At 36.0% G+C, this 288,358-nt stretch overlaps 2 protein-coding genes across 3 annotated transcripts; one reads left to right on the top strand and one right to left on the bottom strand.

The window, feature by feature from the left end:
- Positions 1 to 48,958: 48,958 nt before the first annotated feature.
- Positions 48,959 to 50,071, bottom strand: C2cd4a (C2 calcium dependent domain containing 4A). The gene has a single exon (XM_076849406.2). It carries the CDS (start codon positions 50,069 to 50,071, stop codon positions 48,959 to 48,961), a length of 1,113 nt encoding a protein of 370 aa, XP_076705521.2.
- A 6,662-nt stretch (positions 50,072 to 56,733) lies between these two features.
- Positions 56,734 to 222,127, top strand: Vps13c (vacuolar protein sorting 13 homolog C). Of its 2 annotated transcripts, XM_076850881.2 has the most exons (83): positions 56,734 to 56,870; positions 68,330 to 68,373; positions 70,217 to 70,259; positions 74,092 to 74,187; positions 75,423 to 75,524; positions 85,499 to 85,608; positions 88,689 to 88,748; positions 91,376 to 91,435; positions 92,252 to 92,332; positions 93,139 to 93,196; positions 94,782 to 94,909; positions 96,493 to 96,599; positions 97,332 to 97,503; positions 98,696 to 98,758; positions 99,739 to 99,865; positions 100,393 to 100,487; positions 110,372 to 110,514; positions 111,309 to 111,501; positions 112,996 to 113,110; positions 113,747 to 113,883; positions 116,323 to 116,446; positions 118,043 to 118,160; positions 120,439 to 120,568; positions 121,371 to 121,449; positions 122,072 to 122,211; positions 126,493 to 126,646; positions 128,058 to 128,137; positions 129,649 to 129,708; positions 131,323 to 131,482; positions 132,225 to 132,341; positions 133,309 to 133,412; positions 133,582 to 133,749; positions 133,911 to 134,215; positions 135,970 to 136,117; positions 136,808 to 136,916; positions 141,102 to 141,235; positions 142,936 to 143,092; positions 144,073 to 144,152; positions 144,679 to 144,738; positions 145,551 to 145,713; positions 147,454 to 147,570; positions 148,613 to 148,716; positions 149,237 to 149,404; positions 151,024 to 151,328; positions 152,425 to 152,572; positions 156,858 to 157,008; positions 159,028 to 159,140; positions 161,874 to 162,043; positions 163,452 to 163,699; positions 164,853 to 165,082; positions 166,294 to 166,386; positions 167,150 to 167,515; positions 167,874 to 167,960; positions 169,255 to 169,404; positions 169,568 to 169,832; positions 170,237 to 170,397; positions 171,334 to 171,455; positions 172,181 to 172,475; positions 173,669 to 174,058; positions 175,567 to 175,671; positions 176,368 to 176,532; positions 178,132 to 178,260; positions 178,535 to 178,668; positions 182,513 to 182,639; positions 186,309 to 186,544; positions 191,185 to 191,326; positions 192,329 to 192,469; positions 193,345 to 193,426; positions 193,536 to 193,605; positions 194,217 to 194,328; positions 194,458 to 194,571; positions 196,404 to 196,543; positions 198,379 to 198,460; positions 199,622 to 199,735; positions 200,435 to 200,510; positions 200,785 to 200,948; positions 202,218 to 202,263; positions 205,090 to 205,213; positions 205,690 to 205,804; positions 211,246 to 211,334; positions 217,120 to 217,243; positions 219,826 to 219,909; positions 220,220 to 222,127. In XM_076850881.2, exons 1-83 carry the CDS (start codon positions 56,771 to 56,773, stop codon positions 220,319 to 220,321), a joined length of 11,124 nt encoding a protein of 3,707 aa, XP_076706996.2. In that variant the 5' UTR covers positions 56,734 to 56,770; the 3' UTR covers positions 220,322 to 222,127. The 2 variants fall into 2 exon arrangements, with proteins under 2 accessions (XP_076706996.2, XP_076706997.2); XM_076850882.2 differs by lacking the exons at positions 217,120 to 217,243; positions 219,826 to 219,909; positions 220,220 to 222,127 and having other exon boundaries at positions 206,672 to 211,329.
- Positions 222,128 to 288,358: the final 66,231 nt, after the last annotated feature.

The raw sequence follows: 288,358 nt of genomic DNA, 5'->3' as shown, positions 1-288,358 counted from the left end.
GTTCACATTGACGTGGGAGAGATTGATATTAGAACCTTCCCAGAGAGTCGGCTTAGGCTGCTATGGAAGGCTCTGGAACCATAAAATGGGGTAGGAACAAGGAATTTCAAAGACAATGGAAACTGGAGTTTCCTGATTTCCTCAATGGTTTTGACAAAATAACTTTTGTTTAACTCTATGGAAAATAACTTCCTGGTGACTAGGGGTGCTATGGAAGGTGCTTGGTATGTGTAGATATCTTTAGCTATTTGTGCTGGGGGATATTCTCACATGTATGATCTTTTAATCCCCACAACTTTATATGGTAGTGACTTTTTTTTTTTCAAATTAAAGGCAAGGAAATTGAGGATTTCAGAGATTAAACAGTTTGTCCAAAGTGATCTGCCTGGTAAAATGCAAATTGGAATTGACAGCCTGGTATTTCCCTCACATTCTACATTCCTTGCAGGGAAAACAGAAACTATAACCTTTCTTCCTTTTGGTACACCTGAAAAAGGGGATTTGCTTGCATGACTGGTGGATGAATCTTGTGGGCACAGCCAAGAGGGATAGCTACCTGCTGAAATTGGAGGTCAGCAGAGGATGGATTACAGTACTGAACTGTTTAGTATTTAGTTTTGGCCTTTGCAAGGAATCACTACAATCTAAGCCGAGGCATGTCTCTCAGTTTTGGTCTCAAAAAAAGTGTACATGAAGTTCCTGGCAAGGAAGCAGTGAGGGAAAAAGCAGGATGAGTTCCCATCTCTGAATCTATGCATGTGAAACTTTGCATAGATTGATAATAGTCGCCACTCCTTGCATTCAACTGATTCCAGTTAATGATTTAACCAGGGTGTGATAATGTTATGTAGCAGTTATTCCACACAGGCTTTTGAAGATGGCCTGGTGTTCCTGGTGGAAAGAGACTTTCCCTTTCAGTGAGCTAACCCAGCACCTGTCACACAAATTCCCTTGCTCAGCTGCCCTTAGCAGAGATGGGACCTAGAAAATTACACTAAAAAACAAAATTGCCACTTGTAATTTGTTGTGATACAATCAGAATTGACACTTATTTGCCTTGTACTTAATAGGTAGCCAATTCATTTTTTGAGCAAATTAGCAAACGGAGGATTGAATGTTGTAAATGTGGAAATGTGCCACTTAGGGTTATTCCTGATGGCAGAAGGAATTAACTGCCAGCACCAGCTATTGTCCCTTTGGATCCACCACTGGTCACATAAGTGGGCCTCTTCTAGCCAGTGACTAAGCACAGAAAGGACACTAGGGCATTCCTGTTGCTGTGAGATACAGGACTCCTCTAATGGCAACTTTGGCTTGAGGACACCCTACATGCCTATTATGGGCTGGAAATTTACATGTGGAGGTCCTTACCCTCAGTGCCTCAGAACATGACAATATCCAAAGACAGGGTCTTTAGGTAACTCTAATCTTATATGGCTAAAGTTCTTTGAGCAGAAGTTAGAACACAGATATGTACAAACTAGAAGACCACGTAAAGACGCAGGGAGAAAATGGCCATCTATGTGCCAACAACAGAGACCTCAGAAGAAACCAACCTTGGCCCCATCTTGGACTTCTAGCTGTCCGAACTGTGATAAAATAGATTTCCATGGTTAAGGTCACGCAGCCTGTGGTTTTGGTTATGGCAGCCCTAGAAGACTAAATACAGCTTCATTGACATGCTCTTGGAACTGTACTCTGCAGTCTGAGGCCCTCCTACACAGCCCTCTCTCCTTCCTCTACCCTGTCACAGATGACTGATCTGCAATGCAGCCTGAAGATTTTCTCCACCTCCTCCTGCTCCTCCTCTTCCTTCTTCCTCAAAAGCCCTTCCCCACAAAATATCTGGTATGTTTAATTTATCTGCTTCTCAAAGGACCCCAATTATAATCTATATGAATAAAAAACAATGCTTTTCAGAAATGCAATATATTTCTGAGATGATTAAAAATAAATTCTAACACTAGGTGACAGCTTTCTTGAAAAATAAGCCCAAATTTATTGGACTCATTGTTCCACTTTCCAGTATAGGCAAGTGAAGCCATGTTTCCTGCTGAGACTCTGGGCCCCACTACTGCCTTGGGGCTGCCTACCTCTGCTGGGGAAGTGGAGGAGGGAATGACACCCCAGCTGGTAGAATTATAGCATGCCAGACCTGGAAAGTCCCTCACACAAGGTCACTCAAGGCTAGCCCCTCACCTCACACTTGGGAAAACTGAACACCCATATAGTTAAGTGTCCAAGTGACTCACCCAGGGTCATAGAACCTAAACGTGGTTCTTTTGGCAATCCAGAGATGCATTTCTTAAGAGGAAATAAAAACTTATTTGAACTAATGTGTTTGGATGATCTAGGAGGTACTAATCACTGGTATTGATCATCTCTGGCTCCTGTCCTGGCTAACTGGTTACACACGTGAGTTGGGAAGACGTCCCCCTCCTTTTCATCAGTGCCTGGGTTGTCTGTACGCAGGAGCTCCTGACAACCTGAAGTAGTGACATTTTAGGAGCTGTCACAGGAGTAAAGCCTGGTTCAATAACTGAAGTCATAGCATATTCACATAGAATGACAAAGCCTGCCTTGGACAGGCAGTATACTGGTTCGGGGCTGACTCTTCACCATCTGTCTTAGGCAGATCCCACCTGTCCTCCCCAGCTGGCTGAGCCCACCCCCATCAGGTTGTGTTGGAGTAACATGAGTATGGCCTAGAAGTATTAGGCAGAAGCTTAGTGTATGTGCAAGGACCACCTATTTGTTTCTTCTAAATTCCTTGTTAGTCAACAGCTTGAGCTATGATGGAAGCCCTTAATTGTTAGTGAAATGGCCACCTCTGTCCCCTCCACATCTTTGAGGATCAGGAGGCCAATTTAAATTTGAATCATAAAATAGTAAAATTTCACAGTTCCTGACTTTAAAGTGGCCTCAGGAGCCAGAGAGTTTCTTCTGAAACATTAATAATTTTGTAAGAGGTGATGGGGCAGGGCCTGTCTCTCAAAGGAAATAGCCTAGCCATTGTTAACAGAAATTATAAAACTTACAAAAACAGGTAAACTGGCCATTAGGCTGTAGTTTGCCAATTCAACTTACTGAATATTATATTAAGATGTTATTTTTTTAAGATATAAAATATTACTTATCTTGTTGCTAAGTTTTTGCCATCCCTTAAATTTTGCACCTAAAGTGAGTTGCCTCACTTGATGTCCCTTAGTCCCAAACCTGAGATACCTTTGCTTTCTGTCCAGCATTTCTCTTTCCTCCCTGGTAGCAATCTACCAAGTTTCCTTTGAAAACAATTACTCCATCTTTATGCTTAGCTTTGTGGTTTCTGTGGGATCAACCCCACCTTACCCTCAGGAATGGTCAACATATTCTTTCCCTGCAGGATTTGTTGATTCAAGGGGTGGACAATTAGCCTAGCACAAGAAGAGTGAACTTGGGACTTGAGCTGGAAATTCAGGACCAAAGAGGTTTTCTGCTTCCTGGGTTTATGGCCAAGGTTATGGCCAAGGACTTCCAGAACTCTAAGAAGTCAGCTTAAAGCTTTAGGTCACCCCCTACCAAAAAGGTAGAACCCAAGGATGGATGCAGGTTTTGTGAGGCCTTTGGCTTATACAATTTTAGTGCTTGCTCTAAAAAATGAACTCATGATTTCAAAAAAAAAAAAAAATTAAGTACAAATGTGAATATTTGATTAGAATAAGAGAAGAAATCATAACAAATTGTATGTTGGAAGGAGCTGCAAATACCACAAATGTCACAGTCCAGGAAAACAGTAGGTATTATTGCTTAACACCTTAATTACTCTATTACTTATAGAGTAATTTCCCCGAGTTTCATTGTATTATTTTTTGATCATCTCTTTATGTGACAATGATTTCATAACATTGTTTTTATAGAGAGGATAAAAATATAGTTTTTCTTTCAGCATAGATGATTGAAAATCGTTTTTAAAATTTTTTATTTGTTCTTTTTAGTTATATGTGACAGTAAAATGTAATTTGACATATTATACATACATGGGCTATAACTTCCAATTTTTTTGTTGTACATGATATAGAGTTACACTGGTCATGTAATCATATATGAACATAAGCAATTCATTCTACTGTCGAAAATCTTTTACTGACAGTTTAGAAAGCTCTCAGTATATCATAACTCATAATTGGTAAGGCCTTGTAATATTATTAGGCTTGCTGTCAACTAAGGGAAGCTTGAATGTGGGAGGCCAACCTTACGGGTGACTGAGTTACACTCCCCAGCTGGGTGCTGAGGCACTCAGTCACAGAAATGGGTGTGTCTTGCTACAGCCCCATGGGTGAAGCTATGCTCACCTGTTCCTTTGTAATCTAACCCCTTGCCCTGTTTAGGATAGAATCTTCCATGGAAGTGCCTTGTGTGTGTCCCCTCCTCTTACTGTGCCCTTGGGTGTGGCCTACCCAGGTGTCAGTCAACCTGCTGACAGTGGACATCATGAAGATAGACTCAGCCCCCTGAAACCTGACCCCTTGCCTCATTTGAATAGCTTCTCCTCAATAAAAGGGGTCAGCACGTGCTCTCGCTCTCTTTCTGCGGACCTTTAAGGTCAGAGCAGCCGTCACAGCAACCCCAAAGATAAAGGTATTTGTGTCTCTTGTGTGGTTATTTCGTGCAGCCCAGTTAGCCCAGTTTAACTAGAGTGACCCCTGAGCCTTTTAGTGGTGAGAACAGAAACCCAGCACTTGAATATTATTACCTTCATGGTAAATTTCTTCTTATCTCCATCTTTTCCCCTATGTACACTGCATATTTGACAATGCCTTCTTGACTCTCAAGATTTATGTAATATTTTGCCTTAAATTCCTGATAGAGGCTTTGTAAAAACAAACAAACAAAAAAACAAATACCCTTCCCAAGATGCCTGCAATTCCTAGGGAGAGTTTTGTATTCTCATGATAGCTATTATTGGGCTGATAGTATCTATTCACCCTATTTCCACTGACAATATTTTTGGTCCTTCCTCCTCCCCCAACTATTATTCTGTGTAGTTGAGTAGGATCCACGTCTGCAATTCAGAGCTGTAGCACCTGTTCTACATCCAAGGCCAGTGATATATTGCATTCCTCCTGGCCACAGCAGTTGGCTCCAGGATGGGCATGAGTCTCAACCAGAGGCCATGACACTGAAATCAATTTTGTTATCGAAACTTTTGGGAAGAAATCTTGCTTGTCTGATAAAGTCTAAAAAGTATTCTAAAGATTTCTGAGCTGTGTGTACGAGTCAGGAAAGAGGGAGAAAATCAAAGTAAATTTAGCCTTCTTGGATACGATTGTGATATTTTGGGAAAGGGGATTCATGTTCTTTATCTAGGTTGACAGATGTCAAGGTTAGTGTCAAAGAAAAGAGGACATGAGGGCTGGGGTTGTGGCTCGGTGGTAGAATGCTCACCTAGCACATGTGGGGCCCTGGGTTCAATCCTCAGCACCACATAAAAAAATAAAATAAAATTAGGGTATTGTATCCAACTATAATTAATACACACACACACACACACACACACACACACACACACACATGAATAAAATAAGAGATGAATAAAATAAGGAAGATATACACATACACAAGAAACTTAATTTTCTTAAAAATGGGAAGGCATTCAGCTTCTTGACCTTTAAGAATAAATGAGAGGCCCAGCCAAGGACAAGACAACCCCCTTACTTGATGGCCAAAAAAGTTTATAAACATCAGTCAGTGGACCATCTATTTCATATCATATTTAAGGTGTAGAAAATTTGAGTTGAGAAGACCATTCCTAAAAGGCAAGGCCTGGAAATACCAGGGTTTCCATTATCAAAAATAAATTTCATATTTAATAGGTGTTTGTCTTGCAATTTTTATTGATCCTGCTTCCCAACCCCTGTGACACTGGAAATCACCATATAGATGTATGTACATGGGGATGAGCTCTCCTGGTACTTTGCAGATTCCAATCACAATAACACTTTTCTCAGTCCACATCAATATCTTTTTACAGATCCAGCTTCCCCACTAGAATTTAAGCCTTTTCAAAATTTTGTTTACACTGCATTTTCCCCAGCAATGCCTGGCATATAAAGGACATTCAACATAAACTAGACACACTGGGTTTAGAACCTCAGTTCTTTCAAAAGCTATTTGAATATACTTGAAAAAATATTTTAATATTTATTAATGCTTTTAGAACATCTTTGGTGCAGAGATGTGCCCTTTCCTCTAAATGAGTGAAGCTAAGGAGAGGATTGGTGATTCCCCAGCACAGTGTTAAGAACTGGTCTGGAGAGAACTTGTGATTTTTGAACTTTTGACCCAAGAGTCTAAAGTGTCAGTCTTCTGTCATGAGAAGGACATTTCTGGAACTCATCTCCCAGACCTAGCCTTTTCGTGATGGACAGGAGATCTGTAACCCATAGCAACTCCTAGCCACTGTGGATAGAACTCTATGTAGAAGGAGCCGTGCACCTGGAGTCGACACACAGCTGATTCAATATTTGAGCAACTCATTTTATAATGTAACTCCACTAAGTGCTTACCTATTGCACCAAAGCCATTGGCAATTAAATGGCTCAGGAATAGCCTCAGAATGCGAAGGCACATCCTTCATAGCTTAAAATAGAAAAATCAGTAACACTCTCCAGCAGGTCACAAATAGAAATGTGGGGACGTATGCCATTTGTAATGACTCAGTCAAAAATAAGTCCTTGTCAGTGGGACTCCCTAGAGGCTACCCAAATGTTTTCATGTGATTAGCAGTTGTAAAGCAAGGTTTAAAATGTATGTTCTGGTGATAAAACCCGATGAAGGTAGCTAAGGTTAGGGTTCACATTTATGTTAAGCTCCTGGAGAGCAATCATTTCCTTTTGAGTTGTGTGTGGCTGTCTGACTTCCTCTGACGTCAATGAATTAGGCAGACTTCCTTCTAAACACTTTAAAAAAAAGAGAGAAAGAATCTGATGAGTTGGAATTTTCCATTCATATGGAGCATGTTGAATTATAACCAGAATTTTTTTCTTTATTTTATTTATTTTTATGTGGTGCAGAGTATTGAACCCAGGGCCTTGCACATGCTAGGCACACCTTCTAGCACTGAGCCACAAGCCCAGCCCCACCCCACCCCACCCCAGCCCACCCCCTCCCTACCCCAACATTCTTTTCAAAGTAAAATGGAATGGAATGACATAGTGTTGATAATATCAGTGTCCAGCATATATTAAGGGCAAGGGGTATTCTTAGAAACTTTTGCTTTAGTTTCCTGTACAAAATGTATTGTGATGTAAATGTATTACTTATTGTGGATCATGGTAGGAAGGAGAAGGAGAAGGAGGGGGAGAGGGGAGGAGGAGAAAGCAAGCCACTGGGTTTGAGGACACTTGTGTTTTTAAGATAGTTTTGCTGTATGTTTGTCTTCATCTATTGCCACAAATGTTTTGGTGAAGCATGAATACTACCATGGCTCACAATGATAAACATACTTAATATTTGTTGGGTACCTACATCATCTCTGACAATGTAGAAGGTGCTTTGCATAACTTGCTTTGAAGGTGGCTTTAGTTTTTAACTTTTTTTCTTCAGTGCTGGGATTGAACCCAGTGGTGCTCTACCACTGTGCTACATTCCCAGCCTACTCCCGCTTTTTTATTTTTAATTTTAAGACAATGTCTTCATTGTCTAGGCTGGTCTGGAACTTTTGATCCTCCTGCCTTAGTCTCCAGAGTAGCTGGGGTTATAGATGTTTGCAGCCTGAGGTGGCTTTAATATCCTTATTTTATCATTGAGGTATCTGAAGTTTAAAACTGTTGGCTGGTATGTCCATTACCACATCACTAGCAAACAACTCATTCTGTATTTTCCTTATGTACAGATGTAGAAAGAGTAATTATGCTCAGCATTTTAATGAAATAATAATTTAGATGCTTTTAAAAATCTGTTGATTTGGGCTTGGATGGGATTTGAGCCCATCAAACTTCAATGTTTGAGAATTTGTCCTGCATACATGAAGACCTGGTTCTTTTAGAAGAATGCTGGAAAAGGTAGAGGCAAAAGAATAGATGTGTAACTGTCTTCCTAGAAGCTGACTCAAATAATTGAAGGAAGATAAAATCAGGAGACAGCCTGCATTGGCTCTGGAATCATGGACCAGTATTCTTTATATTGTAGGCATGGAGGAATTTCTGTCAGGTACAATCACCAAAGACCAAGTCACAGCTCTGCTCTCTGAGAAAGTAGCTCTATATCATGGAAAATCCTAGTAGAATCCTGCTCCATGGCTCATCCCTTCCTTGATTGAGAGCATTGATAAACACCTACCCCAAGCCCTAATCTCCTGTCCTCTACCTCCTTCCCAAACTCCTTTCCCCAGTGGTTACCAGCACACGCAGGGCAGGTACATCTATTTGGATTTGCTTGTCTTCCTTGTCCTCTTCCTCTTTTATTGGGAAGGAGAATTGTAGAGGTTGGGGCATAGAAGAGAAGCCAACCCTGCAGGTTGTTTCCCAGGTCCCCTCGTCAGCTGCCTCATGCCAATGGCAGGCACTGGTGGAAGAAGATTGGCAAGTCAAAGGAAGAGGCCAGAACATTTCCTCCCCTCCCTCTGCAACAGCTGGATTTCCTCTGTGGCTCCAGGTCCTCATAGGACAGGCCCATCATATTTCCAGTTTCTGTTTGTCTAGGGGGCAGCATGACTATCTGCTGCTGCTAATCTCTGAACTGCCTCATCATAGCCTATTGGTTCCTTGCTTTCTCAATGCATGAGTAAATTGTTCTCTTGGTTTTAAAAAGTCATTTTCTTTCCTAATTGGATCCAGAGCAATACTGTGGTATCAGTAGGGCACCAACCTAAGATGATCATCGGAATCCCAGTCAGGCTCAGCTACAGCACCTTCCTATATGTTTACCTGAAGGTAAATACCTATGACAGAATGAGCAGGCAGACAGTAAGTAAGTGCTGACATTCAGGTGTGATGGAGAGAGTGAAGGCTCTGGACCTCTAGCGATCTGTTTCTACAGGCTGCACCTTGCCTGTGCTCCAGGTCCAGCCCTGGGCAGTGAACTCCTATCTCTCCCTGGAGTGCAGTTAGAAGTACCTTATCAAAAATGGAAAGGAAAACATGCTCTGCTGCCACCAAACCCCACATTCAACAATTCCTGTCAAATGGAATCTTGCCTTGTGACTCAGAAGGACTAGGACCTGGAGTAGCTAGAAACTTCCAGCCAAAGCATATTCTTCACCTGTTTTTTGGCTGTTTCTTTTGATTTCATAACAAACTAAACATATCCTGAAATAAAATTCACAGATGATAACACCTATCTGCACATATAACTTTTAAAAAAATCAATATAATATTGTAATTTAACTATAATATAATAGATAAATAAAATGAGGGCAATAATGATAAAATTTCATGGGGCATGGTGGTGCATGCCTGTAACCCCAGCTACTCCAGAGGCTAAGGGAGGAGGATCACAAGTCAGCCTGGGCAACTTATTGAGACCCTGTCTCAAAATAAGAAATAGAAAAGGGCTCGGGATATAATTCAGTAGTGGAGTGCTCCTAGGTTCAATACCTAGTACCCCCCGCACACACACACACACAGAGTCAAACTTCTTCCAATATGTAAATAGTAAGGTACAGTTTCCCTGGAAGACATAATGAACTGGTTAGATGGTTGTAACTGTGCACAAAAAATGAGTTGGGTTTTAAGCAAAGACAGCAGTTTAGATGTCACAAAATATAAAGGAAAGTGAAAGAGTAGTGGTAGTTGGGATGCATAATGGCCGACCAGAGTTATTTGTCTATGATAAGAGAAAACAGGAAGTGACCTTAATTGAAGTAGGGATAAGACACCAAGATAAACTACATACTGACATAGTGGAGAAAATGAGGAAGCATGACATATCCTCACTAATGAGCTGGGACTTATTTACATGTCTATTATTGCCTTTGTTATGACATGGAGTGAGGATTGACAAAGTCTCATGGAAAATACAAATCCTATCTTGCAGTCCTGTCACATGTCAAGTTTTACTCTTCCATCAGTAGTGCTTAAAAAGTCTTTGAGGACCGTATATATTGTGTGTTCTCCCTCACCTACTGAAGTATATATATATTTACTTCCAGAGAATTAAAGATTTTTCTGGAAAACAGGAATCATTTGGGAAGCAATGGAGTAGACATTGAGTGTGATTATTAGGAAAAGAAGCAAAAATAGGCAACCCTAAAATAATACTAAGTTCCTCATCATTGTTTTAAAAATTAAAAAAAAATGATAACAGTTTAAATATAAAAAAAACTTTTATTAATGATATGCAATGAGATTCTTGCATTTTAATGTACATTCTTATTTTAATATTTGGACATAAATATGTACAATAATTTGGTAAATCTGCTATCTGGAGTTGAAAATCTCCGTTATATTTTTACATGAGACAACAAGTACAGATCAATGAAGGTGTGTGCAGCACATGGCATGATTCTCTACCATGGTGAACAATTCTTGGTACAATTCCAAACAAAACAAACACAAACTTCTCCTAATTCACATGGCTATTATATTCTTGTAAAATCAGCATATATGTTAAAATAACGCAAAAATGTTGTATGTAAAATTTAGTTATATGTATACAAAGTTTTTCTATCACGTGAATACCTGTCAGAGCATTCAAAAGTCATGCCTGACTTGAGAAAATTCTTTGTTGTGTGGAACTGTACTGCCCATTACAGGTTGTTTAGCATCTCTAGTCTACCCAGTAAATGTGCAAAGAGTTCTTATAATTATTATGCTCAACAAAAACTCTCCCTCAAATTAGCAATATGCCTCCTGAGATATTCTATCAGTTCTTTGAGAACCACAGCTTTAAACACAAATTTATCTAATCTGTTGCCCAGCTGCACCATACAGAGCCCCTCTCCCCTCCACTCTCTCATGCTGGATGCAACCCCAGTAACTGAACTGATGGCTGTTGCCCTGCACTTTGCAGATATTGTTTGTTGTGGCAACGTGACCCACTGCTGTGGTTCTGCATGTCATTAGCAGCCCACTCTTTCACCTACTCCCTCTCTCTGGCAGTAAGCAGCATGAAGTTCACACACATGACTATGAGCTAGGGGGAGTAAGGAGCAGAGATGATGCAACTCCCTGACTCCTAAGCCTTGTACCCCAAGTGTAGCAAGCATAACAACTTATTCAAGGGGATTCCTTTTGCTGACCTATCCCTGTCCCAGTAATTTCAACTCATCAAGTTGAGTGTGTCTCATCAATTCCATATCCAGGTATTAACCAGGCCGCTGCTAGCCCATATGGTAGTAAAGACTGGACATGTGTGTAGAAAAATGCTGTCATTCACTGATATTGTCATATTAAGTCTAGGGACCTGGACTGTCTTAAATGTGAATATTCCTCATCTCACCTCTTCTCTTCCAGCGCACAATCTGTTGAACCAGAGAGGCAGCCCTGACCTTGTCTATCTGTATAATTCAGGCCACTGCTGTATCCTTATCGTTGCTGACTCTAATTATTTTAACTGTGAATTAAATTAATAACCATCCACTGATGAACTGCTTCCTGTAAGGCTCAATGCTCAGCACTGAGGGAAATAGAAAAAGGATCAAGAAGTGGTTTCTTGAGAAACTTGTCATTTAAGTGTGTGAAAAGAAAGTGTGCTGTATATTATCCTGGCTGCTGCTTTCAGATTAGTGACTTGAGGTGAGATAATTTGCTCAATCTTGTTGCAGCTGGTTTTACAAAAGGGCTTCCACTAGTGTTCTACCGGTATCACAGTAACTAGGAGAAAGGGGTATTTGAAGAAAGATGCAGGCAACTTAAGTTAAAAAAAAAAAACAAAAAAACTTGTGGGGCAGGTGGTGTTAATCATCCTTCTACATAACAAACAGCTTTGCAGTCTGGCTCTTGCTGGGATATTGTATCCTCTGGCCTTTAGGGGACTCTATTTTACCTTGGGGACAGTTGGAAGATATATCATTTTTAAAGAATGCTACTGAGCATTTTCTTCAAAGTGATTTCCTGGTTGATGGCCTTTCATTTTTCAGCTGACAATGCACACAGCATGTGCCCTTCTCAGGGGAAGACTATGAACTTGTAATAAGAGAAAATTGATGGTTTTAATTAGTCCTTGGACATAAATGCAATCATCATATTTTCCTCGAGGAGTTTTTCAGTACTGCTCTCATGATTACACTAATAAAGTCATCCCCATCACAGAAAGATGAGCAAACAATACAAAAGTCATTAGGAAGATTGGTGTGGGATCCTTCACTGTACTAGTGAAGGCTCTCAGATGCAAGCAATTCAAACCAAATCTAAACATTTAAGCAGAAAAGGAATTTATTAATAACATCTTATTTTCTCATAGGATCTCTAGGAAGGCTAGAAGACCAGGCTTGGGAAATGAGGGAAACAAAAGAAGTCTATATAGCCAGAAGAACTGCCAAGAGCATCTACCATTTAACCAACTCCATGAAGATGCTGATGTCGCTGCCATCAGCGCTAATATTGATTGGCATTGCTGCCCCTGCTGCCATGGAGATCGGGCGTTGCTGTCAACCTAGCCCTGCTTTCATGAGGCCGTATCTGAGGACTTCTGGTTGGCCACACTATGGCATGGGTGTCTCCCCTAGTAACAAGGAGGGCTGGGGAAATGACTCTGCCTTTTCAGGTTCTGTGGTGAGAGCTAGGTTGTGAATCTTACCAAACCTCAGACTTAAGGGAATTCTGAGACACAGGAAGACAGTTTAAATGATAGGTGGTTAAAGATAGGCAAACATTCATTTCTTTCATGTAATGACTAAGGGGAACATTTAGGACATGGATATATTTTATCTTAGTAACTGACATCTCATTTTTTAAATCTTTATCACCTTTTAAAAAAAAATGGAAATGTATCCTATAATCCAAGCTACTCAGGAGGCTGAGGCAGGAGGATCACAAGTTCAAGGCCAGCCTGAGCAATTTTTGCCAGTGGTAGAGTGCTAGTATACATAAGACCCTGGATTTGATCTCCAATGCCTGTTTTAAAAAAAGAAAGAGAAAAATATCCCGGTAGCATTTTTGCTGTTTCTCCAAGAGCTTTTTGGAAGTTAATGTCTTTTTTTCTTTGCCTAAGAAGCCAAGGCACGACAATACTTGAGACACAATTCTTCTTACTGATAGTCTATATCTCTCACCACTTTATTCCCTGACTGAGAACTTCTAGTGATCCCCATTGCCCCTAACAGTGAGTGCCAGTTCCTCCCATCTCTTTTTGAGCTCCTATTCCTAACAGGCCACAGTCAATGGACATTTCAGTGTCTGGTTATGACTCTTACATTGTTAAATCAGTCTTCAGACGCTGAAGACCTGACTCCTTCATGGAACACTCCAGTAGCTTTCCTCTGCATATCCCCTAGGGAGACTGGCACATAAGTGACCCTAAGTTAGTGTGGCCAATGTGTGGGCTTCAGCTTGTGAGCTGAGGAAGGTTGATGTGATCTGAATGTTTTAATAGTGTAAATCACAACCATTGAATGGATTATTGTATTTTTAACTGAGTATGGTATTAACAATATTAGTCTTGAAATAAAATTGTTCTTGGATAAATACCAACTTTAGCTAGATTTTCTTTAACATCTGGCATAGCGTTATGGCAACATTGCACAGATTTTGCTATGACTTTGTTTTCACATGACAGTAGAGGGGGAAATACCATAAGGGTCAAAGCATATGCTTTTTTCAATGTGGATTTTTTTTTTTTTTTTTTTTGGTACCAGAGATTGAATACAGGGGCACTTAACTACTGAGCCACCTTCTCACCCTTTTTATTTTTTATTTTGTGACAGGACCTCACTAAGTTGCTAAGGGTGGCTTTGAACTTGTGATTCTCCTGCCTCAACCTCCTGAACTGCTGGGGTTACGGGCGGGAGCCACCAGGCCCAGAAAGTTCTTTTACCAATGTCCTACAGACAATAAATCATCTAGTCAGTTGCATGGTATTCTAAGTCCTCCTTTCTTAATTCCTAGAAGCTGGGTGGCTATAAGATCAAATTATAGACCACTAATGAAAAAGTTAATTTGTACATGGATCATTGCATTACACTGTATAATTCAGATTTTTTCTACTTTCTCCAAAGACTGTCCCTCTTTTCTTAGTTATTCTTGGGATTTTGGAATAGAGTACAGTCACCTGGGTTATTGTCATAATGCTCCAAGAGATCACATATCAGTTTCACTGATAAGTCCAGAGCTTTTATATGAAAGAGCTTTGATCTTTGCCAGTCTTTTGGGCAGAGGCCTCGGAAGTTTTTGTCACAATTAGTAAAGGTAAAAGCCTGTCATGGTGGCTGATGCAATTCTTTGATATCTGACCTCTTTTTCAGCAAGAGGATGTGGTGGTCTTCATTAGGATTATATGTCTGTGGGATTGTTGCAAGGCCAAGAGGAAATATAGTTTTCAAAAACATTTATCATCTATGATGTTTTCCAGACTCAAAGATGTGTTAAAGATATTTTAAATTTTCATTGTAAAATATAACATGCATAGAAAATAAGCAAGAGAACAAATAGGAACAACTCAATGATTAATCACAACACAGCTATGTACCCATCACTCAGTTAAGAAATAAAATGCATTTTCACAAAAACTTATATATGACTATTTATAACAGCTCTATTCAAAATAACCAAAAACTAGAAACAAAAATATCCTTCAATGAGTGAAAGAATAAGCAAGTTCTGGTATGTCCATGCCATGGAATATTACTCAACAATAAAACAGAACCAACTATTGATACATTGAACATTGAACAACTTAGATGGATCTCAAAGGTATTAGGGGAAGTGAAAGAAGACATGTATTTACGTGATGTTCTTGGAAAGACACAACTGTTGTGACAGAGAACAGATCAGTGAAGATCATGGGTCAAGGGACACTAGACGGAGTGATTATCAAAGGCTAGATGAAGGAGTTTTGGGGGTGCTAGAAGCCCCAAATACTAGTTGTGGTACTGATCATACAAATATCCATATGTGCTAACATTCATAGCACTGTATATTAAAAGAAAAAAAGTAGTCAATTTTACTGTAAGATATTTTAAAATTAATTTCAAAATGGGAAATGGGTAATGATTAGCACCCCAGAAGCCCTCCCAGTCCCTGGTTCAGTGACTATCCCACTTCCTCTCCCTGAAGAAGTGGTCATCTATTCATTGATATTTTAAATATTTTATATCCTGTTTTGGCTTCCCAATAAGCCTAACTCCAGTCTGATTGCTGTCAGGTATCTGGTAGTATTTTAAGTCAAGCTACCACAGAACAAGTCATAAGAGTCCGTAGGATATAGGAACAGTGCTGACTTGTGCTCACTACCCACTCCAACACATCTCATTTAAATTGGTCAGTAAATAAATAAATAACAGTGAAATCTCAAGAAATATTTATGAAATTAAAGAATAAAAATTTGAAAAAAGAACATAAGATATTTTTAAGTCATCTGCAAGTCATTATCAGTTCCATTACTGCTTTACCCCAAATCATCAAAAATAAGTCAATGGGGGTGAAGATGTGGCTCAAGTGGTAACATGCTCGCCTGGAATACGTGGGGCTCTGGGTTCAATCCTCAGCCCCACATAAAAAATAAAGACGTTGTGTCCACCGAAAACTAAAAAAGAAATATTAAAAAAATTCTCTCTCTCTCTCTCTCTCTTAACAAAAAAGTCAAATTACTTGTAAATTTGCTATAATAATATTACATACCATGAAACAAGGGCAAGATTTTTAAAATCATGATCTTTACAAATTTTATTTCTGACAACATGCATCACCAAATCTATAGCAGAAGGTTTCTGTCTTCCCAAATAAAAACAAAAGCTATTTAAAAAATTCTGTAGGACAAGAAAATTTAACAAGTCACTACAACTTAGAATAAACATCTAGGCAGTTGAAAAAAGTCAGTTATAAAATGAGCAATAACCTGATTAATGTTTTAAAATTTGTTTTATATTGGCAGATAATTGTTCATTTTATAACTTTCTTTTTTGTTGTTTTCAGTTTTAAACTCCCACGTTGGTTTACATAGTGATTTTTCATCACAAAGAATGTCGTTTGGTTATTAATAAAGCAATGTACCCATGAGTGGCAAAGCAAGCTTATTTTTATGTACCAGGGTGGGTGTTAGAGGACCAACATCTGTTGTTTTTGTCTTGCCAACATCCCTGTCCTCTCCTCTGGGACAGTACCCCTCTTGCTTTGAGGAGCTACCCCTCCATGAAGTCTCCTTGAACTGCCAACAGAAGTGGCCCCCTGTGATTGACCCAGGAAGGTCACATGACTAAACCTGTCCAGTCAGAGGCTTCTCTTGGGATTGTGCTGCTCTGTCTTCTGGGATCATTAGGCTAGCTTGATATAAGTTATAGATGTTGGCAGCCATGGCCTCCACTTGCTAAGAAACCCAATGATCCTAGTAGAGGAAATGAAGAGAAGGACAGGGAGAATCACAGATGGTTATTACTGAGGCCAAGCATCTTTTAAAGATCCAAGTTTCTGCCCTGCTTGACAAACACTCTTGTGTACCCCTATTGCCAGTGTGAAGGTGAGAACTATTCATACCCCGTCCCCCGTTGTCCACAATAATAGCAATATAACAGCGAATGCTCACTGAACCTGGATGGTACATTAAGCTACACCGAGCCCTTTAGCCCTGGTGTCATGTTTTGTTCTTCCAACTACTTCAGAATTTATATAGTTTCAATTACAAACCCCAGTTTATAGTTGAGGAAACTGAGTACGGAAAGGTTGAAAAATGTGTCCTAAGATCTCAAAGTCAGTAAGAGGTAGAGCTAGGGTTCAGACTGAAAAAGTGTGACCCCAGAGCTTCAGCCAGGTTTCTGAGCTTCCAGTGAGAGAGAGAAGCAGACACAGGGATCCACACCTGTTCCATGAAGCTCTCCTTCATCACACAGGCCATACTGACTTCCCCTTGGCTCAGATATTTTCTCTTTGTGGCCATTTTACCAAGCAGTTAATGCAAGAGGCAGTACATTTTGTGGTTAAGATCTAAGTTCATATTCTAACGTGATTTCCTACTAGCCGTGTGACCTCGGCCTTGGTTTTCTCATTTGGAAATGAGATTAAAAAATAGTACCTAACTTCTAATGTTGTTGTAATGTTAACTTCTAATGTTGTTGTAATGTCTTCTAATGTTAACACAGTTCACACATTTAGAGCAGGATCTGTTCCATGAGAAACTGCTGTGTAAGCATTAGCTGTTATTATCCTGATGTTCTCCAAAAGTTTTTGGGCACAGTACCTGCCTTTCCAGATAGAGTTTAAGCTCTGTCTGGCCTGGTTCTCTGGTTCCCCACGCATCTGATAAGAGGCTACTATAGTAGAGCACACAGTAGGTACTTGTGAGCTAAAGAGCCTTACTAAAAACACATAAAGCAAAACAAAACAAAACAAAAAATACATGCTCTTTTAAAATTTTGCTTCTTACAACCTATAATCAAAATACCTGTGCCAGTGCAAACCTGCAATTAAATGTTCCTGCCCACAAAGACCAGAAATGCAGACCTGAAAATCAGGCACAAGCTCTGGGGAACTTCCCATGCCTGGCTCAGCATTTGGAAACCAGACACCTGACATTCTTCCTGGCAACCACTCAGGCTGGAGGTGGCCCTGGGAGGAGTTAGAAGGGGAGGCCCTGTGGAAAAGAAATATGAGCTCTGGGAAAACAGTCATCTCTTTCAAAATATTACCAGCAGAATGAGGCGTGTCACGTCCAACTGACATTTTCATTTTATTGAAGGGATGCAAACAAATGATTGGGTAAGGGCTTAGATCTTTATTGAATCAGTGCTAATTGCCCTCCAGGCTTTACTTAGTGAAGCCACAAAGATCACCAGGCTGAAGCTACTAGTATTGTCTTTGAGATGAACGTCATTTGTCAATCACTTGGTGACTCCATTAGTAGGTCATTTCCCTGTCTGCAAGAGGCTATGCTTAAGCACAAAAGGCTGATTCCAAATTTTTGAAAGTAGGAAAGAATAAGGCATTAGAGGTCATAGGAGACCTCTGATGTCATAGAAGAGTGGGGAGCTGAAGGCCAAACTTCTGTTCTTGCATTCCGTGAAAGAAAATTTAAGTCAGGCACAAAAAGCCAACAAAAGAACTTTACTGTACGTGAAAAGAGGCAAAAAGAGAGTGGGTTATCTCCAAGCAGAGAACAATAAAGGAAGCCTTGTTGCACTCTTCACCAATCAGATGTTTATCTCCTCCTTCAAGTTGGGAGGGGGGACATTTTTTGACCTTAGTTGGTCATCTTGGGAACTGTCTTGGTGGCCATCCTATTCAGGGGGCTTCATTTACAAGTCAATTGGGTCAATGGCCAGACAAACTATCTTAGTGCACTCCTGTGCTACTAAAGAAATGTCTCTTCTGAAATATATTAAGAAACCTGTGGCCATAAAGCCTAACTTTACAATGACCTGTGTAGACCCTGCCAGGAGTTATCCCCATTGATCTTCCTTTCTTGACTTATTTCTTAATTGTCTCCCTTTGTTTCCATGTGTTTATTCTCGGAGTGAGTATGCCTGTTGTTCTACAAGTTCCATGATTGTTCACTAAGGCAATTTTGAAGAAAACCTGTGACCCTGCCATGGTACCGATTCACATTTCACTGCTTACTACTAACTACTACCTAACAGGCAGAAGGGATTTAGAACCTTTACCTGCCACCTGTAGCGCTGGGACACTCCAGAACCTCCTCTGGAAAATGGAGTTGAAGTATATTACTTTGCTGTGTGGTGAGAATGTGAGAGAATATATGGAAAGTGCCTAACTGTTCCTTGCAAACAGTAGTAAGTGCTCACAAAGCCACTTTCTCTAAAGAATGAATCCAAAAGACAACGGGCAAAACAGCTAGCTGGGTTGAATAGCATGAGATTTTCATTCAACATTATTTCCTAACCACACAGATTTGGGCCAGGTTACATCCAATTAAGGATTCAGATCCATACTTTAGGAAGTGGGGCTCAGCCCTCAAAATATATGTACAGCTCTTGTTAACTTGAATGAATATCCACCTTGCTTCCTTGTGGCAGTGCCAGCTATTCGTGTCTGGTGTCTTCTGAATAGAGGGCCATTTACTATGAAGAAAAGTGAAATGTGTGACAATATTTTCTTCCCCTGTGCCTGTGGTAGACATTACTAATTGATTACAGTTCTGTTATTGCTGCCGAAGTTGAACCTAGATGTGGCTTCTCTATTTGCAAACACTGCTGCTGACAGTCTTTACTAATTGATCACATTTGGTATTTGAGATAGATCCTATTTGGAATGCTGGCTTACATTTGGCTAATTCCAGCAATAGAAGAAGCCTGTGGAAGTAGATAATTTAGGTAGGTGCATATTCTAAGCCTTTCAGATTATGTCACATAAGCCTGGCTAGAGTGGACAGAAGTAAGCATCCATCCATTTTGCAACTCTTTGCTAATTTTGCAAAGAGTTATATGGAGTTGTTAGCACTGATTTGAATCAATGTCACCTGTTCCCTTTGATGATCTGCTAAGAGCCACAGCCAAGTAATATGATACATGGCATTTTTGGTTGAGAGGTGACGCCAGCTAACCATTGAGATGATATGATTATGTTAAGATTTGCATTCATATGGATATTGGACTCCTGCTGTCCACCTCCGCCTGCTAGGGACTCCTGGAGAGTTCCCATTGGTTGGGGAAGTGCGGTAGGAGGGAATTCCGGAGGAGGAACTTCCTTTTGGGATCCGGGAGAATGCCGCGTGTGTGGATCGGCAATCTTCCCGGGCGCGCATGGGGCATTGGCGGCAGTTTCAAAAAATAAAGTTTGTTCCTGCTTGAGTGGCTCGTGATTTTGTGCCCAGCCAGACTGCGGCAATGATCCACTTTATGTAATACACCTAGTTATCACAAAAAACACAGTACAGACAGCACAGAGGCCATATGTGGAGACATCTGGGTCTGAGGTCCCTGGATGCCCTCAAAGCCTAGATACTAGTGATGATTTATAAAACAAAATATTTCTTATTTTATCCAAAATTCAAGAGTTTTGTTTGAGGTGAGGAAATGAGGCCTAGCTGATCACTCTGTTGCTGAAAGCTCGGTCCTTTTCCCTGATGCCAGTACAATAACGAACAAAGACTTGGTTTTGAGGAAAAGGAAAAAGAAGGTGTATTGCTTTGCTAGCAAAGGAGAAACACAGGGGACTCCTGTCCCAAAGGCTGTAATTCTGCTCACTAGCAGGCTTTAAAAAAAAAAAAAAAACTTTAAAAAAAATACTTTTTAGTCATAGATAGACACATACCTTTATTTTATTTTTTTATTTATATGTGGTGCTGAGGTTGGAACCCAGGGCCCCACACGTGGGAGGCAAGCGCTGTAAGACTGAGCCACAACCTCAGTCCCAACAGGGGACTTTTTTTTTTTTTCATAGTAAAAATCTTTTTTTTTTTTTTATTGGTTGTTCAAAACATTACAAAGCTCATGACATATCATCTTTTATACATTTGATTCAAGTGAGTTATGAACTTCCATTTTTACCCCAAATACAAATTGCAGAATCACATCAGTTACACATCCACATTTTTACATAGTGCCATATTAGTGACTGTTGTATTCTGCTGCCTTTCCTATCCCCTACTATCCCCCCTCCTCTCCCCTCCCCTCCCATCTTCCCTCTCTACCTCATCTGTTGTTGTTCAGTTCTCTCCCTTGTTTCCCCCCACCTTTCCCCTCACAACCTCTTATATGTAATTTCGTATAACGTTGAGGGTTTCCTTCCATTTCCATGCAATTTCCCTTCTCTCTCCCTTTCCCTCCCACCACTCATCTCAGTTTAATGTTAATCTTTTCCTCATGCTCTTCCTCCCTGCTCAGTTCTTAGTTGCTCTCCTTAAATCAAAGAAGACATTTGGCATTTGTTTTTTAAGGATTGGCTAGCTTCACTTAGCATAATCTGCTCTAATGCCATCCATTTCCCTGCAAATTCCATGATTTTGTCATTTTTAGTGCTGCATAATACTCCATTGTGTATAAATGCCACATTTTTTTTTATCCATTCATCTATTGAAGGGACTTTTAAAGAGGTGACTCAAAGGCTACATTCCAGATGTTCTCTGTGGGAGTCGTAACTCACTTGTTAATTTGGGAAGAAAGTTAATCCTGTTTCCCCTGAGATTAGGGAGGGGGAGAGGTAAGTGAGGAGCAGGGAGAGAGGAAGAAAAAGAAACATGTCCATGTAAAAATTAAACTGCAGTGGCAGAGCAACAAGGGTTATATTCAAAGCATAAAGTGGCCCACTGTTACGACACCATTTCTTAGGAAGCTCCTTGAACCTTAGTGCTCTGGCTTCCCTGGAGCTGGAGTCCAGGGCCAGAAAAAGGGAAATTTACAGGTCCTCAGGCCCATGGGTAGCAAAGTCTATATTTAGAAGCCCGAGGAATTCCAGGAGGTTCCCAGAAACATACGTGGGAGTGAAGAGGAGGCTGAGTGGTGGGCCTTGAACACCTATCAGGACCCTTGACTTCTTTCTCGCCACCAGCTACTGCTGCTGCCCTGGTTCCTCATTTCAGGCTGAAGTAGGCACTGGCCTCCTCACTGGTCTCTGCTTCTGTGGCCATGGCTGTTCCCAATGCAGCAGCAAGAACCAGCCCGTTAAAACAGAATCCACCTTGGAGCCTCAGCAAAAGCGAGGTGCTAAGCAACTCAGGGAGACCCTGTCTCTAGACAAAATACAAAATAGGGCTGGGGATGTGGCTCAGTGGTCGAGTGCCCCTGAGTTCAATCTCCCCTACAAAAAAAAGAAGAAGAAGAAGAAGTTGCCTTGGGTCTCTTCTCTGCTCACGACCCTGCAGGGGTCTCCACTTCACTCAGCACAAGAGCCAGATTCCCAACCAGACTCTGGAAGACCTTGAGGGGTCCAGCTCCCATTTCCTCTCCAATCTTGTCTCCTGCTATTCTGCTCCTCATCCACTCATTCCTGCCTCCCTGCCTCCTCACTTTTCCTCCAACGTGTGGAGATGTTGCCACAGAGGCCCTTTGCTCCACTGCATCCCTGGTCAGGGGTGCTCTTCTCCCAGGTGTCTGCTTGGTACTTCCCCCACCCTCTTCTCAAGTCTCCCTTAGAACTCTGCTTTCTCCCTGAGGCCTTCCCGGACTGCCTTCTCTAGCACAGTTTTCTCCTACCACCTGGACTTATAATTTGTTGGCTTGCTGATGTTCATTTGTTGTCTACGTCCTCTTGCTAGAATATAAGTTCCATTAGAGCTGAAGTATTTGTCTGTTTTGTTCACGAATGATTTTCCTTGGCAGTAAGAATACAGCATCACAAAAACTGTTCCAAGAAGAGTTTGTTGAATCAGGAAACTAATAAATGACTGAAGAGGTTTCCAGGTCTACTGCCTCTTCAGCAACCAAAGCAACTGCATCTTTAAAATCACCTTTGATGTTGGGTTTCTGTGTAAGATACTGTTTATTTATTTATCTTTATGTGGTGCTAAAGATCAAACCCAGGGCCTCACCATGCGAGGCCAAGTGCTCTACCACTGAGCTACAACCCCAGCCCTAAGATAGTATTTCAAGAGAAGATTAAGCACAAAAAAAGGACATTTGGAAACCACCACTGTGGCCCCATCTCCCTTGGAGCTGAGGCTTAGAGGAATATCTGGTCATTGCAGAACCAGAGGACAACCTGTTTCTCCTGAGTTATGCTCTCAAGCTTCCCTCAGTTGGTTTCTCACTTACCATTCCTCCCAAAGGTTGTCCCTGCGCCTATCTTAAATCTTCACACTCACCTTTAAAGATGCAGCATTTTGCAATTAAGTCTATTCAAGAGTTTCCCTGCTGAGAAATGGTAACAGAGCTGCCCCTCTCTTTCTTTGAAGCTCTGATTACCACCAGTGACAGGTTTGTAAGGATGTGATAAGCTGGGTTTTCTATTTCTAGCTCAACCACCCCAGGTGTGATTAGGCTTATTGATGTTGTTATTACTAGTAATTAGCTTTTATATATATATATATATATTTTCTTCTGGCAACACCCAGTTCCTAGAAATTTCGCAAGCATTTCTCACATATGCAAAGGTGAATGAGGTGGTAAACATCTCCATCTGTTCTGTTTTTCCCTCCCCAGCAGGTGTTTTCTCCCCCTCTTCTTTTCCCTTTATGGGGGAAACAGTTGGTTAATCATCTAGCCAGTCAGAGACACATTTTATGGACTTTGTCCTGTTTCCAGCCTTAAATAAAACGGAAAAAGTAAGCTTCCACAGACCTGTATCAAGATGCTTATCTTGGCAAGATTTTGGTGTCTAGGTATGAAAGGAGTTTGACACCGAGACACTGGTGACAGGAAAGAGCACAAGCACTCCCTCTAGGATGAGCAGTCAGGGCACTTTCAATGGCTGTTGCCTCTGCCGGGGATGCTTTGTCCCAGGCCCCGCACAGCTGGCCTGAGCTGCCTCAGGTTATCTATCTGCTAAGACAGTCTCACCTCATTCACAGTCTCTGACTCCTCATTCTGTTGGATTATCTTCACATTACTTACCATATCTGAATTTACCCTGTTTATCTATTTTTAAAGATTTACCTACCATCTCTCTCCAGCCCCACCTAGAATGCCCACCCTATGAGAGCCAGGACGTCGGCTCTCTTGCTCCTTGCTGCATACCAGTGCCTGGAAGAAGGCTTGTCATGGACTAAGTACACCCTTTCATTTAACTAATAGATTATAAGTTTGACGCTCATCTAAAGATATTAAGCTCTGGATTACCTCTCTATCCCCCCTCTTGCTGTCACAGCTCTTAACCTTGTGTAAGCAATTCACTGTTTTTAGCTTATTTTGAAATATTCAGAGTGATTTCTGTTTTTATGACTGGGCCTTATCAAAGGGTGATGAGACCACCATTCAGATTTTGAAACTTCAAAACAGAAAGCAGAAAAAAGTTATGTTTATTGCTTACTACAGTAAGGGGCAACCATGTTGGCTGGGCATTTTCTCCCTTTGCAGAACAGTCTGTAATACTAAATAAGCCTGTTGGGAAATGTGGAGTTTGGGGATTAGTAGATTTTTTTTTTTTTTTTTTAAGGGATAGATGTGTTGACTTCACCTGCAGAAGCATTATTACTTTCTGAGGCTGCTAATGGTGCTGAGGCAGACCTATAAAGTGAGTTCATCCTGACTGGCTGACTTCTGAAAGTGAAGGTTGATGCTGTTTGGTTGGATTACAAGAGTATGGGCCCAGAAGCAAAGAACTGATCAATGGAACAGGTTTAAAACCAGTTTTAGTGCCTTGTGGTTTTAAGGTCACAGACCAATCCATTCTGTCTTATGTTTGTAGGAATATATATATATATATTTATTTATCTCAGTTCCCCTTTTCTGGTCCTCATTGAGTTAAAGCTGTAGGAAAGAACATTAAGGATTGTCTAGATCTTCAGCACTGTTACTGATTGTCCTTAATGATGAAGATTTGCTGGTGGACATCTGATTGCAAATTGATCAGTGTGATTTCATCCCAATTTCATGCATGGCAAAATGATTGGTCAAATAATTCTGAAAATGCCTTCTTAGAAGTGTTTAAGAATTTGAACGACTAAGACATCATCTAAGAATTTGGATTAGAGACAAATAAGCAGAACCAGTTGTATATTCTAAAAAGGAACTGGAAGACCCTACAGAACAATGCCCCAAGATTTTTTAAACAAGTCCTAGTGTCTGCCTGCATCTGTCTCAGTCTATGTCAGTTCTTTCAGCTTTAATAAAATTGTTTTACTTCATCTACAGAGTTAATCCAGGTACGATATGAAGTGCTTATAATGTTGTGGGCTACTTCCTGCATGGGGAAAACTTCAAGCACACAAAAGGTTTTTTGTTTTTGTTTTTGTTTTTTCCTGGCATGAACAATTCTGGAATTATAGAAGCACAATCCTAGAAATCTTCTTCATTGAATGAAGGATGGATGTCCATATCAGAGAATGGGAATATAAGGAGAAAGTCCCAGTAATCCATAATTAGCTGAGCACTTAGAAGCATAGAAACATGAGAGATTTCTGTTAGCAATAGGGATTTATTATATGTTGTGAGGTATAAATTCTGAAAATGTTTTAAATGATTTACTTGGGCCCTCTAATTGCTCTGAGGCAAACTGGCTAAGTAGTTGTTACTAATGAAAAGGTTAGGTTTTTATGGGCAATTGGTCTTTGATGAACCCCATGTGGTTGAGTTCTTATCCTTGTTATACTACATATTTAATAAGGAGAATACTTCTGGGAAAAATGTCCTGCAGCTCCTACACATGATCGGATTATAGCTGATCTAGACAAAAGACCATTTATCCCTAGAGCTTGACCTGCTTCTTCATGTTTTTATAAGAAGAAAAGTTTTTATTATTTAGGAAGAATTAATGTGAACTTCTATGGTCCATTGCTTGCTCTGAATAATCTATCTTGTCCATGGAGTGTTTGGCCATAGAGATTGTAAAATAAGTTTTAGTAGCTTCTTATATAGTAAAAGTGTTCTTATATGTCTATCAGCTAAAATTTGATCATGTTTAGGAATATAGGGTATTCTCTCTAGAAGTAGATTCCATTTATTACATATGCAGATGTTATATAGAATGCACATAAATTTTTTGATGGTATTTCCAAAGTATCAATTGCAGTTACTATATATAGCCTCAAATTTATCATTTTTTAAATCATTTTTGTTATGTTTTCCAAGATGGCACAAATAGTCATTTTTATTTTAAACTACATTGTTCCCCTTTATCTCTCTCCCTTTTTTAGTATGTCAATTTGGGTTCCTTTTTGCCTTTCAAACAACCCTCCTTTTCCCCCTTGGTGCTGGGGATCCAACCCAGGCCCTTGTGCATGCTAGCAGTTCAAACAGATTTAAAATGTTTCTCTCTGAACCATCTAATGTTATATAGTCATGGTATTTTGGAGTACATAATGTAGTTGTAGGTAATAGGCATCTACATAAACAAGGAAATTATATTGTTGTCTATCCATAATCACAGAAAGTTCCCTTTGGGAATTAAAGGAAGGAATGAGATTTCCTGAGTCTCTTAGAGTGGCAACAGTAGACAAATTCTTAAATGTTGTCCTTTTGATTGTTGCTAATGTGGAACACTGGTTTTCCAATGGCTCTTCTACTATAGGCACCCTTATATAGGCTCATCTTACAGAAGAGGGGGCCTTTTAATTGTCTTATCTAGAGATCATAAATTGTACTAGTTTCTGTTTGCTTACTATGGCTGTGGAAATGGTTATATATAAAAATTGGCAATTTAATATTTCAATTTGTTTATTTATTTCTTATTAATCCCCTCATTCACATTTAAGCCCATTTACAAAAGGAAAGGACAAAGTTCCATTTTACTTCAGTGTTGGGTCTATGCCAGAATACTTTTTGAAAATTTTATGAAGTCTGTTTTCATTTTTAGCTAGTTCACAATTCTGAATCTTAATTTAATGTGACCACAAAACATTTCTAAAACTGTCTTATTTGGTGTATTTTCTCTTTTTAAGACATTTCACTTTATTGGATTATTTATACCTCTTCTTTCTCTGCTGATTTTAAGTATGTTTTCCACCTGGCAGGCAGACAAGTCATTAAATTACTTGTTAGTGAACCATTATTCCAGATAATAAATATCTCACAAAGTTCTGAATTCTGTAGCCACATTTGCCTGTCTTCTGAAGTTTAGAAAACTCCTTAATTTTAACCCTTGACTAGGTTCTAGACTAAGGTTTTAATTTGAGTTTATAAATTTGCTTTCTGCATAGCAATTTTATAATCTGGTTGTTCTTTTCCAAAGAAAACCCTGAAGAAAATGTAGTTCATTAATGAAGTCAGATAAGTTGAGTAGAAAGAGTGAAATGAAAGAAGGGTAAGTGTCAAAAGTTTGCAAGGTCTTTAAGAAAGACTAGTTAGGCTTTGATTTGAGGCCTGGGCATTCCAATTAAAGAAGAAATAGGGACTGTTTGGTTTTCTGCCTCAAGTTCCCCATAATGGCCATTATTAAGTCAAAAAGTTTTGCCTTTGGCCAGGGTTAAGAAAATGGCTTTATAGAAGAAGCAAAAGTTCTTTAAAGGGGAAGATGAGACTTTGACATAAGGAAACTCTTGACAAAAAATGAGAGACCACTTTGGTGTGCATCAACAGTGTCTTGTAAATCCTGCCCAAACCGAATTTGAAATGGTTGTATGATCAATAACCCAACAATTCTTGATCTTAGGGAAGGACTAAAAAAACCTGCCTTCTTTCATAAAATGATAACATAAGAAAGACTCCTCCCCACTTCAGAGTTTTGAAGAGAATCTGAGGCAAATTTTGACCAGTTACTTTTTTGCCAGTTGGTCCACTGATTTAAGAATTTTCAATCATCTGTCCACAAGGCCAGTTTGGATTGGAGACTTATTAGGTCTATGCCTCTATCTATTCTTTATGGACCACTTCCTTATATATTCATCAGAAAGAGGCAATATAAACTAAAACAAAGACATACAAAACAAGATTTTCTACATGTAGCCACGAATGACAGAAGCAAACCAAACAACGTAGTAAGAAAATTCATGGTAAAAATATCAAATGATATACCTTCAAAACAATAGTCCTGGTTCTAATTATTTATCAAATGGCACACTTTTGAGTCACAAGATATAATTAATAAATAAAAAGACCTAAGCTCAGCAATGTTATATAAAGACTCACTTATTTATAATCAGCAATGAGAATTCATAGAAATCAATTCAGCAACAGATTTGAAGGACAAATGGAGTTTGGGCAGAGGGGACTCAATGAGTACAGGTGTTGGTATGTCAGCCCTATGGAATGCTACCAACCCAGCCTTCGAATGACATTGGTGGAAACTAATGGAAGCATTAAAGGATAAGAGCCCCACTCTTATCAAAACAGAAAGCGAGAAGAAGGGGGAAGATTGAGTTTATTTTTTTACTATAGCAAGGAGAGCTTTGTTGATCAGGCACATTCTCTCCTGAGCAGAAAAAATGTTCTGCTATTATATCAGACTTTGGGGAAGGAAGCATGGGGGGCAGGGACTGGAGGACTTTGAGAGGCAAAAATGGTTACTCTCTGAGCCTGTTGATCTCTTGCCTTGCAAAAGCATGTTTGTTCACTGAAGCAAGCTGTTGATTGACTGAACAAGTTTAAAACCAGTTTTGATGACTTCTTGTTACCATAATTATCTATCTGTCTTTCTTTAAATTAGTGGGCACTTCTTTTTTATGCTCAACCTTGACTGGTGTTCCTACTTTAGTCTAGGTTTGGCCTCTACATGTTTTTTGAACTATGCTCCTTAAAAACTTTGTGACATTTATTGAAGAAGTTACTTGGCTTTGCTAAGCTCCAGGCTCCTCATTTATAAGATGAGGCTAATGACACCCAACCTCTAGGATTATTCTGATGATTGAATGTTATGATTATGAACACTCTATAAATTATAAAACATAAGAAAATGTAAACACATTTGAAATCTTCCTAAAATTTAATAACATGCCAAAGTAATGTGTAAACTCTAAGGTGCTATATCATTATAAATATTTATGTTATCTTTTTAATATTTAATATATATATATATACATATATATGTATATATATATATATTTATTATGCCCTGCCCGTAAAGACTCAGCCCAAGAGTTTTTCCTTCAAGAAAATACCCTTGACTACTTACATCTTTATTGAGTGTCCTATTTTCTGGATTTTTATATTTATATCTTTTTAAAAATATATTTATTTATTGTGGTGCTAGGAATTGAACCCAGGGCCTTGTGACTGAGCTATGTTCCCAGCCCCTGATATTTATATTCTTTACTACAAAAATTAAGCTTTGTAATTACTTTATCCTGATTTGTTCACTGTAATTTTTGGTTGCTGGTCTTATCTCCTCAGTCAGAGTTAAAGTTGCTTAAGGTAAGAATCTTTCTTAATTAACATCAACATATATCAAGGCTGGGGAGCTCATGAGCCCAAGGTCTATTAGGAGCCCCACTTCAGTGTGAACCTATGAAAACACAGCTCACCAACTGGGAGATCTGCCTGTGCTCCTGATCTCAGGCTTTGTCTTAGAATTCTTTTTACCACAGAACTCCAGGCAGCAGCTATAAGGCCAGTGGTATTACACCTGAGATAAAAACCCTCTTGCTCTGGATCTACTTTAACCCTCTAATTTCTAGAAGAGGAAATTAAGGCCCAAAGAGAGCATGATTTGCTCATGGATTACAAGTCAGAATTTGAACCCCTGCTTCTTATTCTTGTTCATCACTCTTTCCTTGCATTGTTAATGGGCCTGACAGGTGCCAAGATCATATTTAGTGCTCAGCATACATCAATGACTTTCTTTTTTTCTTTTCTTTTTTTTTGCATCTTAAATAAAACAATTGACATGAAAAAATGGTATATATATTTATGAGACAACCTTGTGTGTGTGTGTGTGTGTGTGTGTGTGTGTGTGTGTGTGTGGTATTGGGGATTGAATATGATACCACTTTACCACTGAGCTACAACCCTAGCCTTTTTTTTTTTTTTAAGATGAAGTCTCACCAGGTTGCCCAGGCTGGACTCAAACTTGCCAAGTCTGGCCTCAAATTTGCAATCCCCCTCAACTTCCTAGGTTGCTAGAATTACAGACGTATGCCACCATACCCAGCTGATATGGGTAAGCGTGTCCATCTCCTCAAACATTTATTGTTTCTTTGTGGTAATTATATTTAAAATCCTTTCTTGTAGTTTTTGAAATACGCAGTATATTACTATAAGTGATAGTTACCTGATTTCAATAGAACATCAGAACTTCTTTCTTCTATCCAACTCTAACTTAATACCCTTTGACCAACCCTTCCCAATCTCCCTCTCCTGCTTACCTTCCAAGTCTGGTAATCACTATTCTACTCTCAAATTTTATGAGATCAACTTTTTAAGTTCCATATACCAGTGAGAGCATATGGCACTTATCTTTCTGTGCTAGGCTTATTTCATTTAAAAGAATATCTTCCTGTTCTGTTCATGTTGTTACACATGGCAGGATTTCATTCTTCTTATGGCTGTATAGTATTCCATTGTATATATGCACCACATTTTCTTTATCCATTCATTAGTTGATGCACACTTAGGTTAATTCCATATCTTGTCTATTGTGACTAGGGCTGCAGTAAACATGGGAGTACAGATGTCTCTTTGACAGACTGATTTCCTTTCCTCTGGTTGTATACTCAGTAGTGGGACTGCTGGATTATATTTTGAGAACCTCCATACTGTTTGCCTCAGTGGCTATACTAATTTACATTACCAACAGTGTGTAAGGATTTCCTTTTCTTTACATCCTCACCAGCAGTTGTCTTTTGTCTTTTTGATAAAAGCCATTCTAACTGGAATGTGGTGATAACTCATTGCAGTCTTGATTTGCATTTCCCTGATGACAAGGATATTGAGCATTTCTTCATATACCTGTTGTGTAGTACTGTGCCTGGAACATAGTATTAAATACATTTTGGAACCTTTCTCATTTCCTGGTTTCCTCTGTTAGGATCCTCATCTATGGTACTGCTTTTTGTATCACTTACTTTGTTATCTCATATTATTTCTCATTCCTACAGTTACTACCCAGGTAATCCACTGATTATGTCATACCTCGCATAAGCTAATAATCATTTACCTCTGAAAATTCTTGCACTTTCACATAAGGGCTTTTGGGGAACACCTCATATCTAAACCATAACGTATTTATTGAGTGAATCCACATACTAGTTACTGTGTGGACTTTGAATACTTATCTCCTTTCATCCTTCAAAAATCACATGTTGGGGGGTTGGGGTTATGGCTCAGAGGTAGAGCACTCACCTGGCACATGTGAGGCTCTGGGTTCAATCTTCAGCAACTAATAAGATAAAGGTATTATGTTCATCTATAACTAAAAAAAATTGTAAAGAATCACATGTGGTAATTAATATTAACCCTTTCTGCTAATGAAGAAATGGCATATACAAAGGCCAATTGATATTATCAAGAGGCACAGATACTAAATGAGAGCTAGGACCTGGAACCAAAATCCTACTGTAGAGTTGCTATAGCGTACCCAGCGAGCCAATCCCAAATTTGTCAATGGAGTGGTGCCTTTGACTAGACACTGTTAGAAACTGGATCTGCAGCAGTGTTCTATCTCTGATGTCACTAGATATCTCATATTTCTGCTCCACCAGCTGCAGGGTGATACCGAAAGGAAAGGAGGGATTGTCGGCTCCTTGACAGAGGGGATCTCTATTAACCTACCTACCAGAAAAGCAAGTGCATCTATGAGTCCCATCTCCATTCAGACTTTTCTCTAATGGTAGAATTGGTATCTCCTTCATTAACTCTCACAAAATTTGATCTTGGTCTATGATAGATCTCTTTTATCTATATTGGTTGAAAATGGCTGAGAAACATATTAAATGGAAAAAATATATTAACTCTTATTGAACTCTAAAGGTATTAAATCAGCACTGAATATTCCATGATTTTTAAATGAACCCAGATATTTGATGGATATCTTATACCAAAACAAAAATGATTATATTACTTTGATATTCTTTCCCAAATGTGGCTTTTGTCTAATTTTTATTACCACTTTTTAACTGTGAAAATATAGTATTCAAAATTTTAAGGGGGCCATTTTATACATGATTGTAACAATAAACAGTAACAAAAAATGAAAATTTAAGTATGTTTCCTTCAAAGGGAAAAAAGTGCAAGTACTGGTGAGGATGTAAGGCAACCAGAACTCTTATATGTTCTTGGAAAAGGAAAATGATGCATGCACTTTGGGAGTTTGCCATTTTCATTAAAAGTTAAATATACACCTGCCCTGAGATCATACAGCTATTCCACTCTAGGTATTTTCCTAAGAGAAATGAAGTTATGCACCCACACAACATCTTGTACATGAATATTCAAAATAGTTTTCTTATAATAAATTATAATTCATAATCATTCTGAACTGGAAACAATCAAAATATCTATCAATAGGTGAATGGATATTGATTTTGGAAGATAGATTCTAGAATGAAGTCAGCTTCCCTTATTTAAGCTAGAATGAGCTCTAATAGGTAAACAGCTCAGATGTCACTCCCATTCTTATAATAATAAAAAAAGAAAAACTAAAAATCAATGACTTTTCTTGGGTCCATCAGAGATTTGAGGCAGCAGGAAAAAGCACACCCTGCAATCTGGAGAGACAGACAAACTAATAAAAATAATGAAGTTAAGATCAGCTTTAGTTGCAGCAAAAGCTGCCTAGCCTTTGACTGACAGGAAGATTTTTAACTGTCCATTTTGACAAATTGCTGGAGGCTGAATAAGGATGAATGTGAGAATCTCCTGAAATCTGCAGTCTTGGGGCTAGGTAGGGGTTTGTAGGTGACATACATTTATGAGTTTTATCTCCAGAAACCTCAGCAGGTTCTCAAGAGGGAGAGGTAAGAAAAAAGAAAATCTCAATAGTAACTATTTTGAAATACTTCCAGAGAAGCATTCTCCATAACAAAACCTACTCTATAGAAGAAAAGGGCTTTACCAGAGCCTTATGACTTGGTGGAAGGGCAATGACCCAACTCCACCCCTTTTACCTTCCCATTTTACTCAAGGAGGGAACACCAAGAAACATTTGTGAAGATCGAAGCCCAGGGACAAAATTCCACTAAAAGGCTGAGATTTAATCATAAAATTATAGGTGGCTTCTCCTCCCCAAAACACACATCCCAGGGCTACAATATGAGAGAGCTATGAGTTAAATATTCTAAGTGTTCTCAAGGAAATACAAAGACACCAGAGGAGATAAAAACGATACTGAAGTAAACTGAAAGTTCAAACCCCTACAGTTACAGTAAACGGTAACTACAGCATAACTCCTTCAGATGAATGCAAATCCTCATGTTAAATATCTAGTGATTCAGTTCATTTTATCTAGTACATTCATCTATCTTCCAATAAAAAAATACGAGGCATACTAAAAGACAAGGGGGAAAACCTTGTAAAAGGACAAAGCAAACATCAGAACTAGACTTGGATATGACATGGATTTTGAAATGATCAGATAAGGCATTTAAACTGACTCTGTTTTATGTGTAAAGGGTGGTAATGGGAAAAGTAGACAACATGCGGGGGGGGGAAGGTAAACAAAAACAGATGTAAACTTTTAAAATGTCAAAAGGAAATGTTAGAAATTTATGACCCTGCAACAGAAACAAAGGAAGGCTTCGAAGGCTTCCTGAAGCAGTGGAGCATGATTAAGGAACAATCGATCAGTTTGAAAATATGTCCATAGACAATCTCCAAAAGGAAATGCAAAGGGAAAAAGTGATGAATAAAAAGCCAGAACAGCCAGGCACCATGGCTCACGTCTATAATCCCAGTGGCTACGGAGGCTGAGGCAGGAAGATTGAGAATTCAAAGCAGTCTCAGAAAAATCGAGGTGCTAAGCAACTCAGTGAGACCCTGTCTCTAAATAAAATACAAAATAGGGCTGAGGATATGGCTCAGTGGTCGAGTGCCCCTGAGTTCAATCCCTCAGCACAAAAAAAAAAGGGGGGGGGCCCACAGAATATCTAAGAACTGTGTGATAATTTCAAAGGTGTGGCATATGAGTAACAGGAATACTAAAAAAGAATGGAGAAAGTGAAGTATTTGATGTAAAAATGGAAAAGTTTTCCAAAATGAGTTACAGGCACCAACCATGAGATAAATGAAATGAATGACAATAGTTTAAGGGATCAGAGGGACGAATTGGGAATACTCTTTTATAATACCCCTGCAATATGCATGTGAAAGTTGTTAGAAGCAAAATGAAGTTATTTTTGTTAAGTCCTAATAAATGCAAGCAAGCAAAGAAACACACAAACAAATAAATGGAGCAGAGAGATTACAAAGGAGAGGATCCCATGCATGTATGACTGATAACAAGAACTATCACAAAACACTGCCAGAAAAATAACCTTGCACAACGACCACCATGACCTTACACAAGAAATAATATAGAGATGACATCTACCTGAGAACTCTTTGTTTAGTCTTGGACTGCTGCTACCCTTGTTATTGATTATTGTAGACAAAGATTATTGTTTCCAAATATCTCATGTGATCCTCATTTTGCCTTTTAAAACTTCCCTTTGCCTCAACCTCCTTAGATACGCCCATAGTTTACTATGGCATGTGTCTTCCCATTAGAATGCTCTGCTGTCCCCAAATAAATATTATTCTTTGGTGAATCTTTCTGTGATTGTTATTTTAGGTCGACACCATGAAGCAATATAGTGTTATCTGAAAGTGGATTTAGGCCTGGTGTGGTGGCCCGCACCTGTAATCCCAGCGGCTCAGGAGGTGGATGCAGGAAGATCTGAGTTCAAAGCCAGCTTCAGCAAAAGCAAGGCACTAAGCAACTCAGTGAGACTCTGTCTCTAAATAAAATACAAAATAGGGCTGGGGATATGGTTCAATGGTTGAGTGTTCCTGAGTTCAATCATACAAAAAAAAAAGTGGATTTAGATTAATTGTAAATTCATATGCAAATACTAAGGTAACTACTAGAGAGAATGTAAAAAGAAATATAATTGAAATATATGCTAAGAGAGCAGGTCAAAAAGAATTATACAAAATGCTCAATTAAAACCAGAAAATGCAAAAACAAAGAGAAAAAGGAAAAAAAGAAATAAATAAAAAATGCAAGGAAAAGAAAACAGTTACAAACAGGTGAATGAATTAAAAATGTGTTTTATTTATTCAGTAGTTATCCATTCAGTAATATGGGAGCAGACTATTGATATGGGCAAAAGCATAGATACATCTCAAAATAGTAATACTGAATGAAAGAAGCCAGACTTCTCAAAAGGAATAATACTTTATTTTTCCATTTATATAAAATTTTTTAAAATGCAAACTAATCTATAATTATAGAAAAAAAATCAGTAATTTACCAGGGACAGGAGAGAGGAGGAGATGTGGTGTAGGAGAGAGGGTTACTAGGGAGCATAAAGAAACTCTTAGGAGTGATGGGTATGTTCATTGTCTTTTTTTTAAAATTGATTTTATTATTTTTTTAAATATACGACAACAGTGGAATGCATTACAACCCTTATTATATAGAGCACAATTTTTCATATCTCTGTATATAAAGTATGTTCACGTCAATTTATGCATTTATACATGTACTTTTTTGGCAATACAATTCTTAATGCACATATATAACACAATTTTTCATATCTCTGTTTATATATAAGGTATGTTGACACCCAGTTCAAATCTTCATACATGTACTGTCTTGATTGAAATGATGGCTTTATGGAAGAATATGCTTACCAAAACTCATCAAATTGTGTGCTTTAAATAAGTGCAACTTAATTTCAATTCTACTTCAAAAAACAGTTTTTAAAGAAATGGGCATGGGGCTGGGGATGTGGCTCAAGCGGTACCGTGCTTGCCTGGCATGCGTGCGGCCTGGGTTCGATCCTCAGCACCACATACAAACAAAGATGTTGTGTCTGCCGAGAACTAAAAAATAAATAAATATTAAAAAAATAATAAAAAAATAAAGAAATGGGCTTACATGGGGAAGAGGCAGTGAGATGTGGAAAATGCAGTGAACATTGAAGTTGAATGGGTTTGCAATTAAATTCATGGTTCATATATGGTGTGATCTAAGGCAAGTTTTTCTGAATCTAAGTGTTCTCTGTAAAATGGACATTGCATCAATTAGGATTGTGTTCATGTATATCTGAACACAAGTAAAGGATGCGTTTATCTCACTGACATGAATTTGGGGAAGAGGCTGTCCAGAGCTGGCACAGAGGATATTACTGAGGAATCAAAATCCCTCTCCTTCCTTCCTAATGACTGACATTTCTCCAGCAACTTGTAACTTCCAGCAGGCAATAGATGGCTCCTAAACAACCAATATTTATTTCTTAACAGATTGGGAGACTGGAAAGTCCAAATTCAAGGTCCTGGTAGATCCAGTGTCTGGTGAGGGCCCCGTGCCTCCCAGTCAGTGCTCTTCTCACTGTAAAGTCACGTGTTGGAGGGTGTGGATGGCTGACATAGCATGTGACCAGCGTTTGCTTCCTCTCATGGTTGGCTGGGGCACTGTCCCGTCACCCTGTGATCTGGTTGCTTTTAAGTAACCGAAGACTTTAGCCCCCATCTTGAGAGTAGGGAAAATTCAAATGTGTCTTCGTGCATGGGCATGCCTTCCTACATCCCATGGGTTGAGCTATGCTTACCTGATCCTTTGTGATATAACCCCTTGCCCTGTTTGGGATAGAATGTTCCATAGAAACACCCTCTGTGTGTCCCCTTCTCTTACTGTGCCCTTGGGTATGGCCTTCCTAGATGTCAGTCAACCTGCAGACAACGGACATCATGAAGCTAGACTCAGCCCCTTGAAACCTAACCCCTTGCCTCATTTGAATGGCTTCTCCTCAATAAAAGGGGTCAGCATGGGCTCACTCTCTCTCTCTCTCTCTTCAGACCCTTAAGGTCAGAGGAGTGGTCACAGCACCTCCAAAGACAAGGTATTTCTGTCTCTTGTGTGGTTATTTCATACAGCCCAGTTCCCCTGGAGTGACCCCTGAGTGTTTTAGTCACGTGCAGCGGGATAAGTGGAGTCCCTGGGTGGGCAGGGTTGAGTGTATAAGTCACCAGGAACTTGAAAGGATGGGGTGAAGGATCCCTCAGGATATCTTTCACAGGGTGCTAATTCTTTTTGCGAGAGCTCTGCCTAATTACCTCCCAAAGGCCCACCTCCCAATATCATCATCTTAGGACTGAATTTTGACACTTAAGTTTGGGGGAGGACACATTTAGTCCATTTTATTCCATCCCCACACCCTCAAATTCCTGTCTTTCTCACATGCAAAGTACAACCATTCAACTCCAATAGAACCCAAATCTTCATTTGCTCCTACATCAACTCAGAAGGCCCCTGTTCAAAGTATAAGCAACTTGTATATTTCAATAGAAAGAGGGAGAGGTTGAAAAGACATCATCAGCAAACTTCTTGGGTGTTGACTGCTTGGACTGGGGGTTGAAGGAGCTAAGCTACAACATCTGTCCCAGGTACAATGATAATAACTAGCCTAGATGGTAGTTAAGAAGCTATAAAGGAGATTCTTGATCTTAATTCTACAGTGCAAGAATTAAAATCAAGAATCAATAAATGGGATGGATTCAAACTAAAAAGCTTCTTCTCAGCAAAAGAAACAATCAGTGAGAGATTAGAGATTCTACTAATTGGGAAAAAATTCTCATCACACACATGTCAGATAGAGCACTAATCTCTAGTATATATAAAGAACTCAAAAATCTTAACACCAATAAAACAAAAAAACCCATTCAATAAATGGGCCAAGGAACTGAACAGACACTTCTCAGAAGATATACAATCATTCGACAACATATGAAAAAATGTTCAACATCTCTAGCAATTAGAGAAATGCAAATCAAAACTACTCTAAGATTTCATCTCATTCCAGTCAGAATGGCAGCTATCAAGAATACAAACAACAATAAGTGTTGGCCAGAATATGGGGGAAAAGGCACACTCATAAATTGCTGGTGGGACTTTAGATTGGTGCAGCCAATATGGAAAGCAGTATGGATATCCTTGGAAAACTTGAAATAGAACCACCATTTGACCCAGCTATCCCTCTCCTCCATTTATAACCAAAGGACTTAAAAACAGCATACTACAGAGACCCAGCCATATCAATGTTTATAGCAGCACAATTCACAATAGCTAAACTGTGGAACCAACCAAGATGTCCTTTAGTAGATGAATGAATAAAGAAAATGTGATATATATATTATATATATATATACAATAGAATATTATTCAACATTAAAAGAGAATAAAATCATGGTATTTGCAGGTAAATTGATAGAGCTGGAGAATATAATGTTAAGTGGAGTAAGCCAATTCCCAAAAACCAAATGCTGAATAATTTCTCTGATTTAAGGATGCTGATCTATAATATGCTGCAGTGGGGGGCGGGGTAATGGGAGGATTAAATGAATTCTAGATAGGGCAAAGGGGAAAAGTGGAGGGAGGGGAAGGGAGGAGGCATAGGGGTAGGAGAGACGGCAGAATGCGATGGTCATCATTACCCTAAGTACCTGTATGAAGACATGAAGGATGTGACTCCACCTTATGTACAATTAGAGATATGAAAAATTTTACTCTATGTGTGTAATATGAATTTTAATGCAGTCTGTTGTCATATATATATATATATGTATATATACATATATATATATATATATAACAAATTAAAAATAAAAAAAAATAAAATAAAACCCGGGAACAAGTATTTTGTACATGTGCAATAAGCATAATGGACAAGACACAGGAATCTGTCAATCATTCCTTGCTTAGTGTGATCTACTCCTGGACAAAGGACTCAGAGTGCATATAAACTCAGACCCCTTCTGAGTCTGGGGTCAGATGTCTTTGTTGTGTCTACATTGTACCCTTATAGCATATTGTTTGCTAATAAAATCTCTTAACTGCTTAAAAAAAGAAGCTATAAAGAATAAAAGTTTGCTATCAAACCCATAAAATTCAAAAGAAAAAAGAAAAGAAAATATTATAAAGGTAGGCGCACTTGCCACCCACCGGCAGGTCAGGCCCAGCAACTCTCGGAGGGACACAGCTGCTCCACGCGTGTGCAAGGTAGGCGGAGCTGTGACCACCGACAAAACAGGCCCAGAGACCCGCCAGACACATGCCCCGGTTGGGGGAGGGGCAGAGCCGCCGGGCGCCTGCAAGGTAGGCGGACCCGCGACCCACCAGCAGATCAGGCACAGCAATCCACAGAGCGGCAGAGCCACCCCCCGAGCCTGCAAGGTAGGCAGACCTGCGACACACCGGCAGCTCAGGCCCAGCAACCTGCGGAGGGGCACAGCTGCCCCACGCGCCTGCTAGGTAGGCTGAACCGTGACCACCAACAGAACAGGTCCAGCGGCCGGCCAGACACATCGCCCCGCCCCGGTTGGGGGAGGGGCAGAGCCGCCGGGCGCCTGCAAGGTAGGCAGACCTGCGACTCACCAGCAGATCAGGCCCAGCGATCCGCGGAGCAGCAGAGCCACCCCCGCGCCTGCAAGGTAGGTGCACTTGACACCCACCGGCAGGTCAGGCCCAGAAACTCTCGGAGGGACACAGCTGCTCCACGTGCGTGCAAGGTAGGCGGAACCGTGACCACCGACAAAACAGGCCCAGTGGCCCGCCAGACACATCGCCCCGCCCCGGTTGGGGGAGGGGCAGAGCCGCCGGGCGCCTGCAAGGTAGGCGGACCCGCGACCCACCAGCAGAACAGGCACAGCAATCCACAGAGCGGCAGAGCCACCCCCCAAGCCTGCAAGGTAGGCAGACCTGCGACACACCGGCAGCTCAGGCCCAGCAACCTGCGGAGGGGCACAGCTGCCCCACGTGCCTGCAAGGTAGGCGGAACCGTGACCACTGACAAAACAGGCCCAGTGGCCCGCCAGACACATCGCCCCGGATGGGGGAGGGGCAGAACCGCCACCAGCGCCTGTTAGGTAGACAGACCTGCAACCGACAGGCAGAACAGGCCTAGCGGCCAGCGGAGGGACAGAGCCGCTGCTCACGCCTGCAAGGTAGGTGGACCTGTGACCACCGAAAGAATAGGCCCACCAAAAGTACAGGCACAGCGGCCTGCCGGCGTGGTAGGCACATTGCCCCAATTGGAGGAGGGGCAGAACCACCGCCAAAGCCTGCGAGGGAGACTTTGCAACTATACAAGAGCAATATAAATATATAGGGGGAAAATCAATAACACAACAGTTTCACCAAGCAGAAAGAAACGCGAGCAGTATGAAAAGACAAGGAAAGAAAGGACCACAAGCAATGCAGGTCAACTCAACTTTAGAAGAGGTAATAGCTGCAGTAGATGGAATGTCAGATAAAGAATTCAGGATATACATGCTTCAGATGATCTGGAGTCTCAAGGAAGACATTAGACAGCAAAATCAGACAATGAAAGACCACTTCGACCACTTCGACAATGAATTACATAAACAAATCCAAGAAGCAAAAGATCAATTATACAGGGAGATAGAGGTTATAAAAAACAAACAAACAGAAATCCTGGAAATGCAGGAAACAATAAACCAACTTAAAAACTCAATTGAGAATACTACCAGCAGAGTAGAACACTTAGAAGATAGAACATCAGACAATGAAGACAAAATATTTCAACTGGAGAAGAACATAGACAGCTCAGCAAAGCTGTGAAGAAACCATGAGCAGAACATTCAAGAAATATGGGATAATATAAAGAGACCAAACTTAAGAGTCATTGGGATCCAGGAAGGTATAGAGGTCCAAACCAAAGGAATGAGCAATCTATTCAACGAAATAATACTAGAAAACTTCCCAGACTTGAAGAATGAGACAGAATCCCAAATCCTAGAAGCCTACAGGACGCCGAATGTGCAAAATCATAAGAGATCCACACCTAGACACATTATAATGAAGATGCCCAACATACAGAATAAGGAGAGAATTTTAAAAGCTACAAGAGAAAGGAAGCAGATTACATTTAGGGGTAAACCAATCAGGATAACAGCTGATCTTTCAACACAGACTCTGAAAGCTAGAAGATCCTGGAATAACATATTTCAAACACTGAAAGAAAATGGGTTCCAACCAAGAATTGTGTATCAGCTTCAGGATGGAAGATGAAATTAAAACCTTCCATGATAAACAAAAGTTAAAAGAATTTGCAGCTAGAAAACCATCTCTTCAAAACATCCTCGGCAAAATATTACAGGAAGAGGAAATGGAAAATATCAATGAAAACCAACAGCAGGAGGTAGTACAGTAAAGGGGAGGGGAATAATCAAAGAGGAAAACAAACCATGTTTAGTAACATAAATAAACAAATATGGCTGGAAGAACAACCCATATCTCAATAATAACCCTAAATGTTAATGGCTTAAACTCACCAATTAAGAGACACAGGCTAGTAGAATGGATCACAAAACAAGACCCAACAATATGCTGCCTTCAGGAGACGCATTTGATAGGAAAAGACATACATAGACTGAAGGTGAAAGGTTGGGAAAAATCATATCACTCATATGGACTTCGGAAACAAGCAGGAGTGTCCATAATCATATCAAATAAGATAGATTTTAAGCCAAAGTTAATCAAAAGGGATGAAGAGGGACACTACATACTGCTCAAGGGAACCATACACCAACAAGACATAACAATCATAAATATATATGCCCCAAACAATGGTGCAGCTATGTTCATCAAACAAACTCTTCTCAAGTTCAAGAGTCTAATAGACGACCATACAATAATCATGGGAGACTTCAACACACCTCTCTCACCACTGGACAGATCTTCCAAACAAAAGTTGAATAAGGAAACTATAGAACTCAATAACATAATTAATAACCTAGACTTAATTGACATATATAGAATATACCACCCAAGATCAAGCAGTTACACTTTTTTCTCAGCAGCACATGGATCCTTCTCAAAAATAGATCATATATTATGTCACAGGGCAACTCTTAGACAATATAAAGGAGTAGAGATAATACCATGCATCTTATCTGATCATAATGGAATGAAACTGAAAATCAACGATAAAAGAAGTAAGGAAAAATCATGCATCACTTGGAGAATGAACAATAGGTTACTGAATGATCAATGGGTTATAGAAGACATCAAGGAGGAAATTAAAAAATTCTTAGAGATAAATGAAAACACAGACACAACATATCGGAATCTATGGGACACAATGAAAGCAGTTCTAAGAGGAAAATGTATTGCTTGGAGTTCATTCCTTAAAAAAAGAAAAAACCAACAAATAAATGATCTAATACTTCAACTCAAAATCCTAGAAAAAGAAGAGCAAAACAACAGTAAAAGAAGTAGAAGACAAGAAATAACTAAAATCAGAGCTGAAATTAATGAAATCAAAACAAAAGAAACAATTGAAAAAATTGACAAAACTAAAAGTTGGTTCTTTGAAAAAATAAATAAAATCGACAGACCCTTAGCCACGCTAACGAAGAGAAGAAGAGAGAGAACTCAAATTACTAGCATATGGGATGAAAAAGGCAATATCACAACAGACACTTCAGAAATACAGAAGATTATCAGAAATTATTTTGAATCCTTATACTCCAATAAAATAGAAGATAGTGAAGGCATCGATAAATTTCTTAAGTCATATGATCTGCCCAGATGGAGGCAGGAGGATATTGACAACCTAAACAGACCAATATCAATTGAGGAAATAGAAGAAACCATCAAAAGACTACCAACTAAAAAAAGGCCAGGACCGGGTGGGTATACAGCAGAGTTTTACAAAACCTTTAAAGAGGAACTAATACCAATACTTTTCAAGCTATTTCAGGAAATAGAAAAAGAGGGAGAACTTCCAAATTCATTCTATGAGGCCAACATCACCCTGATTCCTAAACCAGACAAAGACACTTCAAAGAAAGAAAACTACAGACCAATATCTCTAATGAACCTAGATGCAAAAATCCTCAATAAAATTCTGGCGAACCGGATACAAAAACATATCAAAAAAATTGTGCACCATGATCAGGTAGGATTTATCCCTGGGATGCAAGGTTGGTTCAATATACGGAAATCAATAAATGTTATTCACCACATCAATAGGCTTAAAAATAAGAACCATATGATCATCTCGATAGATGCAGAAAAAGCATTCGACAAAGTACAGCATCCCTTTATGTTCAAAACTCTAGAAAAACTAGGGATAACAGGAACATACCTCAATATTGTAAAAGCGATCTATGCTAAGCCTCAGGCTAGCATCATTCTGAATGGAGAAAAACTGAAGGCATTCCCTCTATAATCTGGAACAAGACAGGGATGCCCTCTCTCACCACTTCTGTTCAACATAGTTCTCGAATCACTGGCCAGAGCAATTAGACAGATGAAAGAAATTAAAGGCATAAAAATAGGAAAAGAAGAACTCAAATTATCACTATTTGCAGATGACATGATTCTATACCTAGCAGACCCAAAAGGGTCTACAAAGAAACTATTAGAGCTAATAAATGAATTCAGCAAAGTGGCAGGATATAAAATCAACACGCATAAATCAAAGGCATTCCTGTATATCAGCGACAAATCCTCTGAAATGGAAATGAGGACAACCACCCCATTCACAATATCCTCAAAAAAAAAAAATAAAATACTTGGGAATCAACCTAACAAAAGAGGTGAAAGACTTATACAATGAAAACTACAGAACCCTAAAGAGAGAAATAGAAGAAGATCTTAGAAGAAGATGGAAAAATATACCCTGTTCATGGATAGGTAGAACTAACATCATCAAAATGGCGATATTACCAAAAGTTCTCTATAGGTTTAATGCAATGCCAATCAAAATCCCAACGGCATTTCTTGTAGAAATAGAGAAAGCAATCATGAAATTCATATGGAAAAATAAAAGACCCAGAATAGCAAAAACAATGCTAAGCAGGAAGTGTGAATCAGGCGGTATAGCTATACCAGACTTCAAACTATACTACAGAGCAATAGTAACAAAAACAGCATGGTACTGGTACCAAAACAGGCGGGTGGACCAATGGTACAGAGTAGAGGACACAGAAACCAATCCACAAAACTACAACTATCTTATATTCAATAAAGGGGCTAAAAGCATGCAATGGAAGAAGGATAGCATCTTCAACAAATGGTGTTGGGAAAATTGGAAATCCATATGCAACAAAATGAAACTGAATCTCTTTCTCTTGCCATGCACAAAAGTTAACTCAAAGTGGATCAAGGAACTTGATATCAAATCAGAGACATGGCGTCTGATAGAAGAAAAAGTTGGCTATGATCTACATACTGTGGGGTCGGGCTCCAAATTCCTCAATAGGACACCCATAGCACAACAGTTAATAACTAGAATCAACAAATGGGACTTACTCAAACTAAAAAGTTTTTTCTCAGCAAAAGAAACAATAAGAGAGGTAAATAGGGAGCCTACATCCTGGGAACAAATCTTTACTCCTCACACTTCAGACAGAGCCCTAATATCCAGAATATACAAAGAACTAAAAAAATTAGACAATGAGATAACAAATAACCCAATCAACAAATGGGCCAAGGACCTGAACAGAAATTTCTCAGAGGAGGACATACAATCAATCAACAAGTATATGAAAAAATGCTCACCATCTCTAGCAGTCAGAGAAATGCAAATCAAAACCACCCTAAGATACCATCTCACTCCAGTAAGATTGGCAGCCATTAGGAAGTCAAACAACAACAAGTGCTGGCGAGGATGTGGGGAAAAGGGTACTCTTGTACATTGCTGGTGGGACTCCAAATTGGTGCGGCCAATTTGGAAAGCAGTATGGAGATTTCTTGGAAAGCTCGGAATGGAACCACCATTTGATCCAGCTATTCCCCTACTCGGTCTATTCCCTAAAGACCTAAAAATAGCACACTATAGGGACACTGCTACATCCATGTTCATAGCAGCACAATTCACAATAGCAAGACTGTGGAACCAACCTAGATGCCCTTCAATAGACTAATGGATAAAAAAAATGTGGCATTTATACACAATGGAGTATTACTCTGCATTAAGAAATGACAAAATCATAGAATTTGGAGGGAAATGGATGGCATTAGAGCAGATTATGCTAAGTGAAGCTAGCCAATCCCTTAAAAACAAATGCCAAATGTCTTCTTTGATATAAGGAGAGTAACTAAGAACAGAGTAGGGATGAAGAGCATGAGAAGAAGATTAACATTAAACAGGGATGAGAGGTGGGAGGGAAAGGGAGAGAGAAGGGAAATTGCATGTAAATGGAAGGAGACCCTCAGGGGTATACAAAATTACATACAAGAGGAAGTGAGGGGAAAGGAGGAAAAATATAAGGGGGAGAAATGAATTACAGTAGAGGGGGTAGAGAGAGAAGAGGGGAGGGGAGGGGGGAGGGGGGATAGTAGAGGATAGGAAAGGCAGCAGAATACAACAGACACCAGAATGGCAATATGTAAATCAATGGTTGTGCAACTGATGTGATTCTGCAATCTGTATATGGGGTAAAAATGGGAGCTCATATCCCACTTGAATCAAAGTGTGAAATATGATATATCAAGAACTATGTAATGTTTTGAACAACCTACAATAAAAATTAATTTAAAAAAAAGAATCTTAGGCAAAAAAAAGAAAATATTATAATGTTATTTGCCCACTGACACCTCAGAAGGATAATAAAGACATTGCTATGCTCATGTACAAAATGACAAAAACTGGGTTTATAAACACCAGAGGATGCCTTGGGTTTATATCATCTGTTGAACTCGCAAGTGTGGAGGCAGAAGAGCATCTAATATACCAAGGCCAAAACCCACAACAGGGAGTACTTTCCATTAGTGCTAAGTTACTAGAAGCCTTCCTAGGAAAACACTTATCAGGTGACCCTGGGAGGACCCTGGATCAGCACACTGGATTGAAATATAACAGCAAAATGTAAATGCACCTGGAGAAGAGGCTTAGTGTGCAATCTTCATGCAGGCCTGTCTTCCCTCCCAGTCTAAGGTGCCCCCTCACTCTAACTACATTTTTTTTTTCATTTTATTTCTGAAAAATTACTCAGTTGCTTATTGTCTGCTTCCTCCTTTGCCTTCAAAACTTAATACCAAAAGAGCAGGGATATTTATATCTAGAATCTTGAATCTCAAGCAGTGTTGGTCCACAATGCATGTTGTAAAGGAAGCTTTTGAGTGGCTTTTTATCCACTTATTTTTCTTGTGTTAAAGCAAGATCATAGGGATCACATAGTATCCACTTTTTGCTTTGTTTACCACATATCTTTAACCAAAAATAGTATCTTGTGGTGAATGTTTGTGAAATTGTTGAAGTGTCCATGTAAGAAAATTAGGTCCAAAGAAATAATCTTCTAGGAATGTTTCAGTCATATTGAAACTAATATTTTATGTGTAGAATGTGTTGTCTTTGTGAAACCAAGTGACAACGCAGTGATTTTATTTTATTTTTTACTCAACTAATGCTATTTCAATTGACATATTCCCTAGTTGTTATGTAGGGGTTTTCTTTAAATATATTCTGACATTTAAACTACAAAGAGGCAAGATTATGCCATATCATTTGTGGAGATGTGGATACTAAAGCCTAATGAGAAACAAGAGAACTCTTAAAACAGTCTTCAGGAACCAACATGCCATTGGCACACATTCCCAGCTTTATTATAATAGTTGGTCCTCCCTATCTGTGGGTTTCACATTCAGCCCACTGTGATTGAAAGTACTTTTTAAAAATTATGTCTGTGCTAAACAGGTACATACGTTTTTCTTGCCACTATTACCTAAACATTACAATATAGTAACTATTTATACATCATTTACAATTTGTTAAGTATTATAAGATCTACAGATGACAATGTATTTGGGGTGAACTTAAGCATCTATGGATTTTAGTGTCTGTGGGCTTCTGGAACAAATGCCCTGGGTATAGTGGGAAAGTTTTTCCTCTTATTTTTTAAAATCTGTTTTTCCACACCTTCTCTTCTCAGTTGAGATGCTCTAAGGCCATACATCCACTGACAAAATTCGTGAGGGTTCCACTAGAGGGCAGGCAAGTGTAAACCAAATTTGCCCCCAGAAAGGTTGGTGTTCTTATAAAAAATTGGTGTTATAAATAAGATTTCTTAAATAAAAACAATTCAAATTAATTCACTTATGGAAAAATTTACCCACGAATGCTTCTCTTTTCTTGGAAGTCGTGGTCCAGATCCAATGATTTAAAAAACAATGAGACTAGAATTGGTTCTGGTTCCAGCTCTTTTAGTTATTGTGTGACTTGGGGCAATAAAAAATATGCCATCTTGATATACTTTTATAATATATTTGCACAAAATTATTCTTAAAGCTATTTTCAACTCTGAAATTCCATGATTTTATGATCTATTATTCTACTTCAATCTTTTAAAAATATTTTGGACTGGACAATTTGACCTGACATAATTTGGCATTAATGGTGATTCAGTTTGGAAATCACCACTATTGTTTTATGGAAATTTTAGATTCATGAAATGTGTTGATTCACCTACTTGGAGAAATCTGCTTAATAAAATGACATATATATGTATCATCTAGTGACAATAGTGATTGTACCATTTTCTAGAATAATGGTTTGCTATTTAAATAATCAATTCAATCTTTTAAAAAATTTAACAAAAAGATAAAGAAAACCCCACAACTTACACATAGATAAATGGTTTTAGAGCATGATATATGTGATCTCAGTATTAGTTACCCTATCCAAATTCTAAAGTGATGAAGAAAATTATGCATTTAAAAAATAACTATTGGCCTAAAGGTCAAGTAAATAGTGGCTTTGAGTAGGTAAAAGAGCACAAATTAGATGTGAACTACTAGGATGTCATCACTCATTTGGCCAATGACTGCAAGCTTCTGGATGTGATTGAGTTTGATAGAGTCAATGAATTCACAGTTATCCATGATGGTTCAATAATCATCTTGTAAATAACTATCACCATAATTCACCTTTGGTTTATACTTGAGTTGTGATTGAAGCTGAGGATCTTTTTAGCATATTTCATGAGCACTGGTGGTTAAAACTGTCAATAAATTTGACAAAAACAGAAACCATTTCTGAATCCAGAATGATAATGTAGTGATAGTTAACACCATACTACATATTTTAATGTTTTCAACTCTCATTTAGAATACATTTTCCTCTTATATGCATCAGAGAGGAATAAATATGCTTGATGAATATGAAGTATGAAGAATAAAGCATCCTTTAAAACATAGTAAATCTATTATTATCAGAAGCCAGAGGTAGAACACTGTTATACATCCACTCCAGACTGTTTGTTCTGGCAGATTAGTTCAGCTGGTGCCAGCCAGTAAGAGAGGCACCAGTTTTTGTGTTATGAGTCCAATTCTCTTCAAAGCCTCAGGCATACCAGCCCATCTCAGTGCTTAATGTTTAATGCATGAGTTAATTAATGACCCATTTCAACTAATTTACTTTTCCAGAAGAGGATGAGGAATGTGAGGAGACACCATCCTCAGACTCAACAATCTTAGAGAGGTTGCTGAATCCCCTCTTTAAGGAGATCAGCACCTTAGATTATGGTGTTACTTATATGAGAGTAATGGGTGAGATACTGAAAGTCTAACTTCAAACCCTGACTCTGTTCTTCATTCTATGCCTTAATATCATCATCTGTAAAATGGGGATAGCAGTGCCTACTATTTAGAGTTTTTTTTTCTTCAGGAATTAAGTAAGTTAATGCTTGTAAAACTATTATGATTATTACTTAAACTTAGAATATTAAAATGGTTTCATTTTCTCCAGCAAGCTGGGTAGTTAAGTGTATCAGATTGGTGTTCCAGGTAATTCACTGTTAACCATGGAGACACCATTTTATCTTCCTTGGCCTCATTTTCATATCCAGGGTCTTAAACAGTGCTTTAGAACTGTTTAGTAAATTTGTTCATTTAACTACATCCATATGATGGTCTCAATGGATGTAGTGAAATGAACAAATTTTAAAATGAGAAAAACCTAACACTGCACTTCCCAACAGAAGTGTGTGGAATTTAGGAGATGCAATTGGGCTATATCATTGGGAAAGTGAAGAACATCGTTCCATTTGGTGAAAATAATTATCAAGACATCAAACTACACCAAAAAAATAACTTCCTTTACTGTGAAAGTCAATCCAATATCATCTCTGACAATAGTGGACTGAAACGAAGGCCTAATTAGAAAAACAGATACACATTTATTTTGTACAAAGCTGCTATTAGTGTCCAAGAGTCCCCAGCATGACAAACTCGCACGAGGGAGGGGCTCAGAAGAGCAGGAGAGAGCCCAGCAGCAGCTCGCCCTGGCCAAGCAAGCGGCTCCGCTGCAGGCCGCGGCCCTTGTTCTCCGCCTTGACGCGCACTGTCAGGCGGCGCACCTGGTCTTCCGTGAGCCCTTCAAAGCAGAAGTCCTGGTCTATGGAGAACTTGCGGCTCCGTCGCAGCACCGAGCTGCTCTGCTTGAGCGTGGCGCCCAGCGGCTGCAGGATTAGGCTGATGCGACAACCAACCGCACGTGGCTCAGGGGTACCTCCCGCCAGGCCCTCGGCACGCAGCAGCCGGATGCGGAGGCGCCCACTATCCAGGCAGTACTCGGCTGCCAGGCGCAGGACGCAGCCAGCGCAGTCCAGAGCCACATTGCCCTCGGCCTCTAGGAGCTTGGGCCGTGGGCCCGGAGCCGGCGACTGGCACACGGGGACCAGAGCTGTGGACTGAGAGGTGGCGCCGCCCTCCTCGTCTTGGTTCCGGCTGGAGACTGAGCGAGTGCGAGCCAAGCCGAGACTCCTCCGAGCCTGTAACGCACGGCTCAGCAGCACGTTGGGTGCTCGCAGGAGGCGGCGACCGCAGGGCCTCGGGCAGATAGCGTCCCGGGGCGGACAAGGACAGACAGGTGCCGCGGCGGGAGCTGCGTCCTGGGCTCGCAGGAGCAAGCCGGGGACGCCTCTTTTTTCGTCGCGGCCGTAGGTGTGCGCCCGGGGTCGGGGCACTGGCTGGGCGGCGGGCTGCCGCTGGAGCTCCGCGGCTCCGAGATCCCCGAGAAAGAGCGACTCCTTGCGCCGCGTGTGCGGGCTCTCCAGTAGCGTGCAGAAGCCGTAGGCGGTGAGCGCGCGGGGCAGGTGAGGCAGCGAGAGCGCGGCCTGTGAGCGCGGGTCCCAGTCCGTGAGGCCAACGCCCTCGTCAATCACTGTATCTTCACCCCAAGAATTCCGGAGCGTAGCCAAGGCCAGGTTGGGCGCAAGTCGCGGTGGGATGCAGAACTCCGGGATACGGTCGGGAGTGAGCACGTTGGCACACGCGGTGGGCGAGCGGGCCCTGGCACGCCGGGCCCTACTCAGGAGAAGCCCCTCCCTGCTGCGCAGTAGCCTCTCCAGACACCACATCTGGTGGCAGGTGCCTATCCCCTTGACCCTGTGCTAGAGATAACCTGCAACGCACAAATGCACATCAATTGACAGCGAGCCCCGCAGAGTGCCGCAATTTCTGTCGCGGTTTTTCTACTTCAGGGTGTTTTGCCCAGCCTCCCGCCACACAAGACAAATTGCATCTCTCTCCCTAATGCAAACTATTTTTTCAGTGATTGATTGAAAAACAATCATTTTCCCTGTCTCATCTCAAATCCGTTGTCAAATACACTTAAGGAGCTTGTTGCTTTATTCTTCCTCTGCTCTTGCCTAACGCAAGACAGAAATTCTCAAAAATGTTAACTTCTAACTTTGGTCGCTCCATCCTCGGTGCCAAGAGGTGCTTTGCTCTGTACATTCGTTTCCTGAATCCTTAAGGAACTACTGCACTCCAATCATCAGCTATAATTAATATAGTTTTTATCCCCTTCAGGAAACTGTAGTCCGTTCTCCTCTTTTAACAGCCCAAATCCTCAGGAAACCGCTTCCCCGTCCCCGAGTGGAATTAAGCACCGCTGGGTCCCCCTCATGTACCTGGAGTTCAGGGTCAGATGGTTCCTGCAAGGTTCTGGCTGGGGCACCCACTGGGAGAGTCAGGTAGCCTCAGAGAAATTCAAAGCTCCCGCGGCGGAGTTCAGCACCCGTGTTCAAGGACAGCTGGTCTGAGCCTTTATACCCGCGGTGGAGCGAAGCTGCCTGGTAACCTGATGCCAGGCCCTTCCGTCCCTCTGCCACGTGGCTTGGATTTGCTAAGCATATTCTGGAGTCAGTTCTTTCTTCTGCTTGGGGTGACGGTATTCTCGGCAACCTTGAACAAGTTCGTTTTCTCACGATGCTCAAAAGGATTAAGTCTTGACTATATCGCAGAATTATTGTGAGGCTCAATGGACAAAATGAACGTGAATGCATAGAAGCTCCCTACATCCACTTTTCAAAAGAAGACCAACGTGGGGTTTGTCTTATCTAATACCCTTTTCCAAATCCAACCATCCCTTTGCCCAGATTTCGAAGTTCTTTATTTGTTTTCCGGTTTTCAGTTCTGGTTTTAGATGATCTTTGTTGATTTTAAATCACTCTGATTTTAGGGGGAAGATATGGAAACATTCCATATCTTGACCTGGGTGGGGTTACAGGGGTGTATCCTTGTGTAATCTTCTAGTGTATACTTGAGATTAGACACTTTACTGTATAATATAATACTTCAATTTTGAAAAAACAAAACCTATTTCTTAAACCATGTGTGTTGATCTTGGATTAGAAAAATATACTGCCAAATATATGGACCGTTGGAATCATCCTTTAACTTGTGCCTATTCTGTAAGAGAGCAGATAGCTTGGGCTGAAAGAGATCTGAGGCACTTTGTTTAGGGTCTGGCTGGATAATATTTCTAAGATACTGCCTTGCAAATTTTTTCTCAAAATAGTATTGTATGAAGTAAACTGCATTCATGCAAAGGGGACTTAGGGTAGGGCATGTGTATTTTGTTTCCAGCACATACAAGCACTGTACTAGAAAATTTACATAGTTTCTAGAATTGTCATAGAAACCCTGTGACTTCTGATCCTCCTTGTTTTATAGATGAAAAACTGACTTTAAGAGATGAAATAATTTGTCTATGGTCACAAAGTGGTGGGAGATGGAAGAAATAAATAATACCTACTAATGGATAGTAAATGCATTATTTTGGAGGTTAAATTCATACAATAATAAAAAAATTCTATGCACTATGCCAGAAACATGACAAACTGCTAAATGCATAAAAGTAGTGATTATTAATGATGAAGACAGCGGGAACATTGTATAGTGGCCAAGAAAATTGGGTCTGAAACCATATCTGATTTTGATTCCAGAATGATAGGTCACTATGAGCGGGTTACTTAACCTAAGCTCAAGCGTCAAGCATTTACCTGTAGCCTTGTCACAAATAACAAATAATGCATATGAAGGGTTTGACCTTCACAATGTCAGATATACTTATTGCAGAAAAAATGTTCATTTGTTCATTCATTTATTGAATATACCCTGGGTTCTAGCCACCATACTGGGCAGGTGGATCCAGGCTGCATCAGATCATATTAGTTATGTACATTCATCAGAAGAGGAGTGAAATGATGAAGATAAAATACTTGAATTCCAAATAGCTAAGGCAGATATGAGAAGAGACTATTGAACACTATATATTTAATCTGGGAGGCAAAATTGGAAGGTCCCTGGGTTTTTCATGCCATTGGCTAACTACTTCTTTGTCTTGATATCACTTCTACTCCTTGTCAAAATTCTTGGGTCAGGGAAAAATCCGTGGGAGATTTATCAAATTATATGCTTCAAGGCCATGTGTATGTGTTCTGACTCAACTTTCCTCAAGAGACAAAATACTGTTAGTTCTGTAAGAGCACAGTGTCCTTGGTTAAAACGATGAGCACAAATCATAGTTCACAGTCTGAGTTGGATAAATTGTTAATCAAGTTCATAATCTGTTTGAGTCCAAGTTATAAAATGGAGTAGTAATATATACACATAAGACTGTTATGAGGGCTAAAAAGGTATGAAAATGCTTGATGGGTAGTAAGTACTGGCTAACAGCTGCTATTTATAATATTATTATTATACACATTTGCTTAGCCAGGGATTAGCTGATTCACACAAAGATTCCATTAAAAACATTTCTCTGCCCAGCCAAGCAAAGAAGATTTGCATTTTTTTTTTTTTTTTTAACAATTCACCTTCTTCCCTTATTCCTTAAGTAAGCATTTCCTGTACAACATTTCCTGAAAACAGCAGAGATGTGCCCTCATGTTCCTGGTCCTCTTTGACCACATTAAGCCTTATGTTTCACTTAACAGCATGAAGCTACCAGTACTCGGGAAGATGGTGTAATAAGGTCAGGCCAAGTGCCTGGAACACACAAATCTACTCAGAGGAAGACTGTGGTTGTTCTGAGCTTACAGGTGTAGCCATAGGAACATCCAGTAATGGAGATGAAAAACAATTCTGTGAAGTGAACATAAATAGATTACACATCATTGAGGCTAGTGGTTCTTCAGAGTAAAAGAAAACTAAACATTTAAAAGCAGACTTAATGGGAAGGGGGAGATTAGGAGAGATTGGTGAATTAGTAAAATGTAAGAAAGGAAGCACAAGTTGTAGTGTTCTATGGCACAGAAGAGTGATAGCTAACACTAATTAATGCATTGCATATCTCAAAAAGGCTAGGAGGAGGACTTTGAATATACTCACCATAAAAAAGAAAACTGATAAAAAAAAGTTTAAGGTGGTGGATGTGCTAATTACCCTGATTACATCATTTCTCAATGTATGTATCAAAACATCACTTTGTACCTCATTAAAATGTACACTTACTATGTGTCAATCAAAATTAGAATAAAAAGGCAGACTTACAAAAAGAGTACACAGATTGGGTGTTTAGGAAAACAAGAAAGGAGTTTACAATTAATAAAATAACTGATGTTTTAACTCATAAATCTCATCCATCCCAATGGAATATAGAACTTGGAGCCCTGGAACAAATACCTTAGGAGTCAAGACACGGGTCTTTTCCTGGCACTCAGTGCTTCTACTTGTCCAATAAAGGGGGTGGATTAACCAGATGATGCTTAAGTTTCCCTCTGGTGCACATACTGTGTTACCCACTCCTGTGCTTTCTCCTGGTTTCTAAGTTTTGTTTTTCTTTTTCTTCTCCTCCTTCCTCTCCTACCCACTCCTGGCCTGCTCCTTACTGTTGTTCTTTTCTTTCTTTTTTTTTTGGCAGTACTGGGGATTGAACCCAGGGGCGCTCTATCACTGAGCTACATACCCAGCCCTCTTTATTTCTTGAAAGGAGGTCTTGCTAAACTGCCCAGGCTAACTTATACTTGCAATCCTCCTCCTACCTCAGCCTGTAGTAGCTGCTATTACAGGTGGGTACCACCATGCCCAGTTCCTTCCTAAGTTTTCATATAGTCCATGCTTTCATGTCTTATACTCTAGCTTTCTCCAGTATTTCCTTTAGTTCCTAAATTCCCCTTTTTTCCTCTGAAACCCATAGAGTTGGTTGGGGAATGGGGTATGGGTGTGGATTAGTATGAAGTTAATATTTCTTTTAACAAAATTTTAAGAGTTATTAACTTTTAAACCACCCCTTACTTTTGACTTTTTAAAAACAGAAATAATATTTTACTAATCTGCTTTCACTGTTCATTCTTCACTGCAGTAATTACCTTTTTGTTGTCCTTCGAATTTTTTTTTTTTTTTTTTTTTGCAATGGTGGGGACTGAACCCAGGGCCTCATGCATGCCAGACAAGTGCTCTACATAGTGCCACACCTCCAGCCCCTTCTCATTGTTCTTAAGTTAGAATGAAGGTAAGAACTATAATTACTAGAATGTTCATTTTCTTCAGTTAGCCTCTGCATCAAATTTCTTTTGGGTATGTTAGGGTGCTAGTGGTGTTTTTTGACATTAGTTTTGTTTTAAAGTGGGACCATAAATTGATGATTTCTGCAGGCATATACAAATTTATCAAAATCAAGCCCAAAATGGAAAACGTTAAAATGTAAAAGCTATATGGTAAAGTTTGTTTGTACTATTTGATAATAACATTTATGTACTAAAATTTTTGAGCTGACTATTCCACCTTGAGAATTTTTACTCTGCCTTTTGCCTTCAAAATCTCTGAGAATTACTAATAGCCTGGTAATGATTAAACTGAATAATTATTGACAGAGGGAAGGGTGGCAGTGCTTTAGGGAAGGTAAGGAAATCAATACTTGCTGTGTATTTTGGGTAACTCATTTAACATTCCTGAGCTTAATTTTTGTTCATAATGGGAACAATGCCCACCTTGCCCTAATAATATAAAAGTTTTAACTAAAAACATAATGAAATGGAATGAAGCATATAAGAGCACACTTAAATGTTATTCTCTCAAAACTGTGAAGTAATATAGAAGTGTAAGGGATTAATATAAAAGGCATTAGCATTGCTCACTTCTCCCACGAGATTATGTTTTCTTTTTCACTTCCTTGACCATGCCATGCTGCTTGTGCTGGCTTTCATACTGTTTTTCACTGTTGTTCATACATCCTTGCATTGGTTTCTTTTTTATGGTATATGCCTTATCTGAACAAGAGTATATTTTTCTTTACATTTGCCTCAGTGTACAGTAAATGTGAATGTAAAGGGGAGAGGGATTATTAGGGAGTATGATTAGAAAGAATTTGGGGATAGATTGAATAGAGTGTCCTAAACACTGTATTGGAGATTTTTGAGTAGGTGACTAATTTGAGTTTACCTGTGATGGAGAAATTCAGTCAGAAAAGACTGGAGAAAGGCAAAACTGGAGGCCATTTAGTAGGTTAACTGTACACTTCATGGGGAATACAAGAATTTAGAAAATATGGCAAAAGCCCAATAGACAGGCTGTTAATAGATTGTACATGAAAGATGGAAGTCCAAAGTGCCTTCTAGTATTTTGTCTGTGTGTCAGCAAAGAAAAACAAATGGTGAAGGTTTTGCTTTCTGTCAGAGTGGAAGATAGAGGTAGATGCTCATAGTACTGGCTAGTACTATGGTTCTTTGTAGCCGTTTTTTCTTTCTTTCACTTCTAATGGACTTCAGAGAAATTATTTTTCTTCTAGGTCCTATACGAGCCTAGGATGTTCAAAAGCAATACATACACAGTCTTTAAGACATGACCTCTACCATGTAGCAAAGCATTTAATAAATGCTTGCGGCTACAAGTAATCTTTGTTTGTGTTAGCTTTCTGTTTGCTGTACTGCAACAGTTTTTTGAAATATACTTAAGTCAGAAATCCTCCAGTTCTTCAAGGAGAACTGGTTTTTTGGGGGGTTACATTTCACAGGGTGGAAAGTCCTCGCAGTATAAAAGCTGCGCTTTGAATATCTTGCCACAGTATAAGCAATTCAATGACATCATGGCCAAAATGATATATAACAACTTGCAACCCAGAGTTACAGGGAAAAAAAAAAAAAAAAAAAAAGAACTACGTTTGATCTTTATTTCCACACATATTTAGTTCCCCTTCTATCTGCCATTTGGTGCGGTTTTGCCCCTCCTCCTCTGGCTTTTAAATTATTAAAGTGTGTTTTCAAGAAGAAAAAAGCGGAGGCCTTGCAGCCGGCGGAGTCAGAAGCTAGCAGGACAAGACCTCGTGGATTCACTCCGCCTGAAGCTTGGAGGAAGGGGTGGTGGCCCGGAACACGCCCAGAGAGGACCACAGGCCCAGGAGCGCGGGGACCAGCGATGCGGAGCTGCTTTCGCCAGTACTGTGGGCTCCGCGGGGCCCAAGGTCGGCAGCAGGGGCGCTAAGGCAGAGCGGTTACGTACAAGTCCTTGAGCTCCTTTTTCTTCTCCAACGTCCTCCTCTTATACAGGCCGCTAGGGCACGGTGGACAGGTTCCGCGTGGAACATCCCTCCGCCCGCCGCTCGGGGGTGCCTGGCGGTGGTGGCAGAGGAGTCCGGCCAGGCCCACGTGCTTCGGCCGCGGCGGCGGCGGCGGCGGCGGCGGCGGCGGCGGCGCGCCTGCGCACGGGCGAAGTCACGCGCGCGAAGGAGGGCGGGCCGGCGCTGGAGGGGCTGTCATTCGCGGTGCGGGTCGCCGCCCTCAGCTGCTCCCGGCGGTTCCGGCTCCTCCTTCTCCCTCCGCTACGGCCCTACCATGGTGTTTGAGTCGGTGGTCGCGGACCTGCTGAACCGCTTCCTGGGGGACTATGTTGAGAACCTGAACAAGTCCCAGCTGAAGCTGGGCATCTGGGGCGGTAAGCGCGAGGGCGCGGGGGCCCACGCCACGGGCTCCTGTCTTCCGGCCCCTGCCCGGGCCCTAGTCCCAAGCTGCCCGAGACTCCGCTTTACAGGGCTCTGGAGGGGCCCCAGGTGGGACAGGTGCGGGGCGCAGGCGGCCTATGCCTGCCGCCACCTCGGGCTCCGGGGGATGCGCTGGAGCTGGTCCCGTTTCTGGAGTTCCCACCTTTCCGGTCCCTATTGTCGCTGCCCCGCCCACTTCGGGGGTCCCCTTTGGCTTCACAGTATAGAAAAAGCCACGTCTGCTGGTGGAGTGAGCGTGGTCATGAACGCTGTCACCAAAGAAAAAGGAATTTTTCTCAGTTATCTTCCTTACCATTCTAGGAAGCGGGAACTGGATTTTTTTCTCTACAGAATAGCAAGGTTTGAGGGAGGGTTTGGCAGGGGAAGGTCGTTAAGAAGCAAGGCATGTCTATAGGGACTCTTCCTCTTAATGCTTTCGGCTCCAGAGAGTGATTTTTTTTTTTCCCTCTGAGTATTTTTTTCTTCAACACGAAGAAGACTTTCAGTTTCGTGTGGAGAGCATGAGAGATTCAAGTCATAAGCAGCAACATCCTTAGTTAGGTGCCTGCTTGGTTTCATGCCCAGGGATGTATTGCCAACGTTTTATCCTGGAGATTAAGTCTATACAAGTAGATAATGAGTAGTATGCTTGTGCAATTTCCAAAAAAATCATTTACACAAATTATGTGTTAAGCTTTGGAGATGTTGGAAATATGTTCGTACTCTACACGAGAGGTGGGTATTTTGCCAGCTTTGGGGGGAAATCCGAAAAACTGCTCATATGGATGAAAGTGCTTTTGATTTATTCAACGAATATACCCTATCTTAATAGGGTAACTCCTAGCCCAGTTGCTGTTCAGCACTAGAAGTATGGCTAGTGCGAATTGGGATGTACTCCAAGGATAAAATACACACTGTGTTTTGAATATGAGCATTTCTCTAAGCCAGTGGGAGAAAAAGAAAAATGATGCAACAACTCATTACTAATTTTTTATGTCAATTATGTGTTGTAATGATATCTGAATATATTGTGTTAAATTAGATATATCATTTAAAATTTTGTTTGCCTTGTTTCTTTTTACTTTGTTTTTTAGCCTGGCTCCTAAAATTTATGGTTATGAATGTGGACCACGTATTAGGAAATGCTGTTACAGAACCAGGGGTGCTGCTCTGAATTGTATGGGAGCCCCATTTGTTTTCATAGGTTACTACTCATCATTTGATTGGTTCACTGGGGTTTGCTCAACAGTACATACTTTGCTTAACCCCCACCAATATAATGTAAAAGAAAGGAAAATGAAAGTTACATTTAAGTGTCTTTTGCAGAAATCAAGTGTTTTCTTCATAATATGGATGGTAATGCCAATCTTTTCATGTAGGTTGTAAACATTTGAAATCTGAAAAAGCACTTGGTTCTAGGCTGGTTTGTGTGCTGTGATATATAAGCCATTTACCTCATGAGCCTTAGTTTCATTATCTTAATTTAAGCTACAGGAAAAAAATGTTTTCAAATTTTGAAAAGTTTGAATCATACCAGACAATATGATAGTTCCATGTAACTTCTATACCAGTTTTAGCAAGCAATAATATTGTGCTATAATTACCCCTGAATTTTAAACAAAGAAATAAAATGGTTAGAGTCTAAGATTCTTTCATACAAAATCTTCTTTGAAATTAGAGGTTTTACAAGGTATCATCTGGGGGTCTTTCCACTGTCAGTATTCTGTGATTCTGACTGTAAATGTTTTTACTGTGACTTTGAGGAGAATACTGTCTGAAGAATTTAAACTTTTTTTAGAACTGAAATTAAGGTACCCTGATTTTATGTAATTGTTTCCTACCCACCCCAAGCTTGGTAGCATCTAGGAAAGGAGACTCTTTTTCATCCTGTTCACACCCCCCCCCCCCCATCAGTATTAACTTATAGACCTGATCACTTCTTTCACATATTGTATCCAGTGTCCAATCAGGGATTCCCTCAGCTGTCAGCCCACATCTCTGGATCTATGAAGTTTTGCTACCTTTAATTTTTGTAGTTGCTATAAAGAAAGTGAGAAATCATGAATTTTTACAGTTATTTCTCAATATATTGTCTTAATAGCTGTAGTTCCTCTTAAAATATAAAGGCAAATGTCTGTGTTGGGTTATTTCTGTTCTTTAAAAATAAGGTGAAGAAATTTGTATTAAATGTTTTAGGGCAAATAAATGGGAAAATTAAAAATTGATAAAATAGTTGGTATTTGGGGAACTGTGGTGTTAATAAGGCTCAAAAAGAATTTACCATTTTATATAGTTTTACTTAAAAACTATTTACATTAGCAAAATAAGGTTTACATGTTAGATTTTTTTAGTTTTTTTGTTGAATTTTTAAGTCTTGAAAAATAAAAATTCATCCTGTAGAACTTTCATATACTAATATTATTTTTCTTTGGAGATAAACTAAATTGATACTTCCTAATTGGAGTGCCCAGTGTAAAACATTGATACTTCCTAATTGGAGTGCCTAGTGTAAGACAGTTGTTTTCAATTAGGGTGACTTTGCTCCCCAGGGAGGGTATTTGGCAATATCTGTGACATTTTTAGTTGTCACACTGTGGGCAGAGGTGTGCCACTGGCATGTGGTTATACCCCAAGGACACTTCTGAACATCCTGCAGTACAGGGGACATTTCTCTGTAATGAAGAATTATTCAGCCTCAAATGTAAATTGGGAAACCCTGGTCTAATGGGAATATAGAATGTCTTTTGCAATTATAGGCAAGCTGGACATCTTAGTAAGAAGTGAAGAATGGATTTAGAGGAAGTATATATTATGAATTATCTAACCCGAAAGAAACAGATATCTTTAAAAGTTACTAAAGGGTATCATCTCAGTAAAAAATTCATAATCTTTTCTTGGATGATCTCAGGAAGTAAATATTGTGTTACCATAACTTGAAAGATTGTGCTGTGTATACATTCATACGTATATAGCATTCACAGTGAAATCCATATTCAGGAAACATTGCAGAGTGAGAAGGATGGAACAAATTTTTGAAATGTCTAGAATCAGATGTACACTCCAGATGCTGCTATTAAAATTGTAGAAGCAAAAAACCAAAAAAAAAAAAAAAAACAAAAAAAACCAAAAACCAAAAAACAAACAAGCAAAAGCACCCAAACCAAATAACCAAAACCCCTGCTATTTTCTTTTTACTTTATCCTTAAATAATAAAAAATTAATGCCAAATGATTCCGATGTATTGTTAAAAATGATTTAGGCAGAATGCTCTTTTAAAAACTCTTCCTGTTGTAGAAAAATGAGGCCTTGATTATTTATTGGGGTAATTCAGGCAACACATTTTAACTCTGTAAGCCTCAGTTTCCTAACCTATAAAATGGATATGTAACACTGTAATATAAATGAAGTGAAAATCCTTTGTAATTGTTAATATTACTGATAGTAGTGATGGGAACAGCTTTATTTGTTCTTTTTATTTTCACAAGTCTGTTTTTTTTTAACTACAGATTTCTGGGGTTTTATATTCAATAGTTGTAGAGCTAACAGTACAAATCTAAACATTTATTATCACTGAAATTTCTTAAATAACCTATTTGTATTTGAATTTAACTTAATACTTATATTATTTACCAACTGCTTTGTAAGTTAGATTTTCAGTGGTTTAGAAAAGTGCCTGATGGGCAAGTGCTGCTTATGCAGATAGGAAGGTTTATCTAGGTTTTTGTTGTCCACAAGCTGGTACCAGGAGATAAAATGCACAGCCTTTAGCTATTTGAGGTGTGTCCAGGATATAATTGTTTTAAGAATAACATATATTTGAAAAGGTATGTTGAAATCTTGGTCTTTTGCAATTTGTTTTAAATAGTATTGGTGCAATGTAGAATCTTTGTTAGTTTGATTTTTCAAAGTGATTTTACTGTGGAGGAGCAAGAAAATTCTCCTTTCAGAACTCTATGGCTCTTCCATCCCTTGGGCTCGTGGAATAAGCTAGAGACTGTGATGTGTTGGATGCAAGGATGGCTGTTGTGACCAGGAATAGGTCCAGGTGGTGTGCATTCACTTTGTAGCTCTGTGAGGCAGGCTCTGCCTATACTGTTTATTGTATTGTTCTTTACCCTATCCTTGTTACTTCCCCCTCCACTGCCAGTGGCTGGTGAAGTATCCCCCATTTGAAATGTGTGGGACTGGAATTGTTTTGTAATTAGGATTTTTTTTTTAGATTTTTGGAATATTTGTATATATATAAAGAGATTTCTTGGGGATGGGCCTCAAGTCTAAACACAAAATTCATTTGTATTTCATATATACCTTAGACATATAGTCTGAATGTAATTTTTAAATAGTATTTTTAATATACTTATGTTTTAACTTTGATGTCACATGAGGTCAGGAGTGGAATTTTCTGCCTGTGGCATCATCTCAGCCCTCAAGTGTTGGAATTTTGGAGGCTTTTGGATTTCAAATTTTGGTTTAAGGATATTCAGCCTGTATTTTTGGAGCACAGCAGCATAAGGAAGGAGAATAAGCACGAGACCAGTGCCAGAAATGAGGAAACCTACCTTCTAATTCTTCAACTCTGGTATTGCCCAGTTACGTGTTTTTTGACAAGTCACCGACCAGTGACTACTTGTTCTTTTCTTTTCTTTCTTTCTTTTTAATTTTAATTTTTTGTGGTGCTGGGTATTGAACCCAGGGCTTTGTGCATGTGAAGCAAGCAATCTACCAACTGAGCTATATCCCCAGCCCGTCTAATTGTTTCTTATCTATAAATGAAAGAGTTGGACCAGGTCTTCTTCTCTTTTGGATTTAAACTTCTGTGAGTTGAACTAGGCCTAAGCAGTCCAAGCTCTTTCTTAGTAAGTGGTACTGCCACTGCCTTTGCATTCATAATGAGAAATGGTAGTCAAGAAATATATTTATTTTTCATTTGTGTTCTTCACTTGGTAATGGTGAGTACTTCACTCGTACTTCATAGTCATAAACTATGATAGTTATAGGTTCATGCTGGTATTTGTGAATCCAAATCTAATATTACATCGTCTTAACGCTAGTGTAAGACAGCTTGAGAATGAAAGAAAAATATTTTTTTTCCTTTGCATTAACATATTAAAAAAACCTTAGTATTTACATATTTCTAAGCCTGTAGAGAGAGTTTTTAAACGTAATCCTTTTCTCCAGGCAAATGCTTTGTATAATGGAGGCCACCTTTCTCATTAGCTTGTCCTGTAGCAAATAAACAACAATAAAGAGTTCAATACCATAGAATAGTATACTGTTAGTTAAAGAAGTGCTTAAAAGTTTAAGCTGGAAAACACTTTTCACATATTTAAATACCATCATTAATTAAAAATTCACTCCATTTTTAGAAATAGAGCTGAGAGTTAATACTTTGGTAACCATTCTGCTAGAAAGCTCCTCTGCATTACTCAATATCATAAGATCCCTATGATGTGTTGAAAAGGAGAAAGTTCAGTGGTGACATTGTAGCTTTCCTTCTTCTTCCACCAAGACTTCCTGTTTCAGTAGGGAAATGGAAAAAGTAAGAGTCTATACTGTTCCCTTTTCCTCCAACCTCTTCTCCCAGCAGTCACTGCGACCTTCTGTTAACAGCAGTCTGGATTGGATAATTTGGTGTGAATAGCAAGATTCATTTGAAATGAATGTATTTTTCACTGTTTTCTTCAGTATTTACTAAAACATGAGTCATTAAAATAATTTGATTCATGGTTTAAAAGACTTCAGTAATTTACTTTAGCTCACTTCCTTGAAAAATGAATATATTTTAACATCTTGATATACTCTCAAATGAGTAATGAATGCAGTGTTATAAATGATAGAAATCCTAAATAAAAATAAGTACATAGCACTATATATTCCTTCCCCCCACACTGTTTTACAATATGCAAATTTAGTTTCATGAATTAGGGAATGGAATTTTTGTTCATTACTTTTTGTTTTTAATCACAGCTTTGAATTAATCTCTGTTTTATATTAAGATCATTGACCAGGGAGTTAGGAGTCATAGGTTCTATTCTTAGTACTGCCACAAAGAAGTTGTATAACCTTGGACAAATTACCTCATCTTTTGAGACTGAAGTCTTCATATTTGTGAGAGGGATTAAATTTAAAGATCTGCTTGGTTTTGAATAGTTCTAAAGCAGAACTTGTAAATTTCTGTCTTTTAAGAAAAGGGCAAATTTTTAAATCATAACAAAAAGACCTTTTTGTAGTGCCATCTCCTGCCAAGTTTCCCCCTGCAGCACTCTTTCTTCTGGTAGTGTTCCTGATAGTTCCTTGCCTCTATCCTACTTTTGGCTTATTATTCCTTTGTACAAATTTTGGTTACCCTTTTTATTTTGGATTTTTTTCACATCTCTTTTAAAATGCAGAGACAGTAGTGGAACCTACAAATATATAGGTCTCTCAGTGTTATGTCTGATTCCTGCTTGGCATCTAACCCCACCGCCCCCAACCCCAATCCCAAGAAAGTATATTTACCATCTGAATTGAAATCCTATACTCTTTCTGCTTTGCTGTTTTGAAGAGTGTGTGGTGTTATTAACACACCATTGAGCATCAGAAGATTTGAGCATTGGCTCTGCCACTTGCTAGGTTGTCATAGCTTCTTAGATCACTGTGTAACTTCATTAAGCCTCAATTTCTCTTTTTTATTATATATGTTCCACCTCCTGCCCAGGAGGCTACAAGGATTCAGTAATATAATAGATGTGAAAGTGTTTTCTAAAATATAAGTTTATGTTTTTGTTGTAATTATTTCCACCCCATATTGTATCTATCCTAAATCAGTTAAGTCAATATTTATTAAGTGCCTACTATGAGGAAAATTAGTAAGAATTTCCTAAGTAGTAACCCAGGAGATTTATATAAAATTAAGTGTTAAGTATCATAAGAATGATATAGCCTAAACTTCTGTGAAAGTTCAGAAGGATTATTTTCAGCTGGAGGCATTTAGTATCAGCACTATATTTCTTACATTTTTTATTGGCAATTATGTGTTTTCAAAATCATTCCTGGATTTAGGCAAAGTTGTTCCATATTATTGTCAGCTTCATTTGATTTTTATTCATAAAAATACTAACTTTATTGTTTTCTGTAATTTAGTAAGCACTTCTTTTTTTGTTTATTTTCTAAGTGACTAACTTTTGGTATCATTTGGTATTTTAATGGATTTAACTTCACTTCCATCTTCTGGTTCATTAAGAAAGATTTTCAGATAAGTTTTGATTCAGGATTCACTATTTTAGGATACTTCTTAAAATATTCTTCAGGATTTACTTTGATACTTTATGTGTAGCTTTCCAGTAGTGTGTGTTCATCCAAAAATGTTTGTAGTTTATTCCTGAGAATTGTGTAGAGTCTTCCCTGAAACTCTACCTATTCCCTGAAACTATACCTATTCCTTACTCTCATCCTTTAGACCTGACAGTCCAGCATAGGACACTACTTCACAGAGCTTTCCAGGTTGCCTATCTTCTTGGTCTCTTTGAATGGTTTAAGATTTAAGAGCCATTTGCCTGTAGGATTGGCTTCAGTGCTTTCCTTGTTGGCAGAGTCAGGTGTATTTATCTCCAATTGTTAGTCATCATGTCTGTTTTTTTTTTTTTTTCCTCTCTTAAGATTAAGCACTGATATTTATTCTTCCTTTAGGTTTTCAGGAGCTTCCTATGAGTGCTGCATATTCGTAGTCCTGGTGATCTGGCTTCAGCAGTAGTAACTAGGTTATCTTGAAGGAAAAGTAAATCATTTTTCAGTATTCAGCTAAATATAAAATGGTTGATGTTAATTATCTGTTTTAGTTATTTTTATTTAGATGGTGGTTTTAGTATTCATAAGATATGCATGAAACTGTTGCTGTCAGAGCAGTGTGCAATATGGTGAACATTTGCTAGACAGTGCCTTGCCTAGTTAGGGCACTCATCTGCTGGTTGAAGGAATGAATGCACTTTTACCTCTTTAGGCCAGAGCTGGTGTTAGTCTGAAATCTGCTGCTGTTCCTCCCTTCCTTTTGTTTAGGACTAGCAGCTCCTCCTTCAGTGCAAATAACTTAGATAACATTGATATGTTTTAGAGAGGAAGTATGCATTTATTTGTTAGACTCTAGGTAGCAAAATTGATAGGTCTTTTGTTATTTTTCAGAGTCTGTAGTTAATGTGGATATTAGGGGTAGGAAAGATTTATGTGAAAATATTGGTATCATATTGACATTAAAACTTGTTTTAGTTTCCCATATTGTAATTTGTACAATAATTTCATATAAAAGTAATAAAAACTAGAAAATAATGAAAACCACTATTAAAAAAGCCATCCTTAATCCCACCTCCCAGTAATAATAATTTATAATCTCTGTCAGTCTTTCTAAATAGAAATGTTTAAATCTGTTAACCAAATTGTCACATTCAGCATTGTACATCTTTGTTTTTTTTTTAAATACTTAGTTGGACACAATACCTTTGTTTTATTTATTTATTTTTATGTGGTGCTAAGGATTGACCCCAGGGCCTTGCATGAGCTAGGCGAGCATTCTACTGCTGAGCCACAACCCCAGCCCCAAGCATTCCACATCTTTAATACCATGTATTACTTTATCAAAGAACCAAAGTTCACTGCAATGCAAACAGCTGTTTTTCGTTTTTGTTACTTTGGCACCAGAGGTGAATCCAGGGGCACTCAACCACTGAGCCACATCCCTAGCTCTTTTTATTTTTTGTTTTGAGATAGGGTCTTGCTAAATTGCTGAGGCTGGATTTGAACTTGCAATCCTCCTGCCTCAGCCTCCTGAGCCGCTGGGATTACAGTTGTATACCACTGCTCCTGACAAACAGCCATTTTTTATAAGAACATTTATATTTTTACATATTATGTTAGTGCCTTAACAAGTGTTATAAAAATTTCATCTCCAATGCAGAGGACTTTTAACTATCTCTGGTGACACCTGAGTCACCATTTGGGAGTCTTTGAGTAGAACAGTCAAAAACTCGTAAGCAGGTTTGAAAGTCTCCACGTGGACCTTTGATCTTGTGTTTGAGTGGCTTCAAATGTGCTGTAACGTCTATGCAGATACCTTTTGTTAGTTGATGTGAGTTGCCAATTTCAGTTTAGTGTAATTCATCATGTTACAGAATTAAACTGGGAAATAGTTGTTCACTTTGTGTAATTTTAGAGCATTGTTAATACTCAAGGGTTTTTTTTTTTTTTTAATCCCCCAATTGCCTAACACATGCTTTCACAATCACTTCATTTTTCAGCAGTGATGGCATTCTGTCAGTTCTGCCTGTAAAATCAGTCTTCCCTGTGACTCCACCTCTATGACCTTGAAGTTATGGCCTTGTTTCAAGTTTTAATTTCTCTTTAGAATATTCTAGAAGATGCTTGACTGCCTGTATTTCCCCCTTCCTTCCTGTTATAATGCTATAATATTTTCTACCCATTCATGAAGTTTCTTACCTCCTTCTCTTCCTTTGTTTTTAGCAAAGTATTTTAGAAAATTTGAAAACTTCATGTACATAGAAAATGAACTTTATTGTGTAGAAATGAGTATTGTGGGTGTCTTTTTTTTAACACTTGTTTTTGTTTGTGAGTGCTGTGTACATGCATGTGTGTGTATATATATAAACTTCTAAAATTGGATCAATCTGTGTGTTCTTTAGCCTTTTAAAAATCTTAGTATTATCATGTGGGATTAGGCCCCAACTTCCTTAATAAGACTCCAATAGTGCAAGAATTAAGCCAAAAATCAATAAAGGGGATGGAATCAAACTAAAACGTTTCTTCTCAGCAAAAGAAACAATCTGTGAGGTGTTGACATCCAATTTGAGCCTACATCCTGGGAGCAAAGGTTTACTCCTCATACATCAGATAGAGCACTAATCTCTAGGGTATATAAAGAACTCAAAAAGCTAAGCACTGAAAAAAACAACCTAGTCAACAAGTGGGCCAAGGACCTGAACACACACTTCTCAGAAGATGATGTACAGTCAGTCAACAAACATATGAAAAAATGTTCATCATCTCTAGCAATCAGAGAAACTCAAATCAAAACTACTCTAAGATATCATCTCACTCCAGTCAGAATGGCAGCTATTATGAATACAGACAACAGTAAGTGTTGGCGAGGATGTGGGGAAAAAGGTACACTCATACATTGCTGGTGGGACTGCAAATTGGTACAGCCAATTTGGAAAGCAGTATGGAGATTCCTTGGAAATCTGGGAATGGAATCACCATTTGACCCAGCTATCCCTCTCCTCGGACTATACCCAAAGGACTTAAAAACAGCATACTATAGGGACACAGCCACATCAGTGTTTATAGCAGCACAATTCACAATAGCTAAACTGTGGAGTCAACCTAGATGCCCTTCAGTGGATGAGTGGATAAAAAAATGTGGCATATATACACAATGGAATTTTACTCAGCAATAAAAGAGAATAAAATCATGGCATTTGCAGGTAAATGGATGGTGTTGGAGAAGATAATGCTAAGTGAAGTTAGCCAATCCCAAAAAAACAAATGCCAAATGTTTTCTCTGATATAAGGAGGCTGATTCATCTTGGGGTAGGGAGGGGGAGTATGGGAGGAATAGATGAATTCTAGATAGGGCAGAGGGGTAGGAGGGAAAGGGAGGGGGCAGGCGATTAGCAAGGATGGTGGAATGTGATGGACATCATTATCCAAAGTACATGTATGAAGGCTCGAATTATATGTCAACATATAATTTATATACAACAGATATATGAAAAATTGTGATATATATGTGTAATAAGAATTGTAATGCAAAAAAGGAAAAAAGTACATGTATAAAGGCATGAGTTTGTGTGAACATACTTTATATACAAAGATATGAAAAATTGTGCTCTATATGTGTAATAAGAATTGTAATGCATTTCACTGTCGTATATTTAAGTAAAATAAAATAAAATAAATAAAAAAAAATCTTAGTATTGCCTTGTGTGGTGGGACATGCCTGTAAATCCTAGCGGCTCAGGAGGCTGATTCAGGAGGATCATGACTTGAAAACCAGCCTCAGCAAAAGCGAGGTACTAAGTAACTCAGTGAGACCTTGTCTCTAAATAAAATAAAAAATAGCTCTGGGGATGTGGCTCAGTGGTCGTGTGCTCCTGAGTTTAATCCCTGATACCCCACTCCTCCCCCCCCCCCCCACACAAAAAACCCTAATATTTTGTGAACATTTTCCCATGTCTTTCTACATTTTTTTTTGCTTTGTAATACAGATGTATTATGATTTATTCTTCCTTGCTGGACACTTGGGTCTTTAGGTCCCTTCTTTGCCATGTAATCTTAACTCTTAGCATTATGTTCTTAGAATTTGGTACTTTGTCATGTCAGGTTAGGCTAATTGTATTTTAATGTTGTATTTTTTCTTTTTTTAAAGGTAATGTGGCTTTAGATAATCTACAGATAAAAGAAAATGCTCTGGTAAGTTTGTTTTAAACTATGCTAAAAATTTGGTAAGCTCTTAGAAACCTTTGGTTACTAGGCATCTGGTACCAGGTACAAGATAAAGTGATTGAGTCACTCAAAGCAAGATTACTTATTTAACAGTTAATGGAAAATTTGAGATTAAAGATTTGGAATATTTTTCCCCTAGTGATCAATATACTATCTTTGAAAATGCAATGTTTTTTCTTGCCTTAATTTGACTATACAGCTTTTCAAGTCTGCATTTTTTTTACAGAAACATTTTTCTTCAGAATTATCTTTTAAATAAGGGCTTGATTTTAAACTGTCTCCCTAGTCTTATGGTATTATGGTAATACTAAGAGCTAAAATAGTAATTTTACTCTGTGTCTTATACTTTGCGTTATTTTCTGTTGAGCTAAAAACGAGACTCACTTTTTCCCCATTAGGTTTATATTTAGCCTATATCTGTTTCTTTATGGCTTAAGTAAGATGAGAAGTTTAACCTGGCACACAGTAGATACTCAAAATAATTTAAAATTTTCTTTTCTTCCTTTATATAGCATGTCACAACTTTTAAAATTTCCTTTAAAAATTTAGAACTCATGATTTTATTGCTAGAGTTTAGAATAAAGCTTATTTTTTGACAATATTTTATAAGAACATAAATATAAATAGAATGTGGGGACAGAATATATATCACCTACTTAGAAGATAAATCCAACATTAGTCTAATTTGTCTTAGCCTAGTTTGCATTTTGGGTATAATTAAATATTTTGTGATTTATTCTCCATTAATTGTCAAAATAGACTCCTTTCCCAATATAACCACATTGGTGAGGTTTTAACTTTGGATATGGGTTCTTTACATTTATTTGGTGCAAAAGTTATTTTAAGAGGCTAAAAATGAGCATGAAACCAGTTTCAGAAGTAGGTAGTTATGGTTTGTATCCTGTTTAGATTGAATTCCCTTGAAATTATCTTTTCTGTCTTCTGGGAGGGCAGAATTGCTCTTATTGCCAGTGAAGAGTTTTTGTTTGTTTTTTGGTCTAAAAAAGATTTTTCTGTTAAAAATGATTAGTATTTTGTTCAGTTTCCATTCATTTAGAATGCTCAATTAATCAGATTATCATGTAAATTGATTATTTTAGTTACTTGTAACCTAAAGTACTGTGTTTCTGTGGCCACGTTTTCATATTACTCCTGTGTATTAAGGTAATGCCTATTGGGAAGTCTGTACTGACTGGTTTAGTTATTAATAATTCTGAAGACTCTGGTGGTCATTATGAATATCAGTTATTGTTTAGTATTCTGTGAATAAAAAAAAGTAATTTGAATTTTCTAGTAGTTTGAATCTAAATAAGTGAAAATCTTTTATTATTGGTTCGTGTTTGTCTTCAGCTTACAGGAAATGCTAATTTAGTAAATGATATGTTGGGAATCTACTTTTACTTTAAAAAATTTTATTCTTTTAAGAAATATTTGATTTGAGACAATTATTCAGATATTATAGCCAACTAATTTATGTGAAAGTACTCTATTCCTTTTCTTGTTCTAGTGTTTTGGATAAACGATATTCCTGTGTTTAAGTTCATGGAATTTTCATTTGTTTTATTAGAACAAGTAACCAGTTTATCCAATTACTTTATAAAACTACAAACTCTTTTCCATTTTTGTAAGTCAAAGTTTAATAAAACTCTGGCTATAAAACATACAGTTTATGAGTTATTCAAATATAGAGAATTTGTGTTTTTTTTTTCTTGGTGAGTGTATTTAAATGATGATACAAAAATGTTTTTTTTGGGGGGGGGATTGCTTAATAATTTAAGATGTCATTTACACTTTTTTCTTCCTTCTGAAGAGTGAATTAGATGTTCCTTTTAAAGTCAAGGCTGGTCAAATTGGTAAGTATTTCACTCTTCATTTGAATTATTATTAGTCCTTTTAGTTCTTTATTTTGCATGTACTGTTTAATCTAAGAAATATTTTTTAACTTGATTAAAACATGAGAGATTTTTGGTTTATCTTAATTTTAGAGTTCTAAACTTATACATTATACCTATATACTTCAGTATTTTTTTTAAAAGGGTAGAAAATCACCTTCTAAAATGAAAGGTATGTGAATTGCAGTCATGTTCTTCAGGCTTTGATTCTGCTGCACAAAATATGTCTTCATTTTCAGAACTCATAACTTGTGTGCTTTTTCTGTATATGTGAGAGTAGAATAATTTGAAAACTCTGTTAAATAAACTTTAAAATATAGCTTGTTTTCCTCAAGTTTGTTCAACCATTTTCACTTAATATGTTATGCCGCAGTGTGGTATGGAGGATATATTTTGGTAAGTACAAAGTTTTCTTTTTTGCAGCTACACTCTGAGATTAAGACCATTGATACTAAACACATATCTTTGTAGAAGAAAGTTTTTAACAGAAAATTTAATTTACAAAGTTCTCCCAATTAGTTCATGCTACCTGGTTTTTTACTTAATGTATATTTCTCTATATGTAAACATAAATTACATAATTACAACCCTAAATAGCTTACTCTTTATAATTTTCACTTATACCATGTCCTTGATCCTACTTACAGCACCTTGCTGTTATACCACATTGCTTCTCTTCTTGATTTAGTATTTTGAATTCTAAGAAGGCTTTGTCTTTTATACTGTTTGGGTCCATTTTACATAAATTACATGTATCCTTTTAATATAAAGGAACATGAGTTTGCTTTTGTCATTTGTAATAGAAGTCATTACCTGAAATTGAAAGTATCTATGGGACATGTGCCATCTTTTTGTTTGTTAAGTACTGCCAAGTATGGTAGTATTGTTCTAGTAGTGCTCTAGAAGTATTATTGTGGTCCTGTGTGCTTTATTGAAATCCTAGAGTATAGATGTTATAGCCATTCATTCATCCTTTTACCTTTGAAATATTTATGCATACATGCTGAATATGTCTAATCAAGTACTGTGGAAGAATCAAGAATGAAGATGATGTCTTTGTTTTCAAGGATGTGATAGAGATCTAAAATTAGGACGTGTAGTAAAATTGTTTTTCCAGTGTATTGGATAAATTATAGTAGACTAAAGAAATTTTGCATTATTTACTATATTCTTATAATTAGATTTATATTTGAAGGAGCTTTTCTAGTGGTTTAAATATGTTCTTATAACTTTTAAAGTATAATAAGGATTTAATAGCTTCTCCAGAGTTGTTCAGTTACAAGAGACCCATTACATAATAAAGGATGCAAAGCATATTCATCCTTTATCTTGGTTAATAGAGTGTTTATTTTTTTATTTTTAATTTTTTTAGATATATATATATATATATATATAGAGAGAGAGAGAGAGAGAGAGAGAGAGGGAAAGAGAGAGAGAAGAGTGAGAGAGAGAGAGAGAGAATTTTTTAATATATATTTTTCAGTTTTCGGTGGACACAACATCTTTATTTTATTTTTTATGTGGTGCTGAGGATCAAACCCAGTGCCCCGCGCATGCCAGGTGAGCACATTACTGCTTGAGCCACATCCTCAGCCCCAGAGTGTTTATATTAGTTGTTGAATTTCTTCTCAGGTTAGAATATTATACCTCAGCTGTAGATTTTTTTTTTTTTAACACAATGCCTTTATTTTTATGTGGTGCTAAGGATCGGATCCGAGTCCCGCCCATGCTAGGTGAGCACTCTACCACTTAGCCACAATCCCAGCCCCTCAGCTATAGATTTTTAAAGGGGCATTTCCCACTATTTCAGTCTTATGCTCATGGAGAAGGCAGTTAAATAAATGGTTACAAGATTATGAGATAAGTACAAATTGTATCAGTTATAAATGTATGCAATGCCTAGTATAAAACAATAAGAATTAGAAGTGACCCAAAAGTATACTAGTATTACTTGTAAACTCCCCTGACCTGGGAGCCATTTAAGAAACTCACCAGGTTTATAGGCTGAAATGAAAATAAAATCTAAATGGAGAAATAATTTGATATTTTAACCCCGGAATAGATTCCCAGGTAAAACTGTCCAGGTGACCAAAATATCACACTTTACATAGCATTATTTTATTTCCTTTTCATCTTTTAATATTGTTTATCAAGTCTTTGTACTTTGAGCATCTTCATTTAAAAATGCTAGTGTTTCTGGTAGTGTAAGTGACTTAGTCATACACATACTAGCATGAGTTGAATCAGATTCTGTTCTCCTAAAAGCCTTGATCATCAGCACTGAGAGAACTGCAGCTTTTATCATGTTGTTTTTTTTTTTTTACAGTTATGATATGGAAGGTATTTTACATTGGAATCTAAATAAAAAATGCAAAAGGGCTGAGGATGTGGCTCAGTGGTTGAGTGCCACTGAGTTCAATCCTGTTACCAAAATAAAACAAGCAAACAAACAAAAAAACAAAAACAAAACCATATAAAACTTCAAGGGTAGGAAAGGTTTGCACAGAATTCTAGTAGTAGTGTTGAGGGCAGAATGGGGGCTGCCTGGAGCCCTGGAAAGAGGGATAACTGGAGATGGGAAAGGATAAAGAAAGTACAAAAGACAGGTTTTTTTCCCTTTCAAAATTTAGCTGTATTTTCTTTTCTGTCCTTTTTTCTTTTTCCTGTAGAACCCTAAATATGTAAATATTAGAGCCAGAGTTTATCTACATTGTGACAGTTTCTGTGGACTCTTTCCTGAAGGGCCTGGTACTAATACTATTGTTTCTAAGAGAGAAAATGTGTTCTGCCTTTCAAGTGACTTATAAGTAGATTTTTGGAATATAACCAGTCTGAGTTATGTAATAATAGAGTCATATTAATATAACACCATAAAACAGTTATGATTTTCTTTTAAAGCTCACCTCTTGCTGTCCTAGCAACTTTTTTTACTGTCAAAGATCTATTCCTTGGGACCCTTCTGTATGTTGCTACTTCAGCTCCTGGGATCTTGTACACATATTATTTTTAGAGATTTAGTTGTTGTTGTGAATATAACAGTATATGCAATATTCAGATGAGTTCTGGTTCCAGCAAACCATATTTAGTATGTAATATGTTGTATGTTATATGTAATATTTAGCAGCCCCCAGTCTGCCCTCCACACTACTACTAGAATTCTGTCCAAACCTCTCCTACCCCTGAAGTTTTATATGGTTTTGCTAATGACCTGTGTGGACTTAAGCATATCAGTCTAACCTTTCTGGGACTGAATTTCCTTTTTTGGGGGGAGAGGTACCAGGAATTGAACTCAGGAGCACTTTACCATTGAGCCACATCTCCAGCCCTAATTTATATTTTATTTAGAGACAGGGTGTCACTGAGTTGCTTAGTGCCTCGCTGTTGCTGAGGCTGGCTTTGAACTTGCCATCCTCCTGTCTCAGCCTCCTGAGCTGCTGGGATTACTGGCATTTGCCACCATGCCTGCTGAATTTCCTATTTTTCAAAATTGAAAAAATAGCCACGGCATTTATCCTTCAGTTTTGTAATATTAAATGAGATACTAGCTCTCAAAAAGTTTGGAGAGTATAAAGATAAAGCATAATGTGAATATTTACTTATAATGGTACTATTATATGGAAAATATTTTTGTTAACTTGAATCTTGGAGTCTTTTCATTTTTTTTTTTCTGAGCAATGTAAACACAATATGCATGGAGAGTTTTGTTATACTTTTTTCTTAATGGAAAGTAAGAAATTTATTATCTACTTGAGCAGTCAAATAAACATTTAAGATTGAAATTATATTTCTTTAGATAAATTAACTTTGAAGATTCCTTGGAAAAACCTTTATGGAGAAGCAGTTGTTGCTACCCTCGAGGGATTATACCTGCTTGTTGTCCCTGGAGCAAGTATGTCATTTTATGTATGTCAGTAACATCACAATGAAATTAATTGTTACCTAAGTAACAAAAATTGGGCTAAGTATTTTAATGTATTTAGTAAGCTAGAAGGTAATATAAATAAACTAATCACATATATTTATGCAAAATACACATCTTACATATGTATGTATGCTACATTGTCACATTTATTTATAAAATATTTTTTGTTATTGTTGAAAACAGTAAATTCAGCCTATTTTAAAATTATGCTGTTCTCTATGTGTAATTATTTTGCATCTAACACTTCCTGTTGAGATGCATTAGACAGATTTGAGAATGTAATAAATTTAAAAGATGTACTAGATAAAAGGGTATATGTATTTTATGATTGCTGGTACATATTCTTGAATTACCTTGAAAGTATTTTTTATCAACCTTTATTGATACCAGGTGGTATTGGATATGAAATTGTTTGGGGGTTTACTAATTTTTTTTTTTTTAAAGAGAGAGTGGGGGAGAGAGAGAGAGAGAGAGAGAATTTTTTTTTTAATATTTATTTTTTAGTTCTCGGTGGACACAACATCTTTGTTTGTACGTGGTGCTGAGGATTGAACCCGGGCCGCACGCATGCCAGGCGAGCGCGCTACCGCTTGAGCCACATCCCCAGCCCCTACTAAAAATTTTTATAACTCAGATAATAACTGACAATAGTCTGATATATTTTCTGTCTTCCTTTTGTTTCTGTTTTACTTACTTTCTCTTTTCCACGTTTTCCCCATCTTCTTTTTCCTTATAAGCTTTTCCTTCCTTCCTTCTTTTTGATGTTTTATAAGAAAATGGGATTCATTAATGTTTAAACATTTTGTAAAACTAAGAATGCAGAAGTTGGGGCTGGGGTTGGGACTCAGCAGTAGAAAGCTCATCTAGCACATGCGAGGCCCTGGGTTCAATCCTCAGCACAACATAAAAATAAATAAATAAATAAATATATTGTGTCCACCTAAAAAAAACTAGAAATATATATATATATATATATATATATATATATATATATATATATATATATATTTATTTATTTATTTATTTTTTAAAAAGATATTATGTCCAAGTATAACTAAAAAATAAATATTAAAAATAAGAATGCAGAAGTGTTTTTCAGGTTTAAAAACAATTTTTGTATGTGATTTGTGCAATTAGGCTGAAATTTTTCCACTTACTTACTTACTAAATCCACTTCTTATACAATTAACTGTGTATTTTAGGTATTAAGTATGATGCTGAGAAGGAAGACAAATCTTTGCAGGATATTAAGCAGAAAGAACTCTCCCGAATTGAAGAAGCCCTTCAAAAAGCAGCAGAGAAAGGTATAGTAAATTTATGTTTTAGGTAATATAAATATTCCTATATATTTTAGATATATTTAATGCCCTTTAAAGAGGATGCTTTCATAAGCCTTCTTAAGCTGTAGTTCTAAAGAATCTTCTTTTAAAATTATATCTTAAGATGTTGATTATAAACTTTTAAAGAACTACATTTAAGACTAACTTTTTCTGTGTGATTTTTCTCTCTCTGCCAGTTTGTTTTTCACACTTTTCTTAACCAGTCATTTTTACTATGCTATCAGAAGACTTTCAAATTCTATAAATTCCTGCAGTTTTGGTCAAGCCCTAAGAATTTCTTTGGGTGCATTTTTACCTGTGTTCTTGCAAGATAATGAGTTTAAGTACATTATTACAGTGAAATATGTTCAGTAGAAATTCTCTTGTCATTCTAGTTCTAGTTGTCTCTCTTGATATTGTTTGGGATATTTTAAAAAAGTGACTCTTTCTGTATCAATGTTTAAATATCTTGCTTTAAGTTTTAATTTTTGTTTTTATTGAAAGAGATCTGATGATTTGATGGTTTAAATTTTGGTTTTGGCTTATAATGTAAGAATGATGAGAAAAAAAGTCTGTAGAGTGATGAGTTGGACTTTGCTAAACATTCAGTTTATTTCTTACTATATTGAGATAAATTATTTTTCCTTAATTGTTAAGAAATGTAGTAACCTCAATTTGCATTTCAATATTCTTTTCTAATTTCTGTGGATATAGGTCACATATTCATATTATAGTAGTCATGTGACTGATAAAAGATAACCCTGACCTTTAGATGCTTTACGTTTTGACATTATTAATTAATATTTATTGCTTAGTTGCTTCCTTTCAGACTTATTTTTCTACTTCTTTCTTGATTTTAAAAGCATGAAAGCACTATTGCACACACGTAGGGACTCAGGAAGAAGAGAAGATGATTAAAGTGTAAACAGCAGTATATGAAAGTAAAAATAAAATCCTCATGCTGATTTGCTCTAAAAAAGTATTTTTATTTATTTCACTTGCTAAACTGGAGTGTTGCTTAATATTATGGGAAAAAATGAAAATATAACTGATTTCATTTTTGAAAATTTAGCTTTAACAAACTCTCTGATAGTTTTTTCCTTTCATTTCACTGGAGTGAGTTTATTTTCTTGTGAAGGCTATCATAAAGGGAAAGCTTAATTCATGGTAAAGTCAGAAGATTACTAAATGCTAGATTCTATATCTGCAATGTTAATTTTATCAAAGTAATATATTTGCACACTTAAAAATGAAATAGTTTTGCCAAAAAAACTTAAGATAAAAAATGGCAGTCCCCTTTTACTACTCTTCTGACCTGCTCCTTAAAGGGAACTGTATTTTTTGCAATATTAACATTCTATCATTATCTATTTTATTAATCTAAGGAATTATCTAGGACTTCCAAGATAATTAGTAGTTAAGGAGTTTATGTCTTTGTCTCCTTTCACCACAGATTTCTTCTTCTCATAATATGGATATATCATAGTTTTTGGCCAACTATTAGATGATATTTACATTACTAGGGCATTATGATATACTATGATTATATCTTCTTTCTTATGCAGTCTTTGTTTTTTTCTTGAATTGTAAGTGCTTCCTTTTTTATTTGCTTATACACACACACACTCACATACACATATTTATTTGAACTGGGGATTGAATCCAGGGCATTTGATATGCTGGACATGCGCTCTACCACTGAGCTATACCCCCAGCCCATGAGTTGCCCAAACCCATCTGTTGGCTCTCTCCACCTTTTTTTTTTTTTCTTGAGTTTTTCCTCTGCACTGGTTGCTTTTAGGCCAACTACACTGTTTTCATCTTGGGACCTATCCTCCTTGCTGCTCTGTGTTTAATTCACTCTGACTTGGGTCTTGGGTCTTTTTCTTTTTTCTTTTTTCTAAAATTACTCCTTTTTTTTTTTTTCTGGAGCACATCTAATAGTTTTTAAGTAAGTATGCACTGCATATAATTTTGACAATTCTTTCAGAGCTGGATGCCTATATGTTTTACTTTTCCACTTATGTTGTCTGGGGATACAATGCTAGGTTAAAAATTAGAATTTTAAAGGCAATATCCTCTAGTATCATTATTTTGGATAGTTTCATGCCAGTCTGCTCTACACATTCTTGGAAACACAAAAATTAGAAAATCCTTGGACTTGAGTATCAAGGACTTTACATTTTAACTGAGCAAATAAGACATAATGATAACTAGGATAAAGTGTTGAGTTCCATCAAAGAGGTGCAGATAGAATGTTAAGAGTGTTCAGAATGAACATTCTGGGTTTAGCCAAAGAGATCAGGGCAGATGCTATGAAGTTATATATCCAGCCGAATGTTAACAATATGGAAAGGAGAGTGGATAGTGAAGATGTAAAGTGTAGAGTATCTGTGGAGAACAACTGACACTTTGGGAGTTTGTTGTGGTGTGTTTGGATATAAGATTGGAAAGCTAAGTGTAGGTAAATTTGAAGAGATTTAAATGTCCTAATGATGATGATAAAATGATACTGACAATGATAGCTGACACTTATTGAACACTTAATATTTTCCAGTCACTCTTCCAAGTGTTTTCTATGAATTAACTCATTTAATAGGTGTTGTTATTGTTTCCATTTTATGGGGGAGTATGTTGAAAGTTACATAATGTGTTCTAAATCACATAGGGAAAGAATGGAAGAGCTAGGGTTGAATCCAGTCTGGCTGTAGATCATATATTCTTAAGTGCAATATTGAACTTTAGTCTGTAGCCAGTGGGGGAGTTAGTAACTTTTCTCCTTTCCCTTTTTTAGTAATATAGGGAATTGGCCACAGTGGGTATGTCTGTAGTTCCAGTAGCTCCGGAGACCGAGGCAGGAGGGTGTAAGTTCAAAGCCACCCTCAGCAACTTAGTGAGGCCCTGTCTCAAAAATAAAAAAATTAAAAAGGGCTGGGGCTGGAGTTGTGGCTCAGTGGTAGAGCACTTGCCTAGCATTTGCAAGGCACTGGGTTCGATTCTCAGCACCATATTAAAAAGTAAATAAAAAATAAAGGTATTGTGTCCATCTACAGCTAAAAATATGAAAAAAAAAAAAAAAAAGGGCTGGGGATGTGGCCCAGTGGTTAAATGCCCCTGGGTTCAATCCCTGCTATCAAAAAAAACAAAAAACAAAAAACAACAACAACAAAAAAAAAACAACAAAAGAGAGAGAGAGAAAGAGAAAGAAGAAATCTAGGAAGCCACTAATCAGAGCATCAGAGCTGTGATTTAGGAGGTTAAACTTGCAGTGATGTCTAGGTTAGGTTGGATTTAGGACAGAAATAGTGAATGCTATATAGCCATCATTAATAAGAATGAATATAGAGGGTTCTTGAGTGTATCTGAAGCAGAGGACTAAAGTAAAATGAAGTCATTTCACCTAACTCAATGTCAAATATTACATAATATTTTTTTTCCAAAAAATGAGCAAAATGGCAGGCAAAAAGAGAACCAAAAAGCAAATTTTTGTTCTATTTGAAATTTTGTTAAAGATTTCAAGGAGCATTAGCTATAATTGATATTTGCCTTCCTTGCTTAATTTGAAATAAGAAATTATAATTTTAATTATTAAGAATTTTTGTTTTAATATTATGAAAACAAAGTTTGTATGTTGAAAGAATAAGAATGGTGTTACTGTGAATATTAGAAATAAGTGGTTTTGTTGTCACTAAATTTTATTTATCTTGCTACATGATTTCTAATTCTATAAAATTAGGTTTAGGTATATCTTACATTTGAGATTAAAGGTGTCTTTTAAATGCTTTGCATTTTGGTTATTGCTGCCATGCGGATGCAGGCGCACATTCAGGGGAGTTCATATATGGCTTGGAAAACTTTGTTTACAAGGACGTCAAGCCTGGTGGGTATGCATGATTAATTATATTCAACTCTATACAAATATAATTTTATTCATGCTTGTGTATAGTGAAGTCCATTTGACGGTGTGCCATCCTTTAGAAAAATATGGAAATGTAATTTATGTCTTCACCGTTTACCATCTTCCCTTTTCCCTACCTTCTGCATCCATCCATTCATTCATTCACTAAGTATTTGAGTGTCTTCTTGTGGAAAGTACATTGATGTCTAGGTTAGGTTAGATTTGGGACAGAAATAATAAATACTATATAGCCATTATTAATAAGAATGAATATAAAAGATTCTTGAGTGTATCTGAAGCAGGGGACTAAAGCCAGATATGCATGGGTATACAAACATGATTTACTGCTCTTGGGAATCTCACAGTTTGATCTACATATGTCAATTTTGGACTGCCTTTTTTTCTGGAACAGTAATAATTTCTGAATTAAGCAGTTCCTCTCTTCTACAGCAGTGATTTTCAAACTTTTAAAAAGCAATAAAGTGAATTTTGTTTTCAGAGGCGGGAGAGAACAAGACTTTAATCAGAACCCTGATAAGTACTTGTGTTTCTGCTCATATCCTTCTGGATTGTTCACCTTTGTAGTAACTCCAGAGACACCTCTAGACTACTGTCCTATTCAGCATATTGAGATTTGAAACTTCACAAAGGCAAAGTGAAGGCCATTTGCTTTAGGATTCATAGTAGGATTCTTTTATATACTAGGAAGTTGTCCAAATATAGCAATCATTTAAAAATTAATACTTTGATTTATTGAACTTTATGTAAGTCTTCAGGAACTTTCTATATTAATTTAATGATGAATGAATGGCAAGTGCGTTTTATATTTTGTATTTTATTTATTTATATTTGGATTAGTCACATTTCTTTTTTAAAAATTTTTTAAAAAATAAACAACAGCAGAATGCATTACAAATTTTATTACACATATATAGCACATCTTTTCATATCTCTGGTTGTATATCAATATGTTGGCACCAATTCATGTCTTCATACATGTACTTTGGGTACATCATCCTTGCTAATCCCCTGCCCCCCCCTTTTCCCTCCCACTCCTCTGCCCTATTTAGAGTTCGTCTATTCCTCCCATGCTCCCCATCCCTACCCCAAGATGAATCAGCCTTCTTATATCAGAGAAAACATTTGGCATTTGTTTTTTTGGGATTGGCTAACTTCACTTAGCATTATCTTCTCCAGCACCATCAATTTACCTGCAAATGCCATGATTTTATTTTCTTTTATTGTTGAGTAAAATTCCATTATGTGCATATGCCACATTTTTTTTATCCATTCATTTACTGAAGGGCATCTAGGTTGGCTCCACAGTTTAGCTATTGTGAATTTTGCTGCTATAAACATTGATGGGGCTGTGTCCCTGTAGTATGCTGTTTTTGAGTCCTTTGGGTATATATAGACTGGTAGAGCACTTGCCTAGCATTTGCAAGGCACTGGGTCAAATGGTGGTTTCATTCCCAGATTTCCAAGGAAACTCCATACTGCTTTGTATTTTGTATTTTAAACATTAAACATTCTGTTAGAGTTACATCTGCAACTATTGACTTCTTTAATATGTAGATTCATTTTGATAAATGGAAGAAGAATTTGCATGGCAGATTCACAGCATTAAGTACCTTGAAAGCAGTTTCCCTTCTAACATATTTACCCCTTTAATTAGTGTGTTTGACTATGTTGTCTTATAGTTACTTTAATATAAAAGATATCATGGAGATACATACTGTGTAATTTTGTAGGCTATAATTGAACCAGTTTTCTGTAGTCTGCTACTGTGTTTTCTGAACCTTTTAGAAGTAACCTACCCCGAACATATAAATGAATTCCAGTGACCCATTCAAATATCTTAACAAAATCTCTGGGCATTGTTAAAAAATAGCAGAACAAGGACACTTATAAAGGAAAACCTAATTAAGTTGCTAATTAATTCAGTTTCCTTTTTTTAAAAAAAATCCTTCTTTTTAGTTATACATGACAGTAAAATGTATTTTGACATATCGTACATACATGAAGTATAACTTCCTGTTCTTGCGGTTCTACATGACGTGGAGTTACACTGGTCATGTATTCATATATGGACATAGGAAAGTTATGTCAGATTCATTTTAGTATCTTTCCCATTCCTATCCCCCTAATGAAACTCTCCCCATCCAGTGAACCTCCCCCCATCCAGTGAACCTTCATTCCTTCCTCCGCCCTTTTTAAAAGGTGCATTAGCATGGATTAAAATGAGGCTCAGAATGTTGGTGATTCTACAATGACAATAGTTAATTTTGTTTATGATATCTTCATTGGCTAGGATTTAATGTATACTTCATGATCATTTCCTCTTTTTAGTTTCTGAGTGTATATTCTTTCCTCATTTGAATTTAGTTTTTTATTGTCATTGTTTCTTTTTTTCTTACCTTAGAGCAGTGGTTCTTGAAACAGTTTCATAATAATCCTATGACATTATTGGATTTTTAACTGTGCTGACATTTGCATTGCTTGTACAGAGGCAGGGGTTAATAAAATTGCTGGCTGCCTTAGTGTGATTCAAGATAGTACACCAGACTGTACTGGTAGTCATTATATTCTTCACTACCATCTACTCAGAGTACACAAAAACCAAAATGAATGTCAATTTTACTGAAAAACTTTCTTTATATATTAGGAAAAATTTAATATTAATGAACTTTAACTCTTGAGTGTATGTCTCTTTAGTATTCCATGAAACAAAAGAGAATAAAAACACTTCTGCACACAGAAGGATGTTGACTATCTCAAGGAAAAGAAGTTGCATTTGATTGAGTTGTGATCTGAACTAGTTGTTTTTTTAAGAAGGTTATTTTTACTTGACAGAATGCTGTCATTCAGATTTGGATATGTGGTAGACACTTCAGCAAAACAACTTCAAGTAAAATCAACTAGTAATATTTGTTGCTAATGATAAAATTTGAGCTTTTTGAGGAGAAATTAGAATTTTAGAAAACTTGTATTTGTCACCTTGAGCTGGGCAGCTTCCCAGTCTTTAAAGACTTTCTGATGAGATTCATGCTGATCTTAACAAATGTGACTTCTGATGTTAAGTAATGAAATGATTCAATATTTGGAAGATTTGCCTAATTCAGTTAAGCAAAATTTCTGTATTAACAATGAATGATAAAAGGTCATGCATGTGTAAAAGGCTCATTTAAAATGTAAGATGGGCCATTGATTTTTTTGGAGGAAAAATTCATTTACAAAGTTTCATATTCCATGATGGATCTACCTTTTACAAACTGCCACTTGTTGAATTTTGATGTCATGTTCGTAGATATGAAAAGGCCTTGAAAATACTCTTCCCTTATCTGGTTGTATATCTGTATTTAAATCAGACTTTAATAATATACTTCTCCAAAACCACATACCTCAACAGATTAAAGACAGAAGGTGGTATGTGAATCCAGCTGTCTTCTACTAAGCCAGATATTAAAGGGATTTGTAAGAAAGTAAAGTGATTATGAGTCTATATGCTATCTATGTGGTGATGAAATGGTTTGTTGATTTTAATTGAATTAACAAAAATATTTTAAAAAATTCTCAATTTCTGGTATGGTAAATATCAATAGTTATAATCTATATAAACGAAAAGCACTTTAGAATCTTTAGGTTTTAAGTGTGACAAAGGGTTCCAAGATCAAGATATTTGGGAACTACTTTAGAGTATGATTGAGAATCATCATTTACTGTTCATCAGATTTATTAGACTATTTCTTTAAAGAGCTATGCAGTGCTCAGCTTAGTTTTGAACCCATTTGGAAAGGTCTAACATGGTGCATCTAACATGGGATCAAAAACAGAACATAGGGCTAGAACAAATGTGTAACTAGAAAGACAACAAGTTAGATCTGAAGAGAATCAGAATCTGTCTCTAAAAGCAATTCTAGCCAAATGAAATTGTTTTGAGGGGCTATTCTGATTTGTCCTTTTTCAGATGGTATTTCTTGGAGAACTCAGTCTCATAAATAAACAGTATGTTTAATTTATGACTGGAATAAAATTAGGGACTGTCCTTGTGGCAAAAAACAATGATATTAGAACTGTGCAGATTCTTTTTTTTTTTTTTAAAGAGGAGAGAGAGAGAGAGAGAGAGAGAGAGAGAGAGAGAGAGAGAGAGAGAGAGAGAGAGAATTTTTTAATATTGATTTTTTTAGTTTTTGGTGGACACAATATCTTTATTTTATTTTTATGTGGTGCTTAGGATCGAACCCAGCACCCCGCGCACGCCAGGCGAGCACGCAACCGCTTGAGCCACATCCCCAGCCCTGGATTCTTTTATATATTTATTAAATTTTTTTTTTCTTGAAACTCAGGTTTTAGTCTTGTAATTGGAATTTGATTCTTAACTTTACAGTAGAGAAGTTTGCAGGTATAAAGAACAAATTGGAAATTTCAAGCTAAATTTCACATGTATTCTCTGAAATTTAAATCATATTGAGTTTGTATTTTATTAGAATGTTCAAGTATAGATTTTAAAAATTCATTTGAAAAGGTATATATTGTGTACTTTATGCCCAGACATTAATTAATCCCTGTCCTAAAGGAAGCTTCCTGCCTGGTGGCAAGAGAATTGTGCAGATGCTTCAAATACAGTGTAATCATTGTTTATTGGAATTTTATATAAGATGCAGATCCTAGAGCTGCTTTGAGGAGTTTAAAAGGTTTCATAATAAGCAGCAGAGCTGGACCTGAGATTTGGAAACCTAGAAGTTTGCCTAGTAAAAAAATTCAGGAAAGTCAGCCCAAGATTAGGGAACCATGTGTAGAAAGGCATTAGGCATTAGAAAGTATGGCTTGTTTTGGAAAGTTGAAGTATTTTTTTGGTAGTTTCTAGTGCAAGGATGAATGGCAGGACCTTTTGTGCCATGCAGATACTTTTTGATTTTATATGGCTGACTTCAGAGAGCCTCTAAACGATTTTGAAGACAGGATTAACAATCTGTGAGTAATATTTTAGAAGACATTCTGGTAACAGTGTGAAAGGACCTTAAATAGGAGATAAGGATGGAGATTAGAGGAAAGGAGACCATTCAGAGACTGCCTCAGAGTTCTAGAAATGATGCCTAGTAGGCAATTGAATATAAAGATTTGGAAATTGGGTAAGACAGGTGTTGGATAACACCAGAATACACTGAGGCAGTGCCAAATAAAAAGAGGATATATTTTTAAAGTAATAACAACTAATTTAAAAACAGTTAAATGTATAGTTTATGCTCTTATATTGTTTATATCTTTAACTAATTAAATAATTTTGTTTTTGAAGTATAGCATCCAGAGGAGTTCATCTGTTGGCAACATACTCATTCATTTCATTTATGTTCCTTTTGTCATTATTACATTTCCAATATTTTGATTACAGACTCAAATTGAAATGAAACTTCGTATTGTAAAGTTATATATATTACAGAGATCATTGCAAATGGATAGTTTATCCAGTTTTTTTATAATTTCACCTGCCAAATTATTTTGTAGATTAAAGTAGGTTATTCTTTACTGAAGAATGTTTTTCTAGACCAAAGAAAGTTTGTGAATCTGTGTTTGTATTAAAATAATGATCAGTTTAGAATAAGGTAAAGTAAGTTGTACCAGAATTTGCTCTCAGGAAGAATTCTCTTATTTTCTTTTCTGTCCTCTTGTCTGCTAACATGAATTTTATCCTTTTCTCACTAAAATGCTTCCACTGAGAAGGACGTAAGCGTAAAAAGCACAAAAAACATTTTAAGAAACGTTTTAAAGGTCTTGATCGCTCAAAAGGTAGGTAAAAGTAGTTTTTATGCCATGTGTTGTTTATACACACTGCCACTTGATTTCTGTGTTGGAAGGCAAAATTAATGTTAGATTACAGTTTAACTTCAAAAGTAAGTTTTAAGTTGAAAATGCATATTAAAATCTAAAATCTAAAAAAAAATAAAGACACTAGAATAGGCATAATTTCCATTGAGTAGTACCCTAGCTCTCCTTTGGTCATTGCTTGTAACGTATGTGTGAATTTCAATTCTTGAGCTTGTATTTTTCTATTTTTTAACAGATAAGCCAAAAGAAGCCAAAAAGGATACATTTTTGGAAAAATTGGCAACACAAGTAATAAAAAATGTACAAGTAAAAATCACAGATATTCACATTAAATATGAAGATGATGTAAGTTATTTCAAATTATTTGGTTTAAGATAGTAATTAGATATAATATTTAATGATTTTCTTCATTTTTCATATAGGGATTACTTGTACCCAATTTAAATCTAAGATTGATTTTTGTCTTTGAAGTATGTTATCATATCTCCTGTGGTGGGCTGCTTTTATTTGCCATCTCCAGATGTAAATATAGCATAAAATTATCATGTCGATTGACCTCTATTTTTTTTTAAATTTGTTTTATGTGTTAATAATACTTATAATGTTAAATAACTACTTTTCTTTTTATATTGACAATAAAATTAGTTCCAAAAGGTGATGAAATAATCAGTGGTCATGGTAGTTGGCAGAAAGGTGTCTAAAACCCTCCTCACTTGACTACAGTCTTGTTCTCTTTAAATTTCATATAGTTGAACTACTCACAGCTACTTACAATATATTTAGAAACCAAACTTTACTTAAAACCAAAGGTTAATATCAGTTGATTAATAACTGTGTGTATGATTAATTTAGTTAAAATTAGATCCCTTAATCTTAATATGTATTGTTCTTTAAAAGTTTGAAACATATGAAAGAAGCCTTGAATTTTGTCATTGACCTAGGAAATTAGAAATGTTATTCCATCTCTTCTAAAAATGAATTTGCATTTTTATATTAAATTTGTCTTAAGTTTGAATTGAATTAAAGCAGTGTGGACATACTAGAGTTTATTTTCCTTCCCCAGTCCTGTGTATAACTTAGTGTTTAGTAAGACACACTTGTAGTTTTTTTTTTTAATTATATTTTATATTGATATTATCTTTTTGGTTTTAAGGTGTTATTAAAGTGAATTTTGTTAACAAACATTTAACAGAAATCTAACTTCTAACGTCCATGTTCATTACAAACTCAGGAAAATGTGCTCAGCACATCAAGGAAGTAAAAGAATTATTGCTGAAACTATGTGGAGAAATGGGGACCCTTATACACTGTTGGTGGGAATATAAATTATACCTAATTTTGGAAAACTGTGGAGGTTTCCTTCAAAAATGAAAAATAGAATTACCATAAGATACAGCAGTTCTGTTTCTGGGTATATATTAAAAGAAATTGAAATAAGTATTTGGAAGAAATGTCAGCAGTTACATATTTATTCTAGTGCTATTCATAGTAGCCAAGATATGGAGCAATTAAAGTGCCTCTCAGTGGATAAAGGGAATGTTGTACACAGGAAATACTGTTCAGCCTTAAAAAAAGAAGGCAGTTTTGTCATTTGCAGCAACATGGATGGAACTGGAAATCATTACATTAAATGAAATAGGCTGCATTGAAAGACAAATACTGCAAGATATATGGAATCTAAAAAAACTGAACTCATAGAAGTAGAAGTGAAAGGATGGTTTACAGAAATTGGGGACAGAAAGAGAAGAGGTGGGTCAGAGGGTACAGAGGTTTGGTTTGATAGGAGGACTAAGTTCTGGTATTCTGTTGTACTGTATGTTTATTATAGTTAATAATAACAATGTATATTTCAAAATTATAAGAATAGATTTTAAATGTTCTCATCAGAAATAAACGGTAAGTATATGAAGTGGTGGGTATGTTAATTACTTCGATTCTTACATATTGTACTCCATAAATATGTAATTTTTATTTGTCAATTAAAAAACAAAAACCTCCTAATGACATATTAGTGAATGGGAACATTAATTTGAATCTAAACTGAGCTGTCTCCTGACTGAATACAATTAGAAAGGTACATTATTTCTTTCTATTTAATTAAAAAAATAGAGATGCACAAGAGTGGGATAAGTAACATCAATCATTTAAATTGCTGTCAGTGACCAAATGTATTAAAATAATTTAAAAGTAATGAAACTAAAAAGAACAAATGATTCTTGTATTTTATTTCTTTCAATGTGATCACCTTAATTATTGTATCTATAAGGCTATGAGAAATATAGAATGTAAGAAATGGGAAAAATAGAATAATTTATCATAAAGATGCTCATTAAATAATTGCTGTAATTTTTTTATACCTTTATTTAATTTATTTATTTTTATGTGGTGCTGAGGATCAAACCTAGTGCCTCACACATGCAAGACAAGCTCTCTACCTTTGAGCCACAATCCCAGCCCCTAATTGGTATAATTTTTAGGTAGTATATTAGCAACTGTGGAGTTGGGATTTGTTAAAGTTCCTTCTAAAATTGCAGCAAGTTGTTTTGAACCAGTCATCTTTTGGTGTAAAGATGAGTATAGGAAAAAAGTAAAATGTTTTGCTACAAATCCAGAGATCTGATATTAATGACAAAATCAGGCTCAAAAAGCTGTAGTGCTTTTCCTTTAAGCCAGTGTGTGTGTGCACACATCCTCTTTGACAAAGGTCCATGTGACAAAATTTGAGCCCCAGGTGGATAGTTTAGAAAGCTATTCTTCCTCTCACCCTACTTTTCCAAATTTCTGTCAGAAGCAGATAGTTCTATGGCTTGAGCATCTTTGGGATGGCTCAGACAGTAAGCTGGACACACTATGGTAGTTTAAGTAGTATGTATAAACAAAGCCATGGTACTGAAGATAAGAAACAACAGCAGCTTCACATTGGTAGGTTTTGGGTGAAGTGATTGAGGAAATTAAATATTATAATCTAAGAGTTTTTCCTAATAAAGCATTTTTGAAATTTCCAGAAATTAAAGGTTTAAAAAGACAGTTCACATTTCCAAGTGTGAACATCTTAAATGTTTTAAAAATTATTTAGAGGCAGTGTTATCTGTAGCACCTTGTTTTATGTATGAAGGACATCTTTAATGAGATAGAAGGACTGTCCTCTTTCAGCTATCTAGAGAAGAGTCTCTTTAGTCATAGTTACTGTATCCTCTTACTTTTTGTAAGAAAAAGACTTCCACTGGGAAGTACTATTTTAGTATTGTACCTGTAAAATATTGATAATGCCACCCATATTATTCTTTCCTCTCCTTTCTTTTCCACACCTACAGTTGGGTTGTATGACTTGTTTGTAAACAGTTCCTTCTGCTGACTATTGTAAAGGGTAGAGCATGGATTTGTCCTCACCATCGGTATATTTAAGTGTCCCTTTTCTTTGGTAGGTCACTGATCCAGAGCGGCCTCTTTCATTTGGTGTCACATTGGGAGAATTTAGTCTATTGGTAAGGAACCTGTAAATTATTATTTCAGAGTTACAAGCTGAATTGCCTAGAATCAAATATTACCACAGATAGATATTATAATTAAAAAAATTTTAGACATTGATGGATCTTTATTTTAATTAATTAATTAATTAATTAATTTATGTGTGGTGTTGAAAATCAAACCCAGTGCCTCACATGTACTCTACCACTGAGCCACAACCCCAGCCCAGATATTAAAAATTTTATGAATTATCTTGCTGAAGCTTTCTAAAAGTTTAACATTTTTAGTGATGCTGTTGCTACATTTTCTAATTATTTTGTCTTTCATTAACATATCAAAATATCAATATCAAATTATTTGAAAGGAATAAAATCTATAATCTAAATATGTGAGAAAAGTTGGGTTAGACAAATTACTATTGAATTATGTACTCAAACTTGGTATTGGAGGGTGGTATAAGTGGAATACACCCCCCAAATAGCTTATACAAGTATAAGTGTGTGTGTGTGTGTGTGTGTGTGTGTGTGTGTGTGAGAGAGAGAGAGAGAGAGAGAGAGAGTGTGAGTTATGTGGGGTTGTATGTAAAATTATTCATTTTGATAAAGTATTTTATAATGCAGTTTGCTTTTTCTCTTAAAGTTCTTATGGGTAGAGAGTTATTCATATGAAGAATGGACATTCTTTTCATTATAGGCAATTAAATGATGGGAAACATGTTTTGGGACATATAAATGAAGGAAAATAGCTAGATTAGGTTTTTCTATGGAGGAAAAAATGTGGTTCACTTAAATACTTTCAAAGTTAAGGGTAGTGAGCAATAAATTATACTGCTCACAGTTTGCCTGATGATTGGTTAAATGCAGAATGTTTCAGGAAGACATGAGAGGAAGAAAAATGGAAAGGTGGTGAACTGGCAGAGAAGCACAAGGACAGAATTAGGTGGCAACCTTAAGAATGATATGTGCATATAGAGAAGTACAGATTGATGTTGAGGCAAGAGCAACAAAGAAAAAGAGCTAGAGAAACAAAAGAAAGGGAGTCAGGAAGCTAGTGTTTCAGATACTGTTTATCCAAAAAGCACTTGAAGTAGCTTTTGATAAGGCATAGAAATATACAGTAATATCTCATAAAAGACCAGTATCTGAGTTCTGTGGTGATTGTTCCAGAAAACTTAGTCTAACAATAGTGGCCATAGGTGAGAACAGTATTTAACTTCAGGTGTCTAACAGACAAAATAAAAAGTACAAAATAGCATGTACTTCCTATAGTCTAATGGGCAGAGTAGTGTATGAGTGTAGTTTCCATAGTGTGTGCTGTTGTGCTCTCTGCATCTTTGCTTAGGCTCTTTGTACTGTTTTATTTGCCTGTTTTATTCTCTTTGTCTACCTAGTGAGTCTACTCAGGTTTTAATGCATATATGAGTTATTCTCTTGTCTCTTTCATTCTGTTTTTTTTTGTTGTTGTTGTTCTCTCTTAGAATTTACCATTCCTTTTTTTTTATGCTCCCCATTGCATTTTGTTAAAGACCTGTAATGTACTATTATACTGGTTATATATATGTTGATCTCCTTCTAGGCTACATTTATTTAGTGATACAGTAGTACCTACCTTTTAGTGTTTTTATGATGATTAAATGAGGTACTTTATGTGTTATACTTGTTACATTTTTTTTTGGCTAAGGTATTTCCTGCTTCAAATACTATTTGAAATAGCCACTTCAAGTACAAGTGATTATTATAATGACAATAACAGCAAACCTTCTGCTTGCTTTTTATCCATGCCTTTCTTTTCCCCTATTTTTCCAAGTACAATCTAACTTTTTAAAATCTAAAGTATTCTTCCCACCTCTTCTCAGGATCTCATCGTCCCCCTTATCCTCAAGAATCTATTCCTTCTTTCCTTCCTCCTTCTTTGCATCAATCTCCCTCTCAGGACATTTCCTGAGTATTCAACTAACATTCTCTCCTACCCTCCCTGACTCTTCCCTCAGACTCCTTCTTGTAAGCATTTAAACACATTCAGATGTCTTCTGACACAATAAAAAGTCTTAACCATCCCTTACCTCTCACAAGCTGTGTAACTACTGCCTTCCCTTTCTCTGCAGTCAGACCTTTTGAGAGTTTTCTACTTGTGCTAGCTTCTTTCCCCACTTTCCAATGATTCTCCTGCTGCTCCTCCACAGAAACCGTTGTTAGCAAGTTCATTAGTAATGCCCCTTCTGTTAAATAAGTCAGTATTGGCCTTGCCACCCTCAGTGTCTTCTGGAAACATGGTTGTGCTGATTTCCATACTGTCTTCCTACTTTACAGTCACTTTTTTTTTTTTTAAAATAAATAATGTGTACCTTCTTACTAGTTCTAGTTCTCTGTTTTAATTCATATCCATTTCTTTCCACAGTTCAGGCACATAGTAGCCCAATAATTATTTTCTGAATGAATAAACTTCATTAAATTAGAACATCCTCAATTCTGTTTTTCATTGTCCTTTTGATTTGCTATGTAAATAGATAAATAAGCCCCTAACTTTAGTAACATCTGTTAGATAGATATCTTTTATTCCTACATTATTTTGCTAATCTTTACAAATAAGAGAGAACTGTTGTGACATATCACATTTCACAGTTATTTTTTTGTGTTTTTTTTAGACTACAAATGAACACTGGACTCCATGCATATTAAATGAAGCAGAAAAAATTATATACAAGGTATTATATTATCATTAGAATGTACATATCTTTTTAGTTTCCTGGCTGTAAGTACTTGATATATTTTCTTGAAGAAACTTTGGTGGAATAGAATTTGCTATTGATGTGAATTAAGCCTAGAGTCTAGTTTTGGCTTTGCTTCATACTAACTATATGACCTAATATAATTGTTTACATACTCTGAAGTTTAGGTTCTTCACCTAACAAGTGAAGAAACTGGATAAAATATTTCTCAGTGGAATTTTAAGAAGCAACAAGTAATTGAGATATTATGAGATGTTACAGAAAAAATATCCTCCTGTTATTACTTATTAAAGTTCTAAGATAAACATAATTAAACAGGTGTATTTCAGTTTATTTTAAACTACAGGACTTATAGTACTTTAAATATGTTAATAAACACTGTGTATCTCCAATAAGGATCTGTATTTAAACCGTAGCTTTTTCTATCTTGTTAATCATGGAATCTTCTCCAGCATCCTCTGCTGGAAATAGCCATTGGTATTTGCTGGAGGGATCATGTCTTTCTTTTTAAACAAAATACTTATCAGGTCTGTTAAATGCTAAATTCCCAATAAATATTTGATAATCGAGTCTCTTGGAAATTGTGCTCTTGGAAGTCCAATTTAGCAAATAGTAAACTTACAAATAAAGTCTATGTATATATTTTGCCTCATTTTTGCATTACTTTATTTCCTTTAAAAGTTGAAAGTTGCAGCTGGGTAATTCTGGAGTAGTGAACATGAGAATAATCTTATGTTGATTTATGATTTCATTTTGTTTGTTGCTTTGACCTCTTTTGTTTTTGTTTTATAGCTTATACGGCTGGATAGTCTTAGTGCTTACTGGAATGTAAACTGCTGCATGTCTTACCATGGATCAAGGGAGCAGATCTTGGTAATTTCAAATCATTCCTGGAAAAATAACCTACATTCTCTAAGTGTGTTTAATAAAACAGGTTCTTAATGAAGACAGAATACCAGTCATTTGTTTAACTGGTACATCACTAAATGTGAAAAACATTTTTTGAAATTCACTATGTGTCTTCAAAAAAAACACTTTTGATTTTGAGGGTATTTGCAAAATCATTCAGTAGATGGTGATGTGAGAATCAAGGTTAAAACTTCATTATGGTCTTTTGATGGTATTCCTGTTACATTGAGGTATTTCATATGAGAATGATTAAGAGTATTAATAAGAAAGAAGGTAACTTTCAGATCTAAAGCGTATATCCTTGGCCAGTATTTTTAGCATTTGCGATGGTTTCCTGAAAAGTGAGAGATTAATTCAGTGCTTCAGTGTGCTAAGCCAATCTTAATTATGTTTCTTTACTTAGGGGAGAAAGGAATACCAGTTAAATTTTCTGAACTGTTAAATTTCAAGGCTCTATCTCTTTTTCTTAAAGTTCTAAAAGAGATAATTTGCTTTTGACTAGAAATTTATGGATGTATTTGTATTTGTTTCCAAAGATGTAGAGGAACATAGTATTATGATGTTTCTAGATATTTAGAATGTTTAAAAATTATCTACTTCTTTATCTTTATACTAAAAAATATACCTGTAAAAAATGTTTGTATTTTTCTCATGAACTCATAGTTACAAAGAAGAATCAGATACCCATGTAAGAACCAAATTGTTTTCTGTTATGTGTCACTGCATATGTGTACATTTTATTTTTCATTTAATTCAGATTTTTTGTTTAGGATCAGTTGAAAAATGAAATTCTTACTAGTAGAAATATACCCCCGAACCATCAGTATAGTAAGTAATGATTATAATTTATTTCATATTATAGGAATAAACATGTAATTAAATACTTTAACATACCTTTTAAAAAAATTACTTTGACAAATAGAGCATGTTAATTTTATACCTTACTGTTATGATACAACATATTTGGATTACAACTAATTATTTGGGCCTAGATCATAATATGGATGCCAGTGGAAAATGGGAGGGATGGGCAGTGTAGCTGCAGTTCACTCTGTGTAGCCAGCCTTCTTTGACCAGCATGTTTTCTTCCTGGCTTGACATTGAATTATTTTTGTTTAGGGCTTTACTCCGTACCCATCTTTTTTGCTTCCTCTCCTCCTTTCCTTCTTTAAAAGCCTCTGAGGTCTGGGTATTCAGAAAAATAACCTACATTCTCTAAGTGTGTTTAATAAAAACGGTTCTTAATGACGACCGGATACCAGTCATTTGTTTAACTGGTACATCACTAAGTCAGAAGTGTGAAAAACATTTTTTGAAATCCCTAGCATATCACTGTTGTGGTGTTAAGATAAACCAACCACTCTAGACATTGTTTTAAGTGAACTACTTTTTTCTGTTTCTTGGCAGCCTCACTTTTATTTTAGAAATAGGTCTCTGAGAAACCTGCCTGCTTGTTTACTTCTCTATCCAATTTTTCCCCCCATTTCAGTTTCATTGTAAAGCTATCAGTTTGCTTTTATTTAGTGTACTCTTTTATGATTGCCCTCAGCTTTTGTATTCATGTCCTTTCATATTCCATATTATTCCTCTTCACTATTATTCTCTTCAGGTTCTGTTGTAGTTAATTGCCATTGGATGTTGGGACTTAGAGTCTCTGTTTATAGACTTCTCTATTTAATAACAAATGTTTTCAAGTACTGACAGTTTGTGAGAACATTTAGTTTCATCAATAAAAGAACTAGTTCAGAAAGATCTACAACTTTATTCTTAGGTTTTTATAAATAGCCTGTTAGTTAAGTTGTTTATACACGATGAAAATTGTAATTATCATACATGGTCACAACTTACATAGTTTTAAGGCTGTCCGGTTAAAATTTATCACCATACTTTGCTCTACATCTACCTTAATATACCTTTTTATATGACTACTCAATTCAAGAATATTTTCTTTTGTTAACTCTAAGATTATATATGTAATGACCATTTTGAGAATCATGAAGTGGTGAGTAACGTTTTTCCTGGGATGATTTTATTTACGATTCTGTTCCAAAATTCTGCCACTGATTATTTAATTACATTTTATTTCCTTCCCTATATTGGTATTTTTAATGAATAATAAAGTCATTAAACATCTTGTAGCAAGGAAGAGAAACCTAATTTTATACAGATTAGCTGTGTTTTGAACATTTCTTAACTAGAAATATAGGATTCCAATTTCTTTGCAGATTCTACTTTAATCATAGAGCTTGACAGTTGGTAGTATGCAGATGAGTAGGTGCGTAAATATTTTTGCTAGTGATTTTGTTATATATACATATATGTTTATTTATTTCAGAGTTCTCATAATTATTTACAGTAATTTAAATGCAAGAGCATATGAACATCTTATTTAAGTCTTCCCATGTGATTTAAGTTTTCCAGCCAATATCTGCCTCTGCGAAACTTTACATGAATCCTTATGCAGAAATAGAACTCAAAACACCCAAACTGGATTGCAACATAGAAGTCCAAAATATTGCCATTGAACTAACTAAGCCCCAGGTAAGATTCAAGGGGACACTTTGAGCTTTGATTAGTCTTATTGAGTCTTGATTGCTTTTATCCTTTGCAGTTGTTCTTTCTCTATAATTGTCTGGTGGTTCTTGTGGTTCATTATGTTGAGATTGGAAGCTTCAAAAAAAATTTTTTTTAAAGGAAAAAACCTTCAAATTTAAGAAATATTTTTCTTTATCTGATCTTTTCCTAAATCTTAGAAATCGTATCAAACTAGACAATGGAAATGACATTATTTCCATTTAATTCATAGTTGGTAGAACATTTTAATGTGTTTTTTCCCTTCCCAGTTTTTAATAGCAGACACTATTTATAATAAATATTGTTTCTTTATTTTTAGAACAGCTATGAGGGCAACTCTTTCCTTCATATGTTTCCCAAATGTGGTTATATGCCCAGAGGGTTTGGATAGCACACTTGAAAAAATAAACTGAAAGGAAGACTGGAGATTTCACTAATGGCAATTTTAGCCCAGGGCTGTCCAATAAATACAATGAAGTTTGCTTTTGTAATTTTAGATTTTCTAGTAATTATATTAGCAAGATAAAAAGAAAATTATGAAATTAACTTTAATGATCCATCTTATTTAACCTATCATTTCCAAAATATCATTTCAAAATGTTATCAACATAGAAAATTGTGATGATGTTATATCTTTCCCTCCCCTTAAGTCTAAAATCTATGATATATTTTACACTTTAAGTACATTTAAGTTCAGACTAGACATATTTCAGGCACTGAAGGGTCACATTTATAGGTAATCCTTAGAATTGCATTAGGAAAAATGAGAGAGGAAGAAGCTACATTTGCATGTTTCTCTAGCCTGAAGACATGTTATCCACTCTTGTGCCTGTATTTCACTTAAGGTGAATTGTTTGTCAGATCACACAGTGTTGCTGAATTAGTGGGTGAGATGGGCAATTAAATAGCTTTATCTTTTCAATAGTTTTCTAAAGCATTTTGAAAATCAGCTCTTACATGGCTATTACTGAAATGATGTACCAATGGAAAAACACGTTATTTTAAAAATATTATTTCATATTAGCAGTTACAGGCAGAATATCTCATTATTTTTGAGTATATTTTACATTTTAACATATCTAAAAGTAGGATACTTATTGTTGGTGATGTGAAAGTTTAATTGGCAACACTTTTTTTTTGTAGTGAAGTCTAAAAATTACGTTATAGTATATAAATGATATTATCTTAAATTTTATTAAATATAGTGTATTATTTTATTTTGATATCAGAGACTGAACCCAGAGGTGCTCAACCACTGAGCCTCATCCCCACCCCTTTTTTATTTTTTATTTTGAGACAGGGTCTCTCTAAGTTGCTTAGGGTCTTGCTAAGATGCTGAGGCTTTGAACTTGTGATCCTCCTGCATCAGCCTCTGGAGCTGCTGGGATTACAGAGATGTTCCAATAATAGTGTACTTTTGACAATATAGTGCATTTTTGAGTTACCAGGCAACATTGTTTTGGAATCTTGGTAGACTGAAAAATAGAATAAAATCTGGTCTTTATTAATATGTGCATTGTAAAAATATAATTCTATTTTTGTTTTAATAGTACTTAAGTATGATTGACCTTTTGGAGTCAGTGGATTATATGGTTAGAAATGCCCCTTACAGGAAATACAAACCTTATTTACCACTTCATACCAACAGTCGACAGTGGTAAGTTAGATTTTGTTTATTTTATGAGATACATAAAATATGTTAGGGATTAAATTAAGAGACCTTTAAAACCATGTAGTCCAGCCACTTTTAAAAAGGAACAGATAGAAGGAGATGTCTTTGTTAATTTTTTCTAAACACATCCTCTTGTATTCTTGCTCCTAGATTTCCAAATTTTAACTTAGCATTCAGGACTTTCAGTGTTTCAAAAAAATCTTATTAGTTATCACCATGGACTCAGTATGATAAACATGCTGGCATACAGTCATGTGTACTTTAACATTAGGATATATTGTGAAAAATGCAACCCTAAGTGATTTTGTTGTTGTGTGACTATCAGGAGTGTACTTTTACATGAACTAAATCAGTTGTGATGTCACTAGGTGATAACAGTCGTGGGACCACCAGGGTTAATATGGTCTGTTGCTTACCAAAAAGTTACTCCACAGAACCTGACTGTACTGTTTTCCATGGTATATGTCATTTTGTGCCTTTATGATTTTGCTTTGCCATATTGCTTTCCTGGAGGTTTTTTTATTTAATCTATTTGAGAATTTATTGAGGACTGGCACTGTAATACTGAGCTCTTACTGAAAGATTGTAAAGAAGAACAAAAACTTTAACAGTGTAGGAAGATAGGAGGGAAAAAATAAGGGGGAGAGAGAAGGGAGAAACTGTTTCCCTGCTCTTTCTTAAAACTTTAAATGGCTACTAATAAATTTTGATTTTCAGGTGGAAATATGCAATTAATTCTGTTCTTGAAGTTCACATAAGAAGATATACACAAATGTGGTCATGGAGTAACATAAAAAAGCACAGGCAGTTGCTTCAGAGTTATAAAACTGTCTACAAAAGCAAGCTAACCCAGACCAAAGTATCAGAAGAAATACAGAAACAAATTCAGGTATAGTTTGCATATAGTAGAGAGAGTTATTTTAAAACTCACCCTTTAATATTAATTTTAATGAGTATATAATTTTAAAAAGAACAGAACTCATCTCTTTGAGAGAGAATTTTATAAGAAAATGTATTTATTCTTTTAAACTATCCCACCTTCTAATAACAAGTAAAATAAAATTATTGCAACCAGTGTGAGGAAATGTGTGTTTTTTATTATAATACTTGGAAGATAATTATCAAACCTATTTAACTATATGTTTATTAGCTAGTTATGTCTGGTTTGTTAGTGAAAGTGCCATAGTCAGATGGTAGTAACTTTCCTAAGAGTTCTGAGTCTTGCTAAAAAATAGCCTTTTCTCCATGAAAAAGGAGTTGTCTTAGTTACCCCCTATTAAAAGAAAACACTCCAAGTACATAATTTGCTCAATATGATCTGATTTAGATTATAGAAGTTTCTGCCTCTGATTCATAATGTGAAGAATGAATTGAATTCCTATTATTCTGAGATATTTGACAGTCACTAATATGATATATTAGAAAAAAAACATGAAATTGAAGTCAAGTATTTGGATATTTATCCAGTGTTCTGCTCATGGACACAAATTTCTTACCCTCTCAAGTCCAGTGTTCTCGTACATAAAATGGAAATAATATCTGTTCTACAGAGTTGTAAGAATTACAATAGAAAAATACATGAATCACTGGGAATACAGGTTATCCATTAGATGTTAGATTTTACCTACACACTTTCATATAAATTCTGCAAATCATTTTATCCCTTAGTCTACTTATTAACTTGGAGAATTTGCATCCTTAAATTTTGTGATTATAATGATACCTTTAGTACAATGGTTGCAAAATAATATACAGTATGGGAGAGTAAGAAGGAAGAATCATAAAGTTAATAGTAAAACAAATCACCTTAAATAATCTTGTTTCCATGTCCATTTTTGGATATCTATGAATTGCAGTGGTCCCACAGAAAAATTCTGTATGTAATGAGGACTTACTTGGAAAATTCATTTCTGTTATTGTATAAATTAAAAAATTTAAAAACCTCATGTACATTCCAATTTATACTCTCATTGCATCACAAGTATTGATAATGAACTAGATGAACCTCAAAATCAAAGAAGAAAATAATTTTTCATCTGTTGAGTATTTTCTTTGTTTGAAATTGTCTCTTTCTCTTATAGGACTTGGAGAAGACTCTAGATGTTTTTAACATAATTTTAGCAAGGCAACAAGCACAAGTTGAGGTAATCAGTTTTATTAGTTGATTTATGTTAATATCAGTCCTTTCATCCTAGGATAAAGAAGTCTAAGTTTTATGGGAAGCAGTTGAGATTTATGCATATGGGAATAGAGATTAAAGTTTTTTTTTGCTTATTTTAGTCTCATGAAAAAACTAAGTGGGAGTACTGGCAAAAATCAATAATATGAAGGGGGGAAATCTTTAAAACGTTTATAACTAAAATTTTGAAAAACCTCAAAAACAAAGTAAATACAAGTCAATTTTCATCCTGGCAACTTAAAGTGCTGCTGCCAACATTTTTACTTGTAGACTTTCAAGTTTTTTTCCCGTATCTACTTATTTTTGCCTTTTATTACCTATTGCTTTCATTTTTTTCTTTTGTTTTGTTTTCCCTTGTTTCTTCTTTTCTCCTTTTGCCCCTATTATTTCTTCTCTTTTATTTTCCTTTGTTCTCTTTCTTCCCCAAATTGGAATTGGTCTGTTTATAATGGTTCATAGTTGCTTATTAATTGGTACATTGTCCCATGTCATTTCTGGATTTTCTTGGTACTAAAAATAAATGACATATTCATACATCTCATCATAGAAAAGTTAGAAAGTATATAGATCAACAGAAGAAAATAGAAACGCTTATTATCACATATATTACTTTACACACAGAAGGTAATTGCTCTTCAGATCTTTCTGTGTATCCTTTGAGTCTTTTTATAGAGAAAAAATTTTACCTTAGAAAAATTTTACTTGAAATTTTAACTATATTGCTAATATAGAGCAGCCTTGTCAAAATGCTGTCAATAGGTATAGAATAGAAATTAATAGGGGGACTGTAAATTAATCTAATCATACCCATGAGCATTGTTTAAGAAGGAACTGACTTTCTTGACTGTTTCACTCTAATGTTGTGATAAAATATTGACTGTTGATGTACCTGAAACTGAAGAGGGAATTTATCCTTGAATCCATTTTTAATTTTTTTTTTTTTAGGTGATTCGGTCAGGACAAAAATTAAGGAAAAAATCTGACACAGGCGAGAAACGTGGAGGCTGGTTTAGTGGGTTTTGGGGCAAAAAGGAGTCTAAGAAAAAAGATGAAGAATCATTAATTCCTGAAAGTAAGTTCCAAGTCAGGTAATTTGTTATAATCCAGTAAAAAAAACCAAACCAAAACAACAACAACAACAACAAAAAAATATGCAGATTACACTTCAGCCTGTTGAATTTTATTTTTAAATACTTTCAAATAAGATCACCTCTGTACAGTAAACTATAAGCAAATAAGGCAGACTAGATATATAATGTTTAAATTTAGAGATCTCAACATTTAGCATTCATAGTTACCTTTTACATGAATGTTTAATGATAAGTTTCAAGATTCTTAGAGAATTTAAAAATCTTTAAATGATAACTGAATTTTCTTAACAGCATCTTTTTTGCTTTTAATGTAAATAGACAAATACAGGATCTTTGTTTTTATTAGTCAAAGTAGAATGCTAGAGGAAATTACCTAGCTGACTTTGTTGTAGCATATGAGTCTGTTGATTTCAGGATTTCAGGACACTTATTAGTTTGGTTTGACTTCTTGATTATATCTGGAAAACTGAAGCAATTAATTTCTTAAATTATTATCATTTCTTTGTAGCTATTGATGACCTTATGACTCCAGAGGAAAAAGATAAACTCTTCACTGCTATAGGTTATAGTGAGAGCACCCACAACTTAACTTTACCTAAGCAGGTAATTAGTTAGGTGTCTTAAGAGGTGTTTTGTTTCATTTTATTATATTACCTTGAATTGAGTTATGTAATTTATTGGCTTTTTAAGTAATTAATGAAAATATGTCATTATTAATTTCTACTTTAATTGTTAAATTCTTCAGGTCAGGTCTTATCAATTAAAATTCTCTCTTCAATTTTAGATTTAGTTGCTATAGTGAATGGGAGAATAATCTGATTAAAATGCCTTTCTATAGTGTTAAACTGTGTCTTTAAAATTTTTTTATTGTGATATATAACATATGTAGATACAGCATATTCAAAGTCAGAATGTTCTCCTGCTTATTTGATTGATTAGAAAGGGAAAAGGTATGTAATTACTATTAGTGTCAAGATTTACAAAATTGCCACCATCATAGACACCCCTACATCTTCCCATCATTGCTTCTTCAACAATAACGGTTATCATGATTTTTATGGTAACTGCGTCTTTGATGTCTTTTTGTTTTCTACTATAAACACTACGATTTTACTTGGAACATTTTTATCTTTCTGTAAAGGGCCTAAAAAATATGTATTCTTTTGTGTCTGGCTTTGTTGTTGTGAGATCATCCCCCCATTTATTTATTTTTTATTTATTTATTTATTTTAAAAAATGAGTTGCTCAAGACAATATAATGATCTTGACATATCATACATTTGATTCAAATGGGGTATGAATTCTCATTTTTCCATGTGTACAGATTGGAGGATCACATTGGTTATACAGCCACGTATATACATACAGCAATACTAGTGTCTGTTATATTCTGCTGCCCTCCCCATCCCCCCTCCCCTCCCCCCTCCCATCACCTCTCTCTACCCAATCTACTGTGACACATTGCTCTCTCTTTTTTTTCTTCCCCCTCACACCATCATATATGTATTTTGTATAACAATGAGGGTCTCCTTCCATCTTCCGTGCAATTCCCCTTCTCCCACCCATTCCCTCCCACCTCAAATTATCACTATTTGCAGACAGTATGATTCTATACCTAGGGGACCCAAAAAATTCCACCAGAAATCTCCTAGAACTAATAAATGAATTCAGCAAAGTAGCTGGATATAAAATCAACACCCATAAATCAAAGGCATTTCTGTACATCAGTGACACATCCACAGAAAGGGAAATGGGGAAAACTACCCCATTTACAGTAGCCTCAAAAAAAAAAAATACTTGGGAATCTACTTAATGAAAGAGGTGAAAGACCTCTACAACAAAAACTACAGAATGCTAAAGAAAGAAATTAAAGACCTTAGAAGATGGAAAGATCTATCTTGTTCTTGAATAGGTAGAATTAATATTGTCAAAATGACCATAGTATCAAAAGCACTCACAGATTTAAGGCAAGTCCGATCAAAATCCCAATGACATTCTTAATAGAAATAGAAAAAACAATCATGAAATTCATCTGGAAAAATAAGAGACCCAGAATATCAAAAGCAATCCTTGCAAGAAGAGTAAATCTGGTGGCATTACTATACCAGACCTTAAACTATAGTACAGAGCAATAGTAACAGAAACAGCATGGTATTTGCACCAAAATAGATTGGTAGACCAGTGGTACAGAATAGAGGACAGAAAGTCTAACCCATATAACTACAGTTATCTTCTATTAGACAAGGTTCCAGAAACATTCATTTGAGAAAAGATAGGCTCTTCAACAAATGGGTCTTGTTTTTTAATCCAGTCATCCTGTCTATGTCTTTTGATGGATGAGTTTAGGCCATTAACATTGAAGGTTATTATTGAGATATGATTTGTATTCCCAGTAATTTTGGTTTATTTTTGATTATTAGTTTGAATTAGTTTCTCCTTTGAATATTCCTTTAGTGTAGTTCCTCCCTTTGCTGGTCTTTACTTTTTTTTTTTCCCTTTTAATTTTCATGGAATATTTTGTTGGGAATGCTTTGTAGTGCCAGCTTTTTATTTGTGAATTCTTTTAGCTTTTGTTTATCATTGAAGGTTTTGATTTCATCTTAGAATCTAAAGGTTAATTTTGCTGGATATAGAATTCTTGGTAGACATCCATTTTCTTTCAGTGCTTGGGATATATTATTCCAGACCTCTTAGCTTTGAGAGTTTGGGTTGAGAAATCAGTTGACATCCTAATTGGTTTCTCCCTATACATAATCTGATATTTTTCTCTTACCACATTTAAAAATTTTATCCTTATTCTGTATGTTAGGGATATTTAGTATAATGTGCCTTGTTGTGGGTCTGTTGTGATTTTGAACTTTTGGGGCCCTCTAAGCCTCTTGTATTTGATTTTCCATTTTATTCTTCAGGTTTTGGAAATTTTCTGATATTATTTCATTGAAAAGGTTGTACATTCCTTTGGTTTGTATCTCTTTGCCTTCATCTATCCTGATAAATCTTAAATTTTGTCTTTTCATGTTATCCCATAATTCCTGGAAGTTCTCTTCATGGTTTCTTAACACCTTCTGTTTGTGACCAACTCTGTTTTCAAGATTATATATTTTGTCTGCATTGCCTGAAGTTCTTTCTTCCAAGCAGTCTAATCTGTTGGTCATGCTTTCCATTGAATTTATAATTGGTTCATTTCTTCCTTTATTGAGGATTTCTTTTCAGAATCTTTATGTCTTTATTGAAGTGATCTTCATCTCCTGAGTTTTATCTCTGATTTTACTCCTTACATCATCCTTTATATCACATATTAGTTTAACTGTGTACATTCTAAACTCCTTCTCTGTCATTGCTTCTACTATGGTGTTGGTGGATTATATTCTGTTATTGAACTATCTTAATTTGTTTAGGGCAATTTGTACCTTGTTTTTTTCATGTTGTTTGTGTGTCTACCCATCTAGCAGTATGGATCTGAGGCAGTACAATTTCTGTGCTATGGATGTATAGAATCCCTTGAAGTTTTCCTGTACTTCACCTTTAAGGGGGAGATAAATATTATCACAGTACCCAATGCAAACAGTTTACAGCCTTAACTAAAATAGCTCCTATTAAGATGTTTATAGTTTTGTTGCAATAGACAAAAATGATGTATGCAATTATTGTCTGCAGTATAAACAGTAAGTTTGCAAAGAGTTTACAATTTCAAATGATGGACAAAGCAGAAACAGAAGTGGTGTAAGATGTGATGTTTATGAAGAAGAAGGAGAGAATATAGAAGTAAAGATTTATAGGAAGCGTGCAAGAGGAATTAATAGAGGTTAGCTGTTTGCAGGAGAAAAGAGAGAAAGAGAATTCAGGGAAACATATAAATGAGAGGAAATATATATACAGTAAAAATAAAAAAAAATTAGAAATAGAAAAAAGTAATATTAAAAGAATACACAACAAAACTATATTATATTATTCAGAAATCCTAGTCCTCAGTAAACTGATGCATAAAAAATACTTGGTTTCAAAAATGGTAGATATGTGAGAGAGAAAAGTAAAGAAAAACGGTCTCAGTGAAAAAAATTGAACAATTTTTTTTTTTTTGAGTTCTAGAGTTTCTGTGCTTTTCTTCTCAGCAGTTAGCTGGGGTTGTCTGGAGTTTGATGCTATCTCCACCTTCAGGATGGTTGGGGTTGCTAGGGTGAGAGGGTTAGTCCTGGAGGTGAAGCTCCTGGAGGCAGGGTATAGGGCTTGGTATGCTCCTCTTTCTTAGCTGGGTGCCAGTTGGCTTGGAGATTTTAAGGAAGTACACCTCCAAGGCCCAGCAATTGCTAGTACATGTTGGAAAACTGCGCCCAGGAATCTCCTTTGGTTTCCACTCGTGTGGTATAGGAGTTTGTGCTTAGCCCCATACTTTGCCTGTGGACTCCACAATTCCTGGTCTCTGATTCAGTCTCTGAGCTGTATCTCTCCTGTCTCCAACCTTTCAAATTCCAGGTCATGTGCTTCTCTCCCCGCCAGTCTTGCAAGCAGCCAGTTTGGAGGGGGAGGGAATAGCCAAGTGGGTTTCCACAACCAGTGGGTTTCTCCAGCTTGTTTTTCAGGCCAGGCTTGGGTTTGCCAGTAATCAGTTCCCTGAGCTGCCAGTCCCTGTGTCATGGCTGCAAAATGGTTCTTCTGCTGTCCTTCAGGTATGCCACTGATAGAGATGCAGCTACTCCTGTACTTGGATACTGTGTAGCACAGCTCACTGTGTTTTTGAATAGTGTCTCCTGTCTCTAAGCTCTCCCTACCCTGACACGCCTTAGTCTTCCTGGTAACGGGGCTTCCTTTAATTCCTTTATTGCTTTACTGCATTCACATAGAGACTCTTCTGGCTTGCACCTCTGGCTGCTATCATAGATGTGGGGTTGGTGATCTTCCCCCTTATTTTATAAGATCTATTGAGTCCCTGAACTGTTTTGTGTGCTCAGTATTAGATTCCAGTAAAGTCTCTCCTAATTCTTGATCATTCACCCACCTTGTTGAAAAGCTGCCTGTCTGTTTTTCTTGGTTCTCATCATGGAGCCACTAGGAAAGGGACCCCTCCATTCGGCCATCTTCTGCCTTTTCCAGTGTCATTCATTCTTAATGGTGGGTATGCAGTTGTATTTCATTATGGTTTTATTTTGTATTTACTGGATGACTAAAGCGCTTTTGCATTTTCTTATGTATTTATTGACCTTTTAGACATTCTTTTTTGTGTGGCTTTTGCATCTCTTAATCATTATTAGGTTGTCTTTTTCTTGTTGGTTTGCAGGAATTCTTTACATATTCTGTATATGAGACCTTTGCTAGTTAGATGGATTGTTAACTATTTCCCAGTACAACAAAGTAGATTGTCTTTAACTTTTTAATTACTTTGCAAAATATCTTTTCCCACAGTCTAATGTGCATTTTTACTTTCTTAATGTTATCTCTTAATGGGGATATATTTTTATTTTCAGTGTTATTTTATTTGTTAATCTTTTCCTTTATGGCTAGTGCTTTTTTGTGTCCAATTTAAAAAATCTTTCCTTACTGCAATAGGTCATACACCTAGTCTTCTGCCAGAGGGTTCACATTATTTTGACTTATATAGTTAGACCTATGGTCCATTTTTATGGCCCTTTACTTGGCCTAGCACTCATTATTGAAATAACCAGGCTTTCTCACTGCTCTCACCCCTCATCCCTAGTCAGGTATCTGTACACTTGTGGAAATTCTGTTCTGTTACATTTACCATATATGTGTCTTAGTAGTAAGTTACTTAAACTTTGTAATCAGTCCTGTAAGCTAGCTGGGTAAATCCTTCCACTCTGGTTTTCTTTTAAGATTGTTTTACCTCTGTCCTTGACCCTTTAAATTCTCTATAAATTTTAGAGTCAGATGGTTGGTTTGTATGAAAAGAGCAAGATTTTGATAGCCATTTTATTGAATCTATAATTTGGGGGAGAACTGAAGTTTTTATGGTATTGAATTTCTGATCCCTAAATAAAGCATATGCCCTGTTTTTAGTCAGCTTTTTTTGCTACTGTGACTCTAAAAGGACTCAACCAGAACAACTGTAGATGAAGAAAGGTTTATTTAGGATTCATGGTTTCATAGGTCTTTGTCCATAGAAGGCTGGCTCCATTCTTTGGGGCTCAAGGTGAGGCAGAGCATCACAGTGGAAAGAGTATGGCAAGGGGAAGCAGCTCAGAAAGTAGAGAGACTCCACTCATCAGATACAAAATATATACCAGCCGCAGTCTGTCTGGGCACAAAATAACCGAGCCACCACACACCTTGTAGATTCAAACAGCAACTCTTTATTCTCGAACTGTCACTGGCACTCCACACGCCCTCTACCGGGCTCTGCATACCAAAAACCCTCTGAATCCCGCGAGAACTCCACGGGAACTCAAGGAGCAGGCGGGCGCCTGAGGCAGCAGGATACGCCCTATTCCCAGCAGGGTCCACCTTAAACCTGGAACTGCCCTAAACCCAAGGAGCAGAGGCCTGAGGCAGCAGGATACTCCCTATTCCCTCATCCACCCTGGTCCTTGAGCAGGGTTACCTTTCTCAAACATTCATGCAATGTCACTGCAAATGACCTGGGTCCAAGGCAAGCCCATTTCCACAATGGAGAGTCCCCCCTCTAAGCAACATTGGGTAGGCTGACAAAGAAATTGCCAAGCGTCATTTCTACTTGGCTATGGCTCTCAGCATATACCTAAAGCCATGCCCCCAGTGCCCCACTTCCTCCAGTCACACTCCACCTGCCTTCATTTACCACTCAGTAAATCCCATCAGGTGATTAGTTCACTGATTTGAGCTAAGGCTCTCTTAACCCAATCATTTCTTCTCTGCACCTTCTTTCATTGTCTCACATGTGAGCTTTTGGGGGATACCTCATATCCAAATCATAACATTTTATTCTTAAATAATGTTTTCTGGTTTTCTTTGTATATGTTGAACATCTTTTGTGGGGTTTGTTATAAATAGTGTGTTTAAAATTTTTTTGAGGTAGAATTCATGTACAACAAAGCACTAAGATCTTAAGGTCATTTTGATGAATTTGGATAATGGAATATGCCTATGTAGTAGCTATCCAAACCAAGATAGAGACTATTTCCATCCCTCAAACATTCCTGCTGACCTTTTCTAGTCATTTTTCTTCTCCTGCTCTCCAAAAGCAACCGCTTTATGACTTATGTGACCACAAATGGTTTTTTCCTGTTCAAAGCATTTATGTATATTGTTAGCTTCTATTGTTCACATAATGTTTTTGGTATTCATCCATGTTGTATGAGTATGGTTAGATTGTTACTTTTAATTATTGAATAGTAGTTCATGGTTCTAATATACCTCATTTTATTAACCATCTCCTGTTGCTTAATATTTTTGTTGTTTTAGTTCTTGGCTATTATCAAATAAGGCTGTTGTGAACATTCTTGTACAAGTCTTTTGTGGACATACATTTTCTGTTTATAGTGGCCTGGGAGTGGAGTTGTTAATTTTTCCATGCCTGGGAGTGGAATTGTTGAGTCATAGGGCAGATGCATATATGACTTTTTAAAAAAAACTGGCAAATAATTCTCCAGAGTGGTCATAATATTTTATATCCACTCCAGTCATTTCTCTTGTGCCTCTTCCTTGCCACATTTGATTTTTTTAAACTACGAATTTAAGACACTCTAGTAGAAATTCCATTATAAGTTTTAATTTTCATTTTCCTGATGGCTGATGATGTTGAGCATCTTTTCCTATCTTATTGGACATCTCTATATGTTCATTTGGTGTTACACAGTGCTTTTTGCCTATTTAAAAATTTTTTGTTTATTCTTTTATTATTTTTATGGGAGTTCTTTAAATATTCAGCTCATAAGCCTTGTTGTATGTACATAAAAAGATAGTACATGCAATCATTTGTCATTTATGAGCGTGTGACTTGTCTGTTGATTTTCTTAATGATGGTTATTTATGAGAAAAAATAATTTTAAAATTTTTATATGATTGGTACTAATGTTAGATCTGTTCAACAAATATTTGCTTACTAAAAGTTAACAAAAATACTTGCCTTTGTTTTCTGTCTAGAAATTTTATGGTGGTCTGGGTTTTATATTTAGTTTTGCATTCATCTTAAATTAATTTTTGTGCTTAGAGTGGCACAGAGTGAAGGTTTATTTTTTTCCATATGCAAATTGAGTCCTTAGTTGGCCCCTTGGTTGAAAATAAATTGACTCTCTCTGTGTGGTTGTATTGTTAGACTCTTCTGTTCTGTTGTATTCATGTCTGTTCTTATACTAATGCCCCCATGTTGATTATTAAAGTTTTATATATCTTGAAGTACTACCATTAACTTAGTTTTCTTTAAGGGTATTTTGGCTGTTTAGGTTATTTGAACTTACATATTCTTTTTAGAATCATCTCATTAATGTTTTCAAAAGTACATGCTGTGGTGTTGTTAGAGATTATCTTGAATCTATAGATTATTTTATGAAGCATGAATTTCAGCAAAGGGGCTGTTATGGTCAATTTATTTCTTTCTCTTTCTATGACTGTTCATCTCTAATTATTTCCCTTCTGCCTAAAGAATGCTCATTATATTATTTACTTTAATGCTGGTCTGCTGGTAGGTAGTTTTTTTAATTTTTGTTTTTCTGTAAATATCACTATTTCCCCCTTCTTTCTTCATAGATTCATTTTTTTTGTATAGAATTCTAAGTTGTTAATGATTTGTTTACAGAGTTTGTATATATAATTTTATTGTTATTTGTCCTACATTGTTTCTCTTGTATATTCAGCTGTTAGTTTTACTGTATCACTTTGAAGATAATTTCCAACCATCTCTGCCTTTGTTTTTTCTCCCATGGGATTGGGTATTGAACCTAGGGACACTCATACCATTGAGATATATACCCTCACCTCCTTTTTTTTTTTCTTTTGAGACACTGCATTACTAAGTTATTGAGGCTGACCTTGAACTTGAAGTCCTCCTGACTTGGCTTTCTTTGTCACTGGGATTTCAGCCATGTGTCACTATACCTGGCTACTACCTTTGTTTTTTAAGGAAATCGCTTTCCTTTAGTTTTCTAGTAGTTATACTGTGATATGTTTAGGTATCTATTTGTTTTTGTTTGTATTATTTGAATTTTCTAGGCGATCTTGAAGTTTTATCAATTTGGGAAAAATTAATCACTTCAAATTTTGTTTCTGTTCCATCATTCCCTTCTCCTTCTCTTTTTGGGCCTTCTCAAAATATTTTTTTGGATCTTTTCATGATGTGTCTCATATATCTTACTCTTTCATATTTCCAAGTATTTAATTCATTCTTTGGATAGTTTTTCTAATTCTTTAGCTATTTATTACTTTTAAGCCCATTCACTGAGTTCTTAATTTGTTTTTGTATCTCTTAGTTCTTACATTTTCATTTGTTTCTTTTTTTAGTGGCTCACAATTCTTTACTAACATACTTAGGCTTGTCTTTCATCTCCTTGAACCTAATAAGTGTAGTCTATGTCTAAGCTTGGACTTCCTCTAAGTCTAAAATTTGATGACCGAAGTTCCTGTGAATTTGTTTCTATTTTCTTATTATTTTCCTGATTTTTGCTCTAATGTATCTTGAATTCTACAAGTGTAATTGTGTTTGTGTGTGTGTATGTATGTATTCTTGCATGCATACTGTTTTTACAAATCATGGATATTTACAAAGAAATATTGAAAGTACTACCTTCTTCCAGAAGAGGTGGCTTTTTTTTTACTTCAGAGAAAATTTTTGTGTTTTGGTGTATGTAGCCACCGACAAGTGGGATTAGTTCTATATTATTTTACGCATTGAGATGATTTGATGCTGGGCTACCAGTCCTGGGAGTCTGCCTACTTCTTCTTTGCTCCTATCATGTATCTTTTTAGGGTCCCATCCAAAACAAGGGGATTTTGTTAGTGCCATTGTCCCTTGGTGGGACCTGGTTTTCTGTTTTGAACCTGCCACTCTTGCTGTTAGCTTTTAGGCTGCAACCACTTAAATTTTTAAATGTGTCTAGGGGAAACACATTCCTAGATTCTAGGATCATCTCTTTGGTGTTTGTCCTACCTTCAATTTCACTCAATAGTTTTTGGGTCACATTTTTTCCCCCCAGAGTCTTGTAAATATTCATAGCTATGAGGAAGATGTTCTTTATAGTTTTTCTTGTCTTGGCTAGAGAATTGGTCTGAAATATTTAATTTGCTTTAGTGAAAGATGATGAGTTGAATATTCCTATTATACAGTGTTTTGTCATTTTTCTTAATCTCTTTTAAAACTAAGAGAAATGAATTTTTTGGATCTTTTGTAAATGTCCTGTTGAGCAGACTAATTCATGGAATTTTCTAATACTCATTTATTGTAAGTATATGATGCCAGAATCTACCATATTTCACTTTATAATTCAAAGTATTTAATTAAGAAGAAACTATTAAAGCAATAATTACTTAAACTTTAACAATTTTCATTCTTTCTTACCATTCAGTATGTTGCCCATATAATGACCCTGAAGTTGATAAGTACCTCTGTTGTAATCAGGGAAAGTAAAAATATTCCAGAAATACTAAAAATTCAGATAATTGGCCTTGGCACTCAAGTATCTCAGCGACCAGGAGCACAAGCAGTGAAGTAAGTTTTAAAAAATTTATTATTTCAAATTATGATTTAGGTCCCAAAGAAAGAGTATTATTCAGCATTAAATAAACTGATTAGTAAAAACTTTTTTCCTTTATGTAGGCCAAGATAGTCTTTTTTATATTTGTTTGTTTTATTTTGAAACTATAAAGCTAATCATTTTTTCTACATACCCTCCTTTCCTTCACAAATATTATTAATCTATAGACTCCATATTGTGAAAGCTATGCATAGGTCCAGCAAATTTCTTTTTTCAAGTTGATAAGAGAGGATATGCAAAAAAGGTCATAATTCAAGAAATATGTAGCATATTAACTCACTTTGAGAAGGTAATGTAAAATTAAATACCTTGTAGTCAATGCTACACAGGCTTAGTTGTAGAAGAGTATAACTTGACCAGGAGAAAACTTAAACTAGCTGAACAGGACACTAGGAGAAGTAGGGATGCGATGGTAGGTATTACAGGTCACTTGGAAATAGATGAGTTTGTCCTTGGGGCATGTGCTTTTATTTATATAGCAGTGAGCAGAACCTCTGCAGTACTCTTGGGTTGTCTAAAGTGAGTTTTTCATGTGAATGATATGGAGTTAATAACAATAACAACAACATCAGAAGCAACAAAAACAGATTGTATGGGTAATGAATGTCAAGCCAAGGAGATTGCATTTTAACTCTGGTAATGGGCATGAACCTGGCTTTTGAAGAAGTTTAAGGAAAACTTGTAATTTAACCCATTATATTGTAATGGATCTTATTACTTCCTCCCTCCCACCCCACATTGATTGTAGGATAGAAGCAAAATTAGAACACTGGTATATAACAGGTCTGAGACAGCAAGATAGTGTACCATCACTTGTGGCTTCAATTGGTGATACTGCATCATCTTTGCTTAAAATTGAGTTTGAAACTAATCCGGAGAATAGTCCTGCTGACCAGACCCTGATCATTCAGTCTCAGCCTGTAGAGGTCATCTATGATGCTGTAAGTACAAGGAGAAAGTAATTCTATTGAAACCGTCTTGTATTTCTGATGTATGTTTGTCTTATTTCTCCTCTTTCATATTTAACATTTTTTACATTAACATAGGTAAGTTTCCAAACAGTTTTTTCTTGTTTCAAAAGCAGTTTATTTTGATTTTTCTTATATTTTTCTACCATAAAGTTGATTTATCTCTGCTTATGTTAAGTTTAAAAAAATACTAGTATATTAGAAAGAGTTTCATGTTCATTTTACCACCTATTCCCAAATAGTTCATATTGACTTCCTACTCCAGTTCCTTTCAACTTATTCTTCCTTTGCTTTCAATGTTCAGAACCAATTCAGAGTGGCTTGGGAGTGATGAAAAAGAATTTCAGTGTTTACATGGTGAGAAGCACTGGCATCTAGGTGTCACTGAAAATGCTGGCTCAGGTTCTGAATCTGTGGCTGTGCCCTTGATTCTGCCTGTCTTCACACCAGCAAGATAAGCCTGGCTTGCTACTCATCACACCACTTACAGATTGGCCCTACCATCACTTATTTTTACTTTACAGTTTAGAGCTAGATTAACAGTGTATGTGAGAAGCAATCTATAAAGACTTTAGAACTCATTGTATTCTCTAATGTTTTAAGAAAATAAATTGTCATTAAATTCACATAAAAATACCATCTTGAACATTTTTAAGTATATGCTTCAGTACTGATACATTCAGTCACGCTGTTATACAACTGATCTCCAAAAATTTTTTCATCTTGCAAAATCTCTGATTTTTCTTTTCTTTTTTTTAATGTTTTCTTTTAATTGCAGATGGACACAATAGCTTTATTTGTTTATTTTTATGTGGTTCTGACGATGGAACCCAGGGCCTCACATGTGCAAGGCAGGCACTCTATCACTGAGCTACAGTCCCAGCTCCCTGATTTTTCTTTTTTACTTTTAATTTTACATGCCAGTAAAGGTGAAAACCTTTCCTTATTGCTCTAAACTTCAAAATTCAAACATCCAATTACAGTTTCAATAAATGGTGTTTTACCATCTAATTGGAAGCTAAAACCAGAAGTAATGTCTTTTGCCACATATGTCACTATAGAAAATATTTGGCACCTTAATGATATGTACTAATCTGTGGCCTCTCCAGAGGAAGATGTAGTATTCACCTCAGAATATCTTTAGGTTTCTCAGTTCAAAGCGACAGTTCTTTAGAATTGAGTTGAAACCTTAAAATTTATAATATAGCCGATGTGGTGGTGCACACCTATGAGCCCAGCAGTTTGAGAGGCTGAGACAGGAGGATCATGAGTTCAAAGCCAGCTTCAGCACTAGCAAGGCTCTAAGCAACTCAGTTAGACCCTGTCTCTAAATAAAATACAAAATAGGGCTGGGGATGTGACTTGGTGGTTAAGTGCCTTTGAGTTCAATCCCTATTCCTAACCCCCCCAATTTATAATATAGAAGAATTATGTATAACTTAGTTGTATTTTAAAATTCTTTTACAGAAAACCATAAATGCAGTAGTTGAATTCTTTCAGTCAAATAGGGGATTAGATCTTGAGCAGATAACATCAGCTACATTGATGAAGCTGGAAGAAATTAAAGAGAGAACAGCTACAGGTAAAGAATCTGAGTGTCTATATAAGCATCAACTAAACTTTGAAAATGTTGTCTAATCTAATGTAAACATTATATTTAAAATCATATAGGTTGTTTTCTTCTTTGATTTGTATTCAGGCTGTATTATTTAGTGGACATAGCTTAACCAAAGCCAAATATACTTTCTACACCAGATGAGAAAGAATAATATCTGGCACACATGGTTCTTGCCTGCATTACTTATAGGAACGTTGCCTCAGAATGGGCTTGAGGTGGAAATATCCCTCCATCTCACTTCTTAAGAAGTTGAATGACTAATTTTAAAGATATAGGTTTTTGTATAATGTGGCCTCTAAACTCAAGTCAGCTATTTTATCTGGTTGCTTAACCAGGGAAATAGTAAATCATTCTGTCTTTAGATAAAATTGTAGCTGTGTTGGGTTTACTGTACTTACGTGTGCTGATGTGATCATATCCTATTGAATAGATTCAGTTTTCACCTCATATGTTGAATTGAGAATCTTTGAGAAGAATTAACACTCTTCCTAATGCTTTTGAAGTTAAATTCTTAGTCTGATTGTTAATAGTATGATCACTAATACTTAACTTGAACTTCTAATCATTTTCTTTTTTTTTTTTTTTTTTGGTCTTCTCTAGGACTTACACATATTATTGAAACTCGAAAAGTCCTTGATTTAAGGATAAATCTAAAGCCTTCTTATCTAATAATTCCACAGACAGGTTTTCACCAAAAAAAGTCAGATCTTCTCATTTTAGATTTTGGTACATTTCAGGTATGTATATATGCATTTTTGTTTTTGATAAGCTTGGTAGCTTGATATCTGATAACTTGCAGTTTTTTCCCTCACAATTCACTTAAACTAAACATAGACTTACTTTTTCCAAGCCTAGCTTAGAATATTTCATATATATTAGATGGTGATTAAAACAAAACACCCCAGAATTTTCTGTAATGGTAGATGATTTGACATTGAGGACTGGACTACTTTCGTCTTTTCTGAATTGGAGACAAACAGTTTTCATGGTTTGTAAAGTTTAAGTATACAGTGTTACTGTTGCTAATATATTTCGACATTAGGAAATTGTACACTAGGAGCATAGGTTTGTTTTAACTACTGTCAGTAACTATTCTTCCCACAACCCCCTTGTTGTGTGTTAGCATCCACATATCAGAGGGAATATTTGACCTTTGATATTTTGGGATTGTCTAATTTGATTTAGTATGCTAATCTCCAGGTCTTTTCATTTACCAGCAAATATCATAAAGTCATTCTTTATGGCTGAGTAATATTCCATTGTATATATAAAGCATACTTTCTTTATCTGTTCATATGTTGATGGGCGCCTAGGTTGGTTTCATAGCTTAAGCTATTGTGAATTGTGCTTTTATAAACATTGAGGCTGTGTCACTGTAGTGACATTTAATTCATTTTAATTCCATTGGGTAAATACCGAGGACCAGGATAACTTGGTCCAGCGGTGGTTTCATTCTTAGTTTTTTTGAGGAACCTCCATACTGCTTTCCAGAGTGGTTGTACCAATTCATGTGGAAAAATAAGAGGCCCAGAGCAAAAGCAATCCTTAGTGAGAAAAGTGAAGCAGGAGTCATCACAATACATGACTTTAAATTGTACTACAGAGCTATAGTAACAAAAATAGCATGGTATTGGTACCAACCACATATGAAGACCAATGGAACAGAATAGAGGACACAGAGACAAACCCACATTAATAGTATCAAAGTAGACAAAAGTGCCAAAAACATACATTGGAGAAAAGATAGCCTCTTCAACAAATGGTGCAGGGAAAATTGGAAATCCATATGTAGTAGAATGCAATAAAACCCCTGTTTCTTACCCAGCACAAAACTAAACTCAAAGTGGATCAAAGACCTAGGTATTAGACCAGAAACCCTGCACCTACTAGAAGACAATATAGGCCTAACTCTTCATAGCGTCAGCTGAGGAACTGACTTCCTCAACAAGGCTCCTAAAGTGCAAGAATTAAAATAAAAAATCAATAAATGGTATGGTATCAAACTAAAAAGCTTCTTTACAGCAAAGGAAACAATCAAAAGCATGAAGACACAGCCTACAGAATGAGAGAAAATCTTTGCCACCCACACCTCAAATAAGGTGTTAACTTCCAGGATATACAAAGGAATCAAAAAGCTTAACAACAAAAATAAAAAACAAAAACAACAACCCAAGCAGTACATGGGCAAAGGAACTAAAATAGATAATTTTCAAAGGAAGAAATACAAATGGTCAATAAATATATGAAAACACTCATCTCTAGCAATTAGAACTCCTGTATTTTGAATTTTGAATCTTCTGGAAAAGGTGACACTTTTAAAAAGTATAGTCCTAAATTTCACTGGGAAGGAGGAAAAGAAAGTAGAAATTGGAACTGAATTCTAATGGCCTAATTGCTTTCATAGCATAGCTAGGAAAAGGAACAGAACCCTGCTATTTAGGTGAAGGATGCAAGGTGTAGGGGAGCTGAGTCCTAAGCCATACCTTCTGAGAGCCAGGAAGAAGAGTTTCCTTTTAGTCAGGTTATTTGAGGCAGACAGCTGAGTAACTGATCTAATTATTGAAAATGTGCTTGGCACCTATTATTCAAACATAGCAGATGTATGCTAAAATATTATACTCGGGCTGGGGATGTGGCTCAAATGGTAGCGCGCTCGCCTGGCATGCATGCGGCCCAGGTTCGATCCTCAGCACCACATACAGGTTCGATCCTCAGCACCACATACAAACAAAGATGTTGTGTCCGCCAAAAACTAAAAAATAAATATTAAAATATTATAGTCCTAATAAAGTACTGTGAGTAATTACCAATAAATTAAGTAAAGTCTGGATTCTTTAAGGGTAATCTTCTCATTTTAGTTAGATTTTTAAAAATTTTTTAAAATTTAAATATGACAGCAAAATGCATTATAATAATTCTTATTACACATATAGAGCACAATTTTTCATATCTCTGGTTGTATACATAGTATATTCACATCAATTCATATCTTCATACCTGTACTTTGGATAGTAATGATCATCACATTCTACCATCATTAATTACCTCATGCCCCCTCCCTTCCCCTCCAACCCCTCTGCCCTATCTAGAGTTCGTCTATTCCACCCGTAACCAAAGTGTTGATGTAAGTACTTTCCTCTTGTGAAAAATTTAAGAAATTTTTCCCTCCATTTTAGCTCAACAGTAAAGATCAAGGTTTACAGAAAACTACTAATTCATCTCTGGAAGAAATAATGGATAAAGCATATGACAAGTTTGATATTGAAATAAAGAGTGTGCAACTACTCTTTGCAAGAGCAGGTAAACCACTGCTCATCCTTTAAGGTAGCTTTAGTAGTGTATGTATATATGTATATGTTTATGAGTTCTGACAACTGTTTTCATATATAGCCTGTAGAACACCAAACAGGACTTACCAGTGCAAATCACCATCACAGTTAGAAATAGAACTTTACCTAGCAACATTTTTATCTAAGCCCATTTTTGCACTGTAGCTGTTTTATCAGCTCAGAATACAAAATGAAAGTTTCATTTGGTTCAAGTGCTTCTGTCCTAATGCTTTTGGAATGTTTCAGTGTTATTTCCTTAGTACTTTTATTATTAAGTATTTTACTGCATTAGTCTGTGCTTCATTTCAGTACTACTTTAACTTCTGCTTTATAGATACTTGAGAAATATATATCTACAATATAGTACAGGTTAAACATCCCTAATCCAAACATCCTAAATCTGAAATGCTCCAAAATATGAAACTTTTTGAGTATTAAAATGACACCACAGTGAAAAATTCTCCTGGTCTCATGTGACAGGTTATAGTCAAAATGAACATGCACTAAAAATATTGTGTAAAATTAATTTTCATCTTACCTGTTTAAGGTATATATGAAATATAAATGGATTTTGTTTTTAGGCTTGAGTCCCATCCCCACGATACCTAATTATGTATATGAAAATATTCCCACAGCCCCCAAAATTTCTAAATCCAAGGCATGTCTTCTGGTCTAAAACATTTTGATTTAGGAGTACCTAACCTGTAGCTATAGTCCTAAAACTTTAAAGATAATTATTTTTCAAAAGCTTTTGTGTTTTATATTGCTTAAGTATAGATTTTTGGTCCATTGTACTTTAGTTTCTAGAGGCAATAAGTATAAACCATCCTTGAGTATAGCCCTTTATAAGTCATTGGAGGAAGGTACAGACATAATCTCTAAAAGCAGGATTTATATTCTTGTATAAAACATAAAGAAAATGTTGGATTTTATGTATTAGGAGCCTGTTAATTCCTTTAGGTGAAGTACTTTCACAGATGATTAAAACTGCCTTTTCTCTTATACTTATCTGTGAATAATTGTTTGACTTACAAGGTATAAAAGTCCATCAATAAAGATCTGCAAAGGATCCTTAGCCACTGGGAAATCTGTTTTTCAGATCTCTTTTTTTTGAAGAATGGTGATTATTACACATGTTTTTTTGGTCAAAAAATTTAGCTTGATAAAATATTTTTGCTTTGAAATTAAATGCTAAGCTTGTATATCTATTGCACTTAGGAACCATAAACTTATTTTTTTTCACCTGTGTTTTCTCTCTTCACTGTACCCACTCACCTTGATCACCAATTGTAAATTGAGGTAATAAATGCCTGGGGTTTTTTTCCCTTTTTGTTTTGAAATGAAAGGTATTATCGTATAAATGTTCTCCAAACATCTAGGATCATTTTTATATCACAGACTGACTTCAGTCTGTATTGAAAATAAAGATTATTTAACTTGTTTGCTGAAAGATTTAAAAATTGGTGTTCATTGACTCTGATAACTCTTTTTTAGTAACTCAGAGTAGTTTTCCACAGAATATCTGATAATTTTTTAAAAATAATATTTTAAATTATTTTTTTTAAAGAGGAAAACTGGAAAAAGTGTCGATTTCAGCATCCATCAACTATGCATATATTGCAACCAATGGATATCCATGTTGAATTGGCCAAGGCAATGGTAGAGAAAGACGCTAGAATGGCCAGGTAATATATGCACTTCTTTTGTATTAGAAATCAACAAAGTGACCTATATCTCCATCAGTTACTAAGTTTTAAGGAATCAAAATATGTATCTCTGTGAGCCAGAAAAATACTGAATATTCTGTTTTGGAGCAGAAATAACATTTTGAAGAAGACATTTGTTTGAATTATATCTCATATATCTCATTTCAGAATTCTTATTTGAATGTTGTATGAAAGTTGATAATCCATGTTTTTGAATGGATTCAATTCAGGATTCAATATCCATAAAATAAAATCTTAAAAAAAAATTAGAGGCTATTTACATCCCGAAACCATATAAATTGTGAGAAATGTAGGAAAAAAAATAGAAAATGAATTTTGAATTTAAATAGATAATTGTGAAATTATGTTGCTGTTTAAAAACCAACTTTATTGTGGTATAATTCTATAAGCTGTATCATTTAAAATGTCCAATGTAATGAAGTTTTGACCTATGTATAGCTCCATGAAACTATTATCGCAGTCAACATACTGAATGTCTCTATCACCTCCAAGTCTCTCTTTCCCCACCTAACTCCTTTCTCCTAGTCCCTAGGTGACACTGTATATTTGTGTTTTCTGACACTCTACATTTGTTAGGATTTTCTAAAATTTAATATGAATAGAATCATAGAGTTTTTGGTTAGCTATTTTCAGCATGATTTATTTGAGATTCATTCATATTGTTGCATGTATCAAATAGTTCCTGATACCCTTTGTCAGGTTGATGTTAAACCAGCCTTTCCTTACCAGATAAATCTTAATTGGAAATAATGTATTAACCTTTTAAACTATTGTGGTCTTTGCTTGCAGAAATTTTGTTATGAAGTTTTATATCTATGTTGATTGGGGGGGTATTGGTTTGTGCTTTTCCTGTTTTGTTATAAGGGTAATGTTGGTTATCTTGAAGATCTATGGAATTGGTATTCTTTCTTTCTTATATGTTAGGTAGATTTAGCAATAAAGCTATCTCAGCTTGGAATTTTCTTTGGAGATAATTTTAACAACACATTCAGTTTCTTTTGTAGATACATGTCTATTCAGATTATCTGTTCCTTAGAGTGCTCTTTTGTGTATTTTAGTTGTTTTGAGCAAAGGTTTGAAGTATGTTTGCAGTGATTTTTTTTTGTATATTTCAAGAAATATATTCATCTTGGTTATTGAGTTTACTGGCATAAAGTTATTTTTGTATTTCCATATTACATTTTTAACACCTTAAGAATCTCTAAGGTGTTAAATCTGTAAGTTAAGTGATCTTCACTCTGTCATTCCTGATATTAGTAATTCATGTCTTTTCTTTATTTTTCTTAATCTGACTAGTGTTAATCAATTTTGTTGACCTGAAAGAACCCATTTTTGGTTTAAATTATTTTCTATATTTTGTTTCTATTTTTTTAATCTTCCTGATTTCTACTCTCCTGCTTATTTTTGTTTTCCTCTGCTTACTTTGAGTTACATTTGCTTTTCATTCTTAGTTTCTTAAGGTAGAAGCTAAAGTAATTAATTTGAGGCTTTTTATTTTTCCTGATATAGGCATTTAGTACTATAAATTTCTCCCTAAATACTGTTTTATTCTACCCCAATAATCCACCTAGCAATTGGGCATCTGTCAACTTGAACTGTTCACAGTTTAGTCAGGAAGCCAAACATAAACCTTAAAGAGCTCTATGAGTAGCAAATAGCTGCCAGGAAGCTATTGACACAAACAAATGTCACGCAGTTGTATTGAGTAAGGAACAGAATAGAGCAGCTGCCCAAATTTACATGACAGATAAATACAGGCTTGGTGATTTACTAGTTAAATGGATGTCCTCCTTACATTTTAGTCAGGAGACCCAAAATAAACAATTGTACAAATGATATGTCAGGTGCTTCCCACTGCCATACATATAAAAAATAAAAGTGAGAAGATAGAGAATAATGGGGTAGGTGTTCTTTGATACTGATAAGAAATCGGAGATTCTAGGAAATAAAGTATGTGTGGTGATTTTGGTTTTAAAAAGTAGACAATTGTGAAGAATTGTCATAACAATTAGTTAATGTAAAAAGTTCTAACTGCATAAGAATGGAACACTTAAATTATCTTACATACAACTTTCCATTCCCTGATAATGTTGTCTAAATGAAGCATGAGTGGAATTAGATTAAAACATGTCCAAAGCAACTTTGACTTGACAATATAGTCCCTTCTCAAATTTATCCCCTCTTCACAATACAGAGAAGCTGACTTTGAAACCTTACAGTTAATTTATATTTTTAGATTTAAAGTATCAGGAGGACTTCCTTTGATGCATGTGAGAATTTCTGACCAGAAGATGAAATATATGCTGTGTTTGATTAACAGTATACCTTTGCCACAGAAATCATCTACACAGTCTGCAGAGAGACAGGTAAGTGGTTATAATAGATATACTGAAGCTTCTCTTTTCACAGAACTACCATTCATTCATTCATTCTACTGGGGATTGAACTCACTGAGCTACATACCCAACCCTTTTTAAATTTTATTTGGAGACAGGGTCTCACTATGTTGCCCAGGTTGACCTTGAACTTTTGATCTTCTGCCACCACACCCATGCCTGATTAGAAAATTATTATTTTTAAGTATTCATGGAAAGTTAGATTTATGGAATTTGTGACTGAAAGGACAAGAAATAAAGAAATGAAAGTAAAAACTTTATCAATTTGTAAAATATTTTAAATAGAGCCAAAAATAGAAATCTTCTTTGTTAAATTGCCAATAAACTAATGATATAAAATTTTCTTATATGTAGGACTTAAAAGTTTTAGGTCACTTTAATTATAAATGATCTTTGTAGCATTTCTACTTACTTTGAAATGAAATATCAGAGAGTCCACTGATGGTGATACCATTTTGCAGGGACCTGTATAAACGTGCATTTTAGTATTGTTGTTAGCAGCAACTAAATGACACAGAATGATGAAATAGACTTGCCTACTGGAGTTATATTTAGTTTTGTCTTTGTAAATGTGGATGTTAAACTTAATAATTTATAAAATCTAACCAATTATTAGCTGATTACATGAGATGTCTTATTGGAAAGTTTGTGTATTGTGTGTATGTATCTTTTCATCTTTGCCTTCTATTACTTTTTGTTCTTTGCCTCATTTATGTATATTTAGTCTTGCTAAATCAGTAATTTTAAGAAAGCTTTTTATATTCTTTGCCAGATATCCCCAATTCCTATTATTTCAGGAGGGACCAAAGGTCTACTTGGTACTTCACTGTTGCTAGATGGAGTGGAATCAGGTAAGAAATATAAACTGTTGTCAAGCCAAGCTATAAATTGTTACCTAGAGATAACATTTTCAAAAAATAAAGGAATTCTGAAAGTATTATAGTAATTTACTGGTTCTACTAATGAATGCTGTGACTTTGGGTCACTTATTTTTTTTTAAGCTCAGCTGCCTTCATTGGATGAATGACAGTTTGTGATTGATAGTACTTAAGATTCTAAATAAGTTACTTTATTTTAGTTTTTGCTTCGTTCTCTTTGTGATACTTTTTTCTATCCTGGTCTGATTTCTTTTAATTTTGAACTAGAATGTAAGCTTTGAAAAGGCAAGATCATGTCTATCCTGGGCACTTATAAGATAGGTGATCCCAATAAATATCTTACTTCATATTGAATAAATGAACTAAGGTAAAAAGCAGAATTATTTAAGTGAAAATAGTAGTGCTATTTGACTTTTAATTTGATTGTCACATGCCAAATTAAATCACTTTATGGAACTTTTAAAATTCAGACTTTTGAGTCTGTATATGAAGTTTATGTCTAATGAATTTTACTTTTGGGAAATTCAGGTTTGAGTGTTTTGTGCAGTTTGCAGTGGACATTATGTAAGACGAAATGAATATCTTTTTCCTTTAGAGTCTGATGATGAGTATTTTGATGCTGAAGATGGAGACTCACAGATTGCTAAAAGTGTCAAAGGAACAGAATTTAAAAAAGCTGCAGAGATTCCAAATGAGGAACTCATTAATCTTCTACTCAAGTTTGAAATTAAAGAAGTACGTAGACTTTTTGTCCACAAATATATTTTTGTTGCCACTGTCTTCTTAACTATAAGCTAGACCCAGGTATCAAGTATATTAAAAATGTGCTCTGCCTTTCTTACTGCCCAGTGCATGTGCATGCTTACACTTAAACATGTTTGAAAAATGAAATACTGTTTTTAAAGAACAGTGTAAGGATGACCCATGGGAATAATCCGATCTATTCTGGATTTCCAAAGACTATTAATTAGAATTTGCATTTCTGTAGAAAATCTCTGTGACACTTATTTATTTATTTATTTGTAATTTCCACTTTTGTGCTGAATAATATTGTTTATTGTCATGGTTATAATTTGGAAAAATGTCAACAGCCTAAAATTACCAACGTGTTTTTTTATTGCCTTTAAAGTCATATAGTAAAAGAAAACCTGGAAAGATATTTACAATATAAAACTGGAGAAAAAACATTATAATACCAACATTATAAATCCATTTAAAATTATGTGTATACATTTTCTTTGGTTAATAATAGTTGTTCATGTCTGGATGGTGGGATTATAGTTTTTCATTTTTGCCTGTTTCCTTTTTCATATTCTAAATTTTGATAATAAGTTTATATTACCTTGATAACAGAAAACAAAACATAGTAGAGATGTTTCTTATTGATTGTTTAGATCCTAAAGTGAGAGCTTATCTAAAATAATGTCAGATATGAATTGTGTGTACAAATATAAGTATTATTGGTATTTGTTTTAAAGAGAGGAATGTTTTCTACCATTAGCCTTCTTTGACTTCTCTTTTTCTTTTATACTTTGATCCACAATATTAGTCAGTTCCTTGGCTCTTCCAAATGCATTCAGATTATGACTCTTCTCTTCCATTGCTACTGTACTGAGTTATCATTATCTCTTACCTGGATCATTGCAGTAGACTCTTAACTATCTCTATTTCGATCGAATACTATGTTCTCCATATAATAGCCAAAGTGATCCTTTTAAAGTGAAACTAATCATATCACTATTCTTCAAAACCCCTGGCTTCATATCTTTCTCAGAGTAATGACTCAGGCTTTACTGTGGCCTATAAGGCCTTCCACAGGTCACCCCACATGAATGTTTGGCTTTGTTTTTAGTTCTTTCCCACCTTGCTCACTCTGCTGCAGTCATATTTCGTTTATTCCTTCAATAAATATGTATCCAGGTACCATCATGTACCAGTCATTATACATGAAGGAAACAATAGTGAGGAATGTTTCTGCCTCATGAAGTTTACACTTTTCTTTTTTCTTTTTTATGTATACCAAAGCACATTCTTTGTGTTTGCCTTTTCCTTTGCCTGGGACACCCTTTACCTGCATGCCTTGATTCTTTACTTGCTTCAGGTATTTGCTCAAATGTCATTTTATTGCAAAGTCTTGATCACACAACACATGATAGCAATGTTCATTTTCTCTAGAATATATCTTCACGAGGACAAGGACCATGTCTGGTCTGTTTTCCTTGGTGTGTCCTTGGTTGATGGCATAGCCTGATACATATTAGAAAATACCCAGTAAATATTTCATTGAATATTGAATGATGAAGTAAAGTGAAAAACAGCCAGACACTGAAGGAAAAAATAGTATTGCTATTTGAAAATATTTTCCCAGTGTGACTTTTTTTTTTTTTTAAACAATCTTGAAGTTATAAATATTTTGCAGGCTGGAGATAGAGCTCAGTTGGTAGAGTGCTTGCCTCCCATGCAAAAGGCCCTGGGTTCAATCCCCAGCACCAATAAATAAATGAATAAATAAATGAATAAATAAATGAATAAATGAATGAATAAATGAATGAATGAATAAATAAATAAATAAATAATTCTGTAATAAAATTTATCTTTATGTCCTACTCTTAGTGTATATTTAGAAAATTATCATAAAAATACTTGGTTGGCATGGTGGTGTCACCTGTAGTCCCAGCACATAGGAAGCTAAGCTACGAGGATCCCTTGAGTTCAGAAGTTGAACACCATCCTGGGTAACATAGCAAGACCCAAAACAAAAACAACAAAAACTTACCCATGATTTTATATATTACTTTTTATATCATTTAATAAAAAATTTATTTCTATGTTTATTTATTTTTAGTTCTTTCCCACCTTGCTCACTCTGCTGCAGTCATATTTCGTTTATTCCTTCAATAAATATGTATCCAGGTACCATCATGTACCAGTCATTATACATGAAGGAAACAACAAGTATAAGTATAAACACTTTTATACTTATACTTTTTTTTGTGTTATCAGAGATTGAACTTGGGGGCACTCGACTACTGAGCCACATCTCCAGCACTATTTTGTATTTTATTTAGATACAAGGTATCACTGAGTTGCTTAGGTCCTTACTAAGTTTCTGAGGCTGGCTTTGAACTTGTGATTCTCCTGCCTAGGCCTCCTGAGCTGCTGGAGTTACAGGCATGCACAATCGTGCCCAGCTGTACTTAATACTTTATTGTGCTACCTTTTGTTATCTTAGTGTTATTCTGCTAACACTCCTGGTTTTTCTTAAGTAAAATTGTGTATAATTAAGTATAATTGTGTCATCTGCTACTAAGATTAATTTTAGCCTTTTTTTATTCAGCATTTTTGTCATTCTGATTACTATTCTTGGCTGTCAAATTACTCTAACACTTAGGAGCTTAAAACAGCTATTTTAGTTTGCTCACAGTTTGTGGGTTAGGAATTCTAGAAGGATCCAACTGGGTTATTTTATGTATAGTCTTTCATTTCAGACATGTATTGCTTGGGGATGCAATCTGAAGTCCATGGTGGATGTCCATAGTTGTTCACTCACTAGGCTGCTAGCTCCTACTGGTTGTAGGGTGGGGGCCCTTTTGGGGCTATTGTCTGAAGCACATATTCAGGCCTTCCCCTGATTGATAGTGTCAGGGTAGCTGAACTTCTTACATGGCAATTAGCTTTCTCTAGGGTCAACTTTCTGAGGTGGGAGTTTAAAATTCTGTCATCAGAATTTATTGCGAGGTGACCAGCATCCCACTAGGGTAGGTTCCTGCTTAGGAGGTGTGAGATGCCTGGAAGTAAAAAGTCTGAAATAATTAGTAAGAAATAAAGACAGAGCCAGAAATTAATAAAAAGGGAAGCATATAATAGGTTTTTCAGTCCTGATAGGAGCTGGAACTGAACAACTGAACAAAGGGTCTGATTCTTTATTTAAGGGAGAGTACATCAAAGGCAGGGTTAAGGTTTCAGCGGGAGGAGTTCAGTGCTTGCTTCTGGATGTAGCTGGGGTCTTGCTGTAAACAGGTTCATTGGCATTTTGTCAAGCTGCACCCATCTCTGAGAGGCTTTGTGGCTTCTGCGAGTCACCCCATCTCTGGTGCGGTGCTGTGCTGAACTTGTGATGGAGCGAGGTAGGAAGCCACATGAACCAGACTTTCTCAAACTAGCAGGGTTGCTGCTAGAAGTTTCCCATACTAGGCTTTCCTCCCTAAAAGGCTTCAACATCATTTTAGTTCACTCACAGTTCATGGATAGCTTCCTGCAAAATTCATTATAGTATAATTTTTTTATACGCTATTGATTGAAGTATTCACAAGCCTGGCCAGGTTGAAAAGGTGGGGACAAAGATTTCTACCTTTTGATGAGTGTGTTAAAGAACTTGCAAGTTTTAAAATATTGCCACATGTGCCTGGTGTGGTGGCATATGTCTGTAATTCCAGTGGCTGGGGAGCCTGAGACAGGAGGATCACAAGTTCAAAGCCAGCCTCAGCAACAGCGAGGCACTAAGCAACTCAGTGAGACCCTGTCTCTAAATAAAATACAAAATAGGGTTGGGGATGTGGCTCAGTGGTCTAGTGTCCCTGAATTCAATCCCCAGTAACCCCTGCCACCAAATTACCACACATGTTCTTTTTTTTATTGGCTGAATATATTGTCTGTAATTTCTAGAATTAAGTAGTAGTATGCTAATGAACATTCTTGTCTTACTTTTCACTTTAATAAAATGCTTTTGGTGATGCTTCTGTCATCACCAAATATGACCTATTTTAAGAAAATCATATTAAGAATTCGTAGTTTTTCTATTTTTCTAAATTTAAAAATCAATAATGTTAAATTTTATAAGAATATTTTATAAGTGTACCTATATTCTTGATAATAAAATTTAAGGTAATAATTTCCAATCAGGAATATGAGTAGTGTTTCCACTATTGTCATGGTAGATATGTATGGAGAAAGATTTGGTTTTCTTATTTTAAGTATGATATACACTTTTCTTATTAGATGTGATAATTCTTTTAGGTGATTTTGGAATTCACTAAAGAACAGAAAGAAGAAGATACAATTCTAGTATTTAATGTTACACAGTTAGGAACAGAGGCGACAGTAAGAACATTTGACTTAACTGCAGTGTCTTATTTAAAGAAAATCAGCTTGGATTACCATGAAATTCAAGGTAATAGTTTAAAAAAATAGAAATAATGGCCAGTAATAAAAATAGCACTTTTGTGTGTCTGAAGCACTTTTATTTACATAATAAATAATAGCAAATACTGTTCTACAGTATTCACTACAAATAATAACTTTCAATTTTTATAACAATGCTGTGAAATAGGTAGCATTATTATCTCCAGTTGATATCTAGCAAAGTCATAGATTGGTCAGATTGGTCATATAATTTATCCATGAATGAACTGATAAGTAGGCTTTAGGCTGATTGCCAAGTTCGATATCATGTAACTCATGAATGGCAAAAGCATAGAATTTGTCTCTGGTCTTATGATATTGAAGGTCTTGTTTTATTTAATTGTGTTCATGTATCAACAAGAAGCACCAGTTATCCAAATTAAAATGGTAGAATGCAAAGTCAACTCTTAGAAGCTTTTATAGTTTGTTTACCATTTACCTTGTGTGCTCATATTTTTGAGACATGAAGGAAGGGATAAATCCACATAATTAAAATGACCTAATATTTGCCTAATGCTTTTGTCAAATATAAAGACCTATGTTTTATAATTTTAAGCCTTCGTTTGGAAGAAAAATGTTTTATGTTATTAATATTCTGTAGGTATTGTCTTAATACAGTGTTTACATTACTGCCTTAAGGGAAAATATATAATCAATGTATTTCTAAGCCTTTTTTTAAGGGAAGGTTGAGACCTCAGTGGGCAAGGGAAAATTAGATGTCTTAGAAGCAGGAGTTATAAATTGTGAATAGTAAAATGTGGATGAAATGGTGGCTCTATCAGTCCTCTCTGCATAGCTTTTGGCGGCAGTACCTTGGCACTTCTACGTAAGGATTTAGAGAACATTTAATAGAACTTCTTATTCTTAAGATAAAAATAAAGTTTTAATAATTCTCCTTCCTTAAAAAAACCTTTTCTATGTAAATTGACTCTCAGCCTAAACAAAGGAAAATTATTTAATTTTCTCGAATAAATTACTTTTTGTAAAATTTTATAGTGCAATAGGATATTAGATTGTTTTAGTCCAGCCTTTTGGTTATATTATTGAGAAAAAAAATAAGTAGCCTTTGGTAAGGATAGAGATGAACTAGAAGTCATATTTCCTGGTTCTTAAACCTATAGTTTATTCTGCTGCCCTAGACATGCACAAGACAGCCTTAAAATATGTAGGAGATGTTTTTATTATTTTGAAAACAAATAAAAATCAAGCAAAAGTAAATAGGAATTTTTTTAAAGTAAGTTGGATTTCTTATATAAAGATTTGTAATTTTCAGTAACCATGAAAATATGAACAGATATTTTTTAAAGCTTAACTAGTATTTTTAGAAAATAAAAAGATATCTAGAAAGTTTCAAAATTTTAGAAGAGCTATTTATTGGCTTTCCTTTTTCTTCAATTTAGGATCTAGAAAGAAACCCCTTCACTTGATTAGTTCTTCTGACAAACCTGGATTAGATCTTTTAAAAGTGGAATATATTAAGGTAAGGACCATAGAATGATTGTGTATTTGTTGTATACTCAAAACTATACTCTGAGGAAAAAAGATAACAGTATATTACTAATGGTTCTGGATGTGTTTTCATTTTTAATTATAGGGATAACTACTATTTCCTCTTCCATTGTATACCTTCTTTCTCTTTCACTGTAATAGCCCTTCAGTACAGGGCTTTATGAAATCATTAAGCTACTAATCCCCAAAGGTGGAAGCCTGGGATGAAGTTGGTGCTGTTTCTGTCTTCTGGGGCATATTCATGTGTCTCCACTCACTGTATCCAAAGGTGACATTTGGCCTCGTATTCTTCATCAAAAGGAAAAGTTAACTTAGATTGGGTTAGAGGAAACTGCTAGGATTGACAAGAGACTCAAATATATCACATGAAAAAGCAAAACAACAAAACTAGAAAAATAGATCACATGAAAAATGCTGAAGAAGAAACTGATGGTATTTGGTTGCATTCAGGATTAGTTGATTTGTTTAATCAATATTCACCAGCTATTTATTGAATTTCTGTTATCAAATGCCTTTACTGTTAGGCACTTGAATACAGATATGAGAAATACTCTTTGTTCTCAAGGAAATTATATACTAGAATGGCATGATAGGCAAGGAAACAACCAAATATAATATTGATTGGTGGACAACATAATTGATTCTCTAAGAAAGAAAAGCACAAAATAGTGTAGGAGCAGAAAGTTAGGGAAACTAGTCTGGCCAAAAAGTTTCTCACAGGTGGTAAATTTTCTGAGTTTAAATTTACTATGTTTATTCCCAGTAGATAGAACTAGGACCAGGGGTGGGTTATGTGGGTTATGATGGGAGATGAATGTTTTGTTTATTGTTTGTTTGCTTTTTACTCAGTATGAAGAACTCATTGAAACAAAACATTCTTTAAAGATTGCAATTCCTTGTAGGGAGACAAGATTTCTTTCACTGGAGAGATTTATTTATATTTGCCAAAGACTTATTATTTTTTTTTAAGTAATTGGAGTTGAGCCTAGGATTTTGTATACTAGGCAAGTGCTTGTTCTTCCACTGAATTACATCCCTGTCCCTTTTTATTTTATTTTGGGAGAGTGTCTCACTAAGTTTCCCAGGCTCTGCTTGAACTTAACAATCATCTGCCTTCGTCTCCAAAGTAGCTGGGACTGTAGGTATGTGCCATCACACCCAGATCTGCCAAAGACTTTATAGAGAGATTTAAGCATTAAGTAATGGATGGACTCTATGGAATTTATATTTTCCAGCCTTCAGAGTTTATCATTCTTCCCAGAATTCAATGAACATCATCCCAGGCTTGAAGAGAAAACATTTACATTATTACAATAAGTTTTTTGGATATAACATTAAAATAATGACAGTAAAATTAAATATATAATATACATACAAATATATTTATAGATAAATATAAGTAAATTAACCAGATATTATAAATAAAGGATTTATTTGCTTTGGTCTTAATTCGTTCCTTAGAAATTTTCTTTCTTTTTTCAGGCTGATAAGAATGGACCAAGCTTTCAAACTACTTTTGAAAAAACGGAACAAACACTTAAGGTAAAGGATTTTATTAAACAAATATATTCCTTTTGAAAATAACCTATTCTGGAAGTGTTCACTGTCCTCTAAGGAATATTGATGGGTTATTTGATGAGACCATTGAAAGTTATAAATTAACCGTGTAGATACTTAGCTTGCTCTATGTCTGTGATTCAGTTTATTAAAGCAGTTGTTTTGACTTACTGTATCATATCCTACTATAATCTTTTCTAAGATTTCGGTATTATTTCTAGGGAAGGGAGTACTATAGAAAAAGTAACTTTGATATGTAGAGAACTAACAGGATTCGAAATGATGGTGGAATGATGGTGGAATGTGATGGACATTATTATTCAAAGTACATATATAAAGACACAAATTGGTGTGAATATACTTTGTATACAACCAGAGATATGAAAAATTGTGTTTTATATGCATAATAAGAATTGTAATGCATTCTACTGTCATATATAAATAAAAATTAATAAATAACTAACAGGATTCTAAACAAACCAAACTAAATAACGTCTTGTAATATAGGAGTTAAGAAGTCTATAAGGTATAAAGAAAGGTGGTAAGTAATTTTGAAGCTATTACTTCTTAGGCAGTACTGTAGAGGAAGAAGAAGAAAAGTACTTGTGTGTTACACTAAAATGAAAATGAGAGATATGACTTTAAATGGATACTTTTGAGAGATGGGAAAATCTGCCAAAATCTTCAAAACCTTCCTTTTTGTGGTTTTTGTATCAATTTAGTGTTTTGAGGAAATGAAAAATTGTTTTCTGTGAACAAATTTTGATTTTATTCAAATGTGCTATTAGAAAGCCACACATTCTTGGAATTAATATGTGTTCCTACCTTCGCTTTAAAGAGTCTTTGTTTTTAAAACATGTAGTACTTGTTTCTTACAAGTCATATATTCTGTGTTTCTTTTTAAATGATGGAACCATTATTGTGGTTTTTGGAGATCACTTAGTAACTGGGAATTTTTTACAATTGAATCTTATATATTTAAATTTTATTGGTGCTACTTTTGGAATCATTTCTAAACATATTAGTAGCCCATAGTGGTCCTGGAGTTTTGTAGTGGTTCTGGAGTTTTATTTTCTGATTTGTATCTTTCAAATAATCATAATAAATGTGCTATTAAGATCCAGTAAGGGGGCTGGGATTGTGGCTCAGCAGTAGAGTGATCGCCTAACACGGGCGGGACACGGGTTTGATCCTTAGCACCACATAAAAATAAAATGCATTGTGTTGTGTCCAGCTACACCCAAAAGATAAATATATTTTAAAAATCCAGTAAGTCATTATGGATGGCTTATGTTGAATATCAGAATGGTCATGAGAGGCAGATTATAAATTCCGTATCGTTATGCTTGGAGGATGGAGTAATTAAGTTGTTGTGTTATTTTAATATACCCCTCAACTTTGTGGGTGTAACTTGCTTTCCATGTACTCCCTATTTTATGGAGTCCTGAACCTTCCTTTCCTCTTTTCTTTCCAGCTGGTAAAAAGTCTGCTGGGAGCCTCTGGGTGGGGCGGGGGTGGAGGGGTGGGTGGGTCACTGTGTGGAGTACAAGTTATAAATGGTCAAATAAAACTAATTTTCTTCCTAAAACATCTTTTTAGGTGGCCTTTTCATCTTTAAATCTCTTCTTGCAAACACAAGCACTTCTCTCTTCTATTAACTACCTGACAACCATTATTCCATCAGATAGTCAAAATGTGGGTGTTGTCAAGGAGGTACAGATTTCAACTGAAAAACAAAAAAATTCACCTTTGCAGAAAGGTATGAAAAATGTGTTTTGTTTATTGTTAGCAGGGGTTTTAGTACTCCAGGGTGAAATGAGGAATCTTAGAGATCATCTAATTTAATCATTCAAATGCATACCCTCCCCCTCATTGTGCCCTTTTCTTCAAATTGAATCATATGTGAGCACCTGATCTATAGGGCAAATATAACCCACACTATTGTTTTTGAAAATGTTTGTTTTTGCTCTTATTTTGGTGGTGGTTGCCTTTGAGAGGGTAATAGAGGAACAAGACCTGTATTTATTCTGAGCTCTTCCCTCCCTTCTCAGTGGCTCCTGAAGAGGTTCCATATCAGTCTTCCCTGCCATTTTAGACATGTGGAAATCAAGACCCATAGACCAAAGGAAGGGCTTCAGGGACAGCATCTAATTAAACAAGTTCAGATTTTAGATCAGAAAGAATTCCACTCAAATTCTGACTCTTTTACTTAAGGTGTGTGACCTTAAGTAATGTCTAGTGTCTTTATTTATTTATTTTGTGTTTTTTTTTCTTTACTTTCTTTCTTTCTTTTTTTTTTGCTTTTAAATTATAAAAATAACATACCTCTGTAGGATGTACAAAACAAAAATATTTGAGATCTTAAAGAGTTTGAGAATTTAAAAAATGTGTATTTACATATATTTAGCAGAATTATGGTTTAATTAATATGGAGAAAAAAGCTTAACAAAATTTGGATTACTGGAATCTCATAGTGATAGAATTCTTTGTTTTATTTTTAGTGATTGTGTCCTCTAAAGATAGTGACGTTGTTGGGTTTAGGCTGTTTGCCAAGTTGAATGCTTTCTGTGTCATTGTTTGTGATGAGAAGAGCAATATTGCTGAAATCAAGATTCAAGGTAAAGATCTCATAGTACTAAAAATTCATTAAGAGATAAGCCTGCACACTCATTCTCTTGTGATCTTCTTTCCTCTCCACCCCCTTCTCAATACCAGGGAGTATACAAATGGAGTGCTCTGAGCTGTGAAATACCTGCCAGTGTGTGATTAGACTGGATGCTTTCTTTTTGGACTGTAGAAGTTGGTCAGAACTTGATCTTAAAATTGAACCACACACATGTGCTATGGCCTTCTGAGAGTTGTCTAGGAGGTGGAAAAGAATACTAATGTTAATGTTAGAACACCATTGATGGGCTGGGAGAAGCATCAGTTCAATTCATTTGAAGGTCTATGTAATGCTTGATCATTACTAGACCTTTTTAAGCTTCATATTATCTTTACATATAATCATATAATTGTACATTATATTTATTCATTTGTACTTTAGGCAAAGCAAACCTATAATGTAGAAGAAAATCTGTGAGCCCATTATGTTCATTTAGGCAAATCTGCTAAACTCATCTAGGTTTTCTCCTGGCCTTAACTTTGTCAGTTTATTATAATCTGGTAAAGGTAAAGAATATGTGTAATATGTTTAATGAAATTCTTTAAGAATTAAAAAAAAAACAGAAAGCTCTGGGTTTTTTCTTTTTTGTTTTTTTTTTCTTTGTCTTGCCTTGGCAGTACATCTACTAGTCTGAATTTGGTTCATGAGACTTTAACAGGCTCTATAAAAATGACCTAAAGTATAAAGGATTTGTGTAATTCTGAGATATACTAAATGTGTTTTTTTCAGATAATTAATTTTTGATAAATTTATAGGTTTGATGTTTATAAAGCTAAAAAATATGTAATATTAGAACTTTATTCATTGGGATTTAGACATTGCTAAAAAATTAAAACTTTAAAATAATTTTATACAGTGGAAATAAGTATCTTATTTATGACATATCTGTAGAAATTATAATAATAACATGTTTTTTTCAGGCCTTGATTCCTCCCTTTCTCTTCAGTCAAAGAAGCAATCACTTTTTGCCAGACTGGAAAATATAATTGTCACAGATGTTGATCCTAAGACAGTTCATAAACAAGTATGTAATAGTAAACAGTTAATATTTTTTGATGATTGAATATGAAATTCTATTTTGTATTTCAATTAAATATTTTTATAAAGTTTATAAATGTAAAACATTTTCTGAATGGGATTTTATTTTGTCATTACTTTCCTGGATAGAGAACATTCACAACTTTGTTTTTCAGGCCGTGTCAATAATGGGAAATGAAGTTTTTCGTTTTAATTTGGATTTGTATCCAGATGCTACTGAGGGAGATTCGTATACTGATATGTCCAAAGTGGATGCTGTGCTATCACTGAATGTTGGCTGTATTCAGATTGTCTATCTTCATAAATTCCTAATGTCACTTCTGGTAAAATCATTATTTAAATATTGAGTTTTCAATTTAGAAATAAATAAATCTGATAATTATGATAACAAATGTTATAAAGTCATTGAAAATAATGAGCATATGTATATACAGAAAGTGTTATTGATGTGTCTATTTTTTCCTTTTATACTTTGTGTTCACAGAACTTCATGAACAATTTCCAGACAGCTAAGGAAGCACTGAGTGCTGCCACTGCCCAGGCTGCAGAAAAGGCTGCCACGAGTGTGAAGGACCTTGCTCAGAGGAGCCTTCGTGTTTCCTTCTACATTGATTTGAAAGCACCAGTTATTATCATCCCACAGTCTTCCATTTCCACCAATGCTGTAGTGGTAGATCTTGGATTAATCAGAGTTCAAAATCATTTTAGTCTGGTGTCTGGTGAAGACTCCTTAAATCCTCCAGTAATTGATAGAATGGATGTACAGCTCACAAAACTCAAGCTTTCTAGGTATGCTCTTTTTGTAGTTATGGATTTAAGTATTATGTTAATTTTTGCTATGAAATTTTGTGATTGTTGAAACTCATACCTAACAAACTTTTATTACATATCACATACAGCTGTTTTTAAAACAGCTTTTTATTTTGAAAAATTTTAAGCCTACAGAAAAATTATAGAAATAGTACCATGAGTGTACTTTATACATTTCAGTAGTTTTACCAATTTTGTATTTGCTTTAATATATGTATGCATAGTATTATTATTTAAATCATATTTTCCTAACTGGTTTGAGAATAGATATCTTGACCCATTGCCCTTAAATATTTTAGAATGTGCCTCCTGAAAGCAAGGTCAGTTATATTGACTGTAATATAATTATCAAATTCTGTGAATTTGGTATTGATATAATATTATCCAATGTGCATTCAATATTGAGGTTATACCTGTTGATCCAGTGATGTCCATTACAGTAAATTCCCCCCACCAGAATCACACATGGCATTTAATTGCATTCTCAACTATTAAGAGGGATTTCTGTACTAATACACACTTATTCTGGAATGTCCTTTAACCTTTCTGTATTTTTCACGATTTTGGAGGTTTTGAAGAGTGTAGTCTGGTTACTTCCTGGAACAATTCTCAATTTAGTTTTATCTGAGTGATTCATCATGGTTTGATGGAGCTTAGACATTATTGGCAGGAATACTTTGTAAGTAATTTTGTATCATCAGTGCTCACACATGACACATAAAAACACAGGAAGATTAGAAAATTATTTTCTACCCTATCAAATGAGATTTTTATCCAGAATAAAAAGGTAATGATTGTAAAGCAAGTTCAGAAAACAGTCCTGGAGAAAAACTTTATGAAACTCCCAAGAAAATGTTGTTAGCATGCACATTGCTAATGTTTTCTTTAGTCTTTGTACCTAAAAATATATAGTCATGCTTCACTTAATGATGGGGATACATTCTGAGAAATGCACATTTTGTTATCTCATCATTGTATGAACATCATGGAGTGTCCTTACACAAACATTGATGGTATCAGCCAATCATTCCATGTGATCTCTTGGTCAGAATCTATATGGTCAGGATACACAGTAAACATGAGACATATGATGTATGAGGCTTCAGCCAATTTAACATGGCATACTGTTTTATAGTAAACATTTTTTAAGTAGAAGGAGTACATTCTTAAGTAGTGAAAGACTAGAAAATATATCAACCAGTAACAGTCATTTAATATCACCAAGTATTATGTGCTGTTCGTAATTGAGCATGTTGTACTTTTATGACTGGGTGTGTAGTAGGTTTATCTATACTGGTGTTACCCCAAATATAGAAATAATGTATTACACTGTCTTTATGACAGCTACAGAGTCTCTAGGCAAGAGGAATCCCAAGGGACCACAGTGATATATGTGGTCCATCACTGACACATCATTATTGGCACATAATTGTTTTTAATCCTTGAATAACAATTTGATGATTTCTCCAATGTTTTTAAGAGTGTGACTTTGTTTTTAAAATGTTTGCAGTTATCACTTGTCTGCTATTTAAAGATAAAGGTATTCATAATAATTTCATTGTTTATCAGATATTTTAATCTGACCTTGCCAATGGATTATAAATTAATTTAATTATAAGTTCAGCTTAAAGTCATTACTTAGGGTGGAAGATAGCTGCTTCACTTTGTTTTTTAAAATTATATGTTGCGTTTCCTCCTATTTTTGCATATGTATCATTTCTGTTGGTTATTAGGACAATAATCCAGCCAGGCATCTCCCATCCTGATATTCAGCTGTTGCACCCAATTAATTTGGAATTTTCTGTAAATCGAAATTTAGCTGCAAATTGGTACCACAAAGTGCCTGTTGTGGAAATTAAAGGACATCTTGATTCAATGAATGTGAGTACATGAGAGAAAACATCATTGAAATTTTAAACTCTGGAGACTTTCTTAGTATATATTCAAATAAAAGGTAGAATGATATAAGAACAATTCCAGCCAGATGATATTCAACAGGGTTATTTTATTCTTTTCAGTAAAATTTAATCTTCAGATAGTGTTACTTAACTTTCATATTTGTTATTATAAGCATTTGCAGAGATCTGTGTGTAAACTATTAACATATTCCTTTTGATACTATTTATTATAAACATATACTTTTATTTTTAGAATACCTAAGGTTCTCCAAAGATAATTATAGCATTGAGGGAAATGCCTATTTTAATATTAAGAACAGTCTTTATTTCACTAGAACTGTTATTGTTTAAAAAGTGAAGTGTGTGCATTTTCAAAATTTGTCACTTTTAAAAGATCAGATTTCTTGAATCATAATTAACTTTTTATAAAGATAAGTCATTGTGGCTCATATTGACTTATAAATTATATTGTTCTATAAACATTTTCTTTGAAAATAAAAATGTTAACATGAAATGAGTAGTGAAATACTTGAGTGGATAGTAATTATATAAATTTTTGATTGTTAGGTTATACTGTCCTTTGTGTTTTATTACTGAGAATTTGTTTTCTGCATTAAATTGTTTCATTGTACAATGAAATGCCTTTTTTCTTTTTTAACATAATATCTCACAGGTTAGTCTAAATCAGGAAGATCTTAATCTTTTATTTAGTATATTAGGAGAAAATCTTGGTGAGGCTACTGAAGACTTAGATAAAGTGAAACCAAGAATACAAGAGACAGGTAAGAGTCTGACAATAGGTGGCATACTAAATGTGTCTATTTTATTTTATAATTTAGTAGACAATAATCTCTTTCTTTCCTATTTTTGTGGTGCTGGGTAGCAAACCCAGAGTCTTGTGCATGTTAAAAGCACAGAGTCTATATCACTCAGCTACATGTATCCTTAGCCTGAAAGAGACAATATAAGAGAAGTAAACAAATATAATTTACAAATTGTAATTTGTATTACGAAGAAAGCAAACAAGAAGTTATATTTGGAGATGATTCATTCTTTTTAGTTAAGCAGTCAATCCATTGTCGTTTTAACATTTTTTTAAAAAAATTTATATAAGTTGGTTGAAGGACATTAAGAAGGGGGTCAGTATTCAGTTGTGGATTCCTAGGATAATTATTGTATTTACATGTACAGAAAAAATATATTTAATTTGTCCTTGTTTATGGTAGCATACTTCTTGTGATTTATAAGTAAGGCTTAGTAGTAAAATATTTTTAAGAATCGCACTTGCTGATAAAGTACCATTCCCTGATGATACTGAAAAATTATACTGCAATAAAATGAAGAGAATTTAAATTATTAGTTGTGTCCCTTTTGATTTAGCAATAAAGTAATTATAGTACAAATTTTAAGCTGTTTTACACATATGTATATACATGAATGTATCATGCACATACACATATAATCTTTTTTTTTCAAAAAATGGTAGCACTTTTGTGTATATGCAATTTTCTCATTTTTTTCTAAATTATGTCTTGTGTTTATTTTATATTGGTATATGTTCTATGTATAGATCTCCTTTATTCTTTTTAATGACTACCTGGTGTTAGAGTCTGTGGAAATATCATGATTTAGCAAGTCTCCATTTTATAAACATTTTAGTTTGCTTTCAATTTTTTCACTGTAACCATGTTGCATTCAATATCCTGTACATGCACTTTTACAAGTACTTGTAGGGTAATACCAGTTAAAGGGTATTTTAATCTTTATTAATTTAAATTTAATTAGTAATTTAATCAATAAAATTTAAAAAACATAATTTAAAATTTTGATAGATCTGTCAGTTACCTTCCATAGGACCTGTACTGTTTTGTACTTGTACCAGGTTGTTCCTTCCCCCCACCACCTTGGTACCAGGAATTGATCCCAGGGGTGTTTTATCCACTGAGCCCTTTTTCTTTTTTTTTTATTTTTTAGTTTGAGATAGGGTCTCACTAAGTTGCTCAGGGCCTACTAGGTTATTGTGCCTGGCCTTGAATTTACAATCCTCCTGCCTCAGCCTCCTGAACCACTGGGATTACTGGTGTGCACCACCATGCCCGGCACCAGGTTGTTTTCCTATAACTTGTTAATATAGTGTATTGTCAGACTTTAAAATTTTTGCTCATTTGCTGAGTTAAAGATGATATTTCACTATATTTTTTCATCATTTAATTTTTTACTATAACATAACATATATGTACAGAAATTTTAAGTGTACAACTTAATGAACTTTTATCTGTGGATACAGCTATTCTGTCACCATGATACAGATGCTGCATGTCTTCAGCATCTCAGAAAGCCTCCCTGATGTCCCTTCCCAGTCAGTACCATGTGCCCCCAAATCCAACCAGATGTAACTATCATTCCAACTTATAATACTATAGATTGTTTTAACTCTTCTTGAGTTTTACGAAAATGGAATTATGAATAAATTACTCTTTTGTATGTGGCTGTTTTTTTTCAACACCTCCTGAAATTCTTTTGATACTGTACTTAATAGTAGTTGACTCTTTTTAGTCCTATGTAATGTTCAAATATAAAAATGTATCCAGAATTGTTTTATCTATTCTATTTTTGATGAACATTTGGTTTGTTTCTAGTTTTTGACTACTGTGAATAAAGTTGCTGTGTTGTTGTATATGTCTTTTAGCATACAGTAATTCTCTTTATTTGTTGATTTGCTTTCCAGGGTTTTAGTTAGCTGTGATCAATAGTGGTTTGAAAGTGTCAATTGAAAAGTGCATAAATAAATAACTTAAAAGTTATAAATTGCATTCTGCTCTGCCAGGGACATTAATCATCCCTTTGCTTGGCATATCCACACGATATATGCTACTTTTCTGTCATTCATTTAGTAGCTGTCTTAGTTATCAGGTAGATTGTTATGCTATCCCAGTGCTTATATTCAAATGACCCTTAGTATTTAACATGACCACAAAGTTCAATTGTAGTGGAAACTCATTGGTGGCAATTTTATTACAGATTATTTTTTATAATTATCTATATCAGGCTTGGGCTGTGGCTCAGCAGTAGCGAATTGCCTGGCATGTGTGAGGCACTGGGTTAGGTTCTCAGCACTGCAAAAAAATAAATAAAAAATAAAAAACTTCTATCAACAACTAAAAAAAATAATTATATCATTGTTGTTAATCTCTTACTGTGCCTAATTTACAAATCAGACTTTATTATAGGTGTGTTATGTATAGAACTATCTGTGCTTTCAGGCTCCTGCTAGGTGTTTTATATAACATATCCACCTCAGAGGAGGAGAGGCTACTCATATGTTTTTTTTTTCTTTTGGATATGTAGATAGGAGTAGAAGTACTGGGTTCTATGTTAGGTTTTCATTTTAACTTTAGTAACTTATACCATATTATATCAAATGGTTTTCTAAGTGTTTGTGCCAGTTTACTTTTAGTAATATATGAGTCCCATTTGTGTTATATTCTCACCATTACTTGGGAATTGTCAGTGTTTTAAAATTTAGTCGTTCTGGTAGATATGCAGTAATATTTTACTATGTTTTTTATTTGTTCCCTAATAACTAATGAAGTTGAACACCTTTAAAAAAAAAGTGTATGGGGGGTGCGGGTGTTATTGGCTATTGGATACCTTCTTGTGACCTGACTTTTCAAGTCTATTCTGTCATTTTTACCAAGGTGTTCATTGTTTTTATTGATAAGTAGGAGTTTTTTGTTATTGTTGTTCATCCTGGACACGAGTCCTTTGCTAGTTTTTTGTATTAAATATATGTGTTGGTATATGTGTAGAAATGTTTTTTCCTTTCTGGTTTTCCTTTTAACTCTCATGGGTCCTTTGATTAATAGAATTTAGTAGACTTTGTTAACTTTAATATTAAACTCCAATTTACTGTCTTAAAAATGATCAGTGCTTTGTATTTCATATTTAAGAAATCTTTGAGTATTCCTGGAATTGTTTTGTAAGAGCAAAATATTTGTTAGGACCACCCCACACTCCTGGCTATTCACATTATGTTTGGAGCAGTGCTGGAAAACAATGAAAATTAAGAAACCTTGCCATAGGCATTGCTTTCTTAAAGGTAACAATAGCAGTGGTTTTCTATATGGGTTTCTGGTGTAGGTGATATTTCAGGGTTGTGGTTTGCTCTTTCAGTGGTCAAGATAATGTTAGGAATGATGTAATGATATTGAGGGTTGGTTGAAAGTGAAAGCTATCAAATCAGACTGATGAATTTGGACCCCACCCCTTGTAATCTGTGTGACACTGGGTAAGGTACTGAATCAGTCTGAACCCTCAATTTTTTTTATCTGCATTTTGAGGACAATAAAGTTTTACCTTCAAGAAATATTATAAAAACTAAATGAGACCATCCCTGTATAAGACTTGGTACAATATCTGGTGCCCAAGTATACTCATAGCAGAGACAACTGCTATTTTGTGTATTACAATTTAAAAAGCAATTTTATTGTATTTCAGGATGTGCTGATTTCAGAAAGACAGCATCATATTCATATGACTTTTCTTTTTTGTTGTAGTTGTTGTTTATAAAACCTCTCCCATGTCATTACTTTGTGATTTCCCCCAATTTCTTACCTTTTTCTTGGAATATCTTCTCTGTGTGTGCAGGTCGTTGAGCTCTACTTGAATGGTACCTCTTGTGTTAAACCTTTCTTTACTTACTTGTAGTGGTGTTAAACCTTGTGCTTTCTGTGCATTTTATATTTTTTATTAACATTTACCCTCTTAACGTCAATAAGTGCGGCCTGCTTGTTTTGCTTGTGTTTTAAATATATGTGTCTTGTACTATACCATGAGTTTTCTAAGGACTAGAGAGATGACTGATTTCTGTATTTTTAGGCCTTTGCCAGATCCAAAGTATTGATATTTGTCCTTAGTAAATATTTGTGAAAGAAATGTCTAAATGAGTTTCTTTTGAACATCTTTAGGTAAAATTAAAGAGCCCAGTGAAACCTCTATATCACAAGATGTACATGCTTCACAAGATACTTTAACAGCTGGAATGGAAGAAATTAGATCTGTAGATATCATTAATATTTTGCTGAATTTTGAAATTAAAGAGGTATGTAATTTTCATATGTTCTTGTAAAATGAGGTACATAAATAATGGATACTTAGAATTACGTCTTAAACTTGTAAATAATAGGCAGAGAAAAATCTTACACAGTTTGTTTTCATGTAGCAATGGTGCTTTCAAATTTAAGGGTTTATTAAGAATGAATATATATAGGGTGTATATTATGTCATAGTGAAAAATGATAGTATTTCATGTAACTTGCTTTTTCACTATTATAATTATAGGCCAGTTGGAATGTGGCTTGCTTTGCAGTTCCATAAAAGAAAGGCAGGAAAGGGAAATAATGATTGAGAAATCCTTTGCAAATGCTAGAAACTCTTATAGAATAAAATACAGTATGTCTACATTTTAAAACATGTTTATTACTGTATGGTATAAATGTTGATTACTATATAGCATATGCTTTCCATTTACAGATTCTTGAGGAAAGATTAAGTGGATTTTCCTCTTCTTTATTCACACATTGAACAAACTGTATGTGCTAGATGCCAAAGATGCAGAGGCAGAATGCAAATTCAGATAATTGAAGTATTTATGTTTTCATTTAAAATGTACTCAGAGTAGTGTATACATTGGAGCTTGTGGTATGGATGGTAGCGAGAGGATGTTCTAATAGGGTTGGGAAGATTTCCTAGAAGAAGTGACATTTGAGTTGAGTTTTTAAGGAAAAATAAATAGTCTAAAAAACGGGGATCAGAGAAGGGGCTAGGGTAGGGATAGAAAGGAATAGGCATAAATAATAAGTGAGAATAAGTGAGAAAACAGTAGATCAAGGGACCTGCAAGCACCTTTCTCCAAAATCCCTTCATCATTAAATATTTGTGTTCTCTGAGCTAAAAATTATAAACTTTTTATACAAATGGATTCTGTGTTTTTGAACTGAAATACATGCTTGTAGTGTTGCTAAAAGGGTGTTAAACTAACTTTGTTATATTAAACCTCCAGTATTTTTTCTGGTTAATATCAGAGTTGCTAAAGATTTTTAAGTTTTGACAATTCAAACATTGTTAGATAAATAATTCTGTTTCCAAAGTTCTTAATTAATGTGTGTATGTAAAAAAACCTGTAAGTCCTTTTAATATCATTTGTAATATATATTATGACAGTTCCTGTCCTTTGGGACAGTGATTGGGGTAGAGGGCGAGAAATTTGCATCCTCCAGGTGAATACTTGTTGTCTGAAAACATTTTTGGTTCTTACTTACATAGTGGGAGGCTGCTACTGGGAACTGGTGGGTAGAGGCAGGGATGCTGCCAAATATCTTACAGTGCACAGGACTGTAACAGCCCCCTGTTATGCATATTTGTCAGCTTAAAATGTCAGCAGTGCCACCATTGAGATTTTCTTGCCTTAGGAGTTCTATACAAATTAGCTGTTAATCTCAATGAAAGCCGTCCATCAGACCAGATTATCTGGGAATTAGGCCAAATTGCTATTTATTGTCATTTTTGTACTTTACCTTTGAAAACCACTAGAAAATAGTGGTGGTGCTTCAAAAGTTTAACAGTTATATGTGCCTCCTGAGGTAAATAACAATAAACAATTTTCAGGCACAAATGGAAATAAATGTTTTTACATTGTTTGAATCTATTGGTCATATTACTCTGTATGGTTATTAAATTCTTGATTTATCTACATTGCATATTAATGAGATTGTTTGTTGTAATACTGATGCATCCTTTTAGGTTGTGGTTACTCTGATGAAAAAAGCAGAAAAGAAAGGAAGGCCTTTCCATGAACTCAATGTTCTGCAGCTTGGAGTAGAAGCTAGAGTTAAAACATATGACATGACTGCTAAAGCTTATCTAAAAAAAATTAGTATGCGGTGCTTTGATTTTACTGGTGAGTGTGAAGTTTTATTTGTGTCAATTATTCATTAGGCAGATGGTCCTTTTATCAATATTAAGCATTTATTTATGTCACCATAGTTATTTAGATTAAATTTATTACAGTGATAACAAGGAATTTGATATTTAAAAAATGTACACTCATGCGATTATCATAAAGAATATATCTAAGTATATATTTAACATAAGATGGAATATACCTAAAAAATTAACCATATGTCTGTATATAACACTTCAGTACTTATAAAAGGCACCATTTCAACATTACTATGCCATTAGAACTGACATCTTAGGAAATCAGAAACCAGGTACAGACCCCATGGACTTTTTTGAAAAGTTAATTTACAAGGAAACATGATTTCTTATTTTAAAAATCTGTTTAAATTAAATGAGGTTTTAAATTTGTTGTCAGTTACATTGATGCTTGCTTGTAAAAATGAAAATTAAATAATACAGAAGAATAAAGAAGGAACAATTTAACATTATCTTGTAGTCTCATTCCTTTCCTCCCAAATAAATATAAGTTATTGTTTAGTGGGTATCCTGGACCTTTGTAATTCACTTTCTGAATTATAGCAAGCCAACTTTTAGAGTTTTTATGAGTATTTAAAGTTTATAGAAACTCTTGAAATATCTTACAAGCAAACTTACATTGAGAGTAATTCTTACTTTTCACAAACTTTTTAGGTTCATTCCTTAATATATTATGATTTGTTCAAATGAGAGTAATAACAGTAGTACCAAGTGTTGTAACAGTTGTTATTGACTACTGCTGGGTTTGTTCATTTATCTCTTATTTTTATGGAGCTTCCTTTTTCAAAGCTAGGCTTACTGAGACATCATTTCTATATAGTAAAGCTAATTCATCCTTTTCTATGAGTTTTGATAAGCATACATATATGTAACTGGATGGTCCTGTCTTAAAAGATGGTTTGAAGTATTTAAGAGATGTTACCTTGTCTTTTTCCCTTCTAGACTCTCAAGGAGAACCTCTTCACATTGTTAACTCTTCTAATGTAACTGATGAACCTCTCTTGAAAATGTTGCTGATCAAGGTACCTGGTTTCATTTCTTGAATTCTTGAATATTTAAGTATATGAAGTTATACATATTGCTCTCATATTTTATGTTTCAATTTTCTCCCCCCCCCCCCCTTTTTTTTCATTCTAAATTGGTTGATTGTGGTGAATTTTCCAACCATCCTAAGAGTCCGGATACTCTATTAGCTTCTGAGTTATCCTTTGGTGTTGAATAAATATGAGTAATACATAGTTCTGCTGTATTCTGAAGTGTGTTATAATCTAGAAGACTAGCATTTCTCCTACATTTAGGTTTGGTCCACCTAATCTACATATACTAGCATTTCTTCCAGAGTAGGATGAGGAATTTGAGTTTTTGCATCTGTAGAATGTGAGACATGTTTTATGTGGTCAGTTTTGGGGACATGTTCTTTTTGCCTGTAAGTAGTATGTTTTTACTGTTTTAATAGCATACTTTGAACAGTTTTTAAAAATAAAGTGTTTTCAATGCATTACATTTTAGTGTTTGTAACTCAATGCTTTAATTATTCACTATTTGTAGGCGGACAGTGATGGACCAGAATTTAACACTGTTCATGACAATACCAAACAGAGACTGAAGGTAAATTTTTATAATTTACTATAAGGCTGGGTTCATAATGATTAAATGTAGCTTTACAGCCATTTTCAATTAGAAGATTGTAAGTTCTAAAATTAGAATAAGGGTGACAATAATAATAGATTTAACTTTAGAGATAAAATAAGTGGATGGGCTTGGAGAAGTAGCCCTGTGGTAGAGTGCTTTCCTAGCCTGTGCAGGACCCTGGGTTTAGTACGCAGCAAAACACACACACACACACACACACACACAAACACAATATGTAAAATAAAGTAGTAGAAAATAAATAGGTGGATGAAGAATTGAAATAAAACTTTTTAAAAATTTGATTTCTGAGAAAAATATTTGTTTCTCAGATGTGAATTATTACTTGTTGATTGTATATTTTAAAGGGAATTTTCTTCCACCATGGTTATTTGACTTGGTGTTGATGGACATATTAAACATTTGAATTATGTATTGCTTTCGGATTAGAACAAGTCTAGGCACAAGAATAAAGCATGGCCTCATTCAGACATTGCTCACAGTCTATTCAATATATAATCAGTCTTGGAATGCTTACTATATCATAAAACTCATCAAATCTTTTGAGTTTAGAATTGCAGTGGCACATGGGAGTGGGCTGTCAGTTTGTTGTTGGTAAGGATTAACATTGCAATAGTAATCCTAAGGAATAACATGGTAATAGTGATTCTTTAAAGAAATTTTTAAAGCCCTTTAACTAAGCTAATTAGTTGTATATATGTATATGTTGAGGTTTAAGGTAAAAGCATTGCATATCTGGAATCTGCCTCTCTAATTGTTCATTATCTTAGGTTTTATTTTCATCCTTGGACTTAGTACTTCATTTGGAAGCTTTACTTTCCTTCATGGATTTTCTGTCATCTGCTGTTCCATCCTCTGAGTCTTCCTTTTCTGAGAAGGAATCTGAGCAAAAACCCCTTGTGGGGGAATCTGGAAGTATTGCCATCAAAACTGGTATTAATTTTTGCCTTATGGTCTCATAACTGTCTTATAAAAACTTACATTTTTAAGCTAAGATAAATATTCAACATTTTGATATTAAAACTGGTCTGTCAGGTTAGTTTCAAAGAAAGCAAATTTTATCTTTCTGGAATTATAGGGCAATTTATTGAAGGATTTTGAAAAAATGTTTAGTATTAATCATTTATATTCAATTTTACTGTTTAGCTTTTTCATTAAATAGAAGTTGTATATAATTTGCATTGACACATTTTTGTAGTTTTTAGTCCAATGAAAGAGAGAAAAGAAGTTAAAATATGAATACAATCATGCATAGAACAAAGGTCCATTAGTCCTGCCTTGTGCTCAACAGTTATAAGGGCTTTGTGGGTACCAAAGAAGGAATGTCACGAAAGAAAGACACTCACTTTGGTTTCTAATCAAATCCATATTTTGATCACACATAAATTTGAGCACATATTCCTCAGACATATGACTTGTGCTGTGAAATGTTAGAGATGGAAGTATTCTGAGTGAATAAAGATACATTGGCCTGTTTTTAGGCCAATATCATTGAATTAATTTTTCATATTATATATTTTAAATGTCTAACATCGAATAATTTAATTTTCAGACCATTACCAGTTAGACATCTGAATTACTGGCATCTTAAGTATAAAACTGTTAGTACTACTAGATCTGATACAGGGATCTGATTTTTTAAAAATCATGGAACAGAGCAATTATTTTGTTAAAACTGCAGTAAAAGAGTTTTACCTTCTTTGTCTTTAATGTATTTTCTTGCCACAGTAATATCTTTTAGAGATAATATCCTTAAAATACCTCTTCTTTATTTAACATTTATATGACATATACGAAGTACAGTTCAGTGAAAAATTAGTATTTAGATTCAGAATGAATTACAAATACTATTAACCCAAAGAAATTATCTGTTTTTTCATGTTTGGTCTCTATGGTTTGATTGTGCTAAAATAAATATTAAGGAAAAAAATTGTTATCATATCGGTAATTCAGGACTGATACCACCCTGCTCTGGCAGTTCTGTGGGAAGGTTCTGTTTTCTTCAGGTAAGACAGATTTGTAGGAAAGTGTATTCTAAATTTATTAATCAGGACCTGCACTAAAGTAGACTAAGGTAATCAGTTCAATTGTGATTCTTACATCTTATTTTATGTGTTTTCCCCCTAATCGTCAGCCTTTTTGTGTTCATGTTTCATTGGGTTTGTTGTAGAATTTTTTTATGAAGCAGTAACAGTAGCTTATAATATAGAGAAATGAATTGGTTCTATAATTAAATAACATGTATTATAAATGACACTACTATGAATTTTAACAACTGTTCATCAGTATTATAATTTTTCATTAATTGTTCTTTGCTCTAATATGTGATATGAAAAGGAACTCAAAATCAAAGTTTTCAACTAAAATAATTCTAGAATTTGAAGTTAGAGGGTTATCTTTTTCTTAGAAGATGAGGAAAAAAATTATCTCGTAAATGGTACATGAAGGTCTTATCAATTATTGCCTTTATTCTTCATTTGAAGGGGAACATACTAATTTTTGTTTAATTAGTATTTGAAAATTTATTCAAATTCATATTAACTATGTTATCTTAACAGAGATCTTTCTAGGTTCCTTATAATTATGTAGTTTTATTTTGGTGGATTTGAGATTATTTTGCATCTTTTATCTTCTTTCTACTTTGCTGATCACAAAATTTCTCTTGATTTTCAGTATCCAGCACCATTTCTAAAGAAGATGTGTTTGATTTAAAGGTCACAGCTGAATTAAATGCATTTAATATCTTTGTTTGTGATCAGAAGTGTAACATAGCGGATATTAAAATACATGGTAAGTAATTATTTTTTGATGTGGGTCTTTATATTTCTTTGCATAAGCATCCAGGGAAAATGAGCTTGTGCACAATGGATTTCTTCTGAGCCATATTATGGTTTACTTATGTTGAAGACTTTGCAAGCTTTGTGTACTTTCAAATGTTTGAAGTATATTTTTTATGATTCCTTACTGACTTGAGGCATTCCTTATGTACTTAAAAAAATTCAGAATATCTGAGACTTAGTCTATTCTTGGTGTGCATTTTAAAAAATATATCACTTTAGACAGAGAAATGAATATCATAACATTTCGCAGACTGAAAAGAATGCCATTAGCATTATTTTACCTTGTCTTTTGTACACATATAGCATTGAAAAAGTTTCTGAAAGATGTTTTCTGAGTGATTTCCATTATATTAATTTGATATAAGAATAGGGTAGCATGTTATTATGGCCCATAGGTTCTGGAGAATTTGCCAAGGTTCTAACTAACTAACTAATACTGGCAGTTTTGAGCAAATTATTTAACTTTTCTATGTCTCAGTTTCTTCTTCTATAGAATGAAGACAGTAATAATTATGCATGGGGTTCTGGTGAGCATTAAAAAAGTTTATACATTTACAAATGTTTAGAAAAGTGGCTGGTACACAGTAAGCAGTTTTTTAAACGGTTAAAAAATTAGCACTGTTCAACAGATATCACCATATATCTGTTTTATAGGGAATACAGATGCAGGACAGTTTAAGACACTATGAGACATTTAGACATTATGAGAATGACAGATTTTTTTGAAGAGAAATCTTAGAAGTCTGTACTTTAAAAAGTACAGTTTTTGTTTTCATTTCCACAACTTTTATATATGAGATGCATGTAGCATTTAAAGGTTTTGTAAACTTTCTTGGGTGACTCATACATGAAAGTTGATGCTGTTAATATGTTTAGTAATGAGTATTTTTTAATTCATTCTATATTTTGGTAGTATATTATTGAATTAAAATGCCACTGAATTGGTTCATTTAGATGGAGTAAAAAGTTTATAAATAATATGTCTCCCTTAGGAATGGATGCCTCTGTATCTGTGAAGCCAAAGCAGACTGATGTGTTTGCCAGACTTCAGAATATCATAGTTACAAATGTTGATTTGCTGTCCATTCACAAAAAGGTAATTAAAAAATAGATTTTTGTATTGAAGTTTAGTTTCTTCTTTGACTTTGGGATGCTAATATTCATAAGTTTATTTAGTATACATTTATTAGTTGTCTGTCACATGTTGGGCATTTTGTTACAGTTGATAACAGTTGGCTTTCATGTTGTATGTATACCAGGCCTTCTGCTACACAGTGATTTGAAAAGTTACTTCTGAACAGTTCAGTAACAGATAGATATTTTCATAATAAGGGGCTAGGGGTGTAGTGTAGCTCAGTGACAGAATATTTGTTTAGTATGTCTGAGGCTGTGGGTCGATCCCCAGCACTACCAAAAAACAAAAACAAAGAAGATATTTCTATTAATAAAAAAGTGTTTTTTATAGAAATAGGAAAAGCTTTTGCTAAATAAAATGTTTTTAATAAAATTGTTTAGGGTTACATTGATATATTGCTTCTTCATATATCAAGGATTGCATAATAAGGGATAGAGCAATAAGGAGTTTGCAGTAATGCCTAGGTCTTGCATACTTTTAGGCTGTCTCTATTTTGGGAGATGAAGTCTTCAGATTTCAAATGACTCTGTATCCAGATGCCACAGAAGGAAAGGCTTATGCAGATATGTCTAAAGTGGATGGCAAACTTAGTCTCAAAGTGGGTTGTATTCAAATTGTTTATGTTCATAAATTCTTCATGTCTCTTTTGGTAAGTTTATATGAATTTATTTCTTATTGAGACCTAAATATTTTGTCTATACACCTGAACCTTAGATAGTCAAAATCTTCACTTCTCAGGCTATCTACTAAACACCCTGATGCCGAACACAATTCTGTAGAGATCTTTTATATAATGTTAACCAAATTGATTTTTAAATCATTGTTTTAAACATAGAAACTGCCATTCTCTAACATTTTAACTACATATTTGAAACATATAGCTACATATTTTAAAAGTATTTTTGTAATTTTTAATTTAGGGCTTTTCAGTGGTACTTGTTTGATGAAATACCTTAGGGTATTTAGCTAGAAGAACTTTCTAATAAAACTCATCAGCTATTTGAAAAACTAATATTGGAACTTACAGATTTGATTTGTATTTCTGATCAACAAGACCATGAAATTGTTTCATTTTTACTATATCCATGTAAGTGTCATGGACTAAAGAGTTTAAATCTGCCTGTGCCTCTTAACAGAGCTGCCAACTACAACTTACCAGTCATGAATTTTCCAAAATATCATGTTCAGTTTTCTAGAAAGTCATTTATTTTGAGCTAGGAAGAAGATATTAAGTTTCTGTTGTATTATCAATGGATGAACATTAAGAATATTGCTTTTTCAGGCTTGTGGCACATCTTTGTAATCCCAGCAACTCAGGAGACAGAGGCAGTAAGATTGCAAAGATTGCCAGCCTCAGAAACTTAGTATGACCCTGTCTCAAAATGAAAAAATAAAGCAGGCCAGGGATGTAGCTCAGTGTCCCTGGGTTCAATCCCTAGTATTGGGAGAAAGAAGAAAGTTAAACGAGTATTGCTTCTAAGAATGATCATTTCTCCATTGGGAAAAATCTGTTTTTAGTTGAAATTGAGATGAAATGCTTCTTAATATAAACAAAGAAGTTTTGATTCTTATTAATGATTCCAGGGTAATACATAATTAACAATGTGTGCTCATGCCTGGTACATTTAAAATAAATTTTAAAGCTGCCAGATCCTTAGTTTCTAAGAATAATCTTTATTCCTGTGACCTAGAGCAATAGAATGGAACCCACTTTTGGAGAAATAAAGTGTTTTCTCTCAATCTTTTCATTTAAGTTTTGAATTTAACATGACTAACATTTATTAATAAAAAAGATTTTTTGAGAAGTTGGAAAATTTATTATAAAATCAAATAATTTTGAAAAATATAAATGAAAGTTAAAGAACTTTTCTTTCCTGGAGATAACTGTTAATGACTTTATTCTTCTCTGTATACATAGTCACAAGTAATATCTGTTTTATGTTATCTCTTTTGTTTAGTTTTTTTTTTAAGAGTAAATACTTTCTGAAATTTTTTATTTAAAAATAGATGTTTATGGCAGGGCATAGTGGCACACACCTGTAATCCTAGCGGCTCAGGAGGCAAAGGCAGGAGGATCTTGAGTTTAAAGCCAGCCTTAGCAAAAGCGAGGCACTAAGCAACTGAGACCCTGTCTCTAATAAAATTCAAAATAGGGCTAGGGGTGTGGCTCAGTGGTGGAGTGCCCCTGAATTCAATGCATGGTACCAAAAAAAAAAAAAAAAAAAGTCTTTTTTGGGGAACTATCTGATCATCATTCTTTTCCAACAGAACTTTCTCAACAATTTCCAAACTGCCAAAGAAGCTTTGAGCACAGCCACAGTCCAGGCTGCAGAAAGAGCTGCTTCCAGCATGAAAGACTTGGCTCAAAAGAGTTTCCGCCTTTTGATGGATATCAATTTGAAAGCACCAGTTATTATTATTCCTCAGTCTTCAGTATCACCTAATGCTATTATAGCAGATCTGGGTTTAATCAGAATTGAAAACAAATTTAGCTTGGTTCCTATGGAACATTATTCTCTTCCCCCCATTGTTGATACGATGATTGTCCAGCTCACTCAGTTGAAGCTGTCCAGGTATAAATATATAATCCAATTGTGAATCTTACCTAAGCATAGGATTTTCATAGAATTTTGGCTTGAGGTAAAATGGTCTAATAATTTGTGATCCCAGTCCTTATTTATTTTAACTAAGGAAGCCTGACCATTGATTTTTTTTTGGGGGGGGGGCAGTGGTTTATAGTAGTGTGCCTCACAGTCTGTATTTTGTTTTACAGAATTCAGAATATGAATTTTTTTTAATTCTATAGAAGTTACTTATGAAATTACAGTTTACTGGCTGGGCATGGTGGTGCACACGTGTTTTTTAGCTACTTGGGAGACTGAGGCAGGAGAATCTCACAAGTTCAAGACCAGCTTGGGCAACATAGCAAGATCTCATCTAAAAAAAATAGAGAAAATATGGCTAATTAGTAATACTTAATTTATTGTTATGGTTTTTCTTCCTTCTTTCTGTTATGGTTTTTCTCCTTTCTTTCTTTCTTTTTTTTAAACACATAGCTATTTCCTTTTCTGTAGGTGGGATAAAACTTCCTAATAAGATTTAAGATTTCTCATTCCCAAATCTTGTCACATTTGGTAATTTTGAATGAGGTATCTAAAAGGTTGTTGCTTCTTGATGGGAGAGTATTGGTTGTGTTGAATGGCAACAGTACTCATTTGGTTGTGGAAATAGTTGTTAGCAGATAGGCTAAAAGTGACTATTACCATATGTTCACTTACTTTAAGCTTTGGTGTGTTTTTCCTTTGAGTTTGGAGAATAGCAATAATATATATGGGCTACATATACCAATACTTCCTTTATACTTCAATTTTAGAAGGGTTAAATTTTATTGGTATAACATTGTGCTAGTTGCTATATCAAACAGTCTTTATAAAAGATAGTAATGTAATAAACTATGGAAATCATGTCTTTGAAATCAGTGTTATATAGGCTTTGTTTTAGATAACTGCATATAACCTGATTTATTTAAAGAAATACGTTTTAAAAGAATTCTGGTTCCAGTCTTTAAATGTTTAGGAAAGATCTATGTAGAAACTGTTACACAGTATGAAAGTCCTCATTTAAAAATGTATATTTAAAATATATAATAAATTTTTGTTTTTCTTTCAGAACTATTTTGCAGTCTGGCTTGCCACCATATGACCTTGAAATTCTAAAACCAGTCAACATGCTTTTGTCTGTACAACGAAATTTATCAGCAACGTGGTATGTACAGATTCCAGGGATGGAGATAAAAGGAAAACTAAAACCTATGCAGGTTTGTATGTAGTATTAAATATAAAATTGCTAGATAGGCTTTTATCATTGATCATACTGCAGTTCTAGTGTGTATTAAAAAGGAATATTTTGTTAACTGCAAGTGAGGTCATCCTTGTTTCCCACACATTTCTTTCTTTCTTTTTTTTCTTGTTTGAGTCCCTGTTTATTCCTGTGCCTCTCACGGCCTGTCCCTAGCTTAAATCCCCTCCCTCTCTCTCTTTTTTTAATTGATTTTTTTAAAAAAAATAAATGACACTGGAATGCATTACAATTCTTATTATATGTTTATAGCATAGTTTTTCATATCTCTGGTTGTATATAAAGTATGTTGACACCAATTCGTGTCTTCATACATGTACCTTGAATGATGATGTCTATCACATTCCACCATCCTTGCTAATCCTCTGCTCCCTCCTTTTCTCTCCCACCCCTCTGTCCTATCTAGAATTCATCTATTCCTCCCATGCTGTCCCTCCCTACCCCACTATGTGTCAGCCTCCTTATATCAGAGAAAACATTTGCATTTGTTTTTTGGGGGATTGGCTAACTTCACTTAATATTATCTTCTCCAAGACCATCTATTTACCTGCAAATACCATAATTTTATTCTCTTTTATTGCTGATTAAAATTCCATTGTGTATATATGCCACATTTTTTTTTTTTTTATCCATTCATCCACTGAAGGGCATCTAGGTTGGCTCCACAGTTTAGCTATTGTGAATTGTGCTGCTATAAACATTGATGTGGCTGTGTCTCTGTAGTATGCTGTTTTTAAGTCTTTGGGGTATAAACCAAAGAGAGGGATAGCTGGGTCAGATGGTGTTTCCATTCCCAGATTTCCAAGGAATCTACATACTGCTTTCCATATTGGCTGCACCAATTTGCAGTCCTACCAGCAATGTATGAGTGTACCTTTTTCCCCACATCCTCGCCAACACTTATTGTTGCTTGTCTTCATAATAGCTGTCATTCTGACTTTCTTTACTTCATTTTAGTTAGATATTTGGTAAAGTCAGCCAAAAGTATAAATCAGACCTATTGGAGTCTACTGAAAATATTAGTCTAAATTTTGGAAAATTTTACTAAAGTCATAACATAGCTAAATTGTAAGAGAGTGCAGAGTGGTGTTCATAAAACACATTCAAAAGCACTTTAGTTGTGTTTTTTAAAAAAAATTTTGATTGGCAGTGTTTGTACGTATTAATACAGTGATTTTGTAGTATTTTTATGTGTAAAAACCTCCTTCTAGTAAGAAAAGTGAACATTATGCTGAATAGGCAAGTGTATTTATTTGGTAACCATATAAATGCAGCAGTATTTTTGATGGTAAGTTAGCTAGTTAGTTCAGCTCACAGAAGTAGGTGAGACTGGTCAAAGGTCATCATGGAAGTATAAGATTTCTGTGATTCTTACATGTGAAACAGTTTGAAGCTAAACAGCAAAGATTAGGATAAAAGAGTGATTGAACAGTATGCAAATTTAGTAGTTTAGTAGTTTTGATATTTGTGATTACTTTCAAATTGGTTCTGAGATAACATAGGAAGGGTGAAAGTAGTAAAATTCTACTAGGAAAGAAATTAAAATTGGATCTTGTGGAAATGAAAGTTTCTGTATGTATGTATTGGTCAAAATAGTATATGGAAAAAATTTATTGAACTATGTCTTTTGGTGATATTCTTTGTATAGTTTCTATTTCATAGTATAAGTATCCTCTCTTAGAAGAAAGTAGATTCCAGGACTAATATTTGACCCTTCTTTGCATAGATTATGTAGTTATAAGTTTACTGAAAGCCAAAGTAAAACCTAAATATCTTATCAGTAGGAGAATGTAAATACAATTATGCTCTTTCCCTGTATGCACATTTTAAAGCATATAAAATGAATGACTAAGAACTGCATGAAACAGATGAATACACGTTAAATACAAAAATGAAAAAAAGGAAATTGCAAAATGATAAGATAGTTCTGTATTATTTGAAAATTGCAGCATGGCAATGATATATATATGGGTACATATGACATATATATGTACATATATAGTTTATAAGGCATGCAGTAGTGGTAAATAATTATTTAGCATAGTGTCTTCCCATGGGGGTGAAAGTAGAAGGGAGTATAATCTTAGAGGTACACATGGGGCTTCAACTATATTTGTAAAGGGGATAAAGATCTGAAGGAAATTTAGCAACTTGATAAGATTCCATAAAGCTAGGTGGTAGATACATAGGGATTGATTATAGTGTACTCTGTCTTTTCCTTTGTGCTTGAAATATTCTAAAAGAAACAAAAAAAAAGTAGCAGAACATGTTAACATCAAAGTGTGATTATGACTTTAACCGAAGTGACCCTTTCTTTTTTTTCTTATTTTTTATTTTTTTGTGGTGCTGGGGATTGAAACCAGAGCCTTGTACATGGGAGGCAAGCACTCTGAGGCAAGCACAACTGAGCTATATATCCTCAACCCAAAGATGACCCTTGTTAATGCAACAATGCAGCCACAGCAGATAAGGTTTTCACGGCCTAAATTGTCAGTGATCTAGGTTTCTTTAAATATTCTTTGTTCATGGACTATATAGTTTTCCTGTGTTTGAGGAGTAGCTAAGAAAGAGCATTAGGTGACCAATACCAACAGGTTGTTTCCAGTGAATCAGCTTGACTTTTCTCAGAGACTGTAGGGCTACCTTTTATAATTGTAATTTGTACTTACTGAAGGTCAGTCTAACATCTAATACAGTTGTTCATTTTATCCACAGCAAACTGGAAATCCTGAAGTAGTTTCAGGCAGCTGTAATATTTTGGTTGGTATCACAAGATATTACATGTAGCAAGAGAAAATCTTTTTACTTCTTAGTGGGAGCCAGAAACTGAATAGCACTCTCTCTCTCTACTTGAATTTGAAGGAGAATAAATAATGTAGAAGATGCTGATACTTGCTCAGAGGAAAGGCTGAATGGAGGTGGGGAGATAGGGAAACAGGAGACGGGGAAAAGGGAGCAAGGCTCAAAATCCAGGATTGGAATTTCTGAGGTACCAGTGTCACAACTATTATCTGAGGACTGGGGCTTGCTACAAACAAGTTCTTGACCATTACCTTGTGCTAAAATATCTCTCTATTTTTCTTTAAGCAAGGAAGTACCAGTTTTCCATGCCATAGAGTTTAATTCTGGGGACAGAGTTTACTGTGGCATTCAGAGGAGAAAGTATTGTGCATGTATGCTTGCTTGTGTAAAATTATGTATGAAAACTTAAACCTTTTGGACCATTGTGTCTGTAGGGAAAATTTACAAAAGGTGGAAGGATAACCAGCTTCACAGGAAATACTAATTTAATGAGTCTTAATGGACTTGGAAATTTCGAGCTACTTTCCGTTATTCTGCAACTACCTGTGAGGAAGATACTTTTATTCCTATTTTAAAGAATAAAAGACTTGAATTGAGGAAGCTGAGAATCTTGGCCACAAGAAAACTTGAGTCTGGTAAAGCTGATAGGGATCTACCTGACTTGGCAGCTTTGTCCTTTTTTTTTTGGTAGGGGGGTCACTCATACCCTTTGTAAAGGTAAAAGATGAATAGGATGTTGCCTTCTTGGTGTATGTTTTGGTTTAAAAAAATACTTGGTAGTTGTATTTGTTATTATTCTAGAGGTGTTACTTTTAATAAATTAAATAGATTGTTTTTGTATGTCCAAATGAATGTGTACTGAGAATACAACCACATAACAGGAGAAACTGAACAGGACTCTCCTGACGTTGAATATGGAGGGGAGTAAATAATGCGGAAGAGGGAGCTGAACCTGGGTGAGAAGAGAGGCAGAATGGAGAGACAGGAATGGGAACAGCTCATGTCTAGGAACAGAGCAACAGAGTCACATGCCAGGCAGGAAGGGTGTGGGAGTGGCAGAGGCAGGGACTGGGCTGTGGGAAGAGGCAAAAGTTTGTTTACACAGAGAGGAAGTCCCATACTAAACAGGATCACATTTTTTTTTTTTCCTGATGTTTGTGCTCACAGTTTCTTGTCTTTCTTTTTAAAACAGATGAGCAGATTTGGGGAGGCCCCAAGTTTCTTAGCGAGACCCTGTCTTCAAAAAAGAAAAAAACAAAAACAAACAAAAAACCAACAATCTGGGCTTGGTTAAGTGCCCCTGTACTAAAAATAATAAATAAATAAATAAATAAATAAATGACATGAACAGTTGTTTAATTTGAGGAACCATACATTGAGATAGACATCATATTCTGGATTTTTTTATTACTTTCTGTTAACAAATTATTGGTGGCTTTTAGGTTGCTCTCAGTGAAGATGACTTAACAGTTTTAATGAAAATTTTGCTGGAAAATCTTGGAGAAGCTTCTTCACAGCCAATCCCTACACAATCTGTACAGGAGGCTGTAAGAGTGAGGAAAGATGTTCTGAGTGGTCCTGTCTTCCTCAAAGGTATAAATCCATGAAGATTTTTGCAGTGATTATTGTCCATGTGATATTTATATTTAGTATATTTTAGTTGTCCAGCATAATGTGGTATAAATTGATTCATTATCATATTGTTTACTGTGGAAAATCTGCTAGGGCCAGATTTGCTTCTTTAAGCCCCTGGAGAAGGGGGTGTGCCTGTTGTATGCTACAGGAAGAAGGGTTATCTGTCCTTGATTGCATGATGCTTATTTGCATATACTTGTTAGAAGCTGAATTCAGTAGGCACTGAGGTAGTGTGTACCTTGAGAGAAAAATCAAAGTGGGCATACAGTGAAGTAAGGTCCGAAAATAATGTAGAGAGAAAAGGCCCTTTGTGTGATATAATCATGCTAACAGGTCAGAACCATGAGAAAGGAATGCATTCTTTCATAGTAACAGCTTTAGATCTGACTTTATGGGAAAATGATATAATCAGATGTATCAGAGAATCTTCAGACTACTAAAACTGAACTTTTAAAAGTTACTGAAGTTTCAAATTCAACCATTTTTAAATGATAATTTTTTTAAAATATAAGGTTTCTTCTTTCTTAAGCAATTACATGAAATATGCTTTCACTTGTTTTTTATTGACAGTCATTGGTATTATTAAATGTTTTATTAAACTGTAAATAGGTTAATATTTAAATGGCTAAAAAGAGATGAAATGCCTCCTGTCTTTAACATGGTCACTGGCTACTCCTTAGGCCTTTAGAATACTCTCAGACCATCAGTTTACTTGGTAAAGCTGCCACTTAATAGAATTTCACCAACACTACTTCTTCTATAGAAAGGTCAGGCATACTTTGGAATTACACAAACGTATCATGACAACAGTGTGCAAAATAAGGTTTCTGGTAGACAGTGGTGAGTGTTACATAAGCTTGGTGAGGCCAGTATTTCTTTCCTCACCAGGTTGGGTTTGTGCTACCATGTAGACAAATGCTAGATGAGCAGGTCATTGTTATAGACCAAAGCTATGTAGAGATGAATAAATCGTGACAGGCAGACTTTATGTGATTAATGATCTCATAAGGTTCAGCTGTGATCAAATTTGTGTTTCTGGTTCTCATTATATGGTTGATGTGGCCCTTGGGAAAATTTGTGAATTCAGGTGGAAAGCTGCAAAATAATGAAGATTAGAATATACATTATTTTCAGGAAAAGTAGAGGGTTTTCCATCTTGGGGAAGCCTTACATTGTTAAAATTATACAAGAGTGGCCTTTTCTATAGAATGATCGAAAAATTAGAATCAATTTCCAAAAGGATTATAGAATCATATTATAAAAGTGTTTGAAAGCAGAATATGTTTCATCTGTCCTATCTGTCTGAAGATGAGACAAAAGACTAAAATATCTCTAAATGTCTTCACTAAATTCCAAAGGCTTCCCCACCTGACATATTTTGCTGTTGAGTTGCATTCTATTCTTATAGAGGTAATAGGTAATACAGTTGCATTCTGTTCTTATAGAGGTAATAGGTAATACAGATAAATAAAGATAATGAGAAGAGTGCTTGACTAGCAGAGTATCTTTTGCTCTCTAATTCAGGGCAAAAAATCTGGCTTTTCTGTACTCCAACTTCTTAATCACTTGAGAATGGCTTGAATCAGTTAGATAAAAGTGCTTTTATAATTATAAACTCTGTTATAAGTATGAGAATGGCTTGTATCAGTTAGATAAAAGTGCCTTTATAATTATACCTCTGTTATAAGTCTTACTTTGGAGGGACTTTTTAAAAAGTTGTCTTGATTATTTTGTATAAGATAGTCTCTCTTTTTAAAGCTGTGAATAATTTGCCTCTGCCACTTTGCCCTGTACTAAATTTATGGAATAATCATTGTCATTTTTATTGTCTTATAAATATGAGTTAAAGAACATTAGGAAGTTGGATATAAACTAAGAATAATAAATCATAGTCCCAGCTTTTAAATATGTACAAAGCAATATACCTACTTAAAATATTGCTAAATTTCATATTCATGTTTCTTTTTGTTCTATCAGATCAAGAACATTTGACAGACTCAAAGCCTTCTGTGGGCCAGAATGTTACTCTCCAATATGACTTTCATTTTGAATCTCTCTCCATTGTCCTTTATAACAATGATATTAATCAGGTGTGTATTAAATTCCTGTAGAGAAAAATTCTTTGCTTTGTTTTAGAATATTGGCATTTTTAAAAAATATTATTTCTTAGTTTTAGATGGACACATATCTTTATTTATTTTTTATGTGATACTGAGGATCAAACCCAGTGCCCCACAGATGTGAGGCAAGCACTCTATCACTGAGCTACAACTCTAGCCCCTGGCATTTTTTTGATATGACCCTTTATATTTTTTAATAGGTCTTCACTGTTTTAGTGTTTATTAGGCTAAGGAAAATAATTCAGGGTTCGTTTCTTCTTAAGTAACATCAGCACCAAAGCACATTTTGCACTGTTGCTAACGGAGGACTTTTATATATAAGAGTGATTAATTATACGCTCAATTTTATTACATGGGTTGTGTATTTATTTGTATGTATATAAACCTATTTAATAAAAATAATTTAGTAGTGGCTTTGGAGCCTTAGATGATTATTTTTAAATTCATGATTTTCCATGATATAAGCATTAATTATGCTTATATTGAATAGATGTTATATATGGTAGATTTATATTAAGAATACCAATTGGGCTGGGATTGTTGCTCAGTGGTAGAGCACTCGCTTAGCACAGGCAGGACCCTGGTTGAATTCTTAGACCACATAAAAATAAAGGCATTGAGTTGTGTCTATCTACAAAAAAGATTCTCTCTCTCTCTCTCTCTCTCTCTCTTTAAAAAAAAAAAAAGAATACCAATTAAAAAATTGGAAGTCTAGTGCCATAATGATTTGAACTAAATAATATATCATTATATCATAGTATTTTAGAAAGCTATTAATTATATATAGCCTTCTAAAAACATTTTATTGTATCAGTTAATTATATCATGTTAATATCCATAATATATGTCATATAATATATAGGCATTGTATCTGTTGTTAATTTTCATTTTTATACACAAATTCATATTTCATAATGTTTTCTAAAAATTAGATAGCATTCATATATTGTTGCTGTTGAGCTTTGTGCTAATGTCTGTCATTTGTGCAGTAAACTGCCTTCATTTCTAATGTTTAATATTCATGAAAACATCAGAAAATGACCTAGTAGTAAATGGACAGTTAAATGCAGTCTTCATTTCCCTTAAGGATGGTCATCTGGGGTTCCTCAGCCTTAGAATCTTGCTATCTTCTTTGCTTCTTCTTTGTTCTCTTTTCTTATTCATTTAAATACTGAGTTCTATCAGGTTTTTTGACTGAATGTTGTTCTGTTCTGTCAGTTCTCACATTGCTTTATTTGAGACCCTTGGTGGCTCACACATGTACTGCAGTGGCTTCCTTTCATCCATCCTAGACACTGGTACAAGTTCAGTGTCCTAAGTGAATTCATGGAACCATTTGCAAATTCCCATTCTACATAGGAACATTCAGTGTTTATGTATGTGTCCCTTTATGAAAAGGAAAAAAAAAAACAAATAACAACAACAACAAAAATACATCCAGTGGTCCAAATTGTCTATATTAGTAACTGTATTAGGAAACATTATATGTTGTGATCATTTCTAACCATAATTACAGAACAGAAGTTTGTGAATTATTTCCATTTTTATAAGTTAAATGTATTAGAAATTTCCCAATAATGATGTCATTCTGACCTACTTGCATGTAATAAACTGTCTGGAATAGTGAAGGTGTAGAGTAACCAGTGTGCCAAGGATTGCACATCACCAGCATACCTCTCACCAAGGCCATGGACCCAACTGAGAAGCTGTGACTGATGTCCTTTACTTCCATGAAGTATTTTTGCTTTTGGTTTCTTAGATGGGATCTGTTCTTTATGAAATCTCGTTTTTCTTAGAGTACTTAGACTTTTGTGTTATGGTGGAGTAAATAAAAGTTTAAATCTTTATTGTGGGATTTGAGACCTTAATTAGGCCTCTGTTTTTCTTTCTAATTTCATTCCCTAGCATCCTTTAATTGGAATGTTCAAGCCTAATCACTTTACTTGGTGCCCTGAAACGCATCTTGAAACATCAAATGTTTTTACCCAATGTAGAATGTCTTCTACCCTCTTAGCTATCTAATCCCATTTAGCCACCAATGTACAGTGAAGTTCTCACTTTCTGCATGAATTTTTTCTATCCCATAATGATCTATTTGACTTTTTAGTTTTCATTATATATATTCTTTACCTAGTCACTTAATATTGAATAAATTTGGAATTAATATCCAATGTTTGATAATATTGAAATGTGGAAAGATATAAATAATAATAAAATTACTATTTATCACAAGGTATTTTATCATTCACAATTTACAATTGTGTTTTTGTGATGTTTCTTTAATCTGTAAGCTCGTGGAGACCACCTATCAACCTGGTCCTTTCTCATAAACTCCATAGTTCTTATCACTGTTTTTTTTTTTTTTTTAATAGAAGAGCTCTTTAAATATTTAGTAGATCCTGTGATTAACTGACACAAATGTTTCATGGTTATTTTTATTTGCATCAGACTGTGCATCAAGTTAATTTTATACATTAACCATTGTTGAATGTCAGCACATACGTACATGTATTTACTTGTATACATGTCTATATTCATAAACATGCATATTATTCTTGGATCCATTTGTGTGTTTTAGCACTAATACTTTAAAAAATCTGTAAAATTTATTTGTTTTTAGGCTCTGAATTAAGAAATATGTTTAAAAATAAGTATGTAATATTTAAAGATTATTTATTTTTTTGCTTGAAAAATACACCACAGGAATCCAAGCTTGCATTTCATAATGACAGTTTCCGCCTTGGTGAGCTCAGACTGTATCTGATGGCCTCTGCAGGGAAGATATTCAAGGATGGTTCAGTGAATGTCAGCCTTAAACTTAAGACATGCACCCTTGATGATCTCAGAGAAGGCATTGAGAGAGCAACATCAAGGTTTGTCAGGCCTGAATTTGCTGTACATTAAGGTTGACTTTGCATTTGGTATTGTTACCAGGCATTTGGGCATGGGATCATCAAAAGAGATCTCTGTCTTCTGGTCATACTTTGTGATTTGAATTGCCTTAAGAAGTAGTGCTAATATCAGATTTAGTTTTAGATTTGATTTAATTTAGTTTAAATGAAAGGGAAGTTTATTAGTAAAATGGAGTACCATTTTGAAAATGAGGACTAAGAGAATATGAATTTTAATTGTTAAATTCATATGAGTGATATGTTGGTAATGTATTTTCCCAAATTATCTCCTATAGACAGTCTTAAAGCTATGGATTTTTTTTTTTTTTGGCCTGTGTCTTTCAAAACAATTTTGCAAATTTTGTTTTACTTTTAATAGGAATTGAATCCCTAGCATGATAACATTATCAACCTAGTTTTTGAAAGTTTAACATAGATCAGCCTACAATAAAGAGGAAAATATCTGACTACAATAGTCTAATTATATTTGTATTCCTTTATCTAATGAGACACATAATAATTTGTACTTGATTTTTTTTTTAAGGGAAAAAAACCTGTGTTACTAAACTTGGACTTCATTGAATACATACTGGATAGTTCTGAGTTCTTTATTTTTCTGAGAAATTAATAAATGAAGAAAGAGTGCTTTTATGCACACAGCTTTTCTAGTTTTTAAATTTCATATCTAGCAGTCCACAACTCTGTAGGTAAGGTTGATAAATGCCACCATCTGTTTGGTAGTCTGGTCTTCCTAGCCCATGTGAAGATGTATAAGAACTATTTGTGAAGACACTTAATAAACACTTGCTGATTTGAGTTGCAGTGAATACTTTCAAATCGAAGTGCATAGGATGATCTTTGGAAATAAATTCCTTCAGCAAGATTTTATTTAATAAAATAGAGGTTGTCTTATGTTTTATGAACCACATTGATATGTTTTGTTAATTGCCTAAATTTGTTTCCAGCAATCATTGGTGTTTCTTTTTTTTTTAATGTTTATTTTTTAGTTGGACTCAATGTCTTTATTTTGTTCATTTATTTTTATGTGGTGCTGAAGATGGAACCCAGGACCTCCCATGTGTGGGAGGCAAGCGCTCTACCTCTGAGCCACAACCCCAGCCCCAATCATTGGTGTTTCTAATATTACATTCTAATTAAAATATTCTGTTATTGCTTAATCACATAAATCTTACTTTGGGAATTAGGAGACCATGTCTTAGTTGCTAATTAGGTAAATACATACCAGTTAACACTGTCCTGTTTTCTATTCAGATTAGAAACTGAAAAGTGAAAGAAAGATCATTAAAATGTATAGGAAAACTTTCATCTTTTTTATTTTGGCAGAACTAAAATAATGAATGGTGTTTGTTTGTTTGTTTGTTTGTTTCAGGATGATAGACAAAAAGAATGACCAAGATAACAACAGTTCTATGATTGATATAAGTTACAAACAAGACAAAAATGGAAGTCAAATTGAGGCTGTTCTTGACAAGCTATATGTATGTGCCAGTGTGGAGTTTCTGATGACTGTGGCAGATTTCTTTATCAAAGCCATGCCACAGAATCCTGAAAATATGGCAAAAGAAGTACAGATTCCACCAAGACAGATTGCCACAGGGAAAGTCAAGATAGAGAAAGGTTAGCAGAATTTACCCGTTAGAGATGACTACTTGTGCTTTTTAACAAAATTTACAAACAGAAGGAAAGAGTAGTAGAGAATTTGAGAAAGTAAATTAGACTTTCAAATTTAAACATTCTATATAAAAGTTTTAGTGAGAAAATATTTTGAAGAGCAAGGTTTAGTAGAAATATATTGGGCTTTAAAGAATTGTAGCACATTGAAGAGCAATTAAAAAGATAAAATGAGACCTAGCATGACTATCCTATCACCTTTTAATACTTTAAAGTGTCAGAAAATTTATCAGTGTCAGACCTAGATGTATGCTGAAGTCACTTTCAACTCTGTAATTTTTTTATATTCTAGCATTACCAAGTAAATCAGTGATTTTCTGTATTCATGTATAATTATTTAAGATCAGGCATTTTTTTCCTCCAATGCAACACCCAACAAGATTGGAAAACTAACTTTTATTGGCAAGGTCAAATATTATTTTTCCATTTACTTTTAATGTTTCTTAGTAGTAATCATTCTTGATATCTCTGTAGTTATTCACATATTAAATTTATCTATCTATCTATTTATTTATTTATTTTTAAGTTGTTATTTGGACACAATACCTTTACTTTATTTTTATGTGGTGCTGAAGATCGAACCCAGGGCCTTGCATGTGCTACCACTGAGCCACAACTCTAGCCCCATTAAATATATTTATATTATACATTATATGATACTGATTATGGAGTTTTGGATGAAACCAAATGACAACAGTTTAACTGCTTTACCAGCGTCTCCCCCCCCCCCCCCCCGATAGTTCTTTCTCTAGTTTCCCCCTCCTTGCTGCTGCAACATAGCGTAATACATTATCATATGTGTATACAGGCACATACCTTAATTCTGGCCCAAGAATCTCAAAACACCATTATTCCCAACTAAATCAAAGATCAAAGTGAGAATGATCTTTTTTAGACAGGTTTCAAATTAGGTTTTCTTGTACAATCAGCATTTGATAATATCATTTAATAATTAGTGTTGATAAACCAATTACCAGTATTAACTTCAACATATTCATCATAGTAAGAATATTGAGAACAACTTAGTAACTAGTAGATGATGTGTAGATAAGTGAAAATTTACTTTAAAAAATTTTTGTTCCCTTTTTTGTTTCTTCAGATGATTCTATAAGACCAAATATAACTTTAAAGGCCATGATCACAGATCCGGAAGTGGTGTTTGTTGCCAACCTGACAAAGGCTGATGCTCCTGCTCTGACAGCTTCCTTCCAGTGTAACCTCTCTCTGTCAACATCTGAACTTGAGCAGATGATGGAAGCTTCTGTGAGAGATCTGAAAGTGCTCGCTTGCCCTTTTCTCAGAGAAAAGAGAGGGAAAAACATTACCACAGTAAGAATTGCCTTGGATCATAATTTTGAGAAGGGCAGAATCCTAAGTAGGAGAGTGCTTAAGGACTTTACAGATTATTTACTAAAACCTTGGGGTTTTTCAAAAAAGGATACTAAGTTCCAAAGATGTTAAATAACTTAATTATAGCTGCTGGTAATAAAAGTAGGAGTTACCTTCAGACTAGTTTTCTTTATATTATCATCAATTAAATAGTATTTGAATTGTAGTACACATCAGTATTTTTTGTTTTAGTTATTGTTTTGTTCACTGTAGTATGCCCAATAAGTGAATGAATGAGTATTTAATCTTGAAATGAAAAATTTAATTGGAGCCAGAGAACCAAAATAGATGGTGTTCTTCTGTTATTAAAAGTTAATTTCAGTTATTTTCATATCATTATTGAAAAATATGATTTTAGTTAATTAACAATTAACACCAATTATTTTTTAATGTTAGTGATAATTTTTATGATAAAAGGACCACTGTTATTTGACTCATTGGCAGTGTTAGTTTAAATTTTTAAAAATTTGTGGGCTGAGAAATTTGCATAAAAATATAGTTCTAGGCTTTATATATACTTTATCATGAAATGTTCTTTGACAGATCATCTTTTGATATGTCACAGAAGGTTTATAGTAATCACTTCATTGAAAGATCATCCTAATTTTTTCAAAATTATTATGCCATAGTAATTACCCCATTTAGTTTGGGGCAAAATTATTTTGTTTCTTTAATTGTGAATAAGATTATAGACTTCATCATTTTAATCAGTTTTAAAGATTTGAGATTAATTCTAATAAGGACTTTTGGTGGTATTCAAGACTAAATTGTTAATTATCTGAAAATGGTCATTTATCTACCTTACTACAGTTATTGGTTCATTTTTATAGATATCTCAAAAATATATTTTTCAGAGGGTATCAATGAAAATATTTTAGCAAAAGGAAACATTTTAAACTTCTAATAATAAGTTGCATTGTTACTTGACAATTTAGAATGAAAAAAGTTATGAGAACTGTTAAATGTTCTTTAACAATGTTCATAGATTTGTCATAGTTCACAGAAGCCCTCCTACAAAGTTCTTAGTTAATTTGATTTCCTTTTTTGCTTTTAATAGTAAGCTTGAGTAAGAGGTAGCTCTCATAAGGGTCTGTTACACATTTACTGAAACTGTTACTAAGGAAGTGTGAATTTCATGTATTTGTTTCTAGGTCTTACAGCCCTGCTCATTATTTATGGAAAAATGTACATGGGCCTCAGGAAAACAAAACATAAACATTATGGTTAAAGAATTTATAATTAAGGTTAGTACCTATCATGTTCTTTGGGTGAAAATTTTTATTTTTCTAACAATGTTGTATATTGCAGTTACTTAAAATGGTATCTTTTGATGTCTCTTACCACTCCAGCATTGTGTTGGTCATCTTGAAAAATCAAAGACCTCTAACATTAAAAGACATTTTCTTTAATGTAAATGTTTATTTTGATTTCCTTTGAAAGGATACTTTTTAATATTTTTTAAAGATCAGAGTGGTTTTCTCAATTATATTTGCATGCATGTGGAAGGGAGAGGAGAAATGGGGAGAAAAAGAGGGAAGAAAGGGTGGTGAGATGAGGTTGCCATTACTTCATTTGAAATAAATTACTTTTAGACTTTTATTTGGTGTAAAATTTGAATCAGTTTAATAAGTGAGTGATTAAATGCTTTATTTGACTTACAAAGTATTTGTAATGACAGGTGTGTGCTAGAAATAACTTTTTAGATTTTGCTTTTTTAATTTAAAGGACTGAAAACATTCTCTATTCTTTAGTGTCATTCAGATTCTTTAAATATGACTTTGTGCCCAGTTACAAATGGAAATTCAGAATGGTTTCTGAAATCCATTTTTTTTTCTTTCCAAAGGATGCAAAAATTAGATATTTGATGCCAATAATATGTTTTCTCTAGCTGTGAACTTAATGTATTTAAAATTTTAATTAATTTTTAAAGCTCTATCATATATGTATTAATTCTTCTCATCTGGGAAAGAATGTGTTCTAAATGTTTTTCTGCTTTCCTTTATAAAGATCTCACCCATAATTCTTAATACTGTGATGACAATCATGGCTGCTATGTCTCCAAAAGCAAAAGAAGATGAATCTAAAGATACATCTAAGGAAATGGAAAATCTTTGGGATGTCAGATCTATTAGTGATTATAACTCTTGGTTTCTTGGTGTTGACTTGGCAACAGAATTAACAGAAAATTTCAGAGACAGTGAACAACCACGGATAGAGGAAAATTGTGCTATTACTGTGGAGTCAGTTCAGATTACCTTAGAATGTGGCCTTGGGCATCGAACAGTACCTTTATTACTGGCAGAGTCTATGTTTTCAGGCAGTATTAAAAATTGGACTTCTCTGATGGCTGCTGCAGCTGACATGACACTACAGGTATGGATACATCATTTAGAACCTTCTTGAAAGTACAATTGCAGAATCAAGAGATGAGATTTTTTTGTTGCTATTGTTTATGCATGGTAACAACAAATACATATATGAATAGATAATATATTTTAACATTTAATTTGTATAAATTGATGTATAATTGTATTGTGGAAATTGATTTTAAGAAATCTTTGGCTAAATAATTTGTTTAAGACAATAAAGAAAGGATAAAGGGAAATACACTTGACACTTTTTGTATCTTTCAGTGGGGTTTATAAATGGTTTTTGACATTTTTTTTTCTATGCTGGTTACAGAGTTATATAATTAAAGTTGAAAGACTAACTTATAATTCTGACTTTTCAGGTTCACTATTACAATGAAATCCATGCTGTGTGGGAGCCACTGATTGAGAGAGTGGAGGGGAAGCGACAATGGAATTTAAAGGTTAATGTAAGGAAACCATAAAATATTTTTGTATAGAGTGACACTCTGTATATTTATTAATATTTTTTAGTTCAGGGATTCTCAAGATGCAGTCCAGGATCCTTGAAGCCATTTCAAGGGGTCCATGTGATTAAAACTCTTTTCATGGTAATACATGGTAACATATCATTTTTGTCTTCATTCTCTCATGAATGAACTATGGAGTTTCCAAGGGATTTCTTGAATACAATATTGAGCCAGATTGAGTGCACAATAGAAATCAGAGTTCATCTCTTAAGGCAGGTGCTGAAGAGATTTGTAAATGCCCCATTTGTCACTATTTATATATTTTATAACGTTATTTTTCATTAAATAACTTAAATCTAACATTTTCAAATGTGTATTAAAATCTTATGTTTTCATTTTGAATAGTGTGGATATAGGTAGATGTAACTCAGATAAATTTAGAAGCTCTTTGAGATATTCAGTGATTTTTAAGAGACAGACCAAAAAAGTGGAGAGAGAATGTTATTATTATTTATGAACAAGTCTTTTGTAATACTTCTTTATGGTATTACTTGATAGCACTTTAGAAGTCTATATACCAAAGCACATTTTTCTAGAATAATGGGAAGGTGTTATATACTCTGAATAAATTGTCAATGCATACCTCCCTAGGAAGCCACCAGACTGAGGAGTTGTGCACTGAAACTGGCATAGCCAATTTTTTCCTTAAAGTTGAGAAATCACTTAACTTGTGTCCCAGTTTCCTTTGAATGAAGTAGAAGTGGTATTTGTCTTTCTGATGTAAAGAGGCTAACAAAGAATGTTTTACAGCCTTTTGAAATGTTATTAGAATAGAAACATGATTGTGATACTGCAACAGGTTGAATCTGATGGCTGGTTGAAAGCTAGTATTACTTTTGTATATGTGTTAATTGTAGAAAACAGAAGGAAAAAACTTATTTCCAGATGATACCACCAAATAAGGACTAATGTAGAATTTGGGGCCATCTTAGGTTGCAAATCAACTCATAATCATCACTTAGGCCACACTAAGTTCTGGGAGATCCACAGGAGGCAAATCTAGTAGCTGACTTTGAGTGCTTTCATGTTATGGTTCTAAAAAGCATCTTCCCATGGATTATGCACTGAAAGAAAGATTTCTCATCTGCACTAAGTCAGTGGGAAGCTCTGAATATTTTTTAAAATGAGACTTGAAAAGGCTTAATGTAAAGCAACCAATTTAGAAGAATTCAATACTATATTTTAATTTTATTATTGACTGATAACTTAAATTTGTTATATTGTTTAATTATAGGTAAAGAAGAACCCAATACAGGATAAAAGTTTGATGCCAGGAGATGATTTTATTCCTGAGCCACAAATGGCAATTCATATTTCTTCAGGAGATACAATGAATATAACAATATCCAAAAGTTGTCTTAGTGTTTTCAACAATTTAGCAAAAGTATGTTTGATTCTTCTTTGGAATATATTAAATAGAATTTGAGAATGAAACATGTATGGATATTTTTTTGTCATCAAAATTAGTTAAAAAATGTGTAGTAGTGGTAAAATGTTTGAAAGAAATATACATATTGTAAAATTGATGATGATTTATTCCTTTTCAGGGTTTTTCACAGGGTGCTGCTTCTACTTTTGACTACTCCTTAAAAGACAGGGCTCCTTTTATGGTAAAAAATGCTGTAGGTGTTCCCATTAAGGTGCAACCAAATCGTAATCTCAGAGTGTTGGGCCCCCCTGAGAAAAGTGGCATTTATGATGTGGATGCTGGTCAGAACTTGGAGCTAGAATATGCCAGCATGGAACCTTCACATCAAGGGAAACTGTGTGTACTCAGCCGTCAAGAAAGTTCCTTCTTCACACTGACCTTTGGTATGCTAGTTATTTTAAGAATGTCTTAGGAATTGCTGTGGGTTTATTTTTGATACGAGATAAAGAAACATTTTGCAGCAGATATCTTGGGAGACAACGTTTCTAAAGGCTTAGAGTAAATAATTAATAAACTAATGTCTTATTTTCTTCTAAACTTGAAAAAGATTAAACTCAAGAAATACTTTGCAAAACTAGATTATTTCAATGTTCTTTAGTAATACAACTTATAGTATGCTTCAAAAAGAATAAGATTTCAATGAGAGAAAATAATGATATTCCGAAGTCCTAAAATATTGATAGTAATTACTACCTTCTCAAATTCTATAAAATATTCATCATTATTTTGAGGTGCTGATGATTATTAATGAATAAATATTTGGACTTATTTTCACTTATGCTCTTAGTACCGCATGGATACACAGAAGTTGGAAACATCCCTGTTGCCAGACCTGGACGGCGATTGTACAATGCACGGAATCCCAATGCCAGTCATTCTGATTCAGTCTTGGTACAGATTGATGCAACTGAAGGGAATAAAGTAATTACCCTGCGTTCTCCCCTGCAGGTAATGCTTTAGAGTGAATTGTGTCACTTTCTCTAAAGCAGAAAATATTGTTTAGCCGAATAGAAGAATATGTAGTAGAACTTCATTGTAGTGCACTGAAAAGGTTCCTACTCTATAACTTGATTTTGTAATATTCTTTATTTTAAAGGTCTGATACATTTGTTATCTCCTGCTTTTAAATTAATGAAATTGTTTTGTATTCTTTTAAAAATTCAGAACTGAGGAATATTGTAATTATCGTTAGTTGTAAAATAGGATAATAGTTCCTTCTCTTTGTACAATATTTGGAATTACATTTTTCAAGTGCATATGAAGAAATATTGGAATTATCTACTTTCCTGAAAAGAATTTAGCATTTTAATCTATAAATATTTTCTACTTTTAAGGCTTTATTAAACATTTTTCTTCTTTTGCACATTATTATAGATTTTGGGATCTGATCAATATATGATCAGCAAAAGGACATTTCTTCATTTCTATAACATCAGATAAAAATTGAAAAGATTTAAAATTTTGGCAATTAATCTCTCTTTATTATTGATTCCAGCAAATATACTGTAGTCAAGAATAGACTTATACTGTACTTCTCAAATAGCTTTTGCTCTTCTATTTAGTTTAGTCAAATGATGCATACATAAATGGTTGTAATGGAGAAAATCTGACTGAAATTGTCAAAGAGCAATGCATATTTGAAAGATAGTATGATAAACTAAAATAAACATAAGCATGTAACTATAGGACTATGTGAATATCTTAATTTTCATTTAGATCTCAAGTTTAATATGCATTGCATTTATCTATCCTAAAAGTTTTTAATTACCAATGAAAATGCCTTCCAATATTGGGTTTGAAAACTTCTAGACCTAAAAGTAATTACGTGCATCTTTTTAATTTGTTTATCCTTTTTAAACTATTGTATGTCCTTTTGTCTAACAGATTAAAAACCATTTCTCTATTGCATTTATCATCTATAAATTTGTCAAGAATATTAAGCTATTGGAGCGCATTGGAATAGCCAGACCTGAAGAGGAGTTCCATGTTCCTTTAAATTCATATAGGTAGATATTTCATTGAATATATAAAGCTTTAAAAACTTTGTAATATATATTTTGAATTTTATGTTTTGTTTTTTTGTTTTGGTTTGGTTTTTGGTTTTTGGTGTGGGTTATTAAACTCAGAGGTGCTTTACCACTGAAATACATCCCCAGTCCTTTTTATTTCTTTTTTTATTGTGGGGCAGAGTCTCACTAAATTGCTGAGTCTAGCCTTGACCTTGTGATCCTCCTCCTTACCCTCCAGAATCTCTGGGATTACAAGCATACACCATTGTGCCTGGCTAGGCATCTTTTTTCTGGAAAAAAATAACCTTATATTTTTATAATGTAAGAGCCATAAAAGCAGTTTTAGGTTTAAGACAGTTTTTAAATGCAGAAAAACACATTTATATTATTAATGAACTTTCAAGATGAAATGCCTTCTTTTTTATATATATTTGATGTTTTAGAATTATCTGAGATCTATATTTATCTGACTGCCTTTGTATTTGAAATGAAAAAAATTTTACATTGCCCTTGTTTACAGAGTGCTTTTTCCCAGAAAGTTCCTCTGTGACTTAGACGTGTGACTGTGGACAAGTTTCCCAACTTTTCTTAGCTAAGACTTCCTAACCTGTAAAGAGAAGAATAATAGTACCTATTTTGTAGAGTTATCAAGAAGATTTAATGAGATTATTTTTCTTATATCTCAATCAAAACTTTTTCCTCCCTGGTTTCTTTTTCTGCAGATGTCAATTGTTTATTCAACCAGCCGGAATCTTAGAGCATCAGTACAAAGAATCTACCACTTATATTTCCTGGAAGGAAGAACTTCACAGGAGCAGGGAAGTCAGATGCAGGTTGCAGTGTCCATCAGTGGAAGTCAACTTCCTGCCTCTCATAGTGAATACAGTTGCTGTGCCTGATGAATTAAGCTATATCAGCACACATGGGGAAGATTGGGATCCAGCTTACATTATTCATCTTTACCCTCCTCTCACTCTTCGGAATCTTCTCCCCTATTCTTTAAGATATTTACTTGAGGTATATTTCTTGTTTAGCTTTTATTATTGTATAAAAGGAACTCTTGTTTTGTTTTATAGCATTTTTAGTTGAAGTCTGTGTTTTATATAGCGTAGTTGATAATGCTTTAATAATATTAATGATAGCAAAAAGCAGCATAGCATTCATGTCAGGAGCTGTATTATATACTTTATATGTATTGGCATGTTCAGTCTTTATAGTAACTTTTTGTAGTAGATACTGATGAGGAAACTGAGTTAGGGAGAGGTTAAATGATTGACCCACCATCCCATATCCACTTAGTATTTGAGCCAGAATTTAAACCTAGGCACTTCAGTTCCTCAATTCCTAATACTTGTCCTTGCTACATCTGTCAGAAATTAAGAACCATAGTCATCTTTTCATTCATTAAGTAAAATTTTATTATCTAAAGGGGAGAAAAAATCAATGAGAAAATACTTCATCTTAAAGTTTTTATTTAAAAGAGTTAATATGATTATTTGGTCTACAGTTCTAATGAAAACAAAAATAATTACTGTCTTAAACAATAAGAAATATTTTCCCTAGTAGTGGGGTATGATAAATACTTTCAAATTTGTACATGCTATGATATTTTAAAGTCACAGTATATGGAATCTCAATTTTTTTTAATCTAACAATGAGCTATTCCTGAGTTGTGCAGACAAAAATTAATTAAATGAACTAAATAGTATTTATACAAAAGACAGTTTTAGTAAGAAACCCTGATTTATATTTTGCTATTATTTATTTTGAAAAAATTACACCATAGATAACTTGTCAGAGTAGTTCAATATCACTTTCCATATTCCATCCTTATGGAACCATCAGGTGTGATATTTAAATAGAGGATGAAACTGAAGCCCAGGCACTTAAGAGGCTTATTTAATGATGTAGCTCTGGTGGACAATAGCCAGGATTTCTGAATCTAGCCCAGGATTCTTGATATAGATATGAATATTTTATCAAAACTTATGATTGTTGGCCTACTAATGGCCAAAAGACAGTGCTACTTATGGCTATGGCATAGTGTTTTCTTTTTAGTCCTTAGTGATTACTGGGTTGTCATAATATTTGAACAAGGTTCTTGTTTGAAGAGTTGGTAGTTAATTTAGCATTTGTGTAAAATATGGATTTTGCTATTTCAAAAGTTTCAAAAATTGCTGAGCAAATTTTTTTTGTATGTTTATTTTTAGGGAACAGCAGAAACTCATGAACTAACAGAAGGCAGTACTGCTGATGTTTTACATTCACGAATCAGTGGAGAGATCATGGAATTAGTCCTGGTGAAATACCTGGGCAAAAACTGGAATGGACATTTCCGCATATGTGATACACTTCCCGAATTCTTTGTTGTGTGCTTTTCTTCTGACTCCACAGATGTGATGACAGTCGATCTGTCCATACATGTCAGGCGAATTGGCAGCCGATTAGTGCTCTCTGTGTTTAGTCCCTATTGGTTGATCAACAAGACTTCTCGAGTTCTTCAGTATCGTTCAGAAGATATTCACGTGAAACATCCAGCTGATTTTAGGGACATTATTTTATTCTCTTTTAAGAAGAAGAACATTTTTAGTAAAAACAAGGTATGTTTTTGTTCATAAAGCAAGTTTAAATAGGAGAATCTCTTCTCTAGAAACTTGGGAACCTGACACTATGCTTCCCTGTTTTTTAAGTACTATTGGTATGAATTAAGTCCAGTGGGACTTTAAGGAGTGCAAAATCAAGTGGGATGGCAGGAACGACAGCAGTTTGCTAAGACTCAGTTGCTCTTTCTCTCCTATCTGTAGCATTACTTCTGTTCTTAAATTCATGACAGATAAAATAGTCTTATTTCATATAGTTTCCTGGTGATAAGGCATTTCTAAAGATACGGTGACTGAATATACTTACATTAGCTGAGTCTTCGGTGGGCACAGCATTAAGCTAGGGTAGAGAAGCCTAAAGCTTGAGCCTGATCTTTTATGTTCTGGTCCCTTCTTTCCTCTTCAGTTGCACATCTGCCTTCTTTACTTTCCCATGTGCTCACTTCTAGGGTTTTGCATATGCCTCACCTTCTGCCTAGACAGCCTCTTCCCCTACCCTTTTCCTGTTTCCCTCATCTTTCCTGGTTATCTATAGTTTGTCCTTTGGCATTCTGCTTAGGCCTGATATGTGTGAAGATTTTCTGACTATTTTAAATAAATCTGGACATACCACTCATGTTCTCTCAGAATAGTTCTCAAATTTCAGTGTACTTTAGAATGGGCTTTTAAAACTATTTACTGAATTATGTCCCCAAAAGTGAGTTTGATTCAGTCTGTCTGAGTAGGGCCTGAGAGACCACATCCTTAATAGATTCTTTGGTGATGCTGATGCTGCTGGTCTGAGGACCACTTTGAGAACCACTGTTTTGGAGTGGTAATTATCTGTTTATGTGTCTGGCCTCTGGTTATCCTCAGTTTTTTTTTTGTTTTTTTTTTAAATAATCTAGTTGGGTAGATACAGGTGAGACTAAATCTGGTGCACAGGTATGTCTTCTTCTGTAAGACATTCTCTAAATCCTAGCGTCATTATCTTCTCACCTTGATAACATTTTGTACCTTTTGTATGGCTCTTGTCACATTGAGTCTTGCATCATAATTACTAGTGTGTATTTCTTGTTCTCTGTTTGGTCCAGTTACTCATTGAAGACAGGAACTGGGTCCTTCTTTCTCCCATTCTTACTTTCACAATACCTTTCATTTAGTGCCTGCTGAATAATATTAAAGATGAATTCTCAGAGTTCTCAAACTGTTAAGAATCTGTTAACTCTCTATATAAATAAGTCTAACACTGGAACATATCATTTTGCATTACAACTTCAAAAACAAAAACAAAAACGAAGTCTCTTCAGTTCACTATACTTATTGCTTAGGTAAATGGGAAAGTCAGAGCTGTGCTGTGGTTGTCATTCCACAGTGTTTTCTATGGTTCTGTTATTTATTTGCAGTATGGCTATCATTGTATTTTTGTGTCCTATGATATTGAAGAAATTTCTTGCAGTTCTTTCCATCAAATCAAATGAATATCATCTTTCAGGTTTTTTATATGATGATATTATTCTCTGTTACAGGTTCAGTTAAAAATTTCAACTAGTTCTTGGTCCAATAGTTTCTCATTGGATACAGTGGGAAGTTATGGGTGTGTGAAGTGTCCTGCCAACAATATGGAATACCTGGTAAGAGTCGACTTGCCTATTTACCTTGGACTCCATTCACCATTCCCACAATTCAGTTAAACAGCTTAGGTCCTAAAGAGTACAGATATCAGAATTGAAAGTATTATGTGGAGAGGTCTCTCTTACCAGTTTCTTTGATCACTGTTAATAAAGCAGAAGTGGAATTTGTCACAGATGAATACAATGGGTTGAATCTATCCAAGTGTGTAGTTTGGTAAATATTGATGGCATGGTAGAATCTTCATTCTGTACAGTCCCTGCCAAGCATAAATTTGAGTAATTGGATACCAACTGAACTGTTTTAGGACTACAAAATTTTTATTTTATTTATTTTATGACAGATAATAAAGCCACAAAACTTGAGCCTCTCCACTAATTATAAATCAGTCTGTGTTTGGAATATTTAAAGTGTCTAATAAATAACAGAGGGCACTTTAAATCTATCCTTGCAAGGTGTCATTAAATTCCTGATTGAAGTTCTTGAATTGGTTTCTGATAGTGTCATATTAGGGAACAAAAATTTTTCTTTTTAGTGAGAAGATACTCATTATCTTATGTTCATAGCTTATGTTCATTACTTAATGTAAGAATTCTTATTTTAAAATATTTTAAGAATAAGTGTGTGAACGAAGGAATATGTGTAGGTTTTAGAGATTGCATAAAATATTGGGAAATAAACTTGTTTCCTTCTCACAGGTTGGTGTTAGCATCAAAATGAGCAGTTTTAATCTTTCACGAATAGTTACTCTGACTCCCTTTTGTACCATTACAAACAAGTCATCATTAGAACTAGAAGTTGGTGAAATTGCATCTGATGGCTCAATGCCAACTAATAAATGGAACTATATTGCTTCTTCAGAGGTAAGTCTTCCTTTACGTATTCCTACAGTATAGAAACCAGTATTGACATGTAAATAAGGATTTTGTGTATCTCTTTGTCATATTTGCTCTATCATATTTATGTGTTAAAATATTATGGCCAGCTTTAAAAGATTTTTATATTATATATATATATGTGTTTTTTAAAATAAGAGGATAATTGTTGATATTTACCCATATCTCAATCTAGATGATTAATTGTCCTTCTCTAGTCCTTATATAAACCATTGCTATGTACTGTGAAAAGTACACAGCGATAATGTACTCTATATAGTCTCAGTTGTCAAGATGATGTCTCTGTACTTAAGAAACTATAATCTTATAGGCAAGGATTAAGCTGTATATCAATTAACAAATGGAGAGAAAGATAGTGTAAACAAAGTTATAAGTGGTTATAGAATTTCTGAGTAGGGAAGATGGAATTTTCTTGCAATTCAGCTCTCTCACTTTACAGAAAAGAAATCAGGTTAACATTTTTCCAGGGTCAACAAGGTCATTGATAATTGAATTGATGGGCATTCGTGGTCTATATCAAAAGGTTGAGCTTTGTGGAACAGTTGGGATTTGAACTGAACTTTGCAGGCTCAGTAATATTTAATGAGGTGAAAGAATGAGGGATAAAGTGAGGGAAGAGGGTACTACTGCAAAGATGAGCAGTAGTCCTTGACTTTCACCTAGTTTTCAGTCAAACTAGCTGACCTTCAGGATGGCTGAAGTTCATTTTTAGTACTGCTCAAAAAATATTCTGAAATTATTTTTAAAAGACTCAAAAGGAAGGATTCTTATTTCAGTAAAAACATATTTAGAGCTCTAAGATGCATGGTCTCTTCAAGGCACTTCAAATGATCTCTGTGTATTAGCAATAACTGTTTATTTTTTTGTCTTTGATGTAGATTTGGCAACAGTAGTATTTTTTATTCAGAATCAAAATTTAGCCAGTATTCTATAACAGAAGGACATTTTCTATAATGTTAGGAATGAAAACCCCAGTGTTATAGATAGGGAAACAGGCTCAAAGAACTATATGACTTTTTGATTTAAGTTCAAATAGCTAGGAAGGTGATGTCAGGATTTTCAGTAGGTTAATGATGGTCTCTTCTCTGTTTTCTATTTTCTTTCTGGTTTATCTCAGATAAGATAGTCTATGAAAGAATTCTTCATGCATTAATGAAGTAAAATGGGATATGCACAAAAGTAAATGTTATAAATATTATAATTTTTAATTATTCAAGGTATTTGAGATGTGCTTACTGAACATGCTTTTGGGTTTCTCATATTGTACATGTTGATAGATAGCTGGCTGTCATATTTTAACATATAAATATGATAGAGTGAATATGACATTGTATATATAGATGGATTAATATATCTGTATTCTTCTGGTGAATGTTAATAGTCATAAATAGAACATAATAGTCATTATATTGTCAATGGTCTTAATATGAGATGTAGAGGAAATATTTTAAGGAACTTGGTGATCATTTAATCAAGATCAGATTCAGAGGTAAAAACTTAATTAGCCAATATCTTATTTATATTACAGCATTATTTTAAGACTGATATTAATTTTTGTGTTTTCAGTGCCTTCCATTTTGGCCTGAAAATTTGTCAGGCAAACTTTGTGTGAGAGTGGTGGGCTGTGAAGGATCCTCCAAACCATTCTTTTACAACCAACAGGATAATGGCACTTTGTTGAGTTTAGAAGATCTTGTAAGTTTTTATATTTTAAAATAAAATGTCTTTTTAAAATTTTTTGCTTCACACATTTCACTGAACCATGCTATAAAAATTTAGTGTTAATTATTTGAAGATGCTGCTATATCAATATATAATGCCTTATGTATGTTTGTAAGAAATTAGAGCCAGTTTGCTTTTCAGTAAGAATTTAAGAAAAAGCCTTTGTATTTACATAACTGATTGAAATTACATATGTAAGTGAGGTTAAACCAATGCATGGCATATGTACTTTTTTCCCCTACAACAGAATGGAGGTATATTGGTGGATGTTAACACTGCTGAACATTCAACTGTCATAACCTTTTCTGATTACCATGAGGGATCTGCACCCGCCCTGATAATAAACCATACACCATGGGACATCCTCACATATAAACAGAGGTATGAAAGGGGATTGATGGAAACTCTGGCTTTTATTGGGCCACAGTACCTTCTGAGATACATTTAGCTTTCACATACCAGATGGTCTCAGATTTTAGAAAGGTCATGTGGAGCATGTGTTGCTTATTATTAATACCCTGGTCGTGTCTTGAGACAGTATTCTATAATGAAACACATTAATATTTATGCATGAAAACTTATGAATATTCACACCAGGTGGGATAAATTAAAACTATTAATAGTTTCACATCAATTCAAATTAGGTTCTACTGCCAACTTTTTTTTTAATTTTTAAAATTTGTTTTAATTAGCTATACATGACAATAGAATGCACTTTGATACATCATATATAATGGAGTATAATTTCTCATTCTTCTGGTTGTACATGTTGAAGCATCACACTGGTTGTATAGTTATATATGTATATAGGGTAATCATGTCTGATTCATTCTATTCTTCCTACCCCTATACATCCTCCCCTCCATTTACTCCTGTCTACCTAAAGTAACTTTATTCTTTTCACAATGACCCCCCTATTGCAAATTAGCATCCTCATATCAGAGAAAACATTCCACTTTTGGTTTTTTTAGTATTAGCTTATTTCACTTAGCATGATCTTCTCCTGCTCCATCCATTTATCAGCAAATGCCATAATTTCATTCTTCTTTAAGATTAATATTTCATTATATTATATAATAGTGTATACACACACTTATACACACATATCATATTATATATATATGTGTATATATATTATATACATACTATATATATACCAAAATTATATATTTTTACATTATACATACGATATATATACATACGATATATATACCAAAATTGTTTTTATTCATTCATCTATTAAAACACACCTAAATTGGTTCTATAATTTAGCTATTGTGAATTGAGCTACTTATAAACATTGATATGGCTGCATCACTGTAATATGTTGATTTTAAGTCTTTTGGGTATAAACCAAGGAGTGGGATAGCTGGGTCAAATGGTGGTTCCATTCCAGGTTTTCTGAGGAATCTGCATACTGCTTTCCATAGTGATTGCAGCAATTTGCAGTCCCACCAGCAATGTATGAGTGTACCTTTTTCACCACATCCTTGCCAACATTTATTGTTGCCTGTGTTCTTGATGATTGCCATTCTGTCAGGAGTGAGAATGAAATCTTAGAGTAGTTTTGATTTGCATTTCTCTAATTGATAGAGATATTGAACATTTATTCATATATTTGTTGATTGATTGTATTTTCTTCTGTGAAGTTTCTGTTCAGTTCCTTAGCCTATTTATTGATTGGGTTATTTGTGTTTTTTTTTGTGTGTGTTAAGTTTTTTTGAGTTCTTTATATATTCTTAAGATAAATACTCTATCTCAGGTGCGTGTGCTAAAGATTTTCTTCCATTCTGTAGCCTCTCTCTTCACATTATTGATTGTTTCCTTTGCTATGAAGAACCTTTTTAGTTTGAATCCTTCCCATGTATTGATTCAATCACTTCTTACACCTTAGGAATCTTATTACGTAAGTCAGATCCCAGGCTGACATGGTGAAGATTTGGGCCTATTTTTTCTACTATTAGGTGCAGAGTCTCTGGTCTAGTGCCTATGTCTTTGATCCATTTTGAGTTTTGTGTGGGGTGAGAGATAAGGGTTTAATTTCATTTTGTTACATGTGGATTTCCAGTTTTCCCAGTACCATTTAATGAACAGGTTTTCTTTTCTCCATTGAGTGTTTTTGGTGCTTTGGTCTAGTATGAGATAACTATATTTATGTGGGTTTGTCTCTGTGTCTTCTATTCTGTACCATTGGTCTATGTGTCTGTTTTGGTGCTAATATCATGCTGTTTTGTTACTATGGCTCTGTAGTATAGTTTAAGATCTGATATTGTGATGCCTCCTCCTTTACTCTTCTTGCTAAGGATTTCTTTGGCAAAAAGAAATCTGACACGAATTTCACGATTGCTTTTTTCTTTTTTTAAGAATTTAATCTTTATTTGTTGTTGTTTGTTTGTTTATTTATTTATTTATTTTAATGTGATTCTGAGGATCAAACCCAGGGCCTCAACCATCCTAGACAAGCGCTGTACCACTGAGCCATAACCCCAGCCCCTCATGATTGCTTTTTCTAGTTCTATGAAGAATGTTTTCAGGATTTTAATTGGAATTGCATTAAATCTGTAGAATGCTTTTGGTAGTATGACCATTTTTACAATATTAATTCTGCCTATCCAGGAGCTTGGGAGGTCTTTCCATCTTCTAAGGTATTCATCAATTTCTTTCTTTAGTGTTCTGTAATTTTCATTGTAGAAGTCTTTTACCTCTTTTGTTAGATTGATTCCCAAGTACTCTATTTATTTATTTAATTATTCAACTATTTATTTATTTATTTAGGTGTATTGAGGATTGAACTCAGGGGCACTCGATTACTGAGTCACATCCCCAGCCCTATTTTGTATTTTATTTAGAGACAGCGTCTCAATGAGTTGCTTAGTGCTTTGCTTTTGCTGAGGCTGGCTTTGAACTCGTGATCCTCTTGTTTCAGCTGCCCAAGCTGCTGGGATTACAGACACCTGGCTCCAAGCATTTTATTTATTTATTTTTTAAGCTATTATGAATGGAGTAGTTTTCCTAATTTCTCTCTCTGCTGCCAACTTTTCTTGACAACAAACTTCCAGAAAAGTTTTTGGGCTTTTAGAGCATTTGAATTTCGGAATTGCTGATAAAGAACTGTGCAACTCTTTTTTTAAAATTAACTTTTTTATTTATATATGACAGGGGAATGCATTACAATTTATGTTACATATACAGAGCACAAATTTTTCATATCTCTGGTTGTATACTAAGTATATTCACAAACTCTTTAAAGTATTACCTTCCCTTTGCAATCTGGTAATGCTCAGTCAGTCTTGTCCTATAAATGAAATCTGAAATCTAGTTTTTTGGTTAGGGATAATAAAAGGTTAAATGGAGGTCAGTGAGTAGAGAGAGATATTGAATTTATTATTATATCTGGAATTTTATTATTACTTTTATGTTGTCATTTTGATGATGTCTTTCTTTAATGCTATAACAAATAAATTTAAGCCTTTAAATTACATAATAATACTTTCATAAATGCATTCATGCATATACACACACACACACACACACACACACACACACACACATATGTATATATGTGTAATATGTAATTTCCTTAAAGATTTCCCTGTTCTTATTTCTCACAGTATGAATCTAGGAACAGATTTACAAGTACAGAAAGGATCAAAATCTGGTTGGATTACTTTTTATTTCACTTCTCTCTAAATGTTTTTGTATTATATGGACCAATAGTTTCTAAACTTATGGGTTGGCTGCAAGTCTACATTTCCAGCAAGTCCGTAGGAAATGCTGTTGTTTCACATGGACCTTTCTTTTTTTTTTTACAGCTGAGACCCATAATACATCTTAAGTATGCATTTGATTAGCAAAAGTTTAAACTTCAGCACTGAGTGAAGTTCTTCTACTAAAGATATTGACTATCACAGCCATTTCTGTAGGTGAACACTTATGTACCAATTTATTTACCTTAATGGATTTCATTGGTATGTTTCTTCTTGGATGAATTCATAGTTCAATAAACCTTTAGAAAGAAAAATATACTACAGTATTCCATTTCCCCAAACATCAAAAGTATTAGTCTATTGGACATTTTCAGGTATTTATTTTTAGGTAGAGTTGTGGTTTATTAACTGAAGCACTTTCATAGTACTTGTATGCAAATCCCCTTCTCAATAAACTACAGATCTGGGATTCTAAAGGCCAAGATATTCTAATTTTCCCTCTGTTGATTGTATTTTAGTGGATCACAGGAGGAAGTAGAATTGCTGCCAAAACAAGCTCGACTTTTCGCCTGGGCAGATCCTACTGGCACAAGAAAACTTACATGGAGATATGCAGCAAATCTTGGGGAACATGATCTGTTAAAGGTATCATTTGATGGGATCAGGTGCTATATGGTTTTCCTGATGATTGGGAAGTAAACAAGCTAGTTTACCAGGTTGTCTTGGTCCTTACTGAACTAAAAGTGAATTGGAAATATTTTTAGAATAAGTTACTTTGTAACTTTAGATTGCAAACAGTTCATACTGAACATTTTATTGTAGATGAGTCAAAATAATTTAAATTTACAATTTAAAAAGTAGTTCTGTTCCTTCCTGTCCAAGTTAAGTAAAGCACCTTCTTAACTTTTTTAAAAGGAAAGAATTTTAAGATTGGTGAAAAACAACTTTATTTTAAATATATCCATACCACTGTTAACTGAGGTTTTTCAGTATGTTTTTCTAAATAAGGCTCTATTTTTTTTAAAATCAGTGGAGTTTGATAGCATATAAATTATCTCATAAGAAATATTTGTTAAAGTAATATTGAGATAGCTAAATTAATCAAATATGTTTCTGATATAAGACTCTGGAAGGAACCTAAGAATTCATCTACCAGCCTCCTATTTGATGTCAGAATTGCTCTTACATTCGTGATACGTTATCCAGTTTCTGTAGAGATATATCCCATGAAGAAAGTTTCATATAGTGTCATATTCCATTGTCCAATAATGCTAGTTGTTAAGAAGGCTTTCTTGATGTTTACTTTGAAGTTGTAATTGGGCAATAGTGACTGGATTATCTTTTCCTATATGCTCTCAGAGATGCCTATAAAAGATAAAGACTCAATCTTTGAAAAATGAGGTTGCTAGTTCATATGTTATGAGATTCTTGGAGTGATTTTCACCAAGACAGTTTGGTGGCACTCTGTTGGTTTGCTTGTGCTTTACTTTCATAACAAATTCTCAGGTTTACAGCAGAAGAACAAGACTTCAGTTGCCCGATCCTTTTTCCTTTCTGACTCAGATGCTCAGGAACTCTACCAGGAGACCCTATGTGTATATGGGATTGTTTTGTCTCTCCTGAAATTTGATACTGCTTAACAACCACAACTCTTAGGAACTAACATGCAGACACACAGAGAAGGTGGCAGAAGCATTATGGAGAGGGCTATGAAGGTCTGTGTACAGAGGCATGTCTAGGAAGAAGCCCAGGAACAGTGTCAGTTTTTAAACAGATTTCAGTTTCTAATGTTTCTATTTTTTGTTAGTGAAACAGGCAGTTGAAAAAGCAGATGATACTATTCAGTAGATAGACTACTAGGAATTGAAAAGTGATCTAGAAACAAGGAAATGGACCATTTCTTTGTCCACTAAGTTGATGTGAGAAGGGAGTTCTGCCCAGGTGTAAGTGGTCCTGAAAAGGGAGTCCAAAGAAAGTCCATTTATTCTTGACAAACTTAGATAAGGTATAAACATATCTTTCCAAAAAATAAATAAATAAATAGATAGATATTTCCTCAACTGAGTATGAATAAACAGGAAAAAATCAATAGGATTTATGGGAAAAAAACTTTACAAGAAAAATGAATCATTATCATACAGATTGAGAAGGTAAGTTAATCTTAGAAAATTTGTTTACCAGAAGAAAAATTTCAAAATATATGCCATACCTCCTCAACTAAGTTATAAAGATATGACAACAGAAGTAAGAGGAAAGCAAGGGGAAATTTTTTTTAAATGACAACAAATTAAAATGAAAACAGAGTGGGAAACAATATATTGTGTGCATAGAATATGTATATCACTTAATCCTAATTTTAATTAGAGAAATTATGGAGTAAAGATTGTCTTTTTTAAAAAGCTATTAATTAGTAGAACTAAAATTATGAGTTAAGGGATTTTAAAACAATGGAGAAAATTAAAGAAAAATTTGCTCTAAGAAAGAAGTGTAAGAAAGTATGTAATAAGTGACAAATAACATTTTATTAAGTGCCTATCATATCTTGATACTTTTCATGTATTATCATTAATTTTTATAGTAATAACTTAGGACTGCTAGTTGGGATTCAAAATCAGCTCTGACTATGGCTTCATAGTCCTAAACTTTTCCTTCTAGACCATGCTTCCCAGCAGTTATTTCAGTAAATGAAAATGCTTTAAATTCTTCTAGTCACAAAGATACTCAAATTAAGTTAAAAAACAAAACAAAACACAAAAACAGTATGTAACACTGAAGCCAGTTGTGGTGGCCTGTGCCTGTGTCCTAGCTACGTGGGAGGCTGATGCAGGGGGATCACTTGCCAGAAGTTCAAGGCCAGTGTGGGCAACACAGTAAGATGGTGTTTCTTTAAAAAGAATATTGTATCTAACTATGTGCTAATTACAAGAAATCTGTCTTAACCTAACCAACAAGAAAATTTTAAGCGTGAAAAGATAGTGAAGATTTAATAGGCAAACAGAATAAAAAAATATGGCAAATTGTTGCATTTTAGTTTTGATGAACTATAATCCAAAGCACAACTATTGGATTGTCATAATATGACAGAAAATGAGGGGTCACCACAAGTATTCATGCCGTGAATAACATTGCATTAAAATGCTAGAAGTTAAACACATTTTTGGAGTTTGATACCTTTTTTTTTATTTAATTTTTAACAGATAATGTAGATGGAAAACAGAACATTGGAATGTAATTTGAGATTGAAACTAAAATACATATCAAATTTCATAGTTTGCAAAGAGTTCATCTTATTAATAGGTATCTTTGAAAATTTGAGTATTACATTAAAAAAATTGGACAGGTTAATTTTGCCATACAGTATATTTTTAAAGTAATAATAAAATTTAAACAATAACAATAACAAAATGTGCTTTTTGTAAAATCTTTTGGTTTTTTTTCCCAACAAAACACAAGGTGGAAAGGCATATAATAGGAACTTTTATTGCCTGTTGAAAGGAACTGTTAAGTTTATGTTTAGCATAAAAATTTTGAAAAGGATTTTATTAATAATATATTAATTTAGTCTCCTAAAACACTAACCAATCAAACTTCATAGTTTTAGGTGCTATATAAAACCTTTAGCCATGAAGGTTATTCTTAAACTTAGTTCAAACTGATTACCATAGTTAGACTATTTAGCAGTTTGATTTACATAAATATTTGCTACGTTATAAATTATTAAAACATAAAAATAGATAAAGCTAGTTTTGAATCAGGTTGCTTTTCTAATAAACATCTGAACTAGACTGTTCTCCAGCTTGAAGACAAGTAATTATCTTGTGGCATTGGTGCCAGCAAAGGATTCTCTTGCTTCTGCTCAGTGCCCTTTGAGCATTAACTGGACAGCACAAACTAAGATATAAAAATGCTAAGTACTCTTAATCTTTGTCATTGTTTGAAAAAGATGGTACATTTTAAGATAGATTATAGTTTTATTTATAAATTTGTTGGTTAAGAGTTTTCCATTTTATGGGCATACTTTTTAAAGTTTTCTAAATGTAGAAATTTCTTTTGAATTTATATTAAAATCAGAAAAAAATGTTGCTGGACCTGAAGGTGCAGGTCATAATTGAATCAGACATGTTTCAATTAATTCCTTGTTGGTTAAAAACTTCATAGAACTGATAATTATTAAGTCCAGGGGACTTCATGAAGTTCACTATTGGACACTATGGGTTTGACAACAGTTTTCTAATCTTTCTCAGTTACTGTCATTTGACCTTAAATAGTAAAAAAAATATGTGTGGCCTTAATGAAAAGTCTTTCTTTTCTCAGGATGAATGTGGACAGTTTCCATACGATGCAAACATCCAGATACATTGGGTATCATTCCTAGATGGACGCCAGAGAGTTTTGCTTTTCACCGATGATGTTGCCTTGGTTTCCAAAGCACTGCAGGCAGAAGAAATGGAACAGGCTGATCATGAAATAACCTTGTCTCTCCACAGTCTTGGGCTCTCATTGGTGAACAATGAAAATAAGCAGGAAGTTTCATACATTGGAATAACCAGGTATACAAGAAGAAAGATAAAACATCAGAAATCTTTAAAAGGCACTGAGTTTATAATATTCAATTTTATAAAAGTCAACATACTCTTTCTGAGTAAAACTCATTCATGCAGTAAAACTTACCGAATAATTAAACAGCTGGCTGAAAATCCCCAAAGATAGAAAGATGAGTAAGATATTGTTTTTACCATCACAATATTCATTGTCATTTGGTGGGGAAGAAAGTAGTATCTTCTTTCCTTATTGAGTGGTTTTTCTTAAATAAACTATAAAAACACTGAGAAATGCTACAAAGAATTATATATATTTGCAATGTAAACAGGTGGAACTAACTTACTCATTTTGTCAGTTAGAGGTTCTAGAAAATGGCATGGGTCGGGAAAAGCCAACAGAAATAAATTAGAAAAAAGGTTCATAAAAGAAATTGGATTTGATGAGTAATCTTTCATTTGAGAACTTTTAATACTTATGGAACAGTTATTTTTTCTGGTTCTGTTTATACCTACTTAAGAAAAACATTATTATTATTATTATTTAATCACACTGAGTTTGATAAAAGGCTCATTCTTTCCTGGGGATATTAAATGAAATAGTTATGGTAGTTATGATACCAAATATAACCAGCATAGGTTGAGAATTTTACTTTCCTAACCCTAACCCTAAGTAGGAAAGTAAAATTAGATAAGAACACAGATAATGCATGTAACATACTTTGCAAAACACCTATGGGTACTATACCTGGTATCACATATGCCATTAAGTCCTTACATTTCAATATTACAGAGAATTTTTAAACTAAATATGAAAATAATTTTTTAGTCTTATATATCCAATTTTACCTTCTCTATTTCTTTGATATAACTTCTTTATACTTTAGTATTATAGACATTATGATATTTTGTTAGGTTGACCTTTTAAAGGACATTTGTGAAATTCATCTTAATAACTTGATTGATTTTTAAAATCATCATACAAATTCAGTAACATCTAAGTTTCAAAGGAATACTAAGTTGCCTGTCAGTCTCTGGCTTTCTCCTTCCTGAACTTCTGGAAACTACTGACTTTAGCTATTCGAATCATATGTATGGAATCTCCTTTTTGTTTTAAATTGCAGTTCCCTGATGTTGACTATCCTTTTGTAGGCTTATTCGCCAACTCAATATATTTTTCCTCAGCTCTCTGGATCTTTTCTGCCCATTTTTAACTAGTTGTTTCCTATCTTTTTGTTGATTTTTAAGAATTCTTTGGATATTTGTTATGCCAGACTTTGGTCAGATATCTATTTTTCAAATATTTTCTCCTAGTCTGTGGCTTCTTGTCATTTTCTTAACAGTATCTTTCAAAGAGCAAAAATTTAAAATTTTATGGAGTCCATTTATCATTTTTCTCTTTCATGGTTTGTGCTTTTGCTGTGTATAAAAAGTCATTGCTATACCCATGGTCACTTAGATTTTTCACCTTTTGTCCTGTAGGAGTTTTCTAATTTTACATTTTACAATTAATTCTTCATTCCAATTTGAGTTTTTATTTTTTGAAAGATAAAGCTTTATGTTTAGATTCATTTTTGTTGCATATGGATGATCAGTCGTTATCATATTTGTTGGAAAGACTATTCTCTCTCCACAGTTACCTTTATTTCTTTAAAAAAAATAGTTGACTGTATTTGTTTGGGTCTATTTCTGGGCTTTCTATTCCCAGATCAATATCTGTTCTTCTATTTTTTTGGTCAATACCATGTCTTGAGTTCTTAAAATAGGGTATCATTCTTCCAACTTTGTTCTCTCCTTCAGTATTTTATCTTTTAAGTCTCTTTGCCTTTCCATTTAAATTTTAGAATCAGTTTGTTGATATTCACAAAATACTTTTTTGATTGGGATTGGACTGAATGTGTAGATTAATTTGGGGAGAACTGACATCTTAACAATCTTGAGTTGTTATATCCATGTTTATTTCTCTGTTTACTTAGATCATCAACTTTGTTCACCAGTCTTTTGTAGTTTTCCTCATATAGATCATGTACATATTTTGTTTGTACCTAAGTATTTCAGTTCTTTGGTGCTAGGGTAAATCATATTATTTTTAATTTGAAATTCCAGTTGTTTTTTTGCAAACATATCAAAGCATTTGACTTGAATAATATTAATCTTGTTTCTTGTCAACCTTGTTATAATTTCTTATTAATTACAGGAATGTTTTTGTTAGTTCTTTGAAATTTTCTGTGTTGACAGTGATGTCATCTGTGAACAAAGGTAGCATTATTTTCCCTTCAGATTATTTGTACCTTCAGATTATTTGGACCTTTTATTTTATTTTATTGTCCAGCTACACTATCTAGGACTTCTGGTACAATGTTAAATAGGAGGGTGAGAATGAATGTCCTTGCCTTATTCCTGATCTTAATAATGCCCTTTATTAAGTTGAGGAAGTTCCCCCCCATTCCTAGTTTTCTCAGAGTTTTTATTATGTGTAGTTTTTGGATTTATATCAACAACTACAACAAATTTATATTTACTCAGTACCTTCACTGACTTCATGCCCTAAACACATTATATAATGAAGACATTGTTTACATTCTGTCGACTAATATCAACAATGTAAATTAAAATTTACCAATTCATATTTTGCCATATTGCTAATGGTATTCTCTAATGCACGTGTCAGCTTAGTATGGTCAGTAAGCCAAATTTAGTTCACTGCATGTTTTTATATAGCCTTCAGTGTAAAGGAGATTTTTTTAACCAAAAGAAAAATATTTTGTAATACATGAAAATTATATGAACTTAAGAGTTTTTTGCTCATAAGTAAAATTTTACTGGAACATAGTCATGCTGCACAGTATACTACTGATCAGAGTGAGTGATGTACACATTGCTTTTACTGCATATGAATATGTTCAGTGGGCATCCATCATGTGAAAATAAGAATAGTGGACTTTGAATGTCACCCTTCTACATTATAGTGGAATATGGATTATCTTCTTAATCAAAAGCTTTTTTTAAATTAATGATACTATACCTGTGCTAAAGTAATACCAAATATATCGACATTTTCATACTAAGCACACATGACAGCATTTCCAAATCACAGGAAAACCAGGGCCAGAAAAATTAGAAAATTTATGACAGAATATCTCATAGCAGCAGAATTTTTTCACAAAAATAAAACAACAGAAATGAGGTTATAATCAAAATAAGTTTCTGAATGACTCATTTGTGTTGATCAAGCACAGAAAGCTTTTTTTAACCAATAGGGAATTAATTGAATCATATCTGATTGTGGCAGCTAAAGAAATGTGTCCACAGAAAATAAACTTGTCTAAGGCCATTAGCCTTTCCATGAGAACAGTTGCATAAAGAATTGAGAACATTCAGAGCAACATCAATAGTCAATTAAAAAGCAGGGCAAATGATACTGAGTGTTTTTCCATGGCTCCTGATGAGTCAACAGATGTTCCTAGTACTGCTCAGTTGCTGTATATTTGAGAAGTCAGTGCTGAGTTTGAAGTGACTAAAGATTTATTCTTTATCAGTAGTTTACATAGAATATTTATATGCAAGAATGTTTTCAAACAGGTTGAAGAAATACTAATTCAGTACAACTTAGGTAGAATCTTCTGAGATAAAACTTATTATGGGGAAAAGATGTGTGGTGCAGAAAAGGACTTGGACAAAGGTTTCAAAGTGTGAAGCACTTCAAGTGTATGTTTTGTATTATATTATTTGTCAGCAGATTTTTATGGAAAATATTTGAATCTGCCATGTGTTGTCAAACCCGTAGTGTCCAATAGTGAACTTCATGAAGTCCCCTGAACTTAATCATCATCAGTCCCATGAAGTTTTTAACCAACAAGGAGTTAATTGAATCATGTCTGATTCAATTATGACCTGCACCTTCAGTTCCAGCAACATTTTTTTTCTGATTTTAATATAAATTCAAAAGAAATTTCTACATTTCAGAATCAATTTTTGCAATTGAGAATCTTTAATCTTCCACTGGAAATGATTGACCTATAAGGTATTAATAGGCTAAAAAAGCAAATATCAAGAGAAAGAAATAGGTAGAATTTTATAAATGCCTTTCAGGTAATATATTAAGTAATTAAAAAATAAAATATTAATTTCAGTATTCAGCAATATCTGTGTGAAAAGACACTGTAGATATTCATTACACATCAGCATTAATAGATGAATATTTGTAGATTTTAATATTAAGAAACATTAATAGAATAATATTTTTATCTGATAGACCTCCGTTTTAAAAAATTATACTCAATTGTTATTTTATATTTTAAATTTCCTCAAGAAATTTATGGAAGTTTTTTTTTCTTGATACTTAATTACATACATTATAATCTTGATTTTGTGTCAACCCACAATACCCAAAAACATCATTGCCCTTTGAGGAAAAAGTTTGCCAATACTTGAATTGATTGATATCAGTGTGTGATTGAAAAATATTTTCTCCCGACCCTATTCCTTATGTATCTTTACACAGTTATAGTTTGGTATTTAAAAAATCTCTTGTATGAATGCAATTTCCATGGTTAACTAGTAGTCAAATTAATCTGGAGTTGAATAGTAGTTCCACAAACTTAAATATATGTATTTCTAATTTAATTTTTTTTGTGTGTGAATTATCTTAGTTCTGGTGTTGTTTGGGAGATGAAACCAAAGCAGAAATGGAAGCCTTTTAGTCAAAAGCAGATAATCTTACTGGAACAGTCATATCAGAAATATCAAGTATCACGAGACCGTGGCTGGATTAAGCTAGACAGTAATTTTGAGGTATGCCAAAATATTTTTGTTTTAAGCCTTATATGTTTGTAGTTCATAGTTTTGTATATTTTTTTGTTTATTTTGTTGTTGGGAGTAAAGAAAATTTTAATGCTCACTGTGTGCAGAAATTAATTTACATATTAGTAAATAAACTTTTATTTAGTAGTAGGATTGCTAGTGTATTTTGAATTAATATGTTATTAACTCATACTATTAAGCAGGCTTTAAGTCTTTGTTTTTGCAATTTGTTTTATTTACAAATCATTTTCATGGAACTTGTTTTTAGTAATACTGTGGAGAAATCATGATTGCTTATTGAAATTTTTTTCTCTTATATTTCAAATGATACCTGTATATTGTTAAATAAAGACTGCTTTATGTATTTCATTGATGAAAAATAATGAATCCTGCTCAATTAAATTGTTTCACTGAATGATTATTGGATGTGGGTAGATATCCACAAATAAAGGTGTGCTCTCCAGGAGACCTTACAAAGCTGAAATAAAATGTCATCTTTATTCCAAGAAGACTCCAGAAGCTTGACAGTGGTTTTTAGCTCAATCTGGTTTAGTCATATACTTTGGCTTCTCTTTGTCTTTAATATCTGAAGATTGAGTTTGTTACATTCTCTGTGAATGCCCCAATTAGTATTGGCTGTGCTTCAGTGAAAAATAAACTATACTACTAGTGTCAAGGATAAATAAACCATTAATTATTTGCTGTGTAACAAAGGTTGTTTAGAATTAGCTGGAATTTTCCTTTACTGTTAAATTTTTTATATAAATAATTTTTAAGTATTACTTCTATAATTGAAAACTTATAGAATTCTTCTTTTTCTAGTAATTTGCTAGAAAAGTGATGGCTTCTACTTCAGAAATCTTAATAGATCACCTTAATATAGTTATCTCTTTTGTTGAGATAAAAATAACCTCTTCTTTCTGCCTGATGAGGAAACAGATATTTAAAATAGGGTAACTAATCCGAGAAAAAAATATGCTTTTTTCTCCCCAGGTTAATTTTGGTAAAGTTCCAATGGAAATGCGTCTCCCTATTCGGTGCCCTATTAAACGAGACTTTTTATCAGGAATTCAAGTTGAATTTAAGCAGTCTCCTCACCAGAGAAGTTTAAGGGCCAGGTTGTACTGGCTTCAGGTAAGATTGTCATCCTCAATTAAATGGATGTTCTAATCACTTTGGGAATCTTGGAAATGAAATTTCTTTTTTATATTGTTATAATCTACATTGAAATAGGCAATTTTTGGGTGCCTGGGAGTGTAGCTTAGTGGTGAAGTGCATGTTCATCATGTGTGAGGTCCTCCGCACATAAATACATACATACATACATACATACATACAGCCCATAAGTTGTATCTTTTCTTTTTGTTTTTATATTCCATGGATTCAGCATCTCACCCACAGTCCAAGTCTAGAGACTGTGTAACCATTGTGAGACTGAGCTGACCATTTAACCTGCCAAGAGTATTTTCTTAGACTGAGATTATGTGATTTTTAAATTTTTCTTGAAATTTTTTAAGGGATTCCAAATAAGATTTTGTTCACCCGTTCTTCCTAGCAAAGAGCAGGGCTTTATTGGAAGTTATTTTTGGGGACTTGCTTGCTTACTATCTCACAGCCTCCCTTCTGTACTTCCTTTTAACCATTAAGTATTATTTAGGACATTTTTATTCTTTTTCTTATTTCTGCCTATCCTCTGTTTTCATGTTCAGTCTGTTCTTGTATTTTATTTAAACTGTAGAACTTTGAAATCCTGTGTGATGCAGGTACAGATATTTTCATTAATGATGTACAATTCTTAATACAATTATTTAGCTGTTATTTTATATAATGGTTTATCCTTTCTGAAGTGTATAAAAAGTTTTAAAGATTTAAAGTAAAAAATTTTATTGGTACCATATGTATGTGCTGATAGTTAAGATTAAATTAATGTTTTTCATAATACCTGTGAAACTGAAAGTTTATGTCTAAATAATTTTAAATTTTGCTCAGTTGATTTCCTTTTCTTTCAGGTTGATAATCAGTTACCAGGTACAATGTTCCCTGTTGTATTTCATCCTGTGGCCCCTCCAAAATCTATTGCTTTGGACTCAGGTAAAAAACAAAAGAAATACAGCTATACCTTATTCACAGAAGTTAGACCTTAGTTTGACCTAGTATTAAACTTTGATAATTTCACCTTTATTCTTTTTTTTTCTTTTAGAGCCCAAACCTTTCATTGATGTGAGTATCATCACACGATTTAATGAGTACAGCAAAGTCTTACAATTCAAGTAAGAAAGATTTCTGCTATTTATCTAAAGGAATTTAAAACAATCTGTTTTGAAACTAAATATTACTCTTTTTGAAAATGACTTCTGTATAAAAATTATTTTCCAACTGAACCTATTAATGTACTTTTGGTTGAGTAATTTTTTATGAGTATTTATATAATAGTACGTTTTAAAATGTAGAATTCCTTCAACCACTTTCTCCTCTTTGTAACTACAATTAGAATATAAAATAGTGAAAAAGAAATGAAGTATGTATTTGTGAGCTGTCTTCTTTCAAGCACTTGCTATACACTTTAAAAATTGGGTGATTCTTGCTACATCTTCTAATTATAATTATGTTTACTGTGACATGATACATTTGAGTGCTTGGGACTTCGGAGTGCTATTAATACCATGCATTACCTCAGTATTACTCAGTACCTCTGTACTACCTCAGTGAAGTTTTTAGTATACTGAAAGTATCAATCTAAGTAGACTTCAATCTTATTAACATGATTTTTAAGAGACAAAGAAATAAGATCTTACTCTGGACTTTGATAAAATCATAGTTTTAACATTGAAAATCACCAGGATTGATTGAAACCCTTTTCCATCTTAATTTTTTTACATAGATATTTTATGGTCCTTATTCAAGAAATGGCCTTAAAAGTTGATCAAGGATTTCTTGGAGCTATTATTGCACTGTTCACTCCAACAACTGATCCAGAAGCCGAAAGAAAACGGGTAACGATTTTTATTCCTTGGGAAAAATATAAAGTTAAAAAATTTAAATCAAATTATAGTAGATAAAAAGTTTCTGAGCAAATTATAGTAGATAAAAAATTTTACATTTTTCTATTTAATTTTTTTCAGACAAAATTAATCCAACAAGATATTGATGCTCTAAACACAGAATTAATGGAGACATCAATGACTGATATGTCAGTTCTTAGTTTCTTTGAACATTTCCATATATCTCCTGTTAAGGTTTGTTATAATAATTATCTTGAAAATTTAGTGAAATTGTTTTAGAACTTTTAAAGGGTCTGTGTTTAAATGTAGCTTCTTATTTGTTTCATCACATTATTTGCCAGGAACTTTGTTTGATTAATCATAATAATTAAGACAATTCTCTGTAACATATGTCAGTCGTAATTCTCACAGAAAAACCATCAGATCATGTTCTCTAGTCTTGAATTAATCACCTCTTTATTCAAGGAAGAAGCTGACAAAGGCACTTCTTAATTAAGCATTGCAGTGCTCACCAAGGTTTAATGTTTTGGTTGCGCTTTGTAACTACTAGCACTGTCTAAACAGTAAGCTATGAGTACTCTTGACCAGAATGTGAAAACGATGAAGTCGGTAGTATACTGTTCATGGGGTGTTCTTCTCATTTCCAGAATTTGTTTGTAACTAAGGAAGTGGAAAATTGGATACCTTTCACTTGCCTGATTTTGTGCTTTATGAACCCATTTCCTTTTCCCTTTTTGTTGATTGTGCTTTTACAGGGGAAGACTACAGCTAGCAAATGTACAAATGCTATAAACCATAATGCTCTGAACTTGTGTAATGGGCCAGATTTACAATTAAGTAACTCTTTAAAATATCGATGATCCTTTACATTCTCAAAAACTGTTGGTAGCAGTTTCATTTTCATTTCAATCTATTCAGCTAAATGAATGGATTTATAAAATAGAATTATTTTAAATTTATATATTAGTTTGATGGTATCAGACATAGCAACAGTATCAAGTGTGAGATTTATATTGTTTTATATGATATATTATACACAATTTCTTACGAGTAAATGAAAATCAGTTATTTATGGGGTTAAACAATACCTTCAACAAAAATTTACTGAATGCCTGTTATAAAATTGCCATGGAGGTACAAAATAACTTCATGGAATTTATAATCTTGGGGAGATTAAAGGTGATTTACTTATTCATGTTTTTAGGCACACTGGGAATTGTGCCATGAAGTTGAATAATGAGCCACAGTTATTTTCTTAGTACTTGGTGATTTTGCCTTAGGGAAAGGTAGGAGCTCTTTCCACCTGAGCTTATCTTCTTAGACCTCAACACTCCCTGACTTTACACATGGGTAATCCACATTAAAGAAAAAACAACCAGGTTTTCCTGGCCTCACCCTATGTCCATTCTACTCGAGCTCTACATCATTTAGGTAAAATGCCTAAAAAATGAAGAATGAGAAAGGAGAGTGATCAACTTTATTTGTCATGTTGAATTATCTTTTATATATGTGTTCTTGCACTATACGCCAGTGTTGATACAGCAAAAAATGTAAGCCAGATGGAAATGGGAAAATCCCACATTTAAGTAAATCAGTGGGAGTGTCTATGGAAGCTGAAAACCTTATTACTCTTTTAAAAACTTATGGCAACTTGCTAACTATTACCATATTTGTCATGTTATTGTTGTGACATAGTTATATCAGTTATTATCTAAATTTTTCTATAAATGATTTACCTTAATTGAAAATAAGTAATATCCATTGTTCTGATGGCAGACTACTTTCGACATGTTTTTTTCTTAAGATGATTATGCCATTTTTGTGAAAGCTCTCCTCCATATGAAAATGGTATTTATACTTCAAATAGAGCTTTCTTTTTGAGTTAGACTGTAATTTTATCAAAAAAAAAGAGAATCAAAAGTATATTCTGTGTAATGTTCACAGGAATAGATTGGGAATCAAATTAATTTTGAAGGATACATTTGGTTGCATCAGACAATCTGGTACCTAATTATTTAATTTTTTTGTTTTTATGTTTCATTTATTGAACATGATTTTTCTTTCAGTTGCATTTGAGTCTGTCTTTGGGTTCTGGAGGTGAAGAATCAGACAAAGAAAAACAGGAAATGATTGCAATTCATTCTGTTAACCTGCTGTTGAAAAGCATAGGTGCTACTCTAACTGATGTGGATGACCTTATATTCAAGTAAGACTTTTGTTAAAGTTCATTGGAAAGCATTTGTACCATTTGTGCCAAGGTTATGTTCCTGGATATTCTCTCCATTTGTACCACATTATACTAGAAAATAGATGACTCATACTACTCATACTTGAAGAGTTTGGTTCATTTTTTTATATACTTTAGGTATGCTTATTTTATTTGTTACAATTAAGGGTGAATTTTTTTTTGGATACTCATATCTAGATAATACATGAATGCAGAATAAAAATGGAATTATTTTAGTATAGAATATTGTAAAGAAACTGTATTTTAAGATAGTTATTTTTAGAAATATGTAGCAGTTGGGTAAGATTTCAGTATAACCATTTAGCAAAGTTGGAAATAAGAACTCCTTGCTACATTTAATGTGAGAATGTTTATGTGTGACAGATAAATGTACATTCAATCATTATTTGAATTCAATATTTAACTAAGGTATTAGAACAAATAGTTACTTGGGAATACAAAAAAGTCCAGTTAGAGTATTCTCATCTCACATGTGCACTAAATTTCAGAGGAAATGAAAGATAAAATACAAAATTCAAAGAGAAGAGACTTAAGAGAAGTTAATTATTATCAAATTTTGAGAAGTCCTTTCAAGCTTAAAAGCACTGAGAAAAAAATACAAGATATTTTGACTACATAAAAATTATGGAGATATAACTCAATGGTAGAGCTCTAGCCTACGTTGTGCAAGGTCCTGCATTTGACACCCATCGCTGCAAAGTGAGAGAGGGAGAGACCACTTTATAGCAAAATTGGTGAAAACAATTAAGGAAAAAACTGGAAAATAGCGATAATTATGACAGAGGTGATAAATCATCTTAATATTGAGCATTGATGAAAAAATCTAAAGATAATAGCCATAGGACAATAAGAGATAATTTACAAAACAGATCATGATTGACAGGTATTAGAGTTGTCCGACTTTATTTTTACAATACATATAATTTGTCAAAGATTTCAAAATATGAGTAATCCTAGTACTAGAGCGAGTTGGATCTAAGAAATGTGCACTTTTTTATTCTCTTGGTATGAATGGAAGGATGTGAGTGTGTGGAGATATCATATTTATATCATAAATATATACATGTATATATATCACACATATGTTATTGTTATCTTTCCCTTAGTAATTGTTTTATGGGGGAATTCAGTTTAAGAAACTTTAAAATGCAACCAGAGAGTTACATAAAATATACACATGGTAACATTAATTTTTTTTTTTAAACCAGAAATTGGACATGTCTGACCATTGTTCTTTATGGCACCACCACAAAACGGAATGCTAGGCATCTGCTCAAAATGATGACATAGGAGTTTTGAATAAAGATATAGAGAAATATGTTTGCACAATGTTTAGAATAAAAGTGGCATGCAAAATGTTTTAGATATTTTATAGTTGCACAGAAAAGAAAGAATTCAAAGTGGGAAATGAGAAGAACAAACTTAAAAATTATGGTATGGGTGGATGATTGTTGACTTTTTTAAACTATTACTCTTTTTGTTTATGAAAAATTTATGAGACTATACTATATTTATAATAATTTTGTTGCCATAATGATAGGACATCAACCATAAATTGTATGTGGCAGATATACAAAGTTAATTGTGAAAGAAATAACTATGACTAGTTATTTCAGCTATTGCTGAAATTTCAAGTCCTTTTTTTTCCCAGAAAATAATCTTTTTTTTTATTTTAAACATCAGAAATTTATTGGTTGCTTAAAACATTACATTGATCTTGACATATCATATATCATACATATGTCCAGAAAATAATCTTAATATCATTAAATCTTTCCTTTTTCTCCTCCCAGACTTGCTTATTATGAAATTCGATACCAGTTTTACAAGCGAGATCAGCTCATGTGGAGTGTTGTTCGGCATTACAGTGAGCAGGTAATTTTCCATCATAGTAGCTCATAAGGAATATACTTCATAAAATATTTAAGCAAAATATTTGCATGTAATTGTATAGTGTGTGGTAATGTTTACATATTTACCTCAATTTGTAATCTCAATACTTAGTGATTTCTTAAATGATTAATTTCTCTTTCTTCTACCACTCTTTATATTCCTTTTATTTTTTTTTAATTTTTTTTTAAAAGAGAGAGTGAGAGAGAGAGAGAGAGAGAGAGAGAGAGAGAGAGAGAGAATTTTTTAATATTTATTTTTTAGTTTTTAGCAGACACAACATCTTTGTTTGTATGTGGTGCTAAGGATCGAACCCGGGCCGCACGCATGCCAGGCGAGCGCGCTGCCGCTTGAGCCACATCCCCAGCCCTCTTTATATTCCTTTTAAAATTTACTCCCATGCTATTTTCCCTTTGCAGTAATACCTTTTCAACTTTGGGAAATAATAGTGACTTTGGAATCATTAACTTAAGTTCTTCGATGACAGCAGTTTCTAAATGTAGTCTAGTGGAGTTGTAGGAGGAATTCTAAGCCAGTTTCTTTCCTTTGCATCAGTCACTTCATGGTTTGGGTGTGTATACAAAAAGTAGTTGTTTCAGGCCACTCAAGTACCATTGCTGTGCCATGGAGCTGCATGGTGATATTTCTTTTTCCATCTTCTGCTGGAAGATCTTTTCACCTATAGTAGTATAGACATTATTATTATTATATGTTCAAATAAGTTATATTGTCCATTTTTTCAGTTAATAATTATTTCTCATGTAGTTCATTAGTAAAAGTGATGATAATACAATAATAAAAACAACTAACAATTACTGAATTACATGTTCATTTAATATATTCTCACCATGCAGGTGATAGAGACTAAGTGACTTATCCAAGGTCACATAACTGCTTATTAACAGACTGTGCCTTAAACTTAGTTCTGTCTAATTTGAGAGCTCCATGTAAAGTGTAACACAGTGCCTTGAACTTACAGTATTGAAGATCTGGTAATGTATGTAGTTGTTGTTCTACCAGCTTGCCTGAAAACACAAACCTAATTTAGTCAGCATCCCCACTTTTTTCCTATTAAGTGTGGCTTGATGTTGTTTCTGTCAATAGTAGTAAATAACTTAATTTACTGCTTTTTTTTTTCTTCTTTAGTTTTTAAAACAGATGTATGTCCTTGTATTGGGCTTAGATGTGCTTGGAAACCCATTTGGATTAATTAGAGGTCTGTCTGAAGGAGTAGAAGCATTGTTCTATGAACCCTTCCAGGTATTGTTTTTTTAATTTTAGTATACATATAGAAAAATGGATATTCTATTTTTATTGACAAATAATAATTCATATTTTAATTGTATCTAGGAACTGAATAATGTTTAAATACTTAAAAAATCAATTTTACATTTTTTATTTAAAAGTACTTGAGATGATATTGAAAGCTTATTTTAAAACTTAATGGGCATGTCTAGTGCTCTTCTGGGCAATAAATGTGCCCATGTCTTCCACAAAAGGATTAATGGGGCATTAAAACTGACTTTGCTTCATATTGAAGCTTTCAACAGACTTGTTCAGGAGCCTAGTATAGTGAGAGTTTTAATAGGACAACACAGAAAGAATAAATGAAAGAACAAAGAGTCCAAAATATGTGGACTCAGTCTATTGCTAGTGTAGTCAGTTTGAGCATTCTAAAGGAACTTTGTACTGGAAGGCCAACTTCAGATTGTAATTAAAGCCTATGATTCACACCTGTTAAATTTGTCATCTTATGGAATCCTCTGAGGTCATGTGTGTTTAAAATATTTTCTATGACAGTGGGTGTGGTGTCATTATTCGGGATATAGGATAAAAATTGTTGCATCCCAGTCTTTATGGATCATAACACATTCTATGTCTTCACAGAAACCCTGAAATATTAGATTGAAAGTCTTAAACTAATTTAAATTTTAAGTAGTAAACTTTTCTTTGAGCCAGGGTGCTGTTCAAGGCCCTGAAGAATTTGCTGAAGGATTAGTGATTGGAGTAAGAAGTCTCTTTGGACACACAGTAGGTATGTATCACCTATGTGTGTGTATATTTCCTTATTTTTAAATGGAAAATAGAAGTAGCCTGCTGATTTTCTAGTATAACTTGATGGTGTTGAATCACTGTACTTTATTTAAATAAGTTTATTCCTCTTCTTGATAAATGGCAAAAAATAATTTCTACATTTTTGCATATGAGGATTTTAAGCACCTATTAGTTTAAAACAGTTGTATATTGTGTACTGTGATGATGGTTTTCTAAAGAAATAATGTGACTCACTCTCCTGGGCCTTTTTGTAGGTGGTGCAGCAGGAGTTGTATCTCGAATCACAGGTTCTGTTGGGAAAGGTTTGGCAGCAATTACAATGGACAAGGAATATCAGCAAAAAAGAAGAGAAGAGATGGGTCGACAGCCTAAAGATTTTGGAGACAGCCTGGCCAGAGGAGGGAAGGGCTTTCTGCGAGTAAGTCTCCAGCTGACTCTTCAAAAACCCTCGACTTTTATATATATGTATACTTTAAAATATGCACTCTAGCTATCATTTGAAACTTAGAATGCCACTTATGAGTCTAGGTCTGTCAGAGTAGCAATAGTGATAACTTTGGGAGCTGTGGTTTCCTTTTTGCTCTCCTTCCTCCCTGGCTCCACCAGTACTATTCCCAAATCCCCAACATAGTTTTTCATTTGGACTGGGGTATCTCTAATTGATGGCACCTTAGCCCTAATGTGGAAGGGGAGGAAGTGAGCAGCAGGGGAATATGGTAATGGTGATATTAGAGGGAGGAAGGGCTCTTGAGAGGCAGATTTAGTCCTCTAGTCATCCATTTTTGTGCAAGGAATGTGTGAAACTTAAATGATAAACCAGGAACTGCCTTTCATTGCTTTTTAAAACTTCTAAACTTATGTAGATAACATGTGACTACTGCTTAATTATATAGGTACTGAGTGAATTCTTTCCTTACAAATCATTACAAGAACATTTAAGTTCTATTTTTAATAAAAAGTATTAAAACAACATAGATAAAGCTAAAGTATTCTTTATCACCCCTCACCGCTTTCTAGAGGTATGTAATCTTTTCAGTTTAATGTGTGTCCAGTTCTCTTTCTATGTGTTTACAGAATATAAAAGTAATTTTAATTAGTACCATTACTTGAAATTATTAAGAACATATAAGTACTTTAATATTTTAAGTTTGGAAATAATTTTAGGAAACTGCAATTGCTGTGTTTGAGCCAGTGACTTTTAATGTCTCTTATATACTCTAAAGTACTTTGTCAGGATTACTTGCTATCCTTGGGAGTTTCCTTTATTTTCAGTTTTCTACACTTTCACTAATTTGCAAAGTAATCTCATTAAAATTTGTAATTAGATCTTAGAGATATTTTACTCTACTCATTTTTACTGACGTAGAAATTGAGGCTTAAAGATAATGAATCAACTGCCTGGATTATATAGCTGAATATACCAGAACCAGAGTTAGAATCTTTTTATTTACTGCTCTTTCTATTATAAGATTTTACTTCTGTAAGGTGTTCTAATTTAAAATTTTCTGTGATTTAATATTTATAAAATCACAGTGCTCACTTATATATGCATGTTGTTTACATTCTCAAGTCCTGTTTTTTAAGAAGCAATAGTTTCTAGTATGTGTGTAGAGACCCCTAGTGTTGGTTTGAAATGAAGCACCTTCCCTTCAGTCAAGGCTGTGACTGATTTTTTTTTTCCCCCCAGGGAGTTGTTGGTGGAGTGACGGGAATAATAACAAAGCCTGTAGAAGGTAGGTTGAGAAGGGCTCTTTCCTGTGCAGAGCTGGAAGAGCTGATGCTTGATTGGCAGATGTTGTTACTACTAGATGTTTAATGGAGAGAGTACGGACTGTATTTTATATACATAGTCTTCAACTGTAATATATTTTCTTCAGAAAGCAGAAAGATTAAGTAGTGTCTGTGATTTAGACTCTGAGTGCAGGTTTCAACAGTTCTATCGACAGTCTAGATTCTTTGGGGCCCTCAGAAGCAATTGGCTTGATTTTTAATTTGTTTTTATTCCCATTAAAAAAAATCATTATTTTTTTTAATGTTGTAATTCCCATCAAAAGCCCATGTGACTTCTGTGCATCAATTGACAAGATGAATCTAAAATTTATGTATAAATTGGAGAGTCTTAAATTAGCGGAAGCAGTCTCAAAAAAAAAAAAAAAGCAAAATTGAAGGACTTACACTTTCCAACTTTCAAACTTACTACAGTATAAAGCTGCAGTAAACTAAGCTTGATACTGATATTAGTATAGACAAATAGATCAATGGGATACAATTGAGAGTCCAGAAATAAATCCTTACAATTATGGTTAATTGATCTTTGACAGGGGTTCCCATTCCTTTTAGGACTATAAGCCTATTCCTTGAACACTAGGTTGTGTCCATTCTATAGAATAGAATGATCATTTTAACAGATGGTGCCAAGACATCTTGTATCCACATGATAAATGAAATTGAACCCTTACCTACACTGTATATTTATGATTAAATTCATAAATGTAAGAGAGAAACTATATAACTCAGAATAGATTAAATGCATAAATATAAGAGCAGAAGTATAAAACTCAGAAGAAAATATAGAAATAAATCTTTATTACTTTGGGTTAGGTAAAGCCTTTCTAGATGTGTATCAACTGGACGTTATCAAATTTTAACATATTTGTTTCTCAAATGGCACCAACAAGAAAAGGAAAAGAGCTGCAGGATGGGAGAAATTTTTTTGCAAATTATAAGAGACTTGTATCTTGAGTATGTGAAGAACTCTTATAACTCAATAGGCAAAGGACATGAATAGGCATTTCTCCAAAGAAGATATACAGATGGCTAGTAAACACATTTACTTGGTCATAGGGAAATGTAAATCAAACCACAGTGAGATACTACATTACACCTACTACTAAAGTCAGGTGTTAAAGAGAATGTGGAGAGAGATGATCCTCATGCCCTGCTGGTGGAAATATACATAAGTACAGCCATGTTGGAGAAAAATAATCTGGCTTTGCCTTGAAAGGTTAAACCTGGAGTTACCATATGACTCAGTCATTCTTCTCAAAGATATATATCCAAAAGAACTGAAAAAGGTGTCCAAACAAAAGCTTATATGTGAATATTCATAGCATTATCCACTGTAGCCAAAATGTAGAAAAATCCTAAATGTCTCACCCCTGATGAATGAATAAATTAAGACATGGCACATCTATACAATGGAATAGGGTTTAGTTATAAAAAGAAATCAGGTACTAATACATGCTACAAGATGAAAGACACCTATGCTTGAAAACATGATACTTAGTAAAAAGAGCCCAGGTACAGTAGTCTACATGTTCAGTGATTCCATTTGTTTGAAATCCAGAATAGGAAAATCCATAAAGATAGGAAGTTTCTCTAGATGGTTTCCTAGCTCTGGGGAGGGAATAGGGAAAGGAAGTAAACTGGGTGGTAGGATCAAGTGAGGAAGGGTAGGGGAAAATGGAGAATGGAAGAAGATTGCTAATGGCCATAGGCTTTCTTTCATGTGAAAACTTTTGCAATAAGGTTGTTATAATTTTTAAAAGTACACTGCTTGAAAAATCTTGATGGTTGTCACAAAAAAAAAAAAAGAGAGAGAGAGAGAGGTTTTCCTGTCAGTTCTTAGACCTTCCAGTCACTAATGCTGACTAAACTCTTAGGTCAATGGTTCTGAAACTTGAGCATGCCTTAAGGATTTGATGAAGTGATTATTAAAACATAGATTGCTGTCCCCGTACCTTCTAATTTCTGATTTAGGAGGTCTGGGGTGAATTTGCATTTAACACTTAGAGAATCACGATTTTATCACATTAAGATTAAATTTAACTTGTTCAGAATTTCAAATTCTTGAAGTTTTCTGGATTTGAAGCAGGTCAGAGACTCCCTACCGAGAGACCCTCACCATTAATTAAGCAGAAACCCCCACCATATTTGTGGCTTGTAAATCCCCCCCCTTTTCTCAGAAAACTTCTTACATAGGATGTCAGAAAAAACTTCTAGCCAGGCAAGGTGGCACACATCTATAATCCCAGCAGCTCAGGAGGCTTAGGCTCCAGGAGGATTGAGATTCAAAGCCAGCCTCAGCAAAAGTGAGGTGCTAAGCAACTCAGTAAGATACTATCTCTAAATAAAATACAAAATAGGGTTGCATATGTAGATTAGTGGTTGAACACCCCCAGTTCAATTCCCGGTACCAAAAAAGAAAAGAAAAAACTTCTGCATGCAGAGGATATGGTGGTTGGTAGTTTCCTCTTTTTGTAAATGCCAGGTTTGCAGGAAAAAACAAAAAAACAAAAAACTTGCAAAACTCCTGGTCTAGAGGATGGAAGTAAAGCACTTGTCATGTAAAACCTCCAAGCCCCTCCTCCCACTAGCTATAAATATAGTTCAAAGAATTGCCAAAATCTCTGATCAGAGAATTTGGACTGACTGCAGTCAATAAACCTGCTTCCTGAAAATTTCTTAGGTGTTCAGGTTTTTCTGTCCTACTTCAAGTTTGGCTCAGGTTTTTGCTTATTTTAAAATATCTTATATTCATTATTTATGGTTTTCTGAAGGTGCCAAAAAGGAGGGAGCTGCTGGATTCTTTAAAGGAATTGGAAAAGGGCTTGTGGGTGCGGTGGCTCGTCCAACTGGTGGAATCATAGATATGGCCAGTAGTACTTTCCAAGGCATTCAGAGGTATGGAGAGCATGTTGTGTGTGAGCTGTTTCTGTGTTCTAATTGGTACTAGGACTGCATAGATAGATGAGATGTTTTGCCTGCTCTTAAGGCTCTATGTTTCATTGGAAGCTTTTCAGCTTTACAAGGTAAAGTGCTACCAGAAAGGAATAAGAAGAAACATTTTATGGCTCAGTTTCTCTTTTATTCAACAGATGTTTGCTCATACTTGTGATTCGCAGGTACCAAGGATACAAAGAGTAAATAATCTAATCTGTGCTTTTACTATTTGACATTTTCTTTTCCTTAAGAAAAGCATGAGGGCCTTAGAGTCAGATAGTCATGGATTTAATGTTTTTTTGTTTTATCTTGGACAAGTTATTTAAAATTACTGATCATTTTTATAAAATATTTATGTGTCTAATCAGCATGTATAATTGTATTATTTTGAAAGATTCTCACTTAGTTTCTTACCCCTTTTCTGCTATCTTATTCAGGGCAGCAGAATCAACTGAGGAAGTGTCTAGCCTCCGTCCCCCACGCCTGATTCAGGAAGATGGTATCATTCGTCCATATGACAGACAAGAATCTGAGGGCTATGACTTATTTGAGGTAAATTCTATTCTTCACAGTCATGAGTGATTTTTTTTTTGTATTTTTTTTATTAAAATATTTTTTAGTTATACATGGACACAATATCTTTATTTTGTTTTATTTTCATGTGGTGCTGAGAATCGAACCCAGTACCTCACATGTGAGAGGCAAGCTCTCTGCCACTGAGCCACAACCCAAGCCCATGAGTGATACTTAATTAAAAAAAAAAAAAAAAGATTTCAAGGGTGAGAACTTCATGGGTGGGTCTTTAAGTCCCTGAATCGTGAACTTTTTTGAAGGATTATACATGATTTGTAGAGTAGAATTTGACTGTTTTTAATTTTAACATAACATTTTAAATGGAAATAATGGGTAACTTTTTTTTTGGCACAGGAACAAAGCTTTTTTGTGTGTATGCAGGAAAGATAACTTCAGAAGATATCATAGGTTATGTGGAAACTCATGTAGTTAATGGTGTTAGTTTTGGTTTCCTGTTTTGTAGGTAAATACTGGAATGTCATTTCTTTCTTTTCACACCACCAAATTAATTTATTTGCACTACTTTGTACATCTAGGTTTATTTAGGTACACTAAACTGGAGGAAGAGAAAAAAGAGTGTATATGATTATATAATCTCATTAAACCTTGAAAATTAAAGTTTTTATATTTTGTTTTAGTTTTAACTTTATTATATTTAAAGTAATATATTCATGTATAAACTGCTATTCTCCCATGACTGATTTCCCCCAAAAGAAATAAATATGTTCCTCTTGATATTAAAATGACTCTTAATTGTTTTTAACCTTTGCTTTTTATTATATATGACTATGTTTAAACTTTTTGTGTGTTTCTAACTTTTTTTTCTTTCTTTTTCTGCCTACACAGCAAGAACTGGAAATACAGGAGTAAATGTTTCCTATACTACTACTTGATTTCATCCTTAAAACTCAAAACAAACTGTGGTATTAATTGTGTGTGAATTTGATTGAGAGTCAATTTTAGTGAAATTTTCTTTATGGCTTTCACCTCCCTCTCAACTTTTTTCAGTAATGACTACAAATGAAAATGGTATTATATCTGGTAATACTTATACAGGGTTAAGAGATCCCCATAAAAAATAAGAGAATACAGGAAATCTCTGTTCTCCATTTAATGGGAGAAAGACTACTGGGTCCAGAAGTAGACATTTATACTATTATTTTGAAAATCTTACCTTTTCAGGTGATGTTCATGTGCATTTCATGTAAAGTTGAAAAAGGAGATAGTTGTTATGTCCAGTCTAATAAATAACTTTTTTATGTTTGTGAGTCCTGATGATGGAATTACACCCATCTCAGCTTCACAAATCACTCTAAATTTGCTCAAGTATGGGACTATGACTGGGGTACATGTTTTAATAACTGAACTGAATTCATCCTCAAATGAGAGCTGGCACATGAATTTTGAGAATATGTTCTTTCAGTGTTTCTATTTCTCCACACCTCTCCACTGCCACCCCTTGGTTCTTGTGGTGCTAAGGATCAAATCCAGGGCTTCATACACGCTAGGTGAGCACTCTACCATTGAGCCACATCCCCAACTCAACCTCTGTTTTTTCTTTTATAATCCCTTAGTACTATTCCTAAATAAATAGCAATAATTTTTAATTATGTCACATACATTTTCAGCCTTAAGCATTTAGAGTTTTAAAAAAATTAATATCCTTGTCAGTTATGCTTATTTTAGAATTGTTTGGTTTACTTTTTATAAATAGAAGTAGAATATGTAATTAGGCAAATTATGTGGTTTTTTAATATGTATTTATTTTTAAAAACCAAATCTTTTTGCTTTTAAATCCTTAGGGAAGATTCATCTTAATGAGAACAAAATAATAATGATTATAAATTATCATTTTAAAATCATTACTCCCATAAGTTAATTCTGTAAGTTACATTTGAATTTCATTTTAAGATATCTTATCTCACAACTTTCACACTCTCCCCAAAAATTGAAACCAAAGTAAAACTTAGATTTCTAATGTGTTGTAAATTTGAAGATAGTGAAACTATCAATTGGATTATATATTTTTTGATAACTGCAATTATTTAAATAATTAAATATTTCACATATAAAAACAAACACTTTAAAGAAAAAAGAAAGACCAGCCTGTGCTAGACATATGGAAGAAATATTACTTCTTCCCTAGGGGCTGAGGATGTAGCTCAGTAGTAGAGTGCTTGTCTAGCATGCAGAAAGCCCTGGGTTCAATCCCCTGCACACCACCAAAAAAAAAAAAAGAGAGAGAGAGAGGTGGAGAAAGAAAGAAAGACTTCTGTAAGAGACCAAGTATAACAAACATGTAAGTATTAAGAGTAGCTGACAGGCTTTTCCTGTGCCTAGGTAATTGAAGTGAGGCAAGCAGGTCATGACATGTACAGTTTTCTATGAGAATCAAGCACAATAATGATTAAAAATGCTTTCTTGATCATCACCAATAACTTACCCTTCCCAAGGCTCTTGGATAAATGCAGTAATTTTTTATTTTCCTGGTGTATTGCAATTTAAATGAGACAACTTTTGGGAACTTTGGGAACTTAAGATTTTTTTCTTATTGTTTACTTTCTGTTTATCTCTTTATGTTACTAAACCTTTCCTTGTGATTTCCCTTTTTACAATTATATGTCAGTAAGCACAAAACTTCAAGAAACTTTGTTATTTTAGCTAAAGGTATAGTCACATTGTCTACATATAGTCATATGTATAGTAGTATTTATTAGTTTTTTGCTAAGATATTAAACAGCCCTACTGAGCGCTGTGGTGCACACCTGTAATCCCAGCAACTCCTCAGGAGGCTGAGGCAGGAGGATTGCAAGTTCTAGGCCAGCCTCAGCAACTTAGTGAGATCCTGTCTCAAAATAAAACATAAAATGGACTTGGGATATGGCTCAGTGGTAAAGCAGCTCTGGGTTAAATTCCCATTAACAAGGAAAAAAAAAAAAAGATTATGCAGCCCTTTACACTGTATTATCATTTACTGAAAGAAATAGATTGTTTACTGCCAAGAGGATTTAGTAGCTTTTTTCATGGGTAGCAAGTGTAGGCATTTGATACTTGAGATATGTGTTCTTTTTCACCCTTACCCATCTTGCTGTGATTGGCTAGTTGGGTAAGAAAAAGTATTTACTGATTTTTTTAAAGCTATGCTGGATATACAGAAGAAAAAAAAAGATTCTGACCTTAAGGGACCATGTATAATAAAATGAGTAAATAAAATCCTAGATCTTATTGTAATATAGATATATTCTAAGTAAGTTATTCTTTCTGCTGAATACTGCTTTGTTCTTTAATACTCAGCTTTTAGGATTCCTAAATCATATGCCATGATGTCATAGGATATGTTCTTCTGCCTGTCTGCTATCCTAAGGTCTTACTGTTTATATTACATACAATGCTTATATTGCACACCATGTGGCAAGTTTTTAAATTTAATGTCTATTTTGGTTTAGATGTTAGTGATCATACAAGATTTGAAGTGGTGTTCATTGCTTTTTCTTTTAAATTATTTTTTTTCATGTTCTTAGAAATGTTTCACTAGCATTTAAAATTCTTGTATTACCATCTATTTTTAAAATTTTTTTATTTAATTTATTTTTTCTGTGGTGCTGAGGAATCAAACCCAGCACCTCACACATGCTAGCCAAGTACTCTACCAATAAGTCATTAGTGTACTGATATACTTAGTACATTAATTACTTAAGTACTCTACCACTAAGCCCTTGCATTGCCATCTGCTGAGGTAGCCTTATACTGTATACTTAACTGTTTTTAATTCCTGACATTAAAGTTGTTCATTTTACTAATAGTAATAATGCTTTGATAAACATGATAACATATTTGCTTTTTCATGTTTTGTGTTATTTACTTATAATTAATTTTAAGAAATAATTACTGGAGAATGACCTTTTGAAAAGTATTGTTAATTTACTCAAGTAGCATGTTGGGAAGGAGGGGGGTGAATATTCAATCACTGCTGTCATCAGTGACTGAATATCTTAATCTGAATCTCAGACTGTAGTGGATTTTTAGTGTATGAAAAAGATGGTTTTCTAAAGTGTGTTAATGGTGATAAATTATACTTTAAAAACTCTTAATTTGAAACACAGTAGTCTAAGAACTAATGGAAATGCATAAAAGATAAAAAGACTGTAGACTTTCTTGTACTTGCATATCTAAATATTTTAACATTTAACTTTCATGCTAAAAAAATACACTATATTATTATGTTTTCCCCCATTTTGCTCTTTGAAAAAATTGAGGCATTTTATAAATAGCGAAAGCTTTTTGCTAATTCCCATAGGAGGGCTTGAAACAAGTGACCATCGCCGTGAAAACTGCTCTTCTGTGAGATGCATCCTACAGATGAGACCCCAGTTTTGTGGGGGATTTCTCTTCCCTGTTCATGGCTATTTGTAATTGTCAAAGAATGACTGGGGACCAGACTTCTTTTAAAAATGTATATTTAAGCATTAAAATAATGTCAAATGTGCTTTCTCTGCTTGTGATGATTTTGATTATATTGTCCTTTTTAATAATTTTAGTGGAATAATCTTGGTTGTAAAGCATTATGGTCTATTCAGTGTTTATGTTCTGTATTATATATTATCATCTGATCTTTAATCATGAATTCTAGACATTCAGTAATTATTTTATTAGCATACATTATAAAAATATTTATTGTTTTTAAGATGTATTTACTAATTCAATAATTTTAAGATAGTGGGGAAGGAAAATAAATATTTTAATGTGCTATGATTTATATTTGAATTATATTATTCATGCTCATATTCGTCTTCAGAAATAAATTATGCCAATTATTTTGAAATCTTAGAAAATCAGTTCTTTTGGAATTTTATCATTGGTATAACATCTACCTCTCTGTAAATCATTGGTTGGGTCTTAACTTTGGAGATGGATTTTAGACCTCCATCAAAAAATTCTGATGAGACACATGATCTGTCCTCTGAAAATTATTTCAGCACCACATTTTTAAAATTTTATATTCTATGCTAGACAGTTCATAGATCCACCTGAAAGTCCTTGCTGTGAACTTCAGTAATGCTAAATCAGCAGTTTGTATTAGCATATGTTTATGTTTCTTACCTAAAATGTGTGATTATTTCTGATAGATACTTTAAAATTTCTGTGTCACCACAGAATAAAATACCAGATGATCACTTGGTAAGCACTTAATACATATTTTTTCTTTAAGGGCAACAATGGAAGTTAACTTATAAACACACTATGGGTATTTTTCTAACTTTGTGTGCCAGTATGTAGAACTGTTCTTTTGTTCCTAATAAATTTTTTCCTGCTTTTGTTCCTAATAAAATTTTTCCAACGTCCTTATTATAATTAGCTATTACACAAATATTACTTGAATATATAAACTTCCCAAATCTTAACTCTTGTTTCCTTTTCAGAATCATATCAAAAAGTTAGAAGGAGAGACTTACCGATACCACTGTGTTATTCCTGGAAGCAAGAGAGCAGTACTGATGGTTACAAATAGGTATTATTTTATGCAACATTTTTCAAGTACAACTTGGTTGTATAGATCATAGGAATTTTTAAGGCTGAGGATTTAAAGGACTGTACTGCAGTGGAAAAATATTAATTGCCATAGAATCACAAAAATACAGATCTAAATAGGTCCTTTGAGATCATCTGTTCCAATGCCCTCATGTCGGAGATGATGAAACTGAGACTTAGCATGGTTTACGAAGTAATCCAGATGAGAGGACTCCTGAGATTGGAGTCTGCAGTGGGCTTTACACCAGCAGTAGTGGCACCATTGTAAATGAGTTACAGTTCTAGTTATAGAGGTTAAAACATGAGTGACTTATTCTTACTGGGTTTTATTTGAGGTGATTACTATATCTTTTTAAAGGGATGACATTATTTCTGTGTATTTGTCCCACACCTTCCTAAGCATTTTTTAAGTGCTAGATACTTTTTCAAAAAAAAGAAAAAAGAAAAGGATTTGTATTAAACTATCTGCTTATTTTCTTGGAATTTACCCTAGAAATAAATTCATCTCAAAACGACTATTATGGAGTAATAATTTTTCAGAACTTTCTAAGTGATTAAGGCAAAGTACTTAAGATAGACAAGACTCTGCCTTCGATTCCTCAGAATTGCCTTTAAATACACCTGGATGGGAAGGAATATAAGGACTTGGAATTAAACAAGTCTATTTAAAGAGAAGTTTAACCAGTCATGTAAGAGAATGTTATGCAGTCTTCACATCTATTAAAAATTAACACAAAATAATTCATCTAAAAAACAGCTTAATTTTACAAATTTTACAGTTTTACAAATTCAACAAGTAATCACTCATTGGTATGCCTGTGATGTTATTGTTTCCATTAGATTAAAACAAAAACAATGTTTATTTTGCTGCATATTGTGTTTAGCTGACAGTGACAGTATGTTAATTTTAAAATTATTATACCTGTTATGTAAATTAATGTTAGATAAGGGGATCCAGTTTTGTGTGTGTGTGTGTGTGTGATAATTATTACTTTTAGTTTTGTTTGATGTAAGGCATTCTGTGGAAATATTACTGTATATATTATGTACCTATTTTTTGCATCAAGAAACTTGAAGAATAATAGTAATTTTATGTAGTCTCTTAAGGGAACTTTTAAAAAAATATTTATTAGTTGTCAATATACCTTTATTTTTTATTTATTTATATGTGGTACTGAGAATTAAACCTGGTGCCTCACACATGCTAGGCAAGTGCTCTGCCACTGAGCCACAATCCCAGCCCCTCTTAGGGAACTTTTTATGAGGCTGTTAGTAAAACAGTATTCCTGACCACTATAGTGACATAGTTGCCCCTGCTAGTTTTAGAACATTCTAACATGGATTTCTTTGAGCTAGTTATCGTTATGTTGATCTCTTTGACCCTATGATTACAAAAAAAAAAAATCTATCTATCTATCTATCTCATTTCTTCCAAATACAGCATTCTTTAAAATAGCTTTTTTATTGCTAGTTATATTTATCCATTTATAGATAATATTGAACAAAATTAATAAACTTTCTTTAAAGGGCGAGGTATAAATTCAAGGACTGTGCTTTCTTTCTTAGCTTTTTGAATCACTCTGCCCTTGTGATGGTAAAGATAGCCATGACCACCGGTGTATTAAAAAATGGTCATGGCTACACTCCAGTAAAATCTTATTAAAATAGGCTTTAAGCTAGATTGGGCTCCACAGCCATAGTTTCCTACCCCCAATACAGGTAATTTAAAAGATGAAAATAATTAAAGTTAACTAGACATTCTTGTTTATATCTTTTGTCCAAGTATAATTATTAAGAGCCATCTTTTTTAAATTTTTAGAATGTCCTGGTATGTACAATAAATTTAATCCATAAAATATTCTTTACCAACAGTTTTATCATCCAGAATGACCACTATTAGCTGACTTATCAGATTGTTGTAGTATAGTACATGTATTTTTAAAAAATTATGTGCAAAAAATGAATTATGTACATTTTGGTAATCTAGGTTTTTATATATCGATATTACTATTATCATTTTCTCAAACCATTGAATTTTTTTGACAACCTGACTTTTAATGACTAGATAGTATTGTATTTATGGATGTACCACAGTTTATTCAAGTATTCCCTTACTATTTGTTGTTCAGTTTCCCTTTTATCAATAGTGTATTATATCTTTGCAGCAAAATCGTTTTCTTGTTATTTCCTTGGAATAAATTCTTAAAAGTGAGATTGCTGGCTTAAAAGTTGTGAGGTTTTTGAGGCCTTTTTATGTATTGCCAAGTCATTTTTCAGAAAGGTTCTGTTAGCTTTGTGTACAGCTGTACGTGTCCTTTCTTAAGTGATGCTAGTAATGGTGGAAAATAATTTGTTTTCATTACCAATTTTTAATTATTGATGAATATGAATGTTTTAATATATCAACCAGTTATATTTTCTATTTTGTGAATTACTTCTAATTTTTCAATGGTTTATTTTTTTTCCCACTGAATTTAAAACATACTTTGCAAATTATTGTTCCAAAATATCCTTTATCCAGACTGGTAAAAATAGCTTATTTTTATTGCTTATTGCCAGTCTGGATAAAGGATATTTTGGAGGTTAGATTTTTTTGCAAAAATTATTGATTAGTTTTTTTCTGCCCAATGTATTATTTCCCACTATATATTGGGTTTTCATTCAAAATTTATTTCAAGGTTCTTTTACTTAGTGGTTTTAGAAACAAAGCACATGTTTCATAACCTAAATTTATTAGGTTGTAGTTCCACTAATTGATCTTAACTCCCCCATTGTTTATTTTGGTAATCTTTATTAGGAAATTGATCCTTGGGCAGACTTATTTTTTAACTGTTAGTAGAGAGATATAGAGATGCCCCTTCCCTATGTGAAGGGGCACCTACAAACCATCAGTGACATTACTGTGTGTGATAGGTGCTAGGAAAAAGTGATGTACAGAGATTCTGAAGACATAGGAAAAGTTCTGATTACATTGATGTGGGGACCAAAGTGCCAAGGGGAAGAGTAGTAACTTTCTGTAGGAGGAGGTCCTGGAGCTGAGTCTTATATGTCGCTGCCACTTGGTAACAAGAGGCAAAGCAAAGATATAAAATGGAATGGTACTTGGAAGAGTCAAATCAGGGCAGTGGCCTGATGGTCCAGTGTTAGCAAGAAAAGTATTGGAGTATGAAGCTGGAGTCATTTGTGGTTGCTTCTGTTATCTTAAGGTTTTGGTGTTATTATTAGTGTGATGGAGAATGACTAGTTTTTTTTTTTTCTTTTAAGATATAGCCTTTTATTTTATTGTGTGGTATTACTGGCAGCTTCTCATACAAGTTTTTGAACATAGCACACAAATGAGAATTTGCTTTTTATTTTCTTTCCCACTGAAGGCTTATAAACAATAAGTAATATGATGAGGTTTGTAGTTTAAAAATCTCTGGCATCTCTAGTCTAGATGCTAGATTGGAAGAGTCTATGTAGATAGGGAATCAGTGGCTTGTAGTTTTTGTTGCTGCACAACAAATTTCCCAATGTGCCAAGCTCATTTAATGTTGGTAGAATTCAGTTGAACTCTGTCAGCCAGGGGGCTGTTATGAGCTCTTAAAAGCCACCTCATTTCTTGCTGTGTGTTTCCCTCCATCAAGCCAAAAAGGGCACTTTGAATTTGACTTCTTAGTCTCTGGTCTATATTTAAAGAGTCCATGTGATTAGGTCAGGCCCACTGCATGAATTATTTTTACTTAGTTATCTGTGCCTTAATAACCAAAGCTATATCATGGGAGGAAATCTGTGATATTTATGCTCCTGAGATTATTCAGAACTATACGTGAAGGGATAGGGAATCTTAGAGACCATCTTAGAATTTTATCTGCCACAGAGACTGTGATAGCTATCTTGGTAGGAAGTGATAAGAGCCTAAATTAAAAGAATAAGAATTGAATAGGAGAAGGCTTAATAGATGGGCCTTGGTGACTGAAAATGAAAGAAAAAGGGATAGAAAAGGACTCTTTGGCTTTGGGTTTGAACACCAGAAGGATTAGTGGTACTATTTTTAGTAATTTGAAGGAAAAAAAATGGTGTTTTTCTTGTTTGGTTTTTTTAACTTAATTGGGTTTTGACAGCTTTGAGACATCAAAGTAGAGATGCCTCAGTAGATAGGGAAACAAAGGTAGGTGGGTAGATAGACAAACAATAGGAATTTGGTTAAAAATCTGGAGTCAAGATCTTGGAGTCCCCTTGTAAGGGTAGAAAATGACTGAGATTTAATAAACTTTGATAAACATGAAACAGGATTAAGAGAGTGAAGGAGACTTATGGTGGTAGGAGAGCAATAATATTGGTGGTCAAAAGAAGAGTTTAAAGATATACAGAATAGTGAATTACATTGGGCACAAGGATTTGTAACAGCTAGCTTTAACTCTTAGCTCTTATCATCTGATCTCAACTGGGGCCTAGGTTAGGGGGAGTGGGATCTGCTTTCTAGAGACATTTGGAAAAGAATGGGGTTGTTGAAAGTTGTTTGAGCAGCTTGGGGTCCTTGGTAGGCTGGGGGCTGTTGTCCCTGAGCCTCCTTCAGGGCATAACACAGACCCAAACAAGCCCAATGTTTTAATTGCTTCTCAGTTGAGAAATGCAGTACAGAGGCCTGTTGCAGTTTCCTGCACTCCAGTGGTCACCAGGTTCATTTAATCCTACCTTCCAAACACCTCCTTCTTATAGCCATTGCCCTACTTGAGGCTCTCATTGCCTCCTGATTGGACTCTTAAGAAACTTCCCATCCGGAGTGTCTCATCATTGTATTTTTTCTGATACTCCAGCTGTAGACCCCTAGATTCCTTAAAGAAATCTTCCCTTCTTTGTATCCCTGTATTTGTCAGTGTGCTCTTCCCTTTGGACTCTCTTTCCCCTTTCTCAAGTAGAGAACCTCCCTGCATGTCACCTGCTTCACTAGCACTTGTCTTGCTGTACAGGGGCTTTTATTGACATGATTATTTCCCCTTCTAGCCTTTGAGTACCTCTCAAAGAGAAACCTTATCTTTCTGGTTTCTCTTACACCCTAGATACTTGTTGAATTAGCAATTCAATTACTTTACTGAAGTTTTGTTTTCTGTAATAGAAACTTAAAATCAAGTATGGTTATATTGGTAACTAATGTGAATCACAGGCTGGGAAATCAATGTGGATGCCCTTTAAGGATTCTGTTATTTTTTTTCTATTACTATTGAGTGAAATAAGGTACTCTCTCTGCGATGCAGTGCATTGAAGTTAAAGTGTTCAAGTCTGATATTTATTAGTAGGCTTCAAGTGAATCTTTGCTGACATTTGAGGTTTGTGACATTTCCTGCACATTCCTTCGTGACTGGAAGGCATAAATGACTGACAGTAAAGAACAATTAAAAATTTCCCCAAGTAAAACATTTTCAGGGACTTCTGCCATTAAAGCTTCCCAGATGAGAGTACAGCCTGTCCCTTATGTGTTTCAAAGATGATTTCACTATCAGTTTTTTGGTCAATTAGAGAATGTTTTACTTTTCTGAATTCTGCAAGATTAGCAGAAGGGGAATTTTTGAGAGTCTGCTTTGTTAGATGACAGGTGTCATATTTCTCTTCATTTGACAGATATCGAGACTTTTAATGGGAAGCATACTCTTTTCAGTGTCAGTTTTCATTGTTTACTGAGTGAGCACTGCATGTACTATGTACAGATTGAACTAGTAGAGAGAATAATTAGCGGTCTTTATCACTACCTGTGTGTTTTTGTTTTTTGTTTTTTTGCAAAATAGGCGAGTACTATGTATAAAAGAAGTTGAAATCCTTGGCCATATGTCCATAGACTGGCAGTGTCCTTTTGAAGATTTTGTACTTCCTCCTAGTACTGATGAAAATCTGCTGAAAATTTCAGTTAAGGTAAGAAAACACAACTTACACCTCTAGATCCAGGCATTCATTATGAGTGAAAACCAGCGCTTTCTGACTCTGTTTTTCAGTTAACTACACAGTACATTAAAAGGAACATTATTGTTATTATTTTATGCTGAAATATAAAGAAAGTTACAACCCATTTATTTGTGTAATTATATTTTCTGACAATCCTTGATTGCATAGAGTGAAATATCAGTTTGACAAAAAAGTTAGGATGCTGGTGTACTGATACTTTCTTTTTTTGGTAGATTTAAGCAATACTGAAACTGAGGTGTTTTTGTTGTTTTTACTTCATATGAATACCCATTTTGCTATAATCTCAGGCATTTCTCGAAAAATATCCTTCTTTAGGATTTTAGAAGATTACTAGGTGCTTGGTGAAAATAAATAATATGTCAGAAATAGCTGTGTTTTGTATTATTTGAAATTTACAGAATGCTAATACAATTTAAGCAATTTTTTTTGTCTCATCTCCGCATCATTTTCTAAAAACTTTATTTAATCACTTAGTAATTTGCAAAAATGATACCTCATCTTTTACTTAATTCTCAGACTCACTTAACTTTGAAACATGTTTATTATAACATACATATAATATAAATGTATTTACATCTATTAAAATACTTATAGTTTCCATTCTAATTATGGTAATTTCTGTAGTATCTTTGTTTTTTTCTAAATAATAGTGATGCTATCTGTATTATTGAAATGTTCTGGAAAGCTTTTATCACAAAATTTTAGTAAGATGAGAGTATTGTTTTCCTTTTTTTAAAAAATTTTTTTATTTGTTTTAATTAGTTATACATGATAGTAGAATGTATTTATGCACTTTATTATATCATACATAGATGGGATATAATTTCTCATTTTTCTAAGTGTACATGTTGCAGAATCATATTGGTCATGCAGTCACATATATATACATAGAATAATAATGTCTGTTTCATTCTACTATCTTTCTTATCCCCACATCCCTTCCCTCCCCTCCAATCATGTCCCTCTATCTAATCTAAGGTAACACTATTCTTCCCTAGTGTCCCTCTACCCCCGCCTTATTGTGAATTAGCATCCACACATTAGAGAAAACATTCGGCCTTCGGTTTTGTGGAAGTGGCTTATTTTGCTTAGCATGATATTCTTCAACTCCAATCATTTACTGGCAAATGCCTTAATTTCACTCTTCTTTAAAGCTGAGTAATATTCCATTGAGTATACATACCACATTTTCTTTATTCATTTATCTATTGAGGGACACCTAGGTTGGTTCCGTAGTCTAGCTATTAAGAATTGAGCTGCTATACACATTGATGTGGCTGTGTCACTATAATATGCTGATTTTAGGTCCTTTGGGTATAAATCAAGGAGTGGGATAGCTGGGTCAAATGGTGGTTTCATTCCAAGTTTTCTGAGGAATCTCCTTACTGCTTCCCGTGGTGATTGCACCAATTTGCAGTCCCATCAGCAATGTATGAGTGAGACTCGCCAACATTTATTGTTGTTTGTATTCTTGATGATTGCCATTCTGACTGGAGTGGGATGAAATCTTAAGAGTAGTTTTGATTTGCATTTCTCTAATTGCTAGAGATGTTGAACACTTTTTCATTTATTTGTTGGTCGACTGTATTTCTTCTTTGTGAAATGTCTGTTTAGCTCCTTAGCCCATTTATTGATTGGGTTATTTGTGGTTTTGGTATTAACTTTTTTGAGTTCTTTATATATCCTAGAGATTAATGCTTTATCAGAAGTGCATGTGGTAAAGATTTTCTACCAACCTGTAGGCTCTCTCCTCAGTGTTATTGTTTACTTTGCTGAGAAGAAGCTTTTTAATTTGAATCCATCCCATTTATTGATTCTTGATTTTACTTCTTGCACTTTAGGAGTCTTGTTAAGGAAATCAGATCCTAGGCCAGTGTGGTGAAGATTTGAGCCTATGTTTCCTTCTATTAGGTGCAGGGTCTGTGTTCTAGTGCCGAAGTCTTTGATCCACTTTGAGTTGTTTTCCTTTAGTTTGTGTTTACTTTGCTTTTTATGGAAATTTACAGGTAAGAGGAACTACCATGTTCCCCTACCCAGTTGTTTTTCAGCAGTACTAGAATTTAAAGAGTACCTTGGTGTATTGAAACAGTTCTCATGCTAGGGCAGACTGTGTCACTCTGCATATATTTTACAGTTTTCTCAGTTATCACTCTGCTTTCATATCAGTGGTGAGAATTGATTCAATATATTTTACATTATATAAGAATTTTATCTGTCAGCCAAGGAAATGAAGGAAGGGCTTTTTTATTTGTCAGATGTGATTAGTTATCAAGTGGTGTTTCTGTAGGCTATTTATTATTGCCTGCAGAAAGCCATTATTTTATAGATAGATGTATACACATCCAATTTCATAAATTCTAACAACTCATATGAAATCACTCTCATTGTACCAAAATGATTTATTTTCTATCTTTCTTGAATATGTATGTTCTGGTAGTCTACTGGTTATAAAATAGAGTTGACATTCAAGCATCCAATTAAAGGTTATGCTTTCTTTTTCTTCTTTTCTTCCATTGTTTCTTTTGAAATAGGAGCAGGGTCTGTTCCACAAAAGAGATAGTGCCAATCTAGGCTGTCTTCGGAAAATTTACCTGAGGGACACCACCACAGCAGAGGTAAACTGTTTATTTAAAGAATACCCCTTAGGTTTTGAGCTGAAAGATTTTTTTAAAGCCTGTTATAACCAATACCTGTTATTTATCCCCCCAAATCTTCTAGTTATAAATTGGATGAATGTATAAACTTAAAATAATAAACTGGACTTACTGGGACAGAAGGTTTATGTTTGCATTGATACATGGAACAGAAGCTCTGTTCTCAGCTACTGGATCTGTGGGGAGAGTTCCATCTCTTCTGTACCTTCCTCTTCTGCCAGATGAACCTGAACTTGTTTTCACAGTTCATAATACACATTTTATTTTACAGAGAGCATTTAATGCCATTGAGGATGCACAGTCATTGAGACACCAACAAAAGCTGATGAAGCAATCATCACAGAAACTTTTCAGGCCTCAAACACCATCCTAATTATAGATCCCAGAGGGCTGCTGGTGGGGGAAAAAATCACTCATATTTACCATGGTAGAGAAGTTTGCAAGCAACTTTTTAGTTTTATATAATAGAATAGCTAGTGTTGGGTTTTTTTTTCTTCCCCTATAGTTTTGACTCTTAATTTTATAACCATGCCTGTGTTAGCAACCCATTGTACACTGCTGCTTAAGTGAGTGAGATCTTTGAAGAAATGCCACTTGAGACTCAGAATGAAATTTTCATTAATATTAAAATTGTGAAGCAAATGGCAATAGACTTATTTTTAATTAATTTTTTAAACTAAAGAATGAGAAAGAGTTTAGAATGATTAGTGTTCTTTGGACGGTTTTAACCACAAAATGTTGGACACTTTGACATTTTGCTTAAAGGTAATTTGTTCATTAATTGAACTGAGATAACATTTTTTGGTAAACCAGGTAATTGATGGAAAAACCCCACTAAATGGAGAAATGACATGTTTCCTCCCCCCTCCCCCATGAAAACACTGTTTTTTTTCTCTAATGAGATAACTTTTACTTTGGTGCTTGTTTTTCTTCCTTGCATTATAATAGAAGAGATATTGTCAATCAAACCTTTAAATAGCTCTACTTGGTTGTCTGTGATGTAATAGTCATAAAATTTTGAAAGATATTTATAGGCTCTTTCAAGATGAGCTCATATTGTACAATTAGAATTTGCTGATAACATTGCACTTTAAGTTTTTCAGGACTCAGATATGTAAAATACAATATTTTTTTATTTCTAGAAATAGTGATTAAAAGTTGAGAGACTTTTAAGGGCATCATAAATTAATATTTTGTTATAATACATACATATAATGTATTTTAAATACTTAGTAGGAAGAATGAAAAATCTTCAGTTGCTTTATATAAGTAAAATAAGGTATAAATATATAACAACATTAGAAAATGTTCCATGTGTTCTTTGAGGAGCAAGATGATGAGAATCAATTTAGTGTAATATATTTTTGCCTTTTGTATATCTCTATGCTGATCAGAGATGTTCTGCTTATTAAAACTTTAACAAAATACTCAAGAAGTATTTAATTTTCTTGGCTGAACCTTTAGATGTGCTCATAGTATTGAACTTAGCATTTATTTCAAATCACTGAGTCAGTGATGAAATCAAGATGTGGATTCACTTGGTTGGCTGTTTTTGTGATGTGTGAATTATTAGTGTTATTCATGTTTTTTAAGACCTGGCTATAAAATTTTTAAAATTTTCCTAGTGATATGTAATGTTAAATCTCAGAAGAGAGTGCATTATTTAACGCCCAGAATGTTTGATTTTTGGTAGACATTGCCTTTTCAACAACATTCTTTTTTATTTTGGTGAATAAAAGTATCATATATAAAACTTCTAGTTTTTAACATCATTTCTGTGTTAGTAGTTGATTGTAGTTTATTAAAAAGAGCATTGTAAACAATTCTATAGTAAGTATTTCTGGTATTTTGTGTCTTTAAAACTGACCTAATCAGGAATTTGGGATATTTAATTAGATTTTTCATATGAATCACCACTATTAACAGTGTCCTAAATATTTAAGAAATTATATTGCACTGATGGTTTATTTTCAAAACACAGGTATAGCACATTAAATTAAGGAAATTTATAGAAACCTATAAACTCATTATCTGAGTTGTCTTAAACTTTCAAGTATTTGTAACAGTTTTGTTTGATTTAATCTGGGACAGAAGTAATCCATTAATTATATATTGCATTTTTAAAAAAACGCATTTCAGTCAATTACTTGTTCATGAACTACTGAGAGAAATAAAACATTTGATGCATTACAGTTGTGAAACTTTGTGGGTTTGTGTTAAATATTCAAGTAGTCCTATAATAGTGAGAAGGTAGATTGATAGTTACAGAGGCCTTTAAAAGATACTAGTCAGGAAAAGCTTTTTCCTGAGGCTGCTGAGCCCCTTGGGCACACCAGTGATCTGTGGCATAGGCCTAGTGTTTCATTTGTAATGAGGCCATGTCTTCTGTGGTTTCTCTCATCTCCCACATAGTGTGGCACAGTACTAAACATCCCATCCTGGGAGACTCACAACTCCTGATAGTCAACTTTGGCTTGAGGACACTTCAGGAACTTTGCAGAATCTTTCACACATTGCATGGCAGCCTAGGATGCTTCTGCCCACTCTCTTGCTCTCCCTATCCTCCTCCATCCCTTCCTCTCTTCCTCCGTTTCTTTCTCTTTTTTTAAAAAATATTTTTTTAATTATTCATGGACCTTTATTTATTAATTTATTTATATGTGGTGCTAAGAATCGAACCTAGTGCCTCACACATGCTAGGCAAGCACTCTACCACTGAGCCACAACCCCAGCCCCACCGTTTCTTTCTCTTTTCCCCCTCTCTCCTACTGGGGACTCAGACTACAAATCTGAAGGCTCACCTAGTACTGGACTGTCTAGTAGGAAGAAGAGGTTCATGCTGAGCACTTTAACAAAGCAGGAGCATCAAAGTCAAAAGGGACCAAAACATTGGAAGAAAAGTGCAAACTTTGTATGAAAAATCCAATATAATAGAGACTTCCTTACATGTACTTCATTATCTATAGTATTGTTTTATTTTGAATTACGGATGAGAATGCTGTCTCTTTGATGTTTTGGGTCTCTAAATGTATTGATCTGCTGTTACCTGGACCTCTGCATTTTTTAACAAACTTCCATGTGTATTTTTAAAACACAACCAGGTCTAAAAATTAATGCTCATAAAATAGTCAGATTCTTAAAGGGCTCTACTGAGAATAGTACCAGTTAAAATATAGAGTTGTTGTTACTACTTGAACTACAAGAACCATCTTTGTATCGAGGAGAAAAACCAAAGATTCTTAAAGGATAGGTGGTTGCTTATGTTAGAATCCCAAGTCCTTGAGTACAAACCTGTTTAGTTGAGAATTGCTGCCAGAATGAGCAGTATTGCTGATGCCAGGGAGTACAGTACCATGTGTGTTGGCTCTGGATAGACATTGAGACTATCCAAGCAGAGGGAGCACATTTCTCTTGGTGATCTTTCTCTACTAGAAGAATTTAAGCTCATTCTTGAATTCATACTGGAAAGTATCTTGTCATTTGTCATTCAAGTAATTGATATTGTGGTTTCTTTTGAACTGGAAAATATTCAGGAAGACTTGTTTTGTTTTTACATACCGCAGGCCTATATACATTCCCTCAACTAAAATTGAAAAATTCAAAAAGCTCTGAAAACCAAAACATTTTTCACAAGTTTGAAACAAAGTTATTTTGGCAGTCGAATCTGTACTAAACTGATGTGAGTCACTCACACTCTTTATTCTCTTTGGTATAAACAAGTGAAGATGTAGTAATGTCAGTATATGTGATTATGGAATATTGCTCTGGAGTTCACTGGTGATGTATGATCTGCATGTTTTATGAACTGCATTGCTTTCTTGAGTTTGGAGTTCTGAATTCTGAAACACATCTGGCCCCAGGGGGTTCAGATTAAGAGGTTGTAGATCTGTATATCCTCAGAATTCTCACTTTATTAAATTTGCTTCTCAAATTGTAGAAAAGTCATAGACTATAGGAGAAGCATGGGAAACTACAGAATTTTCTCCCTTTTCAGACCATGTCATTATTTTATTTTACAGTTATGCTGGTAAATTGTTAAAGTGTTTAAAGTAATTAATGTTGACATATAGAAGACTGAAATGTTGCTATTTGATCATGCATCATAAGGATTTATGACACGAGAGTAAAGTATAAAACAAGACTCTCATGATCTATTCCTTTTGTATATTGGATAAATATCATCTTCTGGATGAAAGATTTTTAAAATTGACCTCTAGTGAGAAAATAATTAGAATGGTGGTAAAATAAGCCAACTTGGTGCGCTGGGTCGATAGTATTCACTAGGATGATAATGAACACTTTACAAAGAGGATTTAGTTCTTTAGAAGTAATTCTTTTAAACTCCAAATGACTTCCTCAGAGATTGACTATCTAAAATTTCTTAATTGTAGTTCAAAATTTCATGTACATAATTGTCATCAAAATAAATTGGAGGTCTTGGTCTTCAGGTTTTGTTTTTGTAGGACATTTACCTTATGATACCAGTTTTTCCTCTTAGCTAAACCACTTTCCTTTTTGCTATCTTTTATGTCTTCCTGTGATAAATTTATTTATCTTTTTATGATACCTCTTTAAAAGTATTCAGTTATCATTATTAAGTAGTTATTATACTAGTGGTGTCTGTTTCTGTCCAATCCTTTACAGAAAATGTCTACCTATCCCATATTTACCATATGATTGATCACACGATGGGACAGAAATAGAAGAAATAGATATTAAGTGACTTATCGAAAATCCTGAAGTTGGAACTGAAATCAAGATTCAACAATGTTTATCAGCATCCCTCTCTATCTCCACCTTTCCTTCCTCTACCTAGAAACAGGGACACTCAGATCTGGGTGAAATGAATATGGCCAATGTTGGCCTCTTGAATTCCTTTTAGAATTTTATGCACTTATTCCCCAACTACGTGTTTTCTCCCTGTGTATGTTTTAATCCAACAGTTACATAAGTATTTCCCATGGTAGCACTCCAAATCTAAACTACACCTTACTCTTTTTCCTGGAGAACTCTTACATGTGATCTAACATTACTGCTGTGTTATGTGGTTGTAACTCACACTAAACCAACCTGTATCCCTACACCCTCTGTAAGACATCACCCACTACAGTTTAATAACATATGTGGCTTTTGAGGTATAAAAATGAGGAAAAAATTTTTTTCACTTAAGACCTAAAAGTTGTTTCTGTTGCTGATATACTCCGAGAATTAAGAATTAAATATAAGGGATTCTACTATAAACCATTAAGATTGTTTTGCTACCAGAGCAGAGAAAATATGCCCAAGATATGAACTTGATCACAACTGGCTAGAGTCTTGCCAAAGAAGAAATGTTATTTTTGAGCATGGTACTGGTATTATAGATTAGTAATGTAACTAATGAGCAGGTGTTCAGAAATTGCAATTTGAATGGTAGCTATAAAGTTTTAGCTTCACCAGAGGGTGCTGCTGCAAATTAGTTAAGCAAGTAGTTATTGATGGTTTAAATTAAGCAGCCATATTTGAAGATGGCATCTTTCCTTTCCCTGTGGAGTCATATTAGAGAGTCTTAACCTACTTTAATATTTCCAATCACTTTCCTGCTTCATTCAATTCAGAGTGATTCATGCTTTGAAAAATATTACTAAAAAAAGAATTAGAGGATTAATGTTTTTAAAAATTATTTTCTGAACACTCTTTATTTGAGTAATCTGTAACCAACTATGTTATGGTTGTAGGAGTTGTTTTTTCTTTAAATCAAGATAAGGGAGTTGTAGAGTTGTATTCCTGAGAGGTTCGGGAATAACTAAGTTCTGTAGAACATTCAAACGTATTTGGAATTATTGACAGCAGGAAACAATGGCTGGCTTATGTGAAATATTCATATGGTTAAAGTTTGGAGACCTAGAAAATGCTCCTTTTGAGTTGATCCCAAATGAACAGAGGGTAAATCTTGCAAGTCTAAATATTACAGTGTAAATGGTAAATGGATACCTTTGAAAGCACTGTTTGATAAGGGCCATAATGGCTAATTACCAATGATTTAGACTGATAAGAATATATACTACTTAAAATTAATGCTCAATTGACTAGTGTCAAATTATAAAGCAGCTCTTTTAGAAACACTAATGTGTGTTTTATGTCAAATGGATTAATTTTAATATCACTATCATTTTTGGAGAAAATAATTCACCTGGGAATTATTTTTAATTGTACTTTAATTAAAAATAAAATAATGTTTTAATTGTATTTTATTACAGGAATGGTTCATGGTGGGGAGGTCCTTATATTCCATATATTTTCTTGTGAAATTCATCCCTTGATTCTAAATTTTGGGGGGCCATCAGACTGAGCTTGACTCTTGCTGTATATGGAAACCTGTATGTAGGGGTGTTCCTGAGGAGAACTGAAGGCAGGCCTTATGTCCTACTAGTCATTTAGCAAACATGTAAGTATTTAAGTTCTCACTGTTTTTTTACGTAAGCCATCCCTAATTAGATATAACTTCAAAGAGTCATCCCACATATTTGATGGCTTTCCCCTAAAATAGTAATAATAATTGTGTCCCTTTGTTTTATTCGCACTTTATTATGTTACCATTTTAGGATATGGTACCTTGATCAGCATAAGTGATGAAGGACTCCATTGAGGAAGAGTGATACTTGGACAATTTCATATTTGTTACTACTTTTCTGATGGTAAAAAATTCAACCTGTTTAAACACTTACATAAAGTGAAATGTCCCCATTATAATTTGTCAATATTATAGCTTTTGTGTAGTAATATTGTTGATTTACCACTTTTACTAAAAGTAGAAATAAATTTGATACTTTAAATTTAAAAATCAGACAGCCCTGAGAAAATCCCTTTACCTCTCTCTCAGCCTGTTTCTTTATTTGAAAATAAGATCTTTAGGCCAAGGGTGCCTTTTTGTGATCCCATGGATTTTAAAATTATCAATAAAATAATCAGTTGTAGAATTATTTTTAAGGTGTGAGATGTGTTACTTGAAAAATTTTTTATTCCCTCTCACAATATTCCAGCAAACATTAAATATATATTCTTAATTAGTTTTTTTTAATGCAGCCTTTAAATGAAAAGAAGAAACTGTGAGAGATTGTTAGCCCTCTCTTGTGAACATGTCTGGATGTAGAGACAGTATAATTGAGTCCCAACAGCAAGCCCCTAGGAGGCATGAGAGCAGAGGTAGCTGCTGTCTGGAGCCAGGCAATTGCTGTGAAGGTGGGATATTGCTCTCCCTTCTCAGGCAGAGCTCATCTGTGCCTTTTAGGTGTCTGAGGATATGTGCTGTGTTATGTGGTTGTAACTCACACTAAACCAACCTGCACCCCTACACCCTCTGTAAGACATCACCCACTCAGAAGGCTTTCTTGCTGGCCAGCCCTGTCTTTTGAAATTATATGGAATCATTGCTTTGGATAAAGTAATGCAAATGTTAACCATGGTTTAATTTACAAAATCAGAAAAAGGTTGCTTCAGTAAAGAGTTTTATAGTTTATAAAAACTTCACTCTTTTGATCTTAATAGCATATTTTTTTCTCATGTCAGATAACAATATTTCCATTTTACAGATGAAAAACAAAGTTGTAGAAGTGATTTACCCAACTTCACATAATTAGGAAGTATGGTCTTAGGAACTGGTCCAAGTGACATTCCTTTTCTATCACACTTCACTACTTTATAAGCATAGCAGCCATAGACCATTTTTCAGCTTGAAGAAAGCAAGGTAGATAGAGCAAATTATAACTAACATGGATACAGCTTGAGATATTTTTTTGATTCTAGCTATGCATGCATTAGGATGTATTCATCTGACCTACTTCTTTCACGAGAAGATAAAAAGCCATCCTGTGGTTCTTGTGGCTTCAACTTCTCAGTTACCCTTTTTCCATAGGAAAGTTTCATATTCTCTAGGCTTTATATCATCGGGTCTTTTCTCCTATCAAGGTCAGTACATATACATATGTTTTCATAGAGGAATGCATGTACCACTAAACCAGTCATCTGATTAGAGCATTCTCTCAGTTGTCATGAACTCATGCTCACTTTTGCCTTTTTAGACTATTACCAATAGTAGGTAACAAGTTTACACCATGTTGAATCTATTAGCATGTTTTCAGATGCAAGTAATAGAAAATTCTGATTTAATAAAGAGGTAATTTATTATCTAACATTGGAAAGTGGCATCTCAAGACATAGGAATCTATTTGTTTTATTAATTCACCACCATCTAAGAGGGCAGAATCTTTCTGCTTTGCCATCTCCAGCTAGGTGGGCATCTCTTCTCATGGTCTCAGAATGCCTATGGCAGTTTCAGACAACATATCTGAATATCCTCTGATGAATTTACCATGCAGATGCTTAATTCTGCCTGTTTTTCATAAGAGCAAAGAAATATTTCTCAGAAGGCTCCAGTAGACCTCCCTCAGACTCCATGGTTCAAGATTGTCTCTTTCTAAAAATCTACCACTAGAAAAGCTAAAAATCTACCACTAAAGCAAATGGTATTACTGGGAATGACATAGAGAAATAACATTTACCCTTGAGACAATGAGGGAAGGGTGGAAAAACAAAACAAAACCAAGTATCTTTCAGTAAGAAAATAAGGAGGATGGCTACTATCTGGTAACCAACCAGCATTGTCTGTCATAGTCCTCTTCTACCTTTTTTAGGAATTCACATTCACATACACTCATACTTACCTTAGGGAATATTGGGATATTTCTTCAAATTTATTATTGCCTTGGCCATAATGAACAATAGAGATCTAGAGTTTTCAGTCAAGGTGGCATTGTCTGAAATTTAAATTCTTCAATCTGATTCAAACAAATGGTAATAGTAGATGAAGTGTAAAATAAGAAAATAAAAAACAGTAATGGGCTGGGGGTGTGGCTCGAGCGGTAGCGTGCTTGCCTGGCATGTGCGAGGCACTGGGTTCAATCCTCAGCACCACATAAAAATAAAATAAAGATGTGTCCACCGAAAACTAAAAAATAAATATTAAAAAAATTCTCTCTCTCTCTCTTAAAAAAAAAAACAAACAGTAATGCTTAAAAACAAGGAAGCCATTTGTATGGAACAGAAATAGAAGAAAGACAATAACATTCCTGAAATGAATAGCTGAGCTCTAAAGAATATAAAAGAATTCTCTATGAACTGTAATGTAAATGGAAGTTACCACTAAATCAATAAATGTGATATTATTGCAGCCCAGAGTACTGAAGGATCTCCCAATTTTATTAATTTCAAGGCTTGGATTTTAATACTTAGGAGACGAGGTCTTGCACCCTGTGAAGAGAACTTAAAACCTGTTATGGTTTGGATATGAAGTGTTCCCCCAAAGACTTGTGTATCCAAGGCTTTGTCTCCAGTGCAACAGTGCTCAGAGGTGGGGCTTTTGGGAAGTGATTGGATCCTGAAGGCACTAACATCATCAATGGATTAATCCTGAGGAATTCATAGTTGAATAGACTATTAGGAGGTGGTGCCTAGTTGTATGAAGTGGATCACTGGGGGCATTCCCTGAATTATATATCTTGTTCCCAGCCCATTCCTTGCACATTGTCTGCTTCCTGGCTGCCATGAGATGAGCAACTTTCCTCCATCATGCCCTAATTCCATGATGTTTTCCTTCACCTCGACCCTCTCTTAACTTTTCGCTACTGTGATCAAAATACCTAACAAGAACAACTTAAAGAAGGAAAAGTTTATTTTGGCTCATTGTTCCAGAGGTCCAGCCCATGCTTGGCTGAGTACATTGCTTTGGCCCAAGGTGAGGCAGAATATCATGGCAGAAGGGTGTGGTAGAGGAGTGCTGCTCCTCCATTCATGGAGGCTAGAAAGAGAGAGAAGAAGGGGGAAAGGGCAAAAGGGAAGAACACTTCCAGGGCAGGCCCCAATGACCCACTTACCCCAGCCACACTCTACCTGCTTAAAGTTACCACCCAGGGTGGGCGATTGGGTTACAGCTCTCATAACCTAATAATTTTACCTCTAAATAGTCCTGCATTAATGCAGAAGCTTTGGGGGAACACCTCATATCCAAACCATAACAGACCCAAAGCAGTGGAGTCAGTCAAGTAGAGACTTAAACCTTTGAAACCATGAGCCAAAATAAATCCTTTCACCAAGTTGTTTTTTTCTCACGTAGTTTGTGTTGGTGATGAAAGCTAAAACAGAACCCCATATAAAGTCTAGAACCTTCTTTATAGGACAATGTTAGATGAGAAAAAATTCCTGCTGGCATTGGGAAATTAGAAAGATGGTTTTGCCTGCATTCTGAGTGAAAATAAAATTATCCTCTGAGAAGTGTAATCATTGCACTCCTCCACATGAGTTTATGGATTAAAATCTGTATCTGTGTGGTCCTAGAGCTCCCAAGTAAACACATTAACATTAAAGGCATCTGGAGGGATTGAATCAGAGGAATCTACAATATTGAATTAAAACAATGCTGCAGCCACACACTGAAGAAGAAAGACTGTGGGACAATGATGGTTGGCAACTAAGCTAGCAACCAGGTGAAAACCAAAAATACCATTTTTTGGAATAGAAAGAGAATTAGTAAAAGGAATAGGTGTCATTGCTGGGGGCATGATGGCTTAGTGCAGGAGGGAAACTGCCCCTCCATTGAGCCAAAAGAAATTCTCACACTCATTTAATTTAAATAAGCAGGTGCTGCTGTCCAACAAATTCACAGTATGAGCAGAAAACAAGCTCAGATACAGTGAATTGAGCCAGCACTCTCCTGCAACAAAAACTTAAAAAGACTTTTTAGACTTCCTGAGCAGAAAACTGGAAATCTCTCCAGTTTACTTTTTTCTTTTCTTTCTTTTTATTTTTCTATATTATTCTTTATTCCATTCTCAAAGTTAATATAGCCTATTACACCATTCATTCTTCTTTTAAAAAAACATTTACTGGTTCCTTTTAGTTACACATGACAATAGAATCTATTTTGACATATAAGTATGGGATATTCTAATTTTGATCCCAGCAGTTCTCCTTCCCCTTCTTTTCCCCCACCCCTTGCTCCCTTCCCTTTATTGATCTCTTTGCCATTTATTCATAGTTTTTTTCTTAAACTTTGTTTTTCTATTCTCTATTTTTTTCTTATTTGTCTTGTTGTTGATATACTTACTTTTCAAATACCTATGGTCAAACAGCTGCTTAAGCTTGATTTTTTTACTAGAATGTTGAGTCCAATGTCCCTGGGCATTGGAGTGGGACTGTATCACAGACTGGGGGAGAAGCTCAGGTAAGCAATGGAAGCATTGATTGCTGGTCTATCAATCTGCAGAGGAGAGGAGTGAAGGACAATTTTATCTGAAACTGGTGGTTTGATCTCTGTGAAAAGGAGCATGTTTGAAGGGATGGAACTAGGATGGATCAGGGTCAGATGGAAAGTAGTGATCCTGTGATACTCTGCTATGCCACCTTCCCCAGGTCCAGAAAAGTCTGGAGGATAGACTAACATATCCAACATACTCCACCACCACCACCACACAAACTGAGGCTCTCCGAAAGAGAAGAGTAATCATCCAGATTAGTCTACTGGCATCTGGGGTGAGAGGGCTGGCCAGCAGCCCTGTCAGAATTACATTCCCACCCTGGTCACAATAGCAAAGCCATTTTGAGGGTGAAGTCTGCTCTGAATCAGACAATGCTCACCTAACAAAGCTGCCAAGAAAGGAAGGACAGAGCTCAGCATATAGACTCCCCTAACAAGTTTGGCTAGTTTGGTTCAGAGCTGAGAACAAATAGCTCCATATGTGTGCCACATAACTTACTCATAATTGGGAGATTTTAAAATTGAAACTCTGGAAAGAAAAGTCTCCACTTTAAAAATTTCAGCAACAACAAAAAATTTATTATGACAGTTACTGTGTTAATTGCTTGATGTATATGGATTCCCTGGGTCTCCCCACATTTCTGTTTTGCTGGCATTCTAATTGTATGGATTTTTAAAATTAATTGGATCATCTTTCATACCTCTCCCATCACTATCCTCTTCTCTCCATTCTTTATTCTCCTCATTATATCTTTGTTGTCCTTTTCCTCCCCTACCTTCTTACTTTGTATTCCTTCTTCTAATTCAATTTAGGATACTATTATTATCCTTAATCTTTTCAACCTATTCTACCTTATTTCTCACCCACCTGTCTCTTTGGTTAATAGAACTGTGGAGATTATTAACAATAACTTTTTTTGGGAGGGGATACCAGAGATTGAACTCAGGGGCACTCAACCACTGAGCCACATTTCCAGCCCTATTTTGTATTTTTTATTTAGAGGGTCTTGATGAGTTACTTAGCACCTCACTTTTGTTGAGGCTGGCTTTGAACTTACAATCCTCCTGCCTCAGCCTCCCAAGCCACTGGGACTACAGGTGTTTGCCAGTGTGCCTGGCTATTAAAAATAACTTTTATAGCATATGTTGATGTATGGTTTGCTCTTAAATTATTATGGTTTGTGGTGACTATTCTGAAACTGGTACTTGTGTTACAGTTAATAGTTTTATTATGCTAATCAGATGGGTTAAAGCTAACATATACCCATCACCCAAGGACTATTATAAAGAGATAACTATACCTTAAATGACCCCCACATAAAAGGGAAGAGAAATATATCTCTAGATAGAAGTCTATCTCTAGATATTTCTCTAGTTACAGAAATATAGGACTTAGGAAACATGAGGAAGCAGGCCAGTGAGATGGCTCCAAGAGGTTATAATCCCCCAATAATTGAATTCACAAATATTTAGGTAGATGTAATTTCCCAAGGTTAAAAATGTTGATTGTTAAGATGATCAGTGAACTAAAAGAAGATCTAAGTAATGAACTAAAGAGAAAATACATGATCTGAAAGGGCATTTCAAAAGAGATTCATAAAAAGAAACAGAAATGTAAATGAAAGACTCAATAAATGAGTCTTAAGATTCAGTTGAAAGTTTCCTCAGTAGAGTAGAACACATATAAGACAGAATATTAGGCCCTGAAGACAAGATATATGAACTTGAACATCGGTCAACATATATGAAGAAACCATGATCAGAATATTCAAGAATTAAAGACCAAATTTAAGATTCATTGGAATCTCAGAAGGAACCTAGATACAGGTTAATGAAATCAATAACATTTTCAGTGAAATAATAACAGAAAATTTCCAGAACATCAGGATGAAATGAACATCTATATACAGGATTTAGAACTCCAAATAGACAATATTGAAAAAATGCTTCTCCGGGAAGCATTATGATTAAAATTCCAAGTGTACAGAATAAGGATGGAATTTTAAAAGCCTGAAGAGAAAAATGTCAGGTCACATTTATAGGTAAACCAATTAGATAAAATCTGATTTCTCAACAGAAACTCTAAAATAAAAGAGGATTTGTATGTGTTTCAAGACCCAAAAGAAAGTAACTGTTAACCATTGCTATATCCAGCAAAACCATCTTTCAGAATCAAAGAAGAAACAAAAAAACCTTTCAAGATGGTCATAAAATAATTCATGACTACTAAGCCAGAACTGAAGAAAATGCTTAAAGAAATGCTACACACAGAAAAAATTAAAAACAAATTTCAGAGCTCACATAAGGATGAATCTCATAGAAGAGTAGTTAAACAATGAGATTTAGGACCAAATTAAACATTATAAATAAATATTAGGAAACAATAAGCAAATCATAATAACAGTATAAATGGGCTAATTTCTCCAATTAAAAGACATAAACAGGCAGAGTGGATTAACAAACAAGACTCAACAACAACAACATCTTGTCTTCAAGAGACTCATTTCACAGGCAATGACATTCATGGAATGAAAACTAAAGGATGGAAAGTGATATTCATTGAAAATGGAGCCAAAAGTAAGAAGTGAAGACTCATATCTGAAAAAGAAGACTTTAAGCCAACATTAACAGAAGAGACAAAAGATCATTTTGTACTGGTAAAGGGAACAATTCAATAAGAAGATATCATACTAGTAAATATTCATGTCCTATTTTCCAGGCACCTAATTACATAAAACTAACACTACTCAATATGAAAGATCAGATAGACACCAATACAATGATACTGGGTGATTTCAACACAACTTTGTTACCAATAGATAAATCACCCAGATATAAGCTCTGTAAAGACTCTTTAAACTAAAAAGTATTATAAATCAAATGGACCTAATACACATCTATATAATATTTTATTCAAAACCAGCTGAATTCACTTTCTTTTCAGCTGCTCAAAAATAGACTATATTTTAGGTCACAAAGCAATTTCTCTCTCTCTCTCTCTCTCTCTCTCTCTCACACACACACACACACACACACACACACACACACGAAAAAAAACTTTCCAGGCACAGAGGCACCAGCAACTTGGTAGGCTGAGGTAGGAGGGTTGTGAGTTCAAAGCCAGCCTCAGCAAAAGCAAGGCACTGAGCAACTCAGTGAGACCCTGTCTCTAAATAAAATACAAAATAGGTCTGGGGGATGTGGCTCAGTGGTTGAGTACCCCTGAATTCAATTCCTGGTACCCCCCAAATAAATAAATAAATAAATAAATATTTTGCAAGAATATATATACTCAGCAAGTATCAAGATACAAGGTCAACATACAAAAATCAATAGCTTTTCTTTAAACCAATAATAAGAATGCTGAAAAAAAATAAGGAAAACAATTTCATTCACAATAGCCTCAAAAAAAAAAAAAAAAAAAAACCCTAGCAACAAGTCTAACCAAGATGAGAAACCTCTACAATGAAAATTATAGAACACTGAAGAAAAATTGAAGAAGACATTAGAAGATGGAAAGACCTCCATGTTCTTGGATAGGCAGAATATAAATATATTCTTGCATCTTCTTAGTTCATAATGGAACACAATTAGAAATCAACTGCAAGAAAAACTAGAAGTTGCATAAACACAGAAATTGGACAATGCACTTTTGAATGATGAATGAGTCATAGATTAAATCAGAGGAGAAATGTAAAAATCCCTAAAATCAAATGATAATAAGTATACAACATACCAGAATCTCTGGGACACTATGAGGGAAGTTCTGAGAGGACAACTTATGGCTATGAGTGCCTACATTAAAAAAAAAAAAATCAGGAAGATCCAAAACAACTGATAATGTATCTCAAAATCCTAGAAAATCAGAACAAATGAATTCCAAAACCTGTAGAAGAAATAAGATCAAAGCTAAAATCAATGAAATGAAATGAGAAAAAATAAAACAGATGCATGTAGCAAATGGTTCTTTGCAAAGATAAGTATTAAAGTCTGTAAACAAGTCAGGATGGCGCCTGGCATTTTGCCAGAGAAATGTTAGAGTTTGTAAACAAGTCTGGATGGCACCTGGCAAAATGCCAGAGGGAGTGGTTTCTGGAGTAACGCCAGTGAGCCATTAAGTGTGGAGATTCCTTATTGGTTGACTTGCTGTATCTAGTTTATGTTAATTAGATAAGCTGTGTGGAATGTATATATACACCTCCAGTCCTACAATAAACGGCTTCCACTCCTGCTGTATCAATCTACACAAGTTGCTTGTCACACCCCCACCCCCACCCCCACCCCCACCCCGGCTATTTTGCCCAGCCAGCCGGACTGCGGCAGATAAGTAAGATTGATAAACCCTTAGCCAAACTAACTAAAAGAAAGAAGACTGAAAGTAATAAAATAGGAGATGAAAAAGGAGATATCACTGAAATCCAGAGGATCATTAAGAACTATGTTGAAAACGTACACTCCAAAAAAATAGAAAATCTGGAAGAAACAGATTAATTTCTAGACATACAACCAACCAAAATTGAATCAAGAGTATATAGAGAACCTAAACAGACCAATAAGAAGTAATGAGACTGAAGCAATAATAAGTTTCAAACAAAGAAAAGCTCATGGCTTCATAGATTCTCAGCTCAGTTACTCCAGACCTTCAAAGAACTCCTGTGAAATGCTCCTCAAATTATTCCATGAAATAGAAAGTAGTAGAACAGTTCCATTTTTCCCATGAAGCCAGTGTCACTCTAATACCAAAACCCAGACAAAAATGAACATAGATGTTCACCTGATGAACATAGCTGTAAAAAATCAATAAAATATTAGCAAATCATATTTCAAACACATTAAGTCTACATCATGACCAAGTTGATTTCATTAGAAGTATGCACAGATGATTCAACATAAACAAGTCAATATAATTCATCACATAAAATAGAATCAAGGACAAAAATCACATGATCATCTCAATAGATATGGAAAAGGCCATTAATAAAATTCAGGAGCCATTCATAATAAAAATACTGAAGAAAGTAGGTATAGAAAGGAACTTCAAGATCATAAAAGCTATGTATGACAAGTCCAAAGCCAGCATCATACTTAGTGGAGAAAAAAATGAAATCATTTCCTCTAAAATCAGGAACAAGACAAGGATGTCCATTCACACCAGTCCTATTCAGTTTAGTATCTGAAATTCTAATTAGAGCAATTAAGAGAAGGAAATGAAAGTGATGCAAGCAGGAAATGAAGAAGATAAATTATCACTGTTTGCAGATGATAGCCAATACTTTAAATAAAATAATAATAATAATATAAAAACCTCCTAGATTTTATAAGAAAACTCAGCAAGTATCAGGATAAAAGATCAACATACAAAAACCAATAGCTTTTCTTTAAACCAATAATAAGAATGCTGAAAAAGAAATAAGGAAAACAATTTTATTCACAATAGCCTCTAAATAAACAAACAAATAAATAAATAAACAAACCCTAGCAACAAGTCTAACCAAGATGAAAAACCTCTACAATGAAAATTATAGAACACTGAAGAAAAATTGAAGAAGACATTAGAAGATGGAAAGACCTCCATGTTCTTGGATAGGCAGAATTAATACAATAGACATATTACCAAAAGCAATCTAAAAATTTAATGCAATTCCTTTCAAAATACCAATGACATACATCACAGAATTAGGAAAAATGGCCCTAAAATTCATACAGAAGAATAAAAGACCAAAAGGAGCAATGCTAGAGGTATCACAACACCAATTTCAAATCATACTACAGAACTTTAATAACAAATATGCATGATATTAGCATAAGAACAGATAAACAGTAAGAATAGAAGACACAAAGGAAAAAACCCACACAGTTTTAATCATCTAGTCCTTGACGAAAATACCAAAAACATAAGTTAGAGAAAAAAAAGAGCCTACAAAATGGGTGAAAATACTTTTCAGCTACTCTTTTGATATAAGCTTATTATCCAAAATATATAAAGAACCCCAAAAACTCACTACCCAAAAATCTAATAAGCCAATGAATAAATGGGGGGTTGAACTAAACAGATATTTCTCAAAAGACAAAAATGGCTAATAAATGCATGAAAAACAATGCTCAACACTTTCAGCAATCAGGGAAATGCAATTTAAAACTACACTGATATTTCACGCATGCCTGTAATCCAGCCAGCTTGGAAGGTTGAGGAAGAGGATTGCAAATTCAAAACTAGCTTCAGCAATTTAGTGAGGCCCTAAGCAACTTGATGAGACCCTGTTTCAAAATAAAAAGTAAAATGGACTGGGGATATGGCTCAGTGGTTAAGTGCCCCTGGGTTCAATTCCCAGTTCAAACAAAACAACAACAAAAATACACTGATTTCATCTCACTCCATTTATAATGCAATCATCAAGAATACAAATAATAATAAATTCTGAAGAAGATGGGTAGGAAAGGAACACTTATACATTGTTGATGGCATTGTAAACCACCACTATGAAAATTGGTAATGGTATTTCTCAAAAGACTGCAAATGGAACTACCATTTGACCCAATTTTACCATTCCTCATTATCTATTCCAAAGAACTGAAGTCAGCATATTACAGTGCTATAAAATACGAGCACAACCATGTTTATAGCAGTACAACTCCCAATAGCCAAGTTATGGAACCAGCCTAGGTGTGAACAGAGGAAAATAAAGAAACACACACACACACACACACACACACACACACACACTGAAGTTTTACTAAGACATAAGGAAAAACAAAGCTATGTTATTTGCAGGAGAATGGATAGAACTGTAGAACACCATGTTAAGAGATATAAGGCAGATACAGAAAGTCAAAGGTGATATGTTTCTCTCATACATGGAAGCTTGAGAGCAAAAACGGGAGAGAAATGGGAGATCTCATGAAAATAGAAGGGAAACCAGTAGAGGAGAAGATGAAGACTAGGGAGAAGGAGGAAAGAAGGGAAAGGGGAGATAATGAGGAATTAAATTGACAAATTATATTACATGCATGCCCAAATATATCACAATGAATTCCAATAGTATGAATAATCATAATGCACCAATAAAAATAAAACATGTGGGTACAGTAATATACCTGGAATAAATGACAAAGACAAAATCAAAACTACTCACTGGAGATAAACCCTCAACCCAGGTTATACACATCTTCCACACTTTGCTCACATTGAAGATGAAAATACAGCTTTCTTGAGCAGAAGACATCAGATTCAATGCTGTTAGATTGCCAAGAAATTCAAATAAGAACTACTCAAAATATTTAATAGATACACTTAGATGGATTAAAATAAGATAAGTTCTTTAAAAAGAGGCAGATTTAGATAAGATACACAATATCTTCTATAAATCAAAATATTATTGAAATAAAAAGTCCATGGACAGCCATAAATTAGATTTTATATAGTTGAAGTGAGAATTTGTAAGCTGAAAAATATGACAGATTTAATACATTTACTGAAATTCAGCATAGAGATGGAAGATATGATAGAAAAGTTAAGCAATGTAAAAGATACATGATAATATCTAACATACTCTAATCCACATCCTAGGACATGACTGATAAGTTCCAGAATTTATGACAGATAAGATTTGATATATGCAGGGAAAAAAGTGAACCCTCTACTGTAAATCCAAACCTAAGAGGCCTTGGATTGAAACTGTAACATAGAAAATTCAAAGAGAAAAACTAATTAGAAAAACACAAAGATTACTGACAAAGGATCAACAATTAAGACTGACAGAAGAATTTTTAAGGAAAAAAAATAGCATTCAGGAGAAAATGGGATATCTTCAAACTATTGAAAGAAAACCTAATTATTTAGCTGTTTTTAATCAGCTTATTTACCACTCAAATATGAGGACTAATTAATCTCATTTTCAGAATTAAAAAGACAAAGTTTTCCAGTTGCAGATAATTTCTTCAAAAACTACTAAAGGATGTTCTTCAGGAAAACATAAATAGAACCAATAAAGAGGGAATAAAACATAAAAAGCAATGGGAACAAAACATTGGGAAATGATAGAGTTAAAATACCATTTAGAATAGTAACAAAGGTGCATAAGAAGTTTATTGAAATTTTATAAGATTTTGAAAAAAATTATAAAACTATTGAAAGAAAGTTTAAATTTCCTAAATGATAAGCTATACAATGTTCAGGGATGGTAATTAAAAAGTTATAATGCTGAAAATTCATCAATAAATTGCAGTTTTAATCACCATCCCATGAATTTATGGAAGTTGAGATTCGATTCTAAAAATTCCCAAGTACAAGTGAAATACCTAGAATAATCAAATCAATTTTGGGAGTAAGATAAAATGGAGTGTGTATTCTGATTCTTTGATTTTAAAATTTACTATAAAACTGAAGTAATTAAACAATGTGCTTTTTTCAGAAAAATAGATAAGCAGATAAATGGAACAAAATAGAGACTAATAAAAGCCATATAGTAGTTTATGATCTGTATTTATACTATATATAAAATATATTTATTATATATGAGTAATATCTATATCTATATCTATAAAGTATAATAAGAATAGTATCTAAAACTTATATGGCACCTGCTAGATAAGTTTTAGACACTATTCTAAAAGTACTCTGAAAGTGTTTTACACATTCTAATTCATTTCTCCTCAGAGGTGGCATTACATTTTACTCAGTCTTATTAGCATTATTCATAATAGGCAAAAGGAGGAAATAACCCAAATCTCTACTAAGAGATGAAGGCATAAGCAAATTGTAGCAACCACATGCAATAGAATATTATTCAGCCATGTGCTAAATTAAAGAAGGCAGACCTGAAGGGTAACTGTATCTTGTGTGATTCCTTTTATATAAAATATCCAGACTAGGCAAATCTATACGTACAGAGACCAGATCAATGGCTGGCAGGGGCTCTGAGAAAGGGAAACAGGAAGTGATTACTTAACAGGTACAAAGTGTTCTTTGGGGTGGTAAACTTGTGAAACTAGAGAGATGTTGTGGCTGCACAACACTGTGACTGTAATTTGTGAATTGAACTGTATGCTTTGGCTTAATTGTTAATGTGAATTTTGCCTCAAGAAAAAACTTTTGGATCAGCAAGTATTCGACAAATAGTGCTTTATTCATATGGCCAAAGTAAAATTAAGATTTCCCCCTAATACTACATATTATAATAAACATCAGGTTTATTAAAACCCTAAATACAAAACAGTGCTTTACAATTTGTGGAACAAAATGTAAGAGAATACCTCTATGGTCTTGAGAAGCTAGAAGTTTCTGGGAGAAAACAGAACATTAAAAGTTAAATATTTAAGCCACGAATCAGAAGGGACTGTTTGCAACCAGTACAACTGCCAAAAAGATGTTGTCTGGAATATATGAAGAATTCCTGTTAGCTTTTCAACACTGTGACAAAATTACTTAGAAAATCAACTTACAGGAAAGATTTCTGCTGGCTCGTGGTTTCAGATGTTTCAGTCCAAGGTAGCTGGCTCTATTGCTTTGGGCCTGAGACAAGGCAGAATCTCATGGTGGCAGGAGTCTATGACGGAGGAAAACTGCCCAACATCCAGGAAGCGTAGAGTGCAGGAGGAGAGGGTATATTCCTTGCCAGGGCACACCCCAGTTTTGACCTACCTCCTCCAACAAGACCCCACCTCCTACAATTTCTACCACTCCTCAATAGTCCATTCAATTATGAACCCATCAATGAAGTAATCTGTTCATGAAATCAGAGCCCCAGTGGTTCAGTCACTTCTCAAAAAGCCACTCTGAACATCGCTGCATGGTATTTCAACACATGAAACTTTGGGGACATTACAGATCCAAATTAAGACAACTCATTTAACTCAATGTGAAAATAACAACAACTCAATAGGAAAATGGGTAAATGCTATGAAAAGGACAATGCACAGAAAAGGAAACCTGAAAGTTATTCAAGGACATGCTGTTGGGAGCAGTGACTGAATGATGGGTTTTGTAACCGTCCTGTGACAGAGGCTATGCCCCTCTGGGAATATTCTCTGTGCAATGGCACCTATCAAATTGCATAGTATTGCCCTGTTGTAAAGGAGGTTCTGTGCTAGCCACAGAGCCATTCAGCTCTTGACCTAGATTTCATACATCAGCTCCCAAGGATAGAGGATTCTGAGCACAGCAAGATAACTACAATGTTAGAGATTTTGAACAAAGGGCTTCCTGGGTACCATAGGAAGCCCCAAGCATTGCAACAGTGAAATAGCTACAAGACTGTTTCTAGCCCTCTAACTTTCTAATGCCCCAAGAACAATGCCTCTGCAGTCCTTAAATTCTTGATTATGAGAACCTATATAAATAAACTGGCTGGGCCAGCTTTCAGTCACTGTTTCTCCATCAGATTACAGTGTTCCACCTGATCCCAGCTTTATCTCAATATCTGTGTGTGTGTGTTTTTCTTAATCCCCAACACCCCTCGCTGGTTTCTTAGGTTCAGCTGCGCAGGGCACAGCAACATGCAAATTGAAACAATGAGATGTCTTGTAATTTTACATCTGTCAGGTTTGAGAACAGCTGGTGTTTCACAGGATGCAGTGACACATGCTCAAGGAAACACTGCTGCTGGGAGGTAAATTACTTTCTGAGGGTGGTTTCCAGTGTGTCTACATGCTGCTCAACACATGCAGGTAAACACATCAGTGCCCTCTAGATGTCCAACTGAGGGAGGTTCTCATACAAGCAAAAATAATTAAGCACCTGAGTTCCTCTGCAACACTTTAGATAAAACCAAAAATGTGCAAACAGCTATCTATAGGTAGTGGACTAAATATATGCAAAAGAATAATAAAATAGGGAGGTTCATCATAAGCAATAAAATATGTTGAGAGAGAGAGAGAGAGAGAGAGAGAGAGAGAGAGAGAGAGAATATGAGACCATCCCATATATGAGCTCTTCATATCTGAGGGGTACAAATCTGTTAAAGTTTGGATATGAAATATCTCCTAAAAGTTCCTGGTAGCCAATACAGGAGTATATATGATAGATTATGAGAAATGAGAGATTATGAGAGATTATAATCAAATCAGTGTATTAATCCATTTGATGGGCTAATAATTTGGAAGGACTCTTTTGCTGGGTGGTAACTGTGGGCAGGTGGGGTGTGGCTGGAGGAAGTCGTCACTGGGGGCGTGTTCCTGGCTCCTCATGCTCTCTCTGCTTCACTACTGTCATGAACTAAGTGGCTCTCCTTACCCATGCCCTTCCACCTTGATGTTCTGGTTCACCTCAGGCTCAGTGATGGAGCCTGCCAATTATGGACCGAACCTCTGAACCCATGAGCCCCAAAATGTACTTTTCTTTGCTGTAAGTTTATCTTGTCAAGTATTTTGGTCACAGTGATGAAAAGCTGACTGACACAACTTTTGATTCAACCAACTGCACATCGAAAATATTTGGGGGAAAACGTGCATTTGCACTGACTGAACATGTACAGATTTTTTTTTTGTCATTATTTCCTAAACAATATAGCACATCTATTTACATAGCATTTACATTGTATTAACTATTATAAATAAGCTTTGAGGGGATTTAAAGAATAGAAGAGAATGTGTAGAGAGAGAGAAAGAGAATATCTAAAAAAAAAGTGCAAGTGTAAAGTACCAGTTGCCAATATAGTTCATGTTCAGATATAGTTCATGCAAATTTAAGGCACATAATACATGAGGATACATGAAAATTACATATGCCAACTTGAGGAAAGTGATTATTGCTGAGAAGGGAAGATGAGAGAAGAAATGGGGTCAGAGAAGGGTGGGTTTTAGTTTTATTGGCAATGGTTTGTTCATCAAATAAAAGAATGAAATTGCCAGCCAAAATGTCAAAATGTCGACAGCTGTTAAATCTAGGTGGTAAGTACACAGATGCTTATAAGATTACTTTTTATATGTTCTGTACATGAAACATCTCTTATTTTATTTTTAGTATTGGGATTAAACCCAGGGGTCCTTTACCTCTGTGCTAAATCCCCAGTGATTTTTATTTTTTATTTTAATGAAAGGTCTCACTAAGTTGCTGAGGGTCTTGCCTTACTAAGTTGTTGAGGCTGACCTCGAAGATGTGATCCTCCTGCCTCAGCCTCCCAAGTTGCTGGGACTATGGGAATGCTCCACCATGACCAGTTCATCTTGTACTCTTCTTTCTTTTTTTAAAGGATGGAGGTAGAGGTAGAGATGGACAAGAAATGTATGGCCTCACTGTCAGGGAAGTACTTGAATGCAGGAATTGAGCCTCCTTCTCCTCTTCGTAGATGCGCAGAACCCAGAGGGCAGTCAGGCCTTGTGTCTGAGGAAGCATCCATTTGTAAGCCAGGGCTCCTGATGAGGGTGGGGCTGTTAGAGCAGACAGCAGGTATTGAAGTCACTCTGTGTGCTGGCAAATGTAAGGAGGGAGAGATGGGAGGGGGAAGGACCCTGGAAGCCTGAGACTACACAAAGCAAAAGCCATCCTATTCTACCTGTGCTCTTCCCACATCCCACCCAAAGCCAGGGAAAGACTGACAGCAGGATGCCCTCTAGGGTGCAAGAGCAGGTAGAGAAGCCAGCAAAGCAGATGGGGAAACAAAGGCTTTGGAGGGGTTAGTGTGAGCAAGCGACAAGCTAATTATGAAGTAAAGAGAAGGCCAAGTTTGATTGGAAGGGAAAATAAGAGGATTGATTAAAAGTTTTTTAAAATTAATTAATTTATTTTTTATTAGTTACACATGACAGTACAATGATCTTGACAATTCATACATTTGAATCAAATGGGGTATAAAAATTTCTCATTTTTCTGATTATACAGGTTGCAGAATCACATTGGTCATACAGTCACCTATATGATTAAAAGCTTTTAATGAGCAATTTTAAGACACCCTAGCATCCCACAGTTAATAGTGCTCCTCCTGCTTGGCGAGGGCAGGTGGGGGAAAGGAGGTAATATAGCAGCGTGTGGGGCAATGGGGTGGCAGTCACCCTGGAGGAATCAGCCCTGGGTTTCTGTACTCTGGAACACAGGCCCAGGGTGGGCAGTTTGAGGAGCCACCTGGGAAGTGGGAAGGTTTTAAGAAAGATTAAGATTGTGATTAAGGAGACTCTTAGTCTCCCTTTCTTCTTCACACTCTCTGCTCTGAGCTTGGAAAGTCAGGCACAGAATCTAAGTCAGATACATGGGTATTTTTTTTCTCTGGAGAAACTGATTTGCCCAAGAGATTTTTGACATTTTTGAGATTTTTGACATTAGAGATTTTTGACATTTGAGAGTCTCCCAACAAGATGGCTTGGTTTGATTCTGACATCTGAGGGCTGCTGCAATGAGGGGAACCACAGACTCGGAGTGCTAATGAACTTCAAAGAAGAGGCCCCTCATTTGACAGAGGGGTGAGCTGAGTCCCAGGCAAGCAAGGAGCCTACCTGGGAGAGGAATGAAAGGAAGTCAGACTTGAGATTCAGCTGCACATTAATGCAGGTATTTTCCCCCTTTAAGATAGAAATGCTATAGGGTATAGCAGAATACACAAAATCAGACTGTGCAGAATGGAATTTCTAAAGCAATCGACTTCTATTATTTTCAGGTACAAATATTTTCAGTCACTTAAACTAGGCTATCAAAGTGTGGCCTGCTCAGGGCTCTGGGGGACCCGCCTTAATGAATTAGACAAAGTTGATTCATATCTCATATACCAAATGATTGTCAATTGCTCCTTCTAAGGTAATTGAGAATGCTTGAAAGGTAATTTAAGTGGTACTTTATACTATTAATTAGCTCTACCTAACTCCTATATTTCATTGATAGAGCAGAGGCCTAGCTTGAATGACTTTGGCAATTCACACTAATGAGGTTTCCTGGGTAAAAAGAAAAAAAAAAGTTTCTAGCCTGAGCACACCTGATAGGAATGTGGTTCAGACTCCTTTTGACCCTCTCTGGACACTCATTTAGCATTCACCTATGGCAGCCAGGCCTGGACGGATAACATTTAACCACTAATGAAGCATTTTGATTGGAAATCCCCCTTTTAAGGCAGGACCAGATATCCATAGCCAGCATGACTGAGGGCTGATCTGATTAATTAATTAAGAAGAACAAAGCAGAGCTCTGGGCAGTTCGCTTGTTGCTTCTGGTAACATTTTCTTTTGATTCTACATCTTTGTCAAAATAAAGATAAGCAGGGATGATGTGGCCGCCTAGAGAAAGATAAGCCTCCGCACGTTTGCTCTGGGGACTCTGCCATGGCTTTATCCTTCTGAGAGACACAGGGAGTTGCTCTGCAGAGATACTCGGTGATGTCCTCCAGAGGGGCTGTGGTCTTCACAGAGCTAATTATTGGAGTGAGAAATCCAACAGGACACGACAATGCCACACTGGAGTGCTCGACTAAGGAGTGGCTTCAACAGAGCGCCCATTCTCTCCGTTGAATCCCACCTTTAGATTTTCCCTCCCATCCCCCTATAGCTAATTCTTAAAATTTTATATTGTCTTGGTGTGTGTTGCCAACACAAGTTTAACTTTCCCATACCAAAGCAGGGCTTGGTCACCCTTGACACGGTTTCTAGTTCAACCCTCCATCTCCCACCCAGTTCCTCTGAGTGGTCCATGAAGAAATCTGCCTTATACAATTTCCTTCTGGTGACAGTGTTCTTATGGGCCAGCTATGCACAAGCTACTTGGTTGCTCCTGCTCACCCTAGAACTCCCCATCGGCTGAGCAGATATGACACAGAAAGCTCTTAGTCACAGTGTGACTTCCTGGAACTCATACCCACTTGCCCCCCAGTTAGAAGTCCCCAAGAGACACTTGTTTGGGCCCAGTAAAGGCATAGGACTGCAGGTGTCTCTCTCTTTCCACATGTTCTCTGACCTCCATGTGTCCTCCAGGTATGCCATGTACCCCCACCCCAACCCCAGGACATGTATGCAATAAAGTCTTTATTTTTATCTTCTGTCTCCAATTCTTGAAGCTTGAAGGGGTGTTCTCCATCATAAATATCCTAAATTAAGACATTCCCCAAACTCCATTTTTGTATCTACCCCTTCCCTCATTCTCAGTTGCTCAGGAAGAAAAACTAAGTCATTTAAGTTGGCATCCAGTATGGCCAGTGGGCTGCTTACTGTGTTTGCCTGGAACACGCCACTCTGAGGATGTGACAGTTGGCTAATCACTGGAGGCAGAGAAGAGATATGGTTATCCTGTGCTGTTGGCACCCTGAGAGACCCTAGCTATGCTGGCAGAAGAGAGGAGCACCAGGCCTGGGCAGGGCTCTTGGAACTACCCTTGCCTCTCTTTGTCTGTGTCCTTGATGAGAATGGAGTAGGTTGGTTCCAATGGAAGCCCTACTTCCACACATTAAACAACACAAGTTGCAGTGAGCTTAGAGGTATTTTTCTTTTTTTTTTTTTTAAAGACTGAGAGGTATGCAGGTATGTTTGTTTGTCCTGGTGAAATTTAGAACTCATCTCTCCAGTGATCAAACCTGCAACCTAGCAGTTGCTAGCACAGGTCAATTAAAGAAACATTTAGTGAGTCCTGACCATTTGCTCAACACCATGCTAGACTGGGAACACAGAAGTAATTGTTTTTGCTTATCCAGGCCTTTTGTTCCATGGAAAACCAAGGTAAGGAAGAAACAATCAGTCACATCTAACTGAACTTTGTAATTTTGATTGTTCTTGAAATCTGGAGAATAAAGTTTATTTCCCTCAATTCTCTTGTAATAGAGTAAATTTACAATCTAATATATATATTAATATATGCACAATTTTTATTAATCTAAACTCACTTGATTTGTGTACTTCAGAGTTAAATTATGAAGCACAATCTTATTAATGCAAAAAGAAAAATGGACAGGCATGCTGATGGATTTAGTTACCTTTTATAAATGCTGAATTGGCTTCTTGAATGAAAATAATCATATGGGTTTCTTGAAAAGATATTTACATTGACAGTTTATAAATGCTAACTAAATTCTTTCCAGACCCAGAACCCATGCCCTGAGACTAGAGGCATTTAATTTTGGAAAGGTAAAGTGTAAGATTAATTAATCATTTGAAGGTTTTTTTAAGTACTAAAATCTTACCAAAGAAAAGTCAGTCTTTTTGCAGAGAGTGTCTATTTGTGTTTTCAAATCTGTTATTCAAAAGCTGTGCTTTTGGTAAATTTATATTTTGTGTCTTTCTGGGATTCCTTACCACTGTTTTATGTACAAGTTTATTTTGGTCTTCAAGTTTCCAAATATATTCATGTAATTTGGATTAGAAGCATCTTTGTATGAAAACCTTTGGGGGAATGTTTATATACATTCTTTTCCTTTTAAGCATTTACTTTAATTTGACCTTGTTTATTTGAAATTCTATTTGTCATATACTTTTTTCCCAATTCTACTCCTACTCTCAAGTATAGGGTACTTCGGAGGGGGTTATTGTTGCCAGTACTTTTAACACTTCAATAGGAGGCAATAAGGCAAGGTGGAGAGACCATAGACTCTTCAACCAGACTGGTTGGTATGAATCCCTGCCCAGTCATTTTGCAACTGTTTAGTTTCCTTAACAATAAAATAACACCTACTTCATGGAAGTGTTAGGAGAATTAAATGGAATTATGTGTGTAAAGTGATGCTTAATGCTCAGAGGAACCAAATAAAAGTTAGCTAATACCTTAAAGCTAATGCTCTTTGGTTTTATAATGTTTGACTCAACCTTCCTTTCAAATGCCCACATTCACATACCCTTATTATATTTGTAGATTGTATCAGTTCTAAAGCACAGAAAAATAATTACAAAGAATATATCACAAACAACTAAAAATCACCCTTATATAGTGCATAAATAATTCCATCTTGGCTGCATCTTTCAGTTTACATGAAAGTGTAGGCCCACCTCTTGGACATAACCACAAAATAGGACTGTGTGCATCTGCTGGAAGCCTCTGAGGAATCTAGTTTATATGAATGGGTGTGCACTGCAGAATGGATTTTATATTTTAAAGGGACTAATAAAAAGACCACATGCCCTGCCAACAAAGTGAGGCTCTTTAAAAAGAACAGCCACTACTTGTCTTGGTTTTCAGACCTCCTTTTTGAAAGGGCTCTGCCTGAATTGGATGCCCAGACTTAGAAGTTCCCTGAACCCAGAGAACCATGTGTGAAATGCATCAAGGGAGTAAGGCTTCCCCCAAACCAAACTTCATTGTTTTTCTTGGAGGTGGAGAGAGCTGCTGTTAGAAAAATTTCCAAGGTTCCTGTGATTTGTTATGAATTGAAGGTCATTCCCTGGACTAGATCGTCGGAGGCACCGAATCCCGCCTCCCAGTCAACGTGGAAGCAGATGTATGCTGGCAGTCCTGCAGCAGAGGAAAGAAAAACCAGCTGCAAAACCCACTTGGCTTGCCTGGCCGCATTTCATTTTGCCTCTCACCAGGTTGAATTTTTCTAGTCTTCCACTAGAGGGCGCGCGGCCACCAGCTGTGCTCGTGCTCCAAGGAGGCATCTCCTCTGATTCTGCCCTTTGCGCTCTGGAGTTGGGGCCTAGCAGACAGGTCCTGCCAATCACAGACCCAGGGGGATAGGGCCCAGCCTCGGTTTCAGGGATCCCTCCAGAAGTGACTCTTTGGAGAGAGTGGAGACCGTGAGACCCCCGCGTTACAGGACCAGACTTTAAAACCCTGATGAGGATTTTTCGTTTTCTATCCTCAGTGTCTCTTCTTTCAACAGGGTGCTGTAGGGATGGGTTATGATGGGTCCGGGGCTCTGGGGGATATTTCCTGAACCCTAGATGTCAAACCCTGCCAAGACATGTGTCCTCATGGGAGCAACAGCCTGGAGCATTGGAAACCAGAACTCCAGAAAAACCCATAATTTAGTTTCCCAAGGAGAAGCTGTCACAGAGTCCCAGGTATTCCAGCCCCTGAGTCACTCTGCACAGGCATTGTATGGGTAAGGAGAGCACGGATCTAAGAATTTGAACATCAGGTCACCGGGTCTGGCGCTGCTGGTGCTGTTTCCCCCTCCCCAGTGCTCTGTAACCCCCAAGCCCAGCAGGAGGCTGTGATGTATCTAGTCCCTTTAACCTGAGCCTGCCCCATCCTATTTCCTAGGCCCCATTCTGTTTCCTTCTAATTTTAAGCAACCTGCCCTGTATGAATTACTTTTGATACTTTGAAACATTTGCTAAGAATAACCAGGGACTATATTCCAAACCGCAATTTCAAAAGCCTTAAGACGTACTTCTGCACAAGTGAGGTCATTTGAAACTCCCCTAGGCCCAGGGCACAGTGGGAAATTATGATGCACATCCCTCCCGCTTCACAAATGAAAACAATAAGGCTCAGCAAGAAAGTGCTGAAATTGGAACTTGAATTCATACCATGTGATTCAGTAGGGATTGCTGACATTTTCTTCAGGTCTTTGCATCAGTGGGAATTTGAATTTGACTTTAGAAAAAACTGGAGTCCGTGACCTTCAAATGCACAGGTATGTTATCAGGAGATTGTAACATTCCTTCCAAATACTCTTCATAAAATGGAAACTATGTTTGTTTCCCAGATGGAATGAGGGTGTCCTTCCTTGAGGGGAGTAATTAGACAAACCTGGGGCTGGATTCTAACCACATTTTGTAGAACAAAAGCACCCAGAAATAGATGAATCAGTTCCTTTAAACACGGACACTTACATACTATTGTATGAAAGCAGGAAATTTCCAGTCCAATTAATTGCTACCGTGGAGCCTTTTAGGAGGTGCTCATCTTATTATGGATTTAAAAATTGTATGTGGCTTTGAGAGCTCATTGTTCCGGAGCCTGGCTTTGGGGCCTGTGCAAAGCATGCAATTCTTCTTTATGCCACACGATGGCGCAGTAACTCAAGTTTCTCCCTCCCTCTTGGTCTCAAGACAGGAAACTTGGCTCCTGTCAGCAAAATGAACCTATGAAGAGTTTACTTAGTAATGTTTGCTTGATGTTTGTGAAAACTCTTAATGTTAGTGTTCCGAGATTGTGAGGGATGCTAAGTTCTGAAGACATAGGAGTGGCTGCTTCAGAAGGACTGGTCAGCCAAAGTCAAATCCACCCCGTGGCCCCACTAGTTGGCAGAGGATGACGGAGCTCTGCCCTGCCAAGGCTCACCTTGGGAACTGCAAAATAATTGCTTTTCTCCCCCTTTATAACTGGATTTTCTTTTACAGATTGTTAGTCCTCACTCTTTCACTCACTATTTCTCATTTAAATTTTGGGGAATAATGTCAAATGGGGCAGTAATCCATTTCTGAACCCCTATACTTAGGAGAAAAAATATTTAGTGAAAGAAAATATGTAAATTTGGGAAGAGTTTGGACCCTCTGCGATGTACAGGCTGTATTGTGCACTCACACACAGAGGACCAGGGTGACCTCTAAGCCTGAGGGAGCAGGTCTTGCTTGTCTGCCATGCATGTGTGAGCTTTGGTTCTACAAACAGGGCTGATGAGTCCAGGGGCAAGTGGAGATGGCACTGATGACCTGGTAGACCTGTGGCCTTTCACCAAACCCTTGATGCCATGATGTATAGACAATAGAAGTTTAAGTAGCATTGGCAAGATTAGCAGAGGCAAGTTGACAGCATTTCTAAGCATTCCCAGGGGCATAGAAAAGCCTTGAATTTTTTCATAGAAGAAATTAATTCTCAATTTCTCAAATTCAAGATCATAGACTTATGTGAGATGTATATACTTGTCTGTGTTTTAATCCCATGCACAACACATGCCACATGATGGGGGCTATATCTGCTCACGTGTGTCATATTTACCTACTTTCTTCATTTGATGTTTGTTTTTGTGTTGACATCTGCATTATTTATGAAATTATTCTTTTATAGACACTTATAGCACACCCACTGGGTGCCAGGAATTTAAGACCAAACAGTCAGGCTTATTTGGAGAAGAAGTCAGGCTTATTTGGAGACAGATGGAGGGAACAGTTGAGTGAGGGTGAGCACACAACATCTCGCCCTCAGGGACAACAGGAGGCTGAGGAGCAAGACTAGGAACCAGGGACTTGAGTTAGCCAGGTGACCTTGAGCAGGTGAGCGCATCTCTCAGGGCCTGGGGTTTCAAATCTGCAAAACAGGGAGGAGGGTGTTGCTGACTCTCTTGCTGGGCTCTGTGCTTGTGGCCCTGTTGGACACGGGAATTGGTAAAGGCAGGCTTTTCTGTGAGCCTGTCTGTCCAGGAGTCCTTTCCCTTCCTCTGGCTCCAAGTCTCTTTCCCTGGGTAAGGAGCAGCTGGCAGCATCCAGAGGGTATCCATCCTCAACACTCGGCCAGGACATTCCCTCTCACTGCCACGTCAGTATTGAAGTCACTGAACTTGACCTCTGCAAACTTCACCCTTCCCCATCCCCTACCTGTGTTTCCTGCCCCTGACAGGGGCCCAGATGCTCCCTCACACAGAGTCCCTATGTGGACACCTCAACTTTCCTGATATCGTTCCCTGTTAGAGTCTGTAAACAAGTCAGGATGGCGCCTGGCATTTTGCCAGAGAAATGTTAGAGTCTGTAAACAAGTCTGGATGGCGCCTGGCAAAATGCCAGAGGGAGTGGTTTGTAAAGTAACGCCAGCGAGCCATTAAGTGTGGAGATTCCTGATTGGTTGACTACTGTATCTAGTTTATGTTAATTAAGATAAGCTGTGTGGAATGTATATATACCCCTCCTGTCCTACAATAAATGGCTCCCACTCCTGCTGTATCCATGTACACAAGTTGTTCGTCCCCCCCCCCCCCCAGGTTCCTCAGTTTTCCTGAGGTGGCCATCGAGCTGAAGGGGTGATGTGGGCATTGCAGGGGGAAGCACCTTAACTTGCTCCCAAACCTTGCCATACTTTCTCTGGTGCCTGAAACTTAATATTTGGGTACCATGGCAAGGCCAAGAAGGCTGGAAATTCCTCTTCCCCCTTAGAACTACACACTCAGGATGCTCTGCCTGTGGGTCACTCTCCGACTGCTCCATTTGAGCACTAGGTGGACACTTACAGTAATATATCCCCTCTCCCTGGGTGTCTCCTCAGAATGCAGAGATGCTCGCCTGCCTGCAGGTCAGCAGACATGCTCGGATGTCTCCTGCTTCCATGTCATAACTGGGCTTCTGAATGCAGTGGTGGCTGGAACGAGGTGGTGGCGTTTCTGGGGCTCATCAGCTCAGGGAGAGTCAGACTGGCTTTTACATCAGGCCTCATCTTGACTTCATGAAACAGGTTTTGGAGTCCCTCAGCTGAGCACTACCAACCATCCCTGATGGTTCCGGGTTCCACTAGTGCCCATCTGTCATTCATTCCCATCAGCAAGTCTTTATTAAGCACTTCCTCTGTGCCAGGTGCTGGCTGGACTGGGTGCTGGAGAAATGGGCCCTGAACAAGAAAATGCTCCCCCTGGAGTTTCCAGTCTAGTGGAGAAACAGGAAAACTAAAGCTGCAAGAATGACTAAGTGTCAATCCTTATGTCATTGCCATTGCCATCCTTGCTTCTGTCCTGGGCCACTAGGGGTGCTGCTGTTTCCTTGGGAGTGTCTGGCTTGGTCTTTCTGGGACATGGCCCATTTGCTCATTTTATTTGTTTGCTGCAGTCCTTCTGTACTGGGCTCCTCATCAGAACCCCAGAACACAGAGGAGGATCCAAGCAACGATTTCCTCAGTTTCTCCAAGGATTGTTCATAACTAGGACCATTCACTGCATTGATTCACTGCATGTCCTGGATGCCTGAGGGCACTGATTTTAATGCTGAGTTTCTCCCCCCACCCTGATTCTTTGATACATTTCTCCATTTTCCATCCTTTTAACATTGATTTCCCTAGCTTTCTGTCTTTTCTGAACATTTTTTTAAAATTTTGTCTTGGATTAACTCTTCTTTATATTTGCATTTACTCCCGTCTCCCCACAATAGCCAACTTGGCTAATAGAGCATGGTTCTCCCCTCTTTGCAGCCTAATACAGCTTCTCTCTCTTCCCTTTAAAATGTTTTAAATTTATTTTTTCCCCCAATTTGGGAAGGTAATACGTGGGCACATCCTAAATTCCAACAAGTACAAAAGGGCATGCAGAAGGCTCCTGAGATGCATCATCCCACCTTAAAGAAAGCACCCCACACTTTTTTTTCATTATTTCTTTGCTTGCCCTTACCCCTTACCCACAAAGAGCTGTGAGCTTGCTGTGTTGCCCAGGCAGCTAATAGCTCTGAAGTCAAGTGACTTTCCTACCTCAACCCTGAGAGTGACTGGTGCTGGAACTATGGATTCATGCTGCCTTATCCAGCAAATAATTCTCCTCCCCCTCCTCCACCTCCTCCCCCTCCTCCTTCCCCCTCCGCCTCCTTCTTCTTCTCTTTGGAGTGCTGGGGATGGAACCCAGGACTTTGTGTGCATGCTATGCAGGTGCTTTGCCACTGAGCTCAGCCCCCAGTCCACAGTCCTTCTTGATGCACTTCTCAAGGCAATCACAATCAGTGGGTCAGATGGACAGGCCAAGGGAATCCTGGATGGTGGGGAAGTTGAGGCAGCATGCTGCAGGGGAGGAGGAGGCTTTCAGCTGCTGGTGGTGGCAGGGGACTGACTGCGAGGCATGAAGACTCTGGTCATGTGTGTCAGTACCTGGGGGCCATTGCCACCTCTCTTTCTCCTGCTTCCTTCCTGAGCCTTGTCCCACTTCTGCAGGGGCCTGGAGCCCACCAGGTGTGGTAGAAGCAGTGAGTCTGAGCTCACCAAAGCCTGTGATCTCTCTCCCACTGCGTGGGGTGCTGGGAGGGAAAGAGATAGGCAGGATTTTCTTCCAAAAGTTCCTTGGGCAAGTTCTGGCTTTGGTGTTCAGGGGAGACTCTGCAGGATAAAGAGAATGATTTGTGGTGTAATTGTTTAATATTCATCAAGTGCCTGTAATAGACTGGACAACACTGAGAAAGATTTGTGGCTGGTGAAATTAAACTGAGCTCACAACTGGCCTGGTGCCTCCAGGTCCCTTCAAGCCAAGTCCTGGTTTCCTCTGTTTGTCCAGGGAATGACCTCACAAACCAGGAATGAGGAGCCCCCCGAACATAGGACTACTGATAATTTTCCTAAGAAAAGACATTGATTCTGATGTTTTTCCCCACCTTGAGCTACAAAGAAGAGAGTAATACCATTACCTTTAAGAAGGAAAGAGAGGAAAGGTGACCCCCCAAAGGTGACAAACAAATCAGTGCAAGTCACATCCTTGAGCCAAGTCTATGACATCAACAAATCTGGGCTTCGGTCCTTCCCTCTCCTTTTCCCTGGTCCAGATGACTACCATCCTCAAGACACACAAACTCCTTGTTCTTGCTCCCCTTCCAAGACCACCCACCAGGAGACAAACATACATTGTTTCATACTAAAGAGTGAGTGACTGATAGCTAACATTGTGGTGTTTTTAGTGTATGTCAGGCATTGGGCTAGGTGATTTATCGATTCATTGAATATTTCCAATAAATTCATGGTAAGTGCTGCCATTAGGAATGATCTATAAATAAGGAGACAGTGTTTAAATAAGAGAAGGAACACTTAGCCATTCTCCTATGGAATTATACTTCCCACATCTGACATGGATTACCCTTTAAACAAAGCAGAACAGCTTAAGGCTAGTGAGTCCAATCCTGGTGAGCAGTGAATCAATCACCTGGGAAGCTGTTAAATGATACCAGTGCTGAGTGCCATGTGAGATTCAGTCTTACCCCATCTGCAGGTGCCAGCAGAGCTCCAGCATGGACCTGGCTGATAGCTCTTACCAGGCACCTCGTGGGGACCCCAGGAGAGCCCCTGCTAACAAGGAAGGTCAAGGAGAAGGGCAGCACACACAGGACAAGAGGTGAGGGATGCATTTGAAAAGCTTGCTGCCCAGGCTCAGAGGGGCAGCTGCTTGCTAAAGAAAGCTGGTTTTGATCCCAGGAGGTGGTGCGAATGAGTCAAGTGTGCTTCCAAGGGGAAGGTGGAGCGTGGCTGGGCCAGCTGAAATTTTGGGGACCAAAGGCCAATTTGCCATGGCAGTGTTTTCAGGGTGGATCCCTTCAGAGGGATCTATTTCTAGAAATTCAGGCCTACTCTAATGCTTTTTTCTCTCCTGTCAGAGATTGGCCTGATGAGAGGCGCTGCTCTTGAAAAGCTCCAGGGGCCAGGGAGGGGTCTGGGAGCTAAGTCAGAAGAGAATCCTGAGCAGGGAGTGGGCAGAGGGGAGAGCATGGCCTCCCCTGGAAATTGTGCTGCCCGCAGGAGACTCCTCACAGTGTGGAGAGTGTCCAGACCTCAGAAGGCAGAGTTCATTTCTGCTTTCTCCCCAGAGCATGTGGTTTGCACCCCTACCCCTGAGTTCATCAGGGCAGGGTGGGCAGCTCATCAGTCTGTCCTTCTCGCATTGCAAGGGGATTTTGCAGTTGTAGAGTGTCTTATTCATCTTTGTTCCCTGTGCCCAAGCTTAGCGGACACCAGACACACAGCAGCTACTCAAAAGAGTAACCAGAAGTCTTGGTTTGTATGGGGCTGAGAGTGTTTCTGGAATGTGGAACTTTCAGTGCTAAAACTGGGCAAACTGGTATGAGCTGGGTATCTTCAGTGTCCCTAGAGAAGGCTCAGGAGAAAGAGCCCAAAGTGGTGGGTGGCTGGCTTCACCAAGGCTTCAAATAATACTGGCATAGTTTGTCCGGAGGTCAGCTGTCCCTCTGCAGGGTGTCCCTCATTTGGCACAGTTGTCCACCCAACCCTTTCTTCTGATATGTGGGAAATGAATGCCAACAGCCAAATGGACATGAACTCTAAGGGTGGTAGGGGAGGGAGAAGGCAGAGCCGAGACAAATCAGAAACTCAGCATCTTCAGGGAAAGGTGGGAGATTCGCCTCCACTTCCAACTAAGAAAGAGCAGAGTTTGGATAACAACCGCTGGCTAAAAGAACAGGACAGAAGGAAACTGACCAGGGCACAGCACATAATAATGATCAAAATAATAGCTACTCCTTTTGAAAGAACAGTTGATTTGTACCAGGTGCTATAATGAAAAATTTTAGTTTTAAACATCTATGTGAAAAATACAGAAAAAGACAAAAAGGGAAAAATGTCTTCCAACTCCACGGCTATTGTGTGGCGGTGGTCACGATCACATAGGACAGGAGACTCTGTGTTCACCTGGTCGGTGCAGTCTCTGGTTCCAAGGGGACCATAGTGTGGGGTGGGTCCTTCCCAACTCCCTCCCATGAGATGCAGAAGCATCTGTGTGGACCCAGAATCATCTTTATAAATGGAATCAGCCTGTGCATTTTGGTCTGCAACTGCTTTCTTTGTATATTTAGACCTCCTTTCTTCCATCTCATTGGTACTGATCTTTGATCTTTTAGCTTCGGCCTAGCATTCTGGGGATGAATGCAGCATGATTTTTCTAGCTTTCCCTTATTGTAATTTAGTCACATACGATCACTTTGCTATTAGGCCTTTTTAACTTATCTTTCTACATGTGTACAAACCTTTCTGTTGAATATATTTTTAGAAGTGTTGGAATTAGAGTTTAATCCACATTTTTATCTTCATAAATATCACAAAGCCGACACCCAGAAGTGTAGCACCAATTCATTTTTGCAACTCCATGTCTCCACACCCATGCTATTGTTAGATGCTGTTGTTAATTTTTTTTTTTGTTGGACCTATGAGTGCAAAGTGGTATCCTCTCACTTTCATATTTATTTCACTGATCATCTAATTCATGTGAATTTATTCACTCTCTTACCTGTTTATTGGCTATTATTTCTTCTGTTCATATATTCTACCTAGTTCTTCTATAAAGGAATTGTATTTTTCTTATAAAGTTGTTACATATATTTTTACATAAGATGTAAACACTGTGAACATTATATCCTATCTGTTGTTTTCTTTTTTTTTCAAATAGGGTTTTAATTTTGATGTGGCAAAAATTTATTCATTCATTTCAGATTTTGCTCCCTTCAGAAGACTTTCTTTATAATGTAAAACTAGTCTCAATTGTATTCTAATAATTTTATGCTTTTAAGCAATATTTAGATCTTTTATCCATGGGAAAGCAGGTGTCTAATTTTGTTTTCTTTTTTGGGGGTAGGGGGAATCCTGTTTTTCCCAGGAATTGTGATGCCACTTTTATCATATATGAGCTTGCCATAGAGACTCAGATATATTTCTATACCCTCTGTGCTTTCCCATTGATCCACTTATTTATTAGACTGTCATTACTGCTTGATTAGGGCAGCTTTTTGTTACATTTTCCTACTTATGTTCACCATCACTCTTGATCTTGTTCAGAAATCCCTTGGCAATTCTTCTGCAAGATTTTATAAGATTCACACCATCCTGACTAAATATTTGCCCATACTTTTACATTTAAATTAATGGTGTCAGGGAAAAAAAAATCTGTGGTACCTCAGAGATACTAGTCAACAGGGATTGAATGACAAAGTGAAATAAAAATCTTGTAAGGGAGGAACATATATTTTGTAGGAATTGCTGTGTGGAAGCCTGGCCAGATTTTATTATGGAAGAAGTTAACAGACAAAAAAGCATATCTTTTACCGAAAAAGAAAGAAATGGAGAATGTTCTTATAGGACCAGAACAGTCTTGTAATAGAGGGGATGAAGAATGGATTGATCAGGCTTCTCTAGACAAAGAGACCAATAGGATGGACCTGTGCATTTTAAGGAATTGGCTCACATGATTGTGGATACTGGTGAGTCAGGAACCCTTAGAACAGAGATTAATAAAAGAGCTGCTGGTGTGATCTGATGTCTGGACTCTGCAGAGCACTAGGTGTACACGCAGGCAGAGTTCCTATGTTACAGTCTCAAGGATTCATCTTCTTTAGGGGACCTCAGTGTTTGTTCTTAGGTTAAAAATGATTGCACGAGGCCATTTACACTATGGAAGGAAATCTGTTTCAGCCAAAGTCTACTAATTTAAATCTTAATCATCTTTATAGTGACATCCACACTGGTGTTTGTCCAAGCAAGGGCCTCATAGCTTAACCAAGTTGAAACATTAAATCAAACTAAAAAGTTTCTTCTCAGCAAAAGAAACAATCTGTAAGGTGAACAGAGAGCCTACACCTGGGAGCAAATTTTTACCCCACACACATCAGATAGAGCACTAATCTCTAGGGTGTATAAAGAACTCAGAAAGCTAAGAACGAACACACACACACACACACACACACACACACACAAAGACCCAATCAACAAATGGGCCAAGGACCTGACAGACACTTCTCAGAAGAGGATACACAATCAATCAACACATATATGAAGAAATGCTCTTCATCTCTAGCAATCAGAGAAACGCAAATCAAAAATCAAAACTACTCTAAGATATCATCTCATTCCAGTCAGAATGACAGCTATTATAAAGACAAACAACAATAAGTGTTGGCGAGGATGTGGGGGAAAAGGCGCACTCATACATTGCTTGTGGAACTGAAAATTGGTGCAGCCAATATGGAAAGCAGTATGGAGATTCCTTGGAAATATGGGAATGGAACCACCATTTGACTCAGCTATCCCTCTCCTCGGACTAGACCCAAAGGACTTAAAAACAGCATACTACAGGGACACAGCCACATCAGTGTTTATAGCAGCACAATTCATAATAGCTAAACTGTGGAGCTAACCTAGATGCCCTTCAGTGGATGAATGGATAAAAAAAAATGTGGCACATATACACAATGGAGTTTTACTCAGCAATAAAAGAGATTAAAATCATGGCATTTGCAGGTAAATGGATGGCGTTGGAGAAGAGAATGCTAAGTAAAGTTGGCCAATCCCCCCAAAACAAATGCCAAATGTTCTCTCTGATATAAGGAGGCTGACTCATAGTGGAGTAGGGAGGGGGAGAATGGGAGGAATAGATGAATTCTAGTTAGGGCAGAGGGGTGGGAGGGAAAGGGAGGAGGCAGGGGATTAGCAAGGATGGTGGATATCATTATCCAAAGTACATGTATGAAGACTTGAATTGGGTGTCAACATACTTTATATACAAACAGAGATATGAAAAATTGTGGTATATATGTGTAATAGAATTGTAATGCATTCCGCTGTCATTTTTTAAACCAATAAAAAAAAAATTAATCACCACAAAAGGCATGTATCTGGCCAAGGGCAAAGACAAGAAGACTAACACCCTATAAGATGAGTCCCAAGAAGACTGGAGAGCCATCAGGAGGTGATGGTGGAAACACTTAGCATACACTGGATGTGGGGTGTTCTAGTCAGTTTGGACTCCATAACAAAATACCACCATAGACTGGTAACTTACACACGAAACACATTCATTTCTCACAGTTTTGTAGGCTGGAGAGTCAAAGACAGCAGAATCAGTGCCTTATGAGGACCTGCTTTCCGGTTTGTGGCTAAATTCCTATTGTGTTCTCCTGTGTCCAAGGAGAGGCCTCTCTAGGGCCCCTTTTGTTGGGGCTCCAACCTTATTCAATATATGTGTCATGGCTGATCAACTTGTGTCCATAGGACTTATTCTTGAGGGCACAGTCCTCAGGACCCAATTGCCTCCCAAAGGCTCCTCTTCCCATATAGCATTACAATGGAGATGAAGTTTCAATAGGAATTCTGGAAGTACACGAATATTCAGACCATAGCAGATGGGGTGCCCAGATACTAGGGTACAGATCACTTGTTCTCCTCTTCATCAAGGAAAAATAGCTCTAGGCCAAATGAGGTAAAACATTAAGTATATAAGAGAGACTTCCTGAGCACCTTTAAATCTACTGTCCTCTGGGATGAGTCCAGCTGCGGCTCAGGATCCTGGAACCTCTTGGAGATGTGAACACTGAACCTCCATCAGGAATTTTACAGAGATCACACATAGCCAAAGGGTCAGAGCTTTATAGACTAGCTGTTTGGCTTCTCATAAAGAGAACATACTGCATACAAATCCCCAGCCAATGTATAAAAGAAATTACAAGCTAGTGGTCTGAGCACTTAGAGATAAAGGGTCACAGTGAGAGAGCTGTCCTGGGGTAGCCGATTTCAGATGTTTCGCACACCTGTGCATGGCATGCTTCACCCCAGCCCTGGGCTCTCTGTTGCCTTCACTCGCCATATTATTCCTCCTTGCAACTGAGCTGAGCCAGAGGGTAAGGGGTGTGCCCAAGATCCGTGACTGGAAATAAAAGGACTCAGGCCATCAGTGGAGCTTGCATTCTTTCTCTTGCTCTGCAGAAAGGACCATCAAACAACAGCCATGGGCTGAATCTAGCCTACCAACTGTTTTTGTATGTTCTGGGAGCTAAGAATGGCTTTTACATTTTTAAATGGTAGGGGAGAAAATACCAAAAAGGAATTATACTTGGTGACATGTGAAAATGATATGAAATTCAAATTTCAGTGTCCGTCAATAAACTTTCATGGGAACACAGTTATAACCCTTCGTTTATACACCACTGTCCATGGCTACTTTTGTGCTCAAATTGTGGAGTTGCTATGTTAGAGACTTCTGATTTTCAAAGACTTGAATATTTAGTATTTGGCTCTTTACAGAAAAAGATTGGTGGTCTCTGTTCTCCAGGCTTTTGGCCAGTTCTTCTGTGGCTCTATGTTAACAGTTATATGGAGATGTGTCAGAACCTGGAAAGCAAATGGTATGAGAAATGATTTTTATGTTGGCATGATTTGAGCAAGGCAGTACCATGGAGCACGGGAAAAGACAAAAGATGTGGAGACAAGAAAAGGCAGGATGATGAAAGATCCTGGGATTTAATTTAATTGAAACTCAGTGTTTTGGACTGTGAGTCTGGCTTTCAGTAGGACATTTGCAAAGTCTCTAATGATATCCTTGCAGATCTAATAGAGAGAATGTGGATTTGATGAGAACGATGAGATATATGTGTCGTGGCTGATCAACTTGTGCCCACAGGACTTTATTAATGAATTGCTGCCAACCAAAGGTGTCCAGTGGTGTGCTGTAGGGCCAGGCCTTTGAGCCCGTCCTAACATTTACATCAAATGATTGGATAAAAATACAGAGAACATGCTTATCCAGTCCAAAGTAAAATAAGTAATAATAAGCATTAGCAGTTCCAATTGGAAGACCTGAGCATTTTTTTTTTTTTTTTTTGTATTGGGGATGGAACCTGAGGGCTCTTAACCACTGAGCCACATCCCCAGACCTTTTTAATGTTTTTACTTAGAGACAGGGTCTCATTAAGTTGCTTAGAGCCTCTCTAAATTGCTGAGGCTGGCTTTAAACTCGTGATGCTCCTGCCTCAACCTCCCTTCTGTAAAGGGATTACAGCGTGGGCCACCACATTTCATATTATCAAGAAGGAGATTATAATCTGAAAAAGGGATGCAGCGAAAAAGCAATTGCAGTATTATGACTAAGAAGAGCAGGGTAGTGCTCTGGTCAACAGAAATGATAGGGTTGCATTGTATTGGACACAGGTGCTGGCAACATCAGATCCTGCCCCCGGCGTTAAGAGAGAGACGTTTGCAAGTGAGATGACCATGGAGAAACCGAGCCAGGGTTGCTGGGTCTGGGAACAACATCACATGAGGAGTGGGAGAGAAAGCACGAGGAACAGTTGGCTTGGGGAAGAGAACTTAAATAGGACATTATCTTTGTTGGGTTCCTCAGGAATAAACCCTGGGACAAGGATTGGGTGAGTTCACTGTATTTGAGAAGTACATAAAATACTAGAAGTGTGAGAAGGGGAGACAGGGCAGGCAAGACAGTAAGGGGTATGTACCCAGCCAGCTCCCTGTGTGAGTGACTGGGGCTTAATGCTGCAAGAAACTCTGGGACATGGTACACAGATTCTTAGTTCTCCCACAGGTGAGGGTCCGGGGGCAATTACGCATGTCCATCCTTTTTGGGGACTCTGTCCAGGTGTCTTTCCAAGGCTTCAAACAGAGTTCCGGTCTCAGAAGACTGTATGGGTGGGGTCCCAGCACGTGTGCTGTGGGTGACATTCCTGAGGGGTATGAAGAGCTGTAAAGTGGATAAAAATGACAGGAAGCAAACTTGGGGTGAAGGGGAAGAAGCCTTTCCTAACTCTTGAAGCTCCATGAATCAGTGTCTTCCAAGGCTGCTCAATCCCCAGCAGCAGAGCTCAAGGGGCCAGGTCTTGGACACGCGGGGAAGAGATGATTGAACAGAGTGACTTGTTGTCCCTCTCTGGGTCCAAGAGGCTCAATTTTATGACTGAAATACTAACGGTCCATTGCACACTGGTGGTGAGTAGGAGAGTGTGGAGATGACGGTAAAGGGCTGGAAATGGGGGCTGCTGCGGGTCCTTTCCCAGTCTGTGAAGTCATACTGTGCATCAGGCTCTGCCTCCACAGAGGCCAACCCTGGCAAAGTGAGGGGCACCCAGCAAGCCACTTCCCGTCCAGGCTGTGATCCCTTTGACTCCCAGCATCGGGCTGCTGAGCACAATAGAAGGACACGTCACTTAGAGGCAGAATTCAAAAATAGCCCCTCGGGCAAGCACATCAATGCAGAGGCAGTGGGATCCGGCCTGTCCTCCAGCCCAGCAGCCCCTCGGCTGCACTTCACAGGCCTTGGGGCCCGTTCCCCTTCCGAGCCTTCCCTCCAAGACCCTCCAAGCCGGAGCTCAGCAGCTCACGACAGAGGGAGCTCATTATTTTGCTGCAGTTGACTTGAAATCTGAAATCAATCGGGTATCAAATATTCAGTCCTCGGTTTGATACTGTTTTTTCAAAGGTGCAATAACGTGGAGAAATGACACTGCATTTCCTAATTATGAAATTCTGTCGCTACCGCTCCGTCTAGAATGACTTGGCTGCAGGGTTTTCTTTCTTTTCTTTTTTAAGGTTTAGCATACAGTACGATTATTTTAAAATTGCTTTGGAAGAATGTGTTTCATCAGCGAACTAGGAGCATACTTATTACCCAAGTTTGGAGGCAATTTAAGAGGAAGGATAAATTAGCAGAGTCTGGAGGCCTCGGGAAAAAGGCCCTCCCTTGTCCCTTAGCCGCCTTCTCGCTGAAGTTAATCAAACCTCTCACTGTCACGGCCGATAGCGCTTCTGCACACCTCACCACATCCCACTGGCCTAGGTCATTAGCCATTTGGGGACTGGAAGGGATCCCTGGGAACCTCCTGCTGAGAGGAAAGATGGGCTTCCCAGAAGCTGGGCTCCCTCAGACCTCCATGACTGCCATAACCCCCATGAAGTAGAGCTGCTGAAGGTACCAGCCTGCGGGAAGCTGAGCCTCTGCTCAGGAACACAGAACATGGACGCCTTCCTGCATGGGGGAGCTGTTGAGCGAGTTCCCGCTGCCTAAATGGTGACCAGGAGCCGTCTGAGTCTCTTCAGGCTGCTGTAACAAAATTCTACAGATGGAGTTATAAATAACCAAAATCTATTTCCCACAGTTTGGGAGGTTTTCCAAAACCAAGTGCTGGCAGATGTGGTGTCTGGTGAGGGCTCAGTTCCTGGTTCATTGGCAGCTGCCTTCCTTCGCTGTGTCCTCACATGGCAGAAGGGATGAGGGACCTCTCTGGAGTCTCTCTCTCTCTCTCTCCTTTTTTTTTTTTTTTTTTTTGGTGCCAGAGGTTGAACCCAGGAGTGTTCAACTACTGAGCCACATGCCTAGCCCTTTCTTTATATTTTGTTTAAAGACAGGGTCTCACTGAGTTGCTTGGGGCCTTGCCAAATTGCTGAGGCTGGCTTTGAACTCACCATCCTTTGTCCTCAGCCTCCTGAGCTGCTGGGATTATACATGTGCACCACCCACCACACCTGGCTTGGGGTCTGTTCATAAGGGCACTAATTCCATTCACAAGGACTCTTGTCAGCAGAAGCCAATCACCTCCCACTGGCCCACCTCCAAACACTATCTCACTAGGAATTAGGTTTCAGCATATGAATTTTGGGGGTGCACAAACATTCAGCCTACAGCAGGAGTGAATTACGAACACATGTGAAGGCCTGTTGAATCTCAGAAACCTGACACTGAGCCAAAGAAGCCAGGCAAGGGCACACTCTATGATTCCACTGTTATTGCAGTTCTAGAACAGGCAAAACTCATCTACAGGAATAAATAGCAGGAGCGGGGTTGCCTCTGAGGAGGAGGAAGGATATTGAAGAGGGCGTGAGGGAACATTCTGTGGAGGTGGAAGCCATCTCTGTCCTGATTAGAGTGTTGTTCCACAGGTGTGTATGTTTGTCAAAATAAATTGAATAGTACATTTAAAAAAGCCTTGCTATGACCATGGGTGAAGGCAGTCAGAAACTCATAGGCAAAAAGTAGCCTGTCGCTATCCCACAGGGACTCAGCCCTTGCCGGAGGGCGCCACCTTAAGAGCTTGTGCCTTTCCTTCTGTTAAGATATTTGGTTTGGCTGCTTCTCATCCGGGGCTTAGGGGTCTGCCCTGTCATCCCAGCCACAAGCTAAATACCTAAACACCACCTCATCTGGGCGCCTGAGTAACATTTTCACCCTTGAGCCAACACCATTCACATCTGAGCAAGCAAGTGACTGGCAGCGGTGGCATAAGGTCAAACACTAGAGGACAGAGGCTGATGCCTCCCGAGGTTGGTGGGAAGGAACTGCCTCATCCCATGAGATGATACTTTCCAAGGAACTCTGTCTTTTTTCTTTTTCTTGCTTCTCCTCCTCCTCCTCTCTCTCTCTTTCTCTGTCTTGCTCCTTTTTTTTTTTTTTTGGTAGCGAAGACCTCTTCACATTGACAAATTATGAATATGCATAAAAGATGGTTATGAGACCACTCCACGTCTCTGAACTGAGGCCAGCCGAATTCCTAGGACTCTAGTCACTGGTACTTTTCCTGCATTTTCAGCAGCACCTGAAATAGATTTCATTTCATATGAAATGCAAAACACTGCAGAGAGAAAGCTCACCCTGGTCTCTGATCCAAGAGAGGGTTCTCGAGCCCGGTGTTCATATATTTTTTTTTTTCTCCCTTTCTTCAAAATACTTGCCTTGCTAAGCCCACAGATGGAGATCATAGGATAAGTATATGCATAATATATTACTCAAAATATTCCACCAGGCATCTTCTCTTACGGGTCAGGAGGACTTGCAAATGGAGTCTTCTAGGTCACCGCATTTCCATCCCAGAGAAAGTCTCTCTCATAATTAAGATTACGTCAGCATTTCCATTGCAGAACCTGGTGGTGAAATCTACCTTGAAGCACAGCTTGGTTTTAAAGTTCTTGGTCTTGGAGAAAACTCATTCTCTCTTAAAATGGTTGTGCAAGGGATTTTTCCCTCTTAGAAACTGGGGAGAGGAAAATGCATGACAAGCCAGGAGCGAGGTCCTGTGTGGTCAAACTGCAGGCCAGCTGCTGGTCAGGGAGTCAGATGAAGGAGGGCCATGTGGGGCCTCAGGGTCTCCTGGACAGTGGGCAAGTGAAGCCAGAGGTGCCTCTGAGTCCCAAACCGGTGCTTCCCAAACTGTCCCCTGCCAATCCCCTACCTGAGAATCCCCCAGGCAGTGTGAGTTCTGGATGCAGATTCTTGCCATCCCACACTCTGCCTCCCCACCCAATCAGAATATGCAGCATGGAGCTGGGGAATCTGCATTTTGTAACTACATTCCCAAGACAATTTCTTTGCTCAGGAAAAGTGCAGTCACACCGGTCTAGGCTTTGCTGTTTGTTGCTGGCAACCCTGGCCAAGTATCTTTTCCTCTTTAAGTCTGGTTATCCTCATTTATACAATAACAGCTAACACTAATTGAGTGTTTATGATGCGTCAAACATGTTCTAAGAGAGTCACATGAATTAACTCATCAAATTCTCCCAGTGACCCTGTGCTATTGTTATGTACACAGAGAGGTTAAGTAAGTTGCCCAAATCATACAGCTAGTTGATCTCCAGAATGGACTTTGAACTCAGAGTCTGGCTCTGGCAGGTCCGACTGCCTCTTGGTGGAGGAGGCTAACTCTTTGGTCTTGGCTTGTGAGAGGTGAATGGAGGAAGTTGATGATGGGTAACTACTTTGTGGGCAGTGCGATCATTTTTATGGGATTTTAATCTGAGGTCTTCTGAGCCTGGGTCTGTGTCTGTCCAGCTCCCTGCTCAGGACTGTCTGGTTCCTAGTCTCTTCTGCCAAGCCTGCTGTCCTTCCTGGTCTCCCCTCAAATCTTTGATTGGTGAATAGCTAATTTTGCCAGCTAAGTTACACTCAAGTGTTAAAAAATGATGAGAGTTAATACGATGGCTTTCCTCAGATAACATGCTTTCGCTGCTGCTGAAATTTTAACTCAGAATTTCCCGGTCTGCTCACACTGGGGACTACAGCTCCCCTCGCCAGCCATGTGCGAGGGGTTTCTGAAAGAAACAAATTTCATTAACTAATTAGGAATTAGGAATCCGTTCCACGTGTACACAACTTTATATTTTATAAAACAGAAGACAATTCTCGGATATTATTTGGGGGGCATTTTTGAAATCTTGGAAAGCTCAGAAGAAACCCTCCTCATTACCATCTTGATGGGCCACCAAGTGTCTGGAGAGTCCTTGTAAGAAGCCAGTCTCTCCCCAAAGGGCAACTAGTGACGGCAGAATGGATTCTGTCTGGGTGATGGCGGTGGCTGGTACAATTTTGTGACAGCAAGTGTCCCACACTGTCTTTGTGTCTGGCTCACCAGGACTTTCTTCCCCAAGAGCCTGTGGGGGAGGGACAGCAGGGCTCCTGAGGGTAGCAGCTGGTCCAGGAAACCGTGGGTTGGAGAGGGCTGCTGCCCAGGCAGGGCGGAGCAGAAGGGTGTCCTGAAAGGTGACCATGTGGACTGGGAGTCACTGTCTGGGACTTGCACTATCCCCTGTTTGGTTAAGTTATATGTTCCCTGGGCTCAGTGCATGCATCTGGCACCCACACACCTGGCACTCAGTGCACGCACTTGGCACCCACTGGATGCACGGACCACCCTTTGGCTGTGGAGTGATCATTCACGCCCCTGCAGCCGCCCTGGGTGGAGGCTCTTCCTTGGACACCTTTGCCATGCTTTGCTTTGGGGACCTTCGGCTCTCTTTCTGAGGGGTGCAGAGCTGGTTTCAGTCTGACTCCCAGGGGATCCCTCAGTCCCAGGCAAACTAAGACAGTTGGTCTCTGGATCACTGGTTCCCCAGGACCAGTCAGGCAGACTCCTTCCCTCCATCAGGACTTTGCTCACACCTTACCCTCTGAGTGAGGCCCGCTGCCTCGGGAGCTCACCCCTCCACATTCCTCTTGTACTGCTTTTTTTACTGTTGTGATAGCATCTGCCACTCTTTATTTTTTTTACACTATGTTCTTTATTTAGTTATTACAGCCCTTGTTTAATATTTATCCATTATCTATATTAGAATTAGATTGTAGGAAAACAGGGTTATATGTCTATTTTGTTTCCTGATTTAGTCCAAATGCTTAGAACAGTGCCTGGCATATAGTAGATGCTCAATAAACACTAAATGTGTAAGTGAGTGAATGCTTATATTTTCTGTGAGATTGTACAAGATACTATGAAGGGAGAGGTTTTTTTTTTTTTTAAATCATGTTTTGACATGAATTCTCTTTCATTTTTTGATTTTTTAAAGTGGTGTATTGCATCATATCATAGAGAATAGATAATAGTGGAATTTGTTATATATTTTTATGTGCACATAATATAAAAATATAATTTAGTCAGTTTCATTCCCCAGTATAATACCTCCCCTTTCCCTCCTCTCCTCCTCTGATTCCCTTCCTCTATTTTACTGGTCTGTATTGTATTTTCATGATATCCTCCCTACACCTTTTTATCTCTCTAGCTTCTACAAATGAGATAAAATATATGACCCTTGACTACCCAAGTATGGCTTATTTCACTTAACATAATGCTCTCAAGTTTCAGCCATTTTCCTGTAAATGACATAATTATTTTGTTTTTTTATGGCTGAATAAAACTCCACTGTATGGATATATACCAAATTTTCTTTATCCATTTATCCACTGACCCATACCAGTTGGTGTCTGTCAGGCACTGGGTGGCAGGCCTAATCACCAACCACTTCTAACATGTACTGCTTCCTGTTTCCTCTGTTTCCAGTGATGATGTTACCACTTAGCTATGCTGTCAAGTTAGAAAACTGAGTCATTCTTGACCTTTCCTTTTCCCTCACCTCTCATATTCATTAAACCATCAAATTCTATTAATTTTACTTCTAAATGTTTCCCAAAATATATTATCACTTTCATTCAATACCAACAACCAACATGCCCCATCCCCAGTCCAGGTCCACTCCAACAGACTCCTGACAGTCTTCCTGCCTCTAGTCGTTCCCCTTCAAGCTTAGCCTCTCCACAGCTGTCCCTTTTCCCTGTTGAAGGCCTACACGCACCAAGTCTGGTCATAGCCAAGGACCCTATACTCACATATCAGTGGGATCCACATAAATGATAGATTGTTACACTGGCCTCTCTGGCTCACAGCCTTCAAACACTTGTTTCAACACTTGTTCCTGTGATCTAAGGACCTGTTTGGGTCATGACTTCTTTTTAGAATCTGATGAAAACTGAATTAATGCATAGAACTTTCCTTATAACTTCAGGGACTCTGAAGCCTGTGGACTTTGAGTCCTTGACCTGCAGGATCAAGTTCCAGACTCTTGTGCAGCACATGTGGCCCTTCTTGGCCTGACCTGTCACCCCTCTCCTGGTATGTCCACCTTCTGGTTATGTCCACCTCCCTCACTCCAGTGTCGCAGCAGCCCTGGGGTCCTTGGATTTCCCCTCATGGACCATCTATTCTTCTAGTGACCTAGAAGAACCTGTGTCTTTAGATTCTGAGTCACCAGAGTGCAGAGGTGAGGAGATGATGCCATCTGCCCATCTGGACTTTCCATTTTAACTCCACGCCTTTCTCTTCTCAGGCTGTACCCTGCTTGGGTGCCTTCTCCATTCACTTGCTCACATCCACTTCAAAATTTCAACAAGGCCTCCTTCCTCCTGAAAGACTTGTCTAAAAGTAGCCTCCCTCTTCCTATTGGATCCTTTCTCTGGGTTTCCATATTTCCTTGTGAATATCTGTTTTCTAGCCCTGAACACACTCTATCAATATTACCTGTTTTTAGGACTATTTCTTAGCAATAAATTAGAAGATTTTAGAGGGTAGATACAGTTTTGTTCTCGATTGTTTGACCCTTAGTGCTCAGTGTCAGTAAATACTGAATGAATGGGTAAATGAATGAATGAATATGGCGGATGACCAAGGCTGGGAAGGCTGGAGTGAGCCTCCCCAAGGGCAGCCCTGTGTGCTGGCCTGTGCACCTTGTCCTGTTGAGCACCATCCTAGTCAGGGCTGCTAGAACACGTTATCACAGACTTGGTGGCTTAAACGGTGGACATTTATTTCTCATGATTGTGAAGCCTGGAAACCTGAGATCAGGGTGCCAGATGGCCAAGTGCTTGGTCTTCTCACTGGTTTGTAGACTGCTCTCCAAAGGGTGCTGATCCCACCATGGGGACTGCACCCTGGTGACCTCATGTGAACCTGAATACTTCCTGAAGGCCCCGCCTCCAAACACCATCATATTGAGGATTGGGCGTTCAACATACAAATCGCAAACAGTCAGTCCCCAGCAAATAGCTAATGAAAGAGATGTTGGAAGTTTGGGCAAACAGTGGCAGGTAAAGCAAGTATTTGTGATCACAAACCTGGCAATGGCTTCTCAGAGAGTCCAAGCCTCTGCTAATGACAAGACAGAAGCACATTTCTAGAGCTGGGCAAGAGGTCATGCAGGGCTGGAAGGGGTCTGGTGGAAGGTCGAGCCTTGTGGTGTGGCACCAGCTCTGCTGCATTTTCGCTGTGTGATTTATGGCAGGCTTGTCCGGCTGCTGGCTTTGCTTTCTTCACCTGTTAAATTAGAGGCTTAATTGGATGGACTCCAGGATCCTGTTTTCTGTTTCTGTATCTTTCTTGCTTGATATTGCCTCTCTGCTGCAGGCCCGAGCCTGTACTTTTCTTAGGAGCCAGAGACTTAGTGGGTCTGTACTAGAAATGGCCCCTGGAGGCCACCATAGTACTTGTACCTTGCTTAATTTAACTGCCTAGATAGAAAACTCCAGCTTGGGCAGCATCCAAAAGCATTTCGGGGTTGATAGGGATCTCAGATGTCACCAGTGCTTTGACTGCTGGGTAATTGGGCTCCAAGTGATGACTGGCTACATCTCCAGCTTTTTGTCCCCAGTCAACTTCACCTTTGCTTCCTCACTTTCTCTCCTTGGATATAAAAGCAACTGCTGGGGATCAGCTGGGGCTTAGTCCCTCATCAGGAGCCCTGTGCAGGGTGTGTGTGTGTGTGTGTGTGTGTGTGTGTGTGTGTGTGTATCTCCACGCCTCCACCCTGCCCCTTACGAGGTGAGTTACACGAGCTACTGCTTTAAACAAGATCCCAAATCCTGAAAGGAGCATCCATCCACACCCTTTGGCCCGCTGGGATGACAGCTGCCATAGGCCTCATGACAGCGCTGGCATGGACTTTGCTTGAGAAATGAAGGAATTGAGAAACAGGTGGAAGAACTTGCCACCACTCTAAGCCAGGGCTTTTTAGCATTTCTGGTCTTGCTTCTAGAGACAGAGGCCAGAGGCCTGCCTCGGGGCGGGGGCGGGGGGTCTCAACTAACCAGATCCAGTCACTTGCCCCCAAAACGCAAGCAGGAAAGGTAATAGTGTAAAGCAGGAAAGGGAACTTTAATCAATATGGCCGCACTGGGAAGGCGAAGGGAGATCCAGCACCTCAGCCCCATCTTTGGGTTGCTGACGGGAGCTCTAAGTTTAAACAGAGGAGGAGGAGTTAGGGTAGTGGTGGGGGAAGTGTGCAGAATTCAGCAGCCTTTGTCAACCTGTGCTCTCGCTGACCATTCTCCAGTTCTGGTTCTGTGGGGTGGCTCCAGAGAAGCCTGTTATTTAATGGGGACCATTTCCACGTGCTGTTCAGGATGTCTGTCTACTCCACCTGTGATCCTGAAAGAGGGTGACGAGTGGAGACTTTGAGGCACCACTGCAGGGGTCTGAAACAGGACACTGCAAATATTTTCTCAGTTTCCAAGGGGGATAAAATAGGTCCAATAAATTTGGGCTAGTAAATGGTGCACTCCTAGGTCTTCCATGAACACTCCTTAGACGACTAACACATCTATGTGCATCGCTGAGCAGGGACTGAATCCAAAATCTAAGGAGATAAAGGAGACATACAAAATGAAGGCAGCGATGTCAAGCTTTATCTTGCTTGTAGCTGCTCATAGGGCATCTGAAGGTCTAGGTAGAGTCATTTATTTTTTTTTTTTTAACAAAGGCATCCGAAGTCCCTATTATTCTAATGGCCCAGATCTTTAGAATTAGCTCCTGGAGACTGTAAGTCATCCATACCAGGACTTCTCATTCCTGCAGAAGAATCAAGGGAATTTGGGATCTGAGGTGTGGGTTTGAGTCCTGGCTTTGCCATTCACTCTGTGACCTTCATCAAGTTACTTAACACTGGTGAGCTTCATTTGCCTTATGTTTGCTAAATGAAGCTAACTTTCTTGAAGATATCTCTATACTTGGTGTCCTTATGTGATGAAATGCACCTTGGTGTGCAAAACTAAAAGCCTAACCAAGGAGCATGCTTTTTGTAACAAATAGCAGAGACCCAGCCAACCACAGGCGGCCAACTCATTCAAATGAGGCAAATGTGAATTGTAACCAGTGAGCCATGTTCGTGCTTCCCTTCTGCTTTCGTCCATAGATGCTGCCTGCCCACTAGGTGGAGGGAGCTCTCTGAACCTCTTCTGGGTCTGAGGATGGCCTGATCCGCGAATCACTCTTTCCTCAATTAAACTCCATTGAATTTAACTCATCCAAAGTTTTTCTTTTCACACTAAAAAGTGGGAGGGATTCCACTTCCTCAGTAGACGTCACGGGAGAGAACTGGGGTAACACAAATGCGACCCCTACCACTCTGACACATACTGGTGACTTTGTGGAGGGTAGTGGGATAGACAGTTCATCCAGAAGATCTCCCTTGCCCTCTAAGAACTGGGTTTCCATCCTGGGTTTACCTTGCCACCCAGGCCCATGGCTTCCCAGTCAGAGTAGGTCTGGGCAGAATCTAAGGGGAACAAGGACTCTTGGCTTCCCTGAAAGTGCAATTCACTGCAGGAGGAAGGGGGAGGGGTGTGTGCAGGGAACCCTTTTGCCCGCAAAGCTTTCTAGGGGCAGAACTAGTGTTAGAAGTGGGGCTGAAAGGTCTCAGGGGCTTCAGTGGAGGGGTGGGAATGATAAGCACCACACTGAGAGACAAGACGCTGGGATTGACACCCAGACCCAAGGCTGTGTGATTTATGTAAACTCTCTGCATCTGCGACTCTCAGAGTATAGCACGGGTGGTCATACAGATTCAAAAAGGGTAAAGGAGAGGCTAAGGGGTGAATAAAAATATGAAGACCATAGTACTTTTTTTAAAATTGAATTTGCTGTTTACTACAGACTTTCCCCCCTGATTTTTGAATGTGCTGATAGGAGATGTCTTACAAAGTTACAGAATTAAATTGTATTTTGGTATAATTGAATGGTTAATCTTTGTTTCTGAGACTAGCAGCCTGTCTTCAGAATTTTGCAGCAAAACAAGTCTAGGCTATTTAATCACAGTGGATAATGATAAGAAATCCTTGTAATTCTTTTTACCAGTTGCAAGAGGACCTTGGATCATGGCAAAAGCAGCCAGGAAAAAGGAAACCTTTCTTGTCCCTTATAACTATTTTGAACACAACTCCTGAAAATACTTTAACCTGTTGAGTTTTATTCCACAACGAGAACAGTCTTTCTCCCCTACAAGCCCTTCTCTTTTCATTTTCAATATTAATTCCCTCCGTGATGCCCTTTCCTGAAAACCCAAATAATTATTTACTTGATTATAAATAATGACCCAGCACATGGTCCGAGACAAACACAGCACACCGATTCAGGCTTGACATCTCCCTATTATTTATTGTGCCATCCGTACAGCTTCTTGATTGAATCCTGGTCTTAAATCAGGGGTCCCATCATGGAACCTAACGTGAGAGAAAACCAGATGCACTGGAAGCCATCTATATTTTCCCTCCCTGGCTTGTCAAGCAGTCAGAAAATGGAGACTGGATGGTAAAATGTACATGCTGAATAACTGGTTCCTCATGACACTGTGACATGACCAAACACCAGCTACAGCTCATGCTATTATGAGAAGATCCGTATTCTAGAGGAGTTGCATTCAAACTCTTTTGTCTAATAGACAGATGTTTAACATTTGGAACATAGAACTAGAGCACTCCAGGCATTGAAATTTTTCCTGAATCTTAAGGAAAAAGGTAAAAGGGTCAAGGATTTAGGAGAGTTGTTTGAGTTTAGAGGTTGACTCAGTTGGTTTGAAATCTGCTGAGGGCATTTCTCAGGACCCCTCAAGAGCTGGGTCTGGATGGGGTGGGCATTATCTCATTCAATGGATGCAACCACTGACTGCCAACTGCATGCTAGGCATTGGGCCACATTCTAGAGACCTACAGGATAATGAACCCTTGGTCTCTGCCTTAATGAAAGCTGTCTTTGCAAGAGAGATGGGAAAACAAAAGATTGCAATGCCTTGGTAAGGCTTTTGCAGGACTCCCTGCAGGGTAACTGGAAGGCCTTGGGCAGTTCACTCTGAAGAGGCTCTTGAGCCCTCTCTTCCAGCCTGTGCCTCCTAGAGAGCAGTAGTGACCCAAAGTTTCCAAGAGTGGTAGTGCTTTTGAGTTTCCTTTCTCACAATAATTTACCTAATTTCGAGAAAAGCTGTTCCAATAAATGAAGTGGGTATTAGTTGAGATGCTACATGAAGTCTTTTGATGCAAAAAAGGATATTTCTTTTTGGCCCCCTAGGGTAGGGAAGCCGCATGGTACAGTGGGAAAAAATCCTGCCCTGGCTGTCACTTGCCAGCCATGGAACGAGGGCCATGCTGGTAACCTGGTTTTAAAGGGGGGGTGGGGTGGGGGAAATAAAAGTCCTAATTTGTAATGTTTGCCAATTTCAGTGGTGTAAATATTCCCATCATGGCCAACTTAAAACTGTTAATGATTTAACAACTGGCTCATAAAGTTCCTGCAAATGTAGTAGGCTCTGGAGAGCCACAGGAGCTGGCTTTTTTCATTATTGCTTCTCTAAGAGTCCTTTTAAGACATCTTTTTCCTAATCATTCCCTCCTGGCCCACCATGAAATTTTAAAACATGCTGTTCATCTGTTTACATATTACATATATATCCATGCATTATATATAAAACAGGAAGATATTTTCACACCATCAGAAACAAGGGGGGGCTCTACTGTTCCTCATTGAGAATGCAGGCTTTAGATCAAGCACCTCAGGCAGGCAGAGACCAAACTCTTCTTGCTAACCATCAAATACATAATAAGCAGTTAATAATTGTTTGCAAACTAAATGAACACATAAATAAATGTCATTGTCTGTAGAAGAACTAGTTCAAGAAGTGGGACAGAAGAATAAAATAGCACAGGGTGAGAGATGAAGTGCAGAGTTTTGCCCCCATTAACAAATAAGGAAGAGGAGACCTGGTAAGAGCAGTAGGGATGTGGGGAGGGGTAAGTTGGTCCTGGGGCAGGCCTGCCAGGAACAGGCTGAGAGGTCCAGTTCCAGGCAATGCCAATGTGTGAGCTTCTCAAGCCACAGCCCAGGATGAGGAGCGATCCCTAGTGACTTTCAGGTGGCCCCTCAATGGTGAGCCACAATGGGGTCTGTGCCCTACAAGGTGGAGATAAACAGCCATGAGTGAACTTACTGCACTCTAAAGTTTTAATGAAGAGCTACAATTACCAAGCTCTCTGCCTTATGGCACTTGAGAATCCATCTCAATTTCCCCTTTCTTTCCAAAGCGACAGTGATTAAGGATTCATTCTGCACATAAAACAAGTGATCAATGGCTCCTGGCAGTTGCCATTGTCTCTCTCTCCCCCCCATCAGTAGACAATGTATCTTGGGGAGCTGCTGGGACCTGAGAAAAATGAGTTTGCCAGACACAGTTCTATTTTGATTTAGATCACAAATAGCCCAGCTCAGTTTTTACATTGATAACAAGGAGATGGTTCCATTTCCTGCATCCTGCAATCTGAGAATAAGTCCATCTCTGTGGAGAAAGAAGAGAGACACTGTTCTTTTGGGGTTGGTCGTAATAAACTGTACCTGGATTTTTGTGGGTAGGCCAGCACACAAGGAGCCTCCCTGTGTGACTGAGCTGACCCCTTTCCTGGAACCTCAGGGGTGGTTTCCTTGGTAACCTCTGCAGAGTAATCAAGCCTGGGTTGTGGTTCTTCATAGTCTACCCCAACCAGTTCATACCCGGGACAGTGAGTGGCATCTGCCCTAGAGAGAGGGTAAGGGTGGTGAGGAGGCCAGGCTGAGAACGGGGGCTGTCAACCATGGCTGCAGTACCCCAGGGCATTGGGGTCGGAAATCCAGGAAGAAGAAGTGAGGGAGGGAGGGAAACTCAACTCTTTCGCAAATGGTCTAAGGATAAGGCTTCCAGGCTCTCAGGTGTTCCAGAAGGGGCCTCAATCAGGTAGAAGGATGGGCTTGAGAAGAGCTAACATCCCCAGACTAACCCTCCACCTCCTCTTTCTTCCTAAAGTGGAAATACACAGGGAACTGATGTCTGAGGAACCTGCTTTAAGGAGCACATGCCAGTTCCAGGGATGAAGGGCGATTCGGTGAAAGAAGGCTTAATAACAGCAGCTACCAAGGACAGGGGCTATAGGGGGCCTAAAGGAGTCAGAGAAGGTTCCATAAGGAGGGGACATCTGGGTGGACAGTGACAGCCAGCAAGCAGGAAAGGGCCCTTATAGAGGCCCCCTCATAGGTGAGGACATGTATCCTCCAGAGCTGGCTGGGACAGGGTATGTGAGGGGAGGTAGGGATGAAGGGGGTCCAGGGACTGCATCTCCCATAGCTATTCTGAGGCAAGAAATGACTTCTCATAATATAGTATCTACATACACAAATTCCAACCATAAAAAATGACGATTGAAAAAATTCTGTAAAGAAAGAACCCAAAATCTTAGCAATGCCTACCTCTGGGTGCTGAGATTGGAGAGTGATATCGTTGTCCTTTGTTGGATTTTTTGTATATTCCAACTTTCAGTGAGCAGGTGCACCTTTTCCTTTCTTTTTTGTTTTAACCCATTTATTTCTAACTAGATGTCCTGAGATATAAGTCACATGCCATGTAAGTTGCCAAAGTGACATGCACACGTCAATGTTTTCTAGCATACTCACATTTGGACAATTGTCACACAAGCAATTTTAGAACATTTATGTTCCCTTCTCCAAGAATTCCTGTGCTAATTTGCAGTCGTTCTGAATTTCCCTTGCTGCCCCCACATCTGCTTTCTGTCTCTGTAAATTTACCTATCTTGGATATTTTTAAGAAATGAATCATATAAGATACAGTCGTTTGTGACTGTTCATCTGTGTCATAAAATGTGTCTGTATTTCACTTTTTTTTAATAGCTGAATAATAGTCCCTTGTATGGATGTACCACACCTTGTTTATCCACCTTTATTTGTTGAACACTTGGATTATTTCTACATTATAGTTACTATAAAATGCTTCTGTAAACATTTTTCTACATTTTTTTTGTGGGAACATATATTTTCAATTATTTTGGTTATGTAGCTAGGAGTAGAATTGCTGGGCATATGGTAGCTCTGTATTTAACTTTCTAATGAACTTCCAAAACTATTTTCTAAAATCTCTCCACCACTTTACATTCCCAATAGCAGTGTATGAGTGTTCCAATTTCTTCTAACCCTCTTCATCATTTGTTACTATATATCTTTTTTATTCTGGCCGTTCTTGTGGATGGGAGGTGGTATCTCACTGTGGTTTTTATACATATTTCTCCAGTGACTAATGATATAGAGGACCATATCATGTACTTATGGACCATAAGAAATGTAAAATAGTTATTAAAATCCTTTGACCATTTTAAAATTGTTATTCATCTTTCTATTCACTTATATGAATTCTTTATAAATTCTTGATACTATATCCTTGTCAGATATACGGGTTGTCTTTTTCCTTTCTTCATAGTGTCCTCTAAAGCACAACAGTTTTTAATTTTAGTGAAGTACAATTTAGTTATTTGGTTGCTTGTTTATTACGTGCTAAGAAACCCTGGCCTAATCCAAGATCATAAAAGTTTACTTGTATGTTTTCTTCTAAGTGTTTTGTAGTGTTGGCTCTTACATTGAATTTAGGTCTTTAATCTGTTTTGAGTTGATTCTTGCATATGGTGTGAGGTAAGTTCTAATCTCTTTCTCTTATGTGCTCTCGCGCGCGCGTGCACACACACACACACACACATATACAGCTGTCTCAGCATCATTTGTTGGAAAGACTATTCTTTTCCTCATTGAATTGTCTTGGCATCCTCATCAAAATTCAGTTGCCTTAAATTTATGGATTTCTCTACTCTGATTCTATTCTATTGATCTATCTGTCCATCCTTATGCCAGCGATTTATTCAATATGGTTTTAGTTACTGTAGCTTTGTAGTAAGTTTTGAAGTTGTAAAGTGTGAATCTTTCAACTTTGTTCTTCTTTTTAAAGAGCGTCTCTGTTCTTCTGGATCCTCTGAATTATTACATACACTCAAGGACCAACTCATTAATTTCAGTGAAAAAGCCTACTGAGAGTTCAAAAGGGATTGTGTTAAATGTGTAGATTGTGTTAAATGTGTAGATGTCTGGGGACTTAAAAACAGTAAGTGGTGTAGAAGTGAGGGGAAGAAGAGAGGGTAGAGGCTTCCAAGTTAGGTGGATGGGGATGTCACTCATGTCGGAAGTCCCAGCACAGACCAGCTTTGTGATCTTGGAGAATCCATCTTCCCCTTTGAGCCTCACATTCCTCATTTGTGAACTAGGCCTAAGGGGCCTCTAGGCTTCGAGGACAATGACTGGCACGGAGCTGTAGTGTCTTTACTTTTCCTGGGGTGTGGGAACTCACCAATAGACAGGGGGAAAGTATCAGATTAGGAAAATGTAGACTGGACAGGACCCCAGTGATGAGATTAATGCACAAGGATATTTCATTGTCTATGACTTAATCTTTCTTTTGACTCTGGAATACTTTTCTCACCATACCTGAGACAAAATCTCACCCCCAGTGGCCTAGTTGGAAATAATCTCCTTTCTGAAAGTACCCAGCACTTTCTCTTTCCTGATAGCATCTAGTTCTGTTTGCCTGTTTTCTGCTGACGGAGATAGGAGTCTTGACTCTATTACTCGGCAATACACCTATAAAGATAGGATGCTGCTGTGCCCTCGTTGGTCTATCAGTGTGGCAAGGCAGGAGATATCATGGTGCCACTCATGTTCCTACAGTGTGGGCGGGTAGTCTGATTTCCCTCCACTCTTCTCTTCATGTTTTTCTCACACACATGACCCTGCCCCATGTTCAACCAGGCTCTTCCGACAAGTGAAATGTCTAAGGACACAAATGAGTAGGCTCTTAGAGACCAAAGAAAGGACATTCTTTGCCTTGGGGTTTGGGGGCTTGCCTTAGCACTCCTACCTGATATAGCTGAGAGGTGGCAGCAACCTCTCCAACAGAAAGGAGGCTTATCACTGATTTTATTTTGCCAATTTGACAGATAAAAAAATGGTACCTGTTTTGATTTGTATTTCTTTACTGTAGAGGTTGAATTTTAAAAATATTTATTGATCCCTTGTCTTAGTCAGCTTTTTTTGTACTGTGATAAAATATCTGAGATGATCAACTTAAAAGGAAGAAAGTTTTGATTTTGCTCATGGTTAGGGATTTCAGTCCATTGTCACTTGGACCTGTTGTTTGGGGCCTGTGGCAGCATAACACATCATGGCAGGAGCATGTGGCAGAGGAGATATGCTCACCTCATGGTGGCTGGAAGGAAGAGGAAGGGCCAGAATCTTAATAACCTCTTCAAGGGCATGCCCCAGTGACCTACTTCTTTCATTAGGCCCCACCTCCAAGAGGTTCCAACATCTCCCAATAGGGCCAAAAAGTTTGGCAACCAAGTCTTCAACATGTGGGCCTTTGGGAATAGTTAAGACCCAAACTATAGCGCTTTGTACTTGTTCTTTGATTCCTTTTCTACCTGCATATTTTAACATTTAGATTCTCACTGATGAAAGGCTGATGATTAGTAAGAGATGAAGTTCAGCCACTTGTGAGGGGTGGGTTGGCCAAAATTTTGAACTGGCTCAATGTAGGGGTGCCCATGTGTGAGATGTGGTGGCTTCTCTAAGTCTGGGCTGTGTATGTAGGGTGATGTATGTGTGTGCATAGGTAGAGATACAGCCTGGGTTCCTGGACACTCACCACTGACCTGAGCATGTGCCTGTCCGAGTTGTGACAGATAGGTTTTTGTCACATGCTCCCCATGAAATGCAAATTGTAGCACCATTGCCTTCGGTGTAGCTCCTTAGCTGAGATCCGTCTCTCTCAATTCTCTCATTTAAGCCTCCTTGCTGACTTCAGATGTTGGCACCTCTGTCAAAATGTCTCTTATGTGCATGCAGGCTTCTGATCACTTCCTTGAAAAAACAGAATTGAACATTACACACCCCCATTGGGGGGAAATACGGTTTTTCTTTTGTTTCTGTTGCCAGTTAATTACTTAAATATCTGATGAAGGCTGGAAGTGGGTCTGGAGCCAGGGTGTAAAGTGAGAGGGGAATCCATGTGTTCACTCTCCCTGTGGTGAGTTCCTGATGGGTGGAGCTTGCTCTTGGGGCAGGCCCGTCCTAGGAAAGTCCAGAAAGGCCACTTGGGGAGCTGAGGCAAAGAAGTCAGCAACTTGTCCTTGCTGGGAGAAAGGCTTTATGGTGACTTCACTAAGCAGGGGATGCCAAAAGTATTAATGGGTCACCAAGGGATGAGCATGTGCTAGAAGTTGGGAAGCCTGGGTGAAGCTGCTACTGCGGGAGAACCTGGCACGTGGGAAGTGGCAAGTGACTGAGAAGATGAGGGCAGGGGGTGTGGATGGTGGAAGGGAAGGATGAGGCTGAAAACGTGGGCCCTGGGTGCCTGGAGGGGGTGGTAGACTTTATTCCATAGTTTATAGGAGTGTGATGGAGGACAGCTTCAGTTAGAGCATTCAGAGGAGAGAGAAGCTACTCTGCTGGGGGAGAAGGTAAGCAGCAGGAAGAGTAGGGCTGACTCTGGCTTCAGGCTTGGGAGACTATGTGGATGGTGTTGTCAGGATGTACCTAGTGAGCTCAGGATTGACCATGCTGAATTTGAAGAGTCTGTGGTACACCTAAGAATGTGTGGGGTTGGGAGAGAGAGGTGGGATGGAGATAAAGAAGGAGGTTTGACAGTGATGAGCCTTTGGAGCTAGTTGAGTGCAGAAGTGTATGCCACATTGCCTGGAGAGAGTGGCATGGAGAAAGATGACCAGGTCCTAGATCACCAGAATTTGGGGGTGGGATGAGGAGGACCCATGAGAGACAGAGATTAGAGGGACTTCATACCAGGGAAGTGTCTTGAAAGCCTGAGGAGGAGGTGTTTCTCAGCAGGAAGGAACTGGTGACAGTGTCAAATGACAAAGGACATCTGGGAAGGTCATTTTTGGCTAAGAACATGGGCTTTGGATTGAGATGTACTGGGCTTTAAATCCTGGTTCCAGTACTTAGAATCTCTGGGATCCTGGAGATGTCACATATCTAGAACTCATCTTCAGCAACTAAAAAATGGAGAGATGTTAATAGAAACCACTTTATTGGTTTATTGCAAGGATTATGTGACACTTTGCTCCCTGCTTGTGAACAGAGAGCATATAGTACTATCCTAGTTATGAAAGATAAAAGTGGTAATAGGATCCATTTACAAAAATGTGATAAGAATGACATAAGAAAATGCACTCAGGTCATATCCTATGTCCAGTCCCAAATAGGTGGGGGTGAGACTCCTGCCAGGGAAAAATGCACAAGCTGGGAACAGGCCAGGAGGAGTGATGTGGGCTTGTAAGAGGCTTGGAGTCTGACCCATCTGTGAATATTTGATTCAAGTTCAATGCAGGTAAGACCCATGTCAACGGGGTCTGATCGGAGAGGTCTGAACATACTTTGAGACTAAAGTGAAAGTATTAGATGCGAGTCTACATTGTTTTTTAGCGAGGGTCTAAAATACAAATCTAGAGAGGTGGGGGTTAAAAGGTCAAGAGAGTGAAACTTCTAGGTAAGGCCTTGAGTCTCAGCTTCAGTCCCACCACCCACAGGGGCCACTTGGGCTGTGTGGACTCAAATGTGAAGTGCTTGCTTTATTAGGACTTGTGGCCTACTACCCTTATAGAGCTCAGGGACAGGCTCTGCTCTGATGTGCACATGGAGGAGAGGCCTTACTAACTCATGGCTGGGGCTATGCATGGTCTTAAATCTGGCTTTCATGGGTCCAGTACCTGAGTCTAAAGAGCTGAACCTGACACAGTACATTCTGAATAGCTGGGAATCATTATATAAGGACAGACTGATGCTGTGAAAATGCCTAGACTGGTTCTTTATATCAAGACAGTATTGAGCGTTCACACTTTAAATGACCCTTTGACTTTAAATGCATTCCATGATGAAATAAATAATTAAAAAAGCATTAATACATGCATGCATCCAACACAAGGTATACACCTTTGGGGTCCAGAAACAAAACAGTAGTAGATAGCAACTGAGGCTATAGACTTGCCGTGGGACCTGAAAACAGGCAGGGGTGACTACCATGGTATGATAGGGACAAAAAGCTCTAGACTCACAGCTGAGGACTGTATCCAAATCACTGAGTACAACTGGGAGCTGCTGTAGATGCCTCTCTGCATCCTTTTCAGAAGATGGAAGAAACGTCAATCAGTGCTCAGAGTTATGGCACACTGCTGAATGCCAGAGAGAGAGGAAAGAGGAAAGGGAGCCACACCAGGACCTCAACTAGCACCTGCTGGCTCATTGACTAGGTTAGTATGACTCCTGAGTCACCCTAGGGCAAGAAAACCCAGCCACCATCATCACCAGACCCTTGGTATGAATCCTAAAGTAGAAATTGAGCAGCTCTCATGAAGGGAGGGGTGAGAGGAGAGGAATAGGGGTGAGGGGGAAGCAGAAAATACTCCAGATGAACCTTCTAAAGAAAGTTTCAAAACAGGAGAAAACTTGTGCCAATAAAGACAGCCATCAAGCTCAAAAATCAGTAGAATTCACTCCCATTGAAATGAGAAGAATAAAGCAATCTGGAAATGACTTTAAAACGAGTATGTTTAAGTATCTGAAAGATATAAAGGAAGGAATAACACCTAGAAAGAGCAAGAAATTATGAAACAAAAACAGGCAGGTAGAAATCAAGAACAGGTGCATAAGAAAAATGAACAAATTAGACACCAGAAATGAGAGAAAAAAAGACCAAAACAAGTAATTGGAATAAAAATAGTTTAGGAGACGAGATCAGCTCTGGACTGGATGTGCCCAAAATAACATCAGTGAATTGGGAGATAACACTGGGGAGTTGACCCGAAATGTTGCACAAAGATGAAGAGATGAAACATATGAAAGAAAAGCCAAAAGACGTGGCGGACAGACTGAGGGATTCCAACATGTGTCTGTCTAATAGGACTTTCAGAAACAGACAATTGAGGGGATGGGAGAAAAGCAGTTTTCAAAAAGATAAAAGCGGAGAAGATACTGAAATTGAAAGAAAAGATACAAGCCCTCAGATTAGGAGCACACAGCAAATGCTGAACAGGAATCTGCTTGGCATGGCGCCTGGTAAAGGATAGATGCTCAAAAAATATTAGTCTCTTTTCCTTCCTTGCTTCTTCCTCTTTCTAGAAACAATGTCAGAACATTTAGTATGAACTGAAAGCTGTGCTGGGTTTTGGATATAAATTGAGAAATTCCTCCTGAAAAAAAAGAGTTGACAGCTTGGTAAGGAACAAAGACATGGAAGCAAGTCCACCCAACATGGTTATAACCTAGGGCTTCTGGAAGAAATCTGTAGACTCCAGAAGTGAAATGTGAAGGGAGGAAAGGTGCGCTTGCATGGTAGGGCTCAGCACAGAGAACAGCGTACACAAGGGCTTGGAGACCCATGCCTTTCTCTTTGGGGAAGCACAGGCTGCTTATTGTGGCAGGGCTGTAAGGCTTGAAGGGTGTGCATGCCTCTGTCCCTTTTTCTTCCTATATACTGTGAACTCTTCAAAGGTTGGCTCTGTGAGGTTCATGGTTTTCCCAGGGCCAGCTCTGCAGGTCCATGAACCTCGAGCGATCTTTAGGTGTTTTGCCAACTCACCTGCATGGACACAGAGCTACCTTGGCATGTGTATTTTATTGCCACACTTCTGGAGAAGGGCTCGATGCCTTCCATGGATGCTCTGTATTGCTCTTGTTCAGGCCCTTCTTAAACCCGAATCCCTTAGAGCAAGTGCTGCTGCAGCCCTGGGGAGTGGGGATACCTTGGAGAAGCCCCAGCTGGTTCACTGGGGAAGAGCGTCACAGCTTCTCTGTTCTTTCATCTGTCACTGAGGAATGACAAGGCCTGTCACTTCCATGCTTCACAGACATCTTGTTATCAGGGACATAGGCAAGGCTCTTTGATATGTGAAGATGAAAGATGCCGGATTAATTCAAAGCTGTATTTGTTGTTTTTTACTATTATTAATAGTTAAATTGCCAAGCATACTTTTGACAGCCTTGTCAGAAGCTCTCTGGCATGTCCTCTTCCCTGCAAGAGTAAACATTGCCTTCAGAGGATTGACTACTATTTTTTTTTCTTTCTCAGCAGTGAAAAATGACTTCAAATCACAATATTTAGGATGATGATATTTCTGATGTGCTCCCTTCTTTCAAGCACCTTTTCTACTTCCCATTCCTCTCTGCAAGGTCACCCTTGCCTTGGCCTCTGTAGGCCAGTCGGGGGGCCAGTGTGGGTAGGATGGCTATGTAGCAGAGGCCACTCAGAAATTAAGATGTTGTGGAGTTTCCTTGTGTATGATGAAGGGTTCATGAAGTTCTGGTCTAACTGTTGTGGCTGTTGTTGTCTCCAGGGTCACCTCTGAACACAGAGTTATCTCCTCTGACCCACAAGCTCTGAGATCACCTGGATTTTTTGCTACTGCCTCTGTTGGAAAAGAACGTACTTTGAAGCTAATGACACTGACACTTCAGATCTCTTCATCTCAGATCCTACCCCAGGTCCCAGGCAAGGCTCCAGCAATGTGTTCACATGTTTTTGTAAAATTTACAATGAAGACCAGGTCTCTTTCTAGTGCAGCTTCTTCTCCATCCTTACCTTTGTGTCCAGGTGATATGGAGTAGCCATTGAGATTTGGGGATTCTTCTTAAAGGAAGTTTGACTGGGAATATGCCAATCTGACCGCAATTTGGAAAGATCTTTTGAAGTGTATCAATAAAATAAATAAGAAGTTATAGAATCCTGATTTGAACCTATATGAGGAACATTTTTAAAAAATCTTTATTAAAAAACTGGGAGAAAATTTAGGTGAAGACTAATAGATTATGAAGTGAAAGGAGTAAGAGGCATGATAAAATCAATACAAATTCTTCACTTCCTGATGTCAGAATTGTAACCAAATTTCATACTCTATTAAATGCAGTAGTTCCATAAGAAAAAAAGAGGAGCATTTTGGAAAGAAATACTGAATAAGTGTCATGTCCCCTCGCCAGCAAGGAAGACACGACACAGGATTCTTCTTTCAGCAGTTTATTCAGGACCCTTGAAGCATGGCAAAAAAACTCTCTCTCTCCCAGTCTGCACTAGCTTAAATCCCTCGCCCAGCCAACGCACTTGTGCCACGTGGGAAAAACTGATTGGTACATGAAAGCGGAAACAAGTCAGAGCTCAGCTCTACAGCCTTACAAGGAGTTGTTTACTTCAGCAACTCCAACTGCCAAGAAAGCGGAAGAAGGAGACCGACGCCATTTTTAGGGTGTGGTCGCTGGCTCCCTACAAATAAGTTTTTGAAATGTTTGCTAACCTAATTAATGATGTGGAGTAAGTCATCTAAATATATTGAAAAAAAGATTTAAGCTTTTTGATTAAAATACTGGGATCAACAAAAATGATAAAATTTACTATACATTACCACAACAAGGACATGAATGGTAAATGGCCAATAAAGTCATTAATTGAAAAATTAGTCGATTAGTTATTCCAGAGAAAACTTGAAAGTCTCCAAAATCTTAGCGATCATATATGAAATAAAGTAGTTTTTCCAAGTGTTATAACAATGTTAAAAATTTACAAGACAGTGTCAATATTGAACAGTGAAGCAGAAACAAAAGCTCATATAAACAGACTATCAATAATAAGCAATAAGATACACTAATAGCAAATATGCATGTTAAAAAATGTTCAACATCATTAATTTTAGGAAAATATAAACGAATCTACAAGATACTAGAATGGCTAAGATACAAACTTAGGGCCAATATCGAATTCTGGCGCAGCAATTAAAACTCTACATTGCTGATGGTATAGCTAAATTTTTGGCACTTTCCTTTCCTATATGTTAAACATATATTTACCATATGGCCCAGAAATCCTGCCATAGGTATTTACCCTAGAGAAATGAATCTTACGTTGATACTCAAAGCTGTATTTGCATGCATGTAGTGTTCTTATTCATATGCAACAAAACCTGGAAACAACACAGGTGTCTTTCAACCAGTTAATGAATGAGCAAATTGTGATACATACATATTTTGGAATGCTATTCAGCAATAAAAAGAAACTTGATTTACACAACAAGAGTGAATCTTAAAATGTATTTGCTAAATGAGAGAAATCAGACCTACATCTTAGTTTTTAAATATCATTCTTCAATAAAAGGAACCAGGGTTCCTTGCAGAAGTAGTTGGTTCACAGTTAGCGTAGGAAAAAGACAATATGAGCCTAAGGGGTGTGGTCAGGCACTTCTAAAGGGCATAGGAACCAATCTGAAAAATCTCCCAGTGGTCAAAACTAGAAAAATTTGAGAAATAAGAAAATTAAGATAGTATTGATTTATAATCCAAAGAATAAGCTAAATATCCAGAGGTTCAGATTCATATGAAAAGTAAATATAAAAAGTATGACTATTCCATACAGAAGAATTCCACCTCGTGAGTGTAGAAAATATTAGAGAAATAGAAAATAACCATTAAAATCCAGTAATAATAATTGCTGTGTGCAAGCTCTACTAGTGGATAACAAAATGAGTAACTGAAAATTTAAGGAAAGCCAGGATTTTTGCATTCTCACAAAATATCTTCATTTCAAGTACTTATTAAATAAAAGGGGGAAATAATTATGGGAGAGAAATCTGGCAGACACTATCTTAACCAAATAATCAATGTTCATAAAAAGAGTGATAAGACACAGTAACATCATGTCCCCCTGATATGATATACCAAGGACATCTCACCTCTTGGAATTCTTTCTAGTAATTCATGAACCCAATATAATTATGAAAAATTCAAATTGAAGGGTGTTATGCAAAGTAGCTGATCAGTGTTCTTCAAAAGGGTCAAGATCAAGAACAATCACAAATTGGAGGAGACTAGAGAGGCAGAGTGACTAAATGCAATGTGGATTGGATCCTGGAACAGAGAAAGGACATAAGTGAAGAAAGAAGCCAAGCCAAAAAAAAAAAAAAGTCTCTACTTCAGTTTATAGTATTGTGTTAATGGAGATTGTTTTTACTTTTGAGTGTTTTTCTCCAGCTGCATAAGATGTTCACATCTGGGAAAGACGGGTGAATACTTGTACAATTTTTGAAATTTTTGTGCAAGTCTTAAATTATTTCACAATAAAATCTTTAAAATTTTTTAATTAACCATGCTAGAGGAAAGATAGAATACTATCTTTCCAATTTTAGATAGAAAATATACTTGTCATATGAAGAAGTAATGAAAGAGTGTGCAGTCAGAGCTGTGGGAAAATTAACATTATAGAGGTGTGGAAAGCAGTAAGCGAAAACAAAAATCATTTTTTTCTGGATTTTGTGATGCTTTGAATTTGTTAATTTCTTAGATTTATATCTTGTCATGAATTCTCTTAGTTTATGAATACATTCTTTTTTATTCTTAAGTTTGTATTCTCAAGCTTGTGCTAAGAAAACTGTATTAGATTTGAGTCTCCCAAGCCTGGATCAACCTGGGGTTGGCCCAGGGCTGGACATCAGTGGCACATGTTGGCTTTCTGTCCTATTGTTTCTGTCTCTCCTGGCTTGGTGACTATGATAAGGACAGTTTCTCCAAGGTTCACTCCTGTCTCTGCATAATGGAGAGGCCAGCAACCCTCCAGCAAACTCCACTAGTAGTTTGACCACAGTCATGGTGTGTATACGAGAGACACACCCAGTGGTTAAATAAAGTCCTCAGAGTCCAGCTGACTCCAAGATTCTACCCTTAAATTTCTGGCATTCTGTCCCCTGGTTCCAATTTCCAACCTCAGCCTTGATTGAACTTCATTATTTGGGATCCTTACTGAAGAGGAATATATTTGTTTTTTCTTGTATTTTTACCAAATTATTTTCTGTTCTAAAAATAAGCATTCTCTCTTTAAAATTAAAGAAGGGTTCAAGAAATAAGTCAAGAAAACAATCCCATTTATAATATTATCAGAGCAGGAATAGATCTAATCAGAAGGTTGAGAGACCTGTATGCTAAAAACTATAAAATTTTGATGAAAAAAGTTGAAGACACAAATAAATGGAAAGATATCCTGTGTTCTTGGATTGGATGAATTAATGTTAAAATGTCTATAACTACTGAAAATGATCTATAAATTCAATGCAATCCCTACTAAAATTCTAATGGCATTTTCAACAGAAATAGAAAAAAAATCCAAAAATTCATATGGAACCACAAAATACCTGAATAGCCAGAGAAAGCTTGAGCAAAAATAATAAATCTGAAAGCATCATGCTTTCTAATTTCAAAATTTTCTACAAAACTATGGTAATAAAACAGCATGGTCCTGGCACAAAAACAGATGTGTACACCAATGGAACAGAACAGAGAGCCCAAAAATAAATCCACACATTTAGGGTCAACTGATCTCCAACAGAGGTGCCAAGAACACACAGTGAGGAA

The sequence above is a fragment of the Callospermophilus lateralis genome, chromosome 3, assembly GCF_048772815.1.
Source record: "Callospermophilus lateralis isolate mCalLat2 chromosome 3, mCalLat2.hap1, whole genome shotgun sequence".
Taxonomy (NCBI): Eukaryota; Metazoa; Chordata; class Mammalia; order Rodentia; family Sciuridae; genus Callospermophilus; species Callospermophilus lateralis.
Note: the sequence above shows the minus strand (reverse complement) of the source record. Positions and strands in the feature narration are given on the sequence as shown.

Bases quoted from the DNA above. Each gene is read 5' to 3' on its own strand.
- C2cd4a (XM_076849406.2), bottom strand. From the start codon at position 50,071: ATGTGGTGTCTGGAGAGGCTACTGCGCAGCAGGGAGGGGCTTCTCCTG.
- Vps13c (XM_076850881.2), top strand. From the start codon at position 56,771: ATGGTGTTTGAGTCGGTGGTCGCGGACCTGCTGAACCGCTTCCTGGGG. The intron at 131,483-132,224 runs GTATGAAAAATG...TTTTATTTTTAG, and splicing joins AAATTCACCTTTGCAGAAAG to TGATTGTGTCCTCTAAAGAT. The intron at 175,672-176,367 runs GTAAGAGTCGAC...TCCTTCTCACAG, and splicing joins CCAACAATATGGAATACCTG to GTTGGTGTTAGCATCAAAAT.